The sequence below is a fragment of the Scomber japonicus genome, chromosome 11 (genome assembly GCF_027409825.1).
Source record: "Scomber japonicus isolate fScoJap1 chromosome 11, fScoJap1.pri, whole genome shotgun sequence".
NCBI classification, from domain to species: Eukaryota; Metazoa; Chordata; class Actinopteri; order Scombriformes; family Scombridae; genus Scomber; species Scomber japonicus.
The window spans coordinates 15,891,449-16,104,367 of record NC_070588.1 but is presented as its reverse complement, the minus strand read 5'-3'; the positions used below and the strand labels follow the sequence as shown (position 1 = coordinate 16,104,367).

Sequence of the window (212,919 nt, the reverse complement as noted above, 5' to 3'; positions counted from 1 at the left end):
AAAATGTTTCTTAGTGCACAATACTGTACCATAGATCCCAGCTGTCCTGATTAATGCATTTTCCAGTATGTGTTGTATATATATTTAAGCAGATTTAGAGATGTAATTTTGTTCGGGCACCCTCTCGTGGCTAATGCAACTTCTGATTGCCGCTGATGTTGAGTGTTACACTAATGAGTATTATGGTTTTCAATTGAAAACCTTTGTGCCACTGTAATGCCCCCGCTTGTGCTGATCACTGTGATGAATACCCATCATACTTTATGATACTTTAGCACATTGTCACTAAATGAAGGCTGCCAGGTCAATTTTCAATTTTTCCCCCCCTCTCCACTTGAAACAAGACAAAACCTTGGGACTCTTCACATCTCTAATTCAGATTGATTGACTCCACTCGTGGCCACAAGGGGCCTCATCTCACTGCAGTTTTCTCTGCTGCGAGTGCACATTTCGCATCGCACTGTACACGCTCAGCTGACTGACCTGCTGGTGGGAAGTGGCATTATTGTTTAGTAGGCACCACGAGTTTATGTGCTCATTAATTCCACTAGCAGTACATGACTGTTTAATAGAGCCATGGTCAGGCTTTTATTTGGCATGTTGATACACCTACTCCAGTCTTTGCAGTCTTTGTGGGAGAAGTTGGATGATTTGCAGGCCTCTGTGTAGTTTTCATTATAGACTGTGAAAGCTCTTTTGCTCCTTCAGACCACACAGCTGGGTTTATAGGAGCTTAATTATTCACAACCAGCCTGTTCTACACCCTCATGTCCCATCACAGCTGTCTGTGGACATCAAAACACTAAAAAGTTTGTTTAATTTCAGTGTCACACTGCATTGAATCATTTCTGACATCCTTTAGATTTAACTAATTGTTACACTGTGCCTGAAACACCTTGTTACTGCTTGACTTTCTTTATAATCTGAGCCCCTTGGTTCAGCATGGCGTATTTAGCACAAGTGGTGATTTTATATATATATATATATATGTTATGATCATTGTTTCTGATGCCAGATTGAGCTCATTCCACACCTTGAAGCCAAATTTCATGAATATTTTTAAAATAACTATTTTGGTAAAAAGTAGACAAAAATGATTTATGACTTATTTTTATTCCAGGCACAGATTAGAAAGCAATTACATCAAGGTGCCCTGATCATGAAGTATGATTCTGTGTTAAAATGGTTTCTCTAGTATTTCAGATGGCACAAGAAGCATTAAAAAAGCTATTCAAGGTTCATATGTATAAAATAACAAAGCTACATCCAGGCTGAGAAGTGCAACATTCAACACGTCTACTTATTCTCCCTCTGCAGTCGATCAGCCATTCAGGTGCAGTGAATTGAAATCTACAGAAGGCAGTGCACTTTCTTCCGGAGTCGAGGCTATTACAGTGGATCCAGCAGTGGGCCCTCAGTCACTGCGCTTTTGAAAGGGGGACACAGACTGTCTATTATGTTGTGTCAGAGTGGAGATGTGGGTGGTTGATTTATGGCTGAAACTCTCATGGGTTTCAATCTCCCCTCTCTCACTTTTCATATTTCACCAGAAGAAGGGGGAGGAACATCCATTAAAGAGGACATATTATGCATATTTCTATAAGTATTTCCATAAGTCTATATTTTGAATCTAGTGCTCTACTGGAATATCTTTGCATGATATACAGTTAAAAAAACTTTAATTTAACTGGCACTGGCCCTTTACAAAGCCCCTCAGATAAGCCTCTGTCTGAAACAGGCTGTTTTAGCTCCTGTCTCTTTGCATCCCCTCCCGATGAACCCACTCTTTTCTGATTAGTCAGCTTTCTGAAACCGCTCTTTGGGAGACTTCTGCCAGCTTCAGAGGTCACACTAACCAACTGTGAAACAAACTACAGTGATAGGATTTCACTACTTTTCCTCGATTTTTACTCACAATGTCAACTTCTCTAATATATCCATACATGTGCGAGCGGAAGTGGACAACACAAACAAAACACGGACAAATCTTAGCAACCAGACAGCTGTTTAAATGCATGTGTGATGAGTTGGTGTCAGCATGTCCATAAGATTGAATATAACATTGCAAACAAAGCGTTCAGAGCAGGTTGAAGCCCTGAGTTCTGGCATGCAGGGAGCATTTCTACACGTTAACCTCCAGTTTTGGAACTGTGACCATGTTTAGCAGAGATATCCAACATAACCGTACATAAATAACAATGCCACAAAAAAGCATCATGTGTCCCCTTAAATGTGTGCATTCCCTCTCTTTCTTTGTCGTGTTTGAGCATGTTTAGTCATGCCAGTAATTGCATTTAACTTCCATTAGACAGGCAAAAAGGCTTAATGCCATTATTCTGTGTAATGACAACAATAGTATCAAGCTTGACTTCACTATTTGGTTTCACCTGTTGGCATTTCTGCTACTGTTACCTTATGGCGCCTCCACATCTCTCCTCTGAGGCAGACAGTTGGAGTTTTGGACTGGAGCCCAGCTGTACTGAATATGATACCTGTGTGGAGGAGCTGCAGCGTCTTAGCCGCCAGGTTCCCAGGAGAGAGCAGTCCAGGAAAGTTTGAGTCCCCCACCACCCCACAACCTCACTCCCCACCAGTGTCTTTCTTATCGTGTTCCCATTTCTTTTGTGCTACTTGGATACCCACATACCCTGAGGCAACATAGCCCCCTCTCTCCACCGTCAGTGAACCTGGACGGTCCCTTTTCTTTGCTAAATGACTCCTCTTTAAGATAATGTTTGATGTGCTGACAGCTAGAACCAAAACAGTGTAAAAGAAACCAAGTTTGACATCTTTTAATTGTGTGTCAGAAAGCAGGAGATTGCGGTTCTTGGACTGCTTTCAGATCATGCTGCTGATATGGTAATTTGCTCAAGTGAAGGATGTGATGAAAGTAGTGGTGTTGATAGTTTAGTAGTAGAAATCCCTTGAGTCCAGTGTGCTGGTTCACCTCATAAACGTATTGAAGTTGCTCTAGCAGGGGATGCGGTATTTGTTTCACCTTCAGTATCAGCAAATATAAAAATAGCAGCAAGGTTTTGTTTCCACACAGGAAATTTAATCTCCTGCAATAAACAGACATGAGTGTTCATTATGATTTCGAGCAAATGACAGATGTGCATGAAATGAATAAGTCCTGGGAGTGTCAGTGTTGGTTTTTTTTAAAACAATATTCATGGTAATTGATTTCCATCTGTGTACAACCAGAGCTTGCGGTTGTGATTACATCTCTCGGCTAAACGATTTGGGATCATGGTGCATCTCAAATCGAGCGTGTATTAAGCTGGATTTCTATTCAGATGACATGAAAATAGATCATTTCGTCTACATACAGTGCTGGATTTTGTTATGGTGATTGACAGTTAGTGAACAGTTGCATGACAAGACTTGTTATTTTTTTTGTCACAAATGACGCATGCTAGTAGAAATAAGCCTTTCCTTCATTACATGATGAAGATTACACTGTGTTCGATGTAGCTTATTGGAAAATGTACATCTTTTTCTAACCTCCTCTCATGTTTTCTGTTGTGCTTTTTTTAATTGACTAGAGCAAATACAAAAAAAATGCTTTTTAGTGGTGCGTGTAATTATCAATGACTGGAACCTGCTGTGTGATTTGTTTTTCATATACTCACTGTGCAGTACTAAAATATGACATAATATCTACCAGGGAGTTGGACTGTTTGATGAAAAGCTGCAGATCATTGATTTCTAATGTGAGCTTTAAATGTAAAAAAAATAGTTGTGAGTAATTATTAAGTGGAGGACTAGGAAATATTCAAGTGTCAATGTTCTGCACAACATGGAGGATTTAATTGTCAAGTTATTTCTGTAAAGAATCAACAGAAAACACCAACAATTTGCTTTTTTATTTGATCTGCACATGAATGGCCTCCTTGACTAGCTGTTATTTCTCAAGACTGACTTTTGTTGTATTGCAGGGCCCGCCTGAGTATTAATCTCTTAAATGAGCCATGCTGTGGAGTTGGATGAACATGTGCTTTGCTAGATGTAGTTTTCTAATTAAAACTGTCCCATTAGGCAGTAATTGGTGCTATCTGAGGCTGGGACAGAGCCGTATGGGAGGGGAGTGAGAGGTCAGTCTGAGATGGTATCGGGCTGAGGAGACAGGAAGCCTCTGTGTAATCTTGTCAGGTTTCAGATGGCGGCTGCGATCAGGCCGACCGGACTGAACTGTACTTGTCGGCTGCTGCTACTGCTGCAGCTTCACAGTGAGTGTGCTGAACTGCTACGAACTCCTCTTATCTGAGAAGTACTGTACATCTTTGTTGTTTCCACAGCAGCCTGGATTTCACCTGAGTGTTTACATGTTGGAATATGTTCAACTTTATATATAAATAGAGCACAGTTGATGCACTGTTATGGTTTAAATCTGAAAGGATTAGTTTATATGAAAAACCTCAAGGGAAAAGAGGAAGGGTGGCTGTGTGGAATAACACCAGTAGAAGCTAAACATGTGAAAACAGGTTGTTTCTTTACTTATGTTTATATGAACTTAAGTCCAGTCTGGTTGTGTCCAATTTTAAACTCTGATTTTCATCTTGTGTAATGTTCTCAGTTTTTACAAGAATCACAGAGAAGTGATTCAAATATAAAGAGGCTGGAGGGCAACAGACAGAGAACATTATCCTTTTTAAACAGAACCACTGGAGTAATAGATGCAGACAACAGTGATATCAAGATCTCCAAGGAGGAGGGATTTTGCTCTCAGTTCCACTCACACCACAAAATCAAAATCAGTAGCGAGCGCCATCCAGAAGAATTAAACAAATCCATATGAAGAGTATTGTTACTGCACTTACACAGTAATGCACATATTGGTGGGATGCATGTGACCTACAACAGAATGAGAAATACTCTGTAAACCTGAACTGTATGCAGGATCAGAGGACAGTGAGAGGTGTGCTATTGCATTACACATATGTCACTCACAATACAAAAACAAAACACTCCCAGGACCCTGGTCTGAAGCTCTGTGAAGCTCTCACGATGTTTTTTCCAGCTGAACCCAAGCTTACTAAGTAAATAGGAATGCTGCACACAGACACACACTGACATTTGCCAGATGCTCTGTGCTAATTAGGGCCAAGTATTCCCCCTCGTGTGGAGTGTGTGAGAAACCACAAGTGCACCGCTGGCCGACCTGTAAGACCTGAATGGGGTGGAGCTCTATGTTTGTTCTGAACACATGAACATAACAAACTCAGAGCAAGAATTTGTTATTTCAGTTTTCATACATGGAAAGGCACCTTTTTTCCGGTTTTCTTTGATGAAAGTTATAATATTTGACTAAAGTTAATTTATTGTTAACATGAATGCTAAATAATCAAAGATTTTGTCCAAGCACCTGGAAGTCAGCTGTTGTGACACAAATTTTAAAGCCTGGTGAACAAACAACTGTGGGAAACTACAGACCAATAAGTATTCTACCTGTTGTGTCCAAGGTGGCCAAGGAATGGATAGCAAAGCAGCCACCTGCTCAGCTGTACAAGATCAATACCCCTCTGCACCCAATGCAATTCAGATTATACACAAACTACTCAACAGAAACAGTCAAGTCAAAATTAGATGAAGGGGTTAAAATAGGTGCAGTTTTTCTGACTTTAAAGAAGGCTTTTGATACTGTGAACCATGAGGTACTACCGCCAAAATGGTCCTTTTTTAATTTTCCATAGATGCCATTAAATGAATGAACCCATACCTAATAAACAGGAAACAAAGTTCACATATTGGCAATAATCAATCAACATACCTTATTTGTAGCATTGGTGTTCCTCAAGGATCAGTACTGGGTCCTATTTTGTTCAGCTTGTGTATTAATGACCATGCTCATCTGGCAACATTCAAATGTACGCTGATGACACAGTTATTTATAGACATGATAAAAACAAGCTGCATCACTAACTGCAGCCATGGTCCATCTCCTGATTGGTTAAGAAATTCATGTTTACACCTTTCTCATGGAAACCAACAAAGACTTGCAGCCTGATGTTTTTGTTATAGGAGAAAAGCTCAAGTTGGTGTCAGATTTTAAATACATTGACATCATCATAGATTTGAATCTGTCCTTTCAAAAAGCATGTTCAAAAGGTGGCCTATACTATCAAATTCAACCTGATTAATTTTATAAAACCATACCTACACACTGCGTACATATGACACTGTCATATAAGCTATCTCCATTGCCTTAAAGTTCAAATGTACAATTTATTAATATAGATTGTTTTGAACATTTTGCAGTTTGTTTTCCCCATTTTTAAGGTCTTATATGGGCTTGCACCAAATTTGCAATCATGAGTAACTATACTACCTCATCTCCGGCACAACCTTTACATACTCTTGTTGTTTTATATATCTCAGGTGCTTCCATAATGTATTTATGTATGGTATAAAATGTATTGTATTGTAGTACATGTTGAAGCATTGTATTGATGACATTAGTTTTCTACCTTGCAATGACCTGTCCAGGGACTATATATGAAAATTTGCTCATTAGCTAACTCTGGCCCATTTACATTGATGTGGAAACTGAAAAGTTGATAAATGTGCACTGTCCCTGGTAGGTAAATAAATAAATAAATGAATCCAATAAAGTCCAGGATTGCCCAGAAGCTCCAGTTAAATGCATGAACAGATATCACTCTGCCTCTTTACTCTGTCATTTAAGATACATTCTTGCAGTTCAGTGCTGCCTTTATGGCTGAACCACAACAACACACAGGTGCTTAGAAGCAATTTGCTTTCGTCTTGTTGCTATTTCCCCCCAGCGAACAGTTTACCATCGGCAAATTCAGGTATGACCTTCATCATTTATCATATAGCCTCCATGTTTTCAAATCATCAAAGCCATCAAGCCACCTACAAGCCCCCAAATATAATCAACTGTCCCACCCTCCTGCATAATAATACACCCTGTAAACCCAAAATGGTGGCGGTGCGGCACTAAGCAGGAAGTGACAGGAGACCTAAAAACTCCAGCCACCCACAAACCCTCCCCTCCATCTCACCCCTCCTCACCCGGCTCTCCCAGGCTGCAGCAGAGGCTCTGTGTCCTGGCTCCTGTCCAGGTTCTGGTGCTGTGATGGGGAGGGTCACGGTTTGTGTCTGACCCCGGGCCTGCATGTTGGATGTTGTTATTATTAGTGCACCGTGCCCCCCGGGCCGGCGGTCCCCAAAGCAGAAGGAACTGCTGGGCTCTGGAGAGGCTCTAGACCTGGAGAACAGCTGTGCGGGTTAGAGGCTGCTGGGGCCCCCTGCACCCCCACACTCCCCCGAGAGCACCACTGCACCAGCCCGCCAGGAGGTACAACTGGTTTTTATACAGACTCACTGCACAACTTCATCATACACTGCTGCACACCAGGACTGAGCATGCTCCTGGATATAATGTGGAATGTACAGGAGGCCTCCAAAAAATGCAACAAATCATAAAAACAACACAGACACTGATTTTAGAAATGATGATGTGACAATACTATGAGAAGATATAAATGTCTACTGTCAGAGATATGTTGTTTTACCATGATATCTATTTCTTCCTACATTTTTTAAAAATTAGACAATCAATGAGAAGGATATTTAAGTTTTTATGTGTTTTTGCATCAATGTGATGAAGTACATTGCTGGATTAGCTAAAAACAGGAAATCCTGTCTGGTTGTTTTATGCATTAACAAATTCTCACTTGATTTTTACAGATAATTAAATATATCAATATAACATACTGTTATAGAGGGTTTTATCTACATCATCCCACAGAATTGATCCAACACCTCTGTGAGTATTATAAGCATATCAAAGGTTCAGTTGTGTTTATTTCAGGACTGTTAAACAGTAACAGGTGCTTCTGTTAATGTGTCAGTTCCCTAAATTTAGAAATGTATTTGTGAATGTTTATGTGCATTTCTGTTTATTTTATCTATGTGTCACAACTCACATGTTGCAGACTATACTTTTGATTTAGCCATTTTTTGCTTTGTCAATGAATTGCAGCCATGGGAGGGCAAAGGGTATTTAAAAGCCCACCTTACCTTTCTCTACCATCTTAATTCTGCCTATTCTCAGCAGTCCTGGAGGGGGCCTTCTAACTGTGTAAATAGCTCTGGAAATTGCGTGTGGCCTTTGACTGTCTCTGTAATTGCGAGCCTCTTTCAGTATTTTGCTTGGCAGTCTGAGAGGTTAACCCCTGAGGGCTGGAGGCCTGGAGCTCTCCGTCTGACTGGCAGAGGGCTCCTCAAAGCCCCACTTGTTCACCTCCCAGCCTGGGCAGCTCTAAGCTGCCGCTGATCCTCTTCTAGACGAGAGGGAGAGTGGGAGGCTGCTGCATTCAGCTGCGGCTGAGGCTCTGCAGGGTGAAACCTGGAGAATCGCAGGCCCACACAGACGCACCATACTCAGCCTTCCTATAGCTGCACCTGGGCTTGTGTAGCTTTGTCACCTCTGCAAGAAAGCAGCAGCACTCAGTCCAGGTTTTAATCAGATAATATGGACACTGCTGCAGTAAGTGGTTAATCAGTTTTCATAAAAAACATTTTTCCATAGTCCCACAAAACTGTGAATGTGAACTGATGCTCTGGTTAATGATGTGCAGATCACATGGATGCACTTAGTTTGGTTATATTGAATGAGTGTTTAATGCAATTGTGCACTTAAATGTCAATTTATACAATGTATCACTGTTCATTTGCAAAACGCTCATTAAAAAGCCTCAAAATGTATCTGGCAGCAGTGAAAAATACAAAGATAGAGTCAGATGAGTATTCAAAAGTGGCCAAGAAAAATGTCATGTTAAATTAATTTGAACCTACAGAGAAAATAACAGTTAATTCAAGCACATTATTTCTCTATTTTGAAGGTTTTCACATCCATGATACTGTTGATTTTGAACATTTCATCTCAGAAGAATTCAAGGGTCAAATGGGAGATTTTATGGAAAAGAAATGGGGTAGACGGTGCAGTCTAACCTGTCTGCTGTGATGGATGATGTTGCCGTATGAAATGGTCTGTAAAGATGCAGCCTCTTTTTGGAGTCACAGCAGAGACTGTAGAGAAAAGATAACATGTGCAGTTTCCTCCTTGGATTCCCACATTGTTCTCGCCAGATCTGCTCCCCCTGGGCCTCGAGAACTACTCTGTGCACCCCAGACAAAAGTACACAGGCAGAAAAGAAATATCAAGACACAAAAGGCTCTTTATGTAATGCTGTCAAGTTGCATCGATTTTTTTTCCCAGTATGTTTGACAGACAACATAAAATCATTGCTTCATGTCATGTCAAGCTGGGCCTCGGAGATCGCGTTGGCTCTGCCAGTATCACTCAATTCTTCGGTAGAAATGTTTCTTGGACCAAACACTGTAGAAAGATGTTGACTGAGCATTTGTGTGAACTCTGAGCATATTTGTTGCCTTTGCCCAGTGACACGAAAACAAACTGTTCCACACAAAGTCAGCCTCAAATCATAGTTATTTTTGTGACTAAACTTTGTTGTTTTCTGGACCGCAAGGTGTTGTGGTGTACAGTATCAGAGGCTAAGGGCCGCTTTATCGGCAGGACAGTGGATTGATAGATTCAAGAGTGGGATAGGGGTGCTGGTTTGTCTCTGGGTGCTTGTGGAGTATCAACAGCTGTGTAATCAGACCTGGATCTGACCCTACCTGTCCGGACGTTCCTCCACACCCTCCATCATGTCCATGTGTCTCGCATCCGCTGATGAACCGCTGGTCGCGTGCAACCTCTGAGCTGGTTTGACCTGCAGTCTGATTTAGTGAGGATGTGCCACAACTATAAGCTCTGTAGGAACTTTAAGGGAACACAGTATATTATTGTTTTCCTCTTAACATTCATCAGGGCTTTATTTAAACTCCCACTGTCGACATGTGGCCACTCAAATGGATACAGCAAGACCACAGTGTCTGACACAGTCATGAAAAGTAAGTATAACATTTGGAGATACTTTTGTATTTCTATTCTATTCCACTTTCTGCTTCTACTGCACCACATGTCACCGGGAAATATTGTACTTTTTACTTTTGACAGCTGCTTACTGTTTACTTCATATACTGTTTTACATACAAAACAAACTGTATGATCATCAAATACCAAAAAATAATATGTATTTGCAGGTCAAACTATTCAACGGTGTATAAAGTAGTTAGACCTGACTAATTACAATATTGGTTTAGTTCTCTGTAATGTAATTAACAGATTTAATCTAATTTAATTTGGATTTATGGGTAGTTTTCTCAATTTTTGTATTTTTATTTCTGGTTGCTCTATCCTTTTTGTATATAATCTGTTTATTATTGTGCTGCCCTAACACCTAATTTCCTGCCAGGGATCAATAAAATATTATCTTATTTTACAGTAAAATGTTATCAGTGATTATAATCCAAATGCACAACAAATATATAGTGTGGATGAAGCACAAAGACCAACCTGGCTACAAAATATTAAATTTGGCTGAAGAAAGCCAAGAAGACCCTGGAAAAATCATCTATCAATATAAGCTTTAGGCTTGTAGCATTTATTTCCTTCTTTCTGATTTACAGTGCACTACAAATCTTTACTTTTAGTTCATATTTTCTTTGAAATTTTGCACACAAGTTAAAATAATAAATAGATAATATTACTGTTCATGTTTGTGTCTTGTTTTGTATATGGGTCACCTGAAGATTTTTGATGTACAGCAGCGTTTTATAATCCCATGTTGATGGGCCAAAGGTCAGCTAATAGAAAAAAACTTTCTGTGTAATAAGTTATTGTTACACATTCTTTCTTTTTTAAAATGATACTTCTCTATTTTCCCTGCAACTTTTATTTACAACAAAGTATTGTTAAGTTGTGGTATTGCTGCTTTTAATTAAAGTATCTAAGGACTTCCTCCACCACTACTGTTCTGCTGAAGAACCACATTATCTGCTGACGCTGAATATGACACAACAGAAGAAGTAGCCTGTGTTAGACATGTGCGTGCTCTGTGGTCCCTGTTGAGAACACTAAGCTCTGTATTTGCACTCCTCTCACTGAGGATAACAGCCTCTCCAGCCCAGGTTAGGAGTGGGGCTCCCTGCAGCTGCTGTCTCTGAGGCTGATTAGCACGATGATGAGCGAATGAGGGCCAGGGGAGCCGCACACACACACTCTGAAAGGGTTAAGCAGCCGGTTAGGGAGGAGACCTGCTCTGTGTCCAGGATGTTGAGTGCTGCGGCGCAATGGTGTGCTGTTACACTGCATGAGGCCTCTGCTCCACTTGATTGGGCCTGTAAGATCACAGCCACCCCCCTCCCTCTCTCTCCACCAACCCCCTCCTCCCTGAGGGTTTCTCTCTCCACATCCTCCCTGCTGATTATCACCACTGCCAGAGCTGACTCTTGCACTCCAGCTGCTGTCCACACTCTGGCTCTGGGGCTAATTTAACCAGGCTGCATGGAGGGAGAAAACTTTCTCACAAGGCCCAGAGAAGCTGAGCTGCTGCACAGTGAAGCTCCTCCCAGGCTTTAGCTGGTTGCCCTCTGAAGAACTCTTCATCCACGACCGCTGCTGCTGCTGCTCACTGCATGCCTTTCTGTCAGTTTTTCCCTAGTGGTGCATTTAAACAATATCCAGAGGTACAAATGTTCAGAACAAGATCACAGTCTTCTTTACTTGGAAATACTTCATCAGTGCAAAATAGACAGTGGAGACCAGTATGTGTTGCACCCTGCAGGTGTTTCCTCTGAGCAAAGCCAGGGTAGAGTGCTGCCTTCACTGTCCAAAGGCTGACTCTCAACAGTGATCTTCAATGTGAAATTCAACCCTTAAGCTCCTAATACAAAACACACATTCACTATCTAACTAGCTACTGTATATGAAAGCATTGTGTGCTTCCATCACATTACTACCAAGAATAACAGAGGTGAATGATGTTTGAATCGGCAGAATTGTTGCCTTTGATGACTCCCTTTTTTTCCAGAATAGAACAGAGAGGCTGCAGTGTGAGTTTGAGTTTCTCCCTGAATTTTTGCATTAGGATATTTCAAGTTATTGTTATTTGATAAAAGCAAGGCTGAATAATTCACACAGACGTCGTCATAAGACGAAGCTGTGAAAACATCCATTTGACTTTGTGAGGCTGTGAGGGAGAAAAACATAGTAATTGACCAGTCGAACAAGTGACGTTGTAGCAGGACAAAAGAGGTGCATCTCAAAGAAGACGCAAATCAGAATGAAGCACTGCCTTAAGACTTTGCAAAAAAAAAAAAAAAAGATTAAAAAAATGAAATGCAGTCTGCTGAAAGTTTTCACTTACATTGAAACTGGCTTCTTAAATACATAAATAATACCCAAATGACAGATTATCACTAAAAATACAGTTTGTACTCTATTTTCCCTGCAACAGACGTTTTATTTGTATTTGATTCTGTGTGACAGTTGACAATTCAAACAATATGCACAACATAAACATCAGGTTTATATTTTTTGCAACTTGGACACACGCCAGCAGCTGTCATAGTAAAGTCTTACTTGCAAGTCTGTGTCTGAGCAGCATTATATGAGTGTTGATGGGGAGAGTCTTCTTGTCAGCCTGCGGGGCTCCGGTGTCTCTCTGCCGGGCTGTCTTCCTGGGTCATGCAATTGGACAGATAGGGCAAGACACTGCTCTACAATCCCAGTCCCCTTCCTCCCCCTTCTCTCAACCACTGCTATGTTAAATGGAAGCATTGTGACTGCAGACCTGCTCTCATCTTCATGTACACTTTCTTTTTTTCTTCCTTCTCCCAGCACATAATGACCCTAGACTATGTGACGACAGGCATTGTATCCGACTGGGCCGACCACATAGAAATTAAAGATGAGGATCTGATCCAGAGGAGGCTGCAGGTCTTTTTCTGTTGTGTTACCGGGTCCAGAGATTGTTAAGGTGTGTTAGTATATGGGGTTTTTTTTCTTTGTGTGTGTGTGTGTGTGTGTGTGTGTGTGTATAATGTCTGTGTTTGGTTTAATCTTCATTTAATCACTTTTTACATTCTCATTCTGTGTGTGGGCTCTTAAACTTCAAGCAAGTAACAATTGATTCAATCAAATTTCTGCCCACAGCAAGAATGCAATTATGGCATTAAACCTGTAATCTGATGCATGCCTTCCCACCTGAATTGTCATTATGAATATCCATAACATTAATCCGTGTAATTTAACATTTTCATTTCGTTTTAGGTGTGTTGGGAAGTGCTGCAGAGATTTCACATGTGAAAGGATTTCAATATCGGATGTATAATGTGTTCAAAGTGCATGGTTTGAATATAGATGAACATTTTCTGAGCAGGCGCAAGGCCGCAGAGATCACAAGGACAAAACAACCACTGTTCTTCATTTCAAGATTGAAATCATTCAGTTAAAGTTGTCAGAAAAAGAAAATCACAGCTTCTTTCTTTTTTCCTTCTGCATCAGTATTTATAGAGAACAATGTGGTCACAGTACACCTGACAGGTATTTAATCTCTTGTTGCCATTTTATCTGGGAATCCCCCCTCTCTTTCAATTATCAAGTGCAATTTAGAAATCAAACCCAGGAGCAATGTTCACCAGCAGAGCAGTTATGAGAAGATTTTTTTCCCTCACTTGACTAAAATGCTTCGAGAACTCACATGGCGAACACACAAACTATTGTGCACAAGCAAATGAACGTTTCCCCACGGATGGGGATGATGTTTTATTTCAAAAAGGTGACTGATGCGATGGTGTTTTCTGTGATGAAAAACAACACAAATCACGCTGAGAAAGGTTATACATGAGTTTGTATTACTTACAAAGCATCAGAATGTGTGCTTGAAGAAATGCTTGTAATACAAAGTATGAACATGTGGTATGTTGTAAATATTTTATTGTTTAAATTTATAATTTACATCTTTCATGTAAGTATCAGCACCATAGAAATCAAGACATCTTGTAGCTACTGTATGAATTCAGCACTGAGTGATTATGCTGCAAAGTCAAACTGACTACAGAGATAGCATCTTATGTCTCAGCAGGCAATTAAAAATGAATTAACTGAGATTGTGGCTAATTTTGTGTTGTCTGCTGTTTTTCTGTGTTTATTTTGAGAGAGGTTTCTTGGAAACTCCCGCTTTTCAATTGCACCAAATATTTATTTTACATTTTTTTTCTCTCTCTCTCTTTCTTTTTTTAAACCAGTCTGCCTTTTTCCTAAAAAAGCTGTAGATGCTATCAACAATGATGTCAGTGTGGCTATTTCCATCTAACACACACACACACACACACACACACACACACACACACACACACACACACACACACATTATTCTAACCTCAACCATAACAACTACTTACCTAACCCTAACCCTAACATAACCCTAAACTTATCTTAAGTTTAAACTGAGTTTTTACCCTAAAGTTATTGATTTACGTTAAGGGGACTTTCTTTTTGTCAAGTCTCCACAACATGACTGTGTAAAAAGATTTACTTCCCCACAACATGAGGAATACCTGGTAAACAGACACACAGACACACACAGACACACACACAGACACACACACACACACACACACACACACACACACACAGAGAGATCTGGTGCATGTATAAATAATTCACATAGGTCAAGCTTTGATCCTCTGATACAGCCTCTCAGATTGCCAGTAGTGGCAGGAAAACCAGTAGATTGAAAATGAGGAATGCATCAAGGGGTGTGCTGTTTACTTGTAGCGCAGGCAGCTGGTTAGCCACCCCTTTGGCGTTTTACACCCCCCTCCCTCTCTTTTCAATTCCAGCCAGACCCCAGGCTCGGCAACTAACTGGAGGCTGGAATATTGTGCACCGGGGATCAATGCGGTCCTGAGTGAAATGTCAACTGTGGCCCTGTGATGTGTCAGGCTGTGAGGGAGTTGTAATGGCTATTGATCCACTGTGCGCTTAATGCAGAGCTGCCCCGCCACGATGTGAGCCAGCTGCAGCAGAGAGATGTATGTATGAGATGAGATAAAACTGAGAAAATAGAAAAGAAAGAGCCCACAGTTTTGTCCCCCTCCTTCTATCCCTCCCTCTCTGGCTGCAGATTGATCTTCCTCTTCCTGCTGATTCTAACTGGGGTCTGTCATTATCTTACTCTGTCATTAGGGGCTCCATTGACAGCCTTGGTCTGTCTGTGTCACTCTATTGAGACAGCAACACTTTTCCCATGCAGAGTCCCTACATTTATTAAAATCTCTGACAGCCTTGTCTTAGCTTTCTCCATAGATGGCTGAGCTTCAGGCAGCGGTGCTGCAGTGTAATTGGAAGAAGCGTCTTTCTGTCCCTGGCTAGTAATATCAGTGAGGTACAGCTGTAGGTCAGACTGGTTTAGATTCAGACTCTCTTTATTGTCAGCCCATCCATATACATTTGGGATATATCATACACTTTATATCAGGCTGCTGGCTATGAAAAACCAAATCAGACCACCTCTGTGCCAGTTCAGGACAGCAATAATTATGTCGACATCTGTGAATCACATGAATATGATCAAGAGTTTTCACACGATCACTGCTGGGGAAAAAAATCTAATAGTTTTAGTCAGGCCAAAGGTGGAAGAATTTCTAACCCTAACCCAGTATTATGTATGTAGCCAAAAATCACAAATCCACCTCAGAGGGCTTTAAACCCATACTGTTCATATTCTGACCCTTCACAGTGTCCCCTAATTAATTGTCTCTAAACCACAAATAACATCAATCATAAATACGTCACCTGTATGTGACATTCATAATCACACTATGTTATAGTCCCATATTACATAAAACAGGAGAACATAACAGCCATCATGGTACTGAATGTGAATCATTTTCGACTGGTGAGTTTTGAATTTTTAAATAAATTTAGGGTCAGATTTAACCCAAATACTACCTGCTAGTACATGTAATATAATCTACAAAAATGTGCAACAGCTGCACTTTAGGGGGAGTCATAAAATTATAAAATGGTGTTAATTGTGTTTTTACTGCTCTGATCCAACATCCTCCATCCATAGACCCTCAACAGAGGAACATGAAGGTTAAATAACAATATTGTTTTGACAAAATGACAGAAACATATTATTTTTATGCATCATTTTTGTTTTATGTACAGGAACACAGTCTTTAGGGACTGTACACAAATTATTGGTGAGGTGAGTTAAGCTGAATCTTGTATTTCACTTTTTGAAAATTGTACAACCCTTCCTGGTGTAATTAATCTTTTCTTGACTTGGAAAAAAATTCTAACATCCTCCCCATGATATCTCAAAATGAATGAAGATTATTGAGTTGGTAACAATATGTTTCACCATTAGTAACTAAAACTGAATAAGTAATTTAAAATAATTTACTCCTATTTAAACCTCAATATCTGAATTGACCAAGAGCTTTCATGAAGCTACCAAATAGCACAATGGAAGCCAATTATCTATCTGTCAAAGTAAATACAGTAAAATGGTACATCTTCGTAACTAAACTATCCAGCTACTGTGAACTGATATTACAAAAAGTCATAACAGATGATGTTTTATACATCAAGTAGAATAGAATCTAGGATCAGAACACGTTAAATGACTCTTCCCACCTCTCCTAAAAAGTACAGATAATCCTCCTCTTTTCTGACCCCTTACCTCTAATCTCTATTAACCAATCTCTAACTCTATCTACATATGATTAAGCAGAATATGTGGGCAAATTTTTTATCTGTTATCTGTGCTGCTATCTAAATGTTGTCTGGACCCTGATTGGACTGTAAACAATGACTGGTGCACGGAAGAGAACGTCTTGGCCTGGATATCCGTTAACTGTTATCAACACATCTTCTTGCTACACCCCCAAACCCCAAAACCTCCAAAATATTGGTTGTTGCCCCTAGAGGCTAAATCATCATTACACCAAAGGCTGATCGGTTTCAAGATAGCTTTCATCCTAATAACTTTCATACAGTCCCTTACTGCTGGCAAGCTAAATAAACAAGTTTGTAAAAAATGAATTAGTACTCTCCTACCATGGATGCTGCAACTACGAAGAAAATGTTTGAGGAATGAGTTTCAGTGTTAAAGCCACCAAACAAATGTTTTAAGCTTTTAATATAAAACAAATTCAAAGCAGCAAATGAAAGAAACTGCTTTATTCTTACAGCCTCTACATAACCTAAACTTCTGATATTATGATTATTGTTTTGTTGTATCCGCCGCTCCGGGACTATTACTGTAGAGAACTTGACAACTTGAAAACATTTCTGGAGGCTGTCAGGAAGTGCACAGTGGGGTGCATTGAATTGAGATTGGTGGTTTGTGGGTATCTGTGTGTTTGTGTGCTACACAAAAGCGATGTTGAGTATAGGCTGGTGGTGGGACCAAGCTGCCTCTCCGTGTTACAGGAGGCACAATCAGGTAGGTCCAGGGGGTCTCTGGCTGTCTTGGCCTCGTAACACACAAGGCTGCTCAATGGGACGGAAGTTATTGGGGGGTTTGGGGGTGAAACTGATTACATGGTGTGTGACAGAGACTCATCATTTGAGTCTGATACATGTATTTGAGCGGCAAGGCTGTAATGTTGCTCTGCTTGTCTGTAAAGATTTATTCCAGATTGCAGTGCCTGAGGGGTCAGCGGCCTTACATGTGTAATAAAAAACCTGGTACCTTTTGGGGAAGAGGTTGTGAAAGTAATGAAACTTAATAGGAAAATAATGAAGATGTATCCATCCACCTATCTATAGAGCAGTGCTGAACATTTTCATGATGTTTTCTCCAGAACACACAGAGATAAAGCACTGAGACCCCTTTTAGACAAGTTGAAGAGTTCACCTGGTATATGCTTTTATGCACATGTGCATATGTTGGACATTTCCCTGGAATACAATGCATTTTTGTCCTCACAAAAGTTGAATTTATGGGGCTTTGCCCCTGCCTGACAGAAAGATGTTTTTATTTTTTCAGGGGGAAGAAGAAATGTTTAATCCACCACACGCTGCGAGAGGAAAAAGTAATGCATATCTCACTATCTCGCCTGTCTCCCAGTGAGATGAAATTGAAATTTTAATGCATTTCAGAGTTTTTCCCCCGAATGGAGAAGCTGATAGACACGGGGATGTCATATTTACAGTATGAACACCCCTGGTTTAATGCACTCTACAATACTGCCATCTCCAAGTTCTTCTGAACAAAACATGCTCTTCAACATAAAGGAAAGGCAAAGAACAAAATTATTCCTCAAGCTTTCTATCAAGCCTCTGCATTCATGGCAAAGTCTAAAGGGCATGTCAGTCCTCCTGCCTCCGAGAGAGGTAATTATCCTTTTCCTGTCAGAGAACAACAACAAATGATAGCCAACTATGGGGGTGCATTTTCAGGAGCTGAAATTTGTCAAGGAGGTTTAATTTTGTGGCAGCTGCATATCTACTTTTATCATGTTTTTTTCCCCCAATGGTCATTTGTTGCATGTTTTTTTCTATTCACTGGATCTTGCACAGAGTAGAGCTGTTTGTTTATGTCTGTGAGCTTCTGAGGGTGTATTTATGTGCCCTGCATTAATATACCTATTTATAGTCCTACACTTTCTTACAGTCATCTTTTTTTTCTGTTGTGACCATTTCACAGATTATATATTGTCCAAGCAATTTCCCTTTCAGCATCTGTGTTTTTTACCTTTCAGAGAAAGCAGTGAATGGAGGGAAAATTATCACAATTACTCATATAATTGAGCCGTCTTTGTAGCAAGTGCAGCTTCAGTAGCCCTTTCTTCCATCAGCCAAAATGGTTTCATTATATGGGTTTTTCATATTCCCTGACACAGGGCTCTGCTGAGGGTCTGGCGCGTGGATGAGATGCAGGATGAACAGAGCGAATCATTAAGGTCACAGTAGGAATAATTATCCCAGCTATGGAAAGAGCATCTACAGCCTTTTTTCTCCCCCTGCACAAATGCAATGTCCACGGCTTTTAGTCACAAAGAACTTTGTTACAAATGGAGCTTCCACCTTCTACTTATACAAAGAAGAGAGGGGGAGAGCAAGACTTGTATCAACATGACAATTTTCCATCATTAAGACTAATGACAGGCACAGACGGTGGGGATCAAGGGGAGCACAAAAAAGAGAGGCGCATTCAGGTGTTGGCTGAGTGCTGACCTCCTTCCTGTCTTTGTTGGAGACTTAACTCTTAACAAAAACTAAAAAGGGGTTTCAGACTAAAGGCGCAGCTGAACGTCAAGCAGCCCAGCTCTCCATGGGCAAATGACTTAATTGGCAAATTTGCATGTTTTCCATTTGCAGGGAAATTAATTCAATAAGACCTACATGTAAAGATGTTTAATCAATCGTTGTTTTAGTGTGTGTGAAATAATTCCCTGGCTTATAGCTGCATTCTATGGTTTTTACTCCTGTAATCCATCTCACTTGCATCACTGCACAACTAAGACTTTATTATTTTTTTAATTTATTGATTATCTGCTAAATTGATTTTCTTATTAGTTGACCATCTGATGCTGAGATCCTCACTTAACAGGTGGGGATACTGTAACCTGTAGCAAGTATGAAGCGTTGATGTGAAACTAGTTTCATAATTAAGTAAAAGCCATATTTTTCAAAGTCCTTTCTCTCCAGCCTTCACTCAGGTAATTGGTCATTTTGCAGCCAATTTCAGGCAGGTTGGATGCTTGCTGCCATGGCCTGACCCCTGCTGCTGCTGTAATGGGCACAGCATTTCTACCAGTTCGCTGGGGGCTTTTCCACACCGTGACCCCGGCTCTCTGAGGAGAGAGCTGCTCTGAACACAAAAAAAAAGGGGGGGGGGGGTGAAATATGACTTTTCAGCTCTGCAATGACCAGCTTTAAGTCGTATTACACATGTATTAATTATAGATTTCTTCTTTTCTTCCAGAGAATATGTTTGTCCAGTCAGAGGTGGCATATGTGGATGAAGGAGTTACTCAGGCACCTTTTTTTTTTTTCTTTTTTTTTTTTTTTTCTTCTTCCTTCTGTGATAAGTAACACAATGCAGAATCATGAAGGAAGAACTACAGAGAAAAAAACAAACAAAAACAAAACAATATTGTGTTCAATTTAATGCCACATCCGCTGGCTCTTTATTTCTGTGATCACCAGGCTTCAGCACTCAGTGACAGAGTGGAGCAACAAGTCCAGTCCGGAGTTACAGGATCAGTTCATCCTCTGCTGATGTGATGTAGCAGCTTTCAGAGAGAGTCTTCACTGCCTAAACACAAAGAAAACTATTATTATTTTCCCTGCACACAAATGCAAAAATACACATGATTTAACGGTTTCATAATTGAATTAAAAACACTGGTCATATTTTGTCTGTTAATTAAGAAAACTATTCTACTTTTCCAGTTTTGGTTGAAAGCATAATGTGCAATTCAAACATGAACCAAAGACTAAAATGTGAAGCTGCTTTCACTCCCAAACTGACTGACAGCTCTTTTAATTAAAAGGAATAACATATTTTTCATCTTATTGGATATTTAATCAAATGATAAGAAGATAAATGTTGTTCTTTTTAAATTTAGAGGTAAAATTATCTGGATAAACTTTAATAATATAATAATAAAAATAAGCATTTAGGTTCTAAATGCTTACAAAACCATTAATTCACACTACAATTTTATTTGAGAAATCCAATACCTCACTTGCAGGTAATAAAATCTAATTTAAAATGTTATTGTCCCTCAAAAATACACAATGTATGTATTTATTTTAATAATAAACTGTGACAGGAAGACCAAAAATAGAATTCGGTCCTCTAAAAAATAACAAAAACTTAACATAAATTTTGTTTTTCCCCCATTATCCCCTCCTGATCATTAGAATATTGCAATCAGTTACCCCAATATAACAATTCTGTTTATTAGATATTATAACTCGTTTTTTTTGTTTGCATATAACTCAGTAAACCAAATCAATTCGCATTTTGATGCCACACTGAACATGAAAACAGACACTGAATCGAGTTAATTGTGGTGCATCTAGTTTGCGTTCATTGACGCTGCAAATTGCAGGATGGCAGCGAGCAGCAAAGACAGAGAGGAAGCACAACAAAAGGCAATTTTCGCTTGTTTGATTCACTTGTTGAAATAAACCTCCGTACAGTGTGACATTTCTGCTTGGAGTCACTCACAGAATTACATTTGCGTTTGTGGTTTGAGGTGATGTGGTAATGATGTCCATCATGGGGCAGTTTCAGAAATGATGAGCTTCTATATTAATGTAAAACAACATTGTACAGTATGGGAACAATGTATTTCTTGTGATGAACATAAAAGGTGAGGAAATGGACATTTCCTGGAAAATGGAAAATGGAATGGACTTTTAAAAAAAAAACTCTCACACTTAGCTGCCACCTCCATGACAAATAATAATCAGTGTTAAGAGCTCAAAGGGGCGCTGAGCCTTCACACAGCACGGCTGCAGTTTACCAACGCGCCGCGGTCAGGATAATATTTGGTGGCTGTTAAAATGTGGGTTGGCATGGCAGTTGAGGAGGGCTTTCCATCACCGGCCTGAAATGAAGTCTGTGACATCTTCAGCACCCCTCCGCCACCTCCCCTCTAACCCCACCCCACCCCACCAACCCCTCTCTTCCAGTCTCTCCACCCATGCGCTATAACCCTCAGGTGAAGAGCAGCAGGTGTTAAAACACCCTCAGCCACAGAGCTACTCACTCCTAATGAGTCCTGCCTCCGCGCTCCAGCCATGCATGGAGGACTTTATTTTTAGTGCGGCTAGTTAGTTAGAGCCCTGCTGCCGGGCTGCAGGAAGGACCACTGTGGCCTGTGCATGCCCTCCTGCCAGCATGTGCAGGAGTCAAATTATAAATTAAAGTGGTAATATTATCACACGCCTGACTCATCTTAATGACACCGAGGGTGGCTGGAGGAAAATCACTCAAATAAATATTTAATCCTTGAGGTTGATCAACTTTGAAAATGATTGATTCTGCAAAAGGCGTAATTTGAATGAATAGGCTATAGTTTTCCCATGTCAGAGGTATAAAGCCACTTCAGCCCTAATTTACATTTTACTTCACAAAAAATAAAACAACAACACTATTTAGATTGTTATTATTATATTATTATCATTATTGATATTATTAGCAGCAGTGCTCGTGGTGTTATTTTACATTTTTCTGCAGATTCTGCCTCTGCTCTGTTAATGGTTTTGCTCACCGCCGCGTTTCAGTTTGCAGATACTATAATCGTGGGAAAATAATGACAGTTATCAGTCGCACCCACCAAGTACCCATAAAAATCTGTCCTCTGTTCTGGAAGATGATAATTATTGGTTGTACTACCATTATCATTGTCGTTGTTGATAGAGCAAATCTTGAAGCATTTTTCGAAAGTAATTCCGGAGAAATCACTTCAAATTGGCCCATTTTTCAGGGGGACAAGGCAGCAGCTTTCGTTATAGCCTAATATTTGACAGAAATCTTTAAATTCAGGTGTCCGCAGCCTCCTGGCACACTGTGGCACACGCGCCGTGATGTCAGCCACTGCAATTTTTTTATAACATTTTTTTTTTTTTTTTTTTTTGCAACTTGCTAGTTCTGTTTTGACTTCAATTATGTAATTACACTGCTAATCACAGTGACGGAATTTAACTGGCTTTAATTTGTTATTCAGGTGGAGATGGAGGGACTGCGGATGATGGAGCAGCCAGGCTGTGTTTCAGCTCTGCACAGACACCAGAACAAGAGCTGCAGCCTGCAAATGAATCCTAATAAAATGAAGAGCTGGATACTTTCTTCTTCTTCGACTATTACTACTTCTTCTTCTTCTTCTTCTTACACCAAGTGCATCCCGCGGTGGCTCTCTGACCCCGGATGGCGCGGATTTATTTGCTTCTTTTCCATCACATGACCTCTTGAGTAAGTCCATTGCTTTTAGCTGCTGATTGCAATTAGGATCCTTTTTTTCAGGATCCTGGTTAAAGTCTACCTACAGATGCAGCAGTAATCCTGCGTGAGCTTTGTGTGTGTGTGTGTGTGTCTGTGTGTGTGTGTGTGTGTCTGTGTGTGTGTGTGTGTGTGTGTGCGAGAGAGTGTTTTTGTGGAGGTTTAAACCCGCAGCTCAAGACAAATGTCTCCAGTTTAGCCGGTCGTCAATTCAATTAAATCAAATGTCCAGGGATAATTATTCCTGTTAGGCAGTGGGAGGCTGGCCGCGCCCCCATCCTCACTTATATTCATAATCAAAGGTGCCAGTGTTTAACACAACTGTGACCATTAATTGATTGCGATAGAAGGCGCGTAAAGTCATTTGCAAAGTATTTAAAATGTGATAAAAGAAATAAGACTTGCATGAATTGCTGTATTGAAAAAAATGAAAAAGAAGGGGGGTTGGGGAAATACACCCGGGCAAGAAAATAAACACTAAATTAACACTAATTTACCAGATGCTTTGAAAGACTTTGATTTAATTACACATTGGTGAGTCTAAACTGGACGCGAAGCTAATGAAAAATCCTTGTTTTACGACATTTCCTGCACTTTATATGCTTTTCTATCTTCATCCTTAGGCCTACCTGAACCAATGAACCTGCTAACTTCACACATTAGAGCACAACTGTTTTACCGTCCCGCGCTGCTGCTGCTGCTGCCAGGTGTAACTGAGCCCTCCAGCCACTGTAAGTGTTAAACACATGACTAATTACAGCCCTACTTATGAAAATTGAACGCCAGTGTTATGCTAATAAACCTTCCTCCAGACAGACAGAACATTTAGGAGCTTTAATCAAAGAAGCTTTTTATTTGAACCGGTCAGACAGAGCAGCTTTAACGAGGCTGGGAATATTATTTAACGTTATTAAATGTCGTTTAGACGGATATTAATTCATATATGAATATGACAGACCTGGTTTTGCTGTATTGCTGGGCGCTTTAAAAAATATGAATGGCAATATCTGATGAAACATCACAAATGTTGCTGTATTGTTGAGACAAAAGTGGATCAGAAAAAGATCATATCACAGGATGATATCCCGTATTTTGAATATTGGATATGTGGGTGTTATTTATGTTGTTATGTGATCAATTATAAATAATACTAATAATAATAATAATATATATTATTATAATAATAGTGAATCTTGACATGTCACGAGTAAATCTGAGGTTTTGTAGTTTTCCTTGACATTATCAGGTTCTTCGGACCCAGCCCCAGCGTCGCCAATCGGCTTCCCTCTTGGAGAGAGTGGACCAATCAGCGACAGTCTTTGATGAATATTCATGAGTCCGAGATTCAAACCTTTGAGCGAGTTTCTCTTGGTCCACAGCATCATACCTAGGACTTTTCACAGGCACAAACTACATTTTCTTATGAATGGAAGGAGAAAAAGTCAGTTCGGCTTAAATTGGGACCCATCCTTCACTGAGATCATAGAAGGAAAACAACAAAAGCGAGACAAGGGGGACCGCCAGAAGAGATGACAATGACTACAATTCCAGAAAGTCTTAATAGCCCTGCCTCAGGAAAAACCGTTTTCATGGAGTTTGGACCCCCGAGTCAACAAATGTCGCCTTCCTCCATGTCTCACGGACATTATCCCATGCACTGTTTACATTCTGCAGGTCATACCCAGCACGACAGCTACAGTCCAGCCTCATCGTTTCCCAGATCTTTGGGTTATCCATACGTAAACTCCGTCGGCAGTCATTCCACCAGTCCATATCTCAGTACAGTACAGACCTACCAAAACAGCTCGGCACTCACACAGACTCGGTTAGAGGAAGCAGGTAAGTGTCCAACAGCGCCTTTGGATCTGAAATATTAACTTTCTTTGATGGCACGGTTTTCTAATGTATACAGTCCTCGCTGCATCGAAACGAGGAGCCAGATGTTGGAATTAGGCTTGGTAATTATTTATTGCGTAACGCTATAAACAATGTATGCAATTAAGGGTAATTATACCTAAAGTACAGCCTGTAAAACTTGCGCTGGAGTATTCATTGCTGCGCCGCACTGTTGGCTACAACTGCCTCCTCTTCTTTTTTTTCTTTACTACTTCATCTTCTCCTTTTGCTCTTTTCTGTCTCGCAGCACCAGAAGCAGAGAAAAACACAGTGGTCGAAGGCGGAGAAGTTCGGTTCAACGGGAAAGGGAAAAAGATTAGAAAACCAAGGACTATCTATTCGAGTTTACAACTTCAAGCTCTGAACAGGAGATTTCAGCAAACTCAATATTTGGCGTTACCAGAGAGAGCTGAACTGGCAGCATCCCTGGGTCTCACTCAGACACAGGCAAGTCCATCCAAATGACGCACAAATAGCTTCACTCTACAGCAGCATTTTTTACCTCTTTTAATGTCAATTCTTCTTCTAAAGCCTCCCTTATTATTATAATTATTATTTACAGATTATTTCTAATACAAATCTCTAATCAATATTATGATGCTCAATTTTCAGTTTGTTGTTGTTGTTTGTTTTTTTAAATGAAACCATGGATGAATTCTGTTAAACTCGGATTATGATCATGTCATTGATGTTTTACTATCAATGACGTGCTAAAATAGTAATATCACAATCAATGGCAACATATGATATTTTCCTCGCTCTTGATATCTGTGATGAAATTTAACGCGTGCGTAAACCGTGCGTAATTATTTTTTAAACTAGCCATTTAGTCTACTGTTTTAATTTTATTTTCTAATCCAGATTTTATTCTTTGTCGTCCCAAAAGGTGAAGATTTGGTTTCAAAATAAGCGATCCAAATTCAAGAAACTGATGAAGCAAGGCGGTGGCACAATCGACGCCAGCGCCTTAGACACTGGCCGTGGACTTTCTAGCGGTTCTCCCTCGGTGGCACCTGTTTGGAGCACACCGACCACCGTGAAGACTTCAGTGGGGACGACCGGATCTTACATTCCCAGCTACACCTCATGGTATCCAACCACACACCAAGAGTCTATGCAACAGTCGCAGCTCATGTGAACAGAGACCTCAGCCATCGACTCTGCCATGGCTCGTGTATCAGGATGGTGAAAGGCCCTGCAGCCGCTCAGCGCAGCCCAGCACTGAACATGCACAACACCAACCCCTGAGTTTGCTCCCGCATGCCGTCAGCTGACACAGTGGCCTCCTCATACCGGATGGCGGCAAGCAGTAAAGAAGAAGACGAGGAAGAAGAAGAAGAAGAAGCAGAAGAAGAAGAAGGGGAGCTGAGAGACAGAAATGGCACACAATGCGCCCAAGGGCAAGAAGTCCGTGACAGTCAGCGGAAATCGAAGACAAATGGATCCTTTTTTTGGCTGCTGTTTATCACATTTCTGTCAGTTTCTATTTCTTTTTTCTAATCATATTTGTGAGAGCAATTCTGTTGTTGAGCTGTAGGCTATATGTTTATGAGAAAACACGTGTTTGTTTACAACAGATTTCGGGCCCAAGGTGATGATGACCTAAAATAAATTTGCATTCATCAACAGTTAAAGGTCAATTAGGCCATGAGAGTGTTTCTTTAACCAGGTAATAATAATAATAATAATAACAATAATAATAATATAATATTAATAATAATAATAATAACAACAATAACAATAACAATAATAATAATAACAAAACGATTGAGTAATAAATTCCATCAGTTACCACCAGGCCACATCCAGAGCATATTGTGCAAAGTCTCAAATCGCTACTATGTTGTTTATATGTTTGTTATTTAAGTTAAATTATTCAGACTAGTTTTTCTGTTGAGGTCAGTCTGTGTTCATTTTGTAAGTGTGTTTGAAATAACAACCCTGTGTTGTTAATGCTGCACTAACGCAAGCAAAGCTTTTCTATGCCGTGCCCCGGTGTTATGTGAACAATGTAAAAGGCCTGACGATTTGCTGCTTTAGAAAAAAATGATGATCCAGAGGGCGAGCAGCTCATTTGTCACTGTATTTTGTACATAATTTTCTGATTTGTTTTGTGCTGTACTGGATACGCTGTGAAACAGGGTTTTAGGCTTTCTGTATTCGTCGAGATGTGTTTAGTCAACATAGAAAATATTTAGTTTTGTATTGATCACTTTAATTTATTTATCAGTTTCTGGAGTTTATGTACATATTGTGCAAATTTTCAAAAGCAGTAAAATAATGATTTAAATTATGTCAAGAAAAGTGTCTGATTCAAACTCCCCCTTTCCACCGTCCGCTCGGCTTCAGCATGGTGCAGGTTTAATGCGGGCTGACACAAAGCAGTATCATGTTGGTTATTATAGCAGACACCCTGTGAGTGCATTTGTGTGCGCTGCAAAAGGCTCGCCGTTTAGATGTATGGTCATGTTTAACATTTAGCCCACATGGTTCTGTGCTGCTGCTCACTGGTTGCAGATGTTGTCTGCATCGACTTTAGGATTAGAAATCTGACTCACGCATGCATCTACACCAACATATCTTTACACATAGTTCAACTGCATTTTAGTTTGGATTAAAATGGATTAAAAAAAGATCAGAGGCCCACTACGCTTAAAATGACAGAAACAACATGAATCTTTTTCCCGATACAAGCTGCAACATTTCTATATTTGTGATTTAACCGCCTCGCTGCAGGGGATCTGGATTCATTCAACAACGCCGCTTATTTCCTTTGAGCTTTTCTTATATATAATCTTCTTTCTGTTCGTCAATCCCCGTTTTTCTGCCATGAATGGGAAAGATCAACTTTGTGCGTTAAGTGAATAATTGAGGCAGGTGCTGCAAAAAGACTGGATGAGCAAGCGGGACACAGAGGAGATCAGCGAAAGTGAAAGGTTGAAAGGCCTTGTTTGGGGTTCACACTTCATTCAGTTCCCCTGTTAGGAAATCTTGTAGCAAGCCTTCTTCTTATTTTGATGGAAAATAGTTCATCATTTTACCAGTTCATGTATTTTGAAAATGTGTTTGGAGCTTGCAATATCTGTTTTAAGATACAGAAACCATTTCAGGAATTACCAAACAGAAACTAACTTATCCATTCAAATACCATTAACCCTGAACTGGTTATACACGGTGAAATTAAATTAAAATTAAATTAGGAAGAAAAAAAAATCACGAAAACTATACAATCAATATTTATTTTCTGAAATAATATGTTTATGTTTATATGGGGGAAAAAAGAAATTGTAAATGCGCGACTTGCTCTCTCGCTCTCCTCCAGATGCCACATGAATATCCAGATGTTATATTTTGCAATTATAGAGACAAATTTGATGCAATGTGTGCGGTCTGCACAGCATCCCTTTAAACCTGACTGAGTCAACAGGAGTCCAGAGAAATGACCGTCACATCACAGCCGAGCACTTCATTCATTTCTCATTAGTTTCATGTTTAAAAGGCCAAATCAGACCATCATAATATACACACTAATGAATACATGTGTCATATCTGCATTTTTTATTATTATTGTTGTTGTTGTTGTTGTTGTTGTTGTTGTTATTGTTATAGTACTGAAGGCAGATGCTGCATGAGCTCACCATCAACTAGACAAAAAGAAAGCTCTGGCCTATACTTCATGTAGCTATATTGTCTGTTCTGCTTCACCCTTTTTTCTCCCATTATTATTATAATGCAAAACTCAAAAAACATATATACGGTCTTTTCTGAACAAGCCTTCACTGAGAATAGCAAAGAGTGTGAATTGTACTGTTGCTGCTGCAGTGAACATAAATCTGTCCCCCCAGCCCCAGAAAGGCGCAGCTGCACATCCAAGAGGGTCAGTGTTATTTCGTTGTATTCTCCCCTTGATTATACGAGCTGAGCCCATCAAACCCAGCATAATTACAGTAATTTCGCCCCTTATTTATTCTAATGCAGTTTCTTATCTCTGAGGTAATTATGAGCAATTTTTTTTCGCACGGAGGATCTTTCGACGTTGACAAAAGAGATATGTGCTCTGAAAGAAATTTGCTTCTTCAATAGGGAGAGAGAGAGAGAGAGAGAGAGAGAGAGAGAGAGAGAGAGAGAGAGAGAGAGAGAGAGAGAGAGAGAGAGAATAGTGAAATAGGTGAGCTGCCATTTTGTCAGTGTTCCCTTTGCAGACTTAGCCTATGTATAAGGCTGGCAAATTGCTTGCAGGTGTAGGCGACATCACGGAGTTGTCAATGCAATGAAGAGGCTTCAAAATTAGCAAAGCACAATGTAAGAGTAATGAGAGCGGCAGCGACTGAATTAAAGGACAACTTCTGCGTCTCCCCTTCCTCACATTTCCTCCACAGCTACAGGACTTCCACACAAAAAGAAGCTGCTTGGTTACAACGCTAGTATAACCGAATTTAAGGGTTGGAAATAGGGTATATTTCACTTTTAAGAAACCAGGCTTTAGATTAGTTTAAATCATCAAATAATCTTTAACAAGTCGCAAGGTTTTATGGAGACAAAACTAAATAATATGTGCGAGGAGAGGCAGAGAAATTACGCATATAATGAGAGTCAAGTCTGCTTTTAATCGTTTCCAATGCATTCAGTCACCACACTATACTTTCATTGAAAAATCGAAGAAATAAACGGATAATACACACCTTCCAGCTTGAAGTTGAAGTGGAAAACTGTGTCTTAGGGCTTTCAGAAATCAGCATGGAGCCAGAAGAGCAGCAGCAGCATCCTGCAGCACAAAGATGAGCGCTTAAATCCCACTAAATGTGTCCCATGTGTCGGTGTTGTCCGCCATATAGCAGCAGAGTTCAGAATATGACTGAAAATGTCTGCTTTATTTCCCCTCTTTATAGCTGATGGGGAAAAAAATGTAGATTATTAGCATAAATGTTTACTCCTCATTACGCTGATGACATTGTGCACTCGAGATCTTGGTAATCTTTGGGGGGAAATTATGAGTAATTTTTTAAAATTTAAAGCAGCAGTCACCATGCAATTCAGGCTAATTCTGCGTAGGCTCCACACGGATATAATTATCGTCGAGTCAAGATGTTAGGCTAAAAACTATGCATTGATATTCCCATTTATTATGTACATACAACTTTGACAATGTTGATGCTTGAAATAACGGGAAATTGTCTTGTGTAAAAATTACACCCCATATTAGGACATCTAAAATTGCGAAGAATTATATAGTAATTGCAGGCTTTCACATTTGAAAGCCAGAATGCTCAAACCAGAGCAAATGTGGATAAAATTACAGATCAGGGTATAAATTAGGATATGGGGGTATGGCATTTACAACTTGCTTCGACAAATGCAAAAGTACCAAACGGCAGCTCAAATCCATGAATGAAATTACAACCACAACAAAACAAAACGTCCAGAAACTCTTTTTAAAATGTATTTATTTTTTTCTAGGTGGAAATCAATAAATATTATAACATAATAAAATTTATTGGAATCTTGAAGTAATTGAGAAGTGGAGAAAACCTGAGAATATTTCTCTATTTCAGTGCCTGCAGTGATCATGCTGCATGTCATGATGCATGTTACACTTAATAACAGAAGAGTAATTAATTGTACAAAAGGTCCACTCAGGCCTCTATAGACATATATATAGATATATGCAATGTTGTGTTGGCTCATAGCACAAACCGGCTGCATGCTTGGTATTTGATCCAGACAGCTTGAGGAAGGGGGGGGGGGGGGGGGGTGATGGTGGTGTGTGTGTATCATGTAGATATACTGTATAACCGCTGATGACAAGCTACAGTCCTAATTATGTACCAAAAAAACCCGATCCCACTTTATGGCCCGTAGTCGTTTAAAGGGAAGCGTGTGGGATAGACAGTGATGGCTCCATGTATTATTAATAATAAGCTCTTCACTCTACAACAGGCTCTAATAAAATAGCTATAATAAAAAATACATTTTTTTTCTTTACTTGGCAGGGATAAATTGTGTTTTTGGACGTGTGCCTGTGTTTTCCATCTAGCCTATAGGCCCTCATGAACAGGGGCGGATTTAGTGATTTGGGGGACACATGCACATCCTGTCTCTAACTGGGAGTGTTGGCATTGGCAGTGGTAGAAGCACCCAAAACTTGTTTTGTCTTAAAGCTATTACCTACTAGATTAATAGTAAAACTATTAGTACTGCACAGTAGTAAATGTATTGTATTCTAATTTTTAATTTAAGTGAAGAGTGATTAGCAGCACAGTGTAGTTAAATTTCTGTTCCAAGTGGAGCTTTAATTCTAACTATTTTATACAATGTTGGATATTTTAATGAATAATAATGCATCATATCTTAATTATTATATTTTGTGAGTAAAGTCTGAATCTGCAACTTAACCAATAACATTTGTCTGTCTGGAAAATGTACAATTTTATCCTCTGAAGCAGAAGTACACAGTAAGTAAATGATCTACAGCTGCATGTTTGTGCTTTGGGGTCTTGTGTAAGTTGTTTCATGGTACAATGAGTTAGAATAGGAACATAACTCAACTTTTTTTTTTTTTTTTTTTTTTTAAATATCTGCATCTTAGTAAATCTATAACTGTTTGTGGCCCTTTTAGTTGGGGGCCCCAGGCAGACGCCTACCTTGCCTAATGATAAAGTCCGCCCCTGTTAACATGAGACACACACTGTAAATATGTAGGTCAATCTGCTTGTCTTCAGAGATCAGAGACTTTACTTATGAGACGTGAGAAATGTTTCCATGATGTTGTAGCTCCGGGCTGTCTTGGTCCTAGTTCCTCTCCTACGTTTCTGTTCTTCTCAGCTTGAGTTCATAAAACGTCTGGAAAGCGACTCTGTGACTCCACACAGTCTGAGGAGCCTGTGCTCATTCATACCCGCCCTCATCTTCCTCTGCTCGCATGCCAAGGCGTGTTGTTGTGCTGCCTCCCCCCTCAGCTCCGCCTGCGCCCCGGGCCTCTCTCTGCCTCTGCCTGCCTGCCTGCCTGAGCTCCGGCTCGGCTGATCATCTGCTGACACACCCGGGCAAGAATAAATAGACTATAATAAGTTATAACCCGAGATAGTCTGGTAATTATCGTAAGCTTATCCACCTACATGTTTTTGCAATAAGCCACAAATAATTATTGTCTGCTATTTTACAACAAATTTCTGCCTTTCACAACTGAAAAGCTGATAAAGTAATTTTATTGCATCAGCGTTACATATTTGTGGCAGCCTAGAGCCATAAAGTGATTAAGGAAGAGGTTGTATTGCTTTTTTGTTGTTGTTTTTGTTTGGGTTTTTTTCCATGACAGTTTCCCATGGGAAACCATTTGATGTGGGAACATCACCAAGCACAAATGTTATGCTTTACAAGAATTTAAATGGCTCTAAATTGAAATATGATAACAGACTAAACATAGCATACAGATATAGCTATAGGCTACTAAATTAATAGCAGCACAATATACAAATTATTCCAGTCATCCATAAATGTCTGTTAGGAAAGAAAAAGAAGAGGGATACATTTGCACAGAAAACATTTTTATTTAAATAACGGCTGGCCATATATGAAACACTGCTAAAATAAATAAGACAAAAATACAATAAATTGTGATACAAGTAAATCAGAGGGTAGGACAATCAGTAGCTTACGGTGGTTAATGGATTTGCACCAATAGCCTAAAAAAAAGTCAAAAACAACATGAGCTATATTAAAAAGCTGTGGTAAAATATTTACAAACGTGGATTCAGACACTTGCCTCTCAATATATTCAAAACAGCTAATGACACGAGGCATGGATAAAAGGTAAGCTGTTTTTGTTTAGTTTTTTTAAATCGCACAACAAAATGAGGTCATATTGAAAAAAGGCACGATACAGTTAACTTGTGCTACATCTGTGACAGGTTGTCCTGCTGTGAAGGTTTTTGTCTCTTTTGCAGGAATGGCAAAAAAAGTGACGTCCGCGTAAAAGTAGGCTTTGCGCCCAGGCTGTGATTGCTTTGGGTAATAGTGGTTCATTCATCCCTCGACATAATCTAAATAAATAAATACAAAAATAACTGTAGAAATCTGTGTCTAACATTTTTTTGCCAGCGCGACAACTGGCAAGGTCCATGAACCTGTCTGGCTCCATTAACTTCTTCTAGATGCTTGCGTGTAAAGTTCACATGGCGCACACACGAGGTCTGTAAAATGAAGGTATTGGCATTTTTCTTTCTTTTTTTTAACCAGTATTGTCCGATTTTAACCCGATGTTTGTTTGCTTTTTTCAGAATATCCTCCCAGCACTTATGGCGGAGTTGTGGTGGTGCTGGAGCAGAGGAGGCTGCAGATGCGTCGTAGAGTTCGTGGTTGAGTACCAGGAGTAGTTTGCCAAAAATGATGAAGGCGCAGTCGTGTTGGGAGGGCTGCTACTCTGAGGTAAACTGGAGTTGACATTGTTCATTCTTTGAGTCTGTGGAAAGTCCCAGGCAGTAGTTGGTGGAGAGGTGCAGGGGGGTGATTCACTGGTCGCAACATGTTGATCCGGGGGGATTTCTCCACTTTTCCACAGCTTCTTGAACTTGGAGCGGCGGTTTTGGAACCAGATTTTGACCTGAGACAGTGACAGGTACAAGCATAACATTGATTAACAAACATGTTCCGGCGCAAATCCATACATAACCGTTTCAATTTATTTCCATTTTTTAACATGAAGTGGATATTTTACAGCGTATAGGGTCGTATGTCACAGATGTACCCACCTGTGTTTGCGTAAGGCCCAGTGAAGCTGCCAACTCGGCCCGTTCTGGTAGAGCCAAATACTGCGTCTTTTGAAACCGCCGCTGAAGTGCAGCCAGTTGAAAGCTGGAATAAATGGTTCGAGGTTTCCTGACCTTCTTTGGTTTTCCATTAACCAACCGGATTTCTGGCTCGCTCTCTTCTTTCTCTGGAGAAACAGTCAAATGCAATTGGCGTTATGCATGAATGATTATTGCAATTTTCCAGTAGCTCAGTACTTGTACATATTTTGCATGGGCGTCCGTTTGTGTCCAGCTATCCTAATTGTATTTAATTCGATTTCAATAATATAATGCAGAGGAACAAATCATGCTAAAATTGTCAAAATTACCTTAAAATGAGTTAAAAAGATATTAAATTAATAATCACGTATGCGCCTCTGTGCAAGAAAGACGTGCGTAATAATTTCTGACCAGATAATAATGATCTTCTAAAGTATGTGCTGCAGGAATCAACTTGCTACTCAAACATCTATGCAATGAGCATGTTTTGAAGTTCTGGCCTTAAACAAAAAACATTAAATTCGCTTAAATGTGCTCAAAAACAAGTCAAGACTCTTCTTACCTGTCTCGGCTGGAGTAGGAGAGGGGTTGGAGCCGTAGGAGCTGTATGCACCGTAAGACGAGTTGAAACCAAGGTCGTATGACTTTGCGTTGTATGGAACGGTGCTCGTGGCGTTTCCGTGGTACTGGTAAGAGCTGAGTTGGCCAAACGGAGACCCAGTGCAATGGCCAGGCTGCTGGCTGTTGTAATAGCTGCTGTCCGTGGCCGTGGACACCGGCAGAGTCGGGGACTCCTGCGATTTGTGCAAGCTGTGGTAATTGCTTGAGGTAATCTGGTTCGAATGCATATCAGTATTTAAGTTCTCAAAAACCCCAGTCATCTTGTTGTTGGAGCAGAGTAGTCTTGAGATCTAGGCGCAAAATTTGCAAAATTGCGAAAATGCGAGCTGAAAACACGTTTCGGATCTTGGGCTGATGACACCTTTTCGTGAATCAAAACGCATCCCCGTGTAAACTGTGTCGAAATCAGCGGAAGGTGTGTCCCTCTCACAGTGGCCTGTGATTATCTGCTTCGGTCGGTGGTGGGAGCGCATTTATGAGAGAGTGAGAGGGAGAGCTACTGTGTCTGAGGCAACCAATGAATAAGGGCTGCACGACTGACTACTCCCCACCGCGTCCACCCTCCATTATGTGTTCAGGTCTGTCGGTCCCGGTTGTCTGCAGAGTTTCACATCAAAGCATCAAGAATCAGAGAAAGGTGCCGTGACCAACCTGTGTGGTTCGGTCTCAACCCAGGAGCGAGTAATCATCTCTTTGCGCAATCAACCGTGTAGATAGAGAAAACGTGACTTCATATGGATAATATGTAGGTGACACATCAGAAAGGGCACATTAACATCCTTGCAACAAATTTGTTTTCAATGGCATTGCGGTTATCCCCCAATTTAGATTTTTACGCTTGTCAACAGCATATTTCCATGCGTTTTAAAGTTTATTATTGTAGCTTTATTGGAAACAGGGGCCTGAATGAAATCTAAATGTGGATTTAAACGTCTCAGAAGACTAAGTTAAAGTAGCTAAACTGAGTTAGAAAGACAGAGACTCACAGGAGGGGTCAATTCCAGATAGGATCTAGGTGTTAATGCAAAACACTGAGGATGATGCTGCAGGTGGTGTTCATTGATGGAAGACGAAATCTGCAGCGCCCCCTCGTGTTATAAATCTGTTTCGCAGTGTTTTTATTTTCGCATTTCCTTTTGTTTGTACTTGGAGCACAATCATATAGACTGGTGAACCTCCTGAGACACTCACAGCTGTATGTTAGGAGAATCACGGAGCCATAGTTTACCAGTGAAACTTTACATTGAGCCTACAGTGATGAATCTACTGAGTGCAGCTTAAAAGGACTGCAGTAAGTGATGTGATAGAGTTTTAAGGCGCTTGTATTTATTGCCACAAGATGGCAGCATATTTCCTTTTATTAACGCTGCGGGCACAAAGTGACCCAGTTTAGCACCACTGCGTATGTTCAGACTAACTTCCAAAATCTCCAGATGCTTTTTGATTTGTCTAGAGCATCAATCCAACTGGACAAAGTAACACAAACACATGTACAATCTATTGCAAGCCAATACAAGCATACAGACTTTATAAATGTTAAATATTTTGCTGAGCCTCTGTCAAAAATACACTCAGCTCTGGAAAGTTTGAGGTCTTGAATGAATGGGTTTGTTGTCTTTAATCTTTAAATGAATTAACACCTTGTTTCATACAATCTCAAGAACATTTTAATATTATAACTTTCACAAAACTAGTGGGATTGTTTTTGCAAGGCTGTTGTACTAGATTGTCTTGTCCATGTGTTGTTGATATTGTGTCCACGCCTATGGTCCAGTGGACCTACGTGCAAAAGCTCTGCCTCGCCTGTTGGAAACTCCACACCCTTTTGTAAACAGCAGCACTTGTTACATTTTACAGGGGGATAAAATGATTATAGAGGTCATTAAAGGGATTGGTAAAGGCAGATTATGTACAAACAAGTAATCTAATTTAACAAAATTTACATTCATCACAAAATGAGCAGATGATTAAATCCTGCTAAAAAAAGGGTTAGGCTAACCCTAACCCTAATCCTAACCCTAACCCTTTTTTAAATCCTGGGGAACTCCAGTGATTTTGTACTTCCATAAAGCGCTTCCATAACGTATAGGGACTTGAAAGAGACCCTAACCCTTATTGGTCCTGCAAGCTTCTACAGTACAAGTGTCTTTTCTTAGACACTGTTAGACTGTTTTATTAGACCAGATGTGTTATCAACAGTCCAAGTTTGTAATAACACTTTTTTTTATTTGTAAATTTGGCTTCAGCAAGCTCAAACCAAAACACCTGGATGTTCTCACTTCTTTAATTTCTTAGATTAGCCCCTCCAGAGCCACAGAGGACATTATATATTGTTTTTACTGGTTGAGTAAAACTCTTTGTGATGGGTAAACTAATCTTTGTAAAAACAGTTTCCTAGTTTGGGAAAGCTTTTGTACAGTTGCAGCTGTATTTCAATAAATCACTGCTCACTTTGATCCATTTTATATTGCACATGTTGTTACTTTCCTTTACTTGTCACAAATGTGGGAGAGGTTATGATAATTATCTGGCTTCTCTGTGGTAGGACCTCCAGCTCCAGTCCAGGGAGGTTTTCTATCTGCCCCATTGTTTTCCTGAAAGGCGAGAGCTCCTCTCCCACCACAGGCCATTGGGGCTGCATGTCACTGCTCATTAGCGGAGCGCAGACTTCAGTTTTGAGGCATGCAGAGCCTTGAGCGAGAATTCTCCAGAGTGAGTCACGGAGAAGCTGAAAAAGACCTGCTACTGTAATTAATTATTCTCTAAGCTAACAATGGAAGTCATGTAAGTCATTATCTTCTCTATTCAGGATGCTTTTCATCAAAGGTTTGGTTCATGAGGTTTGATGGCTTGAATAAGTGTAAGTATGCTTTTTTAAAACTACATATAGTTTTCAGAAGAGTTTACAGAAATAAGTTCTTATTTCTAACTTTTTGCACATCTGAGTATTCTATGAAAGGGGCCTTTTAACCCTAAACCCAAATTTATGTAATTCATGTAATATAACTGTTTTCTGATGGCAGTTCATAGAGCTCAAGAGTAAAATATTTAGTTCTTTCACCAGGAAAATAGACACAGCTTCAAAGTCAATTCAAAGAAGAAGAAGGTTCCTCTGAAGAATGCAAGTCATAGTCTTTGACATAGTAGTCAGATGGGATTTAACTATCTTGGCATTCGCATTCAATATCAGGATGTGGCAGAGTGTTCGAGACAACGCAGACTGTGAGATAATGATTAGTCGACGTAGTTCTTTCAGCCTTTGAAATAAATGATTGCAACTAATGTTCTAGTCCAGTTAATTGATTATAATGTCAGTGTTTTCTCCTCTGCTACAGAGCAGCTGGTACAGTGGAGCTTCCCAGCGTTCAATGACACGAAAATGATGCCAAAAGACAGGACACCAACGCAGGCGCTTTCAGTATACATTCCAAGTTCCTACTATAACAGAAGCTTCTCCTGACCTGTGATTTCCACCCATTAGACCTTAAATATCATCTTTTTTCCAGTTGGTATCATCTTTGTTTCTTCTCGGTTTGATAAAAAGGAAAAAACAACACTATAGCTTCACAATCAAAGCACTTGCCCTCGTCTTTTTCCTCTGCTATTAATAATTTAGCCTAATGCTTATTGTCCATGCATTATTTAATATTTCTTCAATGTTAGCAAAAGGTAGCATGCAAGATTAAAGATTATGTAAAAATGTTCATAACATCTTGTCACTTATATATTACTTTTGTGTTTATTACTAATGTTCCGAATATATATGTGAAGAAAAAGAAAAGTTTAAAAGTTTGCAAGGAAGCAAACAAAGTGTATCTGACACCTTGTATTGGAGACATTTGTGCTATATACAGTATGTATAGTCCATATAATTACACTGCAGCCTATTTCAGTCAACACTGGATTATGATTATAGCCTGTATACGATCGCAGCCTATTAGAGAGGTTGGGGAAGGGAAAACATGCGTTCATGAAATGGCAACGCTGGCTGATATTGACATTGTGTCTTGAGGAATCAAAGTGCACAAAACAGGAAGTCATTGGGAAAGTTAACAACCCCGACATTTGGAGGAGTTATTGAGCGTCTGCTATCTTGCTTTCTGTGCTGCAGAAGCTCAAAGGGCAAACAAAAGCTGAGGTCTCTACGATGACACACCATTAACACATCATGAGTTGAGGTTTAAGAAACATTATCAGAAGTCAGGGCTCAATAAGAGGATGTGAGTCACATCATCATCACACACTGTCTGTTTTACAATGGCAATGATTGTACTGCCATTTACAAAATGACAATACGATATAGAATACAACACCATAACGTTTATATTTATAATTTATTATGTGACAAGAAACCCAAGCTATCTACACCTCAAACTTCATGAATACACCCTAAAAGTCTGCAATGATATGATCTATGGGGGGATGGGAAAATACCACTCTGTGTCACAGGTCAAAAGAGAGTTATTACTTCTGGGGGAGGCTGATAGAAGGTGAAGAAGCTAAACTCAATCAGATAATGTACAACTATTTGCTCAACCTGCATAATTCAGGTGTATGCGTCACCATGACTCTTGCAGGTCAAATAAATACTTGAAGACTGTGGTTCGTCTTACCTCTGTCTTACACACCAGTTTAACGATTGTAACTATCTGCTGAACTGAGGCTGAAAGATCAGTTCATGCAGAAGTGGAAAAGTAAACTCAGATATATAACAACGTGTGATCTTTGTGTAGAATTTAAACAAGAGCTTAAATTGGAAAAGTATCTATTAGATACAGGCTGGCTATTTTTTGGGTGAACAATATCAGAATTTCCCTGGAAGATATAAAGAGCCAGCTACAATCGTATCAAAGTATCATACTTTGTTAGCATAATGAAATATAGGTAAAGGTAGTTGCTTAAACCGACTATCTACGCTTAAATTAATTAGCCAAAGGTTATTTGTTAATTAGGTATCTTTCTTGAAGAATGTCCTTCCTTTGTTTAAGTAACATGTGCTGTATTTTAACCATGCCTTGTGCCATTGTTTTGTTATTACTGTATTTATATTTGTGCTCCATATGGGATTGTGGTCATGAGTCAAAATAAAAGAAATGAAACACGTGTTTAAAGAAACTGAACATTAACCTACTTACTTTATGTGTTCTGCATAATCTATTGTGTGCAGAACAATGATAATGATGATGATGTTTTAACAATACTTGCAGGAAGTCCAACATTGCAACAAGATGTGGGCAGAGTGCACACCTACAACAGGGATAAAGTTACACAACATACAAAGATTCACTGCTTTTTGTTTGGAGTTTGTGTTTGAAAGTCTTGTTCACTTGTCCTGTGAGATTGCTGGTCTTGATTAGTAGATTCGATATATTTTCCTGAGTATGTAGTATCTGTTTTTTTTAGATTTATTTTAATTTTGTGAGAGCACTAAACTATCACCCCCATCCCAGTGTTTCTGCTCTAAATGAAAAGGTGTAATTGGTTTTCATTATGTGCTGCACTCAGGGTCAACAGGAGTGGTATACTCCTGTGCTAAATAGAGGCAGGTTTCTAGCTCAGAGTGATTTGGACTTTCTTAGCTGATCTCCTGCTGGGATTACTGGAGCATTCATCACCGTGGCAACTCACCCTTTTAGTCAAATCACATTACCACAACTTTTTTCTTTCAGCTTTGGCTTAAAAGTTTAAATACCTCCATGAAATGCTTTCGAACAAAACAAAGTAAAAGTAGGTGGTTTATTCATCATTCCATTGTTTCAAAATGGCTTCAAGCATTAGCCTAAAAACACACTGTCAGCATGTAAAACCTCTCCAGTGTCTGCATATACATCCACCTAATGTGCTTCTGGTAAACATGGAAATGATCTTACCAAGTGTTTCTTGACCTCTCTATTGGAGGGGTTGAGCATGTTCTGCAGCACTCCGGACACGCGTGGGAGTTGGAAATGTTCATCAGGGTGTTCATGATTGAGCATGTGTTTCCTAAGAATTAGACGCGGTACCTTTTCCCCTGAAGGAAAGTTATTTTTAACAACAAAGGCTTTAATGACAAGTGCTGGGAGACAATAACAATTGGAAGGAAGTGTTCAGTTTAGAGTGTGTAACAGATGCTATGGTTGTTGTTTGATGCTCCATCTCAGGACCTTCTGCGTTTCAGATCACTATTATGTTTGATTCACTTACTGTCCACTATTAAGTATATATTAGATTATCCTATAATCTTAAACTTGGATGCTGATGTTGAATATGAAAACCAGAGAAATCTCTACAACCTCTTGCTTGTGACATTGAAACATATTTAACTAGAATATGCTGCACATACCCCCTAGTTCCTTTGTGTTCATAAAAATATCTCTATCTCTCTTTTGAAATATATGGTTTTCATGAAATAAGAAAGTCCCAACTCATAAAATCCCTGCCCAGTACATACATGACATAATGTTGATACGCCCTCGAGGGAATTCCTTCATACCAAAGCAAAAATGATTTTGCACTTTGCAGGGGTAACAAAGAAATCCCTAGAATTCCCTGTGTCATCTGCACGGCCTGCCTGAGAAAGAATTCAGCGAGGTCTGCGAGGTCCCGCTCCTTTCATTGTTGATTCAGCGGCACACACCCCCACCCAGCAGCCATAAATGGAGGCAGGCCTTTGTGTGAGGGAAGAGGAGCAGATTTACTGTGGATGGTCTCCCTACAAAGGACCGTGCCACTATCACAACAGGGCCAGGATCAGCTGCTCCCACGTTCACACAGTGTGATTTAACGCCGTGCTTCACACAGCCGCTGATGCAGACACAACTTCTACAGTCAGTCAGCATCTAAAGACCTCAACAGCAACACAGCAAGGGGTCTCTCCTCCCTATTTCCATGTCAGGTCACTAGTAAAATTAACATTTTATTCTTCAGACTGACAGTGGAACTATTCTCAGTGTCTCTTTCAAGAATAAATTGAGTTGTCCTGATTTGAGTATTGCCCAGAAGTAAAAGCAAAAATTAGCTTTTATCTCTCTATGTTGCTCACAGGTAATGTTTTTGCACGGATATTTGAGAAAACATCAGTGCAGATTTTTGTGAAGAAGTGGATTTTATAAGTGACTAAATTAAGACAACAGAAGCACAATATGTTATAATTGTATGTGTCTTTGGTGCTCTATAAATGTCATTAAAAATAATTGGGCCTTCAGTCTATTAACAATCTTTATATAGAGCAGCAGCATCCATCTGTTTTAACATTGCCTTGTGATTTTAAATATGGCTTAATTCCTTGGCCCACCAGCTGGCAAAGTGCCTATGCCAACTGTGCATTTTGGGCATGTTTCCTCTCTGATAACTCCTAGGCTTGGCTTCCTCCCTCTTATGTTGACTTAATTAGTGTGAAACTTAAGGAGCTGTTCCTTCTGTCCCAGGAATGGTTTCAGAACTTCTACAACTTCATATTTTGAGTATGATGGTGGCTAATAAGTGAAATCCGACCTTTAAACACTGGTATCGCATCTCGCAGCATCTGTTTGCATTGCATTTTAGTCATCATTGCAGTTTTATGCATTAGCACAACAGGAAATTGCCTATGCCAACTGTGCATTTTGGGTACGCTTCCTGTTTGATACATTTTAGGCATGGCTTCCTCCATCAGTCCTTGTTGCTGACTTAATTATTGTGAGACTTAAGGAGGTGCCCATCTCAACAAGGATTAAAGTTTCAGAGCTTCTGAGACTTCTAAGACTCCCCTCCAGACGTGTTTTAAATAGTCTTACATGGTTTTTCCAGAAAAAAAGATCAAGTACAAATAAAACTCCCACAATGTATGAATGTGCAAATATTTTTCTTCTCAGAAGTTCAACTATAGGATCCAAGATGTCTCCTACTTCATTGCATACTCCATTCTCAGTGTGTCTGCACTGGAGGTTTCAAGTTTCTACATCACACTTATGTAAATTTAATACTGGACCAGGACTGAATATACCAAACTAGTTTTGATGTCTCAGATCATGATCATAGGGCATGGGCGCCAGATTATATTTTAATGGGTAAACAAAGTTTGAATGATACATAATTGTTGGGGGGGTCCTTGAGTCCTTCCCCAGAAAAAAAATGTAATTTGAAACAAATTTCCTGCATTTCTACACCACCTAACCACAGGCACATGGAATATAGTTAACAGCATAACCTATTAAATTATAGTAAGCCATATTCAAACAAAAATGTAACAAGGAATCTTACAACAAACTGCATCAGACTATATCATTGTCCCCCACCTGATGAAATTGGTCATGGTGAAAGGCTGTTTCTTTATAGACATTTAGCATATACAGTATGTATTGTTTCCAAACAAAGAGGTGCTCATTTGGCCCTGGAGTGGTTCAGATGTGTCATTTTACCAACAAAGTTAAATTCAAATTTTTAGTATTCTACTATTGTGACAACGTATTTATGGTCTTATCAAAAACAGACAACATATCACATGATTTACATGTTTCCTATAGGTTTTCTCACATCACAAACTATTAATGCACGCATCACAAGCATAATTTACACACACAAATATGCGGTAGCAAAACCATAAATTTGATCCCCCTAAATAAATAGCAGGGGTGTATTTGCTCCATTGCTCAGGCACCTGTAATTGTAGGTATACCCCTTATACTCAGATTTTTCATGAGCACAGAGAAACTTTCCTCCATCAGCAGATGAAATGAAAACAGCCTTCCAGTGTCAGAATCTGCACAAACATAATTCTGCACAGTGAAGCTCAAATTATCCGACTGATGGAACAAGAAGCAAAACACATTTTTGAGGGTAGGGGGACTTTAAATAGTTCAACATGATGGTAGCAAATCAGTGAACTCCACTGACAAACAGCCATTTACAACAAGTATGCTATGTTTCTCTTGCTGTGTTCACACGTAAAATGAGAAGATTTGAAATGAAAAGCTTATAGATAGATTATAGCAGCTATTATTACATGTCTTTGTCCAGCTATAAAACAATGTTGTATGTCATATGAACAGACTTGCAGTGATGACCAATATGGCCAAATTCAACTTTCAACAAGGTGATAATGCAAGAGAGACTGCCACATTAAGAGACAATTACGTATTAAAAGGTGTAGTTTTTCAAATCATGTTGAATACTTGCAAGTTGTATTTACTTGTGGAGGTAGATACAGTGAGCAATATTTGACCTTTAACTAGCTAAGATATGTAAATAAGCAAACCTGTAGATGTTGGTAGCATTAGAAAAGGGCTTCAATACATTCCCAAATGAAACGTAATATCTTCACCGGCAGATTGACTGAGGTTGAGGTGGTGGGGTGGGGTGGGGTGGGGTGGGGTGGAGGGTGCTCACAGACCTTTCTCAAAGTCAGTGTTCATTTTGTTCCTACGAAAGTGCAGCTAATCTGTGAAGAAAGGCCTCGTCACCTGCATGGATCCACCTGTTCGACAGGCACCATCTCTCTGGTTTCTCCCTTCCCACTGACCTGAGACAATACCGAGGCTGGGCAGGTTCACCTCCTCCGACAGCTCGTGTTACACACCCGCCCGGGGCAATAGTGGACATGAAAGTGCTGTTTGTGGGGCCGGGTGAACCCAGATAAAGACAGTTACACCCCTTTTCGCTCACAGGGACACACACAGACCAGATCATCTTAAACAAGCCATTGAAACAACAGATTTATTTTTAGAATAGATAGTATATATCACTCTAATAGTTCATCATAGCTTCTGCACTGATTTACAGTTTGCAGACATGTACTGATAAACTCATCTTTATTTACTTTTTTGTCTACATCTCATCAGTTCCTATAAAAAAACAAAGATGCATTGCAAATTAGCTGAGGCCAAAAATGGCCATAATATACAGTATATGATACACATCTATACCAGCTTTTCAATCTGTTTTGATATATATATATATATATATGTTAGCTTTCTGAGACTCAGGTCACTCAAGCTTCACATCATGTTATTCAGTTACAGAGTAGTTTAAATCATGACACAAAGGTCTAAGAAAAAATGAGACTGGCTCTAGGAAACGGCACAGTACCAGTTAAATGTTTGATGGGTTAAGCACTCACAGCAAAGTTACAACCAAAAGGGGGTGTGAAAAAAAGTGAAGTTGAAAGTGTTGTCTCACACTGAGATTCTAAATGAGCAGACAAGTTTTCATTTTTATCAGAATCTATGTTTGTCATTATTGAGAGGCTAGTAGGAGGGACACTGATGTTTCCCAGCCCTCAACATTTAAGCAGGTTTTCACTGGACGTGGGAGATCTGACACTCTCAGTAAAAAGGCTTGTGATGTGTTTAAGTCTGATGCATCTGTTACCAAACCCACAGCAACAGAGATGCCATTCACATATCTCATACTGAAGCCTCCTGAGTCATTTGCTGCAATTAGGAATGTGGTGAAGACCCCAAAGCAACCCCCAGCACTCGCCCACTGACACACACAGTTATAGCAGCACACACACACACACACACAAACACACAGGCACGGGGCTTTCTAACTTTGACAATGGCCACTTTGTGTCGTGCTCTGCTGTGTGTTTGTGGCCAAGGCTGGTTCAGACTTTACACCAGCATCAAACTTCAGCAGATATAAAAGTGAGCGAGTGATACAATGGAGCTGTTTTGTATTGCCTGCAGGTTTTTTTTTTTTTTTTAGAGGATAACACACACTGGTTCATATAACTGCTGCTGGTGGGAAGAAATGACAGCTATTCAAGAACCATGAACATGATTCTGAAGTCAGGATGTTGTAAGAATGAATTAAACCTGAAGGATCATAAATGTCTTGGATGGAGAGGATCAGCTTAATATCAGCAAAACTAGAAAAAATGACATTCTGACATGAAATCACTTTTGGGATATTTTGATTATTTATTCATCAGCATGGTCACTCAGCAGGTGTTACATGATTAATAATTCATATATTTTTTTCTTGGATGAATAATCCCTGTTCAAATCATTTTCTTTTAGTCAGACAACACTTCAATAAGTCCTAATATGACTGAACATCCAACCTGTACCAGGCTGTTAGTGGCTTACAGCAGCTTGCCTCCTTGTCTGGCTGAATTCAGGTTTATTTGTCCAGCTGACTGACACACTTGCTGTTTATCTTCTTCCATCCAACAAGAATAGCAAAGTAAACCTCATTAGCATATCACAGTTGCTGTGCTTGTCTGCTTGCTATTTAAATATGTATTACCCATAAAGGCTGATTTATACTTCTGCGTCGGAGAAGACAGATCACAACACTTTCTTATGTTAATCAAAGGAGACAATATGAATTCAACTAAATAAAAAAAACAACCACCAAGGGTCGGTCCTCCTCGAATTATCAGCTTTTGACTATTGTTTTTAGCTATTTAAATGTAGAAGTAAAATGTCACCTGAATTAAGGGTTTTGGTAGATATTCTGCGGTTGTCTTTTAAATCTGCATACCAAAGTTTATAAGTTGTGATGACATGTTTTTTTTTTTTGTATCTTCAGCAAGGGGGAACGTGGAGGAAGATGCAAATCAATTATATTGTAATGATGATAGATTTGAAATCCATGTCAATTATTTTAGCAATAGCCTATGACATGAAATGTGTGTGACTTGCAACACGCCTTATTCGAACTCTGGGTGATACAGTTATATGGCATGTGTCTTAACCAATAAGCTAGAGGGGTATGTCATTGGGCCCATATTTTGAATTATCATCAACTGAGAAACATATATAATACAGATTGTCCATTTCACACAAATTATGTCAACATCAAATATAGATTTCAGGATTACTTTTAGTTATTTATCTGAGTTTAATGGGAATTTGATCTACTGACTCCTGGAATGTACATTTATTGTGTTAAATCATTTTGTTATGGTTAGGCTACTGTTTGTTTCTTTATATTTTGCAATTCCTTGTAGTTTTTCCTACTAAGATTTTTATGGCAACTACTAAATGAGTAAATAAAGTAGTAAAAAGTACAAAGGCTAGTCATAAATATACTGAATGCTTCTTTACAACAACAGGAGGCTACAGCGTTTGCTGCACGTGGCGACCGGAGGGGGCGCAGTGGGAGCAGGAGCGGGGAGCAGCAGAAAGAACCTGCCGCAGCTTTCATTCTAAGCTTCATCGGTTGAGGGCAGAGGAACAGCGGGCACGGCGGCTCCAAACTTCTGACTACAGGACAACATCTGCACCGTGCTGCAATGCTGCTGCAGGGAGCACACTCGGCTGTTTATGTTGCACTTTTATATTTTCTGGACCTCACTCTGGTGCTCGCCTTCAACCTGGACACCAGTCATGTCATCAGGAGGGACGGAGAGCCAGGCAGCCTGTTCGGGTTTTCTCTTGCCATGCACCGGCAGCTGAACCCGGATAAAAGAATGTGAGTGATGTCTGCTGTTCATCCCCCCTGAGATTGTTTTGTAAAAGTGCAGACGCGCTATGAGAAGCACCAGATTTCAATAGCCTACTTGAGAAATATCATGACTTCTCTCTATTCAAAGTTTTCTTGATTGACTTAGTTGTAGTTTTAAGGGGCCACATATTAATTTAAACAGGATTCTGCCTGTGGAATTTCAGGAAAGTCGGATTTCAGGAATCATGGCCTCTTATAAAAAAGTACGTGTTTAAAAAGCCTTTTAAAAAAGAGATTGACCATCTCCATGTGATGCCTTGAATGTGAAATGGAAAGCAGCTTGAGGACAACAAGTGAATAAACAATGGTTACAACCATCATGCAAATGCATCTGGAGTACTGAGAGGACGAATCATTGATTTTTAAACTATTTCCTATTTTCCTCAAAGAAGGGTTTTATATTTAGCTGTTCACCTGCACTTTGATCCTTAATAATTTACTGTTAGAGTTATTTTAATGACTAAACCTATGCATTTCCACTCTACAGTTTGACCTGTTAAGTTTAGTTTGTGAACAGTATGGAGAAGGTGTGTGAGGAAGAAATGGCAAATTTACTGATAACACATTTTATGCAGACAGTCACATGTAGACACAAGGAGCCAGGTCAGAGAGGTGAAGCTGTAAAATGTTTCCTTCATGCAGGATTTGTAAGAATGCGTGGTGATGGTTCAGTGCAAACTGTAAACCATTTCCTCTGGGTGGCTCTGAGGGAGCAGAAAAGACGTCAGTAGTGAGCATGCTCATCCTGTCACACAAAGTGTAACGCGGATGGGGCGGTAAAGTGAGGGTGAGGGGTGGCATGTCAAAGCCTGCGGTGCAGAAGCATGTAAGCACTACTATATTCCCTGCAGCAGCATGTTGAGAGAAGGAGAGCAATGATGAGAACCCTGATAACAAGGCTTGAAGAGAGATCTGCCAGAGATCACAGATTAGCCTTAAATTGTGGAATTTTATCTAACTGGTGTTTTGACTCCTTGTAAGGTTTGTACTACCCACTCAAGACTGGAAGCTGTCTTTCAAATATAGTTATTTTACAGCACAAATATTTCTGCATCTTAAAATGTGTCATTTTAACTTTTCATCTGTCAGACCTGACAAGTGTAGAAAGAGTGAAAAATCATGAAACTGAATGTTGGGCAAACAGAGGCTCGAAATGTAACACTGGCCTGATAGTTGGTTTTCAGCCAATAAAAGTCAAAGGAGAGTGAAGACCTGCCTCGCTTACATGAGACCTAGTTTTGGCAAACATGAACAAAATTCTGCTAACTCGTCACTTCTTGTGAACAGACTCAAACTGTGTTAAAGTTGGCGTGTAAAAATTGATCAGTGATTGAAAGCACCAGATATTACAGACCTAACAATTACAGCTGCAACAAATGATTACTTTTATTATTGACTAATCTGATAATTATTTTCTTAATTCATTTCAGTTTTTTTCCGATAAAGATATAAACAAATAGTAAAAAATGTCCATCACAAGTCCCTAAAGCCCAAGCTGATGCAGTTCAAATCTGAAAATATTCAGTTTACAAATCGCAAATCTTCATATTTTAGAAAGATAAATTAAAGAATGATTGACATTTTTTACTTAAACTCACTTTAAAAAGTGACTTATTGATCAGTTATCAAAATCTATTCATAATTTTCTGACTAATCAATTAATTACCCAATTGTCTGATTGGAGCTCTAACCAATTAATGGAAAATAGATAGTTCACCTTGTTTGTCTGTCACATCTGGGTTGAAAGTATATTGAAACTGAGTTGCTGTACTGAAACGCTCTGCACTGCTTATTATTGTGGTTAAAGAAAGTATGAAATAAACAGCAGCCCCCTCAGTGCAGCCATGATCTCTGTTCTAAATCCTCATGTGACCCTGAGCTAATCAGCCAGACGGGTCAAGTGAGAGCTCAGTCGGGCACCAACGTATGCAACAAAACAGCCCTTTACTTAAAGCTGTGGGGCACACTGGCCTGTCAGACACACTGAGCTCATGAAACCACAAGTCAGCAATGTGTTACGCATGCTGCATCTGTCTCTTTTGTTCTCGTACAGACACGTGTTTGATGATGATGATGATCACCGGCAGCTGTAAATCTCCACTGGCATCAACTTCATTAATCTGATCATAATAAATTATATGTGAAGAGATGAATGTTAGCCTCTCTAAACATCTGTAAATGGATCGATTACATTTCTCTTCTGTCAAACCCCAACCAGCCTTTCGTCCCTTCTGCATCTCAGAGATAAAAACCAAATCTCTCCACTTTACTGTAATTAAAAACTAATATCTTCTGGTGATTCAAGTACTGTGATATTAATATTGCTTAATGCAACTCTATCCATGTTGTTCCTCTATTGGTTTCATTGAAAGCATTTTAGGTCTTCTGTTGAGTGGAGGAAACAAGATCCATGTTTCACCACTGGACATAATGTGCCATATTAGAATTGAGGCAACTGGATGCCTTTTCCATGAATAATGTGTCGGGTTGATGATGCGGGTAAAACATTCTCTCAGTGAAACCAGAGAAAAAGGCCATTCGACTGGACATGCAAGACCATCTGTGCTCATGTAACCTGATAGATGAAGTTTGGCTTGTTTGAGAAGACAGTGTGTAGCTTAGAACAGTTAATAAAACACAATTAAAACAAGGTAATTTTAGACTGTGTAAATATTTTTTAAAACTATACCCTCTACTTAAAGTTCATCTGTACTGATCAGAATATTCATGCCTTCTTCTGTGATGTGCAACTAATCAATCACAGGTCAGCATCAATCAGAGTGTACGCATCTGGCTGTGTGTGGTCTTTCATAGACTACTTTTGGGGACAAATTTCAGACTAAGTACCAGGTATCTGGGGTCAGCTTGTCCATTTGGGGACAAAAGCCATGAGAAAGCTGATCTTTGGGTCAGTGGTTAAGGTTAGGGTTAGGCAAGTAGTGGTGGTCATTGGTGTAAGTCTCCAGGAAATTAATTTAAGTTAATGTTCCCAAAAGTGACTATGGTCTGATGTGTGTGTGTGTGTGTGTGCGCGCGCAAACTGAAACAGTTAGAACAGCTGCAGTAGTCCATGTGGCTTTAAGTGCACAGCTGTGCGGGCACTGCAGCACATCTGTTAACAAAGACCAGTGAGATCACTGTGTAAACCAACACCAGTCACTATGCATTCCCATTTACACTGCAGTGAAAGACATGTTGCATGATGGGATGTGGTTTCACGTTGGCTCTGTGGTGTGTAATTGGCTGTACCAGGTGACTGTCCTGGGAAGTAGACATGGATTGCTGATTTACTCAGTTTGGTTATGACTTATTTCATCAGTCACATCTAAAAGTGGACTGATTTGATCTATATTAGCCTCTCAAGCAAACATTGTATCCATTTCTGCTGCAGAAAACAACACAAAATACTGCATTCTTTTTCTTAACTGAAAAGCCAGTTCATGTGTCTGCTAGACTGGTGTGTAAATGTCAATGTTACCCCTCAGTTACTTGCTAAATTCTACAACTGGCACTTTCCTGAGTAGTCCTGCTGTTAAGTAGGAGGCATTTCTTTCTTAATCTCTTCACAAATGTGGTGTTTTCCTGCATGTGGCCTTTTGGATATATGGTGCTGCATTGATTGTAAATCTAAACAGCAGGGAGGAGCTATTAGTACTGAAAAATTCATTAAGGTAGCAGAGTAAAGTCCTTTGAATGACTTCTGAGACAAATATTTAATTTGTAGTCTCATAAATGTACTACTGCATTCTTTCTCTCATTGCATTTTCATTGTGTAAGTGCTACTTATTTGTTTTTAATGAAATTGAATATAATACAGTAGATTGCAACACAATTGTGTCAGATTGCATTATATTACAATGTTTATCAAAAAAGAAACAAACTGAATGTCTCTCCACTGCACTGTCATCGTCATTGTCACCTTCGTATTACACAGGAAATATATTTTTAGTTTTTCAGCTTAGCATTCAGAATCAGCTGATATGATGTGTTAGGCTAAACTACTGTATGTCAAATTGTAGCATCCCTGTAAAGGCTCATGTTTGTATTTGTATTTGCATTTCACTGGCCTTTGTTTGAGCTGAAGGTTTGCAGTTTGGTCATCAATCTTACATCAGACCTCCTCAGGAGAGTCCTTGTTTAACAAATGAAGAGGCACGGGGCTGCACAGATCAATGGGTGAATTACAGAGGCAACAGCAGGAGCATGAGGAGAAGAAAAGGGTGGAGAGGATTTCCTCTCTTGAGAAAATTCCTACACTGTAAGCAGTGTTGGGCCATTCCCACATTATACTGTAGCTTCCTTATGTCTCTATTCTAAAACAATGGATCTTATTTTTGTAGTTTTGGCACTTTACCATGATAAAAATAATAAATTGACATCTTCTTATCACTCCATTATTACACACATAACTTAGTCTGGCACTTTGTTAGGCATTTTCTTGGTGGCAAAAATGTATTTGGCACAATTCAATCATAAGTGATTGGCGTAGCTATTAGTCTGGAGTCACAGTCATTAAAATCCTGATTTCAATAAATGTATGGTTAAACCTACGATTACAAAGTCTTAAATCAAGCCTCTAGTCTTCATAAGCAAATTGCAGGTTAGTTGCAAGGTGTCTGAATGCTTTCATTTCAGTGCTGTTTAAGTTGTTTGCAGCTATATAGGGCTGTTACTGTCCTTTAGTTTTTATCTGTCTGGAGACCAGCTCTTGAATGTTTTTGCCTCCAAGTCCTGGGTCAAATCAGATAAAGTTAGAAAGTTGCGCAGCACTTGTGTTCTTGTTTTTGTAACTTTAAGGTGTTTCGGCTGCAGAGCACTTACAGGTTACAATACTACTCGATTGGCTTCTGGGGCAAATTGGTCAGTCTCTTTGCTGAGACACATGTTGTAGTGATTTCACTCGTCCATGAGGCATAATACCCCAATCCATCAGGATTTAAACATCACCCAGTTTTGTGACTATGAAAACTATGAAATGAGTTATGAACTACTTACCCTATCTACTCACATCACAAAATGTGGTCTGGCAGTCAAGTGGTGGCACTGACAGGATGTTTTGGTTTAGTCTCTGAAGGAAACAAGTTATGTAAGATAGGTTGCAAACACTGACATTGTGTAAAAGGTGACAGACACCTCTGTTTCAGACGTGAATTATAGTGCCTGAATTTAAAAGTAGAGCAAGGTAAAAATCTGTAAATTTAGTTGCAGGGTAAATGCTAAATAGTATTGCATGTGATCAACACAAACAAGTATGTTAACAGTCTTGCAAACACAACTATACCTGCAGTAAACAAATTAAATTGTCCTTGATACAGGCATGATGCTGTTGTTCATGCTTTCCTCTGCTAATGCTCTGCCACGGTTCTGAAACTTCTTAAAATAAAACCCTTAAAATAAAACTGTCTACTTGCAAACTCTGGTTCCGGTTTCAGATATCTGAATTACAGTAGCTAAATAATCAAAGAAAATATCCGACCATGCCATTTGAATAATTGGTTCAAAAGTTCAAAGAGATCAAACTACTAAAACTGACTAGTATTTCTCCAAAACGCAAGATTAGAGAAAAGTACAAAGAATGGAAAACAACAGAATGTTTCCTCTTCTTTTTTAGCCCCTCAGATTTACCTTGTACGCTGCAGACAGCTCCAGTCTGTTCAATATCACATGAACACTGACTTTACACAGAAAAGAAATGACAAAAGCAATAAATAATGACTTACATTATCACTTGTTTACTTTCTTTTTTGAGTCCTAATGAGTCAGAAACCAGAGGTCCAAATTCACATTGTCATTGAGACGCAAGTTCACATAAAATCATGACTTACGAAACATCTGTGGCTTTCTTAAATGTCAAGTTCACATGTGTCTTAAGTTGAAGTGAAAAAGAAAAGCTGAGAAACCTCTTTCATCAGATGAGTGTTGACCAATTTAACACATTAAGCTTTTTACATGCTGAACAGCTTTGTTTGGCATGTTAATAATATTCAATAGTATTACTTAAAGAGCCATACTATAAAATTACTTTGATAATGTTAGTTAGAAGTAGTAGCTAAATGGTTGAAATGTAGTATTAAAAGCAATGGATAAATCAGCGAGCCTGTCCTTCCAAAAAAAAATGCCACTGTAGGTCATAAATTCAGTCACCGAAACGACCTTGTTATGTTTGAGTAGCAGAAGCTGAAGAGCGGACTGAGCTGCAGGAAACCACTGTTCATTTCAAGTGTATACCAGTTTGCCTCCTGTTTCCAACCATGACATGAATGTGTTTGGCACAACAACCGCCCCCAAAAACTAACATGGTGTTTACTGTTGCCATGACAACAAAGCCTAAAGCCAAGTTTAAATCGTGTAAACCCAAACTATAATCTTTCCTTGACTTTAACCAGGTGTTTTGCGCCTAAACCCAAAAAGACCTAAAAAAGTAACAATCACATCATAAAACACAATTCATTATTTTTCAACATTGATTTGTAACGGTTTTGGAAAGTGGCATATTACTTTGTTTTTTCACTTTGACAATTCCATGAAGAAAAGAAAATGTGGAAACAATTGTTTTGCCAACGCTGGCTACAGTATCAGTATAGCAAGAAAATGTTTTTGTCAGTTATCTCGACAGCATTCTTGCTGTTGCTAGTTTGATTATATTGTTTTTTTCCCTCCTTTATTGTTCAGACTGCTGATAGGTGCCCCCAGAGCCCGAGCTTTGGGAAATCAGGCCGCCAACATCACAGGAGGCCTTTATAAATGTGAAATCACCAAGTCCAAAGATTGTGAGCGCATTGAATTTGATATTGAAGGTGAGAAATTATATCAGTGTATCAGTCAATTTTTTTGCCATGTCATTATTCTGTAACAGATTTTTTTTTACCAGATAAAAAATATAAGTACAACGTTTGACTTAATTAGCTTTATAAAGCTTTATAATGTTGCATGTAGCAAATGGACTGTTGTGATACAATGTATTTGTTCCTAAAGGTCAAGGAATAATATCCCTGTTTATGTCATTTTCTTGCTTAATTTTGAAAGAGGACATAAACGTTGAGAACAAAGAGAATCAGTGGATGGGGGTGACAGTCCAGAGTCAGGGTCCCGGGGGAAAGATTGTGGTAAGTCAAACTGAGCCAATTCCCAGTGGCCATTAGTCTTGGTGTTACCTTATCTATCACCATCATATGAACTTCAACATTCTGTGATATGTTCTGTGATTTCAGACATGTGCTCACCGCTATCAGAGGCGTTTGTTTGTGAACACGGCCCAGGAGTCCCATGACATCACAGGGCGCTGCTATGTCCTGAGTCAGGACTTGACCATCGACTCGGCCTCAGATGAAGATGGCGGGAACTGGAAATTCTGCGAGGGTAGAGCCAGGAGCCACGAGAGGTTTGGATCCTGCCAGCAGGGTGTGGCTGCCACCTTCACAAAGGACTACCATTATGTGGTGTTTGGAGCACCAGGAGCTTACAACTGGAAAGGTTTGTCTAACCAACAGTAACTAATTAACCATAAGTGATATAAATACTGTGAGAGCAATTCTTTTAAACAAGCAATGCGATCATTTGTACTCCATTTGGTCTGTGGTTTTTATTTCGTTAGTTTTTTCATCTTAAAATAAACACTTATAACACAGGTGTTGTGCGAGTGGAACAAAAGAACACCACTTTGCTGGAGATGGGAGTGTATGATGACGGCCCTTATGAAGTTGGAGATGAAAACATCTTGAACCCTGAGCTTGTGCCCGTACCTGCCAACAGCTACCTCGGTAAGAGTCTATCCACAAGATGCATATACGCTATGTTGCTATTTTTATGTGTTTGCCTGTATCCTGTTAGTTCAATAATATGTTGTGATTACTTCCTCTGTAGGACATTATTGTTGTGAGTTGTGATTTACTGTTTGGATATATTTTCATGCTTACCTTGAGATTAGTGTTCATTATTTCTTTAAAAAAAAGATCTGTTGTTGTTATTTGTGTTCACGGTAACTAGTAAACATGGCATTACTTTTAGTTAGTCTTTCTTTTTGCCTTTTCATCTTTTGTTTTAACAGACACCTGTTAAAAGCATTTCCATCCACCACAGAGATCTATGTTTAGATTCGAGCAGCAGAAACCACATCATGTGTTCCAGCAAACCATTGGTTCCCATACTGGGTGGCACGCATGACCATGAAAAAAAGTGTAGTGAAACTAAAGTGGAATATACTTTTTCACAGCAGACTTGTCAAACACAGGTGTAACTAATATCATGAATTGCTGCATTGCAATAATTGCTCACAATCAGTCATTATCGTTATTAGATCCTCTCGTGCTTTTCCTGTCGAAGTCAAAACATCTGCTGTGAAAAAGGTCTTTCGATCTGATTGATTTGGGAACAATAAGACTCAGCTTTTCAAGAATGATTTAGAAAGCAAAATGACATGTGAAAGTACAAGATTGGCAGTGATGCTAATCAAGCAAATCCGTCAAAATATGACAAAGCTTATGTTTGTCTCGGGTTCACTGTCAGTATAGGATAAGAGCTTTGTGTCTTTTTGGGAGTTTAACTTGCATTTTTTATGTTCACAACAGTAACAAATGTTCTTGATCATATTAATTTAGTAAAATTCAACTTGGATTCTTTTGGTACAAAAAGTATTGCTACTAGATGGCAAAAAAATGCAATAAATATAAATTGGAAAGGGTGTGCATTTTTTTCATCCTTTGGAGAAAGGCATGAAATAAAAAGTGTGGGAACAACTGAGAGAGATCACATCGTTGCTGCACTAGCGACTCCTACAGGTTGGTCAGGGTACATGTGTGGAGATGTGAGTCTCTGCAGGTGTCAAGCTTAGTCACTGAAATTCTTTACTGGCAGGTAAAAATAAAGTGGCTGTGGACTCTGTTTCTATCAAAGGAGATACTTGGATGTCTACATCCTCCTCAGTGGAAGTTAGCAATGATCACACAACAATGATCAGCCCTTCCAGATTTGGGTGAAAAAGCTGTAAAACCCCCCCCCCAAAAAACCTTTAGATTTATGTAAGACAATCATGTCATCTGTCACACTTCAGGATTCTCCCTTGATTCGGGACACAGCATCACAAGGAGCCGTGGCCTGACGGTGGTGGCTGGAGCTCCCAGAGCCAATCACAGTGGAGCTGTGATCCTGTTGAAGAAGGCAGGCGAGGCTTCCTCCAAACTCTCCGTGGAGCACATTCTTCAGGGGCCGGGACTGGCATCGTCTTTTGGATATGACGTGGCTGTAGTTGACCTGAATGGGGATGGGTACGTTTCTCACTGCCTTTATTCTGCACTACCAGAGAAAAAAAAATAGAAAAGAAAAAGGACCTGACTATCACTTTGCTTTAATTTCTATGTTTCTAAAATGACAATGTTTAGCTTTCAGTGAACTAATCTATTAGGTTATATACTGTTTGATCCTGATAAATATTACTTCCTTTGTTTGATCTAGATGGCAAGATATTGTTGTAGGAGCCCCTCAGTTCTACATGAAGGACGGAGATGTTGGAGGGGCGGTTTATGTTTATATCAACAAGGCGGGGAGGTGGGAAAGGGTAACTCCTGTCCGTCTCAATGGAACCAAAGACTCAATGTTTGGACTGGCAGTGGAGAGCATTGGAGACATCAATCAAGACTCATATGAAGGTAATTCAGCTGTTGGTTTGTACCTTGTTCTATGGTTTCTCTATCAGGAGCTGTTACAAGAACTGTTTGCTTTCTCGTACAGACATCGCTATTGGAGCTCCCTACGCTGATGACGGGGCAGGAAAAGTCTATATTTATCACGGGTCTGCAAAAGGAATCAACAGCAGCCCTGCACAGGTTGGTTTTGTGGAGCTATGTTTAAGAAATTTTACAAGAAACTGGTGGTCATGACATTGATTGTTAGAGTGGGTTAAGTGAAAAATTGGAGAATGGTGTTTTTAATCATGTAGAATGGCCAGTTAAGACCGCAGGTAGAGAGGGAGTACACACTGTTTTCTGCTCTATTTGTAATGTTTTCACAACCGCATGCACAACTGACCAAATTTATTTCCTCTTTTGAGTAATTAAGAATAAATAATTGATTTGAAAAAAAAAACAAACAAACAAAAACCTAAAACTTTCTACCTATTATCAATAAAAAAACGTTAGTATACTAGTTTTCAGATGCTTACAATTGTACTTTGGCTCCTGATTCTTTAAAAAATTATATTTCTCTAAAATTATAATTCTTTCTTAATTAGATCCTTTCAGGAAAAGAGCACAACATCCACATGTTTGGGTATTCTCTGGTCGGAAACATGGACCTGGACCTCAACTCTTATCCGGATCTGGCTGTAGGGTCCTTGTCAGACACAGCTCTGATCTACAGGTAAATGTTTCCTGACTCATAACAAGTAAATTCAAACACTTTTGAGTGCTGCAACAGCTTCATTTAATAACTTTTCTTACAGGGCACGGCCGGTCATTAGCATCCAGAGAAATGTCAAAATATCTCCACAGGAAATTGACCTCACAATCAAAACCTGTGGTAACAGCATTTGGTAGGTGTTCTAATATTCAAATATTTAACTTAATAGTAAAAACTCTCTCTGTTATAATTGATTTTAAAAAATTAAAAATATTTCCTATCCACAGCTTAACCGTGGACGCATGCTTCGCCTACAGAGCAAACCATGCATCTTACAACCCAAAAATAAGTATGTGAAAAACAAGTATTTCCCATATGCAAGACTGTCCTGTCATTCTTTCTTATGTGTACTTTTCCTCTACATTTCAGCTATCAGCTATTCTGTTGAGGCGGACGGAGATCGCAGGAAACAAGGACTGCCCTCCAGAGTGATGTTCTTGAACAAATCCCGCACGGAAACAGACCACCAGTTTAATGGCACTGTGGACCTCCGTGGCCAAAACCAGGAAGTGTGCATCAACATAAAAGCCAAACTCAAGGTTAAAGATACTGATCACAGTTGCATCACATTAACAAGATAATCTACTCACAAAGCAACTTGGGTTAGCCAGCGCCTGTTACTAAGAGGTTGTGTGCTTGCATATCACATATCAATACATTGTTGGAGTTGTAGAAATCTTTTTTATTTCTTGTCACTACAACTCACCAATTGCAGTTTCTCTCTACATGTTTCACATCACATCACAAATGATAAAATTCACATGTTTACTACAGTAACATGCTTGTTGTGGCAGTAAATCCTGCACAATATTTTGACCATTGTGTGTTTGAGCCTCTCTCCTCCTATGACAGAAGCCAATCAAGACATTTTAATAAATAACTTTTTGGGGAAAATATAGTAATTTAGCCAACAAAAGCTAAATATGATGTTATTTATTTCAATAAAATACTGATAATCTCTACCTACACATAGAGAGACATTCCTATTGTAAAATAGTTATTATGCTTTACACTACCATGACTGTTTCTGATTTGCACAGGACAATATTAGGGACAAGATGCGAAGTATTCCTATCGAGGTGTCTGCAGGAATCAGGGATCCTAAACGTCAGAGCAAAGCAAAGAATGGCCTCCCCCCGCTTACGCCCATCTTGGACTCCTCTCAACCAAGCAAAGAGGTCATAGAGGTAAACGATCAGGCTGGAATTTTTCATTTATTAAACATAGAAACATATTTAATGACATGATGTTCACAGTGGCTCACGGTTTGTATATGAGTTTGTTGTTATGTGTCATTGTTGCAGGTCAACTTTGTAAAAGAGGGATGTGGAAAAGATCATGTTTGTCGGAGTAACCTGAAGATGGATTACAAATTATTATACAAACCAAACAACCAAGGCAAATACTTAGAATTAAGCAAGTGAGTTCTAACATTTCAACTCTAATGCTCTTTTATAATTGCATTAAGGTACAATTACATCTGCATTAAACAACATTATTTAATTGTAAAATTGAATCAAATGACTGTGTACAGCATGTGTCTGCAGTGTCTGTGTCTGCTTGACGTGACAAGTAATAATTGTTGGATAAAATATCTTGAAAAGCCAATATTATTACATGAAAACAACGAACCATAAGCCATAAGTGATGGGTCATGTTTGTGTATCTGCAGAGAGAAGAACAAAATCCCTGTGTTTCATCTGAATTACGAGAGAAAGAACTTGGCTCTGCAGGTGACAGTGAGCAACAGGAATGGTGATGACGCCTATGAAGCAAAGCTGGTGGGCTCATTCCCAGACTCGCTGTCATATTCTGGAGTCCGCTCACAGCAAACCATGGTAAACCAGCCACAACAGTGACCCCATGTGGGTGTAATGAATATGTGTCCACTATGTGTCATCATAGTGGAGCAAAAAGTAAAGATTGGCCTGATGTGAGAAGATCTCAACTTCAGCTTGTCAGGCTCAGTCCTACATTGGCAGACTTGGCTGAGTTTTCCTCTTTCTAAGTTGTCTTTTTCCAGCTTGACATCCATTAAATGTAGCTGTGATTTGACAAACTCATCTGTACTTAGGCTCAGCTGTTAAAACATGTTTAGATACAAGTGAAGATAAGATGCCTGTGTTTCAGTAAACCAGAATGAGAAATTCAAAATTGTTTCTTTCAGATAGGACGCCAAACTTCTCAAATGTGTGAACACAAGCAGCCATACAAGAGCTTTGTCTAATTGAAACAATTTGAGATTGTCAAAACTTAGATTTATATTAGAAACTGATCAAATAATATTTGACAAGTCGATGAAAAAATTACTGAGGTTTGATATTCAGCCATATTTAGCATGTAATGTAGTATGTTAGCATAGTAATGTTACAATGTTAACATTTGCTCAGTTTTCATGTCAGGATACTGGTATCAAGAGAACAAAGTACAGCATGTTAGCATCTTATCTGTACTGGATGTTAGCATGCTGTGATTGCATGTCAGGTATGTTGTCTTTAGTTCTTAGATTATCTTATTCAGTTGTGCTTGGCAAGTGACAGATTTTGGAGATTTTGACTTTCTGTTGGCATGAGATTGTACGATTTTGGTCAATAAACATGCTTGCTATCATATATTGACTGATATGTTGATTAATAGTTCACACACCAACCAGATGTATGTTTTTGTTCAACATGTTGTTTTCCAGAAGGAAAAGCAGATCATCTGTGTTGCCAATCAGAACGGCTCTCAGGCAGACTGTGAGTTGGGGAACCCTTTTAAGAGAGACTCAGAGGTATGGGACTCACTCATCACATGCTCATCCTGGCACTTAGTTGTTGTACGTCAAATAAGAGAGATGCTTTTCTTTTTTCCCCAAAAGACTACATTTTTCATCATCCTGAGCACAGTGGGCATGACTTTGGACACCACAGAGATTGAAATTGACCTGCACCTCCAAACGTAAGTGTAGCTGCTTCATGTTCATCTCTGTGTCTGTTTTCTGCAGATAAAACTGCCATGTGTAACTGTTTACAAATCGTGCTTATTTCCTGTGTTTCAGTTGGTAAGTATTAATACAGGTCAATGCATTGCACTGCTGTGTTTTTGTCCTTCAGAACCAGTGTACAAGAAAATAATGCCCCCGTGAAAGTAAAAGCCAAAGTGATCATTGACTTGCCGTTGTCGGTCATCGGGTAAGTGTGTTGTTGAGGGCCATCTTGTGTCAAACAACTTATTGGTTACAGAAACTGTACAGCACCTCCAACAGTGAAATCAAAATGTTTACTTGTCTTCTTCAGGGAAGCCAGCCCTCATTCAGTGTTGTTTGGAGGTGATGTTAAAGGAGAAAGCGCCATGAATAGAGAAGAAGAGATTGGAAGTTTGATCAACTATACATTCAAAGTAGGTTTCTAAAAAAAAAAAAAAAATCAGGCTTTTGAATTTCTGTGTCATATATTTTTTTCATATGAAATAGGTCAGTCAAAGCGTATTGTTTTTTATATATCAGATAAACAACCCGTGGAAGACTTTGACGTCATCTGTCGACGCGTCACTACACATTCACTGGCCCAAGTCGAACAAAAATGGGAAATGGCTTCTGTACCTGGTGAAGGTCACTGTTACAGGAAGAACAGAGGAAGTCCCTTGCTCTCCTGATTCTGAGATCAACCCCCTCCAACTCATCCAGGTAGTGTTTTTAAATTTTGCATGCAAAATCAGGATTGTCAGCTACCACAAAAACCTGTGATGGTTAATCCCACTTTGAATTAATGAGAAAAAATGTGCTTTCAGGAGTCCTCTGCATCCAGGACAAAACGGGAAATTGGAGAAATAAAAACTGGTGCAAAAAAATCTCCATTGTCAGGCAAAAAGAACATTTTGGTGAGTTTTGGTTTGGATGTATTCATGTTTTTATAGAATTATAGTGGTTTACAGATCTCTTTCCCTCTTAGTCGTGTGAGAACGGGCTCAAATGTGTGGTGCTCAAGTGCCCCCTGCAGGGACTGGATGATACAACAGTGAAACTGAGATCTCGTCTGTGGACCTCAACCTTTCTTGAGGTAAAACATTCTGTGTTTCATCAGTGTCTCATCATGTTGCTGAAATCCCACCTCTTGACACATTGAGTCTTATCTGAGCGGCTGTTTTTGTCTTCACACAGGATTATGCCTCTCTTTCGTCCATGGATATAATTGTGAAGGCTTGGCTCGTGCTTCATACTCCGGCTAAAAACATGATCCTGGGAACTCCTGACACTAATGTAAATATCACAATGACCACACCAAATTATTAACTGTTTAAATCCAAACTCACATTTCATGTTGATTGCAGGTGGTACTGATGGTGTCCCCAGAAAAAGCAGTTGCACAGCATGGAGGAGTTCCGTGGTGGATCATACTGGTGGCTGTTCTCGCAGGCATCTTGATTTTGGTGTTGTTGGTGTATCTGCTCTGGAGGGTGAGTGCAGTAATGTTACATCTTCAGGTTGCCCCTGTTTGGTAAGACACAATGAAAGAGAAGATGCCAGTGTAAGAAAATGGGAGATAAAACATGAAATTCATTCATCCCTCTCAGGACACTTTGAAGTTGTAAAAAAGTAACATGAAAAAGTTTTAATTTGCTGGTTACAGGATAGTGTTGTTGTTGCTTTTTTAAAGGATTTGCTGCTTTTCTCTTTTTCATATTATTGTGAATATTAGAGAAGCAAAGATCCAGCTTTTTCAGTCTCTATACTGATAGTGACCTGGGATTTGAGTACTGGTTGATACTAAGTACCAATCTGAGACCAGTGTTTAATCAATGAGCTGTATGTCTGACTGTGTGGAAGAGACTGAGACCATTCATTTAGGTGTAAGGCAAAATCAGACTTGCTTTCCTAACTTTGTAAAACGAAATGTAATAAATACATACACAGACAAATATACTGAATTAGTAGCCTATATATGAAAATAATGATATCAGATACCAGATTGGCCTATTGGCACGATACCTGATCCAGCTCTTTGAATCAATATCGAACCAATATCCAATATCAGTATCGGTATTGATGCATCTCTAGTGAAGATGTTGTTGATAAGATAAAATAATACATTTGAAAACTAGGCTTGGGTGGTATCTATTTTTCATATCTTCCTGGCATTTTACTGGTTACACTGTAATATGACGGTATTTGCATTTAAAAAAAAACAAAACGTAAATGCTGAGCGTAAATGCTGACTATATGTTACCACCTAAACCAGACCAGACCCACAAACCAACTGCGTATAAAGTACGGTACTAATATGTCCCCTTAGGTAGATGTACAAGGTAAAACTTTAGAGAGAAAACAATGAACACCTGTCTTACCTGTTAATTTGGTACCATAGCAGAGAAACAGCCAAATAAATATCAAGGACAAAGTTACTAAAGGCCACAAGATGAATATCAACTCAAACAAAGAAACGCAAGTGAGTTTCAGTCACCACAAATATAACAAGACACGAATGACTCGTGTTTGTAGCTAAAGTTTTCAGAGAAGTTTGAAATTTTGAGTCACTTCACTTCCTGCGGGGTCAATGAGCGGAAATGCGGACAGCGCCACTCTGAAATTGAAACCCACACAGTGGTCAGAGGTGGGATTACATGCTGCCTTCAAGTACTCCTCGTGTCTATTTTTGACGATACTGTAAATCATACTTTCGGGATTTCTAAGTATCGAGATATACCGTAATACCGTGATACCACCCAAGCCTATTAAAGACATTTCTTTCTATTATTTGCAGTTGTGCTTTTGAAGTTACATTATATTCTCTATTATACAAAATACGGTAGAGGAAAATATGTAGACCTTCAGAAAAATCTAAAAAGTAGCATAACAGAACAAATGTTTTATTCATTGCTACATATTGCTACTGTCTATTGTCCAAAAAACAATTCATTTTAATGCAGAACACTTTAACTGTAAGCAAAGAAAGGCTGGAAAATCATTTTAATGTAATGAGCAACTGGATACCTAATCAATGTAATCATTAATGAATGCTAATAATTTCAAACTTGAACTTTACACTACAGAACCTAATCGATCAGACCTCTGACCTATTGGACTAAATTCTTTTGCAAAATTTGAAATAAAGAGAGGAATGTTAATTTTAGAATGTGTTCCTTTTTTGTCAGGAATTAGATGAGAAGATAAGAGGGTGTTGATCTTCTCGTCTAACTCTTACATTTCAGCATTAAATATTCAGTCGCTTGTAACAATAAAACTACTCCAACCTTCCTTTGCTTCCATGTAAACCTACTATCAAGTGACCATGTTGTATTCAACTGTGTAAAATATTAAAATTTAGAGTTTCAGATGATGCTCACTATTTTGTGAAAAGTAATTTAGAGTAATTTAGAGATACTCGTAATCTTAAACTGGGGTTGATTTTAACAATAGGCCCAACTTTGGTTCAGGATAGGCTTTAACAATCATTTTTTTGTCAGGTAGCATTTGTCCAATATAATGTTTTATGTTGTTTGCTGAAAGAAATCACAGTGACAAACAATTTTTACGGAATTTAGTCTGTCACTCTTAACAATTCATCACCCTTGCTCCCCCTCAGTGTGGTTTCTTCAAGAGAGCAACAAAAGACCAATACGATGCTGCATATCACAAGGCAGAGATCCATGTTCAGCCCTCTGACAAAGACAAACTCTCTGCTGAGGCCTGATTTATACTCTCTGAACAGGGGTAAAGACTCGCTGTCAGCATGTGCAGTGGCTAATTAACTCACTAAAACAGCTATACCTGAAAACTTTGTACTGATAAATTCAATCAGACACATATTGTACTAATGAGATAAAGAAACTGGATATCTGGAAAAATCAACATCACACAGAAACTTACAAGCCCAACTGTATATGTGCCTTCTCCTGTGTAAGAGGAGAAATGTGTACCATTTCATAAAGTTTCTGGTGTTTGTACAATATGTGTCTCTGAATTTTGTCCCAAAAAATCAAAGCATTTTCATACCAACAGGCTTGATATTAATATTGCTTATAATTATGTGCTCTGCAGGTGCTTTTGCTGACATCGCTTCTACTGCTTGGCTATTTGATCTATTAAAAACTGCAAAGCATGCTCAACTTTTTCTGCACATCTCCATTACTCTGTTGTTCACAGTGTGCAGATATGTAAGAATTTTTAATAACACATTGTTTTAAAAATCCCCCTTTCCCAGTGTGGATTCTTCAAACGCTCCAAGCAAGATGACAATGTCCCTCGGTACCATGCTGTGCGAATAAGAAAGGAATGCCCTCTGTACACGGACGGAAAAGTCAGACTGGATACTTTTGAAAAGAAGCAGTGGATGACAACTTGGCTTGACAATGAAAGTTATTCATGAATCATTTTTCAGTTGAGATGATTGAGGGATAACACGTCTTTTTAAATAGCATTTTAAATGTCATCACAATCATGTCTTTAAAGTTTTACACTGTATAGATTATTAAATGTCTTTTTGTACGTTTTGTATATATTTGAATACTTCTGCACACTGTATATTTATTTTTTTGATAAAACCAGTTTCATGCAACCAAAGAGTTTTTTTCAGTCTTGTCTGCCCTGCAGCAGAACAAGAAAGGGTAAAGTTTGCTACTGATTTGATGGAGGTGTACTGTCTGATGGAAAACTTATAGGAGAGCCTGAAGTCTATGCAAAACAGCTAGCTAAGACTACTATGAATGTAAATCAGTATAAATATTGATGTTTAGTGTTTGACATTTGGGTACATTATCATGAAAAGTGTACAAATGACCACAGCTGACTGAAAATGTCCCTGTGCTGAGAATGAATGAGACCTGTCAGAGAGGCATCTCTGACTGTGGACACACTGTTGACTCCACTCTATTTTTACTATGCCTTTCACTATTGTGGCATCCAGGTAGCATCCACTGTACTGTAGGTCATCACTGAACTGAGGATAACTCTTTTTGTTCCATGTGAGGAATCAAAAGGGAACATTGTAAAGAAAAAAGCACCTGAATTGTGACTTTTTACAGATTGAATAGTGAGTGTCTTGTTAAATGATAAATGTAATTAAAAACTGCCTAAAAACTGAGTGTTGTTGAATTTCATTGCCATTAGTAAATCCTGAATAAAAGTAGGGCTGCAATGAATTATTTTACCAACTATTCATTATTTTAGCTATTTTTTGATTGTTTGATCTAGAAAATGTCAAAATACTGAAACATTTTCAGTCAGTACAATCAAAACCAAAAGATATTCTGTTTACTGTCATAAAACCAAGAAATGTAGAAGAACGTCACAACTGAAACTGGAACAAGAAAATGTTGCTAGAAGAATAAAAAGACAAGATTAATTATCAAAATGTATTTACTGTCAAATAATTAGCTGTTTCAGCTCTATTTAAAGTAAAAATGGTTTCTATCTGCATGTATCTCCTTTATAACAGACAGATAATTGAATATTAAGCTTGAATATAAAATAAGTGACTGCCTTTGAGTAAAACAATGCCACTGAAATAAGTTGTGGTGGTTCATTTGTTGCTTTATGAATCCATAAAACACAGCCTTAATCCAAAGATTTATTTAATCATACTATTTAGAACAAGCATTCACAAGAGAACAGGTTATCAGTTTCACAACTGTATATAAAAACAATTGCATTGAAAAATATTCATTTTTATGCAGCCCAAACAACCTGAAACAGCTGAGGGGAAAAGCAGGTTTTAACAGGAATTGTGATGAATGCTTTGGTTGTACATTCATATAATATTGACCCCTAAAAAGACATCCCTGTTAATGACTACTGACAAAAAAATGTCAAAATTAGCATTCAGTGAATATACATGTCAGCATGTTTATCGCAGATTAGTCAAATGTTAAACGAAAGGTTTTCTCCTGCTCCTTGCGCTGGTTATCACACAGTTTGGACACTTCCTCCACTCGTCTCTGCAGAAGGACTGAATTCTGATCAACCCACTGAAGTGAATCCATGTGGGCATTGAGGATTTTGCAGATCTGCTGAAGCTGAAAAGAAAAAGAAGAAACACAGGTGTTAAAATTTAAATCGTGAAAATAAATGCTGAAGGAACAAACTTTGCAAAGCAGGTTTTACTAATATTTGTCTCATCTTACTGGGTCACTGGTGTCTGCTGGACCGCTGGATGTGTTCAGGTGCTCAATGATCTCCTTCAGGTCCTGTGACATCCTCTTAAGCTGGGCGTCCACATTCTCAGCGAGCTTGTACGTTCTTTCACGCTCCTCATCGGCGTTCTGCATGTAGATGGTTCCACTCTGCTCCTTCACAGACTCCTCAAGTGGGCAGAGCAAGTCCTCCAGTTCTTTCTGTTGGGACAGGATGAAATCCAGCTCCTGGTTTAACCTCCTCTGGTCCAGCTTCACCTTCTCCATCTCTTTATGCAGCGCTGTTATCTTCTCTCCATTCTCCACCAGCATACGGTCCCAGGCGTTCACCTGAGTCGCTTGCTGTAGGAAATGTCTCTCTTGATCCTCAAGCTCAAGACTCCACTTGTTAATGAGACCCTCTAGCTGGGCATAGGTCATTACTGGAGGAGCAGTGGTTGTAGTGATCGTCGAGGCTGCAGAAAGTGTTGTGGTAGTTGTGCCGGATGCAGGTTTGAGCCCCAATGAAAAGCTGGTAGCAGCGCCTGTTGTGGCAGCTGCCGTTGAGGCTGGAATAGATGTGGCAATGGTGGTGGCTGCCCCCAGAGGTTTGAGCATAAAAGCCAGACCTCCAGTGGCTGCTGTGCTTGTTGCAGCAGCAGCAGCGGCAGCAGCAGCGGCAGCTGCAGCTGCAACTGGGGTTGCTGTTGAAGTTGCAGCAGCACCCAATGTAAAGCCTGTGGCTGGTGCTGTGGCAGCAGCAGGAGCAGCAGGAGCTGCAGAGATAGGAGCAGCAAAGAGTGAGGGACCTGAAGGTGGGGCTGCCTGGGTTGATGCAGGGGGCGCTGGGGTTAATGAGGGCTTAATCCCAAAAGTAAATCCTCCACCCTGTCCTGTTGCAGCTGCAGCGGTGGGAGCTGCCTGGGCCTGGGCTTGGGCCTGGGGCTGGGGCTGGATACCCAGGGTGAGGTTGGAGGGTGCTGTGTTGCCAAAGGAGAAACCTCCACCTGTGGGAGCAGCAGTGGCTGCAGCTGAAGTCGGCTGGACCTTGGCGGATCCAAAACTGAACGCTCCAAATGAGAAACCTGATGAAGCTGCTGCTGCTGCTGTTGTTGCTGCCGCTGCTGCTGCAGCAGCAGCTGCTGCTGCTGTCGCTGCTGGGACTGCTGCTGCTGCTGGTGGTTGCATCTGAGCTTGAGTGGCATTGCCAAAGCTGAAGCCCCCTCCTGCAGGAGCGGCCCCGGTGGTTGGCCCTGCCAAACTCTGGCCCAGGGTGAACCCTGACCCTGCCGCTGGTGCTGCTGTGGAGCCTAATGTCAGCGCTGCTGGTGCTGCTGCGGTGGTTTGAGGAGCTGAACCTAGCCCAAATGTGGTGGCGGGGGTTCCAAAGGACAGGCCTCCACCGGCTGCAGTGCTCTTTGCTGGGGTGCCAAAGCTAAATCCGCCGGTAGGATTGGTATTGGCCGCGATCGCTGTCCCGAAAGTGAAGCCCCCTCCGGAGGGTGCAGGTGTGGAGCCCGTCAGATTAAAGCCGGGTGCAGGAGCTGCGGCGGTGGTCTTTTGAGCTCCGAAGGTAAAGCCCGAGGGGGCTTGCCCAAAGTTAAATCCGCCACTCATTTTCGTTTCCCAGATTGAGCTGTTACCGACTAACGTTAACAGCTAACCTACAAAATGGTCACTTCCTAGCTGTGTTGTAGCTTTTGGCGGGTCACAAATGCCAGCCGGTTCAACTGAAACTATCGGAACAAACTTTTGTCCTCCGGTGGCGCTCGACACGGTTACGGATAATAAAGTCAGTCACAGGTTTAGTTAACGTTACCTTGAACGTGACGGTAACAGAAAACTAACACATCCTTCGTAGAAACGTGGCCGGGAGCCTCGATACTTCTTTGGTCAGGCGTCTGTGTAGCTCACTAAAGGAAATGACGGCAGTGAGGACCTATAGATTGTTTGTGCCCTGAGTTTTGTCTGTCAGCCACACTCGCACAAAAGTCCCGCCTCTATTAATATGATTGGCAGGTCCAATCACCAACCACGTCTCCCTTCCAAACCCAAACTTAAATTTCATTGGTTCAGCTCGTTGCCTGAGAAACAGACTCCAGGGAGAAATGGCGCAGGACACCCTCATCAAAGAGTACCTGGTTACTGAGAGAAGCATTCTCCAACGGCTGTTAAACGTCAAAAGGACATTGATAAATAACGGACTGCTTGATATTAGTATTTTATATAGTTTAAAATTGTTTGATACACTGATAACGATATCAAGTAACAACAGTTTTAAACGGAATGTAACCAGACTAGGCTAAAGAAAGCAAACTGTAAAACAAATGATCACAATCACAGAATATAAAATAATATATATTTAATAACATACTAATACTGGGAAGTTGTAATAGTTATTTACGATCTTAACGAGTAGATTATTACTCATGAATGTTATTTATTGTACATAGCTTCTCTTACAGACTATATGTTTTTCTTGAATCAAAAATTACATGAAAATAAATACACAATTTAACCATAATAGCCTTAAAACATTTGAAACGCCATTATGCTTTCTTTTTTTAAACTGTACTTGTTTTATGTCATATAACCTATCATTGTTCACAGATTAACATTATTGTTATAACGAAAATAAACAAAGTGGAATGATACTAACAGTCATTTTTTACCTAGGACGGCTTAGACATGACCAACTCTTCTCCCCTGATTGGTTAGCGATTGTTGTCTTTGCCATCCTAGGCAAAATAAATATCGCTGACGGGTTGTATCTTGATGTCATCGTGATTCTTTGGAGGACTAGCTGCAAGAGTTACCGGACAGGCTTCTCGACATGTTGACATTTGTGCCTATATGGGTTGAGCAGTTGAAATAAGACCATCCAACAGACATATTTTACAGAACTACTACGACTATGGATGTACACATTTCTCCAAACCACCTGATATCAGGATGTTAATTCTTGCAGCGTCTCTGCGAGCTGCTGAAGTTAGCATTAGAGCTAATGTCAACACAGATTAGGACGTTCAATCACATTTAATAATTACCGTCACCGTCACCAGCAGCCAGCAGAGGAGGACCAGCTACAATGAGGATTTTAAGGTTACTGAGGAGCAGCGTGTCCATAGGAAAGGACATAGACTATTACTCTAAATTCTCACCCTCCCCTCTTTCAATGAAGCAATTTCTGGATTTTGGTAAGAAGTCACACACACACACACACACACACACACACACACACACACACACACACACACACACTTAGACAGGGACATTAGATAGACTTAAATTTATCTCCTGACTTTCTGGAGTCTTGTGCTAACCATAACTGTTATTTGCCTAACCCTTACTCCAACCATAACCACTGACCCAAAAACACAATTACAATTGGGGACACAGCTTTAATCCCCTGTAAAACCTTGGTAGACATGTTTTTAGTTAAAAGGGTTACTTTCAACTAAAGTCACTACTCTGACAGTGAGTAAAGACAGTTTGCTCACCTGGATTTTTATTTTAGTTTATTACATTATCCATCACATCTGTTGCAGTACAGCTTCATATTTAGATCATCTTTGGAGTACTGTCTGTGACTAAAACATTTTAATTTCCTTTTGTGTTTAATTATCTATCTATCTATCTATCTATCTATCTATCTATCTATCTATCTATCTATCTAAGATCAACAGATTTCTTATATTATTCCCTCCAGGTTCAGAAAATGCATGTGAGAAAACGTCATTCGCCTTCCTCAGACAGGAGTTACCTGTGCGGTTGGCAAACATCATGAAAGAGATCAATTTGTTGCCGGACAACCTGCTCAGGACTCCATCAGTCCGTCTGGTCCAGAGCTGGTATGCAGGTTTTGTTCTCTTCTTTTTTTGCAGACCAGCCTGAATATACAGTAGACAGTAATGTGTTGTTTTCTTCATGTGCAGGTATATGCAAAGTCTTGAGGAGATTCTTGAGTTCAGGGACAGAAATGCAAATGATGAGAAAGTCACATATGAGTAAGTTAAATGAATCATACAGAACATTGTTTTATTTCTTCTATTTAAGTCAAAAAAGCTTATCAAATCTAGCCCTCATGATATGTCATTGTTGTAGCTTCACAGACGCGGTGATAAAAATCAGAAATCGGCACAATGATGTCATTCCAACTATGGCTCAGGGAGTTGTGGAGTACAAAGAGGCTTACGGCACAGACCCGGTCGTCAGCCAAAACCTTCAGTATTTTTTGGATCGTTTCTACATGAGCAGGATATCCATAAGGATGTTGCTCAACCAGCACAGTGAGTACATTTACTTCCTCTTAATACAATACAACTTTTTTTAATCAGTCATATTGTCTCAGCCAACCAGGAACACATCACCACACCTGAAGTCATTGTCTGGCTTTCATTTTTGAGATTAACTTGTAATAATGTGTCTACACCCTCTCTATGAATGAGTGAGTTGTTCATTCAAGCATAAGACAAGATAAAACAAGATTTACACTGTAGTCAGAACCAAAAATATTATTTTGCTTGTGAAAAATATATCCTACAGAAACTACACAGCTGATCTTTTGGATTCAGTTCATTCAGTGGGTTAAAAAATAAATAAATAAATAAATATATATATATATGTATATATATATATATATATATATATAAATAGTGGGTCTAAATCAAACTTTAATAAAAAAATAACAGATCCCTGTCTGTTTTATTCAAGCTCTCCTCTTTGGTGGGAAGGTGAAGGTGAATCCGGCACATCCCAAACAGATTGGCAGTATTGATCCACACTGTCGTGTCAGTGACGTGATCAGAGGTAAGGATGTCTTCTGGATGAACAGTTTTATGAGCAACTTGCTGTGACTCATCAGATATGCTGTCGGTCAAGTATTCACATGCTCTCTCCTGAAAACAAACTCTCTCTTACCTGTAGATGCCTACGAAAATGCAAGAAACCTTTGTGACAGGTATTACATGAACTCACCTGAGCTGATACTGGATGAATTCAACGGTAATTTATTTGGAGTTTTGTCAGCAAAAATATTTGGTGACATGTACACTCTCTAAATTTAATGTTGAACTAATAAATACAGATTAGTTGTTTGATTCAAACATATCTGATCAGTCTGATCTTTCATTATCTGTTTGTCCCAGCAGTTAAAGAGGCAGAAAAGCACATCTCGATGGTCTATGTCCCCTCTCATTTGTATCATATGGTGTTTGAACTTTTTAAGGTAGGATTTGCTTTTCCATCTCTTCCCTTAAAACATGTTCTGAAGTTGTTTGAACAGCTGGTGTGCATGCTGCAGTCATTTTACTCTTTCACACGGTGTCTTTTTCCTTTGTTCAACATTATGGAAAAACTCTTGTGTGCTTTATGTTTGTGTAGAATGCCATGCGAGCCACCATGGAGTTGTATGGTGATTCCATGGAGTATCCTGCCATCCATGCACAGGTCGCTCTGGGAACTGAAGATCTGACTGTCAAGGTAGAGCTGCACTGATTCAGCTTGGTCTGATCTGCTGAATTTATGACTGATTTACTCTTTATTCTCTTTAAACTCCTGCCAAGTTGTAAGCTGAAGTATAAAACATTAAAGCAACATGTTTGGGAATAAAAATCTGGTTTTTGATTTGTATGCATGGCTCATGGCAATCAACTGGATTCTTGAAAATGAAATAATTGGATAAGTACAGTGTTGATATGATGTTGACTGCAGGTGAGCGATCGTGGAGGAGGTGTGCCGCTGCGTAAGATTGACAGGCTGTTCACCTACACCTACTCCACCGCTCCTCGACCGAGCATCGACGGGTCACGTGCTGCTCCTCTGGTTAGTAATACTGATATGAAGTTAACAAGTTAACTTTTCCCACTTTGCTCTTGGCAATCAAGTTTGCTAAATCAAAGTCTTTAATACTATACTGCTTCAAACACAACAGACTGTAGGTATGATTGTATTAATCGTATTAACCCACGTTAACTAGGATACAGGATCTTTGTCCTGGAGCATTTTGTCATTTGTGAGCTTGTGTTACGCAAATCTTACATTGTCAGCTGACTTGTAAACCCACTGGTGGTGATTTAAGAGAAAATGACATCCTTGGCTGTTGAACTGGGCACTTCTACTTTCTAAAGCTGATAAAACTTAGGCACAACATATGTGTATTTACATTATATTCTTTGACAGTAATTCAGTATTACTGATTATTAATTTTTGTAGGAAACAAACTGTTATATATATATATATATATAACTTTATGTTATCATTTTACAAAATTCTGTTTTTCTGTCCAAATTGATTCAAAGTAAATTGTGACTGAAAAAATAGAAGAATAAATTTAATTTAATTTAATTTATAAATGTATTTTAATAAATACATTTTTTGTTTTAAATTTGAGCATCTGTGGAGTTTTTAGTGAACTAGTGATGCAGGAAATTAGGATTCCTGAATGTGGTTCACTGTTTCAAAGCATTTCATACACCCGAAACAGCGACATCTGCTGGGCATTTGTTTGCATTGCACGGATGGATGGATTAGAGACCACGTTGGAGCACTTAGGAGTGTTCTCACTGCTTTTGTTTTTGTTCATTTCTTCAGTACAGTCAACATGATCAAATCTGAGAACAGTTTTATGCAGCTCTGTTTTTAGATATTGTGGCAGATTTTTGATGTTGTATTGAAACATCTTGCTTGGAGCGTAACATCACTATTCTGAACATAAATCTGATTATTTTCAGTGTGATTCTGCAAAGATCTGCTAAATGTATAAATATATATGTAAAATCTGTCTGAATCTGATCTGATCTGTAGACACTAATTTATCATTTCTAGCACTTTTAGGACTTTTTGTCCAAGTTAGCTTGAAAGTTGTTTTTTCACCTTGAATTGGTTTGACAAATAAGTCCAACTCATGTTCTACTTACTAGATAGTTTCAGAGCTCTTCTTCTTGTAAGATTTCTTCACTTCAGACTCTGCCGCCTTTACGTTTTTGCTTCATACCATAAAACTGTTAATTTGTTTTAGATTGTGATGATTATGTCTGGGATGTATTTTGGTTGGAGAAATTAACATATTATTTCTTTCACAGGCTGGTTACGGGTACGGCTTACCTATCTCACGACTTTATGCCCGCTACTTCCAAGGAGACCTGAAGCTGTACTCTCTGGAGGGTTACGGAACCGATGCCATCATCTACATTCGGGTAAATGAGTTTTAAATCAACAGAGTGTGTGTGTGTGTCTGTGTGTGTGTGTGTGTGTGTGTTTTAACAAGGAGCATGGATGTCTATTAAATGTTTTTCTCTCAATCACCCTTTAGGCACTTTCAACAGAGTCCATTGAGAGGCTGCCAGTGTACAACAAGTCAGCCTGGAAACATTACAAGACGATCCACGAGGCCGATGACTGGTGTGTCCCCAGCAAAGAGCCCAAGGATATGACCACATTTCGTAGTTTCTAGAGTCAAATGGCTGCGATACTGTAGCATAGTGAGCAGTGGTGTTTTCACAGCATGGTCGGTGGGCTGGTGTAAATGAGCGGTGTCTGTGCGTAATGGTTATTGATCAGTTCAGAACAAAATTTTTGTGCCATATATTTCATCTAGAACAATAATTTTGTTACCATAAACACTTTAAAGTGCAGGTGCCACCCCAGACCTGATGGTACTTACAACCATGATAATGAGATTTCCCAACCAGTGCTGGATTTTTTAGACTAAAAAATAATCCTGATATTAATAAATTGAGCAGTATTTATTCAGGTTATCTTAAAGTCTTAAAAGCATTTAATTCAGTTCTCTCATAAAAGCCTTCAGAAGGTATTAAAAACTCTCAAAGTTCTTGAATATTTTATTTTTATATATTTTAGTTTGACTGTTGTGAGAGCGGATAGTACTGCAGGAAGTTTTGTGGAGTCGTCATCACCGGAGCAAACACTGTCACTACTGCTCACTACAGTAGAAGTTCATCAACTCAACTTTAGCAAAAATGTTGAAATTAGTAATTGAATAATCAATCGAATGATTTTCTCTTTCTTGGGCCCAGGTGACATTAATTGATCAACTATATTTTATTGGCAAGAAGTGCAGACAAATGTGACATAAATATCAATAGATGTGACATTCACATGATGTACATCTATCTAGTGACATTCATGAATAATTGGTAAATGGCAAAATGGACTGCATTTATATAGCTCCTTTGTAGCATGGAAGAGTGGTTGGAAGCCTTCAGGAGCATTTCGATATCTTTCCCGAGGACATTTCGACATGCCGTGTGGAGGAGCCAAGGCTTGAACCACCAGTCTTCTAATTAGTGAACGATCCGCTTCACCTACAGAGCCACAGCTGCTCCTAATTGTAGGCCTAATTGTCCAGACTGGTTTTCCATCATTGTTACCAGCATGATCACGAAACAGGTTGAAATTGCATTATGTGTGCTTTTAAAAAGGCCTTTAAAATTCTTCAAATTTAATTTGATAAACACTCCAGAAACCCAGTTTTTTAATATATAAAAATCACAAAACCATCAAGGATTTCTTGAATAAGATGTATTGAGTGCTCTCTGTGATGGCAACTCTTTAAAAAAAAAAAATTACCTCAGACATCTCATGGCATTTCTGAAACTCTAGATTTCTTGTTATTTATTGGCTAACATATAAAAGAATATATATATGCTAAGCTAACATGCTGACAGGTAAAACGTTCTTAAGCAGAAGTTTTAACAAAGATCTCAAAACGTTTCACAGTCACAGTCAAATTGGAACTATCTGCATGGTGTGTTACAGTAGAGGTCCTTTAGGTCATTTCATCCTATAAGCTATAAACTGGTGTGTATAGTGTTCTCCTGCTTTTGGTTGATTATTTAGCTGCTTATATTTTGATGAAAGCAAAACTATCACCGTTATAGTTTGTGGGTAGTTCAGCTCTGTCTATCCCCTTGACTCAGTTAGTTCAATTAGATACTGCTTGTTTTTGGTCATTTGCTTTCAATAAAGGGCATTGCTTTTTCAGTTGGATGGCAGATACAAGCAACATGATTAAAAAAAAAAAAAAAATGAAAAAAAAAGTAATCTGTAAAGGTCAAGTTTGCACCTTTTACATGATGTATCTGAAGCATAAAAAAATGTAGGCTGATATGAAGACGCTGCAGTCTTGAAACAAGTTTTCTCATTAGCACTGTGTCACCTAAAAGAGTATAATACAGAATCTGGGTTGCTTTCATATTAGGGCTTATGTTAAATAGGCTGTGATTCATATATTTCATGTTAAAACTATAATAATAGTTTCAGAACATGAGGGTATTATGCTAAGTTAAAAATTACTATTTGAAGCAGACATATTCTTTTTGTTGTCACAACGATGAAATAAAGACGATCAAAGTCAACTTGTGTTCACAGATTTCTGCTGTTTGATACAGGAAAGTCCAAATCAGACACTCAGTGTTAATTTAAAATAGTAACAATGATGTTCAAGTTGAATCCTAAAACAATTCATCTGACATGAAAATAAAAATCATTGTTAATGTGGAAATTTTTCATATCCAGACTGATGCGTTGTTGAAAGGAAATGATGGTCTGCACCCCCCCCCCCCCTTCAGAGGACAAAAACAGCAGGAGAATCACCTCATGTTGATCTTTTGAGTGATTTATATTCAACAGGCTGACAAGTATGCTGACACATTGGGGCATGAAACATTTACCAGTTGCAGATTTCTCAGCTTGATTGATTGTAAAAACATGAACACATGAGGTGACCCTTTTGTTGTTTTTTTCCCCTGACTTTGCTTTGGGAAATAAAATAATTTGAGGAAATGTTCTCACACCACCTGCCCTCTGATTTGAGATTAAACAGTACAAAGTTTCGAGAATACACTAGAAAGTGTTTGTGGCATTTTGTTGGAGGAGTTCATCTGGAAAATGTTACTTCTGATTATTTAACACTGTAAATGTGTATAAGTAGAACATTTATTTTAAAAATGAATATTCTGTATAATCTCAGGAGTCCACTGTGTGTTGAAAAAGCTGCAATAAATGCTTTTCATCTCATGGCAAATTAAATGATTGCATTTAAAATCCTATCTGATAGAAATCTCTTAACACCTGTACACTATTATCAATACATTAAAGACTTCTACTTGAGGTCTATGGTATGCATTGAAGCTGTAATTCCTTTATGGTGTATTTACATACACAATATATGAAGGAGCAAATATATGAAAGTATAATAACAGAAACTACAGCCTCAAACATAACCATAGAGGTACAGTCATGTTTATTACAGGAGTACCGTGTCGGGTTGTAGGATTCCTCTGGTGTTGATTTCTCATGTATCTAAATGTATAATGTTAGTTGAATACAAGTCAGGACACCACATAACAGTTAAAATTAGTTTATCGATGCTGCATGTACAAAGAAATGTTTCTCTGATTCAGGAGATGTGAAAACAAATTTCTTGCGGTCCAACGTATTCTGTACAGAACATGAAGAGTCGTGCTTGAGAGGAAGCAAGAAAGGAAGCACTTAGGTTTGGCTGTGAACACTCATTATTCAGCCTCACATTCATACACGACACTGACTAACAAGTCCTTGTCATAGGCACATCTTTCCACCTAACGGACCGGTTACGTGTATCTGTAGCAGACCTGCGTGCTGTGTGTATTTACATGGAGCGTCATTGTACCATCTCAGCAACATACAGCCAGAGTCAGAAGCAGCAGAAGCAGCATTCATCTGGTCCCTACTTGATTTGTTTGTTGCTTTTCATTCAGCAAAAATCACGGCCTTGCTATTCTACTTAGTAGAAAAATGTAGATAATATAAAATGAACAATGGTTTTTGAATTAAAAAAACAAACAAGTTATGCAGTTAAAAGGCACATGTATAAAACGTATTTATACATTTAAAACCTTGTCGCCCATCCAAGCTTAAAAGACAAATATAGTGCTTTTATCTTAACTGTACAATAACCATTCCTGCAGAAGAGTTGTACGTGGAAACAGGCAAGTTAAGCTAGCAAAAATATAAAATGTCGACAAAACAAACAGAATATATTTGACTTCCACAGGTACATGTGTGCATGATCAACTACATTATATTTGAAGACTTATCGTTATAGTGTCTAGCTTTGTAGTGGTAAAAAAAACGTTAGGATATCTTTTTGGTCACATATCCAACTTTTTTGATGTTCGCCATCTTGTAGCTAAAATGTTGAGCAGAAATAGGTTAAAAATGTGTCAGAAACAGGAGCTTAATCACACTTCAGTCAGCACAGGTGTGCTCCTGCACAGTCACGTCCTGTGGTTGTTGGCATTCACAACATGTGACAACAACAGCATGGCACTAACGAACTGAGAAAAGGTTTTTCAGGTTTTTGCATGAACTTTATGAGCTGCATGAATTCAGACCGCAGAGCTGCTGCCTCAGCAGACTGAGTCAGTACTGGCTGGCAGCCTCCCACTACGTCGACCCTCCTTCTCTCTCTTCTCTCTCTGTTTCTCCAGCTTCTCCTGGGTCTTACGCATGTCCTTCAGCTTTTTCTTGATGGTTGATCGATCACTCTGACTTGAAACACCAAGCGCCTGAAGGCAGAAGTGCAGATTTAGGGCAGAATGGTGTTACTATATTTCTCTATCATGTCACAAACTACTGTCCAAAGTAAATCTCCAAAAAGTTGTGTTTTTAATCACCATCATTTACTAGTTTGGTCTTCACCATTAAAAATACTAATATAAAATAAGTTACAGGCTCCCAGAGGCTGAAACTACATCTTTAAATAGATTGTTTTGTTCAAACGACCAGGCAGAACTCCAAACACTAAAGTGGGACGTATTCAGATTTGATGGGCTAGAAGCAGATCACTTTTATTTGAAAAATAAGAGTTACAGATGGGGATTGAACTGCTGAACTTCCAAGTAGTGGAGGACCAGCTCTACCTCCTGAGCCACAGCCGCCCACAATAATGGATGAATCAAAAATTATAAGAATTATTATAGTTTCCAATTAATTTTCTGCCAATGAGCAAATCAGTTAATTGTTTCAAAATGGTTTCCCAGATAAACAAAATCCTACCACAAGTTTAGTCTTGTTGTCCTAATTCAATATTCTCGTCCTCATTTTTCTCATCGATACCATCAACCTTTGCTCATTAATTCACTACACATGGTAAATAAGGAATCAGGAAAAAACTGGCCACCGGGTGGCAGTCACAGGCTGACAAGATCTGACTAATAATGACTTCTTCATTGAAAGGATGCTTTGTATAATAAAAACAAAAACACTTTCATTACAGCCTCTAACACAACATACAGTACATCACTAAAACTTCAATGTTATTTTAAGTGCTGTTTTGTACCTTCAACTTGTCGCTGTCCAACTGTAAGAGCTGCTGACCATCCACTCCCCGAGCTGTGAATTCAGTGGTGTATTGGTCCAGATTCATGCCCATCAACCAGTGACAGACCTGCTGATTGGTCCATTCAGAGACTGGCCGGTTCTGCCACTGATACTCTTTTCCTGTGGCGACTGGTTCATCATCCAAAGTCTACGAGGGACACAGATAATACAATCAATCACATATTAGAAAAATAGATACACTCTTGCTCTGGTAAGAGAATTCACTCTCTTCTACGAAAGGTATAAGAGAGTGCATCTCAAATCATCTCAAAGTGTATTTATCTCAATATTTCTATGCAGATTTTCTAAGAGTCTGAGTGGAGTTAGTCTTTTTGTTTAACAGATGTGAAAAAAATTGAAAAATAAGTCTAGAAAACTCTAGATAAAAAAAACTCTACTATAAAATCCCTTAATGTGTGTCGACAGTGTTTATCAGTAATATGATGCCATGTCATGTACACCGATCAGCCAAAACATTAAAACTATTGACGGGCAAAGTGAATAACATTTATTATCTTATTACAATGGCACCTGTCAAGAGGTGGGATATAAAAGGCAGTTTGTGAATAGTCGGTTCTTGAAATCTATGAGTTGAAAGCAGGAAAAATGTTAAAAGGAAAGTGAAAGGATCTGAGCAAATTTGGGACTTTGACTGTGTCAGAGCATTTCCAACACAGCAGGTCGTGTGGGGTCTTCCTGGTACGCATTGGTCCAGACCAAGTGCACCCCTTCATGGCAGCAGTATTACCATGAAGGGGTGTATGTATCTTTTGGCGTATATGATGAGTCAGAAGTGTTTTGGTGGCATGAAGGGAGCCTACACAATATTAGGCAGGTGGTTTTAATGTTATGGCTGATCAGTGTACGTATCAGGTTTGGATGAGTGACGAGTCATGTGACGAGTCATGTGATCCACTTCATTAACAAAATCACCTAAAATAAAAGCAATTTGAATGATTTCATATCAGTTAATGAATTCTCACTATAATGCTGAAAAACAGTTTGAAGTTGGGGATGTCCGACCCCGACAGTGTACAACAAACAAAAAGAACATGTGATGCAACTTCTGCTGATGAACTGAACTGTGTGCAGTGAACGACACCCCATGCTACCACTGAGAAAACATGCGTGCATAGGGAACAAGTTAATGAAAGCAAAACACCAATAACATTCTCAGATGCATTTCAGTGTCTTTACATTTTACTAACATGGATGGAGACACTTGAAAATTGGCTAACATGAGAACAAACAGATGCTGACACACCACTGAGCAGGCAGCAGAGCAGTCAAATTGTTCTGTGGTCTGCCAAAGCTTGTAAAAAAAACAGAACATGAAGCACTGGTTGACAGTTCTAACAGAGGCAAACGTACAAACTACTAACAGCACAGCTGACTTAAGAAAAGCTGGGCCACAAGACTTGCTTTCACACAAAAACAAAACAGCTTTGATAAAAACATGCAGCTCTCTTCTATCCTCTCTCTATTGGGGGATTTAATCTCAGCTATGAAAGGGGATGCTCAAAGAGCATGCTTGAGAAAATGTCCCCTTTCAGCTTCATCAAGGCGTCCCACACAGCTTTTGTGACTGCGCAACAAGGAGAGCACTCACCTCGCTGGAAGAGAAGATTAAAGTGTGTGAGCGCCCAGACAGACTGGGTTCAGCGACTAACCCAGAGATGTCTGAACTGGGACTGGCAGCGTTAGAATCATCTATGACTGAAAAACTCTGGAAGTGGAAACAAGGAACGCATTTACTAAAGTAACAGATCACAAAACAGTTCTTCACACGGAAAGGAACAAATACAACACTACAGGGGGACATTATCATGATACATGATTAAAACTGTGATCATGGTGTTAGAAATCCAGGTCGTTGATTTTGAGTCACTGTGATCATCAACGTGTGAAAAGGAAGAGAGTCTACTTTGATGCACAATTACATCCATCCCCCACCAGAAACTACATCGACAACTTCTAATCTACAACAACTACCACTTCTACTGACGAAAGAGACACATATTCAGGTATGGGGTAATGTTTTTAGTTTAGTCCAGTAGATGCTATTAGCGTAATTATTTGGTGATTAAAGTTATTATATTAACATGTAATGCAGTCCAGAGATGTAAATTATTAGTCAATTAATTGATTAGTCGCCACCTATTTTGATAACCCATTAATTGTTTTGAGTCATTTTTTAAGAAATATATCCAAATTCTTTGATTCCAGCTTTTCACATGTGACTATTTTCTGGTTTATTTAGTCTTCTGTAAATATAAACTAAATATCTTTGGGTTGTTGACTGCTGGTCAGGACAAAACAACACATTTCAGGTTGCACCTCGGGCTCTGGGAAACATTTTTATCTGACCACTATTATCTGACATTGATTATTCATTAAACAAAACAATCTAGTTGTAGCCCTGATGCAATCTCAAAGTTAAACTGTGGTTTGTTTTTTAGACCCAAATGTGTGGATGTTGTCTGGACCTGCAGGCTGTTGCATCAGCTATGTACAAACTCAAGTGCAGTTTAATTTCAACATTATAACAGTTTACACATGGCAAATCATTTTAACTTTACACTCAAATCTCTGCTCAAACTTCTCATCAGCTGATGCAACAAGCCCTAAAAAAATGACTTTTGGCTTCATCTGTTTCCTCTCAAATGAGTCACAAAGCTTTTTGGATTAGCATTAAAAGAAAATGAGATAACGTTAGTTTCCTGTAACACTACCACATACCCACTACAAAAGAAGTGAATTATTCATAAGATGTGTTGAGGTGAGAAATCGCAGAGCTACTTTTGTTAGTGATGCTCTACCGTCATCTAAAATCAAAAAGGTAAAACAAAAATATGCATACTATACCAAATCTAATGAGCGACTGAATAAAGAGGACCAGGAGAGATTTGTCTGTTTGAAGGAAACACGGTTCAGTGAGATGTATGTTCAGGCGACAAAAAGCACTGACAAAAGCTGCCATAATGCACAGTGACATTCTCTTAATAATCGCTTCTTTTTGGCTCAGCCTGTGTCTTGAACTCATTAAACAGCATCATGGGAGTGCCAGCTCAACCGCAGCATGTGTGACAGTCAGCCAGGCTTTCACTGGATGCGTTTGATGTGTCACTATGTGCGAAGTCATTGAAAAGCCACAAAATTCGCCCCCGCTAGCTCTGCTGATGGCTAACATATGGATTTAGTTACTGCAGACTTTTCTTGGTGTAGCTTCTTTGGCTAATTAGTCAGAGGCGGCACATCTCTGGAAGCTGGGAAACAGCCTGCCATTATGTGTCTACTAGTTTTACCCTTTCAAAGAAGACAGAAATATATTATAATGATGGAGGGCAGAGGATGAGGATCACCTTCTTAACCCCACTGATGTTATATCTTATTTATCTAGTATTAAATAGTAGAAAACTAATATTAACTTACTGGACACTAATACTCTCTGTGCCTGGTATATACTTTTACAGAAAGTTACACGAAGCTCCATACCTTATTCTTGCGATCCTGGCTTTGCTCACTGCTGGTCTCAGTTGCAGTGTATGGCAGGCTGCTGCTGGAGGAGGAGGGCTCCCTGTCTCTGTCCCTCTCTTTGTCACCAAACCAGGAAAAGGGCATACAGGTAGGGATGGAGGTCATTGAGTCTGCAGGAGACAGGTTACCTCCAGACTCCTCCAGTAACTCCGCTGACCCCCTATGCATTGGAGAAAGAGGATGTTATCAGCACTCCAGGAGTTTAAAACATGTGTTGCATTGAAAATGAGTCAAGTCATGTCCTACAAGTCAAACATTTGTAGAATATTTGGCACCTTTGTGTTAATATTTATATTTAACTTGATTAATGTCGTACCTGCTGTCCAAAGATGCTCTCATCGCTTCCTTGTCATGTTTCTTTCCTTTGCCACCTGACTTACGAAGGCCCCTGTTTTGATCATTGATAATGTTGGATTAGGAAGCACAACATTGTGAGAACTTGGAAATGAATGTTAGTGATTACAGCGGGGAGATTTACCCAAAGTCAGGAAATCGTCTTTTAGGTTTTCCTGCTGATGAAGGCTCAGTTAACTCCTCTGGAATGAAACAATAATGATCAGATTCAGTAATGATGCAAAATGAGATGAAGCCTTGCTATTGCAGTCATAACATTTGGGTCTTTCATACCTTTGGTCTCTTTGCTCTTGCCTTTAGACTCCCTCTTCTTTACACTGCGCATGAATCCAGGGGGCGAATGTGGTGATAAGGACTCTTTAGGAGAGGACAGAGAGGGACTTCCGCTGCTCTCAATGCTGTCACCCTGTGATGGAGACAAGGACGGGCTGCTGGTGAGCTCAGGCTTAGTCCTTGATTCATCTCTGATCTCGTCTGGATCATCTTTCTGTCCGTTCCCTGGATAGCAGACAGGCACTTGAAGGGACAGGCTCTCCTGGAGGGACCTCCTGCTGGGAGATTCCTGCTCCTCCTGGTCGTCATCCTCTTCAGTTTCCTATAGGGACAGTGATAATTATTTACAAGGACAATGCAAGGAAGCCAAGATAAAAGCTATTTATGTAACAGGAAGTTCTGTGACTCTGTTCTGATTGGTCGAGTCATTTAAACACACACACTGTGCGTGACACACCTGTGATGCTTACATACCACAATTAGGCTCGATACAAGCAACTGTGTATTATTACTATGAAGCTGCTTTAAATTTATAAAACATTTATGTTTCATTAATATTGTATATTATTGTTTTGAAAAGGCAAAAAGAGGCTCAAGGCCACTGTAAACTGTAAGCTATCATCATCAGATAACTTTAAACCTTGTTCACTATGATTGGCCGGATCACAGGGTTTTTGTTGATATTTAAACTCAAAATGACATATTCATCGTGAACATGCCTTGATGGGATTTCCTGTCGTTACATCTAGCCATTGATCAAAAACATCCAATTTGGACACCTCAGTTCTCTCCACTTTTAGACCAATTTCCAAACCCTGTTTCTTTGCAAAAGTTTTGGAGAAAGTTGAACTCCTAAAATTACAATCTTTTTGAGACATATATGGCATTCTTAAGGTGTTCCAGTCTGGTTTTAAAGCCCTTCACAGCACTGAATCTGCACTTTTAAAAGTTTTTAATTATCTTTTTTAAGCCTCTGACTCCAGGGAATATGCAATTCTTATGCTTTTATATTTCACAGTTGCATTCAAAACAGTAGACCATAGTATACTCATCTCTTGCCTGGAGTATTTGTGTTGACGTTAAAGGCTCTGCTCTGAAGTGTTTCAGGTCTTACTTGTCTTCTGTCAGCCTTGGTGACTCTGTACCCTCCTCAGCATCTCTCCCTTGTGGATTCCCTCAGGGTTCTATTCTACTTTCCCTTTACATACTCCCCTTAGGATCCATTCTTAGAAAATATGGCATCTCGTTCCACTGTTATGCAGATGACTCTAAAATGTACCCGCCTTGAAATGGCAACATCCAAAAAAACATAGTTAGATTGTCTCAAGGACAGTTTGGATGGCCTTAAATACTTTAAACTTTAATGAGGGTAAAACTCAAGTCCTGATAATAGGACCCTGTGATGCCCCTCGTATGGACCTGGAACCATATGTGAAACCCACAGGAAAAAATCTGGGTGTGACAATGGACAGTGATTTTAAATTGGACAACAGACAAAAACTCAGCTGTCAAATCTAACTTTTTCTCAGCTGAGGCTCTTGTCTGAGATCAAGTCCTTTTTATCATTGAATGATTCTGAAAGGGTTGACGACTATAATTCCCTTTACGTTGGTGTTAGCCAGGACTTCCTCTAATGTCTGAAGTTGGTTCAAAATGCTGCAGCTCGCCTTTTAACAGGAACACGCAAGTGAGAGCACATTTTCCCTGTACTGACTCTCTGTACGTTTAAGGATTGATTTAAAGACGTTATTGTTTGTTTGTATTTGTTTTACAAATCATTAAATGGGCTAAAACCACATGTTCTGTCAAGGACACTAAGGTTCACTGACCAGTTGCTGGTCTGGTTGTCTCTGCATGTCAGACTGGCCTCTACACAGCCTGTTTTCAAATCCCATCTTAAATCCCATCTTTATTCCTTGGCTTTTAACTCAGTATGAGAGTTGCATTTGTTTTTTTTATGGTCTTATTGGTGGTGGCTGACTCCTCTATCCAATTTCATGTTCATACAACATAGGCCTTGGGTTTGCAGCAAATAAGGCAATACAACACTTTCATCTCTTTCTGGCTGACCTGAGAGTGACTTGAGGCCACTACAAGGTTCTCCTTCAGTCTGTTTCGAGATGGAGGCTGACGTTTAGCCTTCTGAGCTAGCAGGCCTTTAGCTCTGTGTGCGCTGGTGTCCAGTCGCTCAGTCTCAGGGACCAATTCACTCCAGTCTTGCTCTACAGGAGCAAACAAACAAACACATACCAAATAAATCAAAAGACACTGCACAGTTGTAATTATTTACCAGAGTTCACTGGAGTTTATGGTGTACGCTTGTGAATGTTTTACAGAACACAAAATTAAAGCATGACGCTGTGCTCTTGCTGTAAATTAAATTTTATGCCACTCTTTGTACCTAGCAGTGAGTCAACAGACGTTGTGTTGGTCACTGGATCCTGGCCACTTAGTCTCTCCTCTGCTGCCGACTCCTGTCCACTCTGACACTCCGCACCTGAGGCCCCTCTAGACTCCAGGGCGACTATCTATGAAAAAACAACACCCAGATTTATTTCAGTGTCTCTAACAAGTTTGCTGTGGTGAATAAGCATTTTTTTTCTCGAGACAGGGTCTTACCCTGTTCTGCAGGCTCTCCAGCTGCTCCTTGTACCACTTGTCTTTTTCATCTAGAGTTTTTTTCAGCTCCTCCTCCTTCTTCACAAAGTCGATCTCCCTGGAGACGAAACAAGGAAATGTGGTATCAGATCAGTCCTTCACCTTGTAAACACATTCTACTTTAAGTGATTTTCACATAACCACTTGCTTCCACCACACAAAATCAGAGTTTAGCCTCGATTACATTTTATCACTTGCAGAATGTAAATGGAAAATACTGTATATCAGCAGTATGTCCAGTTTGACAGCACAAATATATTATTTCCAAAAAATCCCAGACCAAAATTATTCAATACAATAAAACTACAACTTATACAACTACAGTTATAACACCTACTGCATATAAAAATTCCTTTAAACTGTATATTCACAGGATTGATACTATACAACCCCTCATATCAACCCCTCCCACAGTCCCACACTCACTTCTGCTGGTAATCCTTGAGAAGTTTCTTGGCCTTGTTGTATTTCTTGTCCAGGATCTCATACTGGGCCTGAGTCTCAGATAATTGTTCGTTAACGCTCTTACACAGAGCCTGAGCTTCCAGCCAGTAACTCTCCAACTTGAGGATCTTCTCGTTGTCATCCTCCATCTTTTGCTCCAGTGCAGACTCTCTGGTTTCCCACAACGATTTGTCCTCCTCAGATGCCTGAAGCTATGCAGAGATTGGTAGATTGAGAGTGGCATGTTACTTTGGTTGACTACATCACATTTGTTTAGTAGGTGTGCCACTGCACTACAACAGCTGTCACTTACTATATAAGAATAATATAAAAATAACTGGGGCACAAATTTTGTTGAGCATTACCACATTTTCATTCATATTTCACATACAAAATTTTTCAATCTGTCTCAAGAGGCATTCAAAACACATTTCCAAGACATAACTTCTGAATAATAAACAACAAAGTTTAGAAGTACAAAGAGTCTTCTGATAAAACATGAACAAATTATATAATTATTGATGAAGTGTTGTATGTGTATTTCTCTTCTATGTTACTTTAATATTTTGAATGATAATTTTCTTTTCATAATACCTTTTCACTTAGTTGTTGTATCTCAGCTGTGGCGATGCTGTGTTTGAGTTGCAGCTATGGAAAAAAAGGAAACATTTTGTTATGTTATTTAATCTTTGGTTGTCTAAACAGAATATTGAAACTTTAATTTTGATTTTGAATCACATGAGACTGAGAGTCATAGTGTGGGTCATACCTCTTTGAACTTGAAGGCCATCTGAGAGTTGTCCATGTTGGTTGGCATAAACAAAGACTCTGAATCAGGCAGTTCAAACACCTCTGCATTCTGTCCTGGAGAGAAATTGGAGCCCAGAATTCTCTCATCCAGTCCGTCTTCCTCTTCATAGCGCTCCTCCTGAAATATGATATCACACATGGCATCACATATTCCAAATGTAAACACGCCCTAAATGCCTGGGAGCATACTCAGCATGTGCCAACAACTCTCCCAATGGCAGAGTTCACGGCAGTCTGGAGGAAACATTGCAATCAATACATCATATTTAAACAGTAGAGGGCTGGTCCACAACTCCTGGACACCTCTGGATTTAGGCTAAATTTTGTCTGTGCCATGTTTGAGCCATTAAACACATTAAAATCAGCTCAACTCTCATTGAATACCATTAATACATCTCTAAACTCATACTGGCACTGCATAACATAGTAAAGCATAGCAAAGCATAGCATAAAATACATTCCTTTGTTTTTAGTCTTTGTCTGCTCCAGTAAATGCTACATATATTCTTATCGGAGCTGCATTGATGAGTAGTTGATATTCAGGAAACAAGTATTTTGATTGTTGATTAATCGTTTCAGTTATTTCTCAAGGAAAAAATACCATATTTGATGGTTCCACCATTCAAACTTCTCAAAAGTGAAGATTTGCAGTTTTTTCTTGACAGTTAATTGAATATCTTAACATTTAGATGGTTAGTCACACAAACCAAGTCATCTGAAGACATCACTGTGGCATCTGTGAAAGTGTGAACGCCATTTTCTCACTTGAAAAAAACAAAAACAAATCTGTATAGGCGAAAAGATTAATTGACTAATCAAGAAATTCTAGCCCATAATCTCTACTGTAAATAATAGAAGCCTGAGGCTGCTTGAACTTCAGAAAGCAAACATTTCCCAACTCCGGCAGACAGCCGGCAGTGACACACAGCAGAATGGTGACACACAGCTTACTCACAGCCAGCTGCTCATTTCCTGGTTGAGCTCAGTGGGATTGGACAAGGCGTGGTAGAGGGGCTTAGGATCAACAGTTATGACACTTTCTATAGACTGTCTGACCAGCTCACTCACCTCCTCTGTGGAGTGCTCAAAGGGGTCATCCAGGTGTTGTTGCTGCTGCTGGTTCTTCTCCTGCTCTAGTGTCTCGCTTATGAGGCGGGCTACCTCGCTCTGCGTCCCTGGCTTCTCCCGACCAATCAAGAACCTGTTTGTTAGAACATGTTAGTGTGCTGTATAATGGCATATTTTACTTGTTGCCACTAAATACAACACTACAGCTTATTTCAGTTCTTGTTCATTTACTATAGAGAAAATGCACAGTTTGGGATTCAGTTAAGGCCTGATCATATCTTTTGCCTTTGTGTTTCCTCTTTTGCTTACAAGAATAGACATCATGGTCTATTACTCCTGGTCTCTGGACTCTCAGGAAATCAATAGTTTGCCAGTTATTTCAAATGACTGTGAGATAACAGCGGCTCATTCTGGCCATCAACAAGATCTTTGCAATCAGGTTATTTCTAGGAGCAGAGGAGATGGCCTTTGGGCTGACCTCACTGTGCCTTTGGTGTTCTTCAGGACTGTAGCTGCAAACAGTTGGGTGACTCCCACCAGACTGACACCATCCACCTCCACTATTTGGTCATTCACCTGTATGCTGGAGAGACAGAGGACAGTAATGTCAGGTAGAGGTTTTCAAAGACTTTACACTCAAGAGTTATGCACCATCTCCAAAATAATCATAAAGATTTAGGAAATTATACAGTAGCCTCAATGCAGCTGGCAACAAAACAAATCTAAAAATTGCCTGGGAATCAGACGTAGTGGGACTATTTACTTAAGCTTCCTTGTGAGGTTATAAATAGATCCGGTTTGAGGAATTCCTAGAGGGAGACATTAAAAACTGTTGTGGTGCAGTCTGCAGTGAGTGTGTGTCATGTTTCCTGTTGTATAGAAAATATTGAGGATGAGACTCTCATGCAGAAAGAGTTAAAAGTATAATGTGTAAGAACTGGTTATCTAATCCAAACAAAGAGGGGGCAGCAACCCCACCAACATTATCACACACTGAATATAGGATAAAGCTCACTGTTTACAGTGAATCTGTGCTAAGGCATTGTAAAGATAACAAAATGCTACAGAGACATACTAGTCAGCAGTAAATTACAAATGAGCTGCACAGATCAGGGCTGCACCACAGAGATATATTACTACATAACTCTTTGTAATAACTAAATAGTTACATACATGCCCACAGGGTGCATGTAAATCATAAAATGTCACAGAGCTCACTAAAGGTGAGAGTAAAACAGATGTTTTTCTGTCACAGCATCATTTTTATTAATTACATGACCTTTTATAACACAGTAATCCAGTAGAGACCTAATTTATTGATATGATATATCAACATGTGTTATGATGCCAAATGGCCAGCTAGCTGGTTAGCATGCTAATGTCAGCATATATAGCTACAGCACAATATATAGAGGTCTCTTACATAACATCAAAACTGTTATTTCTTCACTTTGTGTCATTTGAGTTAATTTGGGTTTTAAGTTTTAAACAAAAATTCTGGCCATTTTTTGCGGATTACACCTTCAAGTGTAAAAAGAGGGTGTCAGCATTGTAACTCACCGTCCATCTCTCTCGGCTGCTCCTTGCTCTGTTATGGTTTTTACAAAAATGCCAAGCTTTTCCAGACCCTGGTCAGCTCCCACTCCCATTCCTATGATACTGATGCCAAGTCCATTGTCTCCTACATGCAGAGAATTTACAGAGAACTTGGAAATTAAGAAATAATTGCGTACAAATTTGCTTAATTCCACGTGTTTTTGCTCCTTGACATTCAGACATTGTGGGAATTGTGGAAATGAGAAACAGCATTCATGTTTATACATCACTTGATAGCATGTGAACATAAATATTGCCAATTTAAAACATGAACCATCAACCCTCATCATCATTAACTGAATCATGACCCAAAACCATTGAAACACACAAAACAAAGTCAGTATTGTTTGCCTTTGCAGGGCAGCACAGTATGAGCAGCTTGGTGATGAATACTTTCCTCCTTATGAAATGTTCCTCACATACTTGCTCGTGACTCACAGGAATTTACCTTCAGTGCCACTAAACTCACCTTTCTCAATCTCCACAGGGAAAACGTCCATCTTCTCCACTCTCTTCTCCAGCTCATATTCCGCAGATGCTGCAACAGGATCCACGTCATCATTGCGTCGATCGTATTCCTCATTAGAGAAGGTGCTGAAGACCTGTTTTTTCAAAATATTGAGAGCTTAACATCAACACAACACCTCCTGTGGCCTTAACAATAAGTCTCCACAATGGTATAAAACAGAGATTATAAAGCTGCATAATCTTAAATCATCTAACTTCATGGCCTACATCTCTCTGCTACTCTTGATGAATCTCTTTCGTAAATGAATGGTTTATTAATCACATGGGCATTTTGAACACATGTAAATCAAGGGTCTGAATACAGTATGAACTCCCAAGACATCCTCCTGAGGACTCTGATCAGAGCTTTTAAGAAGCTGTGAACTTTGCAGGCAGGCCTCGCAAAAAAGCTCTGGATGAGTCCCTGCGGCTGTTTTCTGGTTGGAATTACAAAGCACATACACTCTCTCTCTCTCACACACACACACACACACACACACACACACACACACACACACACAGTACGCCAGAACATGAGCAGTGCAGAAAGTAGGGCACAGCTGGGGAGAACTAAGCAGTGAATGTAGCATAGATCAATGTTCAAAGGTGACAAGTTTTATCATCAGTAAAGTTTAAAAATTTAAAATTCAAAAATAAATAAAGAGAAATACAAACAGAGAAAAACACAAATCTCAAAACCTTTAGTGAACTGACTCGGTGCTCAACATTAGCCTTCTGGGTTATTTCATTAAACAATACTATGTTGCATTTACATTAAATACCACTAATACTTCCAAGATGAAATGGTATCCATAATCCACTTGGGGGGGAAAAAAGCCCCCCAGTGCCGAGCTAAATCTAGCACTACAGTATTCTGCATAAAATGGATTGGAGACGACCATCTGTTGTGACTCGGTTGCTACAAAGTAGTAACAGTATGCAGTTCATTCTGAATTAAAAACAACATTAGCAGCGCTGCAAGGCCTTGTGAATTCTCTCTGAGCCAGCAAGGCCCGGCTGGGATAACCGAGCACTTTCTGATGAAGTCTCACAAGATTGTTTGAAGTCTCCAAGATCTCCGATCCCACACACATCATCAGACCTGATGTGACCCTGACAAGTCCTCAGATTTCATACTTCAGAGGAATCTCAACATAACCAAAGAGTGAGTTCATTCTTGAGACAAATATATGAATATAAAGCATCTAATCAAGTAGATTAGATGTTAGTGCAGACTCCATCAGGAGATAATGCCTGATTATGGGGATGAACACAACGGTTGGTCCGTGATGTATAAACCCCCTGCTTGGTCATCATTAGTCCTTCTAATCTGGGTAGGTGGAGTCATGATACTGGTGGAGGTGGAAGGATGTATCATAAAGGTGCAGCTGATAGGTGGTAGTTTTAGACTTCTTCATTGAATTGGGGAAAAATGGGAAATAACCAACAAAACTGTGAAGTGCCTCTGGAAAACTAAACAGAGGAAAGAACAAAAACATTATGGGAGGAACGCAGCTAAAAGATTTATATGAATGAAAAGGATAAAAATGCATCAAAAAATGTTTAAAAGATAGTTTTAAGCCTCATAGTTGCAACTGCAGGGCAAACAATTAGGACATAAAACTTGAGAATTGAACTTGAGATTTAATTTTGGATTTCACCTCATCTGGACACAGTCAGACTAAAATTACACTACACAACCTTTTAAAAATGTATTTCTCCATTTAGACAATATTCGTGCTGTCACGAGCTGCATCAACTGTTGTGTGTGATCTGACCAGATATTTTAAAATTGCATTATGTTTTTTCTGGGTATGACATTATCAAGTTAAGTCAAGTTAGTGAGCTGGGATAGAGGAGCAGGAGTCAGAGTGTAACATGCACAAACTGAGGTATGAAAATGTTCACAAGAAAATCTTCTGAGAAAGAAACTTTTTTAGGCATATTTTGGGCAAAATATGATTATTTGATGGGGGACGCTGGGCATAAACAAGTTAGGGCCCTAAATGACCCCCACTCATTCCCTTCTCTGTGCGATGTCTTTCTGTAGATTATAAAAGACAGAATATTTTGTCTAGAGCCTCAGAAACAAACCACTCTCTATCTTCTGAGAGTTTGGGGATTTTTAGGGCGCTCAGGAGATTTGGATCCTGCCGTTTAAATTTAAACCTGGTGAGTTTTTCTCAGACTGATTTCAGCATTTTCAAGTTCTGTTGACATTGGAAATATTTCAGTTTTCATATGATGTGTTTGCCAAAACATCATTAACATACAAATATATGCACAATTTGTTATTCTACATGGTGCGTTGATGACCAACAACTACCTGTCAGAGTCATATGATAATTATAAAACTCCATTAACAGACTCAGGATTTGGGAGGGTAGCACTGTGTAAAAAGTGCCAAGTAACAATTTTCTGTAGTAGACATTTGAAACATCACAGTTAGAAGTAAATCTCATAGACCTTTTAGTATTAAGTATTATGTTGGGCCCCAAAAGTCTGAGAATGGGAAAGTGGTCTCAGGCTTTGGATCCCAAATTGTTTTGGGGTCACGGTTTGGCACGTTTTCATAACAGCTGCAAAAACAAAGAAAAGCAGAAAATAATATTTTGGTCTTTTATTTTGAAAAATGTAAACATCCAACAACGGCTCATTGGCCAAAATTATTACTAAATTATCAGTTTAGTTTTGCTGCAGGAGAAAAAAAAGAAAACAACCTTTCTTGCCACGAGTCGCACCTGCTCACAGCTGTTCATGCTGATTTATGGTCGAACTGTATATAAAGTAGGGCCCAACCGAGGAGTTTCGGGGCCGATGATGATACAGATATTAGGGAGTAAAAACATTTGGATGATATATCAGCTGATAATCTTACATATACAGAATATACACATAAATACAAAATATTATATTATAAATATTATATAAATATTATTATTATTATTATTATGGTTTATTTAATAGGAGCAGATACAATATACATAGACAGGCTAAAATGTCTGATGTAAGTATCACAATGTTTACAGCGGGTGCTATTTTTTAACACCTGTCCCTAGAAGGGCTCATCTTTGTGTATAAAATGTGCACTCAATCAGTAAACTTACTGTGAATTTAATGATCATAACTAAAAACTATGAATAAAAAAATACTCAGATCATAAAAACATGTATGTATATATTAAACATGAATTAAACAAATGTATCAAATATACATAAAATGCTGCCTATGAAACTTTAAATGTAAAAATATATATATGTTGGCACACATACGCTGATACTGATATATCTGTGATGGGCTCTAATATGAAGTAGTTGAAACTAGCTTCACCTCCAGCAGCTACAACAGTAACATACTGCTCACACACTGATGCTTCAGTATTAATCTTTCTTCTTTGGCTACACCAGCGAGCACAGATGTGGTTAACACAATAAAAATCATCCTGACAACAGGAGGATTTGACTATTTGACTAAGTAAAGAGGAGGGAGTACGGCTTACAGGATTGAATGAGGCCTTTGCCATGAGGACGTCTAATGTAATCAAGTAAATATTTCCACTCTGGGCAACAGAGTCTGGGGTCTAGATCCTGCAGCATGTCAAGACTTGAGGAACCGACCACAAACAATCTCCTCCTCCCTCCTTCTTTCTGTGTGCTCACAGTGCAGCTTTTGGACGGCGCCCAGAACAGCTGTGCACATTGTACGTGTCCAGAATAACTCACGAAACACTGTTATACACGGGGGTTTCTTCAATTTGACACAGCAAATTTCAACAACTTCTATCTGACAACATCCCCGCTGAGTTTTACACACGCTGTCCGACATCAACTTTTTGACTCACCGGCCAAAAAAGACTAGAAGATGAAAAAAATCTACCGGCCAAACATATTTTCTACCAGCCCAAATAACAAATTGCCCTTTTGTGTCACATACATTAATTTCAGTACATTTCATTGAGATAATAAGGTATTAATACCTATTTATAATTAATATTGTTTATTAAGCAACATTATTCAGTTCATGATGAACTCTGTTAGACTTTGTCCCCTCCCCAAAAATATATACACATGGTGTTTCCTCGCACAGTGGAGCGGTTATCTTTATTAAACAAAGGCGAGGCCGCTGCACACAATTGTGATTCAAAACTAGTTTCAAATAACCAACAAGTTACTCAACAATACAGTTTTGCTTACTGTAAAAAACGGTGTATAAGATGCAGTCTATTTTGCAGATCTCATGCTGAGAAAAACACTTTTCTATTAAAGACTGGTTTATTTGAATGCACTAGTAATTATTCCTTTATAAACACATACGTTTATAAACGTATCAGGTTGATGATTAATGGTCTGGTAATGATTTACTTAACTGAACTGGACCGCTATATTAACTCAGACCAGGTTCAAGTTAGGCTGAGTTTTAATTAAACCTTTTAAAAGAACTTCACATATTTGATACAGTGTGTACATGTGTGCTTACTCAAGTCACAAAAACTCTTCATCAGAGCTGTGGCTGTGCGAAAAATAGACTACTGCACCTATCAGGGTTTTTTTTGTCCAATGGCACAAATTGCTCCTAAATGTTAAATTTTACTAGCCGCTCAACAGATAACCGTTGTGTCTTTTTGGGGGGTGTTTGGCTGGTGAGTGAAACAAATCTATAAACCACATGGATATTTTCTGCCCCGGCTTCTATTAATAGGACTGACAAAGCTTATCAACTTCTAATTTAGTTGGTTGAAAATGGATTCACAGAACTGGAGCAGACAGAAATGTCATTAAGGCTGAAAAATGCTTTTTCAATTTCTCACTTTGGAGACTGAAAGTAATCAAGGATTGAAAATGTAGGCTAATAGAATATAGGGAGCCCCCCACTGCATCCTGGGCCCCAGCAGTTCAAGCTCGACTCCCCCCTATCCGACCCAGACTCCCATGTCTGACTGCCCTGTTGCCATGGCGTTCGAGGCCTTTTTCAAACAATGTCCTGTTCTCCACTGTAACCTAATCACTCAACCACTCTTATTTGCTAAAAAAAGACAGAAATCAATCTCTTTATTGGCCTCTCCCTCCGGAAAAAAACCCTTACAACCAGCTCAACATGATCACCAAACACACAACTTTTAATCAGGTGGGCGAAAAAACTCCCAAATCCCCAAATTCATGCAGGAAAGGATATTTAATTAGTATTTCGATGTCAGTTTTCTTCTAAGTTATTACTCCGGTTATGATGTGGGTCAGTAGACTGCTATGCCATCGTCATATTTCCATTTCCTGCACAAGTCTTGCTCGCAGCAGTATGTGTGGGCCGCTCATCCGTCTCCAGCGACTGCAGCGGTCTGTTTAATCTACATGTGCTCACATGCACAGACGTACACATGCCCACACCCAAAGTCAAACCCTTTCCATCTTTCTCTCATTCCCACAACAGAATACCAATGTGGGAAATGAGTCAGCAGCAAAACCAGAGAAAACTCTCTGCCAGTGCAAAAACGAGGGCTGACCACTGGATCGGGGGGCTGGTAATGTAAGCGGGCCTACAAAAAGACAACAAATCAAAACATGCTGTGCGAGCCAGCTGGGGCAGGGGTGGTGGCCTGGCACTGATCACAGAGCAATTAGGAAAGAAGGAATGAGGCCCAGTTTTCTAATCCTGAATAAACACAGTAGGAAAAAAGAGAGAAATATAGCTGCAAGCTGTAATGATCCGCATTCAAGCAGATTGTGAGAATTTGGATGCTTGTTTCTTATTTAAATGATAAGAAGAAAAACTCTCGGTTTGATGTAAAATAATAATAAGATCATCACTATATGCTGATGGTCTGCTGAGGTGCAGAAATATACCTTCAGAAACATTTGATGAAGCTAATGACCTTCAGTAAAGACACATTTCACTTGACTACAGTTATAGCTTTTAATAAAAACTGATTTACTTGTATTTGAATGGACTGACTCATTGAAATGTCTTCAACAACTTAAGTTCTGAAGTCTTTAGATGATCAGGATTAAGTTTTGGGACGATTGGCCCAGCGGATCCCAGCAAAATGTCCAAAAAATAATAATAATTTAAAAAAAAATTTGAAAAGAGAAAGTGGAGTAAAAACTATAAATGTAAATTTTGAAATGATTAACACTTTGTGAAGTTCACACTGGTCAACAACAACAGAAACACTCATGTTTACGTTTATCTGCCTTAAACTTGAGTGTTCATGCATGACCTACCAGCAGGAGTAGGTGGAGTGGAGAGCACCAGACTGCAATAATAGAATCAAATTTCCAAAGGAGCAAACACAAACAGGCTAAACAGGTTTGTTTATAAATGGCCAACAAAAGCTACTTTTGTCCTGCGAGGATCGCTGAAAACTTTTAACATACAGTTACTGTTATAACTTTCAGTAAAAACACACAGACACCCACTGATGTGCTTCGCCTATAATCACATAATGAAAGTGTTTAAGGCAATCACAATCAGCCCTAGACTCATCCCATGCCAAGTTGTTTAATGAGCAGCATTGAGCCGCCTGCATTAGTATTCAGCCCGCATCCCAATCGTCTTGTCAAATCGTCGCCCGTTCGCCCAGGTGGCCGAAGGGAGCCCAGATACTATGAGGGCCTCACTGCTGGCTGGAGGGGGGCGGAGTCTCGTCTGACATTCCTCTGAACAGCAGAAGACACGTTTCAGATAGGAAGTGGGATGAATTTGCTGCAGGAGTGTGTCCAATCATGGAGGAAGCCCCTTTTTTCTTTTCACTCACATAAAGTACAGATGGAGAAACCTGACTGAAATCAGATATTAACACTCCAGCATATATGAAGGTGCAGATTGTGTCTCTTATCATGCTTCACATTTATGTCTACGGCCTCTATGTGACACGGGTGAAATGTCAACAGACACCGAACAAAAGTTTCACTGTGGGTTTACGAGATATTTAATTGACAAAAGGAGGTGTATACCTCAACAGTGCACAGTGTGGACAGTGTAATGATCTTCAATGCAAACAGAGAAAGAAATGGGGAACTCTACCATCCTTCACCACACCCTGACGCTGTGTTGACTTGACCAAAAGCTGCTGGTGGTACTTTCTGAGACTCTGTGAAGATGGGGGGCAAAGCAGCAGGTGTCTGGTTTCACACATTTTATTTTATGTTTAAAGTTAACTGGTTCTTGGTTGCGGTTCTACACGACCTGTGTGCAAAATGACACATAAAACCCACATCGACCTCTCCAGATATCCGACAGAAATGCACGGTCTTGTCCAGAAGCAGATAACAAAGGTGCAGCTGGGTGTGTTAGTCATTCAGTAACTGGTGACATTTTGGTGCTACTGTAGGGTTCAATGCTAAAGTAAACTCTAGTAAATGCTAACCTGCAAACTGCTAAACATGTGATGTGAGATTGTAAAGTTTCTCTTGGAAAAACATGCCTGTACACGCAAATCGGATAATACAGGCCTGTTTTTTATTTGCACTCGTAGAGGGAAAAACGCAGTCTCTAAAATGACCAAAAGATATATTTTTAAAGCAGTGTCGTAATATTAATACCACTAATATAGCCAGAGGGTTCAGCAGACTTACTGATGCAGCAACAGTGGAAATGCAGCTAGTGTGACTCTGCTTTACCAGATATGCAAAAGAAACTTCTCACAATAGAGACTCTCACGGTACAAAACAACAACATATTTTGAATATTTTCATCACAAAGCAACCTACATGTCACGGGACATTCAATATCAACTGTAGACATCCAATATTTACTTTGACATGACAAAAATAATCAAATCAGCCTCTACTAATCCTGACAGCCTCCCTGTTCATCCAGTTTGTGTTTTCAGCCTCGATAAGTGATATATGTTGAGTCTCCTCTCCCTCACAAAGAGGACCATTCTTCCACACCTCCCCTGTCAAGAAGACTCAGGTTACGTGGGGACGTAATCCCGTTGTGAACCAGGAGCACAAAGCACTTCCTCTCTCTCCTGGTCGGCTTGGACTAGCAGACTGTGGAGAATCATGCAGCGCCGGCGGGAGGCTTTTGTTAACCTGGCTGCAGGTAGAAATGTTGGCTGAGGGACATGTGTGTGACTTATTCGGCAATCACGCATACCACACAACCTCCACCCCACCGGTTTTAATCCAAGCACATGTCATTGTTTTGAAAAATCTCTGTGTTCCTGCCGACCTGTCCGCCACAGGCTTCCATTCATGCAACTAGAAACTTAAAGGAACATGCAGATATTTTTCCAACTGCCTTTTGTATCTTCACATCACACTGCTTCTATTTTGCATATTTCCCCTTCTTTCCACCCCGGGTGTGGTCAAAGCAAGCAGGTGGCAGTTATAATAGAGACAGGGAACAAAGGGTCTGTCTGAACTCTTAATATTGTAGATATTTACTATTATTTTAAGTATTTACTGAACACTACACACTATTAGTCCATATAATTTATAAACTGAGTAAAAAGTGTCTTGCCTTTGCTTTAATGCAAAGCTAACACAAATGTTATGATCAAGCTGTTAGAAAGATACATGATTATATTATTATTATCATTATTATTGGTCAACATTGATCACCATTTCTCTCACTCAGTCTCTGTTCATTAAAAAACCCACCCACATGGAAAATCCAATGATAATAATGATAATAATAATAATAATACTTGTACAGTACTTTAAGTGCTGTGGGACAGTTCGATCATTCAGGTAAAACTGAACTGATTAATAATTAAATCAATTATTAAGTGTAAATGCTGCTTTTCTTTGATAATAATAGTAATGAGAATATCTTTGGTTTTTGGACTGCTGGATGGACTAATTTCTAATTTCAAGATGTCACCATATTTTGTGGATTTTTCTTTCATTTTTGCCTTTATGTGGTCACTAACAGACCAAATGACTGAGCAATTCATTGAAAATATAATCTGCAGATAATGAAAATAATTGTTAGTTTCAGATTGTAATAAATGTCTGTTTTGTATGCACACTCACACCTTTCACATAAAACTAACATTGCTGTCCGTGCCAGCATTACACACACTGAAATGTACAATGTATAATAACTAACCTGTGGGCCAATCATCTTAACCAAATACAGACTCCACAGAGTTTACTACATTAATACAGAAAAAAACATACGGAGAATAATTATTTGCCAAGGTGTACAAGGAAAAGAGCAAACCTATCAGCAGCTGCAGCTTCACATCAGCTCTTGTTTATTGCGTAAAGTCTCTGTGTTGTTATAAACAGTACGTGAACTGCTACAGAGGAGGAGACAAACTTAGCAAACTGTTGTGAACTATAAAGCTGTGTTTATCTCCGTCGCTGCTCCACTGCGAGCAGAGGAGACACACTGTTGTTTGTGTCCCTTCCAGCAGGTCAGCTTCTGGTCCCCTCTCCCAGGACCCCCTGCCAGGATGACTGGGATGGTGGGGGATCCACACCCTGAGATAATAGCACATTTTAAAGCCTGGATAAACACTGAGCTGTGTGGAATGCACCGGAGTGATTTGTTTTTCCCCGTTTTAACAAAAAATGTCGATTAGATACGGTGATGGTGAAATCTGTATGATGGAAGGTTATCACCTCCACTTCCACCACACCCCCTAAAAAACACCCACCCACCAGTAATGTTTATGACACTTGATGTGTGTGGCAACACCGAAAGAGATTACACCCACAGGAAAATCAGCTTGAAATACAAAACTTTAAAGCTGGAAGACACCAAATACAAAATATGGATACAATGATACGTGTGAACACATTAGAGATTTTAGTTGAATCATAAGAATGTGAATAGTCTTTCCTCCTCTTAATATCATTTTCTTGTATATTTCTGCTTTGTTTTATAACTTTTAGGTTTTATAACTTTCAGGGTATTTTGTATATATTATTTTTAACTAAGGGTTGTATTATTTGTTCTTATTTATTTATGTATATGTGTTTATTTGTGTAAATGTATAAGCTATATTGGATACATGAATTTAACCTATGGGGATGGATAAAGTATATCTATCTACCTATAAAGTGCTTCGATTTCCTGCTCATTGTTTGATACGGTTACCAAAACTTATTTCACTGTTATAGGAGGGTTAAATGGACGCTGCTCCTCTATCTGCTCGGCCATCATCATCATCCTCGACACAAATTGTTTCTCACATCCCAAGCTGCGATAAGATAACATATAAAAGCAGCAGCAATTGTATTTAAAATATCACATAGTTTTAATCATGTGATACAAATGATTTCAACATCAATTAGCACTACAATGCTTCTCTACAACGAGGACACAAAAGATTTAATTATAGAAAAATTACATGAAGGAATTCTGAGAGAAGGAAAAGAAAAACTTCCTGACTTCTTTTCACAAAATGTTCACATTTTTATAAATGTAAGGATAATAAAAGTCAGGGAATCCCTAGCGGGATAAGATAATTTAGCCATGGTCTGTAAAGGATTTCCTTTATAGACATACATAAAGGGGGAAAAAACCCTGAATCCCTGATGGATAGAAGTGAAAAGTCCCTTATGAGGGCAACACGTGATTCACAAATTGTGGGTGAAGGGCTCTATAGCAGGAAAAACACCCGTCCAGCATTCTGAGTCAGGGGCTGTAATGATTTCTTACTGTACAGTCTAAAGTTTCTCATGTCTCTACGTCACTGCTGCCCTCCTTCAGCTGTGCCTCTGCTCTCACAAACTCTTATGCAATGTCAACAATATCTCCAAAAATACCACAAACAACATTGCTCCCTTGTGTCCCCTACACATTGACCCCCATTCCCACTACTCCTGATTTCCTGCAGGGTTAATGAACCCTGAGAGAAGGCTGCCTCTCCGGTCGCTGAGATTACACAAATCATAGTTTTGATTTTACAAACTGTGACGACACTCGTCTAATGATACCGTGCGGAGGTCGTTACGTCAGCCTGCCCGACAAAAAGCATTCATTCACGGCCTCCTACGCTTTGTCTCGTGTCTGCGGGGAAACACCTCGACCAGACGCAGCTGCTGAATCAGAAGGATGGCGGTTTCTAATGACGGTGCGGTGCAATATGTTTTGAGGAGCCTGAGCCGAGCAGCAATGACTCAGATGTAAATGCAAAGTACTTACCAGAATGGGGTCTGTGGAGAACTTGATTTTCCTCTTCGTGGGAGGCTCCTCCTCATCCGACAGACCTTGGGTCTCATAACAGTCGTCATACTCTCTGTACATTTGATCCTCCTCCTCTCCTCCTCCTTCTTCTTCATCCTCCTCTTCTTCTTCTTCTTCTTCCCTGAGGACCTGGTCTACATCTCTGTCATCCACAAATGCTGCATTCTCGATACCGTACACCACCGGTGAAGCTCTATCCAGGATGCTCTGGCCCCCTTGCTCCTCCAGCTCGCTCACCTCCTCCGATACCTCGTCATCTTCCTCACGATTCTCTTCACCATCTTGACTTCTAACTAAACTGTCTTCCTTTCTCTCCTCTTTCAGCCCTTTGTCCTCCAAGATTCGACCTTCACCCGCTGCCTCTTTTGTGACATCTCTCGCTGTGATGGGGCGAGCAGAGTTGCTGTTCTCTGGGTTCCTAAAGGTTCTTTTAGGTTCTGTTGGTTGTTCTTTGTTGCTTTGCTGCACCTTCTGCTCCTCAAACACGTTACCTTCAACATTCTCATCCTCCTCCTCCTCACTCTCCGAAGACTCATTCTGAACTACCACAAGTTCTGCACGTACCATGCCCACACCTTTGGGATCCAGTGATGATCCCTGACTTTGTTTCTTATCCCTGGTGGGACTTTGTACCACATTATCATCACTCTTGGCTTTGTCAGAGTGTTTGGCCATGTTGGTGCTCTGAAAGCCACAAGCTGACGGAGGAGGCTGCTTCACATCCCTCGGGGGCGGACTATGTGGCTTGCCTTCATCCCCACCAACAGATGTCCTACTTAATCCATCACCAGATGAAGAGGAGCGCTTGTAGCCTTGGCTAACTGGGCTTGTTTGCTCTGGTGACAGGGGTCTGTGAGTGGTATCAGTTGTTGGAGAACCATATTTGTAAGCTGCATTAGAAGCTGGGAATGTTGGTTTAAGCCCAATACTAGACCCAAAAGATGCTGTCTGGGATGTATTTTTGTTAGTAGGATCAGTTACCGGTGAAGAGTTAGTCACTTCTTTAACAGGAAGAGGGGGTTTTTGTGTGCTGTCCCTTTTCAGAGAGGTAGGCAGTGAGTGTTCAGCGGTACTGTGTGGTTTAGACACCGTTCCCCCTTTATTAGCGGTTGTGTTGTTGTCTTCGGAGTCATTCTCAGCCATGTAATTCTCCAACCTCTTGGACATGGGCCCTGCATTTAATGACACTCTAGACACATGCCTTTTCTCACTATCAGCATTCTCATCTGGTCGACATTTCACTGTTGATGTAGGAGTTTGCTCTGATTTGATAATGGTCTCAGAGGATCCCGATATTCTCCGTGCACTTTTACCCTCATCAGAGGCACTTCCGAGAGACAAGCGAGTTACTCCTCTGTTTGGAGACTGCTTTTCTGCTGCTGGCTGCTCTTTGATGCCCCTCTCAAAGAGTTTTCTGGTCACAGAAAACTTCTCTGCCAAAGCCACTTTGTCAATCTCAGCATCCTCTCCCTTGGGTGTTTTATCTAAATTGAGAGATTCTGGGCTTGGGCTTGTAGCACTATTTAAGTTAGCTCTCTGCGTGTTGGCTGGAAACTGAGGCTTCGGTGGGGACACTTGTGACACATCAGGCTTTAAAGTTACTTTCACATCTTGAACCTCCTGTTGCTGACCATCCATCTGTAGGAATATGTTTTTTATCTTGTTCACTCGGGTCCCAAATGGCCTCCCCCTGGAGTCCTCTCGGGTGTCACTGGATCCATTTGCATATGATTTGGCGGCGCCCTCGGACTTTGGCCCATCAAAGGAGCACTTAATGGCGTGGAAGTCAGACTTGTATGCATTTCTGTGAGGGGACGCGCTCCTCAGGGTCCTCTCGCCTCCTTTACTTTCCGCTTTGATCATTTTTTTTGTTGCTTGATTTCTTTTGTTTAGCTCAATTCAGAATACAGTCGATAGATAGTTGGTGTGTTGTTGATGAACAATTATTTCCTCTCTACCTCTACGCAGGCGGTGCCATGGGTCCGGCGGAGCTTCTTTTTGTTGTTTCAACTAACAAATAAAAGTGAAGTCATCTGAAGAAAAGAAGAACCGGTAAACTATGTTAATACACAGAGACCTGACACCACTATCTCACAATCACCCGATAGCTATTTGAAATGAGTAACTGCAGGTATCTCCATCTACATGCAAATCTACACCGAAAAGGTGACGTTAAGTAAGATAAAAAGGTACGTCACGACTTGAAAAGCAATGTTAGATTAATGTTTTTAACTTATAAAAGGTTAATTTGCATACAAACCTTCTTTTTTAAGCGCTGTTTGCTGTAGTAGCCTTTATGCCATTCGTTGGTTGCCTGACTCTACTGGCGTTAGCTAACTTTACACCAAAGTTAACGAGGAAAAAATAACTTTAACATGCAGTCACTTTTTTAATATACACAGTTGGACCGGTTAAACAAGGTTAGCGTTGTTGGTAAGGCTAATTCACAGACAAAAATGCGAAGGAAAGTTACACTTAGTGAGCCAACAGCCCGTTTTTAGTGTCTCACTGAACAATTCATTGTGGCAGTTTCAAATACGAGCCGTTCAAAACGTTAACACAACGGCGCCGAACAGCTCAACAACTTTAAAAGCTCTCACCTCCTACTTGCGTCATCGTGTTAAGGCGCCGAAAGATCGCCTACAACGTCCCGGTTTTACAGTATATCAAACTTGTCCCTTCTTCTTGCCCACCGCCATCATTCCCCCTCTCCAGCCTTTTCCTGCCTCCTCCTCCTTCTTGCACTTCCAGACCTGTCGCGGGAGCTGCGCGCGCACTCGCGTCTGTCTGTGCGGCGCGCCGGGGCCAGGCGAGAACAGAGAGAATCGGGAGCGCGCGCACATTCCAGGACTGAACCCACCAGTCTACTTCACTCCCTCCTCCTCCTCATCCTCCTCCTCCTTCTTCACCTCCTCTCTCCACTCCACAGCCCGGCGCGGACACACGAGGAGTTGTAGACAAAAGCGTGGGAAAGAACTTGCTGTATATCAGACCTCTGCACTGATATAAATCCGCACCTACAGTACAAAAACCATCTTACAGGAGTTCATCTACTCTGTAAAGGTGTTCTAGCCATGTTCTGCGAATTATTGCTGTTATAGTATCTTAGCGTTAAGATACTTTGCTGAAGCTACAACTTCCTTTCAAATGATGTAACATTTCTGCACTATGCATGGAAAGTTGACTTGGCAACTTTGGCCCTAAAGCCCCCAGGTTCATTGCATGTCAGTTGGTTTTGGTTAGCAGATCAATAGGCCCTTTTTATGGAAGAAAAAGCACAGTTGTTAATAGCACAAATAATGATGGTTTAACTTATTTTAGATGCTCATTTAGTTTAACTTACGTGCTTTGGTTTCAGGATCCTGGTAATTTGAATACTAGCTGACAGTCACACTGTCATCATGGCTTACTGGAACACTTGAATATTAACAGAGCCATCATAAATGTTATTAGTAACACATGTGCCTTTCCTACAATGACAAGTCAAAACGCCTGCTGTGGAAAAGGCACATTGGCTAAATTTGATCCTTGGAATTTGACCCACTCAAATAAAATATAAACCTTGGCAGGTCATTATTAGCTCATTCTTTCATGTTGTGGAGGAGCTCTCTGTCAAAGTTTAGTTATAATATTGTTAGTATTGTATTTAGTTCATATTCTACATGGAACTTAGAAGATATCTACTTGATTTGACTGATTTGGGTGGCTGAGGCCTTATTGGAGCTTTGGATACACTTTTAAATACATTATTGCACAAAACGATGACTGGATTTCGGAAAAACAAGAAGAAATATCACAGCGAACCAAACCTCTTTCAATGTTCATATGGGTACCAGACTTGAAAAAATGTGAAGCTATCCTTCTGTGTCATATCTTGTCAACGTTTAATGCATTAAAAACAACAAACAGGAAATACAGCATAACATAATCCGACAAATAAAGCAGTAAAAACTATTTAAAACAATAATTTAAGTTATTTAAGTGCAAGACAGATAATGATGAGTGCTTAATGTTCAGCCAAACATGGTAAAGAACATAAACATTAGATTTTGTCTACCTTTAAATCAGTCCTACATCCTGTTTGTTTCAGCTCTGTTGTGCAGTGACTAAACCAGTCGAATCCTCTTCACTATATGCATGAACACCTTACAAGTGTCATTCCAGGTTTTGATGTGGGACTAGTGTCACTTTTGAAGTCACAGCAGGTGTGTCTTGTGGCTCTATTCCTTCATATAAAATGGTCAGTTCATCTATTCACACAATATTTGGCCTCAGTTAAAGCGGGTCACCAGCAGAGATCCTATATTCTGCATACATTCAGAATGCTGTGCATGATGTAGTGAGACATCTTCTGATTTCTGGTTTCATTATGCTGAAGTTAACTGTTCTTTAGTGAAACAGGAACACTCAGTGGCTTCATGGATATAAAGCTGTATAGAAACTGAGCTCTCTCTCAAAACATAATGTATATAGTTTTTACTGTCATACTCATTGAAAATCAGGTTCCCTCCCCAGGGAGCAACAGAGTCCAGGTTAAATCTTATCATGCAAAACTGTCATCTGATACATGATAGGTTGTACCTGCTTGTTTGATTTACAGAGGTTTTGTTTTCATTCAGATCGGTCACAAAGATACTGAATGAGAGCGCAGTGAGATTTCCTTGGTGGCTGAGAACCTACATTGCAAAAATATCATCCAATCAAACATAACCTGGGAAACACAAGACAGATCAAGTGGGAGAAGATACTCTTTGATCTCCACTTTTATGGGTATCAACTAAATATTTGAATATGTTTTTACAAGATAATTAATTTGCATTGTTCTTTTTTTTTCTCTAGGTTTGTATGTTATATATGAGTAATCCTTTAATTCCAACTATATTGAAGTCGATTGAAATCATGTTTGCAACTAAACATGGGTATAATTATGTAACAAAATGCAAACAATAGCCCAGACTGCAGCCAGAGGCATAAGCAGATGGTGATCTATTTAGCAGGAATGTTTTTGTGAGAATAACAGTTGCCTAAAGTGTAATCCCATCTACATTTTTAATTGCACAACACATAAAATATTGAACCCTCATCAACACTGTGGGTTTTTTTTCTTCTTGAAAGCATCACTTTTTGCCCTCATTTATTAGATTGTCTTGTAAACATGCTATGAAAATTCTGCTGCATTTTAGGCTAGTTCACTCCATCGTATCAAAGTAATAAATTAGCGTTTTAAAACATTCAGTGAAGTCTCTGGAAAAAGTCCAATCCTCAGGCATTTCCTTTGGAGTTATCTGCCCTCACATTCCATTTGAGACGAGGTTATCTGATATGTACAGTTTTATATAGCTTCTCAGAACTACTCACATACATATTGTTTATTTAAGTGCCTTGGTTCTTTACAGAGTAGATTATGGCTTTTTGAGGTGTTCTGTATTTATTTGGTGTATGTAAACCACCTACATTTTGTCACCATGGTTCTGTGAGCCCTCAGAAATGTGTGTGAAAAATGTTAACAGTGTCAATTATGGGGCATGCTGTCCTAAACATAATTTCCCTTTGACTCTGGTATTTAAACTTTGCTATTTTTAAATAGGACGCATGACTGCTATAACAAATCTTAAAATTCTCATCTGACAAGAAAAAATAAACAAATTTTAACTGAAACTAAACATGCAATATTTTGTAATTGCATGACATTACATAACAGAAGTAACAAATATCTTTCCAAGTGCTCATCAGCAACTGAAATTACGTTGTGTGCACCTAAGGACTGAGTGTGTCTGTGTGTTTACCATTTCAAGCCTGCTGTATCACTTCCTAGCAACTGTGGGTCTGAAAAGCCATATATACACAGTCAGTGGGCTTTTTCCCAGGGGTTACATGGCACGCCGCAGGCAAGCAAGTTGTCCCTATAGCAACCCCTCAAACAGCATAGAATGAACAAGACTAACCAAATGGAAACAGGAGCAGGTGAAGATATCTGGTCAGAGCAGCCAGTGGAACCTTTGAGACAATGTCTCAAACACAATCCAGCCGGGCACAACTTACAGCACCCTACTGTCTCTGCACCTGATGTTTTTATGTCTTGCTGAAATGTGTGTGATCTTTCCATAATTCCACTCTCAGTCAGACACTTTTCAGTATGGCATAGGATACTGAAGCATTTTCAGGATGCAGGACTGTTTGAACATTTACATGCAATAGCTAAACTATGAATTATCCACTTGGAAATGATCCGTTGGGAAGTTTAAGAGTATCCACATATGTGTGAGTTATTGGTATTTCTGAGAGAACTAAGCTGCAGTGGTGTGTGAACTGTTAGAGTGTTTGAAGTAACACCAGAGGTGTAGTTGCAAAGTACTGCAGTGCGTATTGACATTGTCACACATTGTTATGTGTTGGTCTGTTGCTGCTGTGAGTTGGTGGTATGCAGCACTACAGGAATGTGTGCTTTGTGTTGTGCATGCCCCAGCCTGAGCTCAGTCTTGCATCCTTCTCTCTATTTATATAATAAGAAAGGAGGAAGACTTTGTGATGGGAGGTTTAAGTGCCACTCATTCTTAGGCAAAAGAGGAAGATTTGCAAACCAAAAATGTGAGTGTCATAGTTGATTATTTTGTACTTAAACAGTATAGCTTAACAAACTAATCTCAACTCAAGGTATACTAATTTTTCATAAGTGGACCTAAGTTAAGTTTATGTTGTCAAAAAACCTCACCTTAATATACTGGACAGAACATGTACAAATTGTCAACATTATCACAAATAATTTCAAATGTATTACGCAATGCATAACATTTATGAGAAATCACAGTCTTGTGAACATTTTCACATATTTCATTGTCAGACTGAGTCCTTCTTTCTATGTTACTCGCTCTTGGTTTATATGCTGCTAAGTAGAGTGTATTGCTGCCAAACCAGGGGTCACTGAATGGTTTAATGAGTATTAAAATTATTATAATCATATGTTATGGCCTTTGCAGTCACTAGATCTCAAACCAATTGAACACCAATGGGAGACTTTTAACCAAATTCTGATGTCAAAATCTATCTATCTATCTATCTATCTATCTATCTATCTATCTATCTATCTATCTATCTATCTATCCAGCTAGCTATCTAGCTAGCTAACTATCTATCTAGCTAACTAGTTATCTAGTTATCTAGTTGCAGATGTAAACAATCAGTTACATCCAACATACATCCAACAAAAATGAGAAACATTCTGCCGCATGTTTCTCATTTTTGTCTCTGAATGTTGAGTTGAATATTTGTCCTATGCTCATACTTTGAGTGTTTACAGAGATAACACTGCCCTCTTCTGGCAGATTACAGTACTGGATTTTAAATATTGATTCCTAAAATGTGATTAGCAAACATAAAGAACAGTTAATCTATCATACTGCAGAAACACTACATAGCAGCCACACTTATTAATAATGACAGTTTAAGATTGTTTTTATATCAGTAATGTTCATAAACATTGGAGAAATGGGACTATTCTTTTCATTATCTATGTAAAAGTACTTCAATTCAGACTATAAAAAAGACTGATCATGCTTTAATAAGTCAAGCTCTCAAATAAAGGGTTAATTTTACTTTGTTCATTTAGGGTATTGTGGTCAACCCCTATCTAACCCTGCATGCTACATGAATTAAAGATTTTTATTTAAGCAAAGGTATTTTGCATTATCTTTGGGATTTTGTGATGTTTTGTGTTGAAATAATGACAAAACTCAATAGAACCCCCTCACCAAACACACATGCACGCACACGCACGCGCGCGCGCGCACACACACACACACACACACACACACACACACACACACACACACACACACACACACACACACACACACACACACACACACACACACACACACACACACACACAGACACACACACACACCTCCCCACCCACCAAAAGAAAATATACTGACAGAAGCATACAAACTGTTTTCTTCACCATTTCATCTCATTGAGCTGCACCGCTGAATCGCTATACTTCTGTCTCTATCGCAGTTTGTTGCCAAGGTAACTGAAAGAAACCAATGACCCTGTCATTATGTGGCCTCTTAGTACAAGGCATCATTTTCTCAGGGCCATTATGGAAATGTTTCCCACTTTCACAGAAGACAAGGTGTCATTCCATTTGCAGTCAGCTATACAAGAAGTCTTTTAGCTATAGACATTGATTCATGTTGGTAGTTGTTGTGGATGATGATAATGTTGATGTTATTCTATAGTGTACCCATAAGGTTACCACCATGTCCTCTAGCTCCCCTTTGCAGCAGTAGGCTGATAGTACACATCAGAGAAGTCACTTATTGCTGACTAGACACTTTAGGTCACATGGCGCCTGTATGCAGTCATGCACCATCACATTTCAACTGAATTTGATCCTTATTCTTTCATATGATTTACTAAACTGATCCTATTTGTATCACTGCTTCATATATTTCCATTCTAGCACTAATAGCATTTGTTATATTAATGCCTATATAATCCCTCTTAAAAGGATCTTTCTGCAATAATTGCAAGGCTGCTGCAATTGTTAATCTCATGAATCATTAAGCTTTCATTTTCAGTCATGTTTCCAAGAACAATTTGTTGTGGGAGTGAGATGGTGTTAGGTGGAGACAAAAGCACAGAGGCAAGTAGGCAGATCCAAGACATTAGTTGGTGTGAGCTGCTACACTATGTGGGCTTCATCTAACACATTATTGTTAACATTTTACAACTTATGTTCAGTTTAATCAGTTTAATAAAGGGGTTATTGTTCACATCCAGGCAGGAAATTGTCACTCACCAAGGGTTTATTAAAGGAAAGGTTCACAATTTTTTCAAGTCTGCCTTTAGACAACAGTCAGGTGCCCATATGAACACTGAATCAAGTTTTGCTTGCTGATATCATTCTTACTGTTCATAATGACCATCAAAGGATCCTTTCTTAATACACTTTTAATGGAAGTGATGAGGGACAAAAAGAGTGAATTTGGTTCTGAAAAAAAAAGTAACTTACTGAAATATCCACTTGATTTTGGGCAGTTGACACCTCATATTAGCTTAGGATAAACCTTTAAATAAATATCTGCATGAATGAGGACTGTGGATTTTGGCATCAATTAATTACATTCTCTCAGTGTGAACAGGATTACAGCACGAAAAAGCAATTTCTAGGTTCATAAAGGCACTTGACTGTTGCTTTATGACGGATTAGAAACCATATTCTTGAAACAATCTCATTTACACACAGTTGCTATCCGTTATCTAAATCAAATTAATGCAGTCTAACAAACCAACCCTAATTAGTGGACCAATATTACACACACCCAGTACAGGTGTGCTCATAATCAGTACTCTTAATCAATAATAATAAACTGGCAAAGTGTGCTACAGTTATCACATTGAATTATATTAATAACGTCAAATAAGGTCAGAAAATCCCTTTCACTTAATGACCTCTGGCACACTTGTCTGTAACTGTCCATCTCAAAAGAGTCCCCCCCCCACACACACACACACACACCTCATGTATTTCCTGTTGATGCAGCTCCTGGACAGGTGAGCTGAGCAGCAGCAGGGACGGGCTGGCTGTCAGCAGTGAGTGTTATTTTGGTCCAGCCCTCTCTCCTCCACCGCAGCATCAACAGCAGCAGCAGCACATTCGCAAGATGGTAGCAGCGCACACTTCTTCACATTCGTCGGAATCTGCCGAGTGGATTATTTGCTTGGATAAGAGGTAATACATCTATATAATGTCTCTGCCTTCATAGACTGATTTGATATCACTATACGAGTGAATGATAAAGGGATGTCAGAGCGATTTTGATTTTACACCATAAACAGCTTGGGCGTTGTGTTTCAGTGGCTGCATTAAAGCGGCTCTGTTGCGTTGATTGAAGACTTCAGGCTTCAGAAGTTGATTTAGATCATCCCTGAAAGCGCCATGTGTAAGATTACACCCTTTATATAGCATATCAAAACACGTGTTCATACCTACCGGCTTAAACGGTGTTGCCTTACTGTTGGAAAACTATAAATCAGTAGGCTATACACAACTGTAGCTCATTCATGACCAGGGAAATATTGGAGGCGTTTGATATAAGCTGTATGCTGTTAAACTGTTAATTTATCACTACGTGCATTTACCACATTATCACTTCATATTGATGTCAATGGCAAATGCTGTGAGATTTCATACTTAAACTGTTCAACTAGTCTGCTTTGCAATTAATACAAAACATGGAAGGCAAATTCTATGTAAAAGGTAAAGATAGGTTAAAAATCTGATGTGTGCAATAAGCAGAACTACATAGAATCTATGGTTTGGACAATGAAAGTACTTTGAGTTGCCAGGTTTTTATGCAAATAGCCCTGAATTAAACTTAATAAGATTTATGTTGTTATGTGATGAGGGTTTTTTTCTGTCTTAAATCAAACTGCATGAGCTATATATATTTCAGTGTGTTACAGATTTATTTGAGACCAAAACTATTGCCAGTAATCCATATGCCATATGGACCCTCTGATCATTTTGAACTGCAATTCTTAATTGCTTTGCAACCATGGGCTTGTCCCTGTGAGAATATCAGATTGAATTATAGGACTATTGTCTACTTTCACCATAGGTTATATCTTGTCATTTTTCCTCATTAGTCGTTTGTGTTTTAAAATGAAAAAACTAAATCTGTTTCTAGTCTACAACCCACAGAAAATCTTCACATTTAAGAGGTTGGAATGAAAGAATATTTGTTCTTTAAAATTACTCAAAACAATTATCAAAGTAGCTGCTGATTAATTTTTCATAGCTCAATTAATTGATTAACCAACCAATCATTGCAGCTCAACTAAATTCTGTATCTACTGTGTGTATATGTTGTTAGAGGTATCAAACCATTGAAGGACTGCTTTAAAAAAAAAAAAAAAAAAAAAAAAAAACTGATCTAACAAGACAACACTCAAGTGAAGATCTAGAAACATTTGATATCATGTATGCCATAGTGATATTTATGAATCATCGTTATGTTGCATCATGTGGGTTTTGACCAAAAAACAATGTAGGCAGCTTGAAAGGCACACTAATATAACTATTTTTTAAGTCCAGTTTTTATGAAGTTTTTTTTAGAGAACCATGTAGTTCATTTTAACATTTTAAATTCACACATTCAAAAATGTGTAAAATTAACATAGTGCTCAACTTAGGTGCTAACCAGGCAGAGATGGTGGACACAGCTCAGGTGTAAACGGACCACCTTAACACAAAATGAGGAGGGAGCTGGAGGGATGCGTCACAAAGAAAGGTACAAAGTACATCAGCTATAAACAGCCAAGTGACGCAGTGTGCCAGACGTGTTTACACAGTAATATCCTCTCGTTAGTCGTAGGAGCCACCTGTGTTGCTCAAATCAAATGGTCCTTGTATGACTCACCTCTTCCTGACAAATAGTGTGCAAACTTCACCTTCACCTTGTTGTGTTCCTTTTAAAATGGGGTGATGAACATATATATTTCCATCCATATGTGGTTACACTACATTTAAAAACAAAGTTAAGTGTACTTCACTGGCCTTATTTCGTGGTATACATTATAAAATGCATGTTTCACTTTTTAAACTGTTTATATTACTTAAACTGTTCGATTAGAACAACTAGTTGATTCAATAGATTGCTTACATTGTGTGTGAAGCAAAAATTAGCTGATTTCAGCGACGAGAATTTCTTTCTTTGATTTTATATAATTTGTACCTGAATATCTTTTTGTTTTGGGATGTTGGTCAGAGGAAACAAGACATTTGATCACTGATCACTGATGACTCTAAGAAACTGTGATGGACATTTAGTATAAATAGGTAAATGATAAATCAAAAATAGATTATAGTCAAATTGATAACACACTGCTGAAGTCACATTAAACTTTGTAGTCTGACACTACATTTATCATATTGTACTTATATTGTCTATTTTAGTTCATTACTATTGAAATTCTGTTTCTTCCACTTCTGCTACCCCTGTCTATGGTGTATATAGCACCTATGTGCATGTCGATTATCATATTTCCCTTACTTAGATCAATGGTCTAAGGATTTAGGATGTAATATATTGAACAGATTGTGAGGCCTCTGATATAAATGTATGATTTATCTTTATAAGCAGATTAAATTGACTTGATTTGAAAGTTGTCACATTAGGTTCATGATTGTTTGTAATATTTGCTGCTTTATTATTGTAATTAAGCTTTATGTCCTCAGTTGGACCCATAAACAGCACTTCATATTCAAAACTCTGGTCTGTTTCTCACATCAATGTTTAGTTGTTCCTCACTTTGTAGTGTGTGTTATGAAGTAAATGTTATGGGAGATGTTAATTAGATGTGGCCACAGGTTTGAATATACAGTCCAATCAGGAAGTACCTGCATTGTATAGACATAATGTGACTACTGTGAGTTGAAAAATTGCCAGGTAATACATTTTCCAGAGTCACACGCTTGCAAGTTGTTGCTCCATAAAAGCAAGCTTATTGTGTTATGACAGACCAGATAACACACTACAATAAACAATTGTCAGAGCTACATAAAGCCAGACCAGTGCTTGTTTGTCTTTCTGAATTATTTATGTTATTATATTATTTATAGTGTTTGGTTTCACTTATTTTAAAGGATGGCTGCAGATTCAAAGGTGATGTAAGCTACAGTACAAACACCCACATGTTACATCAGAAGCTGTGGATTCAGTGTAACAAATGTGGGGCAGGCTTTGTAATACATTGGAGGGATACAACACACATACACATCTGCGATGATGTGAATGTGATGGGTGTTATCTGCCACAGCTCAGGTCACTCAATTTTTAGATGATCTGCCAAAAACAAATGGTCAGTGAACTGCTTGCTAAGCAGGAGCCAAAACTGTTTCAGGAGAAGACTAATGAGAAATATGTTTCATAGCTGCAAAGCTACTGCAATTGAAATTAAGTTTTTATTTCCATCTTCAGACCCTTCAGAAAAAGGGGGATGGGGGGTGCACAGTGAGAGCAAAAGAGGAGGAGAGGCTTGGGTGGGAATTTATAGGGATGCTGGAAGTGGTGCAGTTTAGGTGTGGTCCTGCTAAATAAGCCTGAACTGTAAAACAATGATAAAAACAAGAAAATATGATAAAAGTAGATTAAAAAGACAGGATAAGAGATAAAATAGCAGTAAAAACATTTTAGGAGAAAGTAATGTCAAAAAATGTGTCTTAAAAGGTATTTTAAAAACTGAATAGACACATAAGGAGTCTTTGCTGAGTATTGGCTGAATAGATAGAATGTGTGAAAGCTGTCTGTTAGCTGATTGAGTTGGGAAGTAAAACAAATCTGAATAGAGTAAGAATTAAAGATACTCTTCCTGATTTAACTTATAAGCTTCCTTATTGTAGAGAGGTGTAGAGCTTTTTTATTTGTTCACATTGAAATGAAATTATTAATAACAATGTTTTTACTATTCTACATGTTTCTTAACTGTGATCTGCAGCAGTTATTTATCGTCTAACTTCATCATAAGTGCAATTGAACACAGTTGTGAGTCCTGACTGTCTGTGATGCTGTTATTGTGTAAATGTAGATGCAGCTTATGCCATAAGAGCTTAACATAAAACCAAAGTACAGTTTTCCTCTGAGATGAAATGGTGTCATATTATTTCTGCAGAAACACTTTCAGAATCCAGGCCAACATGAACTCATGCTGCTTTGGCTCACAAAAGCTTTGCAGGATATTTAGGTACTTTCATTTTGGCAGTCACCTGTTCGTTGTCCTTTTCTTTTTATTCCTCCAGACCTGCGGAGCGCTCTGGGGAAGATGTCGACATAATCCTGGCACGTCTAAAAAATGTCAAAGCCTTTGAGAGATTCCAACCCAGTTTGCTGCAGCAGATATGCCTCTGTGGCTTTTATGAATGCTTGGAGAAAGGCATTACCTGTAGGTCAAAAGACACTATGCTCTGAAAGTTTCCCATATCTGAAAACAAAACAGTTCATTAAAATGAAATCTGTGCTGTGTTTTTCAGTGTATCGACAAGGAGACATTGGCACCAGCTGGTATGCCGTCCTCTCTGGTTCCCTGGATGTGAAAGTGTCAGAGACATCAAGTTATCAGGTATGACTGATGTGATTTCCCACGCATGATATGATACACCAGTTTTAGCCGACAGATAATAAAACAAATAAGACTTAAAGGTGGGGATGGCTCTCTTCTTTCTAGCCTGTTCTCTCTCACATATCAGCATATCAGGCTCGCATCTCTTTTTAAACAGACAATAAAATACATTCCAGTCCCCCCCCAGTCTCCTAAATTTTACAATCATTCTTTGACAATTTGAATAATTTTGTCTGCAAAGACCCACTTGAAATTCATCACACATGCAAAAGAATTCACATCGAACCTGAAGCTTGTGTGTGAAGTGAGGGCTGAAAAGAGCATTTTGCTTATTACATTATTGAATATTTTTAATCTTGCAGCTTCATACGGCTCAGTTTGTCTGGGTGCTGATTGGGGTAATTTCTTTGCTGACTGGAGGGTATTCATCTATCTGCCATAAGTGTTCAGGTGATTGCCTCTAACCTTTGAGAGTGATCTGATCAGTGCCGAGCACCGCTCCTCAAGTGCTGAGCACAAAAGCCCTTTCTTTCAGCAGAATAAGGGCATTACATTAGCATTGTACTGTGTCTGATATGTTTCATCCTTTCCTTATGTTAATGGAGGAAATATCCCTTGTAGAGCACCATATCTGTTTCTCTTGTAGGATGCTGTTACTATATGTACACTGGGCACAGGCACAGCATTTGGGGAGTCGATCCTGGATAACACCCCCCGGCATGCCACCATTGTCACGCGGGAATTCAGTGAGCTCCTACGCATTGAACAGAGGGAGTTCAGGTCCCTGTGGGAGGTGAGTACCTCGGTTTGCTCCATCTGTACTTGTATCAGCCTACAGAAATTCTCTGGTTACATTTACAGCCTGTGATACATCTCACAGATGAACTCAAGGTAAGAGATTATATCATAGGAGCTAAACTGAATGCAACTCTTTTCTTTAATCTGTTTGTTTCCTTTGAGTAATAGGACTAAGATTAGGTACACTGATATGAATAATACATAGTTCTTAGTAAAACAAATGCCAAGGACACATTTAAAGATGCAGTGTGTGAAATTTAGTGTCATCTAGCAGAACGGACTTGGCAGAAATGGAATATTAGATTCATAAGTATGTTTTAATCACTGTATAATCACATTAATATAAGAATTGTTGTGTTTTCATTACCTTTATATCTATATAGTGAGTGGGTCCTCTTCCACGGAGCCCATAATGTTACACCGCCATGTTTCTATAATATCAAAGTATGGACAAACCAAATACTGACTCTAGAGAGGGCAGACTCTGTAGGTCCCCCTGCACTAATGTAAGGGGAGGGTGAGGGGAGACAATGTCAGCTGATTGCAGTCTGCACCCTCACCACTAGAGGCCACTAAATCCTACACACTGGTCCTTTAACTATGTTACCTGAAATAACACTAACCTGGTTCCTGACCTCTGAATTTCTGCCATGACTTTTTTTCGTGATTCAAATAATGAAGTGAAACAAAATTTGTCTGATTATGAGGCTATGATCAAACAGGAATTGTATTTGGAGAATAACCTACAATAACAGGTAAAAAAATGACTATTTTTATATATTTAAAGCAAAAAATCTGACACTTTTTTACATTGTTAAGTCATTAATTGTAGAGACAAAGCCCATACCTAATGATAGAGTGGGTTGCTTAAAGACAGCCTTCATCACAGTTCATTTATCCTTAATTCTGTGAACTACTCAGGCTGCAGCATCAAGCCATACAACAACCACCTGTCTCAGTTGGTTCTGGTTGGAACTGAAACTCTGAATGTGAAAACTGTGATGAACTGAGCTGAATGAAAGCCAAAGCGTAGGTGGGGTGTAAATTGTCTTGTTGATTAGTGGAGGTTGGATCATGCCTTTATTGTTGGAGTAACATGAGCTGAACTAATTAGGACACTGTTAACCTTCTGCTCCAAAGTTTGTGTGAAAACACTCCCACTAGGTTTCATCAGGGCACTAGATGTTTACACCTTTTGACCACTAGATGGAACTACAGTGCTGAGAAACCCCCTCTGGTTCTGTGTGTTTACTGATGTCTTTATTGTATGCTTTTTTTCAGCCTCCCAAACACAACACAGACTCAGTGTTAATGAAGCATCACGTGACATTTATGTATTTACATATATTGTCAGCACAAACATCACATTTAGTCTTGCAGCAGATGGCTTCAGAGATCAAACTGTATGTGACAAGATACTAAAGATTAACAGTATTGTTAGGTTGTTCCTCTCCTCTTTCACACTCATCTACTAATCTCCTCAGACTGCATGTTGGCTGGTAGGTGTCATGCTGTTTAGAGGCCCCTCTCTTCTCTCAGCTCCCCCTCTGCCTGAGCTGCTGCACTGGGTTGGTTTCCTGAGTGAGACAGCCCTTTTCCTCTGGGACCGAAGGGCATAGGGGCTGTTAAATCAGGGACTGTGTGTCTTTGTCAGTGCACTCACCAGCAGTGCGACTGGATACTTAACTCTGGCTGGATGAGTGTGGAGGATCACGTGAAAGGAACCACTAGGCTACACATTTCACCTCTGCCCCGGGGCGACCTCCTCAATAAGGTGTGTTTCAGATGAGATTATACAGCATCTGATCTTCTTTCCATCTTTCTGGCTTTGGGTTGTTTTGTGATGTAATGATACACAGTGAGAGGACTGTTTTAAAGATGTTCTTTGGCGAAGGGTAATATGGGACTGCTTTCTTTTGATGATACCTAGCATAGTTGTAATTTTGACAGTCTAGGAGCAAAACCATTTTTATATCAGAAATTGTAACACGTGGACAGGGCATAACTTGAATATATATTTGAATATATTTCATATTCATATTTTTGTTTAATCTAGTATTTTTTGTTTAAATAGTTAAGATGACAGCAGTGGGTAAAATATTTATCATCATGTATCATCTTTCCAAGCTTACATCTTTATTAAACCAAAATACACTCTATTGGAGAATATATTTTTTCTTTTTGAAATATTTGCATCAGTTTAATCTCTCACACGGGTTGATTTACATGTTTTCCAAAAAGATGTTGACTCTTTTTGCTCTCAATGGGGTTTTACAGTGTTTTCAGATGCACTTCAGCCAAAAACCATGACAACCATTTACCGCATCTGCATCAATACACCGATCTTTTGTTGTTGTTGTTGATGTGCTTTTTGGCTGTGTCTCACAAGTTGTCCAAACTGTGACTGAACTGCTATTGAGTCAAGTTTTACATAATTAGCTTGTTTACAGATAATTGTCACACTATCTTTTCAATATCTTACACTTTGCTCATATAACAGTTTCACCAAATAATTATCCCTGGCAATGGTACGTATTTATCCTGCCAGTGTTGCCGCAATGCACAAAGATTGTTTATGTAATATCTTGTTACTGGTGGCATCAGACATCATCGTGCCAGATCTAATGTACTGTGGTGACAAACTGCCTCAGACTTCCCTAGGTGGTTTTCTGGCTGTTTTTGCAAATTAAGTTAATTTACTTCACGGAGGCTTGAATTGCATTTTGCTGTTCATAAAAAAACTTCTCTGTTCACCCTGGTTTTTAGAGCTGAATACAGATCTCGTCCAGCTTAAAAGACTAGGATTTCTATATTTTTCTTTTTGTCAAAAAATCTCATGTGCTGATCCAAACCAACAATGAACTCATCCTACTTACAAGTATTGTGCGTATATCCAAAGCCTGATATATCGCACTACTCTGTGCCGTAGCTCTCCATTGTTGTGCAAAAACTATTAAAAACACATCAGTGAGCCACACTGTTGCTCTGGGTGACATGTCCCCTTGCCCTGATGGCAGTGGCTCCCATAATTAGTTTAGAAATGTCTCCAAAAAGTAATAACAGCAAAAACATTTTTAGTCTCAGAGGAGCAGTTCTTTGCACCCGTTTACAGAGCTTCAGGAGCTTATCGTGATATATTACATATTGACTTTGAATTTCTTTGCCAAATTAGCAATGCAGCACAAAGTCAAGTAGCTGTCTTATGTAGCACAACATGCTTGCCGAGCTCTGTAAATGGAACCACGTACAAGGAACTTTTCCTCTGAAAATGACCATCCTATCCCTGTTATTAGTTTTTGGAGCTGTTTCTAAATAAATTATGGTTGCCTACTGCCTTCATGGCAACCAGTGCAACTGTATTTATCTTTGATGTGTATTTAATAGTTTTTGGACAACAATTGAAGTCTACAATACAGAAGAATATAGATATTTCTGATATATCCTAAAATATATCAGGCTTTGGATGTACACAAAGTACTTGTAAGTAGGATGAGTCAATTGTTGGTTTATCTCTGCACATGAGATTTGTTGACAATAAGAAAAATATAGAATATCGTCAGCCTAATCTTTTAAGCTGCATGAGGTCCGTATTCTTATTGCTTACAGCCCTGAAAACCAGGGTAAACAAACAAATACACTACTGATTGATGCCAACTGTTATGGGGATATGGCAAAGGAGTGCAAAGGGAAAGGCATTACCTACTCCACTGTAAGCTGAAGAGTAAAGCCCTGAAACAAACTAACACGCCTCCTCCTCCTCCTCCACCCACACAGATCTGTCCTCCTGCAGAGCGCCCATGGCCAAGCGCTCTCACAAAACTATGCCAGAGTGAGCACAGCATTGCCCTAATGAACCGATGGATAATATGTCTTATTCATGACTGTTCATGTCAATTATTCAGTATATACAACACCAGTCAAAAGTTGGGATGCACTTTCTCAGTCAAGTGAATGGGAAGGTGTGTCCAAACTTGACTCGTACTGCATATTTCCCATGTCTGCTTTCCTAAAATCTTTATGGAACTGTTCAGTAAATGTGAGGATTGATGTTCAATATTTCTTGCAAATGGCTGTAGGACGAGCACACATAGCAATGTTGCTGCATCTATGAGTGGTCCATGCATACCACTCATGCATACAATCCTAATATTTCTTTTCCTCATGCTGCTGACTGCCACAGTCCTACCATAATGGCTTTCATGCAGCTTGGCACGTGACAGAAGCTGGATTCTGTTACTGGGAACAAGCAGCCGTGTGCTTGTTTGTTTAACAGAGCAGAGATGAGCCGAGTTGTGCACACACTGACCGAAGCTCAGATGGCCTGATCATCAATTTGCTCTTCACTTTGTTTCCTGCTTCCGATGTTAATGGCGATTGAAATAACTCAATTGTGATTTGTGTTTTTAGGGTTGAAAGGCAGTTCCCTCTGAGTCAGGAAGCTTTGCTATTTTGGAATAGATGTTGGAAATAACACATCATAGAAGGACAGCTTTACGGGCATGCTTTTTATGCATGCATGTAACATGCAACACAGGGTTCAGATGCTTACGGTTGTATGTATTCTGCATGTATGTTTATGCTTGGGGCATATCTGTTGGGGGCTGAGCTGTGTGAGTGGGTGGGGGTAATATGTGTGTCATTACCATTAGTCCGTAGAACCAGCCTGATGAGCAGCCAGTGGAGTAAGCTGATGAAAAAGGAAGTGGCAGGACGCAGTGTGCCCTCTGGTGTCTGAGGATTTTGGGTGGAGAGTTGGAAAATTAGGTCACATGGATCCTCTCTGGGTTCACCATCCAAGTAGCAGGTCACATCCCAGGCCAGAGTCCTTCCAAGTGTACAGCGGATATGTGCATGGAAAGAGCAGGAAGATCATATCAAAACATTTCTGTATTACTCTCTTATCTCTGCTCACAGAGTTGTTACATAATCAAAAGCCTGGAATCTGAACTCTAGCTTATAAAATAAAACAACCCACAAAAGCAATTTTTTTCACAAGGTTCATTTCAGAATTTAGTCTGAAGGATTTATACAAATCAGATGAAATACAGAGAAAGATTTGGTTGAAAGTCGTCTGTAAATTCACAAAACCAAACTAGAGTGCAGAATAGAAATGTGCGGATGTAAAATCATCAAAATGGAACAAACAACAACAACCCAGCTTTCTCTTAGTTTGAGTCTTCCATATCACTGAAGCGAGGCGTGTTTGTATATTTACACTTGTGACCAATATTTTGTCTGTGTGTGGTTATAGTTGAACCCATATCCTCAAGTGAAACCCTAGCGTGTAGGAGCACACTAAATTAAATTCAAATAAAAACAGTCCTGATTGTTACTGACATGAGGAGAAAAGAAGGAGCACAGAATATGTTTTCTCTCTGGTGCTTTTGTTTGCCTAAGTCCTTCATAATGTCAACCAAAATACATTTTATAAATCAGCTTTGTCTTAAATTGGTGCCTGTTCAGTAAGAGCTTTAATTCCATCAAAATCAGGATGGCCGATGTCAAATCCAAAACAGGACATGATTTCAAGACTCTTGGTTTCCCTGATACTTTTGCAGCTAAATTATTGTGTTCTATTTGGGAAGTGTAAAGTGTATGATTTAACATGGTGATTCATTGAGACACAACTACACCTACTCTTTATTTGCCCCCCACCCCACATCTCTCTGTTTCTCAGTCACATATCCATTCGATTATCCTCTCTCTGGTAGGATCACAAGACATATTTAATTCATACCAAATGCCATGAATAAGGTTGTGTTTAAAATTTCCACAATACTTCTTGAGGCATTAGGAGACGTGTGTTATGTTTGTTTGCCCCTTTAAAATGTACAAATTTGGAAATAAATAAATAAATGAAGTAAATCATTTACTTATGAATAAATATCGACTATTTTCTTTTATTATTGTTATTTTATGACCTTTATCTGGTCTGTTATTCACAAAAAAACATACTTGTGTGACTTATGAATGTGAGGGTCATTAGTGTATTTTTTTAAATATATAATGAGCCTTCTTATTAAAAGTTTGAACAAAATAACAAAAACAGACAACGATCATTTCACTTAATTGGGTCCTATCAGAAATAAACCTGCACATACACACACACCTACAGGGTGGTAGTGAGTGGACCAAATTGACCTCTAAGTTACAGATAGCCACGCTGTGAAACGGCCCCATGTAAACATACAGTATATTGACTCTCTCATAAGCAGTAAACTGATAATTGTTGAAGCCCACTTCAAGGGGGTGGATAGTATTAGTGAGACTTTTTTGTTGACATTTTATTTCCTTAACATATTTTTAGTTTTAAAACTAATGTTGGGGAAATGTTATACATAGTAGTAGAAGTTTTTGATAATGTGGTAAATTTCTTGATTGGAAAATGCTCTGGGAATTCAATTCAGATGTCTTTTGGCCTTGATAAGTAACAAAGTCAAAGATAAGACACCATCTGGTCTCTGTCCTTGAGAGGAAGGAGCTAACTGATAGGAGTAGGATACTGGATAGTGCTGTCTGTACATTTTAGTGTTGGACTGGATGTTCAAAGGATGATTCTCAAGTTCAACTAAATTCTGCTGTTAAATCCACAGTGGGATATGTTTCCCTGAAGAGCTGATGGAAGCAGAAGTGACACTTTTACAATATATTTGTATATTTCTGGTTACTGTACTTCACATCCTGTGTAACTGGCCACTCGTGTGTGTGTAAGAGAGAGAGAGAGAGAGAGAGAGAGAGAGATCGAGCATGCTCTCCTGCATGCTCAGTGACTAGAGTTGAGTAATCACCTAGCAACTGCTGCTCAGAAAAAGTCAGCAGCTGACTTACACTCGGCTGTGCTCCGAGGCTGACAGTCTGCTCACTCTGTTCCCAGAGTGGCGTGCAGGCTGTTGTGATGGAGCTGCTTGGATCATGTTGGACCATGCTCTATATGACCCATGACTAGTGTGGCACTCTTGGATGTACTGGACGTGGATTAAGAGGCTGCGGAGGACCTTCCAGTCATTAACAAGAGTAATAGGCTAAGTACTTGCGAGGGACGCTGATAGCATCTTTAGGTAATCTTTGCTAAACTTTTGAGCAATGCAATGCATTTGATGCAAATACTGGATTAGATTTGGGGAAAGTGAGAACATTCATGCTTATTTTGAAGCATCGGGAGGGTTTGCCTTTCAAATGTCAAAAGTAAAGTAAAGTGTTTCTTTCCAAATATAAATATAAACATGTAATATAAGTGCACGCGTGTCATAAGTGTTTCTTGCTGTAACTGTTTCTTACAGTGCAAACATGAAGTCAGCCTCTTGGGAGGGTCTTCCTACAATTGTTTCCCCAAGTGGCTTGAAGTGTGTCTGTAAGAGTTCAGAATAATGAGAGAATGGTTTAGGAACAGTTTGCACTATGTGTGTTATGTAATGTGGGGTGAATATTCAAAATATAGGAGTGCATTCATGCACAGTGATGCTCACAATGCAATAACGTGCTCAAGCATGAAAGACTGAGGAGAGGCTTGATCTGAGAATTCACTGAGATAGCTGGTTTGATATCTTCACTGATCTGTTGTTATGACACAAATAATTATATCTTTGAACTCTTCAAAGCTTACTAACCATGTGCATCAGATAGAGATTCAGGCTGTTTATTTGGCAATATTTCACTCCATGGTCTGTAGGGCAAAATATAAAATTTCACATTATTAGTAGAGGGCAGGGTTAAGGGATATGTAAGAGCTATCCTGCTGTTGTGAACAGTGAAGTCAGTGTATCAGAGCAGATAAGCACAACAGTTGACCGAGCTTGACTGAAGGGAATACAAAATGGCACATCTGTTGTTGCAGACATTTCCTCGTTTTATGTAAGGATACGATCAGTGTGGTGATGAATGCAGAATCATAGACAACTTGGGATATTTGTTTAGCATACAGATACCTGATTATTATTGTATTTATTGAAACGTGTATGATCATGTTATGTGTCATCATTGAATAATTGCGGATGTGATGTTTATCTTAAATGTGTCCTATAGGTATTGGTGCCAAAATGTCAAGACTGAATGCTTTATGCCTGATGCTACGGCCAATTTAGTGTATTTTTCTCATGCCACAATACTGCTCAGCTGCTTGCTCCCAGCATGCGTAACAGTTCCAACAGTTTGAGCACTTTTTGGATGGGCATGATATTTTTCCAGTTGAATTGTCATTAGTTGAAGATGCAGCTGCAATATAAAATATGTCGCTTTGATGGACAGTGACCATAGTAATTTAAGGAGATAACAAAGTAAGAAACATCCACTATTCAAGCTTAAAATTCAGTTGCCGGTGCCACTAATGGTGGGTGTGAGATTGTAAGATCAATTCACCCTCAGATTGTTGGGAAAGTTTCGGATAATGTTTCAATAATTTGTTCTTGATTACAATGATTGACACCTCTGGCTGGCACATTCTCCAAGCTGCGACTGGTGGGGACCATATTTAAAGCCATTTGCCATATCAAACTGAAAATATGGTTTATCAATGGAATCATCAAATTCTCTTGTAGATCACTTACATGCTATTATGTTGAGGAACGTTGACACTTACATCTGCACTAATAAACAGACTAATTTCTAAAATGCTGTGAAACTGGGTTATATCTGTATGAAGAACTTGTTTCAGTGAGATCTCCATTTGAGTTCACACAGAAACACTTGCACTGAACATTCCTCATCATCCTTTTTCGGTTAGCAAAATTCAAAATTATTGACTGCCAAATAACCACAAGTGAAAGTAAATATCTACAAAGTGCTGCATTGAAATTATTCAAAAACCTGGAAGATTTGGAGACACAAGTCGTAAATTGAAAGATTATACTCTGTGATTTGAGACCTCACACTGACATGAAACATCTGCTTCAATGTGGACAACCAGTAGCAGATACCTGTATCACAGTTTATCTATATTGTAAAACATTGATTGACAACTTAAGGAAAACCTTGTGCACTTACTAATAATTTTAAAACCATGCATTATGGATTGAAAATCACAGACACTGCCATCACGAGCATAAGATCTATTGGAAGTGAGTGTTTATTTCCAGTGTCAGGCTGTGAAGGGATTTAGCCTTCTGCACTGCAAAGCCACCTGATCAATATCACTTTAAACAACATACTTCTTACCTGAAGTGTTTTTAATATGTCTCAGCTACTCTGAGTAAATCTACATGAAGGAACAGATCATAATATCCTAATGTGATGTAATCAGTTTATTAAAGTTGCACAATAATTTGTAGGAGAAAGGATTGAATAAGAAGCCACCATTGCAACCACTGAGTGTGCTGTCTGGATGTCAAATCGTGATGCATGATTTAACCCAGTCGAATATGCCTAAAGGTCTGTCCATGCTGCAACATTTGCAACGTTAATAGTGCACCTTCTGTGCAGAGCTGGCTGTGAGTCCCAATGGAGCTTGTTTATGTCTCATGACCATTGACTATCCATTTGTCAGTAATCTGTGGTAATAACTACAGTGATATAGAAAGAGAGTTATCCTAAAAAGCATGTAGAGATCTATCTTATTCCCATGACAGGACATAATAGATGATTAGGACATTAAGTAACTGCACATATCAGACCCAATGGTTGTTAAATGGTGACATGAAGTACTGTCATTAATATTTGAATCTGCCTTTCAAGGGAACATGGCAACACATTTAGTTGTAGATGTCTTTATGAACAAGGCTGATATATATTTTATGTTGGGATGTCAGACATACATTTATCATCACATTAGTCACAATGCAAATACAACTGCACTTAATCACTAAAGTATTCTCTGTAGTTGACATTTGAAATGGTTTAATGCCATAATACTCATATGGGATTAAAATGATGAAGGTAAATGTGTGAATAATGCACTCTTTTTCTATTTATCTTGCAGATAGTAAGATGTGAAGATCAACATCACTCTGATATTGCATTAAATATTAAGCTACAGTCAGTAGCCAGTTAGCTAAGCTTAGCACAAAGACGAAAGACGAAAAGCATGGGGAAACTAGCTAGCTAACCCGACTTATCTGTACAAAAACCTTTTACAAAAGTGTAACAACGTCAAAGCCAGGCTAGTTTCCCACTGTTTTTATGCAAAACTAAACTAATTGTCTCCCAGCTTCATATCTAGCAAACAAACCTGAGATTGTTAACAATCTTTTGTTCTAAATCTTGGCAATAAAGTAAATAAGCATTACCAACTATTAATGTAATGGTTATGAAGTGCTCAGCATTAAAAGGTTGAATATGTAGAATATTTATTAAAAGCTATATTTTAAAAAAAATAATACAGCCACGGGGCATTTTGAGGGGTACAGAATGAAAGTATTGCTTTTCCATAAAAAAAAAATATTTAGTCTGAATTAATATTTAAAAAAAGTTTTGACGGGTTCGACAATGACGTTCTGTGTACATTGTACCAGCCAATTAGCGGCCGGAATTGCGGGTTGCCAGGGTTATCTGTTGTTCCGGCGCAGCTACTGTAGGCTGGCACTGGGTGAAATGGAGTTGTAAACAAGCAGCGCCGTGTTGGACTTACTAAAACCAGCGTTTTTTGCTCTCAAGTACAACTTTTCATCACAAAACTTCGAAGGTAAGACAGAATATCTGTTAGTCGCTGTAAATAAGTGGTTGTTTACCTTTGTATTCTTTGGCTGCTGGTTCACTGAGTTTTTAGCGTAATAATAGTGGTATTGTTGAACTCGCCAGGGTCTTAGCTTTCATATGAGATGCTATTTGTTTGTGTACCATGAAGTATCAAAACGGTAGAAATGGAAATGTGGAGAGTGGGTTGACTTTCTGACGCTATTCGGATTTTGATATTTGATCATTAACCTCTTAACGCACGCTGTTCCGTTCACGGGACGGGACAGATGTTAGGAAGTAGCCACACGTTCTTCTGAATGTTTTAAACACCAACCCTTAAACATACATATTCATGCCGTACATAGTTGGAAAGCTTAGATTGACCTGATTCATTCAAGACCACTCACGATTTATATGGTTGCTCACAGCCGTAATAGTATTAGCGATTAGCTTGGCTAGCCCCTGAGCTAAGTAAGAACAGCTATAATGCCTACATACCTTCAAAGTCTTCCCTTTATCCACAACGTTCATCTTATGACTCAGGACTTTCTGTACAGCTCGCCAAGTATCCATTCTGCTGAAATATGAAATCCGTTTCCTTCTAACCGGAATACTTTCCTCAATATGTCAACATGTATTTAGTCCAACACGTAATGTAATAACACAAATAACAAACCATATACGGTCCGTAGAGACATTCGAAGGACTTTGGTACACGTGACTAGATGTTTACGACCGTGAGCCTCTTCTGCTTCTGACTACACCACACAAAAGCCAATCAGTGTTTAGGATTAGGCAGTACATGCAGAGACATTGCTGCTACCATAGACATATATACGTATATATGTCTATGGCTGCTACTCCCACAATGTAATGTACCTCGGTGGTTCAAGTCAGTTACAGCGAGGGTATGTTCGCTTCCTGTTTTCAAAATAAAAGCACCAACTCTATCGTTATGGTTTTCTTAATAATAAAAGGCAACGGGTGTTTTATTTTGTGAAAATGACCGGAAGTGCGTTACTCGCTACGGCTAACTTGAGCGGCTCCGAATTCGCAGGAACAAAACTTTAAGCAGATGTTATTTGGACAAATTAGCGTCACATTGTGGATCTAAAGGGCTACTTTCCTAAAAAGGTTAGACATGTGGATAAAGTGGTATATTTACAGAGTTAGAGCTAAAATAAAATCCGGCACCGGACCTGGCAACCCAACTGCTGGAATTACTTTTTGGTTGTTGCGACTACGATCTCGAGAGATTAGATGGCGTTGTTCTGCTCATTCTACATATTCTACCTTTAATGGTACACAACTCCCAATTCAGCACTATGGAATAACAAAAAAGGTGATAAATCTAGATGCATTCTTTAAATCTCTGTCATTAAAGGACCAGTGTGTAGGATTTAGTGGCATCTAGTGGTGAAATTGCAACCAACTGAATATAGTCAGTGCTTGATTTGTCCGTTCTGGGCTACCATAAAAACATGGTGGTGCAACATGGCAGTGTCGAGGACCCGCTCCCTATGTAGATATAAACAGCTCATTCTATGGTAATGAAAACAATGATTAGTATTTTCAGGTGATTATACACTAATTAAAACATATTTATGAATGTTATATTCTAGGGTTTAACAATTAATTGTATTGAATTTACAATATAAAATTGCCAGAGGTGCAATATTTGTTAAAGGTGAAATATGTTTCAAAATATAATTTTAACTTTCCCTGGCTTATATCCTACAGACTCAAGAAAAAGTTGTTTGGTATAGATTGTTACAAAGCACATCATAATATTTTTTTGTTTTTCAATGAAAATGAGAATATTGATGTACCATTATCATTCCCTCTAACATCGTAAATCATTTTGTAATTGCAATATCAGTCAAACTAATATATATAATTTAACACAATGCACCTTTACCGGATGTCATAGATGAAATAGACTCAGTAAAAACATGCATTATTGGATTTTGAAGGATATTCATCTTTATTTTCTATGGCACTTTTCTATAACAATAGTTACACAGCGTATCACAGAGCACAATAAAAACCCAAGAATATATCAACAGATAAGGGATAAAAATAATAAAATGTAATCTAACATATATACAGACAAATGGTAAAACTAAATAATGTGAAAAAAACAGCTTCTTACAATGAGCTAGAGGTTGTAAAATAGCTCCTCATGGAAACAAAAGCACTGTGTGGTGTGAGAGTCAATAACATCATTACTAACAAAGTAGAAACTTAAATGCATTTTACACTCCTGACTATGGCTGTAATCCTCTGCTAAAACAACACCCCCACCCTTCCTACTGGATTCAGCTCCTCAGGGAGTCTGGCTTTATTGGCTCAGGGGGTTGAGTTCATTTGTTCATGTGCTGCTCAGTTTAAGTGCTCCTCCCTAATCCTAAATCCTTTAATTGTCAACAAAGTCAGATAGGCTTGTCCAAGTGACTCTGAAGGCTTCATTACTGTTGAACATCTTTGCATTGATTAACTTTGAATAATTGAATTTGTTGTATGCATGTGTACACAACTCCCTCTGTAGTCTCAAACAACAGATTTTCATAATTTGAGCATTGTAGTGACATTGGTCTGTTCTATTTGGTATTTAAATGAGCAGCAAGTCGGTCCTCACTTTTGAGTAGAAATGCTATCAAATATGGTGAGACATTTCTAAATAGCTTGTTAGTTGATGGGAAAAGCTGCTAAAGTGATTAACTGACGTCAGGGGGAGGAATTTAATTTAAAAGGTGACCTCTGAGAATACATTACCATCCAGGAACAAATGGCTTTAGACTTCTAGCTTTCATTCAGTGTCCTTTGACCAGAACATAGGAAGGCAGAGAGAATTGACCAGCCACTAAGTGATCCGCAATCAGCTTTTCATTGACCTAAAATGTCATTTATTTTGTGCATAACACGTTTTTGTGTTTTTTTAGTTTTAGTTCTCAACCTCAAATTAATCTTGAACCATCAGCTTAGTTGACAAATTGTTAAATAATTGAGTTTGAAAATCTCTCTTTACTCGACCTATCTCAAGGGAAAAAATGTTGAATTTCCAGCAATCTTTTTTTTTTTTAAGTTGGAAATGTTTCCCCTTTGGTAGAGGTCTTTTACCTTTGTACACATTGTATAAGGCAACATTTAATTTATGGCTCATTGTCTAAAGTTGGATTGACCTCTTTGTGCACCCATGTCATGAACAAAAACATGACATTTACAAGAGTGTAAGGGGTGCAGTATAATGTTCATTACATAACATCTGTGATGCTTCAGGGCACAGATATGGTATAAGGCAAACACAATCATATTGTAATGCTTTGCTGGCTCAGTGGCTCCCTGCATCCTGCACAGCATTAAGGAGTAAGTACTTGACAAATAACCTAAAACTAACTGTGTGTGTGTAACAGAGAAAAAGAACTATATGATGTGAATATGTACGTTTTTAAAAAGATGACTACAAACTGAAATTGAGAATTTAAAGTATATTTTAAATGTATTATAAAAGTGACAAATACAACAAACATGTTTTCACTTTTAATAACTGAGCTGTAGAAGCCCCTTTTCTGGTCTTCTTCCAACTTAAACTGTGATTATTACTCGACCCAACCAATTCAGAATTTGGATGTTTGGATTAATAAGGATGAAATACCAACAAACACTCCAAAATGTCACTGACTTGCTTCTTGTCCTCACAGCCTGGAGACAAGTAAGACAGTACGGTTATGAGAGCTAGAAAGAGACAGGAAATGTGGGGAGAAAGAGAAAGAGGGTGGGGGTGCGGGTGGGGAGGGGGGTGTCTGTTGTCTCAGACCACTGGACTACTTGAACGGTCCAGATGACTTTTGATGACCAGTGTAATCTCCTGTAATTTATTTCCATCTTTTAAGCAAAGGAGATTTGGCTGCTTCTCTAGATAATGAAGTGCTTGTTGGTCCACATAATCTGATCTAATGAGGAGTTAGAAGTCCTGCTTGAGGTGAACAAAGGCCACTATAAAACAGTATCAGGAGTACATTTTTAATTACTAGCCGTGTGTGAGCTTGTAGAGGAAGCATGGAAGTCTAGATCAAGACATCAAACTGAATGGACTTTTACCAGCTGTTTTAGTTCCAGCACTTGGCTATGTTGATTAAGTGATGAGACAAAAGGACAAAGTTTGTTGTATCCATTTATAACACTGCTGCTCTTAAAGATCTATTTACCATCTGCACATGATGTGCTGGGGATACACTTTTTAAAAATAATTTAGGTGTGGTTTAATGGTAAAATTGATATTTTGATATTTTATCATCAGTTGTCAACTGCTTGTATTTTCTTTGTCATTACAGAAATATCATCAGTGCATGGCCGGACTGCTCGCCCCACCCTATGGTGTGATGGAAAGTAGTGCTGACAGTAAGTAGCCACAATTTTCTTGTTATCATTTCTGATTGGTTTAGACCAACCAATTATACATTTGACCATGAAAGAGAAATCTGTGGTCTTCAATCCAAACAGGTGCCAAAGACAGCCTGAGGCAAAATTCAGACCAAATTCTCCAAATGCGACTGCTGATGACGACAAAACAAACCAATCATAATATTACTTGAATTTAATGCACACCAACATGAAATTTCATAAGTGCAGTTTTTTTTAAGTGAAAACACACTTGTTCTACCTAATGTGTCCATAGCACACCAAAATCAAGAAGGTGAAACGAAAAACACCATTTGTTTGACTTTGCTGCATTTTCAAAATATCAGAGCAGCGCTGATAGATGACATGAGCTGATAGATGACATGAGCTGATAGATGACATGAGCTGATAGATGACATGAGCTGATGGTGGACCTCTGCTTAGCACTAAGTCGATTATTTTCTTTATTAATGCATTAGTTGTTTGGTCCATAAAATGTCAGAAAATAATGACCTGGAGATGTGCTCAGATGTTTTTGTTTGTCCACAATAGTCCACAACCCAAAGATATTAAATTTACTGTCATAGAGGATTAAAGAAACTAGAACATATTCAAATTTGAGAGGCTGGAATCTGAGAAGTTGTACTTTTTGTCTTAAAAATTACTCTAAACGATTAATTTGATAGTTGGCAACTAACTGATTAATCGACTAATCGTTGCTATCCCCTAATTTTATTATTGGCACAACATGACATGGAATAAGTGTACACCATTGTTGTTGTCACACAGTCTAAAAGTGCCTTTAGTCATTACTTTGTCACAGATATTGCGAGTTGCTAGCTGTCGTTTGAAGCTGTTCTTTAAACTTCATAGTGCAGATGTTGCCAAATGTTCAAATACAGCAGGATGTTTTAAAACCGGTTCAGGGACAGTGTGGACACCTCATCCGAAACAGGCACAGCAATACAATTGGATCACTATCAGCTTGTGTCTCATCAAAAAGTATGAAATCATAAAACTGATTAAATATATTTCTTCACTTTTAAGTTATAAGTATTCCCAGGCATAAGGCCTTGATTCCACACGTATATGTGTAATGGGATTTTATATTCTTAACTGGTGTAATATAACATAGATTCTCATTTTGTTCAATATTTCTGTCTGCTTAACTCCATCACTGCCTAACCCTCTCCTTATCTTCTTGCATTGTGAGAAAGACTGATACTTTTATTTATGGTTTTCTGTTGCAAGTTAACTCAATATTGACTTAGCTTTGCTCAAACAGAGCACTTAACTTGCTTCAATGTCGTGTACCATAAAAAATGATGAACAGCAGTGTGCAGTGAGAAAGTCCAGAGTCTGCTGGATTCCTGGCAATGGGTGTACTGCATATTGCCATGTATTTCTTTTATAGATAGTTAGATAGATAGTTAGATAGATAGATAGATAGATAGATAGGTAGATACATACATTGATACATAGAGAGATAGATTGGTGTTTACCATCTCACTCCTCATGCCTAAACCTAACCAAGTGGGTATGTCTTGTAGTTAAGTGGGTGTGTCGTGTACTGTGAGTCCGAGTCCTCAAATAGGCTTTGGGTTTATCTTGTTCACTCTTTGACCGCCTCAGGTTTTAAACAATGCCTTAGGTTTTGTAATTATTTTTTAGAGGGTGCCTTGGGTCATAATGGGTTAATACTAGGTTTGAAACAGGCACATTTTCTTGTCCAAGGAACACTTTAACTTGACATAAAGATCTGGGGCCTGTTTCAGGAAGCAGGTGTAACTAGCTCTGAGTTCAAACCTTAACTCTAGGTTGCCCACCTCTGAGCTGTCAAACTCAGAGTTTCCTTCAACTCTGAGTCAATTTACTCTGAAACAGGCCCCTGGTGTGATGTTGGTCTGTGATACACTTTGCTGTTGTTTTTCTAAACCTCTTCCCCTCTTTCTGTGTGAAATAAATTCTTTAAATGCATGTTTTTTTGTTTTTTTTTCATAAATAGATACATTTTCAAGAAAAGGTTTCTCTATTTCACGTTTCATGCATTTTTACAAACTCACAATCTTAACTTCACTCATGCTAAAATAAAGATTAACAAGTCTTTTGGGGCAGCTTTTAAAACTTGATGCTTCTGCTTAAATATTCATCACTCTAATGTGTTTTTGAGCACCTCTATAACAGCCAGGCTCTGAGTATTTTTGCAATATACAGTATAGTACTTAGGGGATTCACAGTATGCACTCTACACATGAATACACCAAGACAGAAATCACACAAACAACAAGCAGCTGGAGGCTGATGCACTCTCCTGTACACCCACAGCAGCTCAGTGGTTTTCTAACTGTAGTGGTGAAATCGCAGCATAAATTAAACATGTTTAAATCGTTTTCTTACTAGCAACACTTTTACAGCACTCTAATGTTAACAGGTGGAGCTTTTAGAATCAGCATTGTTTCATTTACTCCGGTCATGCAATCAGTAGTACTGCTCCACCTGAGCACCTAGCAACAATGCATCATTGCAATAAAACATTTTGCTTTCAACTGTGGCAAATTAAATAGTATTTATTTCCCCTCCAAAAATTGAATGTGTAATTTTTGTAACTTAAGCTCTAGATTTTTCACACTTCATTCCTGCTGATGTGATTGAACCGATGTGACACTTGAATGAATGGCATGATGTCACATGGACTGATGTGACAGCATCACAAATAAAATGATGGACAGCTGTTAACTTCTCAATAAAACAACAAACAAGCACTGCTTCTATACATACCCACAGTGTATAAATAGAAATACAGTCCAAAGGAGTGAAAGAATGATATACACTGTATGTAGTTTGTTTGTTGGTGCTTTCAAGAAGTAAACATGTAAGCATTTTGTGGTCCAGTGCCCCTAAATAATGGTCCAAAATGAACAATATACACATTATATTAATAATAATTCATGGTCCAAAATAAACAATATAAACATTTTCTGATCTGCCAGTTTTGATTAAGGTTTAGTTACAGTAAGTTTAGGCTTCTAAAACTATGGTTAGGAAAGTATCTTTGTTTGATGCCGCTCTCTGTCAAAATCAGACACTTTCTAAGAGCAGTTCGCAAACATTTATTATCAGTAAACAATAAAAATATAGATTTTACTGTTGTCTCTTTAGATCTCAGTTTGGGAGTGAACACAGATGAGACAATTGGATCAAAGACCCCCCCCCCCCCCCTCCCCACCCTGTTGGACTTGTGTTTGCCCAGTGGTCAGATGGTCTAAATGCTAACACGTATTATGCAACACAAGGATAACAATAGAAAAATCTTACAGTGAAGAATGTTTATAAAAATAACCAGGAATTACATAAAGCATTGTGATTAAAGTTAAAGAGACACTTTTCTTTAATTCCTGGATGTAGAGCATTATATGACATTTCTCCTTCTCCCCTCTCTCTGTGTATTGTGCGGATACTATATCAGTTTTTCGTGTTATCAGCAGTCTGAGAATCAGGTCTAAGAATAGAGTTGTGACTGAGCAGCCATGACTGATTATGCTGTTTGTCCTGAAGGGGAACAGTCAAGATTTAAACTTGTAACACTGAAAAATAATAGTTTCTGGGTATGTCAAGTGGAATGAGATTTTTGCCACATCTACAGTTATAATCACAACTTCATGTAGTGTGTCACTGTCTAAAACCTAAATTAGAATATTGCCAACATTTAACTGCACAGTCTAGATTTGTGGATATAAAGATCAACACATGAAAGCCCAAATCATATATGTCTCTACAGTTAATAAAATTATGAAAATGAGAAATGGGAACTGTTAAACATTATGGATAGTCATTCTTTGTGTCATAATCATTAGAACAATGGATTTCTTCTCATTTGATATCATGAATAAAGGAAAAACCAGTTGAAAGTGGCATTTTTCACAGATCCAAGGGCACTTTCTAAATATATACTCTGATTTTTCCCAACCAGGAATGCCGGACAAAGAGAACATAAGAAACAACGCAATTGTTTCTGTCTCCAAACATCAGAATAAGGTACTTTCTCTGACATTGTACAAGCTGACACACATTATTTGTGTAGTTCAAGACTAATTTTATATCATTTAGTGACAGAGAGAAGCAGTTGTGTCAATGCTCATTAATCACATTTGTGAGACTTCATGTTACGTGGCTATAACTCATTCAGTACTTCCACTTTACCTGATGTAACACCACCCTTTAAGGTCAGCCACCTCTCTAGCAGAGTATAGAAATAATCATGGAATGGGAAGTTTGTTTAAAGTCAGTCTAAATATAAACAAGGTGACTGGAATACTTGTCTCTATCCACAACATTTCCTGTCCCACCTTTCTCCTGTTTTTGTTTCCTGGCCGCTGACTGGCACTACAGCAGACTTATTGTGCCCTGTGCTCTTTTCCTGCCGAGGGATTGACGTAGAGTTCAACCAGAACTTTAACCAAAAGAAGATTGTTCTGTTATGTGAAAAAGATATATCCATAACTTCCTTTCCTGTTATGTAACAAGCTTTAATGTTACTTGAACATATATAAATAATAACCATGACTGCATGACTTCTGGCTTCTGGCTACTGAATGGGCTAATTTACTTGTGAATAAGTGATGAGACTTTAAAGCCTGCATATAAACACGTGAGTCACACTGCTTTCTGAAGCGTGTAGAATGCATTTTAAATGTCACAGCCCAGCTGCCTAACCCGTGGACTCAGCGAAACAAACAAAAACAACACAAATCCAACACTTACATGAATATCTGTGTCTCATTTAAGAAATTAAATCCATCAATCAAGACTCTGCTAAGAGACTATTACTTTAACTCAGAAGCAATTTAGAAAGCCGTACGTTCAATTAAAATTGACAGCTAATAAACACATGATGTCAACTGTGAGTCACACAGTAGCAGTGAAGAAGACTTCATGTGGTCCACAGCGAGAGGAAAAACACTTGCTATTTGTCGTGACTTGTTTGACATGTTGTTGTTTCCCTGGTGTATTTTATTGTCAGTTATGTGCAACAACAAACCTTTAATTTACTCAATTTCTGTGATGGTGGGTCTTTTATCACCAGAAGAGCCTCAGTTTCTTTGTCATCTGTAATGTTCTTTTTATTTTAGTCCCAGTTATTTTTTGTTTTTCATTTGTATTTTGCAGACTTCATTCATTGAAAATCCAGCCAAACCCCATCCTAAATGCATTTCTCAGGTAGTAAACACAACCACCTCTGTATGCAAGGCCCAAGTATTGCCTGTTTATGTATCAGGTATTCTGTAGGACTCTACTGTGTTGAGATTTCACCTAAATTCTCCCTAGCAGGTGCCATCAGAAAAGATCCTGCGGGCGGGGAAGATTCTCCGTAACGTCATCCTCTCCAGAGCGCCTCACATGATCCGAGACAGAAAGTACCATCTGAAGACGTACAGGTTAGTTGGCCTCTTAATAATAATAGAAATGTGTGAGAGATTGCCCCCAAAGGCCATTTTGAGACGAGCATACAAAAAACAAACAAATAAAGTCATACACACACACACAAATACAATCAAAAAATATAATGTACATACAACATACAAACATTAGATAGACAAAATATAGCAAGATAGAGAATAAAACATGACGTAAGTTTTAATGCCACAAAGACACATTACGTCAAGAAGTGCTGTTCACAATCGTGAAAGCTTCTTTTGTTTTATCTGAAACAATCCAGAAAGCACTGACTTAAAGCTGCACTACCAATATTTAATACTTCAAAAATATAACAATATTTTTGAGCTTGATATCAATATTACAACAATATCGTGAGGATTACTATTCATGCCTTCACAAAATATTTTCACGATGAGATTTTTGATAATGAATCATCAGTAATATGGATATAATGACTAAGTTGGTGAAGGCAAATAATAGAACAGCTAGAACAGTCTGGTAAGTTCAGAATACATTACTTTACTGCAATGCAGCCTTTAAAACCAGGAAAAGACAACATTTATGCTATATCACAATATTACATTATCCAAAATCTAAAACCATGACTAGTCTGATATCACAATATTCATATTTTGCCTAGACCCATCAACAATGAATCAAATGTATAATGTGAAGGAAGTCGCTTGTAGTGATGAACGCACAGAAAATAATTTGGCTCTATTTTGTTGTTGACTTTATTTTTGTTTTGACTTTATAGTCCACGACTTTACTGTTTTGGTTCATTCTTATTGCTCTCAGTGTCATCTTCAGCTATTGCAGAGCAAGGCAATTTTATTTATGTAGCATATTTCATGTCCAGAGGGAACACAAAGTCCTTTGCAGAGTACACAGGCACACGCATAAAAAGCAAATGATAGAAACAATAAAAGCAAACAAGCAAACGGAATAAAAAACAATAAAAACATACAAACAAATAAATTTGACATGAAAAACCAATTAATTTGTTGAAGTAGGCCGAATCATAAGGTTTTTAGTTAAGATTTGAAAGTAGTCTGCATTGTCCCCAGTCTGAGCTCCTCTGGAAATTTGCTCCACATTTAAGTGACATAGAGCTTCACCATGTTTATGTTCTCAGAACAACCAGTAATCCAGAACCAGCAGGCCTGAGAGGTCTGTATGGTCCTTACCAGGTCAGGAGATCTGATATATATTTAGGATCTAAACTATTAAATGATTTTTGAAAAAAATAGTATTTTGAAGTGAATTCTCAGAGAGACTGGCAACCAAGATACTGATCTGATAACTGGCACAACACTTCCTGCCCCACACCCAATAGCAGACAGACAAAGTAAGCATCCAGCTGGTGGAGAAAGTGGCGCATTCAGCAGCTAAAAAGAGCCAGACAGATATTTTCCTCAGGTGTTTATGGAGAGCTATACTGAGAGACTGATTTTTGCACTTATATTCATCTTGCAGACACAAACATTACTCCAACTTAATGGTAATGTGATGGTAATGTGATCCGTATCTGCTGGAAGTGTAAACAGACTGCTACAGTACACATTTGCAGTGTCATCTTTTTAAAGGTTTTAGTAAAACAATCAGTATACCTGTAGGTTGAAAGTAGTCATCCAGGACACATGTTGGCATTGACAGTTATACATGTCTTAGCTGTATTGTATTGATTTTTTTTTAAATAGTTACTTGATCATGAGCAGGTGAAGGAAAATGTGTTGTAGTATCATTGCTATTATATTTTATTTTTTCCACATGAATCTTCTTCTTCTGTCGTCAAAAACAATGTTTTTACAAGTTGTTTTTTTGTGGGAATATGACACTTTTACAAACATTTATTTCTTAGTTGAACCAACATTTATTTATAAGGATTTATAACGGTAGACCATACAGGCTAACAGTTTAGTAGAACAACAGAAACAACAGAAAAAAATTAATAAAACAGAGAACAAACAATAAACCAAATGTGACATTACAACCTTATATAAGCTCTTATATAGACTTGTGTCTTTCCTAGGCAGTGTTGTGTGGGGACGGAGCTGGTTGACTGGCAAATGCAGCAGAGCTCATGCATCCACTCTCGCATTCAAGCTGTGGGCATGTGGCAGGTGCTGTTGGAAGAAGGTGTTCTCAACCATGGTGAGACTCTGTGTGATGTCTGCGTCCGCACACATGTTCCCGCAAAGCCAAAATTTTGAATTTAAACCCCATTGTCTGTGCTGTGCTGTTGTGACGCAGTGGACCAGGAGCTGACCTTCCAGGACAAGTACCTTTTCTACCGCTTCCTGGATGATGAACAGGAGGACACTCCTTTACCCAGTGAGGACGAGAGGAGGGAGAGCCTTGAGGAGCTGCAGGACACCCTGCTTCTCCTCTCTCAGATTGGGCCAGACGCCCACATGAGGATGATTCTGAGGAAACAGTAGGCTTATGAAGCAGTCTCAGATACTATTAAATAAAGTGAATCAGTGTAATGGTGTTGTGATCTACATATTTCCTGTGTTGTAGTCCATCTGAAAGAGCAGCAGATGATTTGGAGATCATTTATGAAGAGCTGCTCCACATAAAGGCCTTATCTCACCTATCAACCACTGTGAGTACAATTTCTCTATAAATCACCTTTCACTGTGTTTTTAATGCAGCAATAAAAACAATGTCCAATTGTGTTTGTGTATATATATATTTATTTATTATATCATTTATACATTTTCTGTAAGTAAAATCAGGATGAAAACTGCCCACATGCCTGCGTGTATATATTTCAGCAGTAATGATCACATACAATAATATACAATAATATATATGTATATATAAATATAAATATAAATATAATATAATTTATAAATTTTCTTTAAGTAAAATCATCAAATTGTGTTGCTGCTTTGTGAGATTTGTTTCGCATTCAATAGTACAGCTTCTGGGTTTTGACTAGCACTAGCAGGGAAATAAACCTTTGCACAGACAAAATGCTGCAGTTTTTGGTGGCTCCTTGCTGCAGAAGTTGTAAGTAAAAAGAATGAATGGTAATACTAATCTTATTATTATATATTATATAAATCTGTCTCCTCTGCTTGCTCAGGTAAAGAGAGAACTGGCCGGAGTGCTCATATATGAGTCCCATGCAAAGGCAGGAACAGTGTGTAAGTAAAGTAATAAAATAAATGATGTGACCCTGACCACACTTTTCACATAGCTGGCTCTAAATGAATGAATTTATAAATGCATTATAGAGTCGGTATTAGTCCTGAAAATCCCTGATTAGAATATATCATATCAGACTTCCCAATCTGTTCTTTCTTTTGTCTGTCAGTGTTCAATCAAGGGGAGGAAGGCACATCATGGTACATTATTCTAAAGGGCTCAGTCAATGTCGTCATTTATGGCAAAGTAAGTATTTTCCCTGATTCAATCATTCTGTTGAATCATCAAGCTAATTATGTTGCTCTGACCATGACATTGATTAATTAGTATCTGCTGTGCTCTGCAGGGTGTCGTCTGCACGCTTCATGAAGGAGATGACTTTGGGAAGCTGGCTCTTGTCAATGACGCCCCCCGCGCTGCCTCCATTGTCCTGAGAGAGGACAACTGTCACTTCCTGAGAGTAGACAAGGAGGACTTCAACCGGATTTTGAGGGTGAGTTTCTGTTTAAAACCTTCTAACTTCCTAATAGTGTTACAGTAACAGTGAAAAAAGCACTATTGCCCTCTGTTGGCAGAAACTCAGTAATGCAGCTGTGTTCCCTTTGAGATAATACACCAGTCACTAAACATGAAATATGAGCATAATGACAGTTTAGCTATGGTTGAAAATTTTGCAAACGCTGTTCGCAATGTAAATATCCTGCTTGAGTTGAGATGCAGATATAATACAATATTGGCCAATAATATTTAATATTTTATTGAGTATTTTTGGAAATGTTAGGATCTCTATTGTAATTTAAAGTAAAGCTCTGTGATGTTTGGCTGCACACATTGAGTTTGTAAAGACTGCAAATGAGTCATTGATCATGCATCAGAATAATGAGAAATAATCTACTGTCTTATCTGTTTACGACATGCTATTTTCAGTTAGTTAGATCAGCTCATACTCGCTGAATCTACATACAACCTTTCAGCGTATTGTGAATATGATCATGGCTGTTCCTGATACCAAATCAATCAGCTTCTGTTCAGATCACGTGTCTTCATAGTAACTTGTGTGTATTCACTATGAAGGATGTGGAGGCCAATACGGTGCGTCTCAAGGAGCATGGTCAAGATGTTCTGGTGTTAGAGAAGAGTCTCAGCAGCAGCAGAACCTCCGTCCATGGAGCCTCATCTTCTCATTACAAGTAAATATGCCAACATCACAACTCTCACCTGCATGTATCTGTTGTTGACTTTATTCAGAGCTGAAATGGTTAACTGATTCATTGATTAGTTTACAACCGAAAAAAGGCGAACATTTTCTAGTTTCAGCCTCTCAACTGCAAAAGATTTGTTGGTTTTCTTGGTCATATGTCTTAGTTAACTGAATATCTTTGGGTTGTGGACTCCTGAAGATCTTATATTATTTGAAAATGTCTTATACAACACTTATTGTCAACAAAACACTGAAAAGACTGAAAAAAAAAGAAATATCATCAGCTCTGTCCTTAAAAACACTGGAAGTTCTTGGACTCTCTCGGCCAGTGTCGCCAGTTTCCTGAGTGTGCAGGCAGCGTGAGCACAGAGCGATCCTGTGCACTGCAGCCAACAAGTGTTATCTTAATAGAGGCATCTGTCACTGCACTGTGGTCGCTGTAATATAGACACATTAATGGTAATAATGGCCTAGCTCCTAGGGGAAAAAGAAGGCCTGGCAAGTCACAATTACTTGTTCAGGGTTGCCCTCTAATCAACTCTGCTCCTCACACATAAGAGTGTCACGACTGTGTTCTCCCTCTCTGCGAGTGGGAAAGACACAACGTGGCTCGTGCAGCTCCCTCTTGTGATGCTGTTATCAAGTAATGAAAACAACCAAGGCTGGATCGTGTTGATTCTCCTTCACATAGAAGATGCCCCTACATTTTTTTCTTTTTTGGCCCCTCTCTCACGGCACTTAGCCCAGGCTGCCCTTAAATCTTCAGCTGGCCAAGAACTTGGTGATTGTAAATAGGATTGTTATCAAATGAAGCAATCACAGGCGCACATTCGAGTAACACAAATCAGTTGAGGGCCACAGCCATGTCATTAAGCATTAAGAGCCAGTGTTTCTTGATTAGTGGAGGGTGTATGTTTTATTCTGTGTCGCTGCAGATACAAGGTAATGTCGGGGACGCCGGAGAAGATTTTGGAGCACCTGCTCGAAATGATGCGATTGGATTCTCAATTCACAGAGTCAGGTACTGCTCATCATGCAACATCCAATGTGCCAGATTGGTGCCATCTAATACAATATAAAGATCATTCACTGTGAAGTATTTGCTTCTGTGCTGTATATTCACTCCCTCTGGCTCAGCGTTTCTTTCCTCTGTCCTCTGCATACTGTTCTGCACTGACCTGTTTGTTCTCCTCTATAATTAGCCACACATCACAGAGCTGATCTAATTACTCTCGCTTGTGTGGATACATATGGTTTTCATTTGCCCGCAAAGGTGACAGAAACAGGGCCGTGTGGATCAAGGCCTGATGGCTCTGGACAGTCTTTGATCTGCTCTTACACTGGTGTCACATGTGTTTGACATGACCTTCTCTCTTTTTTCCATCACAGACTCGGCCTTAGATGACTTTGTGCTCACGCACTGTGTCTTCATACCAAACACTCAGCTATGTCCAGTGTTGATGGCTCAATATCCTTTCAGCATCGGCACTACGTTTCCCAATGTGGTTAAATGTTCTCCCCCTTTTTCCTTCTCTGATGTACCAATATGTTTTGACCTTTAACTACTGTGCACCTACCATGCCCAGGCCTCGCAGGGCTCTGAACAGGAGAAGCTGGATTACACACTTAACAACAAGCGCAGGGTGATTCGCCTGGTGATGCAGTGGGCTGCTGTGCACAGAGAGCACCTGCAGGAGGAGGACGTCTCAGTGACCTTCCTAGAGGTCAGCCTATAGATATGAGTACTGCTGTAACTACTCTTATAGGTCCAGATTATTAACAATAGTAACACTGCTTATTAATCAATCTAAAGTAAATCAGTGTGTGTTTTTGTGATTAACATTTCAGTGACAGTGCACAATGCTGTAGACTAACAACATTATACATTATAAGTCAGAAGGGAGACATGAAGTCACCATACATACATCCACAGGTGTGATAATCATAGATGTGGACTCCCTGTCGATTTGGAGATCCACAATAAAACTTGCTCTTTTAAATTATTTGCAACATGATGAAATGTATTCACAATTTTACTGGTTGTTAATCTAGTTTTTATTTTTGGGGCTGTCCTGGCCATTAAGTCCAGATGATGAATACTGACAATGAATATTGACTGTTGCTCTTCTATTTGTGTCTCCAATTCTTCTCATTCAGAGGTTGTTGTGTGTTGCAGGAGTTTCTCTTGGCAGTATCTAGTGATGCAAAAGCGATTCTACCCCTCAGGGATCAATTAACAGAGCTGGAAAGAATTGTGAAGCGCAAGTAAGTGTTGTGGAGAGAAAGATGAAAAGACTTTAATGATGCAAAGAGCCTCAGTCTCATAGCTGCCAAATCAAACCTGCAACTACTTAACTTAGGATTGTTTATTTGTTTCATTGCTGCTTATTTTCTTTCACATTTTAGTGCTGAAGATGCCAGATCCTCTCAGAAAAAGGTATGAAACTGTGAAATTAAAGTCTGGTGCAGATTTTGATGTATTATTTATATGTAACCTCTGTGAAGACTGAACCTGTTAAACTGTGTCACAGCACAAAGTTCTCCTGCGGCAGTTCAGTATGGGAGATGAGAAGCTTCAAAAACGTCAGCCCATCAAGAGTCATGATGAAAGTGAGTAGAGGGCAAATCTACACAGGCTTGAGTCAGTGTATGATGCAAGGATTGTCCAGAGGATTGTATACTGTTGTTGTTGCTACACCAGGATGACTGTCAATGTAATATTACACATTCTGTTTGAAACTTTCATTTAACGTAACTTGACCTTACCTGATCCTCAGTAGACATGCTGTAACTTCCTGTTGCAGTTTATGGTGTTTTTGTTGAAACTTTGCAACAGTAGAGGACAATGTCAGTGCTATGTAGAGGATGGATGGATCACAGCAAAGAGTTTTAAACACTCTATGTTTCCAGGTGATTTCTCTCCATACTGATTTTTATTGTTATTCCTTTCCTTACAGGTTATGCATAAGCAGAAATGAAATATAGTAAATCAAAGCAAATCAATAAAAACGCACATAGGACAGCAAATTCAGAAACTACACTAAATTAAAGTAACATCAAAGTGTCTGAGTGCTAGAGTGCTTTGGTGTGCTGAAGTGCTTATATAAGCCTCTCTTTTGTCTTGTCGACATTCAGTGAGAGGTTGTTGTCTACGCACCTGATCTCAAACTGTCTCACCTCGCCCCTGTAGGCAGATTTGTTGTCATTGATGATGATTAAAATTCATTTCAATGATTGAATTTAAAATTCTTCATATATCTTAAAAGTTATGTCACTCAGTCCATGCATATGCTACTGAATATAATAGAAGAGGAGGAGTTATAGGTGTTGTTAAATACATTAATAAACTCATTTATCTGCTCAAAACTACATTATAGTGTGATATAAAACTTTTATTAAATGTTGCCATCTAATGCTAAATAATGGGACCTAAAATAAAGTGTTGATGTTTTTATCTTCTCTTCTCCTAGCATGGGAACAAGGGCATTAATCAAAGTTTTATTATACTAACTCTCCAGCACTGCTCTTCATTATTCCTTCGAGCTGATAGTCCCTCGTTTTCTCCGATTCTTATTTCTAGTTCTATTTAAAGTCTTCTGCTGTGACCACACCTACACCACAATCCGCTCCCCTGTAGCTGCCTCAGTCAGGGAGGTCATCAGTGCTGTGGCTGACAAGCTGGGGTCAGCGGAGGACCTGCTCCTGGTCAACCTCAGTTCGGCAGGAGGTGAGAGTGACAGCAGCTACATGTTAATCAAATGATTGGAAACACTGCAAGGCACAACCTGGGCAGGGTGTTATACTAATTAATCCCTGTCTGATTTAGTGGGAAATTGATGGTTTTGAGGTTGCTGACTTTGACCGGCTGCTATAGTAGGTGCTAAGGCATCTTAAAGCATCTCGAGAAAAACCTGAGCTCAGTTGGTCTCATTACATTCAGCACGAGGCTGCTGCTGACACTTACTGCTCCCTACTCTAGTGCTGTTCCACTGTCTCTGCCAGACAGCCCCATGTTTGACCTGCACTTTCCTCATCAGTGGCAAGTAAACAAATACAAAACTGAGTCTGCTCTCTTGCCTGGAGTTTATCATCATACAGCTCATATATCTATGAACTTTAGCTCAGCAAAGTCAAGGCTGCAGCTTGCACATTTGTAACCGAGCAGAAAATGACTATTTTAGGAAAGATAGTATGATATGATAATGGTACTGTTTATGGTGTCATTAGTAGCAAATGTTGTTCAGTATACTGTGGAATTTCTGAATGCTGTTAAGAAACCAACTTCTACAATAATCCCAGAAATAAAGACATACATACAGTATGTTTATTTAAACATGATTTATTCAAAACTGTACACATACATTAGCATGCTAACATGCTCATGATGATGACGATGCAAGCCTGCTGATGTTTAGCAGGTATCATGTTTTGCCTCATCTTTGTCCGCATGCTAACATTAGCTAATGAACACAAACACAAAGTACAAATGAGGCTGATGGGAATGTTATTAGTTTTTGCAGGTATTTAGACAGGTGGACAAATTGAAGTTTTGACTGGGAAAAGGCACCAGATGTTAGGGGAACACCAAAGTTATTATGATTCATAACAAGGGGGGCATGAATGTCTATATCAAATTTTGTGCTAGCACTGAAATATTTCCCAGGATGCATGAAATGTTTGACTTGTTGGTGGTGTTAGAGGAAAGTCATGGGATCACTGAAGTAACTAGGACCATTGATGTCTGAGTCAAATTTCATCACAGTCTAGCCAATAGCTGATGAAACATTTCACTAACCCCCACCCCAAAAAAAAGTCTCATCATTGAATTGATGATGTACAACATTTTCCATAAAATGTCAATTATTAAACTGAATCTTTTTTGTGTTATGCATTTGTTGCACAGAGAAAGTTGTCTTCAAGCCCAACGACATTTCAGTGTTCTCCACACTTACTGTAAATGGACGACTGTTCGCCTGCCGGAGGGATCAGTTGGATTCTTTGGTGTGTTACTCTCTCCCAGAAAACATTTCTTACACTTTCATCAGTTAAAAGTAGAAATTTTGTACATGTATCTCTGAAAATCTGTTGTTGTTAGCACTTTTCTTCATAATGTGTAAAACTGTAAACTCCTCTAATCTTTATATCTACTTTAAAGCCTGTTATATGACTTATTCTTTTCTGTATCTCAGCTAATGAACTGTATAACACAAGATCACAGGAATGTACATGTTATCTGTCGAGCTTTGCATCGTTTTTTTTATTGCTGAACAAAAATTGGAGCAGAAGGTTCACAAAAGCATGCACATCAAAATGATTAATGCCAGGTATTGGACAGAAAAACAGAAAAATAGACTCCACACATGAATCCTTAAATCCATAAACATTTATTTATTTATACCACCAAAATATATACCACCAAACATTTGTTGGTTTATACCAATAATTGGTTATAGGAGCATTATCTAGTGTGTAAACAAAAATTGACCCCATAACCATAGATCACATTAATATTACATATAAAATACATTTCCCCTCTGTTTTGTAGACTCCTTTACCTGAGCAGGAGGGTCCCTCTTCAGGATCACTGGCTGGCTTTGAGTTGATGAGCTCTAAGGATGTGGCTTACCATATGACCTCCTATGACTGGGAGCTTTTCCATTGTGTACATGAGGTATGACTAAGACACCAGGTCCCATTAACAGAACTGATTTGATGTCTTGTTGGCAAAATGTTGGTGAGATGTATATTTAATTCTAACTTTATAATGATGCACAGATCAGTTTAACTGGTTTGGTTTAATGTTAGTTAATCCACAGTTTTTATTCATATGTAAATCTGGTTTTCTTTGATATCCAACAGCTTGAACTCATCTACCACACATTTGGGAGGAAAAATGTCAAGAAAACCACCGTGAACCTGGATCTGTTTCTGAGGCGGTTCAATGAAATTCAGTTTTGGGTGATCACAGAGGTTTGTCTGTGTTCTCAGCTCAGCAAGCGGGTGCAGCTTCTCAAGAAGTTCATCAAGATTGCCGCCCAGTAAGTTGACATCCTTACAACGTCTGAAACACTTTGTAGTTTTGTTTACTTGAAGCATCATCTCACCCTTTCATATGTCTTTCATAGCTGTAAGGACTACAGGAATCTGAACACCTTCTTTGCTATTATTATGGGACTAAGTAACCCAGCAGTGAGCAGACTGAGTCAGACCTGGGAGGTTGGTATCTGGCCACAGTCTATGCTTATTTATTAATCATTTCAAAACAGCATTTTAACCTCTGCTGTCATCTTTTGTTACAGAAACTTCCCAGCAAATTCAAGAAGTTTTATGGGGAGTTTGAAAACTTGATGGTAAATTGACTTAAAATTCATTTTATATCTTGAGCAAACACTGAATAGATAATCAGGAGTGTAGCAGAGTCAGCTGGTTGTTAGAGTTAAGCGTGGGTTTAACATCAACACCTCTGGCTGGGACTTTAATGGATGTGTTTTAACACAGTGACGGGAGATCTCAGAACAGTGTGATTGTTTCCACAGGACCCATCCAGGAACCACCGAGCATACCGACTGACAGTCGCCAAGTTGGAGCCTCCCATCATTCCTTTCATGCCACTGTTGATCAAAGGTCAGAGCTCCGGCGTGACCATTTTGACCTTTGTGTTGAATTTCTGTATTTGAGCTGCTTCTTCAACAAACTTCTAACGTCACTCCCCATTGGGTTTTTTTCCAGACATGACATTCACTCATGAGGGCAACAAGACGATTATTGACAATTTGGTCAATTTTGAGAAAATGGTGAGGCAGTCTTCTTTTAACTGATCAATTAATTGTAGATATCTGTTGCTGATTATAGCCTTTTGTCTTACAGCGGATGATAGCGAATACAGTTAAGATAGTGAGATACTGTCGGAGTCAGCCGTTCAGTAAGTCTTGAAAAATAATTTCATAATAATGGAAACTGGGATGAAATAGGAAATAATCACTACAATTTTCTCTGTTGAATTACATTGTACAATTGTTCTCATAATTTGTAAAATTTTTCTCCATGTCCTGCTTATCCCAGGTCCAGATTCACCTCTGGCCAGCAAGAACCACCCAGAAGTGCGGAGCTACGTACGTCAGCTCAATGTGATCGACAACCAAAGGATACTAACCCAGCTCTCTCATGGACTTGAGCCTCGCAGGTCTTGAAATCACTCAGGGACAGAAACGTTACACGCTGATGCTGCTTCATTACATGACATGTGCTTGCGCTGGTATGAATTTACTCCAACACAGGCATTCACTTGGGGGACCTAATGACGTATCAGATAAGGAGATATTGTTTCAGATGCCATTGCCTGACCTGTTAATATCAATGCACTGCAGTTATAACCATCATCTCCAAGTCAAACAATTGAAGAAATTAAAGATCTTTGGGGGATTTCATTCATCAGATTATTGTGTAACATTTCAGATGTAAACACTATGAAATGCTAATGCTTTAAAAATGCAAAGTCTCAATATTCCTGATATTCAGTTGTTTCTTATCTTTGTATCAAACAATATTTATACATATTTATGTTTGTGAGATTGTTATGTGTGCTGTTAATTGTATACAAATATTTATTTTGTCATCAGCATGCAAACGGTTCTGATTGTTTGACTTTTTATTAAGCACATTCCTCTTTAAAGTCTGAGATACATTAAATGTCTGAAAACCTTTTGTGTGCTGTAAATATTAAATATTTTAGATGTATTTCTGTGCCTTAATGTCTTCATTGTTTTGTTATACTGTTCCATTTATATGTTAATTACAATCATGGTGTGTTAGAATAGCATGCTTTATGTAGCTTGCAGGGGAGTTCAGAGGAGTTTATGATTTATTATGCAATAAGAACCCATTTATTGGAACATGCAGTTAATATAGCAGGTCCTGGCCTCCTCAGAGTGTTTTCAGATATCATCAGAGATGATTGATGTCAATATTTAGGACCACAGAATAGGAGAATTGTCTGATCAGAAGTCAGTTATGAGTCATGATTTCTATCTCCCAAAACATTAAATAATGTGGATTAAATGACATCCTATTTTTTCATATGATATTAATTATGTACCTAATGATTTCTGGAGAAGAAATAAGTTAACATTTTGCTATGATGGCTGTTTCTTACAATAGTTTATTTAGTCAGTTGTCCCTGAACCTATGGTAATATGTTGGCAGGGTGAACTTCAAATATATGTAGGCTTTTTTAAGATTAGATGAGTTCATTTGTACGGCACCTCAAAATAGCATAGCCTACAGGTAAATTCAGAGTGATTTACACATATACTATTAGTAAAACAAATTCAAATACTGAAATTGAATTAGATTTAAATGAAATACAATGAAACAATATAGCCTAATAACTCAAAGTTATATTTATTATTATATAGAACGTTTATGAAACTCATTGAGATCCCTGAATGGACCGTGGACCTCACATTGAAAAACAAGACAGACCCAGGGGAGTGTGTCCCACTTTAATCCAGCGGGGGGAGCTGGTGGCATCAGGATTGTTGCTGGAGGGAGGCCAGTCTAGTCTGTTCGCTGGTGAAATAACGAAGCGGCTGTTGAAGAAGTTGTGTAACCAGTAAAACCACCGTGGAGTCAAAGGAGAAACCAAAAACATCACGAGATTTCCTGGAATCAACACTTATTAGTTTTCTCTTACTGTAAGTTTGTCTTCTGCGCGGTCTAACCTGCTTTGAAGCTTGAAAGCTCGCACTTAATGTCGGTATGTATGCTGATCATATCTTTGACTGACTGTGTCAAAGTTGGGTGCGTGCTGGTAGCTTTACTGACATCCGTATGTACACTAGACTACTTAGTATAAAGTTTATGTTATATAAACAGTTGGTCTTACATTTAGCTTTACTTCCTGTTGACTTCTGAGGCATGCATCAGGGTCACAGTATGCTACACAGGATGTTTGTTGGTTTACAGATATTTGAGGGTCGCGCACTGTCACACAGATCAGATGAAACTTGTGTTTTTATAAGGGACTCTGGTGAAAGTGTAATCATAATAGATTATACTATCTAATGTCTCTGTGATACGGCTTATCAAGATACCGCCTTGTTAAATGTTTACAATGTATTATAACTCAAGGTATTTAAGCCTCAATCTGGTTCTTAGACTTTTTCAAGGACCCCTAATCTGACCCAAATTATAAAGATTTTGTCCCAGGGACCCCCATTTGATAGGATTTTTGCTTTTAGATGTTTTATTACATACAGTGCATGAAACCAATTACCAAAATAGTCATACTTCCTGTCATTGTGTTACCTATGTATTAGGGCTGGGCTATATATTAATATTATATTGACAGTGTGATATCAGACTAGATATTGTCTTAGATTTTGGATTTTGTAATATTGTGATATGTGTTCACTGGTTTTAAAGGTGATTTAATATTCTGAATTTACCAGACTATTCTAGCTGTTCTGCTATTTGCCTTTACCCACTTAGTCATTACATAATCATTACATACACACTCAATTAGGCAAAACACAATGTTGTCACACTTGCAGTATATTGAGGTATCTGGTCAAAAATATTGTGATATAAAATATATTGTGATATATAATTTTTCCATATCACCCAGTGCTATCATATATAGTATAGTAGAAAATAAATGATTCCCCTGTTTACTGGGGACCCCCTGGAATCCCTGAAGGACTCCTGGGGGTGCCTGGACCCCATTTTGAGAACCACAGATCTAGGCAACCTACATTTTAAAATACATCTTTCATGCACTGTAAAATCATCGGTTAGTGTTTACGATTGTGCTGTCAACATGTGATAACCCTGCTATTGCATATTACCATGCTGCTGACTGTGAAGATGTGAAATGGAAGCTGGCAGGTCACTGCTTTGTGTAATTAATTTTTCATTTAGTTTTGATCGCAGAAACTACCTGCGGTTTGACATATGGTTATATCAGGGCCTTATTGTTGCAGTGTTTGCCATTAAGTGAGAACTGGCAGGGAGGAGTGCCAGAGTGCTACCATATCCCAGTAACCCTGGCGTCTTGAGTGGACAGACAATACTGTGGGGGCTGGTCCACTGAGCAGATTGGTGTGGGGCTAAGTATAGCATGAATACAAGTAAATCAGAGGAAAGCAATGGCTCCCCTCTGTGACAATGGAGGCATTTCCCGCTGGGATGGATAGCAATCCCAATGAAGACCCAGGTAACAGCCTTTTAAAAGCCGTAATTGCTCAGCTGTAAATTAACAATAACAGAGCTACAATTTCCTGTAATGATGGAATTACTTCTTTACAAGATGCTTTTATGCTGTTACGAACAAACAAAAGGATGGTATAATAATCTGTGTGGAAGCGTTAAGTTTCTAACTGTGCCTCATACAAATACTGCATATGTGGCCTCTATGCGGATAGGAAGAGCAACTTTTGAAGATGACAGAACAAGAGAATATGGGGGGCTGCTCCAGAGTTTGTCTTAAAACAGACATTTAATCATCACTTTTTTTTCTCCTGCTATGATACTTGTGCTTCTCTTTCTCTCTGCATGTGGCCTTACTTGTACTGAACACAGTAGGCTGTGCTGGAATAGTCTGTGACTTTGGCTGCATGATCACAGCATACCAGGCATGCCATCGTCCTTATACAAGCAGAGTCTGGACCCTGAGCTCATTGCTTACTGGTACTGATGATGAGGACTGTGTGTGGAGTAGACAAAGGAACAGGGGATCGTCAAACCAGAGATATCACACTGACACCGCATGCAGTATCAGCTAATGGCACAGCAGCCTCTTTTGGGGTCTGGAGTCCTGTCTCACATCTCAATCTTTGAAGTGTATTGCAGGAGTCCTTTTTTTTGTAACCTTTGTTGAGCAAACCCGACTTCCTCCCTCCCTTGTGATCCTCTAGAAGCTGAGTCGGTGCTGAGTGTCATTATGAGATGTCGTCTCATAGCGCCTCCTTCGTGCAAATCAAGTTTGATGACATCCTCTTTTACGAGAACTGTGGCGGTGGCAGCTTCGGGAGCGTGTACCGAGCCAGGTGGATCTCCCAGGACAAAGAGGTTGCGGTGAAAAAACTGCTAAAGATTGAGAATGAGGTAGGAGTCATAATTGCCTGGGCTTTTCATATACTTTTTAATTGTCAGTATAGTAATCACTTTAATTGCTACCCCATTTAGCGGGATGTGGTGACTTCTGTACCCATCACTCATGGTCATTATACTCCCCCACTCTGAGGATTGTGCTGCAAAAGAAACATTATTGCCAAATGAGAGGATGTATTTGGCCCAATTACAACACAGACTGTTCTTGAAACTTCTGTCAAAGCACGAGCTCATTATCTTAAAGACAAAAAAAGAATCATCTTTGATATGTTTTCAGGGAAATTGTATTACACTTGTTGGCCTTGTGATGGGATGTTCAGAAAATGATTCATCGTTTCTTCAGTGAAAGTCTAAAAGATCACCATTCAATTTCACTCAAGTGTTGGAGGGATGATTGTTCGATGAAAATAATAATGTAATCCTTTCACATTGAAGCAATTGTTCATTTAATTATAGTGTTTGGCTACAGTTAAACAATTTGGTTTTGTCGGGTTTCTGTTCTCTCTGGTTTCACAATGATCTTTCTCGGCCAGTGCTTAGTTTAATTACTTTACATCCTCTATACTCTATTTTTTCTTTAGACGCTGACATCATGATTTACAGACTTTTGTATTAAAAGACCCTTCATCATAAAAAGTTATGTTGTCTCCCTGCTCAGGCTGAAATCCTCAGTGTCCTCAGCCACCGTAACATCATCCAGTTTTATGGCGCCATTGTTGAGGCTCCCAATTATGGAATTGTCACTGGTAAGTTTTTTTAAATTATATCTTGTTATTAAGTAGCATTAAAAAACACATCTATTGGACCACATCATGTTGTAAAACGCAGCTGCTGAAATCTGTTTGCACCAGTTGAATGGCTCAGAGGTTTCTATGGAAGCATTAGTGAATGCCAGAAGGTTCAGGAAGTGCACACATTGATACAGTACGTAGTTGTGTGCTCCTGTTTTTTTGTCTAGGTTAGAAGCTGAGAGGAGCAAAGCAACCTCTAAAGCTAATGTAGCAGTAAACTTCAGAAAACAAGAAGGACTTGATGTCCATGGACAAAGTTTCATTTGGCAAAAGAGTAGTGGTTGTCCTGTTAAGTTTCTCACTGATAAACATCTGCATTTGGATCTCAGACCGTTAACTGGATTCTTTGAACAGTCTACACTCCTATTTGTTTCTTGTTTCTTTTGTCCTTTTGTTGATAAGGCTAAACTGGGAAGTAAATGAGTGTTGCAGCTTATCTTGGTTTGTACTGACATGCTGTTTGCTGTCCAGAATCACAAGTTATTATGTTACTACACAAGTAATTAGAGCTGCAACTAATGATTGTTTTCAGTTTTGATTAGTCTGTTGATTATTTTTCTTAATTAATAGATAACTCATTTGGTATTAAACATCATAAAACAATGTAAAATGACAATCACAATATCCTGGAGCAAAAAATAACATATCCATCACATTATCCAGTGTCTTGCTTGTCCAACTAACAGTCTAAAACCCACACATTATTAAATTAATAACAACTTTAAGAAACTACAACCAACAAAAGTTGGGCGTTTTTTACCTGATAATTGATTTAAAGGTGCAGTGTGTAGAATTTAGTGGCATCTAGTGGCACAGACTTGGCAGAAATGGAATATTATATTGATAAGTATGTTTTAATTAGCATATAATAACCAGAGAATAAGAATCGTTCTGTGTTCATTACCATACAACACCCCGAATGTCCAAACTCAAAGATATCTACTTTACAATGATATAATGCAGAAAGACCTCACATTTGAGAAGCTGGAAACAGCAAATATGTGACATTTTTGCTTGATAAATGAATTAAACATTTAATCAATTATCAAAATAAAATTTCTGCCGATAAACTTATCGACTAATTGACAAATTGTTTCACTATATGCTATTGAGACTTTTTTGCAGTTGTACAACTTGTAACCATCTTTCTGAAAAGCCAAACAAAAGTTTTCTATTGAAAGAACAAACAGTGCACTGTCAGTTATATGTCCACGAGGCAGCCCTAAATCAGTAGTTTAATACAAAAAGCTACATAGATGTGGAGCTGCTCTATAGGCCTTAACATTTCCTCATTCTACGTCAAAGGCTTAACTTCTGAGCCACTTGTTGTGGAGAAAGAAATACAGTTTCTGTTCTTGGACATTCAGGCAATACTGCATGTGTCTCCCCACAGGTCATATTTTAAATGTCTTGTCTTCATGCTGCATAGGTCACCTTCTCTTTAAGGAAAACAGTCAATAAAACATGTAACTGCCCCCCCTCACATCCTGAATGGGGAGTTTCCCCTCCTTTCATCATGTAGACAATACAAAGCGTCCCATAGTGCAGCTTACAAGATCTTCTTTGTTCGATTGGTCACTGAAAATGATACATGTGAGGTTCAGAGTTCACATCTGTCCTCACTGAATCAGATGTTTTCAACGTGTTATCTAATATGAATTTATTTGTTTCTTTGCCATGATCATGGGTGTTGCTGTTTTTTTAATGTGCAGCCCCAATATCCAGGAACCGTTAAACATAACATCTTACGTAACATAGGCATGCAGAGGCGTTTGTCCAAAGCGGCAAACTCTACAGGAACATGAGCTATATTGTATGTAATCAGAAATCAGAAGAGCATCTCTCTGATAAAAACAACTAAAAACATATAAAGTGCTTAAAGTTTGCTTCTGCGTATGCAAGTAAAACCACACCATCAATTCTCATAATTTCATTAAGAGAATATGACTGTATTAGCAGGTTTGGGAAACATTTATGCAGAAGCTCATGGTGTGTTTTTTCCCTCCATATAATCATTATTTTCCTCCACGCATTCATACAATGTAGATTTAAAAGACTAATCTAATTGATATACATATCAATAGCTTATTTGCATGTATCTGTTTACCACTGGATTGATGTTTTTCCTCTCTTCATGTTAAAGTCCTGTGATCATGGGAGCCCTGGAGGGTTGTGTAGTAAGAACTATGGATGGAGGAGGAATGTCTCAAATGAGGATAAGGCAATTGGCTGTAAATAGAGAAAAGATGATTTCTGCACCACGTTACTACACAACAGTTATATCACAGAATAAACAGTGGGCATGATGATCTTCACTGTGATGGATCCCAGATAAGTTAAGTGGAAGTGCTCATATTATTCAGTAAACAAAACATCAGTGGAAAACATGTCAGGTCAAGCTTCACTGTCCTGAAATGGAAAACTTGGTAAGCATGCTGATCAAGTGTTTCGCTGTTGAGCTCCAGTGGAGGAATAATAAAAAAAGAGGGAAACTGGTGATCGAAAGGGTGCAACTTTGGAATATATCCACTTGATTTGACAAACTTGGAGAGCTGAAGCCTCATATTATCAGGAGAATTACTGTTTTTTGGCCCTTATCACTTCCATTAAAAGAACATTTGGCAGGGATCTTTTAAAAGTCAGTATGAACAAGAGGGATGGTCACAGCACGAAAACCTTGTTTAGAGGTTCCCACTTGCACCTGACTATTGTATATTTAAGACAAAGTTGAAAAATTGTTAATTTGTGTAAGACAACAAAAAGAATCACACAGCAAAAACATTTTTAGAAAGTGAGCTCATATCATGATCATGTCATCAATGACAGGACTTAATTTAGTATGATTCAATTAAAGTAAAAACCCACATTGCATAATATTACATTTTTAGATCTTATCCACACACACTTTTACAAGACTACATGACACTATGTACCAGCAATGCTCAAAACCTTTGTATCTCTTCATAACCTTGAGCTGTGAATAATCTGACATAACAGGAACACATATGTTTTCATTTTAAATACTGAGAGTTTTAGACTCAAAATCTTCCCTGAGTGCATACACGTGTGTTGCAGTTTTAGAGTCTGAGAGAAAACATCTCAAACATGGCAACCTGGCAGGGGCTGCAGTATTTTGCAGCTGTGAAAGAGAAAGCTTTTGTTGTCAAGGTGCTGGTCTATATTAATCAAAGCAGAACATACAGGACAATGTTTATGGCCATACTAACCATGCCATTTCCAACATTCATCTGCACTGTTATAAATTTCCTGTGTGTTGACTGTTGACATAGAGTACAGCATCAAGCTGAGCAGTTCTCTCTTTCTAACAGCCAATGCCTGCAACCTATTTGAGTAACCTGTTTTTGTCTGTTGACCAGCAAGAGTTCAACAATTGCTGCTGTCACTCAGCAGCCTCATAAAGCTAATGAATGAAGGTTTGTTATTAATTTGGAGTACATTAAACTCTGACACACCCTGCAAGGCTGTTTGACAAGAGACAATTAAAACTCCTGTGTGACTTTAGAAGTCACTCTGAGACTAAAATGAAAGTGCAGTTTTACAGTAGAGCTAGCCCAGTAGTCATATTATCTGTGGAATGTGGATGAACATATTGAAGTGCGAAGTACAGAAGAAGACAGGCTGTCACTCGCCCACATAGGTGCAGTCAGTTGAACTTAATGTTATCTACAACACAGGTTTAAAATAATGCCCTACTTTCTGCACTGCACATGCTCTGGCGTACTGTGTGTGCGCGCGCGTGTGTGTGTGTGTGTGTGTGTGTGTGTGTGTGTGTGTGTGTGTGTGTGTCTGTGTTAATTAGATTTCTGGTGCCTGTGTATGTTCATATTACCTTGATTGGGTTATTATGCACAAATAGAGGTTTCCTGCTGTTGTAGCTTTTATGAGATAGTGCTTTTATTTTTATCCAATAATCTTTATAATCATAACCTTATAGGATAGTCTACAGATAGAAATGTTTGCCTGTTCTATATATCTGTCATTCAGAAAGGATTTATGCAAGTGTTATCTCTGTGTCATGGTCAGTCTCGTGATGGGTACGATTGTCAAGGTCCATAAGGTTCACTGATGTCAGGTGTATTATACTTTTGAGAACAAAGAAGAAAGATCATTTCTTTGTCTTTTAGTAGCCTCAGAATTTGACCAATTGTCCTTTGGGTCTCTGAGGGAACAGTGGGGGTCTCAGTGTGTTCAGTTACATTATGATAAATTGAGTTCATCCACAGTGACAGGTCAGTGACAGCAGCAATCTGTAAACAAGACACTGTCAGCTGGCCTCCAGGAGTCATCTGGCACAATTTCAGTTTTCAATTGTTTTCACATAATGCTCCGACATACTGCACTCATATGTTTGATGCAATACCCTGAAGAGCAACACTTTGTGGCTGTAAGGCAGTTTGAAGTCACAAAATGTCATACTTCCCCCCCAAATGTTTATTTATATTTTGGTATCATTCAGTTCAATCATATTTCTCCACAGAGTATGCAAGTGGTGGATCACTATATGATTACCTGTCCAGTGACAACAGTGAGGAAATGGACATGGGACAGATTATGACATGGGCTGCGGAGATTGCACGAGGTAAGACTGACATTAATTTTTTCTCTTTGATTATATTAGAGAACAAATGTTACACAAGAGTACTTACCAACTTATCATTAATTGTATAAAGATAAGTCACTGAGAGCAAACTCACATCTTAAAGGTACAACAGGTAACATTTGGTTCCAAGATAAACTACGACATTTTTACAACTATAGCCTGACTGGTACTGGCCATTGGATACTGAATTGTTGGGCTGACAAAGTATAGTCTGTGTATAAGCCAATATTTATTCTTTTAAAGGAATAGTTTGAGATGTTTTGCTTTTTTGTCAAGTGTTAGATGATCTATACCATTCTCATATCTATAAAAATCCACCTATCAGCATCTATAAAGCTCACTATGTGAACGAGTCATCACTGTGAGGTTGTGAGGTGACCAGCGGATACTCCAGGAAGTGACTGTTCCCAGCCACTGTTAGATTAATAGATTAAAAGGAAATTGATTTTGTTATCTTCAGACAGAGCCAGGTTAGCTGTTAGCTCCACCTGCTTCTAGCCTAACTAGGCTAAGCTAAGCTAATCACCTCCTGACTTCAGCTTTGAATCATAAATTAATACCAGAGTGGCACTGATCTTCTCATCTAACTAAGGATCCCTTAAAATTGTCATAAAAGAAGTGTGACCCAGATATGTGCTGAAGGAGACACTTAACAGGTTAAAAAGTAAACATGTCAGAACTCTCTGGTGGACAAATTATATGATAGTAGCACCTTTTCTAAATGAGCTCAAGCATGTTTTAATATCTTTCTACACTGCACGTTCTTGTTGTATATCTTTGATAAGCTACAACAATTCATAATGATTGTAAACAGGACAAGAGCGATTGAACTCTGAGGAATGACCATATTGATGTTAACCATTTCAGTTTCAAAGTTAAAATCTATACTAACTACAAGCAGTTTTGTCAAAGCCAGTTTCTGCAGGACTCATAACATATTGTGATCTACAATATTGATATCTCGTGAATAATCTTATAAACCTAAAGAATGTTTGAAGGATGGATGGATAGTGTGTGTAACAGATGAGAAACATGTATGTTTCAACTAAAAAAACTAACTATTTTTATTCCTTCTTCAGGAATGCACTACTTACATTCAGAGGCCCCTGTTAAGGTGATCCACAGAGACCTGAAGTCCAGAAATGGTGACAGATTTGATCTATCAGACTGATGTTACTGTGTTCAAAATACATAAATACATACATAAATTAGTATGTGAATGCTACATATTATTGAACAGAATACCAACTTTTACTGACTTTTAAAATACTGTTTTCTCTTCCAGTTGTTTTAGCTGCAGACAGAGTTCTCAAGGTAGGTTTTTAATATGCACTTTTGTCTCAGAAACATAATTCTTGAGCCAGGTCTGTGCAGCTGAAAATGTTGCTGAAAAATGTGTGTTAGCTGAAAACTTCAGCTTAGAATTTGAAAAGATTATGTGCATGAAATATACTGGTGTGTTATCTAGCTACAGGATATAAACACAAGAGGGCAGTGACTAACTTAGCATGTACAAGAATCCCCTGACAGCATTACTGGTGCGCCTTAGATGAGGCCAAGAGAGAGCAGATTTTTCAAAAACCCATGACAAAACCATGAAGATTTTTTAGCAAAAGAGGCAGTAGGCTATATTATAGAAAACTTATGAGAATCTCCAAATATCAGGACCAGGATTTTCTTTAGGGACATCCAAACACTGCGCATGTTTAATTAGGATACAGTAAACACCCACATCTCTACTATTTACAAACACCAACATATGCATACTTGGAGATTATCAGAGCCGCCATTATTATTTTTATGTATAACATATAATAATATGTCCATAGACACCAAAATACATGTTTTTTGTTGTTGCAACATTCGTCTCAACTCTGTTTTTTATCACTTCAGATCTGTGATTTTGGAGCATCCAAGTTTTTGACCCACACAACACATATGTCCTTGGTGGGTACGTTTCCCTGGATGGCTCCAGAGGTGATCCAGAGCCTGCCTGTGTCTGAGACCTGTGACACCTTCTCCTATGGTGTGGTGAGTGACTTTAGCTGTGTTACATGAACAGAGGACATAGACTTTCCAACAAAGAAAATTACCCTGAGGCCTATCCCAATAGCCATGATAACCCCCAATTCATGTGATTCAGCATAAATTGATCACAATTTTACTAATGTACACATCAACCATACACAAATATACATTCTAAAAATACTTATTATATTGGCCAGGTGGTGAAATGCAAGAAATCTGAAGAGTTTAAAAGAGCAACAATGAATAAGTAAACCTGGACATAACATATTTTTCTCTGGACTCTTTTGACTATAAGGTAAAGAGCAACTAAATACTGGTATTATAGTTTTTTCTGGCTTCCAGTTGTGAACGTCTCATCTTGCTGTAGTGATGTAGAGGTGTACTCCAATGTGTTGTTAACACTATAACATCACTGTTGGGTTTTGGTTAGAGGCCCACGTCCGACCACAGCTGTTCAGAGGTGAAACAGACTGCTTTATATCAGAGAGGGAACGGAAACACTGCAAGTTAATCTTTAAAACTTTTAATATACCTGTGTTTAACTCATTTATTAGTTTTACACATATGATTAATATTCCAAGTAGCATATTTGATATCGTTAAAATATAAAATTATCATAGGCTCATACTTTTATATTCTTCCTTATTGTATCTTTCAATATATTTAAGTATTTAAAATGTGGGATACAATGAATGATAACTAGAGAATGGTTAATCAACCCTGACCTTTGACCCCTGGAGTCCTATTGGCTGATTTAGTACATGAAGGAAGGTATTGTGGGTAGACATGATTGTAGGCCTTCACAACACTTACAGGATATGTTGCTGCAGTTAAGAGTGAGTTAAGAATCACACAGAGACTTTGCAGGAATGTTCTTACGTATCATTTACTTTAAGTTTTATACATGCTGGTTGATTTCTGAAATTTTGCCCTCAAATTGTGTCAAAATCTGTCTTTTTCTGTCTGACAGCTTTTGGATTTTGAGTTTTAACTTACTTCAAAGTTGCAGCCCCTGTTATTCAAGAATTAAGCACTGATGTGTAATTCCAACACATGAACAAAATCCTTTGGATTACGTTTCCTCAGATGTTAGTGGGAAGTCGACAGATTATTGCAATCAACAAGTTATTGCAATCAATATAATATAAGTTATTGCAATCATAACTGCTTTTTATGTCAGGTGTACTCCAAAATGATTACAAATTTAAGCATGCAGTTTCCCTACATTTTTGGGGGGTTGATTTCTACAGTAAAGTGTATACATGTAATGAGAGGCAGCTGGCAAGTGCAGAAACACAGAGATGGTTCACATATGCTGTAGGAGTCTAGCGTGTTTAAAAAATGTCTCTCCTCCACCTTTTCATGATCTCATTTTTTTGAGATGTAAACCCAGGTTGTTTTTTCTGACACTGCTGAATACCAAATGAAAAGAACACAAATTATCAACAGTCTTTAATGGGTGCTAGAAATCTAAGGTGAATAATTTAATTGATTTTTGAAATGTTGCATTCGTTTATTTATACAGTATTTGAATACACATACTGTATAAACAGGTAAAACATACTTACCTGCTCAGTGGTATTTATGTATTTCTCATTTTTTTCTGTGAAAGCCTACCACATCTTAGACCAAAACAGCTGATTATTAGCTGTTTCATGCTGGCAGTGCACACAAATACATGTATGCATAACATTTTATAGTATTTGATGTTTGTTTATACCCTCATCTCATGACTTCTGTTACAGGTGCTTTGGGAAATGCTCACCCGTGAGATACCCTTCAAAGGCCTGGAAGGCTTACAAGTGGCCTGGCTGGTGGTAGAGAAGAATGAGGTATAATGTACTTCATTCAAGTCTTATGTCCCTTTTTGGAGTCATAATTGTGAAATATCTTGTTTAAAGACAGACAATTACTATATTACTTTGGGAAATACACTTATTCCCCTAGCAAAGGAGAAACACTTTTATTTCTATGGAATAAATATGAAGGTACAACAACCAGCCTGATCGTTCAGTTTAGCATAAATACTGAAAACAGGGGGAAGTAGCTATTGTAGCTTTTTCCAAAGCCAAAAAATATTACTATATTACTACCAGTGTTGTTGATTTTTAAATATGCAGCCCATATGTCAGTGGAGAGAGTAGACAGTACAGGATGTCTTGCTTTGAAAAGGTTTATTTACTTGATCAAGTAGAAGTGAATGAATAATTAGTACACGTTCTGCTGACATTATGCTCCCTTCAATTTTGAAGTTTCTGTCCTCCATGCCACAGGTTGAGCCATGCCCAAATATGGCCAGACCCAACACATTTACAGTATATAGAATTTAGTTTATTGGTCTACAGATAAGTAGTAGACCAGTGCCTAGACTCAACTCAGGGCCTTTGTCCTCCATCCCACAGGGTTCACCATATCCATGCCAGGCAACCAGCGGAGATTCCAGGACAGAGCCAGGCTAGCTTTTATCCCTTATTGTAACTCTTAATGCTAAGTTAAGCACTTCCTGGCTGTAACTTCATATTTAACAGATGGAAATAATAGTAGTGATGTTCTCATCTAACTCTCGGCAAGAAAGTCAATAAATGTAGTTTAGAAAATATCAAACTATTACATTAAATCATCACTCCTTCATCCTGACAACTAATTCTGTGTTTGTTTCAGAGGTTAACCATCCCCAGTGGCTGTCCTGCAAGCTTTGCTGAGCTCATGAGAAAGTGCTGGGCAGTCGAGCCAAAAGTGAGTGATCCACTGAGTTACATTAGCATGCAATCGAAGAACATATACATTTTCACTTGAATCAGATACAGAGCAAATGTTTTTTTTTCTGCCAATTAAGGAAAGGCCAATGTTCAAGCAGATTCTCTCCACTTTGGAGTCCATGTCTAAGGACAGCCAACTTCCTGAACAGTGCAACTCTTTCCTTCACAACAAGGCTGAATGGAGGTAATGTGATCAGTCATTCTACAGGCCAAGTAAATGTATTTATAACTCTTTTTAAACTAATATACTGCCTCAGCCTAAGGAAATGTGCAACTGTTTTCAAAGAATGATGTGGAAATGTAGCTGATGGGCGCTATGAAATACAAAAAAAGGAGTTGAGATCGTGCATATAGATCTTTAATAATTACACTGATAGCTACATAAAGGCATAAAAACCTCCAAAGAATCATCCATCTGGATATACTTCCTCTCTTTACCCATAAGGCCCTAAAAATAATCACCATCTTTTTCAAGTAGAAGTGTTTAATTGGGCTGTATGAGCAGCTGGAGGTTTGGTGATGTTCAGCACAGCCTGAGTCTCAGCTGCTACTTTATTCTCTGTCTGCCTCTCGGCGGGGCTTGTCTTTGCTCTGAGGTTTTTCCTCAGAAGTTGTGCTGGTAGCATCATGTCCAGGCAGCCATCTGCAGGTGAAGCAGGTTGGAGTGAATCTCAATGCTGGAAAACAGAAACAGAGAATATGTGTCACATATACACAAGTTTATTTTATCCCAAGAGGATGGATACTATCATTTTAGTTGACTGATGGTGGAAAGAGGAGAGGCTTGTGGGTGGCTGGAGCACCAGAAAGGGCAAAGATGTGTTATGTTGACCGGAGCAGAGAGATTTTTTTGTGCTTGTTATTATTTTGCTCAGTTAGCTGATGTGCATTTCACCTAGGAGTAGATACAGAATACAGTGCAGGCAGTAGGTATTAGGACACTGTAATTCATGATTTTGGCTTACCTTGAGCTAATGGTAATTGAACAGTGACTCAGATTAAAGAGTTGGAAGTTAAGTTTTAAGAATGTTTGTTGGAGTTTTCACATCCATATTGGGTGTGCAGTGAAGCCATCATAGCGATTATCACCCTTATATGGTATGTACGGTATGAACAGTCATCATCGGATGTGGATAAACATCCTCAAATTAAAGTCAAGACTTTAACCTCACAGTCATAGTTTCATGTCATATGCAGTCTCTTAATACTGAACAGCACTTAAAAATGGATGCTACAGCACCACCTCTGTGTTAATATCTTGTTTTATATCAGTTCCTTACTTGGGAAGACAGTAAATGTAAGTTGAGTCCCATTAGTTCAATATCACATCTGTAAAACTAAACAGAAGTCTCTTGTTACACTCAGTATTAGTTTGGACACAGGCTTGAAGGTTAAAAAGAGGATCGTCTTGCAAATGTTTGGGTGAGATGGAAAAAGAGAGAATGTGTTTATTTATTTTAGGTGTGTTTGCATAAGTATAAACATAAAAAAGTATAAACATATCTGATGTATGGAAAAGTTGCAGGAGACAGGAAGGTATGAAGTGCAGAGAAAGTCTGTCAGGAAACTGGGAAGCAAGAGAACGAACAGGAAGTGGAGAAAGAGTGGAAATGGTTTTGAAGTGGGGAGAGTTGGGGTGGAGGCACTGGGAGGACTGGGAGGAGTAAGAACGTGCCTTCCTGCCTGAGTTTACTTGTGTTTATGAAAAGAGAGTGTGAGAACAAAGTTTTTGTTAAGGTAAAGCTCAGCATGGATTCCCTTGGCACACTGTGCAGCCCCACCTGGTGGACAAAACAAACCTCCCCAGCATGAACACGAGACATTGTCCAGTCCTGAGCATCCAAAGCATCAGACACAGACTGCAGGGCACCACTGCATTATGGATCTTTATCTCTGTTTATTATGTGTCACTGGTTATTGTCCAGGCACGTTAGCTGTGCCACTTATTTTTAATTCTGTTAATTGTTTAAAATTGTAAACACACACAATAAAAAATACCAAAATCAACAATGAATTGATCTTATAAAAACGGTAAAGTCTGATATTGTTTATTCCTCTGCATCTCCATAGTTACTCAAAGATGATTAAAAACACATCAGAGAGCCACAGTTTCACATTGTAGATTTACTATAAATATTTTTGACTTGATTTTAAAGTTTTACATCTTCCGTAGAAACAATGAGCTCGGTGTCAGAGCTGAGTGTCACAAACAGGGTAGGGCAGTCAGAAAGTGTTGGAAGCCAGACAAATACATTGTTGGTTTTGGTCATTTTCGCAGGAACCAATGACAATAATAAGAATATTGTAAAAAATGTTTTCAATACTAGAGTATCTCATGTATTCTATCCCAGTAATGTTGAGATATTTTCCGAATTGTTGACTTTGTTCCGTCGTTGTCTAGGTGTGAGATTGAAGCGACACTTGAGAGACTTAAGAAGCTGGAGAGAGACTTGAGCACTAAAGAGCAGGAGCTGAAGGAGAGAGAGCGGCGTCTAAAGATGTGGGAGCGCAAACTCATCGAACAATCCGACAGCCCGGTAAGTTCCTCATCATACCCTCTTCACCTTGGTTCACCTTCACCCTCGGTGCACAACAGGTCACAACAACACCTCACTTTTTTTCCCCCCACCGGTATTCACGTTTTTGTGTGTTTCTTCACTGCCATTAAGAGAATGACAGATCTTGATCCTTTTCTGGGGTGAAGTGAAAATTGGAGAGCACATAAGGAAGGGGGAAGCGCATTGTGGGTAGTAAATATAATTAGTAGCACTGCTTTCATGTGCAGTGTAGTACATGCTTGCCAAAAACATTTGCATCATGATGCGTAGTGAGTGCATTCCTAACGAGAATTCATATTGAATCATGAGCGTCCAGCTTTTGACTTGCAGTTCAAACTCCAAATCTTATATTCTGCATGCAAAGAAGACTGATGTACACCATCCCTAACATCACACACAACCCTGTAGTCTATGTTCTTTTGTCCCTTGTTTTCACGTGTGTTCCTGTGGAGGATATGCAGTCGTTATGTTGAATCGTGTGTGACTGAATGCCGTAGTGGTATACAGTGTAGATATTGTAGAAGCTGTCACAGCATCGCACTATTTCTCTAATCTAACAAAACCTTTGAATCAACTACACTGAAATTGTTTCCTGTATTTGTCTTCTTCTTCTATCTTAGACTTCCTCTGCTGTTCTGTTCTGCTAACTCCCTTTATGATCTAGCTTTCTAAATACATCTTGGGTTGGGTTCAAAATTATCTACTTTTCTTATTTTCCTGTGGTTTTGAAACTGATTACTTTTCTATCCTCTCTTCTTTTATATTTTCCCCTCTTTCCCCACTCTCCACCTGTCTCTGCCTCTCAGCTCTTCTTACCCATGACAAAAAAGATAAGCGCTAAGTCGTTCTATCAGTCTAAGACGGAGGAGTCAAACAGTTCACAGATGTCATGTCAGATCTCAGCCTCCGGTAACGAGGACGTGAATCTGCAATCCTTAATGAAAGGGTTTGAGGACATGTTTTCCCCGGACTGTGGGCGGCCCGTCCTGCACTCAGGCATGCAGGTCAACATGCAGGCCAAGCAGAACTCTTCCAAGTCCAGCTGTGTGAGAGAAGGACACAAAATCAACATGACTCTGGGGATGGGACGCCTCACATGGTCTGACGACAGTGAATAAGCCTCCTCCGCTGTTCAGTGCTGCCACAGCTGGGTCTGCTGCATCTGTCAATCACTGTGATCTCAGCTAATGCATGATTGGTGTTGTGGAATAACTCTTAATGAATTACTTGTTAAGTCATGTTGATTGTTTTGTCATTTCAATATTCATTACTTTGTCACTGGAAAACATCTTGGCACACTATCTCCTTTTCTTTGGACAACTTTTACCTATAATGTCCATTCAGAAAAAGCACAGCGATGTCACTATTACAGAATATATTTAAAGCCCCCCCCCCCCCCCCCCCCAAGGATATTATAGATGTAATTTACTGTATGCCTAATGTACTGGGTGTATAGTGCCATGCTGTGAAGAAAGAGCCACGTGAGCCAGTTGCTTGGAGAAGGCCAGGCTTTTATGATGAAGTGACATTTTGCTGACATTAAGATTGGCCAATTTGTACTGGATGTGGTGGAGTGCAGTTGTTGAACGCAGTCTCTTACTGAAATGAGAAAGTACATGTTTTTTCCTCTGACTGACCCTGGTTCAAAACAGCAGGAAAGGAACTTTGCTGTGTGACTGTCAGCATCAGTCCCTCATTTTAAGTTCTTTTTTTATTGATAAAGAATTACTTAATACTGAGGCCATTATAATAATGATAATAACAATTATCATAATAATGCTTCTGCACAAGTGGCCTTCATCAGAAGTTGCAGTTTGATCAGCTTTAATCCCACATGGCTTAACCAAGTAATTTACAATACAGATTTCAATGTAAATACTTCCCCTCCATAGACAGCATAGAAACAACATTTTAAATCCTAACCAATATTAGCCTCAGGACCTGCACTTTACAGTATAGAAAATCGTATTAGCATGAGTGTTCAGTTAGGTATTATGCTTCATCTGGGGGAAGGACATGCTTTCTTGAGCATAGCCCATTAAATTGTCCCCTTCGCTTGTTATCATTAGTCAGTCTCATGAGGATGTAATCCTCTGTACTGCTGTGTTGTTGCTTGTTAGCTTCCTGCCATGAGCTAATACTCCTATTCAAACATTGCCTGTGCTCTTGTGCCATCACCCTAGACGTACTAGACTAGACATAACAATTATCACAGACTCTTACCAACACTTATATTTCCCTGTGTGAAAATCCAGCCCCTTTGGCGCATCCTGAAACATTCAACTTCCACATTTGTTTAGTCGTCCCTATGAGCTTCCATCAAAATCATACAAGTAGCAGCTTCATGATGTGACTTATTTTTCTGCATCTTTCACTGTTTGTCAATAAATTGTTCAACTCTCTGCTTCTCGGTCTATCTTGCACTGTTTTTATTGCAGTCATACCTTAACAAATATTGATGAAAGGGTAATTGTTTCATGAGAATTCTATGGTATTGCTATTATTATTGTTATTATTATTATTATTATTATTACTATTTTTATTATTATTATTATTATTATTATTATTAGTAGTAGTAGTAGTAGTATTATAACCAAACTTTTTTTGATAGGCACACAGCAAAAAGTGGCTAGTACCATTTTTTATGCAATTGTAAAATATATATTTCTTCTCAAAGGATTTTGTTTTGCTGCTTTTTCTAATATTAACTTCATACCACTTTGAGATTCCCAGTTTTCATGGCCTGGTTATCCATCATCCACTTAGTCCACATGGGGGCAGGATTGTGTGAACTATACCCAACTCAAAATCTTTTCTCGCTTCTTTCTTGAGCCCACACAAAAATCTTTAACACAGCCTTAGTTTTAAAATATGAGATTTAGGTACCTTTTTCTCAACAGCATGCTATGTGTCTCAAAAGAAACAAGCAGTTTATTTGTGAAATAGAATATGCGGCTTGAAAAGTGATGTTTAGTCACTTCAGTGAGACTTTGGCAGTGGCGGAGTGTCTCTGAATGTGTTTACTTCCGAACCGCAGCACTGGAGGAGGCGGGAAGCGCTGCGGGGCTGAGTTGCTTTATGAGGCTGCACTGAAATGTATGGCAGCGACTGTCTAGTGAGACCAGCATTCAGTTCATAAACTGAGCTGTTATCAGATGTCGTGGGAAGAAGAGAGTGAATAGGGATTACTCATTCAGTTAGTCATCTTTCCTCCAATTTTACATTGCATTATTTCTGTCATTACACACCAGTCTCACGATCACAATGATGAAATCTTTATTTTGCCTGGCAACTTTCTGCCTGATTACATTTAATGAGCAATAAATGACTTATCATTCAAATAGATCCTGTTAGATCAGTCAGACGGACATTTTGGTTTCATATAGACCATTAGAGGCAAGGCGTCTTAATCACAAAGCACAATAACCCGAAAAAAGTGAAGGCCTAAAAAACAAGGAAGACATGGCTATTTTCCATTTTAATAACATTTACTTAAGTTTTTTGATTTCTACTTTGAGATCTGTCTGTCATAAACACACACACATGCTATCAGTGTCCATCCATATTCTATTGCTGCTATTTCTATTTGTGTTTTGTGTCTATACAGTTGCTGCCCACTCTTGACATCTATAAATGGACAGAGGAGGATGTGGTCAGTATCAGTGTATTTACTGTCTCTAGTGACTCATGTTTTAATAACATTACTATTAAAAACTAACATGTGACCGTTTTATTCCTTCAGTATTTCTGGATGCAGCAAATATTTGGTGCAGGTTTGTTCATTGATTTTTTGGGTAACACAATGAAAGATAAAATGTAATCAGACTGTGGCTGATTCAGACTCTATTTGTGAACTGATGTTATGTCTTTTTCTGTTTTTAAGGGGAGAGTGCATGTGGCATGCAGCTGTATGCGGACCTATTTAAGGGAAATCACATCACCGGAAAGAGGCTGTTATTAATCACAGAAAACGACATGCGGGAAATGGGAGTCAAGTCCAAAGGTCACATCATGCACCTTAAGGCAAGGCATAGTTAATCATCAACCACAACTGTCAACTTACAACAATCCACAAATGTTGTCTCATTAAACAGAATAAGATCTATACTTATTGATGTTTGGAATAACAATCGGTCTTACATTACTTCTTTCGCAGGCTGAAATTGAAAAGCTAACCAATGATTACCTCGGGCTCGTCCATTTCCCACCACTGTTGAAGGTAGACTGCTATAAAGTTTGTCCTTTATCCTCTGGAAGAGTTGTTTTTAGTTTTCAGTGCATATTTGAACCTTTTTCTTCCCAGGATGAGCTGGAGACAGAGGTGGAAAAAAGTAAAACTGTAAATCTGGAACTGGTATTTGGGTACCACTGGAAACCTGGGACTGGAAAGTCTGTAAGTTTGTACTTGAAACATACACAGACACTGACTCCAACAACATATTCGGCAGACATGAGCATCTAATGTAACTCAACACTCAATAAATGTATCTACTGTGATCAGGTGGATTACTAATGGATAACATTGTTAATGGGTTTGGTAATATTTGTTACTTTCCAGATGCACAGAATGTTTTTACTTCTCATACTAAAGCTGTTTGTCCTGCAGATTCATTTATGATGGCTGTTATACTGACCATTGAAGGCATCACTAGACATGTACAAAACCAGACAAATAAACATTTCATTCTCAGCCATGTATCACATCCACCTCCACTTGCTCCCAGCCCTTTGTTAGGGTCTCAAACTGTGGAGAAAGGGTGGCTCTTCACTTGCTGTTTGAATTTAATCAAAAATAGCCCATTTAGCCAGAAGTCATTTTCTTTTTAAAAGGCAAACGTTATTTAATCTTTCAGCTGTTCATTGTCCCATCATAAATAGTCCTCTTTCAGTGTGTTCGGCAGGGCTGAAACGAGCCTGCTAATTGCCTCCCATTTCTTCTGACATGTGGTGGTTTAGTGGGTAGAAAACACAGCAGGGAGAAGGAAACAGGAGGCTGAGAAAATGAGAGCTAATTATTTTCCCCTGCCTGGTGTCAGGTTCTGTGTCAGCCTTGTTTTTACAAACTGGAAGGTTTTTTGCACTAAATAAAACAAACCCGCACTGCATTTTTTTTCTTCGCCCCTCTTTGCTGGCGATGTCATGGAAGCAGCTGCACTTCTCAAAGACAAAATGAGGGCCTGCGATTGTGCGGCCACCATCTGACAGCCACTGAGGGTTCCCTACTAATGAGGATATCACCGTGCAGCCAAGTGAAAGGTGCTGAATTATGTATGAGTTGTCATTAGATGCACTCGGGTCCTAGGCATCATTACCAGACATTGTTTCTGCTGGAGTGATTAGACTAGCATGGACCTGGGAGCCCCGGTGCGACCGTCCAGGGCCGACACAGGGCCAGCGCGGGGCCACTGGTGTGTTTCTGAGCCAGAGGCTTGCTGGAGCTTCCCTTTTGAGCCGTTTCCAGCCCCTGGGGACGATGTAGGAGAGGGCGAAGGCTCCTCAGACGAGTGTGTTAGTGCCACTCCTCTGATGTCTTTCTCTGTGATCACCACACAATGGATTGGCCTGTGCCATGAACCCTATGTGGTTAAGCAGTGACCTGTGGCTTTGTGGCCGGCTTTTGGGGATTGGCAGAATCATTACTGCTTCGTCAGCATTCAGTGTGCAGGAGAAGAGGGCTGGGGAATTGTTCCCATTTGTGCCTCCTAGTGAGGATTTGATGTGTGCCGCATGCAGCAACTCATGAGAAGAAGGTTGTCATCTTAAATCAACCAATCTCCTGTTTCAAGAAATTAATCTTGGATTCAGTTAATAATAAAAACATCAAATGTTTGACAAGAAATTTAAGAGTGTCTGCTTAAAATAATTGCTATTGTTGCATTTGTTTTTTTCTGCCTGCTGTAATTATTTTTATAAAACGCCACAGTTCTCACTGTGTTGTACAGGACATTTGTGTAGTGAGGAGAAGAATCCATTTCCATTAATATCCGTTTTTAAACAAGGTAGCTCACAATTCATTTACTTTGCTTATAGATTGAACAGAAATTACATTTGATATTATTAATCATTTTTTGGCCCCTTGTGCCTTATGCCATCATATTTTTATATTTATTTTTTGGTTTGAATTTCTGTCCTTCCCAACAGTATGAAGCTTTGTTGCCAATAACCTGCAACTGCCATTAAACTACCTCTAGGTTGTGCTGTTGGTTTATATACAAAAGTAACCAAGTTCTCCACACAGAATAGAGCAATTATTAACTTTACCAGAAAACTGTCTCACAATTAACTCTTTTTTTTTGAGGACTGCAAATGGAAAATGTACTTGGAACTTGATGGAGATGACGTTGCAGTAACCTACATCAAAGATGTCATTTTTAATACCAACCGACAAGATGTTGAAGTCCTGCGGATGACTAAGGTGTCGTTAGAAACGCATTTCCTGAACAAGCTACAAAGAGCATCCCATTATATTATTTGTACCCCTTCTTCATGTTTTATTCAATGCTAAACACTGTCTGACTTTAATGGATGCATTTTAACTATAGGATTGTTCTGTCGTGATTGCCACAGACAGATTTTTTTAATGCACCAATGTTATTGCAATGCAGCCACCTTTTGTGATGGACAAATGGATCGTTGGAATACATCAGAACCAGAGAGTGGACTACACAGTCAATTATGAGGTGAGTCATTTCAACAGGTGTGGGAGGCAGCTCACAAAGCAATCCATGCATCACCTATTTTAAATTAATATTCATTTTAATCACAAAACCCTGTGCATCAAGAATACATTTTTTTTTCTTTTGACTTGACAATATAGAATGATGTGAAATCACCAAAGTCTACTAGACACAGCTGCTCTGTGACCTGGAGTCACAGTAGTGGACAAGATGACATCAAGACTGTGGAGCTGGTCATCGAAACAGCACCAGCTGACATTGAGTGGAACCCCAGGAGCAGGTCTAACTCTGGTAATTGTTTTGTTTATAGTATTCTCCTTTTGGTTGACATGAAGAGTTGCAAAGCAGGTTTTCTCTGTTGGTCAAATAAAAATGGTTGCTGTTGAATTCCCTATAAATTCAAGATATGATGAATATATTTTAAAGTTTATTCAATATATTTAACTCTTTTTCTATCAATGCATGTACTCTGTTTTAGATATAGATCCAACGTGGATGTACCACGTACGGCTGAAGCAAATGATGACCCAGAAATCACTGCCATCGACTACTGCTCTGACTGCCCTTACTAGTTCTGATGCCCGCACTCTCCCTCAGTTCCTGTCTGTACATGAAAGCCAGGTGTTTTCTTATGCTGCAGCTGTGCGTCGCTCTCCAAACCGCATGCACGCATCTGCCTGGAATGACTCGCGTAGCTCTTCGCCAACTGCCAGCCTGTCGGCCAAGCTCTCGCCACTGCATCTGGGGTCAAAGGGAAGCAGTCCCTCCAGCACTACGTCAGAGAGCACGTCAGAAAGAGAGCGTGAGCGCCCACTCAGTGCTGGGGCAGTGTATGACCACCGCAGATACAGTTACTTTGGTAATACATTAACTGTGCAAGGGGGGCAGGGTAGAGGCAATGCATGGAGCAGTACTAGAGGTAGCCATATTCATAATAAAACCAGCAGAACTTCACGTCAGCCAGGGAGGACACGGTCCAACAGTTACAGTGTCACAGCACAGAACCACCGAACCATGATACCAGGTATATTTTCTGTAACAGAAAACCCCAGTGAGGAAAAAGAAGAGGCCAAAGCCAGTGATGGAGGGTGGATCAAAGTGGAATCAAAGAAAAGATTACCACGTCAGGACAATAAACAAGTCAGAGGTCGACAGAGGAGAGGCGGCAGAGGAGGGCGTGGTGCTGCTGGTGGAAGAACTTAAAGTAGCCCACACATGAATTGACAGCTTCTTGAATGCTGAACATTTCATGCACTGAAACAGTTTTACCTATGAATCATGTCTACCTACATGCTCAAAAATGAACTGCTTGTTGATCTCATGGATGCTTATGATCTCCATGTAGTTCTATTTTTGAAAAACTGGCTGTGGTCCAGTTAGTAATGTGTATTTATTAAACTTTCCAAATGTTTCTTCCATCTGATGGCAAATCAAACTGATAGAATACATCTATCAGTTGAGTTTCTTCAAGTCACCAAATAAACAATCATATGCCCAGACCCAGTATCAATACATTTTCCAAAACCATTTCTTGCCATCCATAGGCCTACTTACTGATTTGCCTAATTTGGTGTCACTCTCTTTCTGCACAGTATTTTTGGCAATGACTTCCATGATCTCCTGGTTCACCTGTTAGAAAATGGTCATATAACCCAGGTGGATGCTTGTTATTTTAATCAGTTTTGTGTTACAGGTCCCTAACTTTGTTATTATGATCCCTGTTTCAATCATGTCCACTTCATGCTGTTTAAATAAAAATGTCATTCTGTCATCTTAATCAAATTGTGTTGCTAGTCTGTCACATTTCTCTCTTTTCTTCAACTTTACTAAATGCAATTTCCATGGGCTCCTCCTGTTTTATGCCTCATTTTCCAAATAAGTCTTCCATTTCATTCATTTAATTCAACTTGACCCTGCATAAATGTAGCTGAAATATGTATTTGGAAGGCTGAAAAAAAGTTCACATATCAGGGTGAAAATGCTCAACATGATTTTATGCTCTAAATGAACTTTGAGCTATAAAAAAAAGTCATTCTTCAAGGTTTAGTAAACAACAAATTGGCAAATTACTGCCTCCAACTGGTTTGGTCTAGTATTACAATATTCATAAAAAACAACTCATTCTCAATCAAATCAGTTAGTCTGACACTGAAATACGGTTCAGTAACACTGGTGCTGAATATCTATTATATCAAAGTGTACGTTTATTTCAGACTCAGGTTTTGAAACATGCCTTCTTTCTGCCTGGTATTTCTGACTGTGCAACATTACATGCTCTACAATACTCACATCTGTCTGTATTATATTTACCTCATAGGTTTACCTGCACTCACTGGCCACTTTATTAGGAACACCTGTGCAGTCTAAAACAATCCAATACATCAGCGTTGCCATAAACTTTTACGAAGCTTATACATATGTTCAGTTTTTATTGACATTGTCAGAATGAAAGGTGATAATTATACTTCATGTTTATTGAGGTAGTGTGTGGTGATTTTGTATTGAAGTGCATTATGTTAAAAAGTGTTCCTAATATTTTGTCCCCATCATGTATGTTAATGGAGTGGACAAAATAATAGGAATACTTATTAATATATTGTTCCCCAGTACAATACAGTGGTTGGTGAATGCATTTTACTTAGTGTCTATACAAAAAATTGAAAAGCCCTCCACATTTTACGCGCCTTGTATGCAAAGTGAGAAGTAAAAAAATTCGCGCCACGGAAAAGTACTTGGAAGAGACGCCGCTTTTGTTTACTAAATGTCTCAGAAATTAACTACTTTCAAACGTTGTTAAGTCAGAGAAAATCGACATATGGTTAAAACGTTAACAAAAACGCTTTTTACCAGTTACCAATTTGGCCACCAGTGTTGAACATAATGTTTTAATCAGTTTACAGGTGGAATTGTGTTTTATGCAGCTTTGAGGACTTTCCGCTGGCGCGGGAAATGAATGAGTGTGGGCAGGCTACAGCTGCAGGAGCTGCATTGTTCACTGCAGAGCTGCTGCATGTGTCTGTAGTTTCCTCTGTGTGAGACACTTTAGAAAGAAAAACATGCCATCCACCCGCTCCAAGGTAAGAAAAGCTGCATTAAAGTGCAATACTTTCACCTGTTACTAGCTTTATCTTATTTTGTTATATTTTGTTGAAACCACGTTGCAACAGTTAAACTTTGCTTTACTTTCAGTCTTTTACTTTTAAACGCTTGGCCAACTGTCCTCCAGCGTTTAAAAGTTTGCGGACTTGAAACACAAAATGTTGACTTACAAACAGGCACGAGAAGCTGTGATATTAAACTATGAAATGATTTAGTTCAAACTAGCACAATTAACGAAAGAAATGGATTTGTGTGCATGTTATGCTAGCCTCTGGTAACTTAACAAAAAAACGGTAACTAATGAGATGCATGACTTCATTTTATAGATGTTCATGTTAATGATTGAATATGAGTATATTGAGTAGGTTACTTTGAAGTTTGCATGACCTACTTATTCTCTGCAGAGGTTGTTTGTCGACATGGGTGTGTCCTCTTTACTTGAAGAGAAAACTAAACTTTAAGTCCATTGGCATGAAGTTAAAGCTACCTGGTGAAAAAACCTTATTGATTTAACTGATTTGTGAGCAAATGGATTGATTCCAGCTTAAGTATATTTTCAGATTAAGTTTCACTGGATTTTCTTAGTTTTTTTAAACTTTGAAATAACCAGCAGTTTGAAGTTTTTAAAAGATCAAATGGTTAATTGAGTATCTTCATTTGGCAGGTTTAACCTGTAGTTTGATTAAACTGCCCTCACTCCAGGTTAAAATGTTAGAGTAAAGTGCAGCCCTCATGGTTTAAGGTGCTGCACATCTTTGTCTGATTAACACACCCTTTTAAAATCCACAAAACAGACTCTCCCCTCTAACTTTTCCTTTTCTTTGTAGAAACAAGCAGTCCAGTCTCCATCCACCAGGATGAGTTTGAGGAGCTTCCGCAGCGTCCCGCTGGTTCCCATGGAGACTTCCTCCTCTTCCTCTGATGACAGCTGCGACAGCTTTGGCTCTGATGGAGGCTTTGCAAATACGGTAACAATACAGTACTAAGTCTCTCCATAAATGAAATCCTATCAAATGGTGGTGAATGTGCTATTTGCAGCACCATCTGCAACTAATGATTGTCTGGGGTTTTTTTTTTTTTTTTTTTTTTAGAGGAGCGGCTTAAGACAGACGAGGAGGATGGCAGAGAAATCAAAGGTGTTTGAGGCCACATCAGAGGAAGATACATGCAGCGGGTTTGAGAATGTGATCAACAGTCAGATGAAAGCAATGGTGAGTTTAAAGGCGACAATACAAGTACGCGTGTAACAATGTTTCAGACCTTCATCAGACACTGTGGCAGTTTCTTCTAACTATGAAATACATCTTGTTACAGAAAGTAAACTCTCAACCTCTGAGACGTGGCCGCAAGTCTAGCGTCCTGAAGGTTGCCATGACATTCCCCACCAGGAAGACGGGCAACAAGAGGCCTGCATCTGAACCACTCCCTCAGACACCAGACTCCGACTCTGAGGAAGATGGGAACTTCATGACCAAGAGAGCTATGAATATAAAGGAGAACAGAGAAATGGTACAATGTCTTTCACATTTGTGTAACATGGGATGCCGTAAATCCTAACTGTGGTCAAAATTGTGCAAATCGTATCTATTCATGAACTCCTATTTTATGTATTTTAGCTTGCAAAGCTAATGTCAGAGCTGAACAAAGTATCTGGACCCTTCCCGAGACGGATGGCAATGTCAGCATCAACTACGGTAATTTAATTTCAAGATAAATAAGATTTGCTGTTTCACATCAGACATGTCGCTTTATCAGTACCATATACCATATATTAACGTACCAATATATTAACCTCTTCAGCCCCGCCAACCTCGACGGTCCTTGGGAACTCCAGGGGCTCGTAGGAGAAACCCAGAGCGTTTGTCCCGACCCCACACGAGGTCTCGCACACTGGTGGATGGACCTCCCAGCCCGACTCCAGAGGAGGAGCTTGAGGATAAGTTCAGCCTGGTTCGCAAAAGCCGCTACTATGAGGAAGTGGATGAGCCTGTGAGTCACATTGGCCAGATGCACGTTTATCTCCTTTCATATCAAAGGAAATCACATTTTAATTAAGTGCGTTTTTTTTCTCAGCCTCGTCGCCGTTCCTTCAACGGTTCCAAAGCCATTCCTCATCAAGTACGGCCTGTGGAGGACATCACAGAGGCTGAGCTGCAGAACATCTGCGGGAACGTGCGAGAGAAGGTCTACAACAGCTCCACTGTAGGTCCCACACTCACTGTAAATCTGAATATTTGAGCAGCTGCATATTTCTATAGATTTTTTTTTTTTTTTTTTTTTTAATTAAAAAAAAAAACAAACGTTTTTCTTTCAGGGAAGCACTTGCCACCAGTGCCGTCAGAAAACAATCGACACCAAAACGAACTGTCGTAATCCAGAGTGTATGGGGGTGAGGGGTCAGTTCTGCGGCCCGTGTCTCCGTAACCGGTACGGAGAGGAGGTCCGAGATGCTCTGCTGAATCCCGTGAGTACTGAAACACAATATTGTACTCGCATTTGGACATGTATGTGTCAGAGCAGTCTGACTTAATTTCTTGTCCCTGGTAGGAGTGGCACTGCCCGCCATGCAGAGGGATCTGTAACTGCAGCTTCTGTCGGGCCCGAGAAGGCCGCTGTGCTACTGGAGTGTTGGTTTACCTGGCGAAATATCATGGCTATGATAACGTGCACGCCTACCTGAAGAGGTGACTGGAGCATTTTAAGATATATTTTCCTTTTTTCTTTTTTTTTCTTTTTTAAGTCTGTTAATAACACTGATTCTCTTTTCTTCTCCGCAGCTTGAAGAAAGAGCTGGAAAGTGAAGAGAGTAGCAATTGACTTGGCAAAAGAAGCTGCTCTGACTGATCCTGGACCTGACTGACATGCTCTGTGACCACTTTCTATATACACAAATGTTTTTCATCCATTTATAATACAACGGTTACTGTTTCTGTTTGACATTACATAGTTTAACATTCACGGATATCTAGAGGACACAATTGTTTCCAGTGTAAAGTTTGCACTGTGTGTTTTTCCCAGATATATTTTTTTTCTGATCTGTTTTTCATAAATTGAGACTTCACATAAAGGCTGGTTGATTGGTTGCTAAATTAGAGCGCACACACACACACACACACACAAAAAACTGAGTCAACTGTAATTTGGCAAACTGTCTGACCAGCCTTTATATGAGCCTAATGTTCATTGAGTGCATTAGCCTAGGATGTACATATCTTTTAATAGCTGAATTGTTCCTGCTCCAAAATAATCTTGTTTAGAGCCACAATATTTTACATTGTTTTAAATGTATATATTTTACAGCCTGCTTGGACATGAATTTGCCTCCAGGGGATCAATCCTTGTGCCTTTTTGATTGTTTTTTTTTTTTTTCTAGTTGAAAATTTATGCTTGTGTTTTTACAAGTTGCGAAACCTTTTGTAAATCAGCTAAAGTTTAAATGTTAAAACATGTTTGCTTTACTTGGGATATCCTGTAAAAGTGGCCCAATAGTCTGCTTTCTGCCGAGGTGGTGCAGGTGGAAAGGGCATAGATCGGGGTCCACTGCCTCTCACTTCTAAACCGAGAGGAACTGTGTGATATACTACAGCGCCTGGTTAAATATCCTTCATTAGATAACCGTCACTAATGGTGTGGAAACAATTAGCACACTCTAATGGGAATCTCATACCTGTAAATCATTTTATCCTGTTAAAGCACATTCTCGCTCTACTCCAGTCTCTTTGGCTCATTTCTGCCTTACACTGTTAAGTAGGAATGGTTGAAGGTGCCACTGAAGTGGCAATAGAGTTATGGCATGCGTTTTCTGTTCAGAAGTGTGATCCTCTACACAAAATGACATGAAATTAACCTTTGTGTCTTTCATCTTTGCTATGTACTTCATCTGACCTGCACCAGGACAGGCTGATTATATGATATTGTTTCAAAATAATCAACGGTTGAGATTTCTTCTTCAATGTAATGGCAGGTGGAGGTTATCATAAATGCCTCTCGTGTTTGTCAGCACTGCACTAATGACAGGAAGAGTAATGCTTAACTGCTGATGGGAAAATCTGTTATGGTGATGCTTGTTTTGTGCTTAATGGGTTAACTGTACATTTCCATTAAAGCGGTAATCACTGCAGAATCGTGTTATTAGTTTTCTTTGACTTGACCATCACTCTATGCAGAACATTGGCAGCTGTAATTACTGTTGTTGAGACATGGAAGAGGAATCCTGAATGTTAGTGGTGAATGAAGATCTCAAGAGCTGTGAAGGCTGGAGGTTTATCATCATTTCAGTTACTGTTGGTTATCTATACATTTGTCACTGTATCCCTGTATTGGGCTGACTGCTACACCGAGAGAGGGTCTTCATTGTTCCTACGCTACCTGAGGTAGTAATGAGGCTGACTTTTTCAAATTGTGGTCAAGACCTCATGGTTCACACTGAGAAGTATAGCACTCAAGTTCCTGTCTGCTTCAGATCTAGGGTAGGGGGCATGACAGAAATGTGGCAACATGGAGTCAAAACACATGATGGTTAGAGGTTTGCCTTTGCCCTTTTGTCTGCAAAAATGGAGCAGCTCACACCCTCAATGCTCTGCATAAATAGGTAGGAATGTATACCTGAGAGTGGGACTAAAGATAGTTAGAAACAGCTGCCAGAATATTGAGTCCACTGTGGACCTACTCATGGTCCATCCTTTGGTCAAAGGCTGTTCTTTGAAGTCTGAAACTGTTGGTCTGAAGCCCCTGCAAACTGGACAATTTTGTCTCTTATTTATCATTATATTTGAGTCATGTATAGAACTCAGAAAGTACTTTAACATTTTCAACATGTTTCCCAAGGTATGACTCAATTTCCAACCTCTAGACTTCTCAAAGACTGCATTTTTATACTTTTATATATATAAAAAGCATGGATTAAAAATTCATAATACAAAGGTGTTGTTTTTTGGTGGTCTTTGGGAAAAATGCAGTAGAGGATTTCCCCAAAGACCACCATAAAAACGACACCTTTGTATGTGAGTGGCCTCTAGGGAAATTGGAAGCTGGGTAGAATTAAAGAATGCTAGTGCAGTGCCCATGCAAAATCTGTTTTTGCGTGTGTTTTTACTACAAAGTCAGACATTCCAACTGTTCCGCATAGCGACTTGATAGCGGCTCCCTGACGCCCGCAAATGAGATCCAATCTCTTAGAATTTGGAGCGTCCAAGCAAGAGCGCGCGCTAGAGAGTGGCTGGGCCTGGGCGTGTATGTGTATGTGTGTGTGCGCAACTATTAATGCAGTGTATGAAGGAAGCGTCCTGATAGCTCTGTTGCCGCTTATCAGAGCAATCCTCCCTCCTGCAAAGTAGTCTGGGCTATTCGAAGTGTTTTCAGTTCCATCCATTTTTTTGAGGGTCGGTCTGAAGTGTATTTCACATTTTAGCTGCCAAAGCTCTGCTGTCTCTCTACCTCTAGTCTTGCGCTGTGCTCAGTGTGCTGTGTGAGAAGGGGAGTGGCCAGCGGCTAGAGCGGCAACAGCAAATGTGTGCTTCTTTTACCGATATATTTACCTATATCTTTTACATTTCTTATCCAAACAATGTCAAACTTGGCACTGCACTTACTCGTGCGCCTAGTAAGACACCTGTCACGTTTGAAATCAGTTACTGACCCATGTCTTTGGGAAATGGCTGAAAGGTATGGTAGCCTATGGTATGGTATGGTATGGTATGAAGAAATACCAGAAATAAGAATAACCAAGTAATAACTATGGTCATGAGCTTTGGGTAGTGACCGAAAGAACAAGATCGCGGGTACAAGCGGCCGAAATGAGCTTCCTCCGTAGGGTGGCTGGGCTCTCCCTTAGAGATAGGGTGAGAAGCTCAGTTAACCCGGAGGGAGCTCGGAGTAGACCCGCTGCTCCTCCACGTCGAGAGGAGCCAGATGAGGTGGTTCGGGCATCTAATCAGGATGCCTCCCGGACGCCTCCCTGGTGAGGTGTTCAGGGCACGTCCCACCGGTAGGAGACCCCGGGGAAGACCCAGGACACGCTGGAGAGATTATGTCTCTCGGCTGGCCTGGGAACGCCTCGGGGTCCCCCTGGAAGAGCTGGACGAAGTGGCTGGGGAGAGGGAAGTCTGGGCTTCCCTGCTTAGGCTGCTGCCCCCGCGACCCAACCCCGGATAAGCGGCAAGAAGATGGATGGATGGATGGATGGAAGAATAACCAAGTAATCTTGATTGTGGTAGTTAAAATGTTCTCAAGAAGCATAACTGAATTCACTGTTGGCGGTCTCTGACAGGCAATGACAGCCTGTACTGTATATTTGTCTGAAGCTTGTCAAACAGTTTTCACATATACTTGCCTCTTCAAACTGGATAAAGTCCAGTCACTTTATCTTTAACCAAGATGCTTTTGGAAATGGAAACAAGATATTTGCTGAAGGACATCTTAACAGGTACATCATACCTGTGATTTTAGCTTTGAGCTACTGCATCCAAATGAATAACCCCAAGATGAAAACCTCCCTTCCCGGTGCAGAATTAGCTGTTCATTTCAGAGATCTGGGTTTTATGAAGACCGTGGGAAATGTTACACTGAAACTGCAGGAAGAAATGCTTATTTTATGGTCAGCTTTTAATGAAAGGAATAGTTCTCTCAGTTCTCTGTAAGATGATGGCTTTGAGTGGAAAATGTATCATGTTGTTACATTTATGATCTTACAGAGGAAAAAATCCACCAGGTGTACATAGTCTGTTGTTATTATCCTGTGCGTCAAACTTGTGAAAAAGAAGAGTTTATATAAATGCCCCCCTTGTGTGGTATTTATGACTTAGATCGTGGAAATCGTCTGAAAGCTCCGAGTTCGTTTTCAGAAATGGTGGAGGCCAAAGAAGCTTAATTTTTGGAGGCTGGTAAGTGAAAGTATTGTAATTTTAGTTATTTCGAGTTTTTCCTAGTCATTTTATGATATGCCTGAGGAAAATGTTGATATTCCCAGTGGGCTCATCTTTTTCCTCTGCCATTTTGATTTTGCATTTCCTGCTACCTGTTATCTGTTTACTAACTAGCTAAATTGTTAGCCTCAGACGCTTCTAAACACAGACAGTAAGCATACTACAGGGATCAAGTAAATATGAATGAAAAGAAAAGGAGTTTTTTGGTACCCATATTGCCTAGCAACGCTTTTCTCTCGAGTCACGAATTAACGTTAACGACTTGAATGACAGCACAACTTTCCATGTGGTAACCATGAGCTCACGGGTTCCATTTTAAGGTGGAAAATAGCCTCCATCGAATCCAACAATTGTGTTGATTTTTAATTCCAATGAGTAACTTTCTATCATTACTTTCCTAATTAAGTCTGTAAATCTAGTGTTGACTAATTTCACAGATATTGACACAACAATAAAACAAAACAATAAAATAAATATCATGGACACAATAATATAGCACAGATATTGACAATACGTCATATAAAAATGTTTTGCAAAGAGTACAAAAATACACAGAATAACTTGTTTATTAGATACATTTGTGCAATTTGTACAAACAGTGATATTTAGTCCAGTCCCAGGTGTTTTTAATACAATATTGGAAATAACCTCTATTTAGTGTAGTTGATAATGATAGTAGTTAAAAATGATCATGCTCTTGAATTGACATTTCTCTGGCACAAAAACATGAACTTCACATTTAGAGATAAGACTTATTGCAGGGTTGTTAATACAATCATCATATCCTATTTTTTTTAGTGTACATCATTATAAATAAAACGTCTCTCTTTTTTTCCCTCAAAAAGGAGCATTTCAAAAATATTATTAGTATAATAAAGATGCACTTGAAAATACTAGTCCTGTATTAAATACCAATGATCATCCACTTTGGGGTGATGAATATTTAGGGAAGTAATTGTTTACAACGCTCAAGCATTGAGCTGATCTGGTAATCAGGCTATGAAATACAATATTTATTCATTAGAGCAGATTTAATGAGGCCTTGCGGCGCTAATTATGAAAACCAGTGTAGCAGTAAATGAGTAGCGCATGGTGGCGGGCTGCGGGGTACCTGTAAGGAGGGACTGGGGGTTAAAGTGCCCTGAGTGCCATGGCACAGTGAGCAGCAACACACAGCCCTGAGTGTGGCCATTCAGCCCACAGCTATACATCACCGGACCTGCAGACAGGTCGCAGATGGGCCCCTTATCCCTCCATACCATGCTCTCAAACCTCCAGGAATTAAAGCTGGATTTCCCTAAAGCATGTTAATGTCCAGATTTTCTGTTTTATTGCACGTCAATAGACTACAAAGTAAAAAATCCTTGGCTGCTTCAGGTGGACGTGGTCAATGCAGGAAGGCTTTTAAATAGTGTTTGACTGATACACTGCCAGCCTTATAACGCTGAAACAGGTTGAGTGCTTATTCTGCAGTTTCTATTTGTACGCATGTCTGGAGATATGTAGTAGGATTTCACAGCATAATGTGGGTTTTGATTGACTGATATTTTCATTATGGCTGCAGGGTAGTGTGAAGACTGTTAATTTGCCTGTGAGTCCTGCAGGTCTACGGTGATTGTAGTAGAGCCAAAAGAAAAGCTGAATAAATGAAACTCACAGGGCACAATCACAATCTGTGGGTCAAAATCAACTGATTAATTATAATTTAGAATCAATCTGTCAGGCCTCTGTAATAAACACCCTTTCAGACTCGCTGCTTTAAAGGGTAGGTTCACAATTTATTAAGTCTGAGTTAAAACAATACTAATCCTACAATACTACATTGAGGTAGTTTTTTTCCTACTGTCCATACTGGCTGTGAAGAATGTTCAGATTAAGTGAACATATGGACACATTAATATTGGATATTTACAAAAATTTGTTCCAAAGTTCAACTAAAGCTAATGTAAAGCTTTAGCAGTTGGAGTTAGACAAACCAAGAGGGTATCTTCCATATTAATAACAAATACCTGCTTTGCGTTCCTGTCCTTCAGCAAGGAAATGCTGTCCATGGAAGCATAAACAGTGAGTTTCATGCAACATTTTTCATTATTATTATTACTTTATTTGTCTAACTCAAGCTTCATATTACCTGAACATTTTCAAAAGAGATCTCTTGGCAGTCAATATGCCACATGCCACACATGCAACATGTCACACCATGCAAAGTTAACTGTGCATACAAACTAATTTAAAATGAGATATTTGCATATTTGTGACAGTAAAATAATGATGGAACATTATGACTGAACAGAGGAGTCATACTAACTCTTGGTGTTTTTTGATGCAGCTCAGCGAGACAACTTTCCACACAAGAATCTCCCTCTGGCTCTGACCTCTACATCCCGGAAAGTGTAGTGAGGAGAGTGCTGTTAAATGCACACTGAGTGACTCTGGGTGGCAGGAGGCTTATGACATGTTCCTTTCCTCCTGTTCTAGCCTGCAAAGTGATGGAAACAGCAGTTTGGTCCAGGTGTCAGGGACATTATCAAAGAAAGGGGCTGCCTGCAGTTGCTCCATCTCACAGGAAATTGCCAACTCACCCTAACAAAGGAAGGCATAAGTGCACTTGCTGCTGCCTTCAAGGGGAGTGTGATAAGATGACATTATAAATACAGAATTGTTCATGGAGGTGGAGGGATAGGATCAGGCAGCTGAACTTGACAATTCTGTTTTTTCACATAAAGCCTGTATAGGTTTATCTAAAACAAAATCTGCTTCTTATCCACTCGAGAGTCATACATTTCATAAGTGTTAAACTGTTATTGTAGATGTTCATACTCTCAGCTTCTTAGCAACCAGTGTGAGTGAGACAACTGACAAGCCAAAACTCATTACAGAGGAAGCAAATGACGATATAGAGCAAATGAAAATTATGCAAATACTCTCCTGCTGTATACACAGTGTACAATATATAAGTACACAGTCACCTGTAAATAATAAATATACATTTTCACAAGTCTGCCTGCACATTTTGCAAATGCATAACACATTGAGAACAATAAGTATGGAGATTTCATTGCATATTTGTTAAGGCATTAAATCTTCTGAAGTAAATTCACTGCAGAGAGATACTTACTACTCATGAATTCTTCTGGTAAATAATTTGGAATATGCTGCTACTCATCATCATCATCATGATGTGGAAGAGTTTTGTTTCCTGATGCATAATTCTCCAAGACACCTGAGGGGGGAGCTCTAATACAGGCAACTTGCTGCACTTCATCTTGTTTAAACTTTCAACAAGTCTTCACGGCTGCACGAGAAAGTGACAAGAAAATGAAAATGACCACAGGAACACACATGTACTGCTCTGCAAACCAGAAAACACACAGAGAGTCATAATGTCTAGCAAGAAATCAGTGAATTTTGGTTCCTCTCATGCCTTCAAAGACCATTGTTATAACGGTTTTGTACCTGCAGCATCAGAGCTGAGTGTTCATCGATGGACAGGATGACATTGTCTGTGCACAGTGTTGTGAAACTTCACATTAAATTTGCTAAAGGAGTCCAGCAGCACACTTTGGCTGTAGGAGGAGAGGGTGGAGAGGGGAGGGAGGGGGTAATTATGACCAGGGGAACACAGGGCTGTAATCTGTAAATCTATTCTTACCCTAAGTGAGAACTGGTACATTGGATTGATTTTATTGAGATCATACATTATAAATGGGGCATGGAAGAGCTTACAGCCTTGAGATGGTGGTGCTCACGTGCTTCATTAATTTTTACTTCATTAACTCTCTCCTTCAGACCCTTCAACACACAATTCATTGCCGACCATGAATCCAGACTCGAGGCAAACGGACAAGCCCAGGACGACTTTTAGTGGAGTGGATAGGCCACACTGGGTAACGCTGTCAAAACAAATCAGTAACACATGAAATACACATAACCTCAGATCAGATCATATTCATGCACGAGGTCAATCTTTTTGAACTTGTGGTTTTACATTTAAAAACAGTGTTCATGGAGATAGAGCCACAGAAAACAAAAGCTTAGAAACAAAAACTCTCTCCTGGAAATGAGTTTGAAATCTTATACATTTTAAAAAACTCAATCTAAAATCCTGCAATTGACAACAAGGTATTTTGTAACAATTATGAGTGTCACTATTGTTGTTTTGAAAAATCATTAATGACTGGTTAAAATCCATCAAGATAATTACAGAGTACAGACCCTCATCCTTCGATTGCTAAAGTATTTTCCAGCAGTGTGCTACTTACTTCTGTGGTTACCACTTACAAACCAATAGGTGCTGTAACGCTCGCTTTTTGTTTCACAGCAAGGAGTTTCAGAGTTCCCTGTGGGCCCTTTAGAATGCACCATTTGTTTAATATTATAGCCTTAAACCCAACAGTATCAATCAGTCATGAAAGCACCTATGCATGCTGCTCTGCCCTGCGTCACCATTAACTCCAGACAAGTGATGGCCTCCGCTGGTTTGCAAGGAGAGCAAAGGGAGGGTGTGGAGAGGGAAAGAGGGATAAATGGATGGAGTCAGTTTGCTTTGGACTCTTTTCTTGCTTTTCTTGTGTTGACTGACCTATTCAGCAATGATGGAAGTGTTTGTCACGGTGAAAAGTCAACAACAGATGAGGAACTCTTGAGAAAAGAAAGAGTGAGACCTGCGGAAGGTGTTTTTGGTGTTTTCGCCAAAGCAGTGGTCAATTTCAGACTTGTTTTAAGACATATAAAAATATATATGTATATGAAAATATTGTTAATTTTAAAAGTTTAACTGCTGGACCCAAGATGTATCCTTCTATGTATGTACAATGAAGACTTGGAATGTCTACATAATCATTAATCACAATCATTAATCCTACTCCACATGTATACGTCTTCAACTCAGATTTAAAGTGGCCACAGTGAAACTTTCCACCTTCAAATCAAGTATAATATATCAAACAATGGACTTAAACCATTCTGCACAGTGATGGTTAAACATTCAAGTCACGATAAGCAAAACACATTTTTGAGTGAGGGCGGAACTTTAAATATGACAAATCTAGTAGAATCAGTTTTTATATACCTCAATATCATGAATCACAAATTTGCAAGTGGCTTTGCAATCTGTACAGCATTCAGCACCCATTACCCTTAGATATTCAATTGGGATAAGGAGACCCAACCATCCCCCACCCTCCACCCCCGCCCCACTATCCGGGTGGGGGGTGACCCTAGAGCTACAGAGGAGGGAACTCAATAGACATGCAATAGATGTCATGAGTACAAAAAAGACCAATATAGAAAATGTTAAATAGATAAAACCAGGGTGATAATATCATATATAGACTGTAAACATTCATTAAGAATGTGGATCCAGGAGGATGAACAGGACAAACTACAACAAGAGGCAGAACTCCACCACATCACTCACACAAAGGAGAGAGAAATGTCCCAGCATATTACAGAAGACATACAAATCTGCTTATAATTACATTTTGAGAATAAAATGTCCATGAATGCTCAATCATGAATGTTCAGTCTCTTTCTGAGGCTTTTGGATGTTGAGTGTGTCAGCGTTGAGTCTCGTATGGACACTGTGAAGTAGTTCATGCTGCAAACCCTTTGTCACACTCTTCCCTCACTGAGCATGAGAACAACACACATCAGTGAGCAGGCGCTGAGTGTTTTTCCTCTGAGGCAGCTCAAACTTCTTAACATTTCAAATCTGTTACGGCAGCTGTCCCGACGAACATTTGTGAGCTCTGTTTTCACCACACATGTTGAAATGATGATTCCCTCATTACATTTGCCATCAAACAATATCTCCAAAGCTAACAGTTTAAAAATCCAGTTAAAACATTTGGGGCAAGCTCTTAAAGGAAGAATTAATGGGAGCAAAAGAAAAACAGCTCTTAGACAATTAGCACCATAGACCACTCTATAATCTTAAGATTATTTTCACCACTTAAAAGCAGCACACATGGTTTGTGTTGCGGTGGGGCAGAATGAACAACACTTGAGTGGATTTGATTTGGTCTCCCTAATCTGCATTTCCTTTAACATGCTTTTCTTCTGTTCCAAAATGTCAGTGTTGATCAACTCCAGCTGGAATAAGCCAGTGTGTGTCATCCCAGTTGCAAAATCTATGAGAAGATTTTTCCCAAGAAGATAGAATAAAGTGTTTGGTCTAAGGTGTGTTTCTTGTTGTCATCTGTGATATTATGCAGATTCAACATTAAGCTCAACAAGCTTTTTTTCTCGTTCCTGCGTAAATCCTCTTGAAATGAGGATGCAATGTATGAAACTCCTTACACTCCTTACAAGATTTATACAGCATTAGAAACACTATTATTCAGATCACATAAAAAGTTAATATTGTAAAATATCCTTACAGTCTTCACAATGAGTATAGAGACGTCTTGTTGATGACCCCAAAACAGACAATCTATTCTCCCTATATGAAATTATGAGTTAAAATAGAGTGAAATTAATCTACAATTCATTTTTCTGGAGAACCCCTTGGGCACTCCAAAGGGCCCCACAGGGGTCCCCAGACTTCACTTTGAGAACCATTATATTGGATCTGGTTAACAGAAACATCCCAAAGCTATGTTCATTTAAATAACACTTTGTATTTTTGTGGATTAAAAAAAAAACTGTAATTGCAAAATCAAAAATTTAACCCTGGGGCTGGTTGCTTAACCAAACATGCTTTGGCTGGTTAGGCTTAGTCACAGAGGAAATGTCTGGCACACAGATTGAATTTGTTCTCTCTGAAGTCAAAGGCAGAAAAACAATTAAGTGTCTGCCGCACATTTCACTGTGTACCACTTGACACAGTTTTTCACATCACTGGGGCAATTGTCTGCAGAGAGCGACGAGACAAAGCCATTACTTCCAATGTCTCAAAAAGATGGCATTGTTATTTTCTGATTTTGAAACATTTCAATTAAGCCACTGATGGAGATAATAAACATAATGGTGTGAGACTTGTACTGTTTTCTTTAGTGCTGTCACGTCCATTTTCGGGATGGTTACTGCTTTTAAAGCCAGAAGTTCATCTCAGGGAGCTTTGGTGCCAGAGATAGGTAGGTAGGTGTGTGTGTACGTGTGTGTGTGCGTCGCTATCCTCCAGAGCCCCTTCCCCTCCTCAACCTCCGTCTTTTCATTCAACGTCGACTCCTTTCAAAACAAGGTGAAGTTCAACAAAGTTTCTCTGCAGAGATGATCAAACAGTCACATCACTAATGGCGATGGGTGACAGGGCCAGTGAATACAGATCAGCTTTAATTGTGGTGGTTCTTACTGCCACTGTCTGTCAATCTGAGCCTTTGAATTGGTGAAAATTTGCTCTGTTCATTCTGTTAAATGATGTATCCAATTAAATGCTTTAGAATTCATGATCTTCAGTCAAGGTTAAATGAAAGCAGTTACTCCTGTCAGTAAGGTGATTAAAAGCTGCCTACATCAGGCACATTCGGTGCAAAAATTTAAATTTGGGACCAAAGCATGAATCTTTATTCATTATGTGCAGTCCTGCTATATAAATGTCCAGCACAGTCGCTCTTAATCACCTTGTTCATTTTAAATCTCACTTTAGTCCATTTTATTAAAAGACATCCTGATATTGAAATTATAGTGTTTTACATATTCACATTAAACTGTGGCCCATTCAAATAACTTTTTCAACAGAAAATGTCTTTTGTTTTTGGTCTTTTTTATTCTGCAAATCCACATTGGGTTTAGGAAAAAGCAGCTTGAGACCATTTAAAACACTTTCTGTGTCTTGATTGCCAGTCTGGTTAATAGAAAGCAAAATAATATTTGTCCCATTACCTTTTTAACTATGATTGAAAGAATACCGCAGATCCTGCTCTGCAACACAAAGAATAAGGTTTTTCGCAATCGGTTGAAATGACCAACAGCAAGGAAATTAATTTTCTCTCTGCAAGATGAATGGTTTACCAGGTTATTAATGAGCATATAATGTGCTTGTGCAAGTAAGTTCTCTGTGTCGTTGTGATAAATGTGATGATGGAGGTGAAGAGCATGTTGACTAATGAGTATCGTCCGGGGATCTGATCTCAGTGCCCTCTGGGGAGAAAGCCACCGTCTGGATTTCACACCTCACATGATGTTAATATCCCGACGTCCACCAGTCAAGCGGGTTGTTTAAGAATCAGCCCTGTTGTTTCTGCACAAATCAGGCCGGGACTTTTGACAAAAATCCCTTTTTTTTAATTAAGTGAATTTAGTGCTTTGTTTTGATTTATTGAATTTGTTTGATTAACCAAAATATTCAGACTTAAAATTGAAATAATCTTTGAGCATTGAATCACATAAGAGCTAAAAAAAAGAGGCTTATTTCCATTGTGGTCTTCCTCATATAATAAACACCAAGGCATACAGACCAACAATTACATACAATGCATACTATAGAAATGTAACATGGTCTGCGTCCTGCGTTCTATCAGGTTATAAATGACTGTTTCGAGGCCACGTTCAGTGTGTGCCCTGATGTGAGTTTCAGACTTAAAGGCAGGTTGTACCATTGTACAACTTCAGAATAAAGAATGCATTGTTTTAATATTAAATATGGTAGATGAAAAAAAACGTATTGTGCATATGTAAAAAATGTCACAATATAGATGTGCAACATAGGTTTAAAAAAAGAAAGAAAGAAAAAAAAAAAAGCAAAATCACTCGGTGTGTCCAGAAGGCACACATGTTTTGAATTCACAAGTTTGTAAACATGGAACAAAAACATTGAAAAATAGTTGAGAAAGTTGCAAAATGAATAGTGATTATGCGAGTGATGTGATGTTAGCTCATGTTTGCAGAGAGCATGACGCAACTTGTCATAAATGTTATAATAAAGAAATAATGCAACAGCAGCAGACACATTTTAAAGGGAAGAAAACGGTATCTGTATCCTATAGACACATAATGGCACAGAGGCCTGGGGGCCAAGACGCACATTTGAATGACTGCCAGATACATAAACTTGGCTCACTCAGGGGTTCATGGTGAATAAATAAGGCTGTGGATTACATCAAATCTCTTCTCAAACCACCACTCTTGCACACCACTCCCAGTGTAGAGACCATTTAAACTCTAGAAGGGGCCAAACATCAGCAGTTGGTCTCCTTTAAACAAGTCTGAGTAAAGTAGAAAAATAAATAATGCCCCCGGCGCTCTACTTTAATGTATTCAATTAACTGGGGTCCCTCTAGAGAACTCCAGCGCACACTTGGATAAAGAGAGAGCATATCGCCTGGAGATGAATACGCTGAATGCACTCATTCTGACGACCATGATTGGAAATCTTCCTCAACAGGTTCTTACTTAATTAAACTTCCCTTCATCTGACTTTCTGTCGCTTTCGAGGGAAAATTGGGAGAGGCACATTCAAAAGCCGGGGAAACTTTGTTCACTATTGCATGTTGTTTACAGGGCAATTCATGGGACGTGTAGGGCCCGTGATAACCTCCACCGTCACTGTGGAAAGTCAACTCAGCCTGAAAGAACAGAGAAGTACATGAAATCTCCAATTCAATCATAGACAATTATGTTGTGAAATGAGAGAAATTCAGGAGCAGTCAAATCTGAGTGGGTGGGATAATTATCTGGCAGTCATTACTGCTCCCATAATAGCATTTAACGACATTCATATACTGTGTGAACATATTGCACTTGTTGGAAACATGTAAGTTGAAAATAATAAGACCAGCCATCTCTTGCAAATATATGAAATCCTCTGTATGCTCAGAAAGGTAACATGTTCATCATGTCCTTGGGTGAAAGACGTATGTTAGTGTGAAATTTATCTAATTATCTCAAATATGTCTCGTGAGAATCCATTCAGCATCCCTTTGTACCTTATTTTCCCTCTGCAGCCCCATTGTGCAGCCGAGCCCCAACAGAATTTCCTATCTATTAAAATCAATCTCTCATCACGTCGCCTACATTCACCGTTTTCAGCACTTTTTCCATAACAAATCAACTTAATCAAGCTCATTAAGTGTCATTATTAGCTATTTATTGTTATCTCCCTCAATGTAGCGCTGACAGGTCCACCCCGCCCACGCGTGTCCCCCCTGATACCGGGACCTTTTGCTTGTCACAACGGCTCTGCACTCAGTTCTAATTGGCCTTCATTGTGTTGTTCTTGCAGGAGAGAGGAGAGATGTGGCGTCCCTTTGCTCGCTCATGAGCATCTATCTACTGCTCTTTATTCTTCAGAAGTTGCCAGAACAAATCCTGTGAGGGGAGAAAAGTGATGTTCTCTTTAACAGCTGGCAATATGTTGCAAGCACAGGGAATAATCTAGCACCCTGGATTCCTTTTGTGTTTAAGTGTGGTGGTAACACTGTGGACGCTCCTTAATGCGGCATGGCGAATGTATTTCCACAGCTGTCAGAGTGATGGACAGAGGGGCGAGTCTCTCCATTGCAGCGGCGTGCTTCTACCTGCACACAATAGACCTGCAGGATGGGAGCGTAGACTGATGAGAGAGAGGGAGCGGGAGAAAGAGAAAGGAGGGTGGATATATGTGTGTAGTGGTGGGGGTGGTGGGGGTGCTGGTGGAGGGAAGTTTGTCCCATCGTAGGAGTTATTAAGTTTGTCTCCCGGACACACTTGGTTTCACCAGGGTGCTCGTCCCTCATTCATAATAGATGCTAATCTGTTCAGGGCTGACTGATGACAGAGCTTCCTGCCCTTCATAGAATTAGTCCTCAGCTTTATCAAAGGACCCAAACTGCCTGCTAATTAGACTCGTTTCCTCCAGCATGAATTATTTATTTCCATTGTAACTGATCAGAGGCGATTGTGACGCATCATGCTGCCACCAGTTTTCACACAGATGCGCATGCCACCACAAGTTCTCAAAGCTTTAGCGAAGTATACAGGTTTTAATAGGAACAGAGGCTAACTGCTTTCCTCAATACATTAAGGGATTTTTACAGCAGCTTCAGTGAGAACATATGAAGAGAGCGCATTCAAATAAAGAGTAATATAAGGATACATATTACTGTGTAGAAGCAGCTAGTATTAAAGCAATCTTCATGGAAATTGCTTGTAAATATTTCAGAGTTGATGCCTGTTTTTGAAAATAACATTTCAATGAGCGACTCTACATTGAGAGGTGATGTTAAACAAAGTTGGAAATGCATGCCGCCTATAGCTGAATGAAGGTTTACGAATATATTCTATAAGTTTTCTTCTCTTCATCAAAACATTCACTCCATAATTACATCTACTTAAGCAATTTTGTGGAGGGGGGGGGGGGACAACACTGTGCTTAATTGCATTACTATCTGGAAGGCAGAAATATGCAGAGCGAAAAAACGTATAGCAACGTGAGGGAACTGCTAATTAGTCAGATATTTGGTGTGCATTACCAAATAGCACATTACGTCTGGAAAAGATAGTAGGCTAAAGAGAGTGAGGGCTGTGTTCTTGAAACTGTAATCAAACAAAGACAGATGTACAGATAAACACTCAGAGGGAAAGTTTGGAATAATTGTTCATCTGCTCTCTCTGTTCACAGAACTGCTCATTCTTCTGCAAGGAATCAGCTATTATACACACACACACAGACACACACACACACACTTCCCCCTGTGATTATTTCACATCTATAGGTGCCCAGGTATCAGTTACAAAGTGTATGGCTCAGACGACATACCTCCGACCACAATAGCTACTGATAAGGTTAATAAAAACAGTCCAGCTATTACAATAGCATGAAATGTGTAACAGCTGAAATATTCATGATGGAGTATTGTGCTGCATTTCAAAAGCTTATATTTACAAATCAGCCCAATACAATGTTTTCCAGAAGCCTGCCATTTTGTCTCTCAGCGAGGGTCAATGCATAATAAGGCTCAGTTTCATCTCACAATTTGAAAGTTTATTCATACTTTGAAGCAGTCTTTAAAAAAAAAAGATGCCCACGTCTCCACAATAACACTTAAAATGCTCTTTTACTTGCCATTTTCACATGAACAATAGGAAATTATGTCAAGGCAAGAAAAAAAAATCTTTTATGATGAATAATACATTTAGTGATTGCAAATAATTGCGTTAAGTGGCTTATTTGCCTTAGGTCGGGGAGGGTGACTCCTGTATAACTAATATAAGGGTCTGAACCCTCACCCACACTGATGAGGCCTATTCACAGTTCTGCTGCCCTGTGCTCCCTCCCAGCTCCTTATGCTCCAACGTGATGAGGAGTGTGTTGTTAAAGTTTCAAAGCAATGATTTCACACAATGACATTCATCCGCCTGTTATGTAGCAGGAAGTAACAGACCGGTGCTGCTTCTGAGGGCAGAGGAGGCTAAAAGACTAACCAGAACCCATATGACAGGAAATTATGAACAGAATACAAAACCCAAAACATGCTGAGAGCTAAAACTACATAAAAACTAATAAGTACTAAAAAAAACTACATCTACTGAATTAGAGAAAAACTAAAATTACAAGTAGAAACACTGCTTCCATTTTCACAAATCACTGACCCTCTTTGGATTCCACCATGTGGAAAGTAACAAGCTTCATTTATGCAAGTGCTTGACTGGAATGTATTTCATTCAATTCTACTCTATACTCCAAATCAACTACAATTAAAGCTGAATAATTATAATATTTACTAAACTAAATTACTTTGCAGAATTAAGACTTTACCTACAGAACATATGTTTAGCCTCTAAAATAAAATGATTTGTCACAGATAAAACAGTCCATATTTTACATACTAACTCCACCATCACTAACTACAATATTAAAATGCGGTTAACATGTGCTTAACTGCATCAGAAATAATAACAATAATAATGCAATAATACAATATATATAATATTATAAGACTCTGAAAGGGGCCGTCTTGCATATTGAGTACTCTTTTTTTTTGGATAGCCTACTTCAAGTACATTTTGAATATAATACTTATTTTTTCACTACTTTACTTGTGTTGAAGTTGTTGTACACTCTTCTACTACTACTTTTAGTAAGTAAAGGTTCTGAGTACTTCTTCCACCATTGCTTGTGTGTAGTATATAGCCAGGGTAACACATTACTAAATGAACCCTTACAAAAATGTTTTTTATTAGTAGGATAATAACTGTAAATAGCTTTAAACCATTACTTGCAGACTTCACAGAATAAACCCCTCTTTTGTATATGTGTTCATTTAAATGTCCTGTATCCTTCACTCTGGCTTTCTGCCCACTTTATATAATAGTGACAATGAATAAATTCCTAATTCCAACATCTGTTAGAAGAGGCGCATGCAGTTGTTTTTAAGAGCCGAACTGCTTGCATCTGTTTGTGAGTGAAAACATAAACTTCATTGCAACATCAGGTACAAGAAAAACAAGGTTTTCCGTGTCTAGTCAACATCTGTTTATCTAATTTGAGCAATTTTGCATGATCTTGAAGCAATTTTTGAAAGTAAATTATGCTGTCTATTATTCATGGACACATGCCATGCAACCTGAAGCCTTCTCTAAATACAGTTTCAAAACAAAAAAAACTTGATCTGTTGTGTTTCCGCACTGACCCTTGCCATTTGGCTTTGCTCAGTTACAGTTTACCTCTCAGAAAAGGCCTTGATGGATTATTAGTGGTATTCTGGCTGCTGGAGGAAAACAAAAATATAGAAATGATTGCAAACATTGTTCTCCATTTGAAAAGAGATACCCAGGGAAATCATGAAGAGAACAAAAAAACAAATGCAGGGTGCTGCAATAATTACGTTAGGGTATCCAGTACTCTCTCATGGAATATATCAGTGGCCACCATGTCTGGGGTTTGACCCAGAGATGCTACGCAAATCTCAAGCAAACACTGGCAAAGAAATGAAACTCCCATTATGGTTGGCTAAACAGTCCCTGGATAAAAAAGAAAACCCTGTAGAAACCGACCACCTGGACAATGACCATACTGTCAACAAGACTCACAGACGACAGTGTAATGTTAAAGAAAATAAAAGGTATTCATGACTGTTCATAATATATATACAAAGCTAATTTCATAAAGGTATTAATGTTACAACAAATCAGGTGTAAAATAAGCAAGTGCAAATAACCATATATTGAAATAATGGATTAATCAAGTAAGTATGGATTTGTTTTTCCTTTGCAAATAAAGAAGAGGAAGGACTTTGGCAGAAAGCATCAGTTATGCTACAATACATCTGATCAAACCAATCTGAATCTGTAAAATGTACAATTTTACATAAACGTCATGTGTCATAAATTTATAATGCATCTTTCATTTTTTCCCCAGATTTTTTAATTCAACTTTATGAACAAAAACATTTTGTTCTTTATTGTGTGTGTGTGTGTGTGTTTTAGGTGTGTGGAGGTTTCACTATTTTGTTGTCAAATATCACCACCTGCTATCAGAAAACTTTTTGTCAAGCCCTCCATACATGAGTATACAGCAGGGAGTACATTTTTAACATGGATATCGGTCTCTCCAGGAACTGGCCTCAACAGGACCATAACATACAGCAGAATATTTCATTTTGATTAGGTCATCCTCTTACAAATACACCTGAATACATTTCAGCTTCAAACTACAGAACACTTTACATTTTGCTTGCTTCACTTCCAAAAATATCTACAAAAGTTGATAAGACTGTGTTAAAGATTATTAACTCTGTGTAGCATCTAACAGTTCTATTGTGGAAATATTTCTGAAGAACAATTGTTACATCTTATTTGCAAATTTGTGCAAAAATAACACGGTGGTGTCAGAGAGTATGATTTGTAAGATGATTAAAATAATGAGTAGTGAAGGTGCAAGAAGGAGAAAAGTTTTGCAGTTCATGTACAGTTCATGTAGACACAGTAGGAGCTAGCACTTAGCCTATTAGGACTAGTGCCACTGCAGCACGCAATTAAATGTCTCCATGCAAAATGAGCACTCAGGTCATGTTTAATGGGCAGAGAGCTAATAAAGGTTGGGCTGAGCAGGAGGAGAGGTGACTCACCCTACAGCAGCAGCACAAAGGTGCAGCAAAGACAAGAGCAGGGCGAGCCGTTGGTCCCCATCCGGACTTCGTCAGGCACCCTATCATCCTCCTTCACCGTGCCACATCTCATCATCAGCAACTACAACTCTGCAACTGCACACAAACTGAAATAGGAATCTCCTCTCACTGTGCAGCAATTACATCAGCAGGTCCAGTGTGAATAAACAGCTCGTGTCTACATATTTCCAAATATGAGCCGTCAATGAAAACTTTACAAGACATTTCTTCTCGTTGCAGCTGTTCTGTGGTTATGAATGTGATGTTTTCTTTAGTGGGGACATGCAGTATTACAGCATCATGTTGGATGATCATCAGCTGTACGCTCACGGTTCTGTAGCTGAGTAGCCCATGTGTCCTCAGTAACAGTGTAGACAAACAGACAACATGACACATAACATAAACCTTTGAGTCGATACTTTGCTTTTAATGGAGAAAGATGAAATGATCAATATCATTCATTTACAAATGCGTTTTGTATCCCAGTTACTTATAGTTAATTGATTTTAACAGCCTCATGGGAGATGTAGCAAGAAATCAATTGAAGGGCGAAGTTAAGTGACTGCATGACAGCTCATATTGTAGCCAATTCGACGTGGTCTAATCTGAAAAGACAATAATCCAAAGAGGACAGACAAGAGAAGTGAACATTACAGCCGAGTTTGACACCCCACCTCCCTTTCACAACAGCAATACCAAGCTGTCTGGCAGGAAAACATGAGATGAACTGGAATAAATTCTCCTGGTAAATGTTATTACAAACAATATGCCTTCATGAAAAAGAAAAGGGGAAGAGCAATCTGCGCAGACTGACTATTCTACGAACCGTTTATCAGCTTGAAATGCTATTTCATGCATTAATACTCCACAAACGGCATTCCCCCCAACACTTTCAGTACAAAGCCCACCGATTTATGATTACCAGTCAACTAAGCAATAGCCTGTGGCCCCCGCCGACACACCACTTCCTTTTACTTCCCTCACTGTGAGCTCGTCTCAGGGCCCCTGCAGGTTCAGAGACAAGGCTGTCAGGATAATGTGATCAAGGTGGATGCAGGCTGAGAGAAGCTAAATCGTGGCTGGGTATGACATTCTTTGATTTTTAACCATTACAGAGTTTTCATAAAGCTGCAGTCAATTTATTTTATTTATTCTAATGAAGAGCATTAGGAGTGCCATAGTGTGCCGCACTGCACATTGATCGCCTCGTTAATCACACTTTGCAGACACTCGCAAATCAAGTTCTAACAGCAAGCACTGAATCAAGTGCAATGAAGCATGAGCTCCTTCACAATTTATGATCTTTCAAATTGCATCTTTTCAACCATTAAATTGCAAGATACCATAAATTTTTATCCTCTCTTCTTCAGTCCTGGTATTGATTCTGTCGTGTGAAAAATAGAAGAGTAGTAAATTCAGGCAGTTAGACAAAATTTAAGCCTTGTCTTCAGAAAGGAAACTGAATGGCACGAGGAAGGCTGTTAATTTGCCGCCGAGAACAAATATCAGGAGCGATCAAAATTTAAAAGTCCAACAGGGGCTTCGAAGACATAGCTCAGATGGGTTTCGCTTCTCAGCAACCTTGACTTCTTTTACTTCACTACCTCTCCAATGCCAGTGCACCTTTCAGGGTCTTTTACCAACCATTTTTTAAGATTAGGTACCTGATGTGCTGCAGAATTAGAATTAAGTCTTCACTATAGATGAAAATGACTACATCCTCTTTTCATGTGCTAGAAAATCACAGACCCGGTTACTAATAAAGGTGAGAAAAAGTAAAAAGGGCAAAAAGAAGAAGTGGTGAGAACTTGAGAGCATGCAGTTCATATATTACACTGTTCATGTATACTATGCCAATATATGACTTTCTTTTTTCACCCAGCAGCTAGGTTTGAATAGAAAATACCTATAAACTCTGAGATGTAGTACTTGGAGAGGTCATTACATTTAACCTGTGAAAATCTAAAACGGTTCTTACCTGCCCCATACTGTTCTCAGAAAATTGCATAATTGTTCCTAGATTGCATCTCACTCACACCAACCTGTAAGGAACACTTGTCAAACAATACAGTCAAATTAGTTCTTTGTGATTGAGGCATGTTGAAGATCTATCCAGTACATTATATATCTAGGAAAAGAAACAGAAGTGCAGTGAAAAGAGTCTCAATTACTGTGATAAAGTAAAAGAGAGGCAAGAAAACCAGTCAACACTTTCCAAAAGTGAAGGGTTAACCTCTTCACATCTGTGCGGGGACCAACTCTTAAGTTATGATTGGAAAGAGTGCCTGCTGTTACATGTGGCAAGGAAAAAAACTCTAAGACCCTACCGCAGAAAAGTTCTACACATCTGTATGGTCTTATGTTTGTTCTTTGAATTTTTTTATCAGTGTCAAAGAAGAACGTGTGCCGCCACATTTATATTGAAACAATGGCTTGATGATTCAGGCACATAGGTATCTTAGTGTAAACTAAAATCCTAAAAAAACTGCAAAGGTTGATGCCTGCATGTATTAAAAAGCTAATAGAGCATTGAAATGGTTTAATGGAAGCAAATGACATTTTAAAATGTCTGTTTTATGTAAAGCACATTGAGTTGCCATTGTGTATGAAATGCGCTATATAAATAAAGCTGTCTTGCCTTACCATGCCTTGCCTTACATTATTTTATGACTTTGTAGAATTGTGGGGAAGAAAGCCTTCACTAACCTCACATAGCGTTGTGCCAGACAACTGCTAAAGGTGAACAGTGAAACTGCAGCGGCACGGCACACAGGCATGGAAGATAATGCTGCTCCAGTCACTTTCATGGGAGGTGCTGCTCAACACAGACGGCACACACATCTGACTCCACATCCTGAGAGAAGTAACGCTGGTCAGGCAGCAAAAGTGTTTTTGACACAGACCCTCCCCATGGGAAGGCAAATCAGCAGAGGAAATAGCACGTAAGGAAAACAAACCATAATAAAAGGCATAAAAGCTCACAAACATTGGATTGATCAGATAATTACAACCCATCTGGCTTGTTAAACTCAATCTGCTATAACACACAGGCTGGCAGTTTGGCTTTTTGCAGTTGGCGGTGCAGTTGGACTGTTCCCAGATCTGCTAACGACTGAAACTTAAAGGACAAGTCTGTTGATATTCTTTTATAATACAAATGTTCTTATTGTCAACAAAGCTAAAAAGACCAAAACAAACAATGAATTGATCCTGAGCTGGAGAGATTTTAAAGCAAGCTAGAAGCTGTTGTAATTTTTGCTATAGGACTGTTAATACACCATATTAAGTTTTAATATTTTTTTAGATGAGAAAGTAACCACATACATTCTCAACATGTGGTCAGTGTATCCAAATAACCTGCAATATCCTCCCTACCTGCAAGGTACAGTGTTTCCTGAATAACAAAGCCTGGATTACTAGAAACATAAAGGCCCTACTTGATAACGAAAGAGAGCCTTTGAAGCACAGGACAAGGAGGAGAGAGGGTCCAGAAAACACTGATAACTAAGATCAAGTAGGGCAAGGACACCTGCAGGAGGAGGATGGACTATGAGTACAGGCGGCGACAGAACAACACAAGGGAAGTGTGGGGCAGCATGAGGAGGGTTGTCAGCTACAATCAGCCCAATATGAGAGGACAGCATGGCCGAGGCCAACAAGTTGAATCTACTTTTCAATAGGTTTGACACTGGAGCCCTTTTCCACGCACCCTCCAGCCCCTCAACCATTCAGACCTTCCAAATTACCATGCAGGCCCCCCCCCAGCCCTTCTGAGGTCCTTGTTTCTGGAACTGCCCCTCACCCCTTAGCAGTCTCCCCAACCATCACAACTGACCAGGTGAAAGTGCAACTGGAAAGACTCCACTCTTGCAAAGCTGCAGGTCCCGTTGGGGTGTGCAGGGAGGTGCTTAAGTGATGTGCTGATCAGCTCTGTAGAGTCTTTCACAACATCTTCAATCTGAGCCTGAGACTTGGAAGTGTTCCCACATCATGGAAAATGTCATGCCTTGTCCCTGTGCCCAAACAGGGGCACCTAAAGACCTTAAATGACAACAGGCCCGTGGCGTTAATATCACACAAGACAAAGACCCTGGAGTGGCTGGTCCTCTCGCACCTTTGACCCCTTGTCAGATCAGCATTTGACTCTATGCATCGGAGTGGAGGATGCCATCATCTATACTTCACCAAGCCTACGCTCATCTAGACAAGGCTGGGAGCACTGTGAGAGTCAAGTTCTTTGACTTCTCCAGTGCCTTCAACACCATACAGCCTTTACTGCTGGGAGAGTTCAGGTGGGTGCTCCACTTGTGACCTGGATAACGGACTATCTGACCAACAGGTATAACTCAGAGTCATACCACCCTTAGAAGCTCCCACATGACTCCACCATCGTGGGGTGTATCAATGGGGATGCTAACAGACGAAAAAAGCTTGTTAGGAAAGCCAGCTCCGTCATAGGAGGTGGAATAGAGGTGGACTTCGTTGGGGCGATAGCGGAGAGGAGGATGCTAACCAAAGTGGTGAGCATTCTAAACAACACATCCCATCCCCTCCACGACGGGCCTGTCAGACAGAAGAGCACCTTCAGCAACAGACTGATCTCCCCCAAATGTTTCATTGAGCGACACAGAAGGTCATTTCTGCTTGCGGCCATCAAACTTTACATCTCCTCCCCTCTCTGCCGCAACATGAGATTAGGCTGATGCTTTCCGCCCTTTGCTTTTCCCCTTCGAACAAATAACTGATAACGGGTAAAGAACTGCACTATATAATTATTATTAGTGTTGTGCACAATGCAAATATAATAATGTTTCTATTTCACATTGCACAGCATATACAAATAATTATACTATCATTTTAATCATGCTTCATTATATACTATTTTATAATCATAACACAATGGATAATAACAACCTTTTCCATTTGTAACTATTTATGTCATTTTATTATACTTTGTGGATGTGTGCTGGTCAGTGCTGTTGTGACAAATTTCCTTCGGGATCAACAAAATATATATATATTTTTAACGCATTACTATCTTGCTTTATATGATAGAAACACAGGAAAGATTTATGGAGTGAGAAGGATGAAATGCAACACAGGTTTCCCGGTTGTTTGTGTCTTAAAGGATATGGCTGCGATTTTCTATATTTTTCTTACTATCAACAAATTTCCTGTGCAGAGCCAAATCAACAATAAACTCATCCGTTACAAGTATTGTGTGTGTATCCCAAGCCAGGTCTGACAGGTCTGTGCCATTATTGTTGTCCAAAAATGATTAAAAACATGTCAATGAGCCACACTGCTGTACTGTTTCTTCACAAAGACTTTGGGAAAAGCAGTTTGTTTCCAAACAGCTCCAAAGACTAATTACCACGGTCATGTTTTCAGTCTCCTGAGAGTAGTTCTGTGCACAGCAGACGCTACTGTGTATACAGGGGAAGACTCTTACACTTACAGAACTTTGCTTATTTCCTATGCAATATATCACAACCTCTTGACTTGTTGTTTTTAGAAGTTTTTGGGCAACAAAGAATTATAGTGCGACCAATATATCTGTCCAGAATTATAGGCTGATATTATCACAGATGTAATAATAATACATAGTATTTAAAGGCGCCTCTCTGGGCACTCGAGGACACCATACAATAAATAAACAAAACAATAAGAAAAAAAACAGATAAAAGAGAGTGTTTACAAGGTTTACAAGTTTCTGAAAAAGAGGTGCAACATGTATGCAGTTTTAATTTATCCTCAGTGCTCTTAATTTCAATATGCAGTACCATACACCATACCATATGCTGTATGGTGTTATTATTGTTGAAGCTTTTGTTTACTTTTATTAAATTAACCTTTTATTGTATTTTATATTGTGTGTGGAGTATCAGCACTTTTAATGTTTAGTTGTGTTTTTAGTGCGGTGATGAAGTTCCCCTTGAGGGACAATAAAGATCGGAACTTACCAGTTAATTACAACAAAGTATTGTCTAAGTAGCTAAAGCCTGAATTATCTTTTTCCTCACCACAGACCTTCATTGTTGTCTAACAATTATTACTAAATACATCCATGAGTCACACTGTTGCACTGGATGACATATTTTTCATGGACAAAGTTTATTTTGAGTCAACCAAATCTGTGGTTGAAAATAGTCCCCAACAAACGGACTATATACTCCTGTTTGAGTCATATTTGCTAAAAACTACACTGCCAAACTGTATCAGAAAATTAATGAGCCCTTTGAAAGATTGAAAATATATCTATGTGACCTGATTTTAAATATTTATGTCTATAGTAAGAATAAATGGGCCTGGGGCTGAGTGCCACAGAGCAGTGAAGTTGGAAAGCGATACAGATGAATGGTTTTAGTCTTTTCATGGGATTTGTTGGGCCTTATCTTTTAAAGCTGCAAGCATCCAGAGTCATAGTTCAAATCTAAACACAAAGGGCACAATGTACTAAACATCTTAGCCAATGTATAACAAAACAGTCACCATATAGTATTTAGATCTTAAATTGATGATGGATGATAAAGGATCTTCTGGGGCTCTGTGTTGACCTGCATTCTCTACTGAAATGTAAAATATACCACACTGCATGTTCCTCTTGTGATGACTCAAATAGATAACCGGACCAAAACACAATCTGACTCTATAGGCAAGCACATATCAACAAGCACACAATAGTGCACTCAAAAAGACACTTTCACCAGCCCAACAAAGGGAGATGCTACGGGGTATGACAACTTCTTGTGAACGACAAAATGCTGCCTGACAAGCTTTCAAGGGATGGTTGAGCTCTGGCAGATTACAGAGATCTTTATCTTTTCATAAAACAGAGTGCAGCATTTAAGTGCCAATGACTGAGAATACAATCTGAATTGTAAAGTGTGTCACAGCCATTACATGGAGATGTAGGGCCAGTAATGGTGAGAGTAATTGTGTGATGACAGTTTCACTGCACAGTGACATTCTCCAGGGCATTGTCATCGTCCCTGACAGGTAATAGGGGTCCACTGGGAATTGGGTATGTCTTACAGTTGGAGTTTCTTCTTCATAAACACCCACCAAGCCCCCAACCCATCTTTACTTACAGCTTTGTCAAACCCCAGAACTCGCACTGGCTTTTCAATATAGCTGCGGGTCTGAGTGAGGTAATTAGATGTTAATGTGAAATAATGGAATCATGGCAGGTTGTTACATAGGGAGAAATGCAGACCTCGGTGTGATCTCAGAGTGAAAAGCACAATTGCTTAAAAATCAAAACATGCTGTCAGCGGCTCACCTAAGCAGCAGAAAATGCCCTGACTTTGGAATACATTACAATGGTAATTGCTCTGACAAAATTACCTTGTCTAAGATGAGCTCGACCAGACATCTGAGACATGCATGTCGATTGGCTCAATTTCATGATCATTGGGAGGCTGAAATCAAGGCTTTTATGTGAGAGAAAATCAACAGTGAAATTGACATAAACATCTCATCGGAGACATTATGCTGAACGGTAGAGAGAGCTTCAGTTTTACACGGCATTGTTACGAATATTTAAAGTGCACATATACTTTAAAATAACCATTGTTCAAGTGGAAACTTGTAAGATATTTGACCACGTTTCACTTCAAGACATCAATGTACGGGAGGCAACAATGGAAGTATTGGGCATAAATCATTATTGTCATCATTGTTATCATTGATTGTTAAAAACATCAGAGCTTGTTGCTCCCTCTAGTGGTTATTCACATTTTGTAAATGTAACAAAATGTATTCAACACAATGTTTGCCTTGAACAGCTGGATGTCAGATTTACAAGTTTCTGCTCCAGCTCAGACAAGCCTCTCTTTTCACGGCTGCCTTTGTTACCAAACCTGTGCTTTTGCATCTTTGGAAGTAACAAAGGGGGCTGAACAACAGCCAAGACGGAGTGAAATGACTTAATAAACAAAAGTATAGCGTCATGCATGGACTCCACCTTTGATTGTTAGTTGTGGCTCTTTTCTGTCTGGGCTTTTCCTCGTGCGTGTCAGGACAGCGAGAGTTAAAATGCCTCTGGTGTCTGTGATCTGATGAGGATCACCTTCATCTATTTGAAAGGTGATTTCCGAGCAAAATTGTTTCTCCGAACACATGCTGCTTGAGCCGAGAGCACATTTTTCCAGCATGTTAACAAACATGTAATTTCCATAAACACGTCCAGTAATTGACAGCTTGATTTGGGCTCTGCCAGGAAGCTGACAGACAGTTCTTGGCTGCTTTAATGCAAGCAGAACAGGCTTAAGGCCTCACCAGGCTGTAATGAGCCTCTCAGGGCTTTGTCTGGATTAGACCACCAACAACAGACAAAATCTCACACAAATCCCACCCAACATTCCTGATCTTGTTAGATTATACAATGTAGTGTGATTCAGAACTGGCTTCAAATTAATAAAGAATTGAAATCAATATCAGCAGTGACAAATATTTACATTTAAATCTGAATTAATGCAATGATTAGTGAAATACAGGGTGTCTGGAAATGCAGTATCAGAGTTTTAAAACTACAATTTTGGATCAATGTTTGGACACATAATGGATGATTGTGATTTATCTTGCAAGTATTGTATGATAGTTAAGAATATAGACAATTTAGTTTATCTGAATCACAAACTGAAATATGAAACAGGTATATATGAAAAACGTTATGCTAAACATTTGGTTAAATGATTTTATTAACCATCTTTTTGCTGCTAAAGATACCAAATAATTCCAATAAGATGAAAAATAAATAAACATTTAAATTGGAATTAAGACCTCACAATTCTTAATGTAAGTATGTAGTCTAAATGTATGTATTTCTACAACTAACTGTGGAACATTTTGAGACTTTTTAAGGACTAGTGCATGCAACAATATTCAACAAACACATTCAATACACTTATGGTACACATAGTATTTCCCCATTATTTTATTAATGCTAAAATCATGTTTGTAGTACTCAATTAACTTAAATAAATAACTTCATGGAAAATCGTTTTTTACAAGTGCTCATAAGCAAATGATACAAATAAACAGTGATTTTGTCTCGTGTGTGTGCTTCAGCTTCAGGCTATCACTGGAGTGTACATTGAACCTGCAGTGTCTGCAGGCAAAGATTTTATGCTTTAACATCAGCAGCACATTCAGGTCCTTTCTTGTTTGTAAAAGGCTGTGGTTGAAGAGCAGCAAAGAGATGATGGTGAGCACAAGAGGAAAAATAGACCCTGATAAATCTGTATTGAACAGTGTGTGAAGGATGTTAATACATATTAATGGTGACAGGAATATTTGCAAGTGAATACACGGGCAAAGGGGATTAAACATAACTCTCCATAGAAGGGGAGGTATCATCACTCCCATTCTGGCGTGGGACTCGGCCGTATCAGATTCATCCCCATGCACATTGCCAGCAAACACTAAGCCCTTATCTCTTCACTGGGCCTCTCCGGAGAGTTTACAATTTCTCGCTTCGCTGGAGCCTGAGCTGAGCTTGTTACTGGCACAAAGGCTGAGAGGTGGCCTGGTTGAGAGCACAAAGCCGCCCTCACCTCTGGACGGACACATTTCCCTCAGATAACGGACGACTTGTTGGACAGTGGCACTAGAGTGTCCCCTTTACATTAGTGTAAAAGCCACACATTGCCCTCACAGTGGGACTCACAACAAAGTAAAGTTCAGAAAACACATGAAACACTGACATGGCATCGGTAAGGGATCCTTATTAATGAGTTGTGTTAGAGGTGGCAGAGGGACGTGAACCCAGCAGATGTGGCTGAGTCCCTGGGAGACACTTTACCAACGGCGCTATTCTCTGAGGGCACAACGTCCCATTTGCTTCACCCGAGATCATATTAACTCCTGAGGGGATTAATGATAAGAAACATGAAATTTTAGGTACATGTCAGGATAAAGTCCATATACATTTTCCAGCCCTCTTTATTCAGCTAATATCTCTTTAGCAACAAACAAACCAAAAAAAAAGAAGATATTTTTTTCTTGGGCAACCATTCAGACACCTCACTTGAAAAATACTACACAGAGAGGCTGGTTATGAACTGTAAATTAAACAACTCTGATTTTTGGAAAATAGTAAAATAATTTTAACCTGTGGTAAAGGCGCATAATTTTAATGATGCAAATGAACACAATTTTAAGCTTAATCAGGAAATTATTTTAATGGGGTGAAAACGCTGGATTTAGGGTTTAATATGTGATTTCAGTTTGTAAGTATGTCTTGTTTTATTAAAATATGCCTGTATTGTTCCTCTGATAATAAGCCATGTCTACATTAACTTTCTTGCAAAATAAATAGATGTGAATTATTCATATGTAGATGACCATGAGAGCATTGCCACCCTCACATTACATTTTCAGCTCTGCAACTAAATTATAGAATTATTCTTACTAGACTTATATTGTACACACATGATCAGCCTCCAAGTGACTGTCTATGAAGTAACCCAAAGCTGTACTTACTGATGACATCCCAAGTTCAAATGTTGATGCTGTAATTTCTACTTTGGGAGATTTTTTTTTTTTTTTTAATGTTCACAGATGCTGATAGCACTGACTAACACGCCAGAGACAGAAAACTTCCAAACTGTGTGGTAGTAGTTTACAGAGAGACACTAAAAACAGGGTGGGTCAGAAGCTTTAAGTGCTCTGTTGAATAAAGGTTTGCTATGTGGCCTTACTTTGCAGCAGTGGAGACAATGACAACATGAAAACGAAGCACTATTTCACTCTATTTTATCAAAGAAAAGAATGCCAATATGGTTTCAGTAGGTTTTAAGTTGACAAGTTATATTGGATTGCTGCTTGTCTTACAGTAGGTCTCCCAGTCATGGCAATTTCAGCAGACATGTTGCTGAGACAGCTCTGGCATTGTTTTCTGTGACACAGTGAAATTCTATTTTCAGTTTTACTTGGTGCAGTAATTATCTGTATTGTTGGTGAGAATAAAGAAAATAAAGTGCATGAATATGTGCCGGTCAATTGGATTCTGTCAGTTCAAGCAGAATTGGGTACACAAGCGAGCAGCTTGCCAGCTTGTAATAACGATGGTGTTTGCGTGGAACAATTTCCCCTCTAAAACAGCTCATCAACAGCAGAGAGAGTCTGTCACCCAGGGTACGGAGTGACAAGTCTTCTGCATCTCCGTCTGTTATTAACATGTCTCTTACGACAAGCTCAATTATCTGACACTGCCCGTAATTTCCATTCCTTTTTCTGGCACAATGTAAAGTTCCTCTCCTTCATTTTCAAAGCTGGTCGTTTTGGATCCGGCAAATACTGATATAAGACATGTGTGGGAGGAGGAAGTGAAAACTGAGGGAAAAAACATCTGCAAGTCAGAGCGAAGTTGCTGCAAGCTGGCTATGCCGAGGCCTTGATCATTTCTGATATTTGTCATTTAAAAAGACTGAATGCCAACTATTTTATGACAATGGTATAGTTGTTGGTTTCTATTTGAGAATGATGACTGTCACATATCAGTTAGGGGGCTAGGATAATTTCAGGAAGGGCAAAACAAAACAGGAAACTTTGAGTGAAATACATCATGTGAGAGAATGATTAATACAAATAAGTAGAATTAAATGTGTACAGACCTTATTTTCACCTTCCTGTTGTCTTTCTTACAAATTTGATCAGGGCCTGTTCATAAAATGCTCTAGAACAGCTACTTAATTGACCTTGTGGTAAGATTATTTAGCCAGTAAAATCTGTACTTTTTAAGTAAGGCAGACATGAAAAGTCCCCTCAAATTTTACTACTTAACATCATCCTCATCTGTTTTAATAATGTAACCACCGTTAAAGCATCATAGGTTTGTGGAAAATGTTGATTAGACCAGATTTCAGACAGCTTTGTAATCAGTAAATGTGTAGCTGAGGATCTGTATGTGTGTGATGTCTGTGACCTTGTACCATCACAGTTCTGATTCCTGATGGCTCTGTAGCATAGCTGCACTCATTGTAATGTGCAACAATTTTCTAAAGGATTACTAATGAAAACGAAAGAGGAAAAAATACAAATTAAGTTAAAGGTGCTTTCCGACAACACGTCTTGATTAACATGACTAATGTAGACGCTTGTTCCTTTTTTTGATTCATTTTAATGAACCATTCAAACTGCCTTTTTTTTTTTTACAGAACTGTCTAATGATTATTTACAGCAGAGTCTTGCAATCATGAATTATTCAACCAAATTAGAAGGAAAATGTCATTCAAAATGACTTAGTGCTAACCTCATATTCTTCATATTTTGATACTGAGAAAATATGGGTAGAGACATCTTTTACAACTTTTTATATTCAAGATTTCTTTTTTTTTATTTTGGAAAGCACAGCTCTCAATCTTAAAAGTTCAAGTCAGAATCATACCTGGTAACTAGGGGACTATTTTGGAAACGTTATGTTTTAGTGTGGACCCCAAAGGCCTGTTAGAGGTTACCTTACCGCTTCACATCTTAAGGCTAGACTGACTTCACTGGTGTACGGAGAGATGCATGATAAAAAGTGAAAATGTTCCACCAAAGTGAAATATCGCTGTAAGTGGGAGTGTCTGGGTTGCTGTGGGGGAACGTTAGAGGAAGTGGTAATGATGACAGCTCTAACTCAGTGCAGGTGCAGTAAAGCATGGCAGGTTGGTCAATTGCCCAGAACCCATTACTTCTCCCACGAGACCAACCTTGTAATGTGCTAGGTACCTTCTGTAAAGGATTGACCTATTGTCAACAGTGAAATCTTGCAGATTTTACATGAAGACATGAGTGTACCTCACAAGGTTACACAGGCAGGTTAAGAGCGTGTTAAATGTCTGAGTGCGCTGTTTGCAAACATTACATATTACACAAGAAAAAAACCTTGAAATACTGTTTAGTTCCATTATTAAACCAGTGGAACCTTTTCTTTAAACAGAGAACAATTGAGTATTAAAGCTACTGGCAGCATACTCTGTGTGAATGTCATGGTTGGTCTAGTCGGACAGGTTTAGTATTGGCCTGTTGAGCTGTCGGAAACACTTTGCATTTTGTAATCCCACAGCACAATGTCGGTTAATGTAAAATTCATGATATTGTTTCTCTCTTTGTGAGTGCCTTCACAGGGCCTCTAAACATTGAAGCTGTGCAGGAAATGGGAATGGGATGACCTTGGGTGCCAGATACATCTATGTTCCTGTGTCATCTTCAGACAGCCACAGTTTGACCACTATCTACCAGATGCATCCTATCCGACACTTGTAACAATAGTGTAAATGGGACGAAAATTGAGCTCACCTTAAAGGCGGACTTCAGTCCTCTTGAAGGCTGAAAGCCATGGATGAGCCCAGTGCCCAGTGGCAGCTCAGAGTCCTTGTTTTGCTCCCTGAGACGTGTGTAATCAGAAAGAAAGTCCAGCACAGATTACAGTCTTCAATCAGTCAGGGAGGAAAATGATATGTACATCATTGTCTCTCCCGCACATCCCAGGCACTGTCAGTCTGCATGCATATTACCTGTGTCAAAGCTGCCAGGGACATGACGAGAGAAACTGAGAGCCATCACAGAGCCGCCACTCAGGGGGGTGTCGAGTTTTCAAGCGCAGCAGCCAGATTCAGTCTCCATGGGGACTCTACTCTGACCTCCGGGATGTTGTTGACACCATTTAATGTACATTTTCAGATACAAAATGTCTCCTTTCATATCTGAAATCGTTTTCAATGGGCTGAATAGCACTGAAGGCCAGCTCTTGTCACATAAAAAAAAAAAATAAATTGGGCACACACACACACTGGCAGTTTTTTCCTCGACTTGAGTCCAAGGAAGTTGAAGCCATTGTCACATTTGACCTTGTGGTGCACAACAAAGACAGAGTTATTTTGTAGAGTGAGGAAAACTATACGACTGCTGTGAGGAAAGTCAAAAAATTATCCCTCCTAATCGTCTCATAGATCTCAACATCATCTTATGCAATTGTCTCTTCACTAAAAAGAGACACACACTGTGCACGAGTACAATGAACGATGGATGTGGAATATTTGATGGAGGTGTTTCGTTGTTGTCAATTCAATTTTCACGGTTGGATGTGGAAAATACACACATGCAGTAAATGTAAAGCAGCAGGAAAGAACATTTTTACAAAATATATAGAAAAGACTGACCTGATCCTACTAAAATAAGTCAGACTATAATTTCCCTGCAGTAAGTGTTTAATTTGAAGCTGTGAATGGCACCTCTGCATATAAAAGGATGATGGAAGATGATTTGTAGCTACACCAACACACATACATCATACTTTTCTACCCAGTGTACATCCACATCCATACCAATTTAAACATCCACCCTGATATAATTGCTGACAGCAAATAATGACCAAAAACACATGAAAAACTAAATCCACAAGCGTGCTACTGCTGGCCGTGGCTATCAGGTTTGCATAATAGCCCCCCTCTCCCACACCAGGTATCAGTTCACCTTGAGAAGTCCAGACGCAATGTCAACACAAGAGCTTTCTAGCTCGACGATTCTGTTTGTCTCCTCCGGTCCTGCTGGGGCTCAGGAGGGAGGTCACCAAATTGTCTCTGGAATAAAAAAAAAAAAGGCACTGACCTTCTGTTAAATTGGCCACATTCAGAAGACGGGGAATATCAGGTTATTGAGTTGATCCATGCTGTGTTTCCTTGCCTGGGGAAAATGATCTGTGCTATTGTCTGCCTTCTGCAGATGATCAAGGGCAAGAATGCGGCAGGAATGTAGAAACATGAGACACTTTTTTGTAGTTTCAAATGTCCTAATAGTTAAAGAGAAAACACCATTAGTACCCTGTGGTAAACAATAATATTAAGCAAGATAGCGAGTGCTTTTCACTTATGAGGCTTGTGGTTTATATCAAAGAAGAAATTAAATAAAGGCTTTACACTCTAAATTCTGTGAGATGCTTCACAGAAAAGACATGCACATGAATGCAGCTGCAGAACCCCAACAATTCATTGCACTGTACTCTCAAGTTGTTGATTCCTTGAGGAAGGCAAATAATAGTCATTTTGCAAAATTGCAGACCTATCCTTCAACAACTGGGGAAAACAGTTAAAATTGGGCAGGGATAGGGAAGGAGCAGCTCTCTCACAGAAGTATTTTGTATACTTGGGACAGTATAATGAAATAAGTCATTTCTGCCAACAGTTCACATTACCTCCCAATGCTTAAGAACCATAATCCCAATAGCATTTTGAATTCTATCACACATACAGTTGGAAATGTTATTGCATGATTACAGTCTTCTTCTCCCTCTGCAGTTATTGTATTTATGCATTTTGCACATGAATTGGAAGAGAAGTTGAGTACTATGTACAATTACAACGTTATTCAAACCGAGCTACAAGAACCAAAGCTATTTGGTATAATAAAAAAGACACAAACAACTTGCAGTGTAAGCACTGTTTGAAATGATACCTGACTATCAACAAAACAATACGCTTGCGACATAATTGAAAAAAGCTTTCCTTTTACGCTCCAAAATAAGAGTTGGATTGTGTTTCACTCCTCTTTTGCAAATTTTGTTTCACAAAATATTGAAAAGACGTTTGCACCAAATCAAAGCCAAAATAGGATTTACTCGTCTTGCATCAGTTCCAGTCTCTCTATGCTGAAGCTTCCACTCTTAACTGGGCTGAAAACTGTTGAAACTCTGCTAATTTTTTCTGTAAGCGGACATAAACATGAAGGTTTTACGAAGTTGGCCTCAAATTCAGGTGGTCAGTGTAAATGACACCGTTTTTAAGTATAATTCCAACTCTGGCTGCTCGGTGAGATTTGCATCATAATAGCTGAAGGCAGAGGCCATATGCAGGCTTTGGTAAACAACAGTCACGCACAGATTAAAAATCCAAAAAGAGAAGAAACTATTTGTCAAAAGGCACTCACGTTCTTCAAATCTGCCACACGGTACAACTGGAAAAACCACAAATCTTAACGCAGACTGTCCCAGAGGTGTGTGTATCATAGATTTCATTCCTGCAGGGGAGTAAAGATTATTACAATATTCAGATTACCGAGCAGGGGAAATTAATTGGACTAATTAACATACAAGTAAATGATGATACCGTTAACACATTTCATTAACTCAAACTGTCATTCTATGTTCCTGCTGCACTTGGTATTGCATTACAATGAATTGGATTCATTAAATTATGCAAATGAATGGACGAGTCCCTTTTTAACGTTACAGACCACATTTGCGGACTCATTTTCAGCAAATTGACTCATACTCAAAAAGCATGTGCTTTTCACTCTGATTTACCTGATAAAGCTTTTCATAGACTACCATTTTAATTATGTTCTCAGGCACTCGAACCAGGTAGGCTATAATACGTTTCCCAATCCCTCATGCCGCTGTTTTTAGCCTTATCTTAAAGAAAAAATAGTAACAGTACCTAATTTGTGGAATGTCACATTTAGTGTAAGCAATAAAGAGAAGTGATACAGCATGTGTGCTGAAGTGGGCTGGTAATACCAAGCCAATATATTCATTATTTCTGTGTGCAAAAGACAAAACTTTCAAGGGAAAACCAAGACAGGGATATCAAATATACATAAATCCAGGTTTTAAATCCAGGAGCAGTTGCACCTCATACTCATGTAGGGTTTGTTCAAAGTCATGAGACAGTACCTTGTTCTCCAGCAGCAGAATATGTTCCTGACATTTCTGTGTGACATTATCTTGTGGTTAATTGCAGGTTCACA

The 212,919-nt window shown here is 39.1% G+C and overlaps 9 protein-coding genes across 15 annotated transcripts; 6 read left to right on the top strand and 3 right to left on the bottom strand.

The window, feature by feature from the left end:
- The first annotated feature begins 24,442 nt into the window (after positions 1–24,442).
- dlx1a (distal-less homeobox 1a) lies at positions 24,443–25,947 on the top strand. Of its 2 annotated transcripts, XM_053328764.1 has the most exons (3): positions 24,443–24,752; positions 25,057–25,256; positions 25,696–25,947. In XM_053328764.1, exons 1-3 carry the CDS (start codon positions 24,443–24,445, stop codon positions 25,945–25,947), a joined length of 762 nt encoding a protein of 253 aa, XP_053184739.1. The 2 variants fall into 2 exon arrangements, with proteins under 2 accessions (XP_053184739.1, XP_053184740.1); XM_053328765.1 differs by lacking the exon at positions 25,057–25,256 and having other exon boundaries at positions 25,696–25,718.
- Positions 25,948–33,081: 7,134 nt separating this feature from the next.
- On the bottom strand, positions 33,082–34,476 carry dlx2a (distal-less homeobox 2a). The gene is made up of 3 exons (XM_053328734.1): positions 34,158–34,476; positions 33,557–33,741; positions 33,082–33,408 (listed from the first exon to the last, which is right to left on the bottom strand). The coding sequence occupies exons 1-3, from the start codon at positions 34,474–34,476 to the stop codon at positions 33,082–33,084; spliced, it is 831 nt and encodes a 276-aa protein (XP_053184709.1).
- Positions 34,477–46,415: 11,939 nt separating this feature from the next.
- itga6a (integrin, alpha 6a) lies at positions 46,416–64,403 on the top strand. The gene is made up of 26 exons (XM_053328096.1): positions 46,416–46,594; positions 53,300–53,424; positions 53,654–53,733; positions 53,839–54,100; positions 54,256–54,387; positions 55,677–55,890; positions 56,078–56,271; positions 56,354–56,448; positions 56,853–56,980; positions 57,063–57,152; positions 57,247–57,308; positions 57,389–57,558; positions 58,060–58,206; positions 58,324–58,439; positions 58,692–58,857; positions 59,706–59,792; positions 59,880–59,959; positions 60,115–60,192; positions 60,298–60,400; positions 60,507–60,686; positions 60,791–60,880; positions 60,952–61,059; positions 61,161–61,259; positions 61,331–61,456; positions 63,583–63,710; positions 64,201–64,403. Exons 1-25 carry the CDS (start codon positions 46,416–46,418, stop codon positions 63,688–63,690), a joined length of 3,219 nt encoding a protein of 1,072 aa, XP_053184071.1. The 3' UTR covers positions 63,691–63,710; positions 64,201–64,403.
- Positions 64,404–65,558: 1,155 nt separating this feature from the next.
- On the bottom strand, positions 65,559–67,999 carry nup62l (nucleoporin 62 like). Its single transcript, XM_053328556.1, has 2 exons — positions 66,119–67,999; positions 65,559–66,010 (listed from the first exon to the last, which is right to left on the bottom strand). The coding sequence occupies exons 1-2, from the start codon at positions 67,721–67,723 to the stop codon at positions 65,852–65,854; spliced, it is 1,764 nt and encodes a 587-aa protein (XP_053184531.1). The 5' UTR covers positions 67,724–67,999; the 3' UTR covers positions 65,559–65,851.
- A 902-nt stretch (positions 68,000–68,901) lies between these two features.
- Positions 68,902–75,143, top strand: pdk1 (pyruvate dehydrogenase kinase, isozyme 1). Its single transcript, XM_053328557.1, has 11 exons — positions 68,902–69,303; positions 69,816–69,957; positions 70,042–70,113; positions 70,211–70,395; positions 70,820–70,915; positions 71,033–71,110; positions 71,257–71,333; positions 71,489–71,587; positions 71,819–71,929; positions 73,189–73,302; positions 73,419–75,143. The coding sequence occupies exons 1-11, from the start codon at positions 69,195–69,197 to the stop codon at positions 73,557–73,559; spliced, it is 1,224 nt and encodes a 407-aa protein (XP_053184532.1). The 5' UTR covers positions 68,902–69,194; the 3' UTR covers positions 73,560–75,143.
- A 1,196-nt stretch (positions 75,144–76,339) lies between these two features.
- On the bottom strand, positions 76,340–103,623 carry ppp1r9ala (protein phosphatase 1 regulatory subunit 9A-like A). Of its 4 annotated transcripts, XM_053328572.1 has the most exons (20): positions 103,477–103,623; positions 100,835–102,909; positions 89,700–89,832; positions 89,195–89,315; positions 88,113–88,217; positions 87,635–87,767; positions 86,526–86,684; positions 86,351–86,404; positions 85,739–85,968; positions 85,274–85,370; positions 85,056–85,182; positions 84,725–84,876; positions 82,655–82,976; positions 82,506–82,563; positions 82,344–82,415; positions 81,986–82,187; positions 81,356–81,400; positions 80,100–80,216; positions 78,450–78,638; positions 76,340–77,676 (listed from the first exon to the last, which is right to left on the bottom strand). In XM_053328572.1, exons 2-20 carry the CDS (start codon positions 102,737–102,739, stop codon positions 77,518–77,520), a joined length of 4,380 nt encoding a protein of 1,459 aa, XP_053184547.1. In that variant the 5' UTR covers positions 102,740–102,909; positions 103,477–103,623; the 3' UTR covers positions 76,340–77,517. The 4 variants fall into 4 exon arrangements, with proteins under 4 accessions (XP_053184547.1, XP_053184549.1, XP_053184548.1 ...); XM_053328574.1 differs by lacking the exon at positions 80,100–80,216; XM_053328573.1 differs by lacking the exon at positions 81,356–81,400.
- Positions 103,624–110,544: 6,921 nt separating this feature from the next.
- rapgef4a (Rap guanine nucleotide exchange factor 4a) lies at positions 110,545–148,334 on the top strand. The gene is made up of 31 exons (XM_053328016.1): positions 110,545–110,612; positions 114,681–114,823; positions 114,912–115,000; positions 115,647–115,793; positions 130,738–130,804; positions 134,775–134,839; positions 135,971–136,021; positions 136,133–136,239; positions 138,273–138,394; positions 138,494–138,677; positions 138,764–138,848; positions 139,335–139,395; positions 139,566–139,642; positions 139,743–139,889; positions 140,471–140,586; positions 141,533–141,618; positions 141,987–142,065; positions 142,171–142,321; positions 142,774–142,862; positions 143,004–143,034; positions 143,129–143,207; positions 144,178–144,324; positions 145,501–145,598; positions 146,143–146,268; positions 146,457–146,635; positions 146,723–146,813; positions 146,897–146,947; positions 147,134–147,221; positions 147,327–147,391; positions 147,465–147,519; positions 147,660–148,334. The coding sequence occupies exons 1-31, from the start codon at positions 110,545–110,547 to the stop codon at positions 147,785–147,787; spliced, it is 3,072 nt and encodes a 1,023-aa protein (XP_053183991.1). The 3' UTR covers positions 147,788–148,334.
- An 819-nt stretch (positions 148,335–149,153) lies between these two features.
- Positions 149,154–172,911, top strand: map3k20a (mitogen-activated protein kinase kinase kinase 20a). Of its 3 annotated transcripts, none has more exons than XM_053328018.1 (20): positions 149,154–149,290; positions 151,511–151,700; positions 152,365–152,452; positions 156,996–157,097; positions 158,198–158,263; positions 158,404–158,432; positions 159,012–159,149; positions 160,892–160,978; positions 161,808–161,882; positions 161,983–162,089; positions 164,307–164,442; positions 168,071–168,115; positions 168,206–168,236; positions 168,347–168,486; positions 168,620–168,682; positions 168,767–168,856; positions 170,762–170,878; positions 171,069–171,143; positions 171,281–171,431; positions 171,619–172,911. In XM_053328018.1, exons 2-20 carry the CDS (start codon positions 151,542–151,544, stop codon positions 172,341–172,343), a joined length of 2,424 nt encoding a protein of 807 aa, XP_053183993.1. In that variant the 5' UTR covers positions 149,154–149,290; positions 151,511–151,541; the 3' UTR covers positions 172,344–172,911. The 3 variants fall into 3 exon arrangements, with proteins under 3 accessions (XP_053183993.1, XP_053183994.1, XP_053183992.1); XM_053328017.1 differs by having other exon boundaries at positions 149,155–149,352; XM_053328019.1 differs by lacking the exons at positions 168,071–168,115; positions 168,206–168,236; positions 168,347–168,486; ... (4 more) ...; positions 171,281–171,431; positions 171,619–172,911 and adding an exon at positions 165,270–166,893 and having other exon boundaries at positions 149,154–149,352.
- A 1,246-nt stretch (positions 172,912–174,157) lies between these two features.
- cdca7a (cell division cycle associated 7a) lies at positions 174,158–178,351 on the top strand. The gene is made up of 10 exons (XM_053328020.1): positions 174,158–174,217; positions 175,067–175,207; positions 175,331–175,450; positions 175,554–175,748; positions 175,856–175,933; positions 176,040–176,228; positions 176,313–176,441; positions 176,554–176,703; positions 176,787–176,923; positions 177,017–178,351. The coding sequence occupies exons 1-10, from the start codon at positions 174,197–174,199 to the stop codon at positions 177,054–177,056; spliced, it is 1,200 nt and encodes a 399-aa protein (XP_053183995.1). The 5' UTR covers positions 174,158–174,196; the 3' UTR covers positions 177,057–178,351.
- Positions 178,352–212,919: the final 34,568 nt, after the last annotated feature.

Coding starts and splice junctions, on each gene's coding strand:
- dlx1a (XM_053328764.1), top strand. CDS start 24,443: ATGACAATGACTACAATTCCAGAAAGTCTTAATAGCCCTGCCTCAGGA. Junction 24,753..25,056: donor GACTCGGTTAGAGGAAGCAG/GTAAGTGTCCAA, acceptor TCTGTCTCGCAG/CACCAGAAGCAGAGAAAAAC. Junction 25,257..25,695: donor TGGGTCTCACTCAGACACAG/GCAAGTCCATCC, acceptor TCGTCCCAAAAG/GTGAAGATTTGGTTTCAAAA.
- dlx2a (XM_053328734.1), bottom strand. CDS start 34,476: ATGACTGGGGTTTTTGAGAACTTAAATACTGATATGCATTCGAACCAG. Junction 33,742..34,157: donor TCCTACTCCAGCCGAGACAG/GTAAGAAGAGTC, acceptor CTGTTTCTCCAG/AGAAAGAAGAGAGCGAGCCA. Junction 33,409..33,556: donor TGGGCCTTACGCAAACACAG/GTGGGTACATCT, acceptor TCACTGTCTCAG/GTCAAAATCTGGTTCCAAAA.
- itga6a (XM_053328096.1), top strand. CDS start 46,416: ATGCTGCTGCAGGGAGCACACTCGGCTGTTTATGTTGCACTTTTATAT. Junction 58,207..58,323: donor CAAGCAAAGAGGTCATAGAG/GTAAACGATCAG, acceptor TCATTGTTGCAG/GTCAACTTTGTAAAAGAGGG. Junction 59,960..60,114: donor ATTGACCTGCACCTCCAAAC/GTAAGTGTAGCT, acceptor TTTGTCCTTCAG/AACCAGTGTACAAGAAAATA.
- nup62l (XM_053328556.1), bottom strand. CDS start 67,723: ATGAGTGGCGGATTTAACTTTGGGCAAGCCCCCTCGGGCTTTACCTTC. Junction 66,011..66,118: donor CAGCAGACACCAGTGACCCA/GTAAGATGAGAC, acceptor TTTTCTTTTCAG/CTTCAGCAGATCTGCAAAAT.
- pdk1 (XM_053328557.1), top strand. CDS start 69,195: ATGAGGATTTTAAGGTTACTGAGGAGCAGCGTGTCCATAGGAAAGGAC. Junction 69,958..70,041: donor GTCCGTCTGGTCCAGAGCTG/GTATGCAGGTTT, acceptor CTTCATGTGCAG/GTATATGCAAAGTCTTGAGG. Junction 71,334..71,488: donor TGGTGTTTGAACTTTTTAAG/GTAGGATTTGCT, acceptor ATGTTTGTGTAG/AATGCCATGCGAGCCACCAT.
- ppp1r9ala (XM_053328572.1), bottom strand. CDS start 102,739: ATGATCAAAGCGGAAAGTAAAGGAGGCGAGAGGACCCTGAGGAGCGCG. Junction 85,969..86,350: donor TACAACAACTAAGTGAAAAG/GTATTATGAAAA, acceptor ATCTCTGCATAG/CTTCAGGCATCTGAGGAGGA. Junction 82,564..82,654: donor CAAGAGCAAAGAGACCAAAG/GTATGAAAGACC, acceptor GTTTCATTCCAG/AGGAGTTAACTGAGCCTTCA.
- rapgef4a (XM_053328016.1), top strand. CDS start 110,545: ATGGTAGCAGCGCACACTTCTTCACATTCGTCGGAATCTGCCGAGTGG. Junction 114,824..114,911: donor CTTGGAGAAAGGCATTACCT/GTAGGTCAAAAG, acceptor TGTGTTTTTCAG/TGTATCGACAAGGAGACATT. Junction 139,643..139,742: donor ATGTCGTCATTTATGGCAAA/GTAAGTATTTTC, acceptor TGTGCTCTGCAG/GGTGTCGTCTGCACGCTTCA.
- map3k20a (XM_053328018.1), top strand. CDS start 151,542: ATGTCGTCTCATAGCGCCTCCTTCGTGCAAATCAAGTTTGATGACATC. Junction 158,433..159,011: donor CTGCAGACAGAGTTCTCAAG/GTAGGTTTTTAA, acceptor TTATCACTTCAG/ATCTGTGATTTTGGAGCATC. Junction 171,144..171,280: donor ACTACACAGTCAATTATGAG/GTGAGTCATTTC, acceptor TTGACAATATAG/AATGATGTGAAATCACCAAA.
- cdca7a (XM_053328020.1), top strand. CDS start 174,197: ATGCCATCCACCCGCTCCAAG. Junction 175,749..175,855: donor TAAAGGAGAACAGAGAAATG/GTACAATGTCTT, acceptor TATGTATTTTAG/CTTGCAAAGCTAATGTCAGA. Junction 175,934..176,039: donor CAATGTCAGCATCAACTACG/GTAATTTAATTT, acceptor TAACCTCTTCAG/CCCCGCCAACCTCGACGGTC.